The sequence below is a fragment of the Bufo bufo genome, chromosome 5 (assembly GCF_905171765.1).
Source record: "Bufo bufo chromosome 5, aBufBuf1.1, whole genome shotgun sequence".
NCBI classification, from domain to species: Eukaryota; Metazoa; Chordata; class Amphibia; order Anura; family Bufonidae; genus Bufo; species Bufo bufo.
In genome coordinates, this window is record NC_053393.1 from 516,814,407 (window position 1) to 517,102,764 (window position 288,358).

A 288,358-nucleotide genomic window follows, 5' to 3' on the forward strand; every position below is an offset into this window, starting at 1 on the left:
GAGTAGCATGCGCGGGACTCATTCAGGACTAAAAGCAGGATCGGCAAAAGTACTTTAGCGTGATACCTATATAGATCAAACGGCAATCCATCTGAACCATGGGCTGATTCATATTTTAAAGAAAGAAGAGTCGCCTGAAGTTCCTCTAAAAGAATAGGGGATTCCAAGCGCTCTCTATCTTGAGGACCTAACTGGGGGAGCTCTAATTTTTGAAGATATCGATCCATATCGATACGACTAAGCGTAGACTCAGATTTATAAAGGTCGGAATAATATCTCACAAACTCCTCCCTTATCTCCGCTGCAGAGCTCACCCCAACACCCTGTAGGTTCCTAATTTCTCTTATACTGGTAGACTCTCTCTGGTTGGCCACCAGACGAGCCAGAAACCTGCCCGTTTTACCAGATTCGCAGAAGCGATTCTGGCCTTGAAATAGGAGCTTATGTTGTGCTTTTTTATATAGGAGCGTCTTAAGCTGTAAGTTAGCCTCTTTTAAGTGACTAATGGATTGCTCCGTATAGGAGTCAATTAATGCGGCACGTAAGTTCCTTATTGAGTCTATCAATTGTTGTTCCCTGTGCCGTACTTCCGTTCTAAACCTGTTAATTTTACTAAAGTATAAGCCCCTTATATGGGCTTTCAAAGCATCCCACACGTAGTGAATATGTGCCGATCCTACATTAAAGTCCCAAAATTCCTGAATATCCTGCTCTATTCTAACTTGCTCCTCTATCACATCAAACCAATGCGGGTTCAGTTTAAAAATTCTACCTGTACTCGGGGCCTCCGCAAATATCACAAGAACTGGGGAGTGATCCGAGATTCCATGGGGTTCATACCTCATTCTCAGGACGCGACCGCACAGATCCCGGCTTGCAAATGCCAAGTCTATACGGGACATAGACCCGAATGACTGGCTAAAACATGAAAAGATTTTTTTATTGCCATAGAGGTGGCGCCAGATATCAACCAGCGCCAGCTCCTGGCATACAGCAGACAAGGGGGATCCCGCGCAGCCGCGCCCAGAGAACGACGAGAACCGATCCAGCTCAGGATCCAGTACTGCATTAAAGTCACCTGCCACTAATAACGCACATTGATTTTTTGCGGATATATACTGAACTAACTGTGAAAACACCGTTGCGTTAAATGGCGGGGGAATATAGATAAAAGCCAGTATGGCCTCCTGCCCTTTCCAATACCCATGGAGGAATACAAATCTACCTTCTTTATCGATCAGGTTATCTAGCGGCTGATACTCCATCCCATGATGAATATATACACTAACCCCTCTTGCATAGGACGAGTAGCAAGCGTGGTACTCAAGAGAGGCCCATTTCCTTTTCAGTCTATAAATCCTATCTAATGTAGCATGGGTCTCTAACAGTACCACAATCGCCGGCAGATGGCGGACCACAAGGTCAAATACAACCGTCCTCTTCACCCTGTCTCCCAGCCCTCTCACATTCCAGAATAAAATATTACACGGCATTTCCTATGGATAAACAGGGTTTCCATCCCCCCTTCACTAGTGGAGAGGCACGCATATCTGCACAGCAACCGACGGCAGCCAATCCCTCCCTTAAACCCACCCCCAAAACAAACCCCTGCATGGTTGACAGGGCATTTCACAATACCCATCAACCTCTCTCCTACCACCAAACCTCCTCCCTGCCACCTCCCCTCATTAACCTCCCCCCTCACCCACCTTCCATATTTTTCATAGGCCCTTTAAATCCAACCATTGCGCCACTTCCGACTGTGTGGAAAAAAAACTCTCTCAATTTAGCGGGATATAACATTGAATAAGTAATCTTAGCTGCAATCAATCTTTTTTTCACATCAAAAAAAGATCTTCTTTTATTTTGGGTCTCTCGCGAGAAATCGGGAAAAATTGATATCAGATTACCATTAAATTTTATATTTTCTACTTCTCTTTTGCGTCTAAGGACCCAGTCCCGATCCTTTGAGCAAACAAATTTTGCCAGGATTGCCCTAGGAGGGGCCCCTGGGGGAGGTTTTTTGAAGGGGATTCTATGGGCTCTTTCCACACAGAAGGTAGATACATCATAGTCTGGACCCAGACTTTCTACCAACCACTTCTGAATAAAATTCGACGGATTATCCTGTTCTGCCCCTTCTGGGAACCCTACTAACCGCAAATTATATCTACGTGACCTATCCTCCAACTCTACCACCTTTTTCCTTAACCAAGAACGGTCTTCATCTACCTCTTCTAGTTTGTTCTTTAATACACCGTTATCTACGGTGACAGAGTTGACTGCCGATTCCAATTCCTTCACCTTTAGTCTCAGCTTTGTCATTTCGTCTCTTATTATGGTAACATCGCCTTGAACTACTGCAAGAGAAGAAGTCAACTCTGCCACCGAAGTGTTAGTAGCGTTTACTACTCCCAATATATCCTGGAGTTTTTTATTAATACTATCAAAACCTTCACTATGGGAGGAACTGGCCTTTGATAAACCCCGTTCTAACTGATCCGTATTATCTAATCCTGGCTCAATCTGAGGAGCAGACCTATGAACCCCTCCTCTAGTTTTAGGTGGTGGTGACTTCAGAAATTTATCTAATCGGGCCTGTGGGCTCCCCCTACACCTCCTTTTGGGGAGGTCAGTCCTCCCGATTTGCGAAATTTTGGCGGCATTTTTATCTAAATAGGTAAGCTGCAGTTATAAACACAATTCAATGCCTCAACTATGGAGCCACCTCAGCACCTCAGAAGGCCGGTTATTAACGGTATCAAATACTTATAGGAAGAAAAAAAGATAGGTTACAGGACAAATAATAAAAAGCGGATACTGGGTAGGGACACAGCCCTGCGCACCAACTAATTGCAGACTAAATAAATAGTTACATCCCCCAAGTAAAAGACTGCAGGTAAACATATAGCAATCGTCACACAAGGCAGAGAAAGGTACAAGATCACTAACAAACAGGCTATATAGCTTATTGAAGGAACTAAAATAACCCATTTAAAATTAGAGTTAGTGTGTAAGTCCAGTTTAGTGAGTACAACAGCAGGGTACCCAGCAATAGCGCCAATTTTACTTTCTGGTTAGGGCCCCCACAAGTATGGCTTTTCAGCCGCATAAGCTCCCCTCAAATAGAAAAAAGTCCTCTTGGGCCTTGACGCTTCATCTGTAGAAATTAGGGGGGGGACCGTTCCTTAAGATCCCAGAACCCAAGTCCAATGACCACAGCGGGTCATACAGCTACCAACCCCCCGGGGATCCAACAAGGGCCACAGAAGGTATCGTGAAGTGTAATACACCCCGACCTCACAGCGCCCCCCGCCAACAACGCCAAATATTCTTCTGAAATACTTTGTTCTTTACATAGTTGAATGTGCTGACAACAAAATCACACAAAAATAAAAAAATGGAAATCAAATTTTTCAACCCATGGAGGTCTGGATTTGGAGTCACACTCAAAATTAAAGTGGAAAAACACACTACAGGCTGATCCAACTTTGATGTAATGTCCTTAAAACAAGTCAAAATGAGGCTCAGTAGTGTGTGTGGCCTCCACGTGCCTGTATGACCTCCCTACAACGCCTGTGCATGCTCCTGATGAGGTGGCGGACGGTCTCCTGAGGGATCTCCTCCGAGACCTGGACTAAAGCATCTTCCAACTCCTGGACAGTCTGTGGGTGGATAGAGCGAGACATGATGTCCCAGATGTGCTCAATTGGATTCAAGTCTGGGGAACGGGCGGGCCAGTCCATAGCATCAATGCCTTCGTCTTGCAGGAACTGCTGACACACTCCAGCCACATGAGGTCTACCATTGTCTTGCATTAGGAGGAACCCAGGGCCAACCGCACCAGCATATGGTCTCACAAGGGGTCTCAGGATCTCATCTCGGTACCTAATGGCAGTCAGGCTACCTCTGGCGAGCACATGGAGGGCTGTGCGGCCCGCCAAAGAAATGCCACCCCACACCATTACTGACCCAATGCCAAACCAGTCATGCTGGAGGATATTGCAGGCAGCAGAACGTTCTCCACGGCGTCTCCAGACTCTGTCACGTCTGTCGCATGTGCTCAGTGTGAACCTGCTTTCATCTGTAAAGAGCACAGGGCGCCAGTGGCGAATATGCCAATCTTGGTGTTCTCTGACAAATGCCAAACGTCCTGCACGGTGTTGGGCTGTAAGCACAACCCCCACCTGTGGACGTCGGGCCCTCATATCACCCTCATGGAGTCTGTTTCTGACCGTTTGAGCAGACACATGCACATTTGTGGCCTGCTGGAGGTCATTTTGCAGGGCTCTGGCAGTGCTCCTCCTGTTCCTCCTTGCACAAAGTCGGAAGTAACGGTCCTGCTGCTGGGTTGTTGCCCTCCTACGGCCTCTTCCACGTCTCCTGATGTACTGGCCTGTCTCCTGGTAGCGCCTCCATGCTCTGGACACTACGCTGACAGACACAGCAAACCTTCTTGCCACAGCTCGCATTGATGTGCCATCCTGGATAAGCTGCACTACCTGAGCCACTTGTGTGGGTTGTAGACTCCGTCTCATGCTACCACTAGAGTGAAAGCACCGCCAGCATTCAAAAGTGACCAAAACATCAGCCAGGAAGCATAGGAACTGAGAAATTGTCTGTGGTCACCACCCCTAGAACCACTCCTTTATTGGGGGTGTCTTGCTAATTGCCTATTATTTCCACCTGTTGTCTATCCCATTTGCACAACAGCATGTGAAATTGATTGTCACTCAGTGTTGCTTCCTAAGTGGACAGTTTGATTTCACAGAAGTGTGATTGACTTGGAGTTACATTGTGTTGTTTAAGTGTTCCCTTTATTTTTTTGAGCAGTGTATATATATACGCAGTAAGTTTTTACTACAATTTTCTTTTTATATTCATTGATTTTTATCCTTACCATTGTTTTTTATGATCTATATATTGTCCCGCATACCTTTGTACCTTATTCCAACATCCTTTCTGTCAGTCCCAGCGGCCACCCCACCCAGTCGATTGGCGCTTTCCCAGGTTCACCTCTGAGGGACATTGGGAGTGTTCACACACCCAATTCCCACACCCTTTTTACTCGTCCGAGTTGTACGCCACTTTTACAGACTGACAAAAATACGCACAAACCCCCCCCCCCCCCCCCCAAAAAAAATAAATAAAAATTTTACAGGAAAAATTGTTAGGAAACATTCTTTCCTGTATATTCAACTTTATATAAAGTGGAAGTGCTGCAAAAAATTACAAGCAAGAGGCACTTCGAAACAGCCTGTATTTCACATAAAGGAGGACCTCATTCACATTGTGGTACAATTCTTCAGGTAGTGGGACTCCTACACTCATAAAACCTATGCACTAAGTGAAAGGACTGGCAAAAATTGCAAGGAACCGCCACTCCAATACACCCTTTTTTACACATAAAGGAGGGCATCATACACATGATTGATGGCCTGCTGGTGACCCTCAAAAACATTTGGAGCAAGGGCCTGCTGATCTGACCATCTAAAACCTTAGGGGCGAGGGCCTGCTGCACATTGGTGACCGCTAGATAACCTGTGAGTGATTGCAACGTCCCTAGTGACGGCGACGATCCACTTGGATGTCTGCCTATCAACTTTCCAATGGTTCTTTATCTTCGCCTCTACCATGTCCACGGAGTAACGGGGGAATCAGGGTTCGATGCCGGAGAGGGAGCCTGAGAAACGGCTAACACATCCAAGGAAGGCAAGCGGGTGTTGCGCAAATCACACACTCCCGACTCGTGGGGTAGTGACGATAAATAACAATACAGGGACTCTTAAGGTGACCTGTTATTGGAATGAGCAATAAAAAAATTACAGGGAATGTCACTGCGGTATTTCTGGATGAGGAAACATTATACAGGAAAGGCCTGCTGCCGCTTTGTTGACTCTAGATAAACTTCTGCCCTGATCGCACGTCCCCGTGAAGTCCACACCTCTCTGAACAGTGTCTGGGGAGGCAGTGGTTGCTGCTGCACGCAATGTTGTGGGTGAACAGATCAAAACACTGACAGAATCCATGGATGGCAGGCTTTTGAGTGTCCTTGCAAAGAAAGGTGGCTATATTGGTCACTGATTTGTTTTTGTTTTGTTTTTGAATGTCAGAAATGTATATTTGTGAATGTTGAGATGTTATATTGGTTTCACTGGTAAAAATAAATAATTGAAATGGGTATATACAGTGGCGGAAATAATTATTTGACCCCTCACTGATTTTGTAAGTTTGTCCAATGACAAAGAAATGAAAAGTCTCAGAACAGTATCATTTCAATGGTAGGTTTATTGTAACAGTGGCAGATAGCACATCAAAAGGAAAATCGAAAAAATAACTTTAAATAAAAGATAGCAACTGATTTGCATTTCATTGAGTGAAATAAGTATTTGAACCCCTACCAACCATTAAGAGTTCTGGCTCCCACAGAGTGGTTAGACACTTCTACTCAATTAGTCACCCTAATTAAGGACACCTGTCTTAACTAGTCACCTGTATAAAAGACACCTGTCCACAGAATCAATCAATCAAGCAGACTCCAAACTCTCCAACATGGGAAAGACCCAACGAAGCTGTCCAAGGATGTCACAGACAAAATTGTAGACCTGCACAAGGCTGGAATGGGCTACAAAACCATTAGCAAGAAGCTGGGAGAGAAGGGTGACAACTGTTGGTGCGATTGTTCGAAATGGAAGGAGCACAAAATGACCATCAATCGACCTCGCTCTGGGGCTCCACGCAAGATCTCACCTCGTGGGGTGTCAATGGTTCTGAGAACGGTGAAAAAGCCATCCTAGAACTACACGGGAGGAGTTAGTTAATGACCTCAAATTAGCAGGGACCCACAGTCACCAAGAAACATTGGAAACACATTACACCGCAATGGATTAAAAATCCTGCAGGGCTCGCAAGGTCCCCCTGCTCAGGAAGGCACATGTGCAGGCCCCGTCTGAAGTTTGCCAATGAACACCTGAATGATTCAGAGAGTGACTGGGAGAAGGTGCTGTGTCTGATGAGACCAAAATAGAGCTCTTTGGCATTAACTCAAAATAGAGCTCTTTGGCATTAACTCAACTCGCTGTGTTTGGAGGAAGAAAAATGCTGCCTATGACCCCCCAAAACACCGTCCCCACCCGTCAAGCATGGGGGGTGGAAACATTTTGCTTTGGGGGTGTTTTTCTGCTAAGGGCACAGGACAACTTATTCGCATAAACGGGAAAATGGACGGAGCCATGTATCGTGAAATCCTGAGCGACAACCTCCTTCCCCTCTGCCAGGAAACTGAAAAATGGGTCGTGGATGGGTGTTCCAGCACGAAATGACCCAAAACATACAGCAAAGGCAACAAAGGAGTGGCTCAAGAAGAAGCACATTAAGGTCATGGGAGGGCCTAGTCAGTCTCCGGACCTTAATCCAATCGAAACCCTATGGAGGGAGCTCAAGCTCAGAGTTGCACAGAGACAGCCTCGAAACCTTAGGGATTTAGAGATGATCTGCAAAGAGGAGTGGACCAACATTCCTCCTAAAATGGTGCGCAAACTTGGTCATCAATTACAAGAAACGTTTGACCTCTGTGCTTGCAAACAAGGGTTTTTCCACCAAGTATTAAGTCTTTTTTTGTTAGAGGGTTCAAATACTTATTTCACTCAATGAAATGCAAATCAGTTGCTATCTTTTATTTAAAGTTATTTTTTCGATTTTCCTTTTGATGTGCTATCTGCCACTGTTACAATAAACTACCATTGAAATGATACTGTTCTGAGACTTTTCATTTCTTTGTCATTGGACAAACTTACAAAATCAGTGAGGGGTCAAATAATTTATTTCCGCCACTGTATTTGTTTTTTGTTAAGTTGCCTAATAATTATGCACAGTAATAGTCACCTGCACACACAGATATCCCCCTAAAATAGCTAAAACTAAAAACAAACTAAAAACTACCTTCCAAAAATATTCAGCTTTGATATTAATGAGTTTTTTGGGTTCATTGAGAACATGGTTGTTGTTCAATAATAAAATTAATCCTCAAAAATACAACTTGCCTAATAATTCTGCCACTCCCTGTATTCATAAGCTGTTAGCAGAGAGTCAGGACATGCTAAATAAACCTCTTTAAATGTGCTATTAGATAACTGAGGAAAGTTTTAACAGACAGAGTCTTTACAGTGGACTCTTCCAGAAAGCCCCCTGTGTATTCTGCTACTTGGTTTGGTCTCCTCAGTGCAGACATTTACTGTGAAGGAGGCTAGGATCTCTGTCTAAGTTCTCGAAAGCTAAAGTTCATTTATCTATTGTAAAAAGTTATAACATATACCCATAATAGTTCTGTAGAATGTAAAGAGGTGACTGTATGTTTTTTAGCAGCCTTTAAACCCTGCAGCACATGCTAGGCTGAGTAGATGATCGTACAGTTAGAGAGCCATGTGTTCTTCCCTAAAATGGCTGCAAGACATGCTGTATTCCAGGTCACCCTGCCTGCAATATCTTTGTAAATGATTTTCTCTTGTTCATTTTTCAGTATGCTTTGTTATATCCTGTAAAATGTATGTGGGAATGTAATATAATGACTGCCTGTTATGATATAGGTGGGCTGGTGACCTGGCTGTATACCACATAGTGGCAGTGTTTCCCTGTTGTATTACAGGCTCCAGCCAAGTGCACTCCACCTCAATAAAGCTTTAAACCACAGACGACCTGAGTGTCGTCCCTTAGAGTCCCTTAGAGTTTATGCCTGGAGGAGCTGTGTGACCGAGTGAGTGTGAAAGCTGGAGGTGTCGCAGATGGTGCAAGAAAAGAGGGTCTACATTTGGTGCCGTGACCTCGGATGTCATCATTTCTGCTCAAAGTGACCCAGTGAAGATACCTAAAGTCACCAGTGTGCGAGTTTCTGAGGTGATTGTGCCCACGGCGAAGCTGCTAGGCGGCAGATTGACCTTATTAGCGGTTTATATCCTCTCAGGAATAGAAGATGAGTGGACGAGCCAGAGCCCGCGGAAAGAGCACGTGCCAGGGGGCAGCCCAGCCAAGGACAGCCTGGACAGGAGCAAGAGGCTCAAGAACCTAGACGCATTTAAAGACCCCAGCAGCCACCAGCCGAGCCTTTGCTTGTGGGAAGAGGGCACCAGAGAGGCCCGCCAGTAGTGGAGAGACCTCCGACTGATGTTCTGGCAGCTTTCAGCTGGATTTCAGGACATATCCCTCGGAGAACGGGGTGGCCGCAGGCGTGACTTCCATGACCTTGGAGTGACACCCGGCAGACCATTGAATAGAAATGTGAGACCTGTTTTTTTTTGCACTGTGTGACAGGTTAAGGTTTAATCTCAGAATCAGACTTCTATCTGCATGGTAGCGTGTGTCTTAGGTTTTTCTGAATGACACTATCAGTACCTTCAATGTAAGATATCCTTTTTGGGATAGATTTCAAGTAGGCCTCAAATACCAGAAACTAGTTATTTTGAGAATGGCAAATTTGGGAATAGTTTTTTTAACCAAAAAAAAAAGTGTGCTTTTACGGTCACTACAAATAACTTGACCAGCTAAAACAGTACAGATTGGTTGAATAGAAATGTCAGGTCTATTTTTTAGGGCTGGGTGACAGGCTCAACTTGCCCCTGATGTATTATATGGCCAAAAATAACACACACTGTTGATGGTTAAATGCACTTGGGTGACACAGGCTCAGGCCTGCACCAGATGTAGTATATGGCCAAAAAATAACCAGACTGTTGATGGTTAAATGCACTTCGGTGACACAGGCTCAGCCTGCAGCTGATGTAGTATATGGCCAAAAAATAACCAGACTGTTGATGGTTAAATGCACTTCGGTGACACAGGCTCAGCCTGCAGCTGATGTAGGATATAGCACAAAATAACCACACTATGATGGTTAAATACACTTGGTGATAGCTTGTGCTGGCGCACCACAAGTCACAAAATGGCCGCCGATCACCCCAGAAAAAAAGTGATCTAAAACGCTCTGGGCAGCCTCAAAAAAGTGAGCAAGTCAATACTAGCACTCAATGATCCACAGCTGCAGATCGATCACAGAATGAAGTCTTTTGGAGGAGTTAATCACTGCCTAAATCTCGCCCTATGCTTCAATCAGCAGAGTGACGTGCAGCGCTTCGTGACTCAAGCTTATATAGAGGCTGGGTCACATGCTGCACTGGCCAATCACAGCCATGCCAATAGTAGGCAAGGCTGTGATGCCTCTTGGGGCAAGTAGTATGATGCTTGTTGATTGGCTGCTTTGCAGCCTTTCAAAAAGCGCCAAGAAAGCGCCGAACACCGAACCCAAACCCGGACTTTTACGAAAATGTTCGGGTTCGGGTCGTGTCACGGACCCCCAAAAATTCGGTACGAACGCGAACTATACAGTTCGGGTTCGCTCATCCCTACCATTAAATCATTTAAGTTGGCCCATGTCGCTCTGTAAGTAACTTGAATCTGCTGTAACATACGGTGGGCGGGCATTGGTCTTGTCAGTAGATCAGGGATCCAACCCCGAAGCTTCATTTGGTCCCTTAGGACTTCATGGTGCATATGTTACTGTATGTTGCTGGGCAGGTGGTCCCTGAGGAGCCTGATTGTCCCCATCGTCGGCCAAAGGTGGAGGCTGTGGGACAAAACCTGTTCTCACGGTCAATGGAAACAGTCCTGCACGATGTTGTCATCTGTCTTGGTGCTCCACAGGACCCTACACCATGTCAGTCCAGTCAGGGTTTTGAGTGTCACATGCTTGGCTTGTCCAACCGGCCCGGTCCTCGACCATCATCGGATAAGCCGTGGTGGAGCAGGAGGGCCGAGGGAAAACAATGCTCCCCCCTTCTTTTTCTCTTGAGGATCGGACTTGGTATCGTATTACAGATTACCTCTCATATGTCTGCACACCCAGTGCTGATTTTCACATGATTTGCAACTTTACACCAAGCATTCACTATCTCCTCCCATTCATGATCCTTTATCCACCCTCCATTTAACTCTTTAAACTTCTGCCACATTCTAGGGTTTAAAATTCTTCCATACTTCATCCCAGCCTTTTCTAACACTTTTCTCTGTATTTTTCTTATCCTGTTTACCTTCCATATACTCTACCACTTCCTTAGCCAGTTTGTAGGCCTCAGAGATTGTATGGGAGTTTCCCATTTTACTTTCTAATCCCTTAACTGAATGCACTAATAACTCCAGACGTCTGTATTTTTAGTTCCCTGCTTGTCCCTTCCTTTTGGTGCTTCCCCACTAGACTTCCTCTAGTGTACACAATGTAGGATAGCAGAATAATGACCCCTACCTGGACTACAAAGACATATGTCACAATACCAAGTGCAAACCCAAATTTGTTCCAAAAAAACAACATTATCTATACCCAGCGATCATAGGAATGATGTGGTTGGGGTTCTTACCTCTAAAATATGGATCAACCTTAAGTAGACCCTTTATACTTCCCCACAGTCCCAATCCCAGGCAGAAAGGCAAAGAAGACACAGATAGATTTGTAAGAATAAGCTTCTTACCTTAACAGCGCTGTTTTCAGATCATCTGTGCATCCTGATCCCTCCCCCTTAATCGGTCGGAGTGTTGGGAGGAGTCCACTGGTCGAGCCCCATTTTGAGCGCCAAGAAATGTTGGGGAAAACCCTCTACTCTATAACCTGCTGGGGTCCAATTCAGGTAAAGGTGCAAGTACTTGGAAGAGATAAACGACACCGACTCAAGGTTGTATCAGAATAATCTCTTGACTTTATGAGAAAATACAGAAATACTTATACCCAGTTTCTAGGACTCAAGCTAACACAAGCTCTCGTCAATTACGTAAGCATCGCGTGATTAACAATAATACATAACATTTTTGGTATTTGTAAATCAAGCATATTAAACCCCTTAAGGACTTAGGGCGTACCGGTACGTCCCAAGTTTAAATCGCGATTGCGGCGCCCCGGGGGTTAATCCGAACAGGATGCCGGTTGAAATCATGTGACCCCCCCGTATCGGCGATCGCCGCAAACCGCAGGTCAATTTAGACCTGCGGTTTGCTGCGCTTTCTGCAGTTTATCATCCCCACGGTCCCTGACCGCGGGGATCAGAAACTTTAAAATGCCTAAAATGTTGATTTTTCAGCCCCCCCCCTGCACCCCTGAATGATTTATGCCAGCGGGTGATGCAGGGGGGGGTTGCGGGCGGTGTGGCAGGCGGGATCGCGATCCCCCGCCCACCTCCTCTTGAAAATTAATTGGTGTCCAGTGGTTATACCAGAGTGTCAGCACATTGCTGACACTCTGGTATAAACGGCTGACATCTGTGCAGATGTCAGCCGTTTAATCCTTTCCATACCGCGGTCCGTACGGACCGCTGTATGAAAAAGGTTAACAGTCAGGGTCAGGGAGCTCCCTCCCTCTCCCATCGGGGGGCTGCTGTGCCTTTGCAACCCCCAGACAGGATGGGGTGACAGAGGGAGGGAGCCCCCCTCCTTACCCTTCCCCATCTGCCTCAGTTGTGGCCACAACCGAGCAGACGGGGAAGGTTCCCATGGCAACAGGACGCCTTTTCAGGCATCCTGCTGTCCATGGTGCTGAACAGATCTGTGCTAAAGGCAGAGATCTGTTCAGACAAAGTGTAAGTAAAATACAGTATAATACACTATATAGTGTACTGTACTGTATTATACAGACATCAGACCCACTGGATCTTCAAGAACCAAGTGGGTCTGGGTCAAAAAAATGTAAAAAAAAAAAGTGAAAAAAGTAAAGATGAAAAAAAAAAAACATTTATCACTGAATAAAAAAAATATAAAAAAATACACTACACATATTAGGTATCGCCGCGTCCGTAACGACCTGATCTATAAAACGGTCATGTTACTTTCCCCGCACGGTGAACGCCATAAAAATAAAAAATAAAAGCTATGAGAAAATTAAAATTTTGCCCACCTTACTTCCCAAAAAAGGTAATAAAAGTGATCAAAAAAGTCGCATGTACGCCAAAATAGTACCAATCAAACAGTCATCTCATCCCGCAAAAATCATACCCTACATAAGATAAATTGCCCAAAAACTAAAAAAAACTATGGCACAGACTATGGAGACACTAAAACATGATTTTTTTTTGTTTCAAAAATGAAATCATTGTGTAAAACTTACATAAATAAAAAAAAATTGTATACATATTAGGTATCGCCGCGTCCGTGACAACTTGCTCTATAAAAATACCACATGATCTAACCCGTCAGATGAAAGTTGTAAATAACAAAAAAAAAAAAAAAAACTGTGCCAAAAAGCTATTTCTTGTTATCTTGCCTCACAAAAAGTGTAATATAGAGCAACCAAATCATATGTACCCTAAACTAGTACCAACAAAACTGCCACCCTATCCTGTAGTTTCTAAAATGGGTCACTTTTTTGGAGTTTCTACTCTAGGGGTGCATCAGGGGGGTTTCAAATAGGACATGGTGTCAAAAAAAAACAGTCCAGCAAAATCTGCCTTCCAAAAACCGTATGGCATTCCTTTCCTTCTGCGCCCTGCCGTGTGCCCGTACAGTAGTTTACGACCACATATGGGGTGTTTCTGTAAACTACAGAATCAAGGCCATAAATAAGGAGTTTTGTTTGGCTGTTAACCCTTGCTTTGTAACCGGAAAAAAAATATTAAAATGGAAAATCTGCCAAAAAAGTGAAATTTTGAAATTGTATCTCTATTTTCCATTAAATCTTGTGCAACACCTAAAGGGTTAACAAAGTTTGTAAAATCAGTTTTGAATACCTTGAGGGGTGTAGTTTCTTAGATGGGGTGACTTTTATGGAGTTTCTACTCTAGGGTGCATCAGGGGGCTTCAAATGGGACATGGTGTCAAAAAAAAAAACAGTCCAGCAAAATCTGCCTTCTAAAAACCATACGGCGCACCTTTCCCTCTACGCCCTACTGTGTGCCCGTACAGTAGTTTACGGCCACATATGGGGTGTTTCTGCAAACGACAGAATCGGGGCAATAAATATAGCATTTTGTTTGGCTGTTAACCCTTGCTTTTTTACTGGAAAAAATTTATTAAAATGGAAAATTTGCCAAAGAATCTAAATTCTGAAATTTTAACACAATTTGCCATTAACTCTTGTGGAACACCTAAAGGGTTAACAAAGTTTGTAAAATCAGTTTTGAATACCTTGAGGGGTGTAGTTTATAAAATGGGGTCATTTTTGGGCGGTTTCTATAATGTAAGCCTCACAAAGTGACTTCAGACCTGAACTGGTCCCTAAAAATTGGGTTTTTGAAAATTTCTGAAAAATTTCAAGGTTTGCTTCTAAACTTCTAAGCCTTGTAACATCCCCAAAAATAAAATATAATTCCAAAATGATCCAAAACATGAAGTAGACATATGGGGAATGTAAAGTAAAAACTATTTTTGGAGGTATTACTATGTATTATAGAAGTAGAGAATTGAAACTTGGAAATTTGCAATTTTTTTACTAATTTAGGGTAAATTTTGTATTTTTTTTATAAATAAAAATGATTTTTTTTACTTCATTTTACCAGTGTCAAAAAAACAATCTCAGAATGGCCTGGATAAGTCAAAGCGTTTTTAAAGTTATCAGCACTTAAAGTGACACTGGTCAGATTTGCAAAAAATTGACAAGTCCTTAAGGTGAAAATAGGGCTGAGTCCTTAAGGGGTTAATTACAAAAAGCTTTATCTTATCCTTCAGTTATTCATCCTTGAGAAGTATCTAGAACAGTTGTACTCCCAGAACATCAGATACACATAGTCTGAGAACTAACAAGTAACATAATTTTGTTTGTCTCACGTACACACAGTTCAACAATTCTCCATTCTGACCTCAAATAAACCAGCTTGTTAAATGGAATCCAGTATACAAAATGAAGGTGCAATCCCTCACAATTCCCCCATTTTGAGATATTCACTCATTGCAGGTAACAGGTACACATACTTCAGCCGGACATTCCCCTTGCTGCTGGTTTCCCAGATTCTGCATATCCGTTCCTGCATGAGGGATAATCTCAACACATTTAATAATCTCTCCTACTACTGAGCTGTGATAGGGAGAGCATGGACACGCCCCTGAGCTGTGATAGGAAGAGGCAGCAGATAGGACATGCCCCTAGAGCTGCCAGCTTGATATAACTTCAGCAGACCAACTGGAGCAATGAATGGGGAGATCTCTGGATCCGTGTGAGGTGCAGGGCCGGTTCTAGCTTTCCATGTTCTATATGATGTCTGATTTTCATTTTTTACATTAATCGTGGGATAACCTCTTTAAAGAGGACCTGTCACTATGCAATGCAATCTGCAGGCAGCATGTTATAGAGCAGGAAGAGCTGAGCAGAATGATGTATAGTTTTATGGGAAACATTCTATAAAACCTGTAATTTGCACATTTATATCTTTGCTTTGTCTGCCACCTGTGAACAGCTATCAGTACAGGAGGGAGGTATTACCAGTGACTGACACCTCTTTCTCTATGCACACTTCTACACAGTGCCATCAATTACTGATAACACTTCCCTCCTGTATACCATGGGGCTGTCAAACTGCTTTGCATTTTTTGGTCGACTGCAATAGCTGTCGACCAAAGAATTGTTCAGCCAACTGTTCTTTCTCCCAATATCCCCTATACTCATAAAGTACATACTCAGTTCAGTATGGATGTGTTTTCAATTAAGAGAGGAGAAAACCGCGGACAGACCCCTTTGGCGTGGCTTATTTCTATGGAGAAGAAAAGAATGGGGTGAAAATATTTAATTTGACCAAACCTTCTCTCCTCCAACATCTGTCAAGGAAAAGTCAGGAGCTCCCTATACACATCAGATAGTACGCTGATTCCACCAAAAACAGCAGGTTCAGTCGACAATACACAAATGTATATTGTGGGGTTTCGCTCTCGTAGATCGCTCAGGTAAGCGGGCGCAGTACACAAGCAAAATACAAGTTCTTAACTCAAAACGTCAGTGTTTTTTTTCCACACTTGAGGCATTTGCACAAAACAGCACGTAACTTTGAAGTCTTGGTGTTAATTCACACACAATGGAAAGTTCATATAACACAAGTCACCTTGGTGGCAGTTCTGCCTCCAGTAGTCCCACAGCAGGCTTTAGGGGGCCTGTTTTCCCCAGTGTGTGGCTCTCAGCCCTGCAGCACGGCACAAAGCCTCAGATCCCAAAAACAGAGACATCCTCTGCTGAGTCCAGCTGCCTATTTAAGGACAGCCAGTTGCTGCCAAAACATGGACCGGCACTTAAACTCGGGTCGGTATTTGACCTGGAAACCAGCCCAGCTGCACATGCTGGAAGGAAAATGCCTGCCTTGCCAGACACAACCCCTCACTGTGTCACAATATATAGACTTTGCAATCCTACCTCTTGTAGGTGTTCCAGTATTACAAATAGAGCTGGCTCTGCTGACCCTGTACAAGTCTGTACAGCAAAGCTGATAAGTGAGCTGGTGAGAAAAGGGAGATGTCCACTCTCAGTGTGCGCCCCAGTGGATAGTGCCGAAAGTGTAATGTATCACTATATCGATATTGATAGTAAATAAAACATAACTTTCTCATGTTTAAAATGTTTATAAAACCTGACTCTGTCATTCTCTAACGATACATTCTCTTCAATATGATAGGATCACTAGGAAAATTATATTTGCATGTAGAAATCCTTTCCAGTCATTTCCCTATGAATATGCTGAGAAGCAACGTGCGATTCTGTAGAGATCTTCTCAGGAGTCTTCAGCACAGGGATAGGTTTGGGTTTTCAAACACAAGTTGAAAGGTACATTAGGATTTTTATTAATATAAAAAAAAAAAAATAATCTTATAGCACATGAAAATCTATCAAATAAAGCAGACGATAATCAGTCTTATTCTGGTTTATTTTAGAACATAAAAAAAATGACATTTTCAGAAAGCAATCTGCAACATATAATACAGAAATGGGAATAAAAAGTAATTTGTATTCTTAAAATTAAGGGCAATTCAATATAAAATCTGAGACAATGAAAAGACGTTATTGGTATCATGCAATATCTATTACCCAGATATTGTTCTGACTCGTTATCAGTTGTAATCTCGACCTATAATCCATTAACTCTGCACAATAAGTGATTGATTAGGACTGAATCAGCCCGATTATATGGTCAGTACTACTGCTGGAGTGGACACGTGATAACAAAAAGGAATTCAGCATTTGTGTTTGCACGTCTTCATTCAAGCAGTATCTAACCTTACAAGTGGCGCTGCCATTTCACATGCCTCTGGCCTCACTGGGGTGAACGGTTCTTATGATAATTAAATGCAACATTATTGTGCTAAAAGCAGTTTCTATGTCACAAGGGCAACATTTTTATATATTTTTAAAAGATCAATATATATTTGAAATACACATTAAAAATCAATTGCAAAAATCACATTTCTAAATTCCAGGCATTTTACATGGCATCTTAAATTGGGGAAAATATATGAAGCCCCTGGGGATGCCCCATACATTTGAATTGGGCTTAGCTGCAATACCATGAGAAGGAGTGGCCACACCCCTTTTCCTAATCTCATAACATTTATTTTAAGGCCTCATACACTCGGCCCGTAAAACCCGGATCCCGGCTGCGAGCATGCCGCCTTTTTGTTTCCCTGCCTAGAGAAACGTTCTATTCTTGTCCACAAAACGGACAAGAATAGGACATGTTCTACTTTTTGCGGGGCCGCGGAACGGACATACGGATGCGGACCGAAACTACGGTTGTGTGCATTGGCCCTAAAGTGGTTGTACCACTACTACAACTTAGGATAGGGGGATGTGTCCGATTGGCGGGGAGTCCAACAGCTGGTGCCCCTGCAGATTGTGAGAATGGGGGCCCGTGTGCCCCCATTTGAATGTAGTGGCGGTCACACATGTGCGCTGCCCCTCCATTCAGCAAATAGACTGCAGGAGACAGCTGAGCATTTGTACTCTGCTATCTCCAGCAGTCTTATAGAGTTGAATGAAGTGATGGACACTCATGTCTGTCTGCCATTATATTCAGACGGGGACCATGTGTCCCCATTCTCGTAATTGGCGGGGACCCCAGCGGTCAAACCCCCCCCCCCCCACCAATCAGACATTTATTCCCCATTTTGTGCATAGGGGGTTGAGTTGCTGTAATGGGACAACCCTTTTAGGGCTCATGCACACAAACATTTTTTTTTGCGGGCTATATGCAGAACCATTCACTTCAATGGGTCCACAAAAAAAACGGAAATGACTCAGTGTGCATTCCGTTTCCATATGGCCGGTCCACAAAAAACATAGAACATGTCCTATTCTTATCCATTTGGCTGACCAGGATAGGGATTGTTACAATTGATCCGCAAAAAACAAAACAAAAAAAAAGACGGATGCAATACGAAAGTCACGCGGACGTCATCCAGATTTTTTGCGGATCGCAAAATACAGACGGTCGTGTGCACGAGCCCTTAAAGTGATTTTAGGAGATTAGAAGAAAGGGTTTTGCTTTTTCTCTGTTGAAACAGCCCCACTCCTTCCCATGGTTTTATCTGGTATTACATCTAAGCCCAATTCAGGGGCAGCCCCCTGTGGATAGGGGCTAGAGCAAAATATTATGGGGGGTGTTTGCAGCTGTGGATAAATCCAGCGATCAATTCCCGGGAGAAATGAACTATTATACGGTTGCCATTGAAATCAGTAGACTGCGCAGATCTGATGGGTCCTCCGGAGCGAGGGAGTCTTTGTAGCCTCTCTCAGCTTCAGTTAGACGTTATTTAATAGACGACCCCTGTAATTGTGACCGGGTCGCAGAAGGTCCAAAAATAAGATAAAACAGCAACACGTCTTGTTCATAGGCTGTACAGACATTATATGATATTTTGACCATCATATAAACCGCTTCTGCACTAGGCAGAATTATGCACATTAGGAGGCTGGGGGTTAGTGTTATGAAAAACTATCTGAATTCAATAAGCAGAGTCCGAGTCACGGCTCTGCAGCCATTCCCTAGGTTTGGTTCTGTATATGCAAAGGCAACAGTCAGGGTCCCAGCCGTTAATACCGCATAAGAAGAAGAAGAAGAAAGTTAGCCTGCCATTAAGTCCCAGATTTATGCAGAGTCCCCTACCCAAAAATAAAAAGGTACAAAAAATTAAATCAAACAACACTGTATAATCTACCGTACAGCAGGTATTATTCTTATACAGGGTAAGGGGCGGCAGTGTAACTAATACTGACATTTCACTACAAAACACTAGAGATGATATTACAGGGGTTGCCCGGGTTGAAAAAGAGAGACAATTTCCTTCATATATTCCTTGAAATATACAATTCTTGTCAATCTGTGTTCTCAGCCATCTGTGCAGGCAGCGTCGACTTACAGATCGGGGCTTCTCAGCCAGAGCATGGCGACTTCTCTGCCTCACCAGTGGGCGAAATCCATTCCCAAATGATAAATGTACTTCAATTTGGGGAGATTTATCAATATCTGTGCAAAGTAGATTGGTGTTCTTTTCCAAAAGACCTCTAAATACAAGAGCTGGAATCTGATTGGTTGCTATGCTCCTATACTTTCCCTAGCACAAGTTTTGATAAATCTGCCTTATTCGGTGGAGGTGTGGAGGTAGGATAAAAAGTTCAAGATCTTGTCTTAGTCCCTACTTTGTAATGCCCCTTCTGTGGTTTCTATGTGGAGAGCAATGATCTTCATTCTTAAAGGGTTTCTGTCACCCCCACAAAACTCTTTTTTTTTTTGGATAGTTAGATTCCTCATAGTGCGATATAGGAGAATATAATGCTCTTACTTACTTTCATGCGGCCGATTCTTTATAAAACGAAGTTTTATAATATGTAAATGAGGGCTCTACCAGCAAGTAGGGCGTCTACTTGCTGGTAGCTGCTGCAGAAATCCGCCCCCTCGCCGTGTTGATTGACAGGGCCAGCCGTGATCTCCTCCTCCGGCCGGCCCTGTCAGTAATTCAAAAATCGCGCGCCTCTGGTCATTCGGCGCAGGCGCTCTGAGATGAGGAGGCTCGTCTCCTCAGCACTCCCTCAGTGCGCCTGCGCCGATGACGTCTTTTCTTTCGGTGATGTCATCGGCGCAGGCGCACTGAGGGAGTGCTGAGGAGACGAGCCTCCTCATCTCAGAGCGCCTGCGCCGAATGAACACAGGCGCGCGATTTTTAAAATACTGACAGGGCCGGCCGGAGGAGGAGATCACGGCTGGCCCTGTCAATCAACACGGCGAGGGGGCGGTTTTCTGCTGCGGCTACCAGCAAGTAGACGCCCTACTTGCTCGTAGAGCCCTGATTTACATATTATAAAACTTCGTTTTCTAAAGAATCGGCCGCATGAAAGTAAGTAAGACTATTATATTCTCCTATATCGCCCTATAAGGAATCTAACTATCCAAAAAAAAATAATGAGTTTTGTGGGGTGACAGAAACCCTTTAAGTCCTGGACAATCCCTTTAAATAGGGATAACCCATCAATCATTTTCATATCAAAATTCCCGAAAACTGTTAACGGTGTTTAAAGTAATCTGCAGGGTCCATAGCATAAGAAAAACACAGGGTAGACTATGGACAAGATCAGTTTCCTTCCCCCTCTGGCAGCGAATATAGTTTCTATATTATTATATAGTTTTCTATAGTATTACTGAGGTTCTGCTCCTTCCTGACAAGAGGGACAGAAAGCCATTTCTATTGGCTCTGCAGGAGACAGAATATCACAGATGCTGAGACCTGGGACAGTGACTGAGCATGTGTGTCCACCAGCACTCAGCTCTGTAGATGGACATGCTCATTGCAATACACTTTGACCACCAGGTGGTGCCATATTATGTAAATCGTATAGCTCTTCAATGGATACTGCTTTCTAGCAACATGTAAATGGTAAACATTTCTATAAAACGAATATTACATGTAATGGTGGGTCAACCCCTTTAAATGAGAACAAAAAAACACATGGTAAAAAGATCAAGCTATTCAGGATACTGTTCTAATGGTTTTAAAAAAACACGGATATTTCTAATACTCAGGGTATGTTCACACGGCAAAAAATCCACTGCACAAAAAATAGTGGCAGATCAGTAGGTTTTGTAGGAAAGGCGTTTTTGCGGTGGAATTTTGCCAAAAAAGCTGACATTTTTCTTAGCCCTTCCCTATTGACTTTAATGGGGAACAAAGCTAAAACCATCTTCAAAGATTACATGCCACTTCGGAAGTGGACTGCAAATCAGCAGCGAACCCCGATCCCCCTTTCCTACACAGACCCTGCATGCATGGCGACGAGTTCCCCATTGAACTCAATTGGAAGCTGCTCTGATCGCAGATTACACCGTTTTCCTCATCGGATTTTTGCTGGGTGAGCGTACCCCAAGGACGGAACAAGAACACAAAACGGATGTCGGTAAAAGACTGAACTCAGCAAATATACCAAGAAAAGAAATAACTTACTTGCTAAATTAAACATTTCTATACAAGTGTCTTATACTTCTGTACAAGTGTAGTCATAAAAAAAACAGATTCACAGAGAAATCAAACTGATGGGGAGTTATTCTCTTTTTTTTTGTTCAACTATCCCTTTTTGAAATAAATTTAAAAAAAATTGTTAAACACATACACATCATCGCCTACTCTACAGATTTCTTTTACCAGTTCCTTCTTTGGTGTAAGGGTCGGTCCATACAGAGTTTTTTGGAGGAGGCTTTGAGGCAGATTTTCCTGCCAAAGTCCTTTCTTTAATTTTCAAATCTTTTGTAATCCACTTCTGGCTTTGGCTGAAAAACCATATTCTGTTACTCAAAATATAGGATACAATGTTTCTATAGGAAAACTATATTTCGTATTTTCGACATATGTTACCCATATAGTAGTGAGGACATGCTTAAAGGGGTTGTCCATGATTAGAAAAAAAAAGATGTTCTTTAAAGAAGCACTCTGGGTTTTTATTTTCTATCTATTACTAACTCAACACCAGTATTCGAGTAGTGTAATTTGTTACACCCTAAGGGCTCGGGGTCACACGTCAGGTTTCGGGGCTGTCGCTGAGCAACATGGAGTTTCAGCTCCCTCCAAAGATGTTCTATTAGATTTAGATCAGGAGACTGGCTGGGCCACTCCAGAACCTTGATATGCTTCTTATGAAGCCACACCTTGGTTATCCTGGCGAATGCACCTACAGCCGTGGCCAAAAGTTTTGAGAATTACATAAATATTGGAAATTGGAAAAGTTGCTGCTTAAGTTTTTATAATAGCAATTTGCATATACTCCAGAATGTTATGAAGAGTGATCAGATGAATTGCATAGTCCTTCTTTGCCATGAAAATTAACTTAATCCCAAAAAATTCATTGCTGTCATTAAAGGACCTGCTGAGATCATTTCAGTAATCGTCTTGTTAACTCAGGTGAGAATGTTGACGAGCACAAGGCTGGAGATCATTATGTCAGGCTGATTGGGTTAAAATGGCAGACTTGACATGTTAAAAGGAGGGAGATGCTTGAAATCATTGTTCTTCCATTGTTAACCATGGTGACCTGCAAAGAAACGCGTGCAGCCATCATTGCGTTGCATAAAAATGGCTTCACAGGCAAGGATATTGTGGCTACTAAGATTGCACCTCAATCAACAATTTATAGGATCATCAAGAACTTCAAGGAAAGAGGTTCAATTCTTGTTAAGAAGGCTTCAGGGTGTCCAAGAAAGTCCAGCAAGCGCCAGGATCGTCTCCTAAAGAGGATTCAGCTGCGGGATCGGAGGGCCACCAGTGCAGAGCTTTCTCAGGAATGGCAGCAGGCAGGTGTGAGCGCATCTGCATGCACAGTGGGGCGAAGACTTTTGGAAGATGGCCTGGTGTCAAGAAGGGCAGCAAAGAAGTCACTTCTCTCCAAAAAAAACATCAGGGACAGATTGATCTTCTGCAGAAAGTATGGTGAATGGACTGCTGAGGACTGGGGCAAAGTCATATTCTCCGATGAAGCCTCTTTCCGATTGTTTGGGGCATCTGGAAAAAGGCTTGCCCGGAGAAGAAAAGGTGAGCGCTACCATCAGTCCTGTGTCATGCCAACAGTAAAGCATCCTGAGACCATTCATGTGTGGGGTTGCTTCTCATCCAAGGGAGTGGGCTCACTCACAATTTTGCCCAAAAACACAGCCATAATTAAAGAATGGTACCAAAACACCCTCCAACAGCAACTTCTTCCAACAATCCAACAACAGTTTGGTGAAGAACAATGTGTTTTCCAGCACGATGGAGCACCGTGCCATAAGGCAAAAGTGATAACTAAATGGCTCGGGGACCAAAACGTTGACATTTTGGGTCCATGGCCTGGAAACTCTCCAGATCTTAATCCCATTGAGAACTTGTGGTCAATCCTCAAGAGGCGGGTGGATAAACAAAAACCCACTAATTCGGAAAAACTCCAAGAAGTGATTATGAAAGAATGGGTTGCTATCAGTCAGGAATTGGCCCAGAAGTTGATTGAGAGCATGCCCAGTCGAATTGCAGAGGTCCTGAAAAAGAAGGGCCAACACTGCAAATACTGACTCTTTGCATAAATGTCATGTAATTGTCGATAAAAGCCTTTGAAACGTATGAAGTGCGTGTAATTATATTTCACTACATCACAGAAACAACTGAAACAAAGATCTAAAAGCAGTTTAGCAGCAAACTTTGTGAAAACTAATATTTGTGTCATTCTCAAAACTTTTGGCCACGACTGTACAATGTGAATTTCAGACCCCTCCATGATTTCTAAGTGGGAGAACTTGCAAAATCGCAGGGTGTTCAAATACTTCTGTTCCTCACTGTATCGGAGGGGAAAAGATGGCAGACATCTACAAATTGCACATCAAAAAATAATTATTTAATAATGGCGTATCCTGCACTATATATATATATATATATATATCCCGGAGTGCTTCTTTAATTTTTCTAGCAAAAGTGCCACTATTGTTCATGGGCTGAATCTGGTATTGCATGACGGTGGCACGGTTATTTCGAAAAAAAAGGGAGGCGATCCTTTATTGTAGTCCTAGGCAATGGCTTTAAAGGGAACCGGTCACCATAAAAATGCAGTGTAATCGGGCAGCAGCTTGTTATAGAGCAGGAGGAGCAGATTGATATATAGTTGTATGGGAAAAGATTCAGTATAAGGGTCCATTCACACGTCCGTATGCGTTTTGCAGAGCCGCAAAACACGGACACCGGCAATGTGCGTTCCGCATTTTGCGGACCGCACATCGCCGGCACTCTCATAGAAAATGCCTATGACTGTGTATACAGAGATAGCTGTCAATCACTGATAGGACCCGCCTCCTGCCCAGAACTATCGTGAATATTTTCCTATAAAGCTATCTATCAATCTGCTCAGCTCCTCCTGTTCTATAACATGCTGCCTGTAGACCAGACACTATTTTCAATGGGACAGGTTCCTTTTAATGCCTAAAAGGGATTTTGGTGGGAGGGGGGAATAATTATAATTAAAAACAGGACCAATAACAGATCATTAGCCCAGTTACCGATCCTTGGGCACTGCTTTGGGCCGCACTTCCCGTTCCAGCACTTGACACTCCAGAAATATCTTGGACTGGCCGCCCTGATCCTATCGGTGGCTGAGGCAGGTCACCACGGCCAGCGATTGGCTGAGGTCAAGCCCGAGTGCAGGAAGCACAGAGGAGCCGGGATCAGTAAGGGGAGTAATGATGATCTGTTATTTTAAACACTCCCCAAACCCCATTTTAAGATTACAATACGTCCATCATAACTCTTGCACTTAGCTTTTGCAAAATCCTGAGTAGCAGCAATTCAGGAGACTAACAAACATCTAATTAAAATATTTTTCTGGGAAAGTCAAGCGATCACCAATAAGGCCACCATAACCGTTCACAATCAGCTTTTCAGACCATCTCTATTGGTACCGTTATGGTGGTCATAGATGTCCCTCAGCTACCCCAGAACACAAAAATAAACAAATCTGTTTTTAGAAAGGTGAATAAGCAATGCTATGCTCTCCATAATGGTTGGCAACCAGTTTTTCTGAGCAGCACCAACAATCTTGATGGGAATGGTTAGGATGGAGTCACAGGTGCAGTTTTTTTGAGCCAAACACAAGAGTGGATTCAAAAGGAATAGTAGTTATAATGGAAGGACTTGGGCTACCTTCACACCAGAGACAACAGCCTGCCGGAGTTCTCTGCATCCGGCATAGCCAGAAAGTGCTGTCTGCCCGGTAGACCCCATTGACTATAATGGAAACTGGTGGAGATCCGGCCGGACAAAAACCGTGGTGTGCAACAACTTTTGTCAAGTCGAACCCCAGCATATGTCCCGGGGGGTGGCCAGAACTCCAGCGGTTCCCATTATAGCCAATAAAGGTCTGGTGGGCAAGTGAAACTTACCGGCTATGCCGGATCCAGAGAATATCTTTAACGATGATGTGAAACCGGCCTTACACACCTTCTTCCTGATGGCTCAAGAAACGGCGCTCGTGATTCCACACTGCGATACTGGATTAATGTGTAACCAGCGACTCAATGTTCCAAGATGTCAAATCAAGAGCAAAAGGTAAAAGTAATCACCAGATCTAGGATCTCGTTTGTCTGACCAGATGTCCAATTCTTACACAGAGCACAAAGAGTTAACAACACTGGGACATCTGCTGCTACGTGCGGTCCTATAGGTTATCATGTACAGGACAATGTCGTCCTCTTGGAAGGACCACACCATTGGTATGTGCACTACAGGGTCACCATTAATAAAACACCAGGACGTCACTATTCACCCCATCACGTGTACGTTACGAGAACTGCAGACCGGTCCGCCACCCAGGGGTGCAGCGTCCACCAGGTTCTCTCTTTATAGTGTATTATACAAGGGTTAAATGGGATCAAGATCAGTGGAACCTAAACCTCAGCTTAACAACTGGTTGGGCGAATAGTGAAATTAAAAGGCGAGGTTTAATCGTGGGAGTGGTCACGTTACGGTTATTACATAGGTGCTACAGCAACGTTATAGAGTCCAGGCTTCTGGGACTTATAGAAGAGCCTTCTGGGAGTAGCTCTGTGGTAGATCTTGGCTGGCCGAGGAGGGCGAGAGGGTTGTAGAGGGTAGTGTATAATTCGGAACTTGGGACATGTTCGTACCAGTCTGATAAATAGAGAGGTCTATGGCAGCGGTAGGGTTTGGCGTGTATCCTGGAGCTGGGCCGACATACGTGCTTCCGGCAGCGGATCCGACAACTGCGGGCCTGAAAGACATAAGCGGAGGAGATAAATGTAATATATGTCAGATTTGTTAACAAGAAGGACACCACTGACTACATTTTCAGATTCAACTCAATATATCAATATCTGTTTGCCGTCAGCGACTGAAGAGACCATCCGTTTTCAAGCAGCGGAAAACTTTCATGGGTTAAATAAAGCCTCAAATTGGTCTCTTGCTCGGTTTCTTCACCCCAGTGGGGTTCCCACGTAAGTGGGCTGATTCCACCGAATGAGTCAGACTTAAAAGGGGTTGTCCGGGTTCAGAGCTGAACCCGGACATATCCAGTGTCGGACTGGGGTACTTGGGGCCCACCAGTGTAACTGATTCTGGGGGCCCACCTTAGGGCTCCTGCACACTAACTTTATTTTCCATGTCTGTACCGTTCACTTCACTTCAAAGGGCCCGCAAAAAAATAAAAAAAAATAAAGTGTGCACTCCGTGTCTGTAGGTCTGCAAAATGATAGAACACGTCCTATTATTGTCGGCATTACAGACGAGGATCGGACGGTTCTATCAGAGGCTGTTCTGTTCCGCATAATGTGGAATGCACACACCCGGTATCCATGTTTTGCGGATCCGTAATTTGCAGACTGCAAAATATCCAACGGTCGTGTTCATGAGCCCTAACAGTGATATAATAGAAATATTAAAGATGAAGTATGATGGCCGACACTCACAGCAAAATGCACAGACATACATGTGGCAGAAGTTACACATATATGGATATCCTGCACTTAAGTCTGTCAGAAACAAGACACATGCAGCGCACACCAATCACTCATTGGACAGATGTGGCACACAAGACACTTATACGTGGCTGACATGCCACTGATGCATATGTCACATGCTGCACATACACCACTGATACATAGAACATATATAGCACACACCAATCACACATAGGAAACACGCAATGCACACACCAAGACATTAAGGCCTAACCCTATTAAGTGTAGCACACATACAGGGGTTAAAGGGGTTGTCTCTCACTTCAGCAATTGGCATTTATCATGTAGAGAAAGTTAATACAAGGCACTTACTAATGTATTGTGATTGTCTATATTGCCTCCTTTCTATCACATTATACACAGCACGTATCCGTGGTTATTACCACCGTGTAATCCAGCAGCGGTGGCCGTGTTTGCACATTATTGGTAAAGGTGTTGGCCTATGCGCACTTCCAGCCTTAGTGTGTAAGCACGGCCACCACTGCTGGATTACACGGTGGTCGTAACCACGGATACGTGCTGTGTATAATGTGATGGAAAGGAGGCAATATGGAGTATTACAATACATTAGGAAGTGCCTTGTTTTAACTGCATGATAAATGCCATTTACTGAAGTGAGAAAACCCCTTTAACCCTTTTAAGCATAAATGTCTGGCATGAAATTTACCAAATCTTAACCTCCTCAGATTGCACATAATCTACAGTATATTTAATAGGGTTGTCCTACCATAATGACCTATTGCCTATCTACAGGATAGGTGATAAATAGAGTTGAGCGGACACCTGGATGTTCGGGTTCGGCAGGTTCGGCCAAACTTGAAAAAAAGAATTCGGGACCCGAACTTGACCCCGAACCCCATTGAAGTCAACGGGGACCCGAACTTTTGAGCACTAAAATGACTGTAAAAATGTCATGGAAAAAGCTAGAGGGCTGCAAAATGTGCTTAAGAGCATGGCAAATGCTCTGCAAACAAATGTGGATAGGGAAATGAATTAAAAAAACATAAAAGACCTTAAAAAAATAAAAATTAGGAATGATGTAGGAGGAAAAGGTTGAGGAGGCGGTGAATGGGTGGATGTGGCCGTGTAGGCTCACGTGGCGGTCTAGGTGGAAGCGCCAGTGAAGGAGGAATAGGTAGCCAACACAGATGTGTGTTATTTAGCATTTTTACATAGGGGTATCCCCCAAAATATTAGGACATAAAAATAAAAAAAAGGAATAAGTGCACTTGACTTGAGTACAAGAATGTATGTTTGATGGTGGTATAAATGTCTATTCTGCACAAGGTACAGACAAGTCTTGTGGGATCCAAGCCTGGTTCATTTTAATGAACGTGAGCTTGTCCACGTTGGCTGTGGACAGGCGGCTGCGTCTGTCTATAATGACGCCTCCTGCCGTGCTAAATACACGTTCAGAGAGTACACTGGCTGCAGGGCAGGCCAGCACCTCCAAGGCATACAGGGCAAGCTCTGGCCATGTGGACAATTTGGAGACCCAGAAGTTGAATGGGGCAGAACCATCAGTCAGTACGTGTAGGCGTCTGCACAGGTACTGTTCCACCATGTTGTTCAAATGCTGCCTCCTGCTAACACGCTCCATATCAGCAGTTGGGGCCGGTTGTTGTGGCGAGGTGACAAAGCTTTTCCACATGTCGGCCATGCTAACCCTGCCTTCTGAGGTGCTGGCGCTGACACAGCTGCGTTGGCGACCTCTTCCTCCTCCCCTGCCTTCGCCTTGGGCTTCCACTTGTCCCCCGGCGTCAGTCGGTAATGCTCTCAGAAGCGCGTCTACCAGCGTGCGCCTGTAGTCGCGCAACTTCTGATCACGCTCCAGTGAGGGAATTAAGGACGGCACATTGTCTTTGTAACGGGGATCCGGAAGGGTGGCCACCCAGTAGTCAGCACACGTTAAAATGTGGGCAACTCTGCTGTCGTTGCGCAGGCACTGCAGCATGTAGTCGCTCATGTGTGCCAGGCTGCCCAGAGGTAAGGACAAGTTGTCCTCTGTGGGAGGCGTATCGTCTGCGTCCTCCGTATCCCCCCAGCCACGCACCAGTGATGGGCCCGAGCTGCGTTGGATGCCACCCCGCTGTGAACATGCTTCATCCCCATCCTCGTCCTCCAGTAGTGGGCCCTGGCTGGCCAAGCTTGTACCTGGCCTCTGCTGTTGCAAAAATCCTCTTTCTGAGCCACTTCTAAAAGACTGGCCTGAAAGTGTTAGAGATGACCCCTCTTCCTCCTCCTCGTCCTGGGCCACATCCTCTTCCATCATCGCCCTAAGTGTTTTCTCAAGGAGACATAGAAGTGGTATTGTAACGCTGATAACAGTGTCATCGCCACTGGCCATGTTGGTGGAGTACTCGAAATAGCGCAACAGGGCACACAGGTCTCGCATGGAGGCCCAGTCATTGGTGGTGAAGTGGTGCTGTTCCGCAGTGCGACTGACCCGTGCGTGCTGCAGCTGAAACTCCACTATGGCCTGCTGCTGCTCGCACAGTCTCTCCAGCATGTGCAAGGTGGAGTTCCACCTGGTGGGCACGTTACATATGAGGCGGTGAGCGGGAAGGCCGAAGTTACGCTGTAGAGCAGACAGGCGAGCAGCAGCAGGGTGTGAACGCCGGAAGCGCGCACAGACGGCCCGCACTTTATGCAGCAGCTCTGACATGTCGGGGTAGTTGCGAATTAACTTCTGCACCACCAAATTCAGCACATTCGCCAGGCAAGGGATTTGCGTCAAAACGGCTAGTCCCAGAGCTGCAACGAGATTTCGCCCATTATCGCACACCACCAGGCCGGGCTTGAGGCTCACCGGCAGCAACCACTCGTCGGTCTGTTGTTCTATACCCCGCCACAACTCCTGCGCGGTGTGGGGCCTGTCCCCCAAACATATGAGTTTCAGAACGGCCTGCTGACGTTTACCCCAGGCTGTGCTGAAGTTGGTGGTGAAGGTGTGTGGCTGACTGGATGAGCAGGTGGAAGAAGAGGAGGAGGAAGCTGAGTAGGAGGAGACAGGAGGCAAAGAATGTTGCCCTGCGATCCTTGGCGGCGGAAGGACGTGCGCCAAACAGCTCTCCGCCTGGGGCCCAGCCGCCACTACATTTACCCAGTGTGCAGTTAGGGAGATATAGCGTCCCTGGCCGTGCTTACTGGTCCACGTATCTGTGGTTAGGTGGACCTTGCCACAGATGGCGTTGCGCAGTGCACACTTGATTTTATCGGATACTTGGTTGTGCAGGGAAGGCACGGCTCTCCTGGAGAAGTAGTGCCGGCTGGGAACAACATACTGTGGGACAGCAAGCGACATGAGCTGTTTGAAGCTGTCTGTGTCCACCAGCCTGAATGACAGCATTTCAAGGGCCAGTAGTTTAGAAATGCTGGCATTCAGGGCCAGGGATCGAGGGTGGCTAGGTGGGAATTTACGCTTTCTCTCAAATGTTTGTGAGATGGAGAGCTGAACGCTTCCTTGTGACATGGTGGAGATGCTTGGCGACGGAGGTGGTGTTGTTGGTGGCACATCCTCTGTTTGCTGGGCGGCAGGTGCCAACGTTCCTCCAGAGGCAGGGGAAGAGGCCGAGGCAGCAGCAGTCGAGGGAGCAGAAGGGGCCTGAGCCCTTTCTTAGTTTTGAAGGTGTTTACTCCACTGCAGCCTGTGTCTCGCATGTAGATGCCTGGTCATGCAGGTTGTGCTAAGGTTCAGAACGTTAATACCTCGCTTCAGGCTCTGATGGCACAGCGTGCAAACCACTCGGGTCTTGTCGTCAGCACATTGTGTGAAGAAGTGCCATGCCAGGGAACTCCTTGAAGCTGCCTTTGGTGTGCTCGGTCCCTGGTGACGGTGGCCAGTAGCAGGCGAACTGTTTTGGCGACGGCTGCTCTGCTTTTGCACCCTGCTCCCTCTTTTGCTGCGCTGTTGGCTCGGTCTCACCACTGCCTCTTCCTCCGAACTCTAAAAGTCAGTGGCACGACCTTCATTCCATGTGGGGTCTAGGACCTCATCGTCCCCTGCATCGTCTTCCACCAGTCTTCCTCCCTGACCTCCTTTTTCGGTCTGCACACTGCAGAAAGACGCAGCAGTTGGCACCTGTGTTTCGTCATCAGAGACGTGCTGAGGTGGTATTCCCATGTCCTCATCAGGAAACATAAGTGGTTGTGCGTTAGTGCATTCTATCTCTTCCACCCCTGGGGAAGGGCTAGGTGGATGCCCTTGGGAAACCCTGCCAGCAGAGTCTTCAAACAGCATAAGAGACTGCTGCATGACTTGAGGCTCAGACAGGTTCCCCGATATGCACGGGGGTGATGTGACAGACTGATGGGCATGGGTTTCAGGCGCCACCTGTGCGCTTTCTGCAGAAGACTGGGTGGGAGATAATGTGAACGTGCTGGATCCACTGTCAGCCAACCAATTGAATAGCGCCTGTACTTGCTCAGGCCTTACCATCTTTAGAACGGCATTAGGCCCGACCAAATATCGCTGTAAATTCTGGCGGCTACTGGGACCTGAGCTAGTAGGTTCAGAAGGACGTGTAGCTGTGGCAGAACGGCCACGTCCTCTCCCTGCACCAGAGGCTCCACCAACACCACCACGACCGCGTCCCTTATTAGATGTTTGCCCCATAGTTAGCGTTCACAAAGCAAAGTAAAAAGTGGTTAAGTATGTTAAAAATAATAAACCGCCAATAAAAACCCTGATGTAGGGTATTGCACTGAAATATTTTTTTTTAACTCTATATGACAGCGGTATTTGTGGCCTAAATTTCACAGTAATTTATGCACGTCTAATCCCAGATGTGCAGTATATTAGAGGGTTTTTTCACCCCAGTAAGCACAAAGCCGTATTTGTGGCCTAAATGTGACAATCACTTATGCACGTGTAATCCCAGATGTGCAGTATATGAAACAGATGTATTTTTTTCACCACACTAAACAAAAAGCTGTATTTCTGGACTTGCAGATATCCTGCGCTGGTGCACTATCGTTGCATAAAATGGCTGCCGATCATGTATTGATATTGACTAACTGAAGGAAAAAAGTTTGTTTTCAGTAGTAGTTGGCTCAGGGCAGGCTTTAAACAATTGTGCACTGCACCCACAAAACACTTTTGCTGTAGATCGCTGAGTAAAGAAGCAGTTCTTCATAAGATTCCTCCCTGATCTCTTCCTCACAGCAGCTGCATCCTCTCCCTACACTAATCCGAGCAGAGTGACGGGCGGCGCTACGTGACTCCAGCTTAAATAGAGGCTGGGTCACATGCTGCACTGGCCAATCACAGTCATGCCAATAGTAGGCATGGCTGTGATGGCCTTTTGGGGCAAGTAGTATGACACTTGTTGATTGGCTGCTTTGCAGCCTTTCAAAAAGCACCATAAAAATCGCCGAACACCGAACCCGAACTTTTACGTAAATGTTCGGGTTCGGGTTCGGGTCCGGGTGCCGAAAACACTAAAGTTCGGTACGAACCCGAACTTTACAGTTCGGGTTCACTCAACTCTAGTGATAAATATTAGATTGCTGGGGTCTGACTGCTGGAACACCCACTGATCGTGAAAAAAGGGGTCCTGAGACATTCAATTACATTACCACCAATCTAACTACACAAGGGTCTTAAGACCACGTTCCCTTGATCATGGGGGTCCCAGCAGTCAGACCCCCACCAATCAGACACTTATCACCTGTCGTGTCATAGCTGCTGGACCTTTTCACATTCCCTATCCTTAAAGGTTTTCTTTGGGTGTAAATTTTTTTTTAAATAAAATAAAAATGAAAAATCTGGCCCAAAATATGTGTCAAACTAAACTAGAAATGCTCGCCTGTTAAAGGGCCTGTGTCCACTTTTCTAGTTATCCTCTATCCACAGGATCGGGGATAACTAAGTGATCTGTGGGGGTCTGAACTGAACGCTGGGGCCCCCATTGATTCCCCTTCTTGACTGAGTGGCAGGTCGAGCATAAGCCCTGCCTCTCTATCCATTCTCTATGGGGTCGCTAGACATGGCGGAGTACAGCGCTGGCTATTTCCAGTGGTCCCAAAGAGAATATATGGAGCAGCAGGGCGTATGTGTGGCCTGTCACGCCATCAAAAAGGGGGAACAGGACCCGTTCCTGGAATCAGTGGGGGGGTAGCAGAATCGTAGCTCACTAAGCATATAGTTAATGCCCTATGGTGTGGAGAGAATAACTTGAAAACCTGGACAATCCCTTTAAATCCTCCACCCCCAGTATCTCTTTACATGGCAGCAGTGATGCCTGTAAATACGGAATATCATCACTGCCGCCATGTAAACCATTCGTGTCAGTACTGGAGAATGTGACGCACTGTGCAGAATTTTTTGGGCACAAGTCCAACCCCCTTTGCAGGTCATAACCTTTAACAAACCCCAAGCAGAGGAGCAACGTGAGCAAAGGGCAGAAACGGAAGGTCATAACTGAAACAGAGGCATTAAGGTCACCTGAGGCAGGGTAATCGTGGGGATCCTGTAGCAGAGGTATTAGGGGGGCAACTGGAGAAGAGGCAATATTAGGGGTGCATTTAGAGTGGGGGCATCTGGAGCTGTGGCACTAATGGGGGTACACCTAAAGCAGAGGCATTGGTGGGACCTAGGGCAGAGTCCCCCCAATGCCACTCTGAACTCTGCAGAGAGCAGCACACATACACAGATCTGAGTCTGCTATAAACAAATCCCCTATTACCCTCTTACAGTCTCCTACAGCTCACTACTGTCACACACCTGAGAAATCAGCCCAGCACTGCAGAGGAGTCCTTCTCTCCAGCAACCACAGTTTCCAGCAGAAAGGGTAGGAGGATGGCCAGACATGTTCTCTCCTCCTTCACTGCCAGCAGCCCCAGAAGTCTAGAAGATGCTGCGGGGCCTCCTGTACAATGTACACCAGTAGGAGGCTGCATCACTGTGTGATACTGCCCCCTAGTGGCTACAATAATTATCTCTCCTGAGAAACAAGAGAAATAATTACTCCTCCGTCTTATCTCCGTGCGCATGAGACTGGGGGTCTACTGAGGAATCCCCCGCCTCGTCGGTGGGCCAGTCCAAGCCTGGACATATCCCCTTCTTCCCCCACTCAGCCCCTCTGACATAAGCATCAGAGCTTTTAAAGGAGGACCCGTCCCCTCTCCTGACATGTCTGTTTTAATAGCTACCTGCATTCCCCATGTGATAACAATTCTGGAGCCTCTAGTCTTAAGTCTCTATGTTGTGCCATTCCTGTATTATTTCTACTAGAAGTTATGAATGAGTTGCTAGCAGTCTGCAGTAAGGGTACAGAGGGGCGGTAACCAGTTGGGGGCGTGTCCCTGCACAGTCTGACAATGGCAGCACTGATTGGATAAAGTCAGTCTGTGCAGGGACACGCCCCCAACTGGTCACCTCCCCTCTGTACCCTTACTGCAGATGCTGGCAATTCATATATCATTGTTACACACTTGTTGTGCCTTATTGGCCATGAGGAGCAGGACCCAGCAGCTGTAATATACTGCTCTAACATAGGACAGCATAGTCAGCATACAGCAATCTACCTGTCTGGACAACAACCCTGGATGAGGATGAATACAAATCGCTAAAAGTATAAAACTATATTCACGTTACTTATAGGAAGCTTGAGGTGACTGGCTGGGAAGGTTCGAGGCTGTAGGAAGCGCTGCAGCTGTCTGACCTAGAGATGGAAGCTGTTCTGGAGGAACCGGGTAAGTCTGTACGGGGCCCATCTGCGTGTTTCCGGTAACTAGATATGTGGCGTTCGGATGTTGTCCTTGATATGTCTAAAACAGAGACAGAAAAAAAATTATAGAAAAAAAATATATAATAATAATTCGAACAATTCAGGAATGAGTTTGCTCTTCCTCATACGGCCTATTATCAATTTTTGCAATTAAGACCATGCATTCCACGTACAGGCAAGGTCTGTGTCGCTTACATGTACAACAGTCCCATTGCTGCAACAGATTCTCACCTGCGGCTCCTCGAGTGGACTAATATCGTCAGTGCAGTTTCTAGGTAAAATTTCTCTCAGGGCGAGTGTCAAAAAAACTCCCCCCCCCCCCCCAAAAAAAAACTGCTCGATAAAATCATATCAGAAGAGTACTTGCAACCGTCTCACCATATATATATTTTTTATGCAAATTGCGGGTTCACAACACACCTGCCCGACACCCCTATAGAAATGCCTATTCTTGTCCGCAGCTGCGGACAATATATAAAATTCTGTGTTACTTTTGAAAGGGTATATTTCTGTATCGTGTGCTTTCATTATTGAAAATTATAGAAAATGTCTTGATATCTTTCTGAATGTCCAATGGGATTGCATGTACTCATCCCTTTATCTTCTTTATGGGTTTCTCTTTTTTTTTTCTGTGTATTGAAAACTTGTTAATAAAAAATTATCCGATAAAAAAAAAAAATATAATAATAAAAAACACAATTGGTTCATCTCTTCCTGCAGGATAGCATTCACTCATAGAATACAGTACCTGCTGTGGAGCGGCCCCTGCTGGTGGCATGTAGTACTGCTGGTTTTGCATCTTCGCATACATGGAATACATAGGGTCTTCGTTCATTAGCTTTGTGTATAAAGAGAGAGCCTCCATCACTTTGACATTTAGTTCTGAAAGTTCAGAGTGTTTCCTGCAAAACAGCGAAGGTCAGTCACAAGATGGGGTCAAACAGAAGCGGACTTTCTGCGTGAATACAACAGCATGGATAGGCAATAGGGCGCCGCGAATCTACGGGCAATAGGGCGCCGCGCATCTACGGGCAATAGGGCGCCGCGCATCTACGGGCAATAGGGCGCCGCGCATCTACGGGCAATAGGGCGCCGCGCATCTACGGGCAATAGGGCGCCGCGCATCTACGGGCAATAGGGCGCCGCGCATCTACGGGCAATAGGGCGCCGCGCATCTACGGGCAATAGGGAGCCGCGCATCTACGGGCAATAGGGAACCGCGAATCTACGGGCAATAGGGCGCCGCGCATCTACGGGCAATAGGGCGCCGCGCATCTACGGGCAATAGGGCGTCAAAATTTAGAAAGTTGTGTAAAACATTTGAAAAATATCCCTCTCTCCCCTACACAATAAAAATAAACTGAAATGACAGTTGCACTTTAAAGGCTATGGACACCTTCAGGGGAAATTCTTTTTATGATTGCATTTTACTAATTTTGGGCCTAAATATAATATTTTTTATTGGTCTTTATTAAATATTTTCATCCATTTTTTGAGATACAGGGGTTAGAAAAAAAAAAAAAAAAGTCTGTTTCCAGACTGTGCCTCTCTAGAAATGATATACTGCACACGTTCCAGCAGCAAACACTGTCTGGTTCTTAAAACCCATCCTATGTTTAGGATCTTCATCTATTAGTCAAAGCAGACAGCAGCTACAAGGACCCAGCTCCGCTACGCACAGCCCCGTGTAATGTTTTATTTCCCTGCGGCGCTACTACAGGAGGTGACCACTTAGGCCTCATGCACACGGCCGTTGTTTTGGTCCGCATCCCAGCTGCAGTTTTGGCGGCTCGGATGCGGACCCATTCACTTCAATGGGGCAGCAAAAGATGCGGACAGCACACGCAGTGCTGTCCGCAGCATCCGTTGCTCCGTAAAAAAAATATAACCTGTCCTATTCGTGTCCACGCTTTGCGGACAAGAATAGGCAGTTATATTAAAGACTGTCTGTGCCGTTCCGCAAATTGCGGAAAGCACGCGGACGCCATCCGTGATTTGCGGACCACAAAACACACAACGGTCGTGTGCATGTAGCCTTAGGCCGCTTTCACACAGTCAGTGTTGGGTCAGTGATTTCCATCAGTAATTGTGAGCCAAAACCAGGAGTGGAGGCTACTCAGAGAGGAGGTGGAATGGAAAGATCTGCACCTGGTTTCGGCTCACAATAACTGATGGAAATCACCGATCAAATAACGGACGTGTGAATTAGGGATTACCTCACAGTAATACAATACAATATCCTCGTGCCCGTGTTATGCAGACACCGACCTGTCAATATCTTCGAGCTTTTCATCAATCATCGGCCCCATCTGGTGACACGCAGCTGTCAAACAAAAACAGGAGTAAAGAGTAGTAATAAATAAATCTGACATGATTCAGGTCTCAGCCTGTAGGGGGCAGTATCGTAGTGCTTTAGTGTTGACAGTTTAGTGGCCCAAATTTTAATGGTCCAGAAAAGTGACAACTACAGCAGCTTCCTGAAATCGCATGGCTGTTCGGACAGAGCCCATTAATCAGCCGAGGGCGACCACGAGTAGCGGCGAAAAATAAGGAGCAGTTGAGAGGAAGAACATAAAAAATGGGTATATTTTAGGTTTTCCATAGGTGGTACTAAAAGATCATGTAATATGAGCTATGACTATCTGACAATAGGTCGCAAAACAACAACAACGAAAAAGTTATGCCTCTAGTGACAACTGATGGGAGGCAGCTATCCGATACGTCATGTCTGACCTTCTAAAGCAGAATTTAAGATTCTAACTAAACCAGGCACTCATCTGCAGGCAGCAGTTTCAGGGTGATTGCCCTTCATCAATGCAGAGAACCGGTTTGGATGGGTGAGAGGCCTATGTCGGGGATGTATTCTCAATGTATTGACACTTGTAGTATTCTATTGCAGTCTATGGTACAGGCAATCATAAGATCCCCCTAAGGCACGGATGTCAAACTCGCGGAACTCCCAAAAACCCAGCATGCCCTGATAGCTGTAGGATGTCCAGGAATGATGTTGGGAGTTGTAGTTTTGCAACAGCTGGAGGGCCGCAAGTTTGACAACCCTGCCCTAAGGGGGCTAAAAAAAATACAGTTAAAAAAAGTTTAAAAAAATAAAAATAAAATTTAAAAAAAAATCACCTCCTTTTTTTCCCAATTTGACACATAAAAACAAAAACAAAAAAAAAAACACATTGCTATAGCCGTATTAGAAACCATCCAAACAAATTAAATACAATTTTTTTTTTATCATGTGCGCGGAATGCTATAACAGAAAAAAAAGTTGTTCGACCCACCTCCAAAAAAAACAATCAGATAAAAAGTAAACCAAAAAGTTGTGTAGACTCCAAAATGTTACCAATAAAATCTACAGCTACCCCTGCACAAAAAAATAAAATAATAATTAAAACCCACGGCTCTGTAGACGGAAAGAAAGTTATGGCTGTCAGAATATGGGGATATTTTTTTATTTTTTTTGTAGTAAAACGTAATACAAACTTGATATCGCTGTACTGAAACTGACCAACACAATACGGTTATGTCATTTGTGGCACATTGCGAGAACAAAATCGTAAAAACAAACCCCAAAAAACCATGGCGAAATTAGCATTTCCCCCCCAATTTTTTTACATTTTTTTCTCGTTTTCAAATACAAGGTAATGTAAATTAAACGGGACGGCTCCTTCCTTTTGAAGTGAATACTACAGAGCCGTCCTATAGAAGTGAATGGGACAGCGTCTTGTAATTACACTGCTCACCGCGGCGAGCAGGTAAACAGAGAAGGGAATACAGCGCTGCGTTCTCTTCAAACAGCTGATTGCCAGCAGTCAGGCCCGCGCCAATCTGATATTGATGAGCTATCCTAATTACCGAGGGCACAACGGGCGTAAATTATATACTGAGAGCATTGGGGGCCATTCCTTATACTTGGGGCACTATGGGGGCATTGGATGTCCAGGGGGCATTATGTCTACTAAAGGGAACTGCAGGGGTTAGGATTAAAAAAGAAAAAAAAAATATGAAATGCATCTGTTTTTAACAGCCATTAAAACGGGTGAAAAACAGCCAGAAAATGGTTGCGCACACTGATGCAAAATAGGCATGAAAAACGGAATGTATTCCTTTTGATTGACAGTCTCAGTCGTGTGCACTTAGGAGTATCCCATTCAATCTCACCTTCAAGATGAATCAGATCTGTGGGATCTGGTAAACCATCACTGGGATCTGCGCTCTGCAACATCTGCAGTAACTGATCCATTTTTTCCTGCAACAACATGAAGATATAGGGATCGATCAGCAAACCTGAACCCAAAGACGGATGGCGAAAAAGGTATGTGGACGGAATGGCTATGCTGGCAATTTATTCAGGGATTTCCAGGAAGAATATCAGAGGAACGGCACAACGTAGAGGGCCAGGAAAAGGGTTCCAGCATTTATTTGATAGAATTGCTTTATAGAACAGCGGTGACCAGACCTATTTGAAGGGGTATCTCCATCTGGACATATAGGCATATCCATAGGTGCGGGTTCAACCTCTGGGAGCTGCTCCTATCTCGGGAATGAGCCCACATTGCGTGGTACCGCGAATGAACAGCAGGCCGCACAGGAGTGGCTTGCTCTCCGTTCACTGCTATGGGACTTCCAAAAAAAAAGTCAGATGTGATTACTTGGCTATTTTCCGGAGTCCCATAGCAGGGAATGGACAAAGCCTCACATGTATGGCCTGTTCTTTATTCCTGAGATAGGTGCAGGTCTCGGCTCTGGGACCCGCTCCTATCACACATTTATATCCTGTGGATATCCCAAAAAAGTCCAGATGGGACAACCCCTTTAACAAGTTTGCAGACTTACATAATATCAGCTCATTCGTTCCCAGGTTCCCAGTAAGATTGGATTCAGTGGGTTTTTGGTCGGCATACATACACCGCTATTTTGGGCTTTGTTGCATTCCTGGCAGTCGTGCAGAGTATGACTGGGGTGGCAGAGAGCATGGTCCATGGGGGAACAGAACCCTTGTTTTCAGGTCAGATCCCAAACATTCAATTGACTTATTCCCTATCCAGTGGGCAGGGGACAACGTGAACTGTGCACAACCCTTTTATTTTAATCAGATTATTATAATCTACATTTACTTCAATAAAAACTAACATTTTCGATCAGGATAAACGGTCAAACAACTGAACTCAGAATAAAGAAAATGCGTAGATGGTTTAAGTACATAGAATCACATTAGGACACTATCACACTGGCGTTATTCTTTTCCGGCGCTGAGTTCCGTCCTAGGGGCTCTATACCGGAAAAGAACTGATCAGTTTTGTCCTAATGCATTCTGAATGAAGAGCAATCCGTTCAGGATGCATCAGGATGTCTTCAGTTCAGTCACTGAACGGCGTTTTGGACGGACGAAATACCGCAGCATGCCGCGGTATTATCTCCGTCCAAAATTCCGGATCAGTTGCCTTCATTTACATTGAAATGTTTTAGTGCCGGATCCGGCATTAAAAAATACCGCAATGCCGGATCTGTCCTTCTGGTCTGCGCATGCACAGACCAGGTAAAAATGTGAAAAAAATATATATCCGGAGAGACGGATCCGTTCTTGCAATGCATTTGTATGACAGATCTGCATCCGGATCCGTCTACAAATGCTGTCCGTTTGCATACAGATTGCCGGATCCGGGAGGCAGTTCCAGCGACGGAATTGCTTGCCGGATCACTCTGCCGCAAGTGTGAAAGTAGCCTAGGGGGGTCATTTATTATACTGAAACATGCCTATCTAGCCGTAACTAACAATCTGCGACTTTTCCCCGCTCGTGCCAGGTTTAAAATTGTGGGCGTGGTTTAGGCGTAGAAAATAGTCTAAATGTAAGGCAGCTCGGAAGCCGTCTTACATTTAGAACTAGCACTAGATGCGCGGAAGTTAGGGAGAGGCCGGCGCCTCTTCATAACTTTGGCGGAGCCACTGCCAGCTATGGGGCTTTATTTATACCGGCGTCTAACATGCGGGTCTTAATAAATGAGCCCCTAAGTAATTAGATAGCAACATTACAACTTCATGCCTAGAATTCACTAACCATGAGCTAGCAATACCTGGAGCATCTAATAATCAGAGACGCCATATTGACCACTCCTCTTAAGGTAAACTCCCTTTTCCAGGCGGATCACAGTATTCATACGGGCGAGAAACTTTATTTCGGTAGGGGGGGCGAGACGCTATGGTCTTTCTTGCCTGATACAACAGTCTTTGTATACCCAGAACAGTAACACAATCCAAATGCACACCGTCTGGAATACCCAAAAGGCACAGTCTAGGGGCAACCAGAAACTGAGCATTATATTCCCTATTAAACTATGTTTATTACCCTTTGCCAATAAATACTTAGTTCCATATCATATGGTAAAGATCAACCCCCTCTTCCCCAAATTTAGGGCAACAAGAATCACCTCTTATTCTGGAGTCTTGTATACTCTGTGGAGGAACATCAACTGAGACAATCGAGCAGCTTCGCTAAGCGACAGGCCAGGAGTCAAAGCTAGGATATCATCCCACTGAACATCCGATAAGGTACCAACATCTTTCTCCCATTGTGCATGGACACCCTGGGGGAAATCTTTAAGGAACTCTAAGGCCCCTTTCACACGGGCGTTGCGGGAAAATGTGCGGGTGCGTTGCGGGAACACCCGCGATTTTTCAGCGCGAGTGCAAAACATTGTAATGCATTTTGCACTCGCGTGAGAAAAATCGCACATGTTTGGTACCCAAACTTCTTCACAGAAGTTCAGGCTTGGGATCGGTGTTCTGTAGATTGCTATTATTTTCCCTTATAACCATGTTATAAGGGAAAATAATACATTCTGAATACAGAATGCATAGTAAAACAGCGCTGGAGGGGTTAAAAAAAATAAAAAATCATTTAACTCACCTTAATCCAATTGATCGCAGCCCGGCATCTCCGTCTGTCCCCTTTACTGAATAGGACCTGTGGTGAGCATTAATTATAGGTCAAGGACCTTTGATGACGTCACTCCGGTCATCACATGATCTTTTACCATGGTTATTCACTATGGTAAAAGATCATGTGACGTACCATGTGATGACCGGAGTGACGTCATCAAAGGTCCTTGACCTATAATTAATTCTCACCACAGGTCCTATTCAGTAAAGGGGACAGACGGAGATGCCGGCATCGTGATCAAGTGGATTAAGGTGAGTTAAATGATTATTTTATTATTTTTAACCCCTCCAGCGCTGTTTTACTATGCATTCTGTATTCAGAATGCTATTATTTTCCCTTATAACCATGTTATAAGGGAAAATAATAATAATCGGGTCTCCATCCCGATCGTCTCCTAGCAACCATGCGTGAAAATCACACCGTATCCGCACTTGCTTGCGGATGCTTGCGATTTTCACGCAACCCCATTCATTTCTATGGGGCTTGCGTTACGTGAAAAAACGCACAAAGAGGAGCATGCTGCGATTTTCACGCAACGCACAAGTGATGCGTGAAAATCACCGCTCATGTGAACAGCCCCATAGAAATGAATGGGTCAGGATTCCATGCGGATGCAATGCGTTCACCTCCCGCAACGCATCCGCGCGGAAAACTCGCTCGTGTGAAAGGGGCCTAACAGAAGGGAGCGATGTATTTTAGAAATAGCCCCTTTGGCTGCTCCAGATGCCACCACAAAATCCAACATTTGATGAAATCCATGTAAATAATTATAAAAGAACAACTGAGGCAAAATTCCATAGCCCCTTTTTCTCCCACGGGGAGGTCTTCCAAGTATTTTTGTGGCCTTACTCCAAACGTTGCTCATAAGGAGGACGGTAGACAATTGGTTCATATGTCTCCTCACTCCCATCTCCAATATAGTAGCAAGAGGGCAGACACTCATGGACCGAGCAACTAATTGGCCACTAACTCCCCAACCATCCTTACCACTCTACCCCTTAGGTCCCTTTCACACGGGAAAGTTTTCCGCGCGGGTGTGCTGCGTGACGTGAACGCATAGCACCCGCACTGAATCCTGACCAGTTCATTTCAATGGGTCTGTGTACAAGTGTTTTTTTTCACACATCACTTCTGCGTTGCGTGAAAAACGCAGCATGTTCTATATTCTAAGTTTTTCACGCAGCCCTGGCCCCATAGAAGTCAATGGGGCTTTAGTGAAAAACGCATTGCATCCGCAAGCAAGTGCGGATGCAATGCGGTTTTCACTGATGGATGCATCAAGACGCATTGCATCCGTGCAGAAAAAAACCGAACAACTGAACGCAATCTCAGACAAAACTGACTGAACTTGCTTGCAAAATGGTGCGAGTTTCACTGAACGCATCCGGAGCCAATCCGTATTGTTCGTGTGAATTAGGCCTTAAGGTGCTGTAGTTGGGCGGCCACAAAGTAGAGAAAAGAGTTTGGAAGAGCCAGACCCCCTGATGCTTTATCCCTCTGCAAGCTTTCCAATCAGATTCAGCCCATTAGTTTTTTTTCCAAAGCAAGGTCCGAAATAACCTCTGGATCTTAAAATAGAACCGGAGACGGATCCACACCGGCAAATTATGTATAATATATAATAGTATACCATTTTACTTAGATTGCCCCGTCCAACTACCAAGAGAGGGAATCGGCACCAAGTTTCAACTTTACAGGCAAATTTGGCCAGCAATGGAGCAAGATTAGTATCCGCATAGTTCAGTGCCTCAACGTAACTTCCGCCCCTACATACTTAAAGGATCTAACTACCTGCAGGTTCGTATAATCCAAACTCAGTCCCAATGGTAAAGGGTCAAGTGGCAATATTACAGATTTACCCCAAATAATAGACTGGAATGCCTGCCAAAATCATTAATAATAGAGTCTATGGATGTAGCCAAGTCACCGACATAGAGATGTCATCTGCATAAAGAGAAATACGCCCCTCTATATCATTCCTCCGGAACCAAATCACTTGAGTAGAGGCACGGATCAGGCAGGCCAGCGGCTCTATGGCAATAACAAAGAGCAATGGTGACAGAGGGCACCCCTGCCGCGTTCCCCTCTCCAGCTGAAACCATGATGACAGGCTTCTATTCACTGTAATTTGTGCCCCCAGAGCCCCATAAAAGCAGACAAATCATTTTACAAACACTGGACCAAACCCCATCCTCCTAATCACTGACCATAGGCCTTGGCAGCGTCCAGCGAGATCACTGCCCCACAACCACTGGGATCCCTCTCCAGCTGAAGATTGAGAAATAGCCTTCTAAGGTTCAGAGATGTAGACTTACATGGCATAAAACCTGACTGATCCCGATAGGTCACTTGAGTAATAACCTTCCATTAGTCTGTTGGCCAAATCTTTCGCCAATAACTTCACATCAGTGGTCAACAGGGATATAGGTCTATAAGAATCTACTAGTGTGGGATCCTTTCTCGGCTTGGGTGCACAACCCTTTTAACTCCCCCACTGATCACCCCGAACAGTGTTGGTGCAGGAGGGAAAGGACAACACTGTTTTGAACGAACACTGTTCAGGGGCTGTGTGGCTGCAGAAGGAGGCCACTTCTCAGGACTATTTCTTATGCTATTTTGATTTTGCTTTAAAGTTGATGATCTAAGATTTCAAACAAGACCAAGATCATGATACATGGCGAGTTACAGCCCTTAGAAACCTGGTCTCGGTTATGGCTGTATATACCTGCAGCTTTTACTCCCTACCCAATTTCTAATAGCTGTATCTCTCCGTGTACCTCCATGATCTTGGTGTTTAAAAGCTTTCAAACAAGACAAGGCTCACAGCTACCCAGACCGAGATATGAAGGCTTGAAGTGACCCTCCCCCATTCAGCTGGCTGTGATCTCAGCCAGCCTGGAGCAGGGAGCAGTGAGGATGTGCCGACAGCCTGCAGGAGAAGAGAACTGATCACAGAGGTCCCCGTTCCTCCGTTGGACCAGAGTAGCTCTGGTATTGGACGTTTGTGCTGGAACTACACAGCTCTGTCCATAGTGTAGTGCACCAAAATGAAAGGGAGCAGTGCAACAGCCAATAGCGCCATCCACTACACAATGGCCAGAGCTGTGTATTTCTGGCACAGACTTAGAGAGCTGGAGCTACTTAAGGGCAGCTGATCGGCAGGGGGCAATCAGACATTTATGGCCTATCTTGAGGATAGGTCGTTAATATTAAAATCCTGGATAAAGCCTTCAAGTGCTCTCCACCATCCCAGCACACTTCTAAAATAATAAGGTTTACCTCATCGATATACACTGGTTCTGGCTCTGGTTCTATGGTCTCCACTTGGACTTCGTCACTAAACTGGACCGTTTTCTTCTCAGTCTTCACTGGAAAAAATAAAAATCCCCCAAACCTTTTTAATATGATAAACCTAGAAAGAACATGCTTACACAGATACAGAAACCATCACCCAACAATATTCATACAGTATGTCCCCCAGTCTAAGCAAACGGGATAGCCTGGAGACATTTGCACCAAATTTACGCCTTGTTATAAATCTGGCGGTCAGAAAATCACATTTTCAAATGCTATGAGCTGGCAAAGATTTGCGCCACCATTTGCATAATTTTGAGCAAAAACACATGTTCTTAGGCTACTTTCACATTTGCGGCAGTGTGATTCGCCGATCTGCCGCTGACGGATCCGTCTCTCCGCTTGTCATGTGAACCGACGGATCCGTCTTGTACATTTTTTCACATTTTTACCGATCTGCGCATGCCGGAACGACGGACGGCATTCTGGTATTCTGAATGCCGGATCCGGCGCTAATTCATTCCTATGGGAAAAAATGACGGATCCGGCGTTCAGGCAAGTCTTCAGTTTTTTTTGCCGGAGAGAAAACCGTAGCATGCTGCGGTTTTCTCTTTTGCCTGATCAGTCAAAACGACTGAACTGAAGACATCCTGATGCATCCTGAACGGATTACTCTCCATTCAGAATGCATGGGGATAAAACTGATCAGTTCTTTTCCGGTATAGAGCCCCTGTGACGGAACTCTATGGCGGAAAAGAACAACGCAAGTGTGAAAGTACCCTAAGAGACTACTAAGGCTACTTTTCAAATCAAATCTGGTGAGTGATCAAGAAAAGTTGCAATGTTTGGACAAATTTCTCACACTTCATCATCTGTGCAAAGGGTCACAATTTAACCCAAAAAACCGATGTAAAATGGTTAAGTAAATGTAGAACATAGCTTCAGGCCACCAGCAGAGAAATTAAAAGGGTTTTTCCATTAGACCACAGGATAGGGGATGCGTGTTTGATTATTGAAGGGGGGGGGGGGATTGGGGAGTCTGACTAATAGGGCCCCTGCTGGTCACAAGAATGGTGGCATGAAGGTTCACTCATCTCTATGAGACTGCCGGAGATAGAGTAGAATGGGGCGGCACAGCGCATGCCTGTCTGCCACTCTATTCAAATGCGTGAACAGTGTTTCTCATGTATGTGGTAGACCATTGGTCCGCCACCTGTAGCTCTCCAGTTAACAGAGAATGCTGGATGTAGCTTTGAAACAGCTGGAGGACCACAGTGCAAAACATTCAGTCCCTGTATAAAGCTATAGGTTTCACCCAACTAATATCCTCCGAGATTGTTATTGGTAAGTATCACTCTATAGAGAAAGCAAAATCCTAACTAACCTCATATGAAAACACGGGGCTCCAAAATGACTAATATCTGATCAGTCGGCGGCAGCAGATCCCAGCTGGCCGAGGCGGAATATGCAGAACGCACGTGATAAAAGAATCTGGACATCATTTGTCTATGGGACAGGTGCCATGCGTCACCCACGAATGGTCATGTTTAATAACCCAGCTGCTGAACAGACCACAGCAAATTTGTGCTTGATGCGTAAACACTGAGGGCAACTTGGACGGATCCTGGCGCTCTAGTTCTTACAAAACTAGACAGCAAAATCGTCCGGGCGATACACTACCTTCATGACACAACATGGAGTTATACAATGCAATTCAAACGCGTCATAGAGGACCTGTGCGCTCTTTAGCATCTTTTATTACAACACCTCTGTAATTCTTCCTGGAAGTGTATGGATAGATTGACAACTGGGTGCTACTATTCCGCCTGCCACTGGGGCGTATCCCAACACAGTGCGGTTGTGTCCAATTAGTGCTCACAGCGTTAGGCTACTTTCAAACTCGCATTTGGTGCGGACCCGTCATGGATCTGCACAAACGCATTCGTTCAGATAATACAACCGCATGAATCCGTTTAGAACGGATCCGTTTGTATTATCTGTAACATAGCCAAAACCGATCCGTTTTCTATTGTACCAGATTCTGTTAGTGAAAACGGAACCGTCCCCATTGACCAGGACAGATCCGTTTGGCTCAGTTTCGTCAGACGGACACCAAAACGCTGCAGGCAGCGTTTTGGTGTCCGCTTCCAAAGCGGAATGGAGACGGAACGGAGCAAAACTGATGCCTTCTGAGCGGATCCTTTTCCATTCAGAATGCATTAGGGCAAAAATGATCAGTTTTGGACCGCTTGTGAGAGCCCTGAACGGATCTCACAAACGGAAACCAAAACGCCAGTGTGAAAGTAGCCTTAGACTGCTTGTAACCACCCCTTGAAATGTGAAATGGTAAGACCTACTTGTCAAACTTATTCATACAGAGGGATAGTTACTTCATGGGGATACAAGGACCGTATTTTCGCTCAATAGGATGCACTTTATCACCCCAAAAGAGCGGGGTGGGGGTGGGGGCGTTTGGAAATGGCAGCGAGTCTTATCGAGCAAATACTAACGACCACTTCCATTATTGAAGTGGTCATCAGTTTACAGGAGGCATAAGGGGGCGGCGAGTATAGTGCTGCGCTGACTGTACCCACTCTGTTCTTCTGGGTGCCACACTGCACGTGTCCTGTGTATAGCGTTAGGACTTTAGGCATGTAGGTGTGCACTATGACCTGTGCGACATCAGGTCACAGTGCAGCGCAGACAAGAAGGCCAGGGAGCGGCGAGTGTCCACACTGTCCGGAGCAGGAGAATGTGATGGAGCTTCAGGGTATGAGGGGAATCTGAGGAGGAATGGAGATCTGATAATGAGGTCTGATGAAGCTTGGGGGTTTAATCTGAGGAGGAATGGGGGTCTAATAATGAGCTCTGATGGAACTTGGGGGAGGAAGGGGTCTTATCTGAGGTTTGAATAAAAAATAAAAAAAATCTTTTTTTCCTCCTCTATATCCAAGGTGTGTCTTATGGAGCAAAAAATACAATATTTAGTCAGGAGAGACAACAGGCCCTTTCTAAATAACTGGACCTAATAATTCTAGGTCCCCAATAGTAGACCTGTTGCCAAATCTGTGGATGGAAGAAATGAATCTCTGTGTAACGGGGCGCCGAAGGCGCATTCGGTCTCCCATCAGCCGCAGACCTGCTGCTTAGCTTCGGGAGCGAGGATCTGTGTTCGGCCTCGTTCCCAGGGCGGCTTTGCTAGCTGGGAGGCTCCCTGCTCCTAGGTCTGCCTTGAGCGCCGAACTGATCACTCGGTGCTCGACCCCCTGACCCATGACGCTACCTCTCGGATTTTAACCTCGGCTTGCTTTGGATTTTGTCTTTGCCTCTTCCCTCGTACTGACGTGGCCTCCTGGACTGACCCCGGCTAGTTGACCCGCCTTGCCCTTCCGTTTTTGGTGGTACCTTGCTTGTTCCATCTCTCTGTCCGCTCGAGTGCTACCTCTCATTGGCTGTCCGCTTCCCTGCTGTCTCTATTTCTCTGCTTGCACTTACTCAGGTCAGGGACTGTCGCCCAGTTGCGCCCCGTCACCTAGGGCGGGTGGTGCAAGTAAGCAGGGACAGGGGACCGGGTGGTTCGTATTAAGGAGGGAGATGAGTGGAAAACTGCTTTTAATACTCCAGAGGGACACTTTGAGTATCTTGTTATGCCATTCAGTCTTTGCAATGCCCCAGCTGTGTTTTAGAATTTCATGAATTACATTTTTAGAGAACTCATCGGCAAAGTTATGATTGTTTATCTCGATGATATTCTTGTCTTTTCACCTGACTGGGATTCCCATGTGTCTCACATCAGATTGGTTCTTAAAATCCTCAGGGAGAATCATCTGTCCGTTAAATTAGAGAAATGTGTGTTTGGAGGCTATATTCTTACTCCTCATTCATTTAAAATTTTTGTGTTATTGCCAAGCCCCTTACTGACTTAACTAAAAAAGGTTCTGATCTGGTTAACTAGTCGTTGGAGGCTTGTCGGGCCTTTGATAACCTTAAAAATTGTTTTCAGATGGCTCCAGTCTTGGTTCAGGAACCTTTTGTGGTGGAGGTTGATGCCTCAGAGGATGGTGTGGGGGCCATCCTTTCTCAAGGGTCTTCTAACCTCACTAATTTAAGGCCATGCGCCTTCTTCCCTCGTAAGTTCTCTCCTTCGGAGAGAAATTACGATATTGGAAACCGCAAATTACTGGCCATAAAATGGGGATTTGAGGAATGGAGGCATTTTTTAGAAGGGGCTAGACACTGTATTACTGTCCTCACCGATCATAAGAACTTAGTGTTTCTTGAGGCGGCCAAACGCCTTAATCCTAGACAAGCCAGATGGGCCCTGTTTTTTACTCGTTTTAATTTTTCTGTTACTTTCAGACCAGGAAGTAAAAATATTAAGGCAGATGCCTTGTCCCGGAGTTTTAATGCCGTCCAACCTCCGGACACCCCCCCCCAGAAACCCATCTTTCCGGCAAGCATCTTTGTGGCAGCAGTTTCTGCGGATCTTTCCTCTGAGATTCAACGGGCTCAGCAACTTGCTCCTCCACAAACACCGGCAGATTAATTATTTGTTCCTGAGTGCTTTTGTTTTCAATTATTGGGTGAATGTCATGACTCCGTGCTCTCTGGTCATCCAGGTATTGCTGCCACTAAGGAATTGCTGCTGAGGTCTTTCTGGTGGCCCACTTTGTCTAAGGATGTACGGTCTTATGTTTTGGCTTGCGATGTTTGTGCCAGGTCTAAGACCCCGAGAACACCTCCCGCTGGTGAACTACAACAACTACCCATTCCCTGCAAGCCATGGTCTCACATTTCCATGGATTTTATTTCTGATCTGCCCCCTCCTGAGGGGAAATCAGTGGTGTGGGTAGTGGTTGACCGTTTTAGCAAGATGGTGCACTTTGTTCCTTTAAGTAAGCTCCCTGATGCGAAGACCTTAGCATCCTTGTTCATTGATCATGTGGTAAGTCTGCATGGTGTCCCTGAGAATATCGTCTCTGATAGAGGCGTTCAGTTTGTTTCTGGTTTCTGGAGGGCTTTTTGTCGAAGATGCGACATCTCTTTATCCTTTTCGTCTGCTTTCCATCCACAGACCAATGGGCAGACAGAACGGTTAAATCAGGCAGTGGAGCTTTTTCTAAGGTGTTATGTATCACATAACCAACTCCTATGGGTGAGATACCTTCCGTTGGCAGAATTTGCTATTAACAATCGAGTTGTCTCCTTTTTTTTGTAACAGTGGTTTGCATCCTCGCTTTTGTTCTAGTTCCTCTGTATCCCCACTCAACCCGCAGGCAAATTCTTTTACCTCTAGACTGTGCACAGTCTGGGCACAGGTTCAAACGAACCTGGAAAAGGCCCAGGAAACCCAGTGTAAACACGCCAATAAGAGACGTTCCAAGGGGGTAAATTTTGTACTCGGCGATAAGGTGTGGTTGTCGACTAAGAATCTTGCTTTTAAACAGTGTTCTAGGAAATTCACTCCGCGTTTCATTGGACCATACAATATTATCGAGGTTGTTAACCCAGTGTCCTTTAGACTTAAGCTACCCGACTCCTTTCATATACATGATGTGTTTCTTAAGTTGTTGCTTAAGAGATATGTGTCACCAGTGGTTCCGGTTTAAAAACCTCCTCCACCGAGGGAGGTTGAAGGTCAGGAGGAATTCATCATCTCTAGAATTATTGATGGTAGAAAGGTTAGGAACTCCTTTCAATACCTGGTCCACTGGAAGGGCTATGGACCCGAGGAGAGGTCTTGGGTCCCAGCTACTGAGATCCACGCCCCGAGGCTCATGAAGAAGTTTCATGATGAGCATCCTGGGAGATTTGTACCCAAGGACTTGGGTCCGGTGGCCCCTTGTAAAAGGACGGGGTACTGTAACGGGGCGCCGAAGGCGCACTCGGTCTCCCATCAGTCGCAGACCTGCTGCTTAGCTTCGGGAGCGAGGATCTGTGTTCGGCCTTGTTCCCAGGGCGGCTTTGCTAGCTGGGAGGCTCCCTGCTCCTAGGTCTGCCTTGAGCGCCAAGCTGATCACTCGGTGCTCGACTTGCCTGTCTGTCGGTCATGTGACGCTGGCCACGTCACATGACCCTCACTCCCCACTATAAATACAGGCAACCTGCTGGCTACAGCCTGTGATTTTGGTCCCTTAGGCTGTGTATTATTATTGTTATTTTGCTTACCTTTGGATTTGACCCTTGATCTGCTTCCTGACACCTCTTCTGCCTGCTCCCTGAACCTTGACGCTACCTCTCGGATTTTAACCTCGGCTTGCTTTGGATTTTGTCTTTGCCTCCTCCCTCGTACTGACCCCGGCTAGTTGACCCGCCTCGCACTTCCGTTTTTGGTGGTACCTTGCTTGTTCCACCTCTGTCCGCTCGAGTGCTACCTCTCATTGGCTGTCTGCATCTCTCTGCTTGCACTTACTCAGGTCAGGGACTGTCGCCCAGTTGCGCCCCGTCACCTAGGGCGGGTGGTGCAAGTAGGCAGGGACAGGGGACCGGGTGGCAGCTCAGGGGGTGCACCACCGTTCTATCTTTATACCCGTGACGCTACCCCTGTGACACTCTGTCTAAACCAATCAGACATGGAAAAGATTTACAAACAACTTACTCATCTCCGGCTCCGCCGTCAGGTCTGCAGTGACAAAGTTTGAGGGAAATAACCCGATTCCTTCACTGGTCTCTCCTTTCCACCAGTTTGGGTCACTGGAATAAATGTGTACATGTTAAACACCATCAGGTTGGGGTGTGCAGGCTTTTTTTTTTTTTTTAGAAAGCAAAGAGAAATATGCAGCTGTGACAGCCAATAAGATATGTGCAAAAGTTATATTCTGATTATTTTATCTTGCATTATTGCTATATTTACTGCATTATACTTTATGCACTTGCATCGACAAGGCGCCTCACTCAGAGGGTTCCCTACATGAATATTTTATATTTGCATATATCTTTAGTGCCATTGGGGTGCTGCTGCCTCGCGGTCACAGCAAATTTTCCTCTGCCCATTTGTTTCTAATAGGAGGTGGTGAGTAACATTTTCCTTTAAAGGGTAACCGTCATGTTTTTATAAAAAAATAAATTTTAGCATATGTTACTGCCGCAGCAGCATTATGCATAAAGCAATCTTTAGTTTCTTCACATACCACTGTTTTCCTTGAGTTTTTCCCTTAGTTATAGCTGTTTAAACATTTACAATATGAGGATCTTCTAAGAATGGCTCCTCTGCCAGTTCTCTGAGGCCAAAACTGCCTTCCCTCACTTCCCATACACACTTGCTGTAGCCAGCAGCTCCCTGCCAGCCAATCAGGTTGGATTACTGAGAGACACGCCTCCTCACTCTGAAGCCTAATGCAGTCATGCAGTGTGAAGGACCGCCCCTCCGTCTTCTTAGCCAGAGACAGACAAGCCATAGCAACTGTCTTAAGGGAGCAGTGGAAAGGGACAGAGGACATTAATGAAAGCTGTTATTATAAGGTAATTACAGATCTTTTGACAATCATTGACAGACTGACTCAGGTATACATGCCTAGCTCTAATAAACGAGCAAATAAAATTAAAAAAAATATAAAAAATTTATAACAGTTACCCTTTAAAATTTCTCAGTATGCTTCTCAACCAAGCAGTGTGATTCAGGGAGCCTGATAATCGCCTTTTCCTATATTTCAACTTTAGTCTTAGGCCTAATGCACACGAACATTGTTTTGGTCCACATCTGAGCTGCAGTTTTTGCGGCTTGGATGCAGACCCATTCACTTCAACGGGGCCGTAAAAGATGCGGACAGCACTCCGTGTGCTGTCCGCATCCGTTGCTCCGTTCCGTGGTCCGCAAAAAAAAAAAAACCTGTCCTATTCTTGTCCGTTTTGAGGACAAGAAAAGAAAGTTATATTAGTGGCTGTCCGTGCCATTCCGCAAATTGCGGAACGCACACGGACGCCATCTGTGTTTTGCGGATCCGCAATTTGCGAACCGCAAAACACACAACGGTCGTGTACATGTAGCCTTATACTAAGATCCGACTGCATGACGTTACAGGCCAAAGTCTGACCAGAGATTCTATAGACATGTTCCTTTCAGACTTCTGTCAGGTGCAGGCTTGTCTTAGGGACATTTAGAGGGCTATTTATTATACTAAAATACGCCTTTCAGTGCCACTTCACCCCGCTCACGCCAGGTCTAAAATTGTGGGCGTGGCGTGGGCAGGAAAGGGGACAGGACGGCAGGCCCGTCACATTCATCATTTTCTCAGTCCGGTTTAGGCTTAGAAAATGGTCTAAATGTAAGACAGCTAGGAAACTGAGTTATAGAGAGGCCTGCATGTATGGCGCTGGAACGATGTGTAAACATGGCGCTTGCTCGTACGTGCAGCGAGTCTCATGGCTGGGAGGTCTCTGCTGTTTTAAACAGCAGAGACCTGCGGCAATAATGCCCACCGCGGTAATTAAAGGCTTTAGATGCCGTGATCAAGTGAGATCACGGCATTTAAAGTGTCAAAAACCCGGAAGCTCGTGCTTACGGGCATCCTACCGACATCCCCTGCGGTAAATGGGGATGTCTGTAGTTGCTTTAAATGCGCTGGGTCTCGCTAAAGAGACCCGCAGTATTCATGCTGCAATTCTTATTTTGGCCACCAGATGGCAGGCCAACATAAGAAATGAGCACGATTGTTTAAAATTAAAAAACAGATTTTATAGGATCACATGAGCTTAAAAATCATTACAAAAACTAAAGTTAAAAAATATATAACAAAATTAAAAAAAATATATAAAAAGTTTAAAATTACCCCCCCCTTTCCATATAATAAAAAAATAAACACCTAAATAACAAAAAATACAAACATCATGGTTATCACCGCAATCGAAAAAGCCTGTACTATTAAAATATAAAAACATTTTTCCAATATGGCGAATGGCGTGACGGAAAAAAGGGTCAAAATTGCCAGTTTGCCATTTTTTTTCATTGCTTCTCTTACCCCAAAAAAAAATATAATGTGATAAAATGTGATCAAACGGTCACACACACACACTCTAAAATGGTATCAAAAACTATAGATTGTCCCGCAAAAAATGAGCCCCAACACAGCTCAGTAGATATAACTATAAAAAAAAAAAGTTATGGGGGTCAGAATATGGTGATGTAAAAAAAAATTTAACATTTAATTTTCAAAAGTTTATTTTTACACTATTTAGAAAAAACTAAAAACTATACATATGGGGTATCGTTGTAATCGTACTGACCCAGAGAATGAAGGGCATGGGTCAGTTTTGCTGCAAACTAAATGCTGTGGGAACAAAACCCATAAAACGGTGGAGGAATTGCATTTTTTTTCTTATTCCACCCATTTTGGAATTTTGTTACCGCTTCCCACTACATTTTATGCAATAATTAATGGTGACATTAGAAAGTAAAACTTGTCCCGCAAAAAATAAGCCCTCTTACAGCTATGTGACCGACAATATAAAAACAATTTATGGCTTAAGGAAGATAGGGGAAAAAAATGAAAACTAAAAAACCTCTGGTATCCTAAGGGTTAAGACTGGCATCTAAAACGCCGGTCTTAATAAATGTGCCCCTTAGCGTTTATCCAAATGATTAACTATAGGTCAGTGCCCCCATATATAGGTATAACTGCTACTGTAGTAGGCAAATATTCATTTATTTGGGGATTTTGCTCTGCACAGGTCATCCATGGAAATGCTGCAGGGGGTTGTCTGAGATTTTGATATTGATGGCCTATCCTAAGGATAGGCCATCAATATCTGATTGATGGGGGTCCAATTCCTGGGACCTCCGCTGTTCAGCTGTTTGAAGAGACTGCTGCGCTCTGATGAGGCCTGTGATGTCACGTTCAGCAGTCACATGGCCAAGACGCAGTTTCTAGCCTAGGCATGCTCAACCTATGGCCCTCCAGCTGTTCTAAAACTACAACTCCCACAATGCCCTGCTGTAGGCTGTTCGAGCATGCTGGGAGTTGTAGTTTTGCAACAGCTGGAGGGCCGCAGGTTGAGCATGCATGAAGCCCATTAATATTCTATTAAGCTTTTTTCGCTTTTTGCTCAGGTGTTGGCCCTTCAAACTCAAAGCAATAAGATCTCAGTCTAGGATCATTAAATTATAAAATAGTTTCCACAAAATGTGGCTTCTTTCTTCCAAAAACAGGGCCACACCTGCCTCTGGGTGGTGTTTAGTGAATGGATCTGAGCCGTCATACTACACACAGCCCAGGGACAGGCGCGAGGCTGTAGCCATGTTTCTCTAATCAGGAACAACCCCTTTATAGCCTGCACCTTACTGTTCAAAATTTTTAGAATGCCAAAATAAAAAAGGGGTATTCCCATTCTTCGGAAGTGACGGAGCAGTATATCAGCAGGATATCTGTGCTCTGGAGAAGATATGCGGCCACTATTCAGAACGACTTCAGGAGCCAGTTCTACAAAACCGTGAAGAAGGAAACGCATTTCTTGAGGAAGCTCAGTATACTACAGACATCCTGAATAAGAGACCCTTGTCTGCCGGACCACCCAGGAGGAAACGGCTGCCACAATGTCAAGAGTTTACAGGATTTTAATATCTCCAGTTACATGAATAGGGAAAACTAAGGGCACGTGCACACGAATGTGTGCCAGCCGTTCCGTGCAATTTGCAGTCCCCAATGCACGGACAACAGTGCGGAGGCGCGCAGAAAAAAACTCCCAGAAGCACTCCGTTCCGCAGAGGCACGGACCCAGTCAGTCCGCATCCATGATACGGTGTGCACACGGCCAGTGCCCATAAATTGCGGACCCACTGTTTGCGGGCTATAGTGCATGAGCCCTAATGGCCAGTTTCAGTCCCAGCTTGAGTAAATTAGCTAAAGCTCCAGAGTCTTCAAGATGGAGGTCTAACTGTACCTACAGTGAAGACTAGGGCTCTGGAGATTACAAGTTCATATACACAAAGTACAGTTTTGGGCCTTTTTTTTATTTTTAGCCAAAACCGGCAGAAAGGAGCGAGTAGGGGAGGCGTAGAGAATTTATACTCCCTGAACACGTCTTAGTCTGCTTTACAATTGGTGAAGGGCGAGTAATCCGTTAAAACAGAAACATGAGCCTTTCTTCCCTCGAATTTAACAGGATCCGTGACCAATACAAAATGGCCTGCTGTGATCAGTTATGACCCATTTTCCCCTCCACTGGCTAATGACGGGTCCATCAGGTTCACATCCACTTTAGAGATCCCGATAGGAGCCTCCAATTCAGAATTTGTCAAAATTGTTGAAAAGAAAAAAGAATTAGTACAGAGCAATTTTATCTGGTATGAAAACGTGAAGGACTCATCATAGTCAACGAGGCCCGACGGGCACCACTGTGCCAGTCCTCTGACGGATCTGGCGGCTGCCATCATTTACCAGGTCCGGTAATGTATCGGCCGCCACATAAAGGACCCACCTGTCATCCAGGACAGTGACTATTTCACCGGCTTTGAACGTCAGCTCATTATCCTCCGCAGCTTCAAAGTCGTAGATGGCCTGCACCTTCCGACCTTCGGGCTTGTGATTGGACAAGAAGCTGGTACTCGGGTAGATGCTGGACACGGCACCCGGCGGTTTCTGCTCTTTCAGCGATAATTCAATAGCTAGAATGGAATAGGAGAGACAGAGTGAGAACTCCACAGCAATGTCCCGGGCGGCCCGACTCCGTCCCCTTTCCTTCACTTATGTTTCCTATTTCGATTCAGGGAAAATGTTTCTTATCTAAGTTGAAGAATTATACCCCGCACCACGTCTGTATATTATTAGACATGGCCTATGCATGCACAGAAATAATACGGCCCTGTAGTCAGACTCTGTAAGTTTCCCAAAAGCTCCGACAAATTGACTTGTTTATTAAGTTAAAGAGCATCGGTCAGCAGGTCAGTCCTATTAAACCCGGTATATTGCCTGTAAGGATTTGAAATCTGTGGCGTGTTATAGGAGAAATCTGCACTTTATTTCATATGCCAATGAGGAGTTCGGAGCACCAAGGGGGGTGGGTCTAGCCCCTCGGAGCACTACATGACCATTGGCCTTCCCCCTTAGTCACTCTCCTTGATCCTGTAATGCCAAATCAGCGCATGCACAGCTCTGATCTCAGCAGGCTTTCCCTGATGCCGAGATCCAAACTAAGCATGCGCCAGGGCAGTACTTACTGATAGCCTATCCTCAGGATTAGGGAGGGCTCGACTCCTCTGATCAGCTGTTGGAAGGGGCCGCAGCACTCAGCTAAACGTTGCAGCCTCTTCCTCGGCCTGTGACGTCACGTCCATCACTCGCATGGCCTTTGTGCAGCTCAGTCCTATTTAAAGGACTGAGGATTAGAAAAACATGGTGGACATCTTCCAAAAACCGCACCACCCCTGTCCATAGGTGGTGTGTGGTACTGCAACTAAGGCTCAGACACTCACTTCAATGGAGATGAGATGTAATACCACACACCACCTATGGACAGGGGTGGTGCCGTTTCTGGAAGAAAGCAGCCATGTAGTTCTAATCCTGGACAACCCCTTTAAGTGAATAAGATGACGCTGTAATACCAGGTCACTATACAATGTACGACTATGTGCTTAGTATAACCTGCAGCCTCTTTAAAACAGCTGATCGGTGGGGATGCCGGGAGAACTGCAATCTATCAGATACTGATGGCCAATCCAGAGGATAGTTCCTTGATATGCAAGTCCTGGACAACCCCTTTAACTTCACAATCCAGGTTATCAAGATGAGACAAGCCCTTTAAGCCATCCCAAACCAAATTATCTCCAAACTTCTGGGTATATTACATCATAAAGAGGGGTCAAATTAGGCCCAGAGCCTGTTTAGTAAACACAATGTTGAATGCATGTTAGTAAGACTTAGAGGACAGAGTATACCTGTGTGTATAGTTTATGGCATCACTTAAGTCTGTGCAGTACCCAAAATAGGGGACTTGCAAACTCTTTTTGTTATGTAATGTACCCAGTATAGTTTTGTATGGATCTCTCAGAGTTAACAATCCTGACTCTGCCCCTGCAGGAAGTTAGAGGAGGGACTTAGGTCCCGGTAGAGTTGGCAGAGGAAGTGAGAGGTTGTGACATGTGCTCACTCCTCAGAGTACTAGACCCAAGCACAAGAAAACCATCACTATCTCAGAGATCTACAGAGAGAACCATCTCTATTTCTTAGTACTCCAAGGAAAAGAGAAAGGAAAGAACGAAGAAGGTCCAGAATCCGCATGGCCGAGTGTTAGAGTCAGTCTGTAAGGCAGATACCTTGCTAAGACACTCTTCACACTTGGACAAGGTCCTGACCAACCATATCTCAAACCTGCACCCATCAGCTGGGAACTAGACTCTATGAGCAAGAACCTTATTGCCAGCCTTAGAGTCTGTTGAAAAAGACTTTTGAGAAATAGAGCAAAGGAGTACTACAATCCCCATCATGGCCTATACCGCTACCTAGGAAGATTTGCACTGTGAATTGTTTGAAACTGTGTTTCGATAACGTAGGATGTACTACAACCCCCATTCTAAAAGATACTTCATTAATCTTCTACCTCTGACCTAGTTACTGACTCCTGCACCATACGCCAGCCCCTGCCCCGCACCCGCTCCAAAACCCACAACACCAAGTGCTCCCCAACTACCATCGGGCAGGAGCCCCAACATCAGGGTGTGCCCTCCAGTCACTGTCCTGGCCCTAGAGAGCACTGGTGTGAGGACTGCCACTGTGAATAATTATTGCACTACCAATCCCATCCTCCACTCTGCTCCTCCTGGGCTTGCGGCATCTGCACGGGAGCTGTATACACAAAACGGCAGGAAAAGGAGATTGCTATAAAACTGGAACATTGATGGATTCTACAGAGATCCGTCTCCACTGACATTGATGACATCCTTCTAGTAAGGCCGCTCTTCACAAAAATAAAATAATCACAGACAAGAAGGTGCCACAAGACCTGGTACGGGGATCATGGAGCACATCTTTTTTTGTGTTGTCCCAGGATTAAGAATGACATTTCTCTGTTAGATCAGGCAGGAGAACGAGCTTTCTATTGGATTTTTATTTATCGCACCCCCTGCTGTGCTTTTGGATCCCCTGATCCGTGCATGGCCAACCTGCGGCTCTCCAGCTGTTGTAAAACTACAACTCCCACCATGCCCTGCTCCAGGCTGAAAGCTGTAGGCAGTCTGGGCATGCTGGGAGTTGTAGTTTGCAACAGCTGGAGAGCCTCAGGTTGGCCATCCCTGCCCTAATGCGCGCCATGCTGGTGACAAGAATCCTCTTATAGTGCTCCGATTCTTGTGGCTGCCTGTAGGATGGAATTCATCAGAAGGGGACCTGCAGAAATCCACGTGCCTGCTGTAGAAACATCACACGGAGAAAAATGGAAATCTGCAATCAGGCCAAAAGGGACCTAACTCTGCATACAGCACTTTAAAGGGGTTGTCTCATCACAGACAATGGGGGCATATCGCTAGGATATGTCCCCATTGTCTTATAGGTGCGGGTCCCACACCTATATCGAGAACAGAGCCCCGAAAGCGGTGGAGAGCGCACTACGCATGCGCAGCCGCCCTACACTCATTTTCTATGGGGCTGCCGAAAATAGCCGAGCGCTGGCTCGACAATTTCTGTCGGGCACATAGAAGTGAATGGGAGCGGTGGACGGTCATGCGTGGCGCGCTCCCATTCACTTCTATGGGGAAAAGCGCTTGGTGGTGGCCGGACCGGAGTCCTCCAGCCACCACTTTGCGGGACTCCATTCTCGATCAAGGTGCAGACCCGCACCTATAAGACAATGGGGACATATCCTAGCGAGATGCCCCCACTGTCTGTGATGAGACAACCCCTTTAAAACAGTATCCTGAACAGGTGATGATATAATTCACACATACGCCAACCAGACAGAATATTAAAAGGGGTTCTCCAGATTTTAATATTGATGACCTCAGGATAGGTCATCAATATCAGATCGGTGGGGGTCCGACTCCCAGCGCCCCTGCCGATCAGCTGTATGAAGGGAAGGCGCGAAAAGTGCAAGAGTGCCGTCTCCCTTCTCCCGCCTAGAATTGTATAGGTCACTGGAGGGGAAATGTAGTATTACGTAGGTGGCCATCCAGAAGAATAGTCATCGATGTAATACATGGTCAGCTTAAGCCCGCCAGAAAGGGAGTTGCTCTCTATGAGGCGATCCCCATTGTAGCTCATGGAGAGGGATCCCAAGTAGGGGGGAGCTTCTTGTATAATGTGCATATTCCCAAGGGCAATATACGAGCAATATACCAGGAGTCTGGCAGCGCCATCACCTCATAACATCTGGTAATAACATGGAAATGGCTGAACACAAGGAAAAATAGCTGTAGTAATAGTAACTATATTGCGGGATCATAAAGCATACCTGTAGTTTTAGATGACTTTTCAGGATAAACAGTCATGTGTCTACACAATATTTTGTCCTTATGTGACGTGTACTATGCATTTTGACCATTGTTCCCCCTCCGTAGGCTCCTTCTATGATCGTCAGTTTTCCCCGAGCTAGTAGGTGGGGACTAGCTGCTATGAAGTCTCCAAAAGACCCCACACAGAGAAGACGAGATCCTGTACTCTATCACATACACACAAACAGCTGCATGGAAGACATTACACAGCAGTACCGAGATGTGAATCCAGCATCGGGGTGAGGTATTACGCTTACTACAGTCCGCAGTGTCTCTCTGCCTCTGTCTCACTCTATCAGCTCCTCATCCTCCCCTCTAAAGACTTCTATGGGCAGCTCCCTCAGTGAGCTGACAATCCATCGTCTCTAAAGTTGGGTTTAAGCAGCAAATTGAGGGTGAATGATCAGTGTAGAAAGTGGGGGGTGGGGGGGGGGGGGGGGGGGCTGATAAGTGGAGAAAGAGACATTTTTCTCTAATAAGGTATATTACAAAGTTTGCTATATTCACTTGTTCTATTAATTTATGCAGACTTTGTTAAAAGCACAGTGGATTTGCTCCATAAAAGAGGCTTTCCCAATTGAAAATACTTTTCCCGTACACATAACCCCTATAAAGATGACACCATATACTAATACCACACGTCAATGTAGGCCCAGAATTACTAGCCTTTTGCAAGATCTTCCTCCTCTTTCTTGGTGGCTACAGTACCAGGGTCTTTAGCGACCAACGCAGGGCTGGCTTTAGCTTGTTCTGCTGCCTGTAAAATGAACACATAAGACAGATATGTGGGAAATGTTGCACAGCATGCCACAGAAAAATTGCTGTTTCAGTTTTAATGGCTCAGAAGGAAACACACCCGACTCCTACACTGGCTTCACACTTTGCATAATTGTTCTGAAAACATGTTGAAGTTCTGCAACCAAGTCAATGGGGTTTTAACAGGTCACAGTTAGAAACCAGCATGAAACATGCAACGGATGCTAGGCATCTTATTTATTTTATTGCAAATTTTGGTGTAAAATTATAGGTTACATAGTTATGTTGTTAATAAGGTTGAAAAAAGACATATGTCCATCAAGTTCAACCAAGGGATAGGGGAGGATGCGAATCCCAGAAGGAAGTGAGACTCAGATTTCTACACGTTATCATAAGCATTAAAGGGGTTCTCAGGGAATTAAGAAAATGAAAATACTTAAATATTACTTTATTATTAATATATTCCCAAATAACTTTAGTTAATTACAATGGCTCATTTTGTCTAAGGAACTATCATTAGGAGGGAAAAAAATGGCCGCCGTCCTATTAGTACACACAGAACCTGTCCTAAATCACACAGGAGGACAAGTTACTTCACAACACTGAGCTAAAGAGCTGCCTCATCTTCCTCTCTCCTCTGCTTGTCAGGGGTTATGCTGAATATGCTATATCCTGAATAAAGCTAATATGATCTTCAGCTGAATCTCTGTGGGAATGGAGTTCATGAGGAGACATGAAGTACAGAGAGGACGGACAGGACAGACTGTGGTAATGGAGACTGCATACAAGAGCTGCTACTCATTACCCACATTCTCACCCTCCTCTCTGTACTTCATGAACTCCATTCCTACCGGAATTCAGCTGAAGATCTTATCAGCTGCATTCATTCAGGATCACAATCTATGACAAGGAGGTAGAGCACAGAGGAGGAGGAGGCAGCTCTTTAGCTCAGTGTTGTGAAGTAAATGGTCCTGCTGTGTGATTAGGACAGGTTGTGTGTGTACTGATAGGACGGCAGCAATTTTATTTCTCCTAAGGATTGCTTCCTAGACAAAACGAGCCATTATAAATAATGAAAGGTATTTGGGAATATATTTATAATAAAGTAATATTGAAGTAGTTTCATGAAGTAGTAATTCCTGGAGAACCCCTTGTTAAAACGGTCAACTGTTCCTGCTGTGGCCACGTCCTGAGGAAGAAACTGATGCTTCTGGAGACTGAACTTTTTCTTGTCCAGTCAGTGCCCCCTTGTCTTTTGAGGGCATTTAACATAGAACAGCCTTTCTCCATATTTTTTGTATGGTCCATTTATATATTTGTATAGGTTAATCATGTCCCCCCCTTAGACGTCTCTTATCAAGACTAAATACATTTAATTCTGCTAATCTTTCTTCATAACTAAGACCCTCCATGCCCCTTATCAGTTTAGTCGCTCTCCTCTGTACTTTTTCCAGCTGCAGTGCATTCTTTCTATGGACTGGTGCCCAGAACTGAACTGCGTATTCCAGATGAGGCCGCACCAACGCTTTGAAAAGTGGTAATATTACATCCCTGCCGCGCGAGACCATGCCAATATCCTGGCAGCCTTAGAAGCAGCTTATTGACATTGTATGCAGTAATTTAATATACGGTCTACAAGGACACCCAGATTCTTCTCTATAAGTGACTCTCCCAGTGCTACATAACCTAGGACATATGAAGCACAGAGATTATTACTACCAAGTTGCAGAACTTTACATTTATCCACATTGAACCTCATTTGCCAGTTTGATGCCCAAACACTCAGAGTGCTCAAGACATTCTCCATAGACTGCACAGTACTACATAGCTTAGTGTAATCTGAAAAGATAGAAACAGCGCTATTAATCCCATCCTCGATATCACCCTCTATACCTGCGATCCAACGGCAGGGAAGGTCACTCCTTGCTCCTTCAGATTCTTAATCATGGCTGAAATGAGACTGAGTTGCGGGTCGTTCTTGAAATCGTCAGCCCATTCTACCATCAGTGCTTTTAACTTTTCACAGACTTTTGGGTGTCCCTGTAATAGAATAAAAATATCTTAATTCTCTCACAATTATAAAATATGAAATTACTTATTAGGCTACTTTCACACTAGCGTTCTGCTGTCCGCTCGTGAGCTCCGTTTGAAGGGGCTCACGAGCGGAGCAGAACGCTTCCGTCCAGCCCTGATGCAGTCTGAATGGATGCGGATCCGCTCAGACTGCATCAGTCTGGCGGCGTTCAGCCTCCGCTCCGCTCGCCTCCGCACGGCCAGGCGGACAGCTGAACGCTGCTTGCAGCGTTCGGGTGTCCGCCTGGCCGTGCGGAGGCGTGCGGATCCGTCCAGACTTACAATGTAAGTCAATGGGAACGGATCCGCTTGAAGATGACACCATATGGCTCAATCTTCAAGCGGATCCGTCCCCCATTGACTTTACATTGAAAGTCTGAACGGATCCGCTCAGGCTACTTTCGCACTTAGAAATTTTTCTAAGTTATTAATGCAGACGGATCCGTACTGAACGGAGCCTCCGTCTGCATTAATATGATCGGATCCGTTCAGAACGGATCCGATCAAGCGCAAGTGTGAAAGTAGCCTTATCCTGCTAATGTACCCATAAAAACAAAGTACCTAAAAGACCTAACACGCTTACATTAAAGGCTGTGGACACCTTCGGGGCAATTTTATTTTACGATTTATGCATTTTACTCATTTTGGCCTAAACATCGATATTTAAAAAAATTTCAGCTATTTTTGTGCTACATGGGGTTAAAAATGTGTTTATCTGCAGAATGTTGCTCCAGTGGACGGCTCTTGTCATTATAACTAAACTCTTATCAAACTCTTAAGAATATGGTTAAAATGTGTGTTTATGAGGTCAGGAGATAAGGCTTCACAAGAGCTGTCAGAACTCAGTTTTTCATAGCCTTTATATGGAAAGTATCTAAAAAAAAAACCATTGCACTAAGTTCTCATTATAAACATTTTGTGAACATTTTTGGTGTTTTTTTTATATGATTATCTGTAAGAAAATATTTTAATATTCCAGGGTTCACACTGGCCACTAGAGCAATCTGAATAGGTTAACGGTTTCCTTTTTTCTGCAGTACAGCTTTGCCGTGTAGACTGGGACATTGTAGACAGTTTTTTTCAGCAAACTGCATTTTTGGCTTTTGTAATGTGAGATGAATGTTGAGAGAAATAACAGTTGGTGGAATGAGCATTCATCTGATATGGGGTTGCCCTATGATATAATCGTATCTGATTGGTGAGGGTACTACTGCTGGGACCCCCAGCGATCATGAAAACAGGGTTCTTGAGTTCCCCCCGAAATTATGGAGCAATGGTCGAGCATACAGGTGAAACTCGAAAAATTAGAATATCGTGCAAAAGTCCATTTATTTCAGTAATGCAAATTAAAAGGAATTGCATTAATGCAGCTTAAAATTTGAATTTTGTGAAAAGGTTCAATATTCTAGGCTCAAAGTGTCACACTCTAGTCAGCTGATTAATCCATACCCCCTGAGCAAAGGGGACCTCAAAATTGTGGCTTTTGGGGTTTCATAAGCTGTAAGCCATAATCATCCAAATTATAACAAATAAAGGCTTGAAATATCTTGCTTGTAATGAGTCTATCTCATATGTTAGTTTCACCTTTTAAGTTGGATTACTGAAATAAATGAACTTTGCACGATATTCTAATTTTTCGAGTTTCACCTGTATATGCTGTTTCATTCATTCTCTATGGGACTGCTATGGCTGCTCTTGGGTCTCTCTAGCAGTCCGTGGAGAAGGAATGGCGCAGGAGCTGCATGCCTGACCTCCACTCTAATCATTCGGGAAACTCAGGACCCCCCTTTTTGTGATCAGCGAGGATCCCAGCAGTCTGTCCTCTGGATACCTTAGGTTTGATATAAAGTCCACTACTTGTCACGTGCAGCTGTTTAGCCAATCAAAGTAAGGTTTGCAAATCTATCAATCCCAGGATAGGTCATCAACATGAGATCGGTGGGGGGGTCCGACTCCAGGCGTCACCAGTAATCAGCTGTTTAACCACCTCAGCCCCCCTATATTAAACACCCTGAAAGACCAGACCACTTTTTACAATTCTGCACTACACTACTTTCACCGTTTATTGCTCGGTCATGCAACTTACCACCCAAATGAATTTTACCTCCTTTTCTTCTCACTAATAGAGCTTTCATTTGGTGGTATTTCATTGCTGCTGACATTTTTTTGATATTAATCAAAATTGACAGAAATTTTTGCAAAAGAATGACATTTTTCACTTTCTGTTGTAAAATTTTTCAAATAAAACTTCTATGAACTCACTATGCCCATCAGCGAATACCTTAGGGTGTCTACTTTCCGAAATGGGGTCATTTGTAGAGTGTTTCTACTGTCTGGGCATTGTAGAACCTCAGGAAACATGACAGGTGCTCAGAAAGTCAAAGTGCGTAAATAATTTTTTTTGCACCATAGTTTGTAAACGCTATAACTTTTACCCAAACCAATAAATATACACTTATTGCATTTTTTTTTTATCAAAGACATGTAGAACAATAAATTTAGAGAAAAATGTATATAGAAATATTTCTCTCACCCAGCATGTGTATATGTAAAAATACACCCCAAAACGCATTGCCCTACTTCTCCTGAGTACGGCGATACCACATGTATGGCATTTTAGGGGACCTAAAGCGTGAGAAGTAGTTTGGAATCCAAATGCGTAAAAAATGCCCTGTGAAATCGTAAAGGTACTCATTGAAATTTGGGCCCCTTTGCCCACCTAGGCTGCAAAAAAGTGTCACACATGTGGTATCGCTGTACTCAGAAGAAGTAGGGCAATGCGTTTTGGGGTGTATTTTTACATATACCCATGCTGGGTGAGAGAAATATTTCTATATACATTTTTCTCTAAATTTATTGTTCTACATGTCTTTGATAAAAAAATATGCAATAAGTGTATATTTATTGGTTTGGGTAAAAGTTATAGCGTTTACAAACTATGGTACAAAATAATTTATTTACGCACTTTGACTTTCTGAGCACCTGTCATGTTTCCTGAGGTTCTACAATGCCCAGACAGTAGAAACACCCCACAAATGACCCCATTTCAGAAAGTAGACACCCTAAGATATTCGCTGATTGGCATAGTGAGTTCATGGAAGTTTTTATTTTTTCTTACAAAGTCTCATATTCCACTAACTTGTGACAAAAAATACAATTTTTAAACTCGCCATGCCCCTCACGAAATACCCCTTAAAAACTCGCCATGCCCCTCACGAAATACCTTGGGGTGTCTTCTTTCCAAAATGGGGTCACTTGTGGGGTATTTATACTGCCCTGGCATTTTAGGGGACCTAAAGCGTGAGAAGTAGTTTGGAATCCAAATGCGTAACAAATGCCCTGTGAAATCGTAAAGGTACTCATTGGAATTTGGGCCCCTTTGCCCACCTAGGCTGCAAAAAAGTGTCACACATGTGGTATTGCCGAACTCAGGAGAAGTAGGGCAATGCGTTTTGGGGTGTATTTTTACATATACCCATGCTGGGTGAGAGAAATATCTCTGTAAATGACAACTTTTCCCATTTTTTTATACAAAGTTGTCAATTTACAGAGATATTTCTCTCACCCAGCATGGGTATATGTAAAAATACACCCCAAAACGCATTGCCCTACTTCTCCTGAGTATGGCGATACCACATGTGTGACACTTTTTTGCAGCCAAGATGCGCAAAGGGGCCAAAAGTCCAACGAGTACCTTTTAGGAGGGCATTTTTAGGCATTTGGATTCCAGACTTCTTCTCACGCTTTAGGGCCCCTAAAATGACAGGGCAGTATAAATACCCCACATGTGACCCTATTTTGGAAAGAAGACACCCCAAGGTATTCCGTGAGGGGCATGGCGAGTTCATAGAAGTTTTTTTTTTTTGGCACAAGTTAGCGGAAATTGATTTTTTTTTGTTTTTTCTCACAAAATCTCCCTTTCCGCTAACTTGTGACAAAAAGTTCAATCTTTCATGGACTCAATATGCCCCTCAGCGAATACCTTGGGGTGTCTTCTTTCCAAAATGGGGTCATTTGTGGGGTGTTTGTACTGCCCTGGCATTTGAGGGTCTCCGCAATCATTACATGTATGGCCAGCATTAGGAGTTTCTGCTATTCTCCTTAGGCCTCATGCACACGACCGTTGTTTGGGTCCGCATCCGAGCCGCCGTTTTGGCGGCACGGATGCGGACCCATTTATTTCAATGGGGCAGCAAAGATGCGGACAGCACTCAGTGTGCTGTCCGCATCCGTGGCTCCGTTCCGCGGCCCCGCTAAAAAAATATAACATGTCCTATTCTTGTCCGCTCTGCGGACAAGAATAGGCATTTATATTGCCGGCGCCCGTTCCGTTCCGCAAATTGCGGAAATCAACACGGGCGCCTTCCGTTTTTTGCGCATCCGTGGTTTGCGGACCACAAAAAACGGCACGGTCGTGTGCATGAGGCCTTATATTGAGCATACGGGTAATGAGATATTTTTTTTTCGTTCAGCCTCTGGGCTGAAAGAAAAAATTAACGGCACAGATTTCTTCATTCGCATCGATCAATGTGGATGAAAAAATCTCTGCCAAAAAATGTGCAAAAAAAAAAAAAAGCTGCGATCGCTAATAAAAATCTTTATTGCAGCGATTTTACTGTGTTTTTGCAGTGATCAGAAAAAAAACATTTCTGTCACTGCGGTGGGGCGGACTGAACGCAAGTGTGTGCACAAGATCAGGCCTGATCGGGCAAACACTGCGTTTTTTGTAGAGCCTAAGGTGACCCTAATGTACTGATATAGATCTGATTGCGATCAGTATTGATCACTTACAGATACTATATAGTACTAGTGGTGATTAGCGACAGCGATGACGCTAATCAGCGACTAATCAGTGACTGCGGTGCGGTGGGCGCTAACTACCTAACAAGTGGCTAACTAACTGGCGGTGATAAGGGACCCTTAGGCCCCATTCACACGTCCGCAATTCTGTTCCGCAACCCATTCATTTCTATGGGGACAGACTTTGTCCCGCTCGGATCCGGAATTGCGGATCTCCACTTCCGGGTCCGCACTTCCGTTCCGCAAAAATATAGAACATGTCCTATTCTTGTCCGCAATTGCGGACAAGAAATGGCATTTTCTATATAGTTCTGGCAATGTGCGGATCCGCAAAATGCCGAAGCACATTGCCGGTGTCCGTGTTTTGCGGATCCACGGATCCGCAAAACACATACGGACGTCTGAATGGAGCCTTACAGGGGGGTGATCAGGGAGTCTATATGGGGTGATCAGGGGTTAATAAGGGGTTAATAAGTGACCGGGGGGGGGGGGGTGTAGTGTAGTGGTGCTTGGTGCTTCTTACAGAGCTGCCTGTGTCCTCTGGTGGTCGATCCAAGCAAAAGGGACCACCAGAGGAGCAGGTAGCAGGTATATTAGACGCTGTTATCAAAACAGCGTCTGATATACCTTTCTGGGGTTAAAAAAAAATAAAATAAAAATCGCATCTACAGCCTGCCAGCGAATGATCGCCGCTGGCAGGCTGTAGATCAGCTCGTTTACCTTCCAATCCTGTGAACGCGCGCGCCTGTGCAGGATGCATCCCTGCGTTAGGCCTCTTTCACACGACAGTATGTCTTTTTCAGTGTTTTGCGGTCCGTTTTAAACGGATCCGTTGTTCCGTTTTTTGTTTCCGTTGTGTTTCCGTTCCGTTTTTCCGTTCCGTTTTTCCGTATGGCATATACAGTATACAGTAATTTCATAGAAAAAATTGGGCTGGGCATAACATTTTCAATAGATGGATCCGCAAAAAACGGAACGGATACGGAAGACATACGGATGCACTTCCGTATGCATTCCGTTTTTTTCGCGGACCCATAGACTTTAATGGAGGCACGGAACGTGATTTGCGGCCAAATATAGGACATGTTCTATGTTAAAACGGAACGGAAAAACGGAAATACGGAAACGGAATGCATACGGAGTACATTCCGTTTTTTTTGCGGAACCATTGAAATCAATGGTTCGGTATACGGACCGCAAAAAACGGCCCGCAAAACGGAAAAAAAAAAACGGTCGTGTGAAAGAGGCCTTAGGCGGTCGGGAGCTGGTTAAAGGGGTTGTGGTGCTTGTGAGAGAGCCGCTTTCTCTTCAATATTACCTGCGCAGTGTCTTTGTAGCAGCAGCACAGTGTAAGTACATGCAAATGAGCCGTGTACAAGCGCCCTAATAATATGGGCATGTAACTGGCACTGAATTTAGCTTTTAATGGTCAACCTTTCAGGTATTTTCCGTTTTTGTGCCTCCATTTTTATTTTTTTACTTCCGGCCTTTCCAGAGCCATAACCTTTTTTATTTTTCCGTTCACATAGCCATAGGAGAGCTTGTTTTTTTGCGGGACTAGTTGTACTTTCTAATGGTGGATTTGATGGTTGCATACAATAAAGTCGGAAGCTTTTTTTCCTTTGCATCACCATATTCTGACCCTCATAACTTTATATTTAAGTCTACAGAGCAGTTTGAGGGCTCATTTTTCACGGGGCGATCTGTACTTTCCATTAATACTATGTTGGGGTGTGTATGACTTTTTAATCACTTCCCCCCAAAAAATGTATTTTATAAAAAGTGAAGGGACCAAAAAAAAAAAAAAGTGGCAAATCGGCCATTTTGATTTTTTTTTCCCCCCATTACCCCGTATGGGATAAATATTTTAAAATTTTAACAGTACTGGCGTTTTCGAATGTGAGGATGCCCATTATGTTTATCTTTAGATTTATTTTTAAATATATTTTTAATAGAAAGGGGGCAATTTAGATTTTTTATATTTGAATATTTACATTTTTTTTCCACTTTTTAAAAGTTCCATAGGCAGGGGGTCCCCTTAGGAACATGGCTGGCTCACAATCTTCAGCAAGTATTTTTACTTAAAATATATGCATAAAAACATTGAAATCACATAGAAACAAACAATGTATTATAAATCCCCCAGATATTATTTTATATTGTGAATACTAAATATTAAAAATAAAAATAATGCGGTTGTATGCTAGTATTTGGGGGTTTGTTTTGGGTTTCACCGATATTTCATCTAATATGGGCAGATGATATAAATGTCCGTGCCTATTTGTTGCGGTCTTATTCACATAAATGCTGTTTGTAACTTTAGGCACTTATATGTGTGTCAAAATTAGGCTGCTGGGCACAGTCACCCTATTGGGTAATTATTTATTGCACATAAACGGTCTTAACCGCAACCTGCAAGTCCCAATAGGGTGACTGTGCCCAGCAGCCTAATTTAGACACGCATATAAGTGCCTAAAGTTACAAACAGCATTTATGTGAATAAGACCGCAACAAATAGGCACGGACATAATATCATCTGCCCATATTAGATGAAATATTGGTGAAACCCAAAACAAACCCCCAAATACTAGCATACAACCGCATTATTTATATTTTTTATATTTTATGCGTGAGCTCCGCATTGTAGAAGGACCAGTTTTATAGATTTATGAATTTATTGTGAATACTATCCGGGGGATTTATAATACATTGTTTGTTTCTATGTGATTAGATGTTTTTATGCATATATTTAAAGTAAAAATACTTGCTGAATATTGTAAGCCAGACATTTTTTGTGCATATTTGTTTTAACTTTCCAGACTGGTGGGTGACCCGTAGGCCAAGCTCCAATTAATCGGTGAGCGTCCGCAATTTTTGTACAGTGGTTCCCCTTAGGAACATGGCTGTGGCAGCCTTGGATCGTCCAGGAGAACTGGGGGCTGCTGGAGGAAATTAACAGATCCCCCCCAATTGCCACTAGGGTAGCTGTTGCAGGACCAGGAGTGGTCATATTTGGCCCAGGAGTGGTCATATTTGACCATGGCACTAGGGGTTAAAGGGGTTATCCAGGAAAAGATATTTATGACTTATCCTCAGGATAGGTCACCAGTATCAGATCTGCGGGAATCCGACACCAGGGACCCCCATGATCAGCTGTTAGAAGAGGCCTTGAGCACCGCAGCCTCTTCCTAAGCCAATGACGTCACTGTACATCGGTCACATGGCCTAGGCGCAGTTTAGCCTCCTTCAAGTCAATTGGGCTGAGCTGCAATACCAAGCACTGCCACTATACGATGCACAGCGCTGTGCTTGGAAAGCTGCCGGGAGCCTGCATCGCTCACCACAGCTCAGGGGAGGGCAGCAGCTCCCTGAAACAGCTGATCGGCAGGGGTGCCAGGACTCGGACCCCGGCTGATGTGATAAAGGAAAAGTCATCATTATCTTTTCCAGTATACCTTCTTTAAATGTCTTAAAAAAGGTTACATTTTTAAAACAGCACGCGCCTCAGGTGGCTATGGCGCCCACAGTGGTTGTGAGTGGGCTCCATCTTTAAAAGCCCAGCCAGCGCCATACATGTGGCCCGGAGTTGGACCCCCACAGATCTGATATTGATAACTGAGGATAGTTTAGCAATATGCGATTCCCGGAAAACCCCTTTAATTGGTCATGTAACGCGTCTTCCATAGGGCAAAATGTAACGCAGTGGGTCAGGTAGCATCCCGTCTTGACGTGCAGCACATAGACCTGCCCAGCGAATGCGGGTGCGACGATGTGAGGACATGCATTTCTCTGGACAGGTTCTTGTCTTCAGGTATGTAGACTTAGGCTAGGTCTACACGATGACAAAATTTGTCAATTTTGTTGCACCAATGTTGCGCGACAATTTTTATAATGGCAGTCTATGGTGTCGCACTGCGACCTGCTGCGACTGCGACACGACAGTCGCAGAAAAATTCATCTCGAATGCATTTTCTGCGACTGTCGCGTCGCAGTCTGTCGCAGTGCGACACCATAGACTGCCATTATAAAAATTGTCGCGTGACATTGGTGCAACAAAATGTCGCGTGACAAATGTCGTCATGTGGACCTAGCCTTACAGGGGTCAGACTGATCTCATACAGAAAACATACATCCGCGTGACTGGATGAACAAAGTGCAAACACCTACAGAGATAACGGAGGAGAGCGGCGGTCTCACCTTGTTTAACACACTGCTGACCTCACTTGCAAAGTCTCTGGAGCAAACTTCTAAGTGAAATATCTTCCCGCAGTTGGACACACAAGCCCCGAGCAGCTGAAATACAAAAAGGACAAAAAGAATTAGAATTACTGACAGCCCCTAATATAAAGCATTCCAAAAGAGGTAGATTTGGGCTTTTTTTTTTATTTTATTTTTTTACTAGATACCAATGTATGGAATAGACTCGTCTACTAAACAGTTCCATCGTTTTTTCCGTTCTACTGCTTAGAGGAGACTCTTTGGAGCTTTCTCGGCATACATGCTAACCCGAGATCACAAATAGGATGTGAACTTAGAAATGTGAGCAGAATGGGGTGGCTCTACCAATAAGTAGGACGGAGTGGTGCTCAATATCCAACACACCAGAGGATCATAAATAGATAGTGGTAAAGGATACGGCACTCGTATACCTGGAGGACTGCTTAAACACTCGACTTTATTTACCGTAGGTTCAATTAATACAATGTTTCATAAGTCATAATATTTTAAGAAAGTCATACAAGATACGTAAATTGTACAGAAATTAAAAACCAATCAATAAAACATCACTAAAATGACGAATAAGAGGGATGGTGACTAAGGCGTGGGATGACTAATTCATCACATAAGCCTGACAGCATATAGGCACTTAGCATGTCCACCACAAACAAAACCTGGTTTTCGGTTATAATAATCGCCAGATCGGGATATTCGATTAAATAATCGCCGGGTATTCGATTAGTATAAATCGCCAAATGCTGGTATTGTAATACACTTGTGTAACCTTCGCAGAAAATCGGCTGATCTCAGTTCGAATATTAGCTGTGAATTGCAGGTGCTGTGTGGGTCCACACCATACGTTCGAGCGACTAACAATGTCAATATGTCATAATGAGAACTCTTTGCAATAGTTCGCTAATCAATTTCAATTTAAGTTATTCGGGAATTCAGCTCTAGGTGGCGTCCCACCTGTTTTTGAGCTGTACTATTCCCTTACCTCCAAATCGAAGTGCGGCTTTTTCCTCTGGTCTCCGCTACTTCGGCGTCCCTCGTGCTCGAGTCCTGGCTTGTTCCGGTCAAGATAGAGGTGGAACAGTATCACTCCAGGAAGTTTAATAGCGGGCACTGGTTCATGTGTGGGACGGATCTGTTTCTCAGTCAGCTGATGATAAGGAGGTAAAGATATAGATATTCTCCAGCGTACGCAAGAATGGTGGTGTTATAGAGTCCAGATTCCTCCCAGACGCGTTTTGAAGTCCCATAGGTTACTGACTTCTTCCTCGCTGGAGAATATCTATATCTTTACCTCCTTATCATCAGCTGACTGAGAAACAGATCAGGTGAACGGTGCAGGAATTACAACAGTTTGCATATGTGCCTCCCACTTGTTAAGGGACCAAAAGTAATGGGACAGAATAATAATCATAAATCAAACTTTCACTTTTTAATACTTGGTTGTAAATCCTTTGCAGTCAATTACAGCCTGAAGTCTGGAACGCATAGACATCACCAGATGCTGGGTTTCATCCCTGGTGATGCTCTGCCAGGCCTCTACTGCAACTGTCTTCAGTTCCTGCTTGTTCTTGGGGCATTTTCCCTTCAGTTTTGTCTTCAGCAAGTGAAATGCATGCTCAATCGAATTCAGGTCAGGTGATTGACTTGGCCATTGCAGAACATTTCACTTCTTTCCCTTAAACTCTTTGGTTGCTTTTGCTTTGGGTCATTGTCCATCTGCCCTGTGAAGCGCCATCCAATGAGTTCTGAAGCATTTGGCTGAATATGAGCAGATCATATTGCCCGAAACACTTCAGAATTCATCCTGCTGCTTTTGTCAGCAGTCACATCATCAATAAATACAAGAGAACCAGTTCCATTGGCAGCCATACATGCCCACGCCATGACACTACCACCACCATGCTTCACTGATGAGGTGGTATGCTTAGGATTATGAGCAGTTCCTTTCCTTCTCCATACTCTTCTCTTCCCATCACTCTGGTACAATTTGATCTTGGTCTCATCTGTCCATAGGATGTTGTTCCAGAACTGTGAAGGCTTTCTTAGATGTCGTTTGGCAAACTCTAATCTGGCCTTCCTGTTTTTGAGGCTCACCAATGGTTTACATCTTGTGGTGAACCCTCTGTATTCACTCTGGTGAAGTCTTCTCTTGATTGTTGACCCTGACACACATACACCTACATCCTGGAGAGTGTTCTTGATCTGGCCAACTGTTGTGAAGGGTGTTTTCTTCACCAGGAAAAGAATTCTTCGGTCATCCACCATAGTTGTTTTCCGTGATCTTCCGGGTCTTTTGGTGTTGCTGACCTCACCGGTGCGTTCCTTCTTTTTTAGATTGTCCCAAACAGTTGTTTTGGCCGCACCTAATGTTTTTGCTATCTCTCTGATGGTTTTGTTGTGTTTTTTCAGCCTAATGATGGCTTGCTTCACTGATAGTGACAGCTCTTTGGATCTCATCTTGAGAGTTGACAGCAACAGATTCCAAATGCAAATAGCAGACTGGAAATGAACTCTGGACCTTTTATCTGCTCATTGTAATTGGGATAATGAGGGAATAACACACACCTGGCCATGGAACAGCTGAGAAGCCAATTGTCCCATTACTTTTGGTCCCTTAACAAGTGGGAGGCACATATGCAAACTGTTGTTATTCCTACACCATTCACCTGATTTGGATGTAAATTCCCTCAAATTAAAGCTGACAGTCTGCAGTTAAAGCACATCTTGTTCGTTTCATTACAAATCCATTGTGGTGGTGTATAGAGCCAAAAATGTTACAATTGTGTCCATGTCCTAATATTTATGGACCTGACTGTACAGCGTTCGTTCACTAGAAAATCGGAAGCTGAACTTTTACTACTGTAATCACTTTATCATTCCCTGTACCGTGAGCTCACTGTGTCTATTGTCCATGTACCGTGACATCACTGTGTCTATTGTCCATGTACCGTGAGCTCACTGTGTCTATTGTCCATGTACCGTGACATCACTGTGTCTATTGTCCATGTACCGTGACCCCACTGTGTCTATTGTCCATGTACCGTGACCCCACTGTGTCTATTGTCCATGTACCGTGACCCCACTGTGTCTATTGTCCATGTACCGTGACCCCACTGTGTCTATTGTCCATGTACCGTGACCCCACTGTGTCTATTGTCCATGTACCGTGACCCCACTGTGTCTATTGTCCATGTACCGTGACCCCACTGTGTCTATTGTCCATGTACCGTGACATCACTGTGTCTATTGTCCATGTACCGTGACATCACTGTGTCTATTGTCCATGTACCGTGACATCACTGTGTCTATTGTCCATGTACCGTGACATCACTGTGTCTATTGTCCATGTACCGTGACCCCACTGTGTCTATTGTCCATGTACCGTGACCTCACTGTGTCTATTGTTCATGTACCGTGACCCCACTGTGTCTATTGTCCATGTACCGTGACCTCACTGTGTCTATTGTCCATGTACCGTGACATCACTGTGTTTATTGTCCATGTACCGTGACATCACTGTGTTAGTTACATCTGTAAGAATCACTTTGTGCTCTTTCGGAGGTGTAATATAGGAGGTGGAGAAATTGCTGTTGTTCCTGAAGTTGCCCAATGGCTTCTTGGTCGCAAGATACCAATACTATAATCTGCGTTCATAGCTGGAGGACCCCGCATCAGAACCCAGGAACTTAGTTACTCCTCTGCCTCTGATCCCAGCCTCCAGCACAGGTACTTACCTATAATCATCATCTTGAGTAATTACAGAGTAATAATTACAATTCTATGAAATCTCTATAACTAAAAAGGTATCATAAAGACACAAGTGTCAAGAATCTGCACTTCCCTGCTTCTAATGGTGGAAGACTGCAGCCGCCTGTAGTCAGAACACTTACTGTAAGTGCTTGCATAGCCACGTGGGGGTCTTTATGGTTCACTCGCTTCATAATGGAGCGCAGACAGTCTTTAGGCCTGAAAGAAAAATTATTTCAGTCACTGCATTAAATTTCTTTTTCCTTTCCAAGTCCTTTTATTACAGACAGAGAAAGAAAGATTGTATCCGTCATATTCTCAGCATTGCTTCATGTGCATTCCCTCCCACTGCCCGACCGACCTATAGCATGGATTACTAAGGCCTCTTTCACACAGGCATCATGTTTTTGGCCTGGATAAGATGCGGGTGCGTTGCGGGAAAATTTGCGATTTTTCAGCGCGAGTGCAAAACATTGTAATGCGTTTTGCACACGCGTGAGAAAACTCGACATGTTAGGCACCCAGACCCGGTTAGATGTTGTGTAGATTGTATTATTTTCCCTTAGTACAGAACGCATAGTACAATAGGGCTGGAGGGGTTAAAAAAATAAAAAATAATTAAACTCACCTTAATCCACTTGCTCGCGCAGCCGGCATCTCTTCTGTCTTCTTCTTTGAGGAATAGGACCTTTGATGACATCACTGCTCTCATCACATGGTCTTTTACCATGGTGGTGGATCATGTGACGGACCATGTGATGACCGCAGTGACGTCACCACAGGTCCTTTTCCTGTGCACAGCAAAGATGAAGACAGAAGAGAAGCCGGCTGCGCGAGCAAATGGATTAAGGTGAGTTATATTATTTTTTATTTTTTTTTAACCCCTCCAGCGCTATTTTACTTTGCATTCTGTATTAAGAATGCTATTATTTTCCCTTATAACCATGTTATAAGGGAAAATAATAATGATCGGGTCCCCATCCCGATCGTCTCCTAGCAACCATGTGTGAAAATCGCACCGCATCCGCACTTGCTTGCGGATGCTTGCGATTTTCACGCAGCCCCATTCACTTCTATGGGGCCTGCGCTGCGTGGAAAACGCAAAAAGAGGAGCATGCTGCGATTTTCACGCAACGCACAAGTGATGCGTGAAAATCACCGCTCATGTGCACAGCCCCATAGAAATGAATGGGTCCGGATTCAGTGCGGGTGCAATGCGTTCACCTCACGCATTGCACCCACGCGGAAATCTCGCCCGTGTGAAAGGGGCCTAAGAGTTATAAATATAGATTATATCCGGTGTGTATTGACTCGGACTTCAATGTTCCCCTATGGGGAAAACTCTAAGAACAAAGAAAATTTCGACATGGCTGACGCCCAGGACTTTTTTCCCCCCATAGGAAACTTAAAGGGATATTCCCTATACACAGACTATTAGATCGGTGAGGGTCCTACCTCTGAGACCCCCACCGATCACAAGAACGGGGGCCCCGTACCCCCTGCAGAATGGAGTGGATGGTCCGGCATGCGCGTAGCTGCTCCATTCATTTCTATAGGAATTCCGGGCATAGCGGAATACAGCGCTCACCTATGTCCGGAATTCCCATGAAAATGAATGGAGCAGCCGCCCACATGCCCGACCGGCCACTCTGTTCATTTAAAGGGCCCCCATTCTTTTGATTGTAGCGGTAGGGCCACCACCAATCTAATATGCTATTCACTGTACGCTTAAAACTCAGCTGAGCAGTCAGTGGTGTACGGAGTACGGACTGTGAAATTTATGAATGGGAAGCAGCGGCTTCTGCCCGTACCCCCCGGAGGATTACTAACTCCTGGCATAATACATGGGTACTCTGTACCCATGTACTATGCCAGGATTAGCTGAGCGGAGCGGCTCCTGTTTCCGCCTGCTCCGCTAAGCTAAGAGTCCTGCATGTCAGCACTTAGCGGAGCAGGCAGAAGCAGGAGTCGCTCCGCTCAGCTAATCCTGGCATAGTACATGGGTACAGAGTACCCATGTGTTATGCCAGGAGTTAGTAATCCTCCGGGGGGTACGGGCAGGAGCAGCAATGTGCGCTCCTGCCTGTACTCACAGCATTGCTGCTGCAGCCCATTCATAAATGTCACACTCCGCTGAGCCGTCAGCAGTGTCTGGAGAAATGAGCTTTAAAGCGCACAATTCCCTGGGGAAGTAAAAGGTTAATAAAAATACAAAATTAATTAATAAAGTATATTAGAAAAAGTTTTATTAGGGCATTAGGGACATCTTATTAAAATGTATTAAAGGGAACCTGTCACCGGGATTTTGTGTATAGAGCCGAGGACATGGGCTGCTAGATGGCCGCAATACCCAGTCCCCATAGCTCTGTGTGCTTTTATTGTGTAAAAAAAAACGATTTTATACAAATGCAAATTAACCTGAGATGAGTCCTGTTGTCCCTGACTCATCTCACGTACAGGACTCATCTCAGGTTAATTTGCATTTGTATAAAATCGGTTTTTTTTACACAATAAAAGCACACAGAGCTATGGGGACTGGGTTTTATGGATGTTCTAGCGGCCATCTAGCAACCCATGTCCTCAACTCTATACACAAAATCCCGGTGACAGGTTCCCTTTAAGAAGATTTAGTTACTCTTTAATGTAACTGGAATACCAAGCCGCACACATAGTACATAGCCTGCGAAGAACTAAAAAATAAAGCTGGCTCCCAACTCAGACATTTATTGCATATCCTGTGGTCGGGGGTCCACCCTTCTATCAGAGGAACCCGTGCCCGGGAGTACAGGGACACCCTCACAGGCTCGCACATGGAGCCACCTCTCCATTAGGTTTACACCTACAATGCTCATCATCATCTCCACATCCGAGGACTTCCGGTAGCTACGCAAAAAAAACAAAAAAACACAAGTACCTACCCCGTACGCGACTGCCCAATTTTATCACATAGGTCAAGGATAAGCCCCCAGTCCTCGGCCGTGTTGAGTTCACTTGTCGCTTTCTCTGTCGTGAAAAACAAAAGAAGTTTCAACATCATTATGAGGTTTCCCACTAACCAAAATTGCCAATTTGAAGGGATTGTCCAACTAGAACCTGACTGGTCTCGGTGATATACAGCACGGGAGTGACCCGCCGCCTCGGTCATGTACCGTATACAGCCTGTGGGGAGGATTAACTGGTGGTGTATGTTCAGTTATCATTTCACACACATGTGGAGGATTTCACATACTGTACATCAGACAAACCCTATATACGGTATTATGTAACACAAATCTCTACAACATATGAACCAATGGATGGGGGGGGGGTCGTTTGCAAGTACAAGACTCACATTAATAGTACCCCATCCTCACACACGGGACATAATGGGGTTAATGCATGAGATACATGATGGGGGTGTTACTATTAGGCCTCATGCACACGACCATTGCGCGTTTTGCGGTCCGCAAACCGCGGATCCGCAAAACGCTGATGGCGTCCGTGTGCGTTCCGCACTTTGCGGAACGGCACGGACAGCCATTAATATAACTGCCTATTCCTGTCCGCAAAACGCAGACCACGGGAATGAAGCAATGGATGCGGAGTGCACACGGAGTGCTGTCCGCATCTTTTGCGGCCCCGCCAAAACTGCGGCTCGGATGCGGACCAAAACAACGGTCGTGTGCATGAGGCCTTGATGTGAGGCACAATGTTTCGTCAATATGGACCTCCATGTGCCTCACATTAATCAATAGATGACCCCATCATGTACTCTCACATTAACCCCATGTTGCCTATTATGTGAGGAGGTACTTGATGGGGTACTGTTAATGTGAGGCACATGGAGGTACTAAAGTATTAATATATATAACATGCGCCTCACATTAATATTAAGTGACATCATTTATCTTCCATACTGGCAACATTGGGGTTAATAAGTTGCATTAACCCCAATGTTCCTCTATGCTGCCATCTCTCCAATGGGCAGAAACCTGCAAAAATGAGTCTGTGAAATGCCGCACCATGTGCCCAGGCTGCTTGTGGCATGGTCCAGTTGGCTAACATGGCGGACAGCGGGCAGAGATTTATCCGTCTGTCTGGCAGGCGTGCCTATATGTTCTCCACCGGAGAGGCCGGAGCTTTTTCCCTATAGGTCTACAGTGTGCAAAAACGACCACTGCTGCTGGATTGCAGGGTGGTCGTAACCACGGAAACAAGCAGTGTATAATGTGGTGGAAAAATAAATGAAGGAGGCAATATGGACGATCGCAATACATTAGTCAGTGCCTTCACTTTGCCGACAGGATAAATGCCATTCGCTGAAGTGACACAACCCCTTTAAGAGATCTGGAGAGAGTGAAAGAAAAACCACACAAAGCAATTAACCTAAAGGCGTGCAGAGTAACGAAGGCGGACCTCTTCCTCACAAGCTGACCGCGAATGGACGCACACACCCAAGTTAACTGACCGCTAGCATAACAGACGAGAGCTCGTGGGTAATTTGCGGACACAGACTTCCAGTATCTCTCTGCACCGCCATACAATGAGCCCCTATACTGCGCAGCACCTGCATACAGCGCCTACCGCCTCCGCCAGGCTTCGCTGACAGTGGAAATGATAAATATCTGGTCATGTTCAGGTTGCCTAATGTACACGGCATCCAAGCAAACGACAGCGAGAGCGCTTCCGAATATTCCTCAGCCGCTATCGGGCCCCCAGACTGCGCTGCAGAGACTTTCGTCATTAGGAGAGACTTCACCGTCAAATTATTACACATTGCTCAAACTTGGCACCATCCGTAAATGCTCATCCTATAATACGGAAAACTATATACAGCAGTATGTCGTCACAATTACAGCGGTTTAGGCAGCGGTAGCTACAATTTTGTAGTAATTTCCACAATAACCCTCACCTGCACAGCAGCGCGATTTTCAGCCGCCCGTCTAAAAAAAAATGCTGTTTTAGACGGTCTTAATTTTATTTTATTTTTTGCATTTACTACTGAAATTGCGCCTGTTTCGGTAGCTTTTGCGCCTCATACGACTATTTAGATTTTTTAGACTTAGGGCTTATGCACATGGCAGTTGTCGGCCGGTGCCCTTACTGCGGCCCGCAAACAGGGAGTCCGTAATATGCACCGGCGGTTTGTGCACCACATCACGGATGTGGACCCATTCAGCCTGAAGCAGACCTGCTAAGAGAATCATACTTTCCTGCTTTCCGGCTCCTTTGCTTCAAGGCCTTGGCCTCTCCTCTGAGGTCTCCGGATGTGAACATACAGTTTGACGCCGGTGCTAATAATGACTGGCCGCGGCAGTGACCTGTGGTCATGGGGAGCAGGTCACCACTGCAGCCAGCGATTGGGTGTAAACCTCGTGTTTGATGCTGCTGCAGCCAATCGCCGGCCGAGGCAGTGACCTGTGGTCATGGGGAGCAGGTCACCACTGCAGCCAGCGATTGGGTGTAAACCTCGTGTTTGATGCTGGCCGCAGCGGTGACCCGTGATCATGTGACTCAGCAGCCAATGATTGGCTGCTGCGGCGTCAAACAGAAAGTTTACATCCTGGGAGCGCAGCCCGAAGACGGGGAGAGAAGGAGCCGGGAGCCAGCGCCGGAAAGCAGGCGAGTAGGACTCTCTTCACAGGTAGCAGCTAAGTCTCATTCGTTGCGAGCTTCCATTAGCTGATCGGCAGCGTGCTGGAACACAAATAAGGCTTATTGCACACGACAGTATATTTTCACAGTCCGCAAAACGGGGTCCCGTTTTTCCGTGATCCGTGACCGTTTTTTCATCCGTGGGTCTTCCTTGATTTTTGGAGGATCCTCGGACATGAAAAAAAAGTCGTTTTGGTGTCCGCCTGGCCGTGCGGAGCCAAACGGATCCGTCCTGAATTACAATGCAAGTCAATGAGGACGGATCCGTTTGACGTTGACACAATATGGTGCCATTTCAAACGGATCCGTCCCCATTGACTTTCAATGTAAAGTCTGGAGTCCCTTTTATACCATCGGATCGGAGTTTTCTCCAATCCGATGGTATATTTTAACTTAAAGCGTCCCCATCACCATGGGAACGCCTCTATGTTAGAATATACTGTCGGATATGAGTTAGATCGTGAAACCTCATTTCCGACAGTATATTCTAACACAGAGGCGTTCCCATGGTGATGGGGACGCTTCTAGTTAGAATATACTACAAACTGTGTACATGACTGCCCCCTGCTGCCTAGCAGTATCCGATCTCTTACAGGGGGCCGTGATCAGCACAATTAACCCCTCAGGTGCCGCACCTGAAGGGGTTAATTGTACTATCATATCCCCCTGTAAGAGATCAGGGCTGCCAGGCAGCAGGGGGCAGACCCCCCCTCCCCAGTTTGAATATCATTGGTGGCCAGTGCGGCCCCCCCCCCCCCTTCCTCCCTCTATTGTAATAAATCGTTGGTGGCACAGTGTGTGCCCCCCCCCTTCCTCCCTCTATTGTAATAAATCGTTGGTGGCACAGTGTGCCCCCCCCCCTTCCTCCCTCTATTGTAATAAATCGTTGGTGGCACAGTGTGCGCCCCCCATCGGCCCCCCCCTCCCTCTATAGCATTAACAACATTGGTGGCCAGTGTGCGGCCTCCCATCTCACCCCCCCCCCCCCCCCCCCGATCATTGGTGGCAGCGGGTTACTAGCAATAGTACAATAGTAAAGATTCATACTTACCTGCTGGTGGCTGCTGCGATGTTCGTGTCCGGCCGGGAGCTCCTCCTACTAGTAAGTGACAGTTCATTTAGCAATGCGCCACACAGACCCTGTCACTTACCAGTAGGTGGAGCTCCCGGCCGGACACGAACATCGCAGCAGCCACCAGCAGGTAAGTATGAATCTTCTACTATTGTACTATTGCTAAGTAACCATGGCAACCAGGACTGTAGTAGCGTCCTGGTTGCCATGGTTACCGATCGGAGCCCCAGCGATTAAACTGGGACTCCGATCGGAACTCCGCTGCCACCAATGATGGGGGGGGGGGGGAGATGGGAGGCCGCACACTGTGCCACCAACGAATTATTACAATAGAGGGAGGGAGGGGGGGGGGGGGGCACACACTGTGCCACCAACAAATTATTACAATAGAGGGAGGGAGGGGGGGGGGCACACACTGTGCCACCAACGAATTATTACAATAGAGGGAGGGAGGGGGGGGGGCGCACACTGTGCCACCAACGAATAATTACAATAGAGGGAGGGGGGGGGGCCCGCACTGGCCACCAACCTATTATTACAATAGAGGGGGGGGGCCGCACTGGCCACCAATGATATTCAAACTGGGGAGGGGGGGAGGGTCTGCCCCTGCTGCCTGGCAGCCCTGATCTCTTACAGGGGGATATGATAGTACAATTAACCCATTCAGGTGCCGCACCTGAAGGGGTTAATTGTGCTGATCACGGCCCCCTGTAAGAGATCGGGTGCTGCCAGGCAGCAGGGGGCAGTCTTGTACACAGTTTGTAGTGTATTCTAACTAGAAGCGTCCCCATCACCATGGGAACGCTTCTGTGTTAGAATATACTGTCGGTTCTGAGTTTTCACGAAGTGAAAACTCAGCTATGAAAAAGCTTTTATGCAGACGGATCTTCGGATCCGTCTGTATAAAAACTAACCTACGGCCACGGATCACGGACACGGATGCCAATCTTGTGTGCATCCGTGTTCTTTCACGGACCCATTGACTTGAATGGGTCCGTGAACCGTTGGCCGTGAAAAAAATAGGACAGGTCATATTTTTTTCACGGCCAGGAAACACGGATCTCGGATGCGGCTGCAAAACGGTGCATTTTCCGTTTTTTCCACGGACCCATTGAAAGTCATGGGGTCCGCGAAAAAAAACGGAAAACGGCACAACGGCCACGGGTGCACACAACGGTCGTGTGAAAGAGGCCTAACCATGGAGTTTTGTAGTCGCAGATAAACCCTTTAAAACTGAACCCGCAACAGCATTAAATGTATTCATGACAAGAGGCTTCTCCCTGGAAGCGTCCAGCGCTAGCCTACATCCTGGGTGCAAGGGAAAACTCATTCCAAGATTTAATCTTCAGAACAGGCCACCAGTATCAGATCGGCGAGAGTCCGACACCCCGCACCCCTCCGATCAGCCCCGATCCTGTAACGGAGCTGATAACGTCACAACCGCTCCCATTTTTAGCTTTCGGCTGCCTGCACACCTTGCGGAATATGTGCGGTTGTTCAGCGCGGATTCCTGGGTGGCATAAAACATGTACCGGCAAAGTGTAGGGGATTAAACCGCATCAAATCCACACCGAAACCGGTTTTTGGTGCAGAAATGCATAGAAAATTGTGCGGATCTTCTGCGCCCGTGTTCAGGTAGGTACCCTTATACCACAGTCAAACCAGAGAGTAATACAGAAATCATGTGTCAGTGTGTCGGGCTGTAAGACAGCTGGCTGCAGAATGTGCCCTCTGCCAGAATGTGCCCTCTGCCAGAATGTTGCCCTCTGCCAGAATGTTGCCCTCTGCCAGAATGTTGCCCTCTGCCAGAATGTTGCCCTCTGCCAGAATGTTGCCCTCTGCCAGAATGTTGCCCTCTGCCAGAATGTTGCCCTCTGCCAGAATGTTGCCCTCTGCCAGAATGTTGCCCTCTGCCAGAATGTTGCCCTCTGCCAGAATGTTGCCCTCTGCCAGAATGTTGCCCTCTGCCACTGCTGATCAGCAAAACTAAGCCTGTAGTCACACAATGCAACAGAAGTTTGTTTGGTCCAAATGTGCAGGTTGTCAGGGCATGCTGGGCATAGTAGTCTCTGGAGTACCCCAGGTTGGAGACAAGAGGAATGGAGGACAGATGTGCTGAGCAACGGCACCCACGGGGGGCTCTGGCCAGGTTCCCATCACGGTCATCCATCCGCAGGTTCTTCACATTCTTCGGTCTGGCTGTTTTCTTTAGAGGAGACCCGTCCGCTCTCCTGACGTGTCTGGTTTAGTCACTACTTGCATCCCCCATGTGATAACAATCCTGGAGCCGCTATTCTTAGGACTCTAGGTTGTGCCATCCTTCTATTATGCCTAATGGAATTTTATGAATGAGCTACAAGGAATGTGCTGCAGACCGCAGGCGATGCATTCATAGACTTCTAGTAGGAGTAATAAAGTATCGACACAACACAGAGCGATGAGAATAGAGGCTCCAGAACGGTTATGACATGGGGGATGCAAGTAGTTACTAGAACAGAGCGGTCAGGAGAGGGGACGGGTGCTCTTTAAGAAAGCTCTAGAAGTCAACGGAGAGGAAGGACGGCCATTTCCTTTAAGAGTCTGACATTCCGCGGTGAGGAGGGGGCACCCATCGGCGGAGACCAGGAGCACTTGTGTGACATGGTGGCACTCGGTGATCTCATCCATGTCACTAAAGGTCGTACTGGCAGGGGCTGTGCATAGACCCCAGAATACACTATGGGGACATTTATTAAAGGGGTTCTCCAGGCTCTCCTATATTGATGACAGATGGGCGGAGGTCCGACACCCGGCACCCCCGCCGATCAGCTGTATGGGGAGATGACGCGGGCAGTGCGCCTGAAGCCTACAGATGACGCCAGTCCAGGCCGCTTAACCCGCTAGATGCCACCGTCAACAGCATCCACCGCATCTAGGCACCACCCGCTCCCATGAAAGCAATCATAGGGTGCCGATTCTTCGTCATGGCAGCCGAGCGCCTATCAAAGCCCCCGTAACCGTACGCCTAGGAGTCTGTGCTAGAAGCATGACCTAATAGTCAGCCTGACTGGTGAGAAGACTCTGCAGGAACCATGACCCTGTCAATCAAGAAGGAGAGGGAGGGGCTGACAGAGGAAGCGGGAGGAGCAAGGGTGCACAGAGTGGCTTGGGCCCACCCGCGTTGCACTTAACTGCTCATTTGCATATGGATTAAAGGTACTTCTCCTCCAGAACGAAAAAACGGATCGCTAAGTGAAAGCTATCGTTACAATCCGCTGAGCTAGCCCTACAAGGTAGTGTGCCTGGTGTACAGTGAATGTCCTGGGGACAGGTTCCCTATAATACAGAATGTGACTGCAGATATGGAATCTGATGCAGTCGCTGCCACATCCAGCATCGGATTACCAGGTTGTGCCATTCCCCAGCAGCACCATCTGCTCTTGAGCTCCCATAGGTGCATAGTGACACGCCCCTCCAGATCAATACCCTGGGGGAGGGGAGGGGGTTATACATTACATCAAGTCTCTCCCTGGAGAGGGAATCCTCTAATGTGGTCAAATAGTCAGGCCAGGTCTACACGACGACAATAAGTCGCGCGACACATCAGGCACAACTACACTGCAACATGTGTCGCGTGACAATTTTTATAATGATAGTCTATGGTGTCGCACTGCGACATGTCGCAGAAAAATCCATCTTGGATACGTTTTTTGAGACCGTCGTGTCGCAGTCGGAGCATGTCGCAGTGCGACACCATAGTCGCGCGACACATGTTGCCGTGTAGTTGTGCCCGATGTGTCGCGCGACACATGTCGTCGTGTAGACCTGGCCTGACGGAGGGGATGTGATAATGCTTCCACCTGGGACCACCCATCACATGGTGTCTCCCCCGCAAGACTGGCCGAACAACATGCCCGATTCAAGCCAACTCTTGGGATTTAAAGGGGATGTCCATTATTAGAATAAGAGCACCGCTCTAAATTTAATTAGGTTCATGAATAAAGTATGAGCCAAATAAATTTGCCGGTTTCAAAATTGGCGCCGTTCACCTCCAGGGCCCGCCGCTTCATACGTACCAGTCTCATGCGGGCATGTTCATTGAGTAGTTACTTGACTGCTGTCACCAATCATGGGGGTCTGCCAAAATGAACTGAATTTTGATCAACCCCTTGTAGCCAAAATTCCCCTCACTGGTTCCTAGGGACCTGATGCCACCGGCTGCCTCGTCTACGGAGCCATGATAGTGCTGCCCTGTACATACGTACGCAGTCTGCCTGCTGTCCAGGGGCGTGCCAGCGTGCAGGAGCCCTAAAGCTGCCCGTCCGGCAGTAACGGCGTCCCCTGGCAGGACAGCACACGTCTGATGGTGAATGAATAGGAGACGACTTCCTTCCGTTTGGCCCCTGCACTATAAATGCCATGCTATAAATCTCCGTGTCGGGCTCTGTGGCTCCATTCATGCATCAATGCCCGCGTCTGTCCAGAGAGATAAGCCCCCTCAATGCCCGGGACTGCGGATCCCCCCCAACAATTGTCGTCCTGACTTATTTATGGAGCGGCATTGTGTCCGCTGAATGTAAAGCTTGGAGAGGACGATGCATCAGGGGCCCGGAGGATTCCACAGAGGAGAACACGACTTCTGCTGCCGCCAGGGCACTGGGCATCAGATCGCTCATGCCACCCTGTAACCTGGGTCTAATGACAGTCCTGGAGGGGGCTACACGGGGGATGCAACAACTATGGAGGAGCGAAGGTCAGGAGGAAGGGGGTGAGACACAGGCAGAACCTCTGAAGATGGTGCCTGTAATGCAGACTGTAAATGGCAGGTCCGCAGTATACAGGGACTGGTTGTGCGCCCCCAATGGGTTAGAGATCGGCAAGATATGGCAAAAGATAGGTCCCATCAGGCTGGAGCTCCTCTGGTGGTGGGGGAGGAGGGGGCAGGCTGGAGCTCCTCTGGTGGTGGGGGAGGAGGGGGCAGGCTGGAGCTCCTCTGGTGGTGGGGGAGGAGGGGGCAGGCTGGGGCTCCTCTGGTGGTGGGGGAGGAGGGGGCAGGCTGGGGCTCCTCTGGTGGTGGGGGAGGAGGGGGCAGGCTGGGGCTCCTCTGGTGGTGGGGGAGGAGGGGGCAGGCTGGAGCTCCTCTGGTGGTGGGGGAGGAGGGGGCAGGCTGGAGCTCCTCTGGTGGTGGGGGAGGAGGGGGCAGGCTGGAGCTCCTCTGGTGGTGGGGGAGGAGGGGGCAGGCTGGGGCTCCTCTGGTGGTGGGGGAGGAGGGGGCAGGCTGGGGCTCCTCTGGTGGTGGGGGGGGGGGGGGGCAGGCTGGGGCTCCTCTGGTGGTGGGGGAGGAGGGGGCAGGCTGGAGCTCCTCTGGTGGTGGGGGGGGGAGGGGGCAGGCTGGGGCTCCTCTGGTGGTGGGGGAGGAGGGGGCAGGCTGGAGCTCCTCTGGTGGTGGGGGAGGAGGGGGCAGGCTGGGGCTCCTCTGGTGGGGGGGGGGGAGGGGGCAGGCTGGGGCTCCTCTGGTGGGGGGGGGGGGGGCAGGCTGGGGCTCCTCTGGTGGGGGGGGGGGCAGGCTGGGGCTCCTCTGGTGGGGGGGGGGGGAGGGGTCAGGCTGAGGCTCCTCTGCTGGGGGGGAGGGGTCAGGCTGAGGCTCCTCTGGTGGGGGGGAGGGGGCAGGCTGGGGCTCCTCTGGTGGGGGGATGGGGGGCAGGCTGGGGCTTCTCTGGTGGGGGATGGGGGACAGGCTGGGGCCCCTCTGGTGGGGGGGAGGGGGCAGTCTGGGGAGAAGGGGGACGGCTGGGGCTCCTCTGCTGGGGGGAGGGGTCAGGCTGAGGCTCCTCTGCTGGGGGGAGGGGTCAGGCTGAGGCTCCTCTGCTGGGGGGAGGGGTCAGGTTGGGGATCCTCTGCTGGGGGGAGGGGTCAGGCTGAGGCTCCTCTGCTGGAGGGAGGGGTCAGGTTGAGGCTCCTCTGCTGGGGGAGGGGTCAGGCTGGGGCTCCGCTGGGCGGAGGAAGAGGCTGGGATGACACAAAGGCTGAGGCCGGCATGTTGATATCTTACCTACATCAGGATCAAAGGGGTTGGATGTGAAGAGAGGCATGGCTGCCGGGCGGCAGGGTCCGCGCTGGATGAGGACTGGTCTCAGGGGCTCTGGTCGCGCTCTCTCCGCTCCTCCTCCTCTACCACAGCATCCGATCTCGGGAGAGGCCACACAGCTACAGCTGCCCGGACGGGGATGCTGATCCTAGAGCTAAAGGACCTTCGATGATGTCACGGTCATGTGATGAGTCACGTGGGTGGGGGGAGTCAGGTGCTGGGTGTGCGGTGGCTCTGAGGGGCTGAGGACAGTGAGGAGCGGGCAGTGTCTGAGTGATAATGTGGAGTGCTGGGGAGGAGGAGCGGGGGACTGTGTAGTGAGAATGTAGCAGAGCTGTACGTGTATAATATGAATGTAGTGCTAGTACTGTATGTGTGTAATGTGAATATATAGTAGAGCTGGATGTGTGTAATGTGAATATAGTAGAGCTGTATGGGTGTAATGTGAATGTAGCAGAGCTGGATGTGTGTAATGTGAATGTAGCAGAGCTGTCTGTGTCTAATGTGAATGTAGCAGAGCTGTCTGTGTCTAATGTGAATGTAGCAGAGCTGTCTGTCTAATGTGAATGTAGCAGAGCTGTCTGTGTCTAATGTGAATGTAGCAGAGCTGTCTGTGTCTAATGTGAATGTAGCAGAGCTGTATGTGTGTAATGTGAATGTAGCAGAGCTGTCTGTGTCTAATGTGAATGTAGCATAGCTGTATGTGTGTAATGTGAATGTAGCATAGCTGTATGTGTGTAATGTGAATGCAGCAGAGCTGTATGTGTGTAATGTGAATGTAGCAGAGCTGTCTGTGTGCAATGTGAATGTAGCAGAGCTGTATGTGTGTAATGTGAATGTAGCAGAGCTGTCTGTGTGCAATGTGAATGTAGCAGAGCTATCTTGCTTAGTGGTATAGTGCTATAAGCCTGTATAATACATATACCCAAACAGGGGCGTAGCCAAAGGTTTGTGGACCCTGGTGCAACAGTCCAGCTTGGACCCCCCTTCCCTCAGTGCTTAGTGATCAGGGACCCCCCCCCCCCCCCCCCCCCCTTCCCTCCAGCCAGCATGCACTCTCTATAATTCTTTGGGCCCCCTCGGGCTCCTGGGCCCAGTAGTGACCGCTACCTCTGCACCCCCTATAGCCCCGTCTCTAAATAACAAGCGTTTGAGGCACAGAGCTGTTTCTGATACACAAATCTCCTGCCCTGTAAACCAGACATGCCCCACACCGCAGCTCCATCCGTGGCAGATAGAGGGCGCATTACCCCCTCTGCCTCCTGCATTCTACACATTCTGCACAAATGTCTTTTTTTTTTTTTTACAATGATCAAATCCCCCCCCCCCAACCTGCGTTTGTGAAAGTCGTGAATAGGGCAGAAGCCTCTGCTACCCCCCCACATCCTGTGACTGAGCGCGCCTGTTCAAATTCAGAGGGACTGACGAAGGCGTGCATGCTCGACCACCGCTCCGTTCGCATGGAGGACATGGGACTCACATTCCTGTGATTGGCGGGGGGTCCCAGAGGTCGGACCCCACTGATCTAGCAGTTATCACCTAGTCAGTGGATAGGTGATGGCTCTTGCGGCCATGTATAAGGCCATCTGCACACGTTGCGGAACATGTGGCGTTTTCAACACGGATTCCTGTGCGGAAAAACTGCAACGTATTACAGTAAAGTGTATCAAATCCGCACCAGAAACGGCAATTAGACATTGTGGATTTTGGTGCTTATGTGCTGCAGAAACGCACAGAAATCTGCACAGGAATTTGTGCGGATCTTATGTGTGATCACCTGCATCGTGTGCAGGCGGCCATAGGGCTCAGCTATGCAGTGATCTTGGTCGTGCGGTGCTAGCATAGAAATAAACGGGCTCAAGGTGCCACTTGCCCGTTTGCCGCAACCGCAGAATCGCAAAAACTCCAGCACGGTTGGATTTTTGGCGTTTCTGTGGTCGCGGCACACGTGTGAGGAAGGGCTCATGCACACGACCGTGATTTTGGTCCGCATTTGTTGCTGGTCGGATGCGGGCCCATTCACTTCAATAGGGCCGCCAGAGATGCCTATGTCCGCTCCACTTCCTGCAAAAATATAGAACATTGTCCTTTTTACGGAAAAAGGACAGGACAGTTCTATAGAGGGCAGGACGTTCCGTGCTGCAAAATGCGGATTACACATGGCCAGTATCCGTGTTTTGCAGACTGCAAAAACAGCAATGGCCGTGTGCACGAGTCCCCATTCGTTTCTATGTTATCACTGCGATCCTTGGCTGCGTGACGCAGATCGCCGCGTAGCCGAACCCTTAGTGCTCTGGTAGTGCTGCAGCTGTTCTCTTTTGACCCTTGGGGGAGCTGCTGAAAAAATCCCCGCTAGATTTTTGGTTTACCGCTGTGTGCCATGCCGCAGAAAGCCCATCAGAAGGTGGAACTGGCAGCGCAAGGAAGAACAGCTGGGGAGGGAGCGGCCGAGGGCTGCGGACGGGCAGCAGGGAGCCGGGATTGTTCTGCAGCCGTCCCTTCCAGCTGAGCCACAGAAGGATCATGCGCTCACAGTCAGGCGCTATTTCTCATCTGACTAATGACCCTGATTTCCTCATGTGGCCCATTAGGTAATTGCAGGTAATTCTTCAGGGCCACAGGGTCATAGAATGAGATTACTGTGCAGCTGTGAAATATAACCGTACTGCACGGCATATAGTACTACAGAGGGGCAATACACAAACCGGAAACGCGTGGGGTCCCTGTGTACCTTATTAGGTGCCATCTTTCTATTGCGGCCCATATACACTCACCTAAAGAATTATTAGGAACACCTGTTCTATTTCTCATTAATGCAATTATCTAGTCAACCAATCACATGGCAGTTGCTTCAATGCATTTAGGGGGGTGGTCCTGGTCAAGACAATCTCCTGAACTCCAAACTGAATGTCAGAATGGGAAAGAAAGGTGATTTAAGCAATTTTGAGCGTGGCATGGTTGTTGGTGCCAGACGGGCCGGTCTGAGTATTTCACAATCTGCTCAGTTACTGGGATTTTCACGCACAACCATTTCTAGGGTTTACAAAGAATGGTGTGAAAAGGGAAAAACATCCAGTATGCGGCAGTCCTGTGGGCAAAAATGCCTTGTGGATGCTAGAGGTCAGAGGAGAATGGGCCGACTGATTCAAGCTGATAGAAGAGCAACGTTGACTGAAATAACCACTCGTTACAACCGAGGTATGCAGCAAAGCATTTGTGAAGCCACAACACGCACAACCTTGAGGCGGATGGGCTACAACAGCAGAAGACCCCACCGGGTACCACTCATCTCCACTACAAATAGGAAAAAGAGGATACAATTTGCACGAGCTCACCAAAATTGGACTGTTGAAGACTGAAAAATGTTGCCTGGTCTGATGAGTCTCGATTTCTGTTGAGACATTCAAATGGTAGAGTCCGAATTTGGCGTAAACAGAATGAGAACATGTATCCATCCTCTGATGGCTACTTCCAGCAGGATAATGCACCATGTCACAAAGCTCCAATCATTTCAAATTGGTTTCTTGAACATGACAATGAGTTCACTGTACTAAAATGGCCCCCACAGTCACCAGATCTCAACCCAATAGAGCATCTTTGGGATGTGGTGGAACGGGAGCTTCGTGCCCTGGATGTGCATCCCTCAAATCTCCATCAACTGCAAGATGCTATCCTATCAATATGGGCCAACATTTCTGAAGAATGCTATCAGCACCTTGTTGAATCAATGCCACGTAGAATTAAGGCAGTTCTGAAGGCAAAAGGGGGTCCAACACCGTATTAGTATGGTGTTCCTAATAATTCTTTAGGCGAGTGTATATACACACACGGTATATAGTTAGACATACCATAGGGGTCATTTACAAAGACTGCCTTTTTGTGCCGGTCTTTGTTTCCCCTCCGGCAGTCTGTGCACCAAGCGTAAAAACTACTCCAGCCCCCGACTGGAATAGTTTTTCACCAACGTTTCCAGACGTAAATGTTGGTATATTTGTGGGTAACATCCCAGCCCCCGCCACACCCTTGTACGCGTCACAGAAGCGCTTGTGCAACAAAATATTGTCGCACAGACGTTTGAAAAGTCTCAACAAAAAGACTTTGCGACTTTTTTTTTTTTTTTTTTTTACACTGAAAACTGACCTGCTATATGGAGAAAAGTATAAGGACGCTCGTCTTTATCATTGAATTCAGGTGTTTCATTTAGCCCCATTGCCACAGGTGTATAAAATCCAGCCCCTAGCCGTGCAGTCTCTTTTACGACCATATTTTGCATCCGTGTCCGATCTGCATTTTTTGGAGGATTGCACATGGACCCATTCATTTCTTTGGGTCCACACAAAAAAAAAAACCACAGATGTCGGCATCCGTGTGTCCGTTCTGCAAAAAGATAGAACATGTCCTATTCCCGAACGCAAAATGCAGACCGCGGACCCACAGAAGTCAAAACGGAGACGGTCGTGTGCATGAGGCCGTCTAAAGAGCCCCCTGAATTCCAATGTTGTACTGTAATAGGGGCTTCACGAGATAGCCGTGTGTGTGTCTGCCATTCCATTCAAACGGGGATCACGGGCCCCTGTTCTCGGTGGGGGGCCCAGAGGTTGGACCCTCCCCAGTCGCTAATCCCTGTCTTTAATCAGCGAGGACCTGACATTTCTCCAGTCCCTTCCAGGCTGTTGCAATGGGACGTCAGGGGTTAATTTAAAGGTATACTAAACAGAAAGGGCATATTTATCCGTAACAGCCCTGCGCTAGAGATCCTTTGCCAACCTCTTTTATGCTTAAAGGGGTTGTCCAGAATTAATTTTAGGCCTCTTTCACATAGTCAGTATTTTGCATCAGTATTTGGTCAGTATTTATATGCCAAAACCAGGAGTGGAACCTACAGAGAAAAGATATAATAGAAATATTTGTGCCTCTCCTGTGTTTTGGACCCGCTACTGGTTTTGGCTTGCAAATACTGATGCAAAAATACTGACCGTGCGAAAGAGGCCTTAGGATAGGCCATGAGTATCCGATTGGCTATGATCCGACACCCCGCACACCCACCGATCAGCTATATAGCGCCGACCATAACTTTTTGAGCAGTACTGTCATCAGCCACTAGAGGTCAGCATAGGAAGATTTGCATCTAGATGGCTAAACCTCCGACTCTCCAGCCATGGAAAAACTACGACTCCCAAGAACTCCATAGAAATGAATGGAGCGTGTTGGGAGTTGTAGTTTCACCACAGCCAGAGGTCAGCCATCACTGCGAGGCCCATCTACATGATCTGTCCATAAATAACGACGGAGACGTTACAGCTCGCCGATCAGCGCTCACTTAGGTCGGAGTAGTCGTCACACTGTATGAGGGACCAAGGAACTTGAATGGGTCCACCGACCGTATGCCCGCCGGACCCATTCGCTTGAATGAAAGCCGCAATCCGCATCCAAGGCGCATGCACTACGTTTTTACGGTGTGGAGGCACAGACAGAAAACCCATGAAAGCACTCCGTAGTGCTTCCGATCTGTGTTTCCGTTCCGCACCGCTACGTATCTTCCGACACTTGAATGGGGTCCGCATCCGTAATACGGTGTGCATGCGGCCTGTGCCCATATATTGCAGAACCACTGTTTGTGGGTCGCAATAGGGGCATGGACCTGCTTCGGTCTTGTGCATGAGGCCAATATTGTGCGTTTTTCACCCCAGCCATGGTTCCGTAAAAGTGATTGCTGCTTGCATGAAAAATTCATGCAGTCCGGATACAATGTGTTTTTCACTGATGTTTCTAGGAATTGTAGATTTATTCTTCAGCTTTTCTTCACGTGTGCGAAAAACACTTGAAATCCACATACAGACAGGGAAAAACGCACATACTGAACGCAATCGCAGAAAAACTGATTGAACTTGTGTGCAAAACCATCAGTTTCTCCCTAAACAGAAGTTGACACAATCCGTATCGCTCGTGTGAAAGAGGCTCCTCCTAAGGGCTCACGCACACAAACGTATTTTCTTTCCGTGTCCGTTCCGTTTTTTTTGCGGTCCGTATGCAGAACCATTCACTTAAAGTTACTCCGTGTGCATTTAGTTTCCGTATGGCCATATTTCCGTTCTGCAAAAAAATAGAACATGTCCTATTATTGTCCGCATTACGGACAAGGATAGTATTGTTCTATTAAGGGCCAGCTGTTCCGTTCCGCAAAATACAAAAAGCACACGGATGACATCCGTATTTTTTGCGGACCGCAAAATAAATACAGTCGTGTGCATCAACAGTTGGGAACCATGTCCGTAGAACTTCCCATTTGAAGGGCGACTAGAGGTACGTTCTTACTGCAGATTTTTCTCATGGATTTTGGCACGTATTCCTCACCAAAATCTGCATGATAGCCGCTTGCATTTCGTCTCCTATTGTTTTCAGTGGCGATCCAGGCTGTAGTTCACACTGAGTGGATTTGAAATCTGCATAATGGAAAAAAAAGAGTTAAATGGAGTGAAAATTTGCAAGATAAGTTGACTAGCTGCACATTTAAAAAATGACCACAGAGTGTAGATGACAGTTGTTAAAAGGGTTTTCCTAGTATCTGATCAGTGGGGGTCTGACACCCGGGACCCCCGCCGATCAGCTGTTTGAGAAGGCAGCAGTGCTCCTGTGGGCCCCACAGCCTTTTCTCTGCACAGCGCCGTACATTGTATAGTGGCCGTGCTTGGTATTGCAGCTCAGCCCCATTCACGTCTATGGGGCTGAGCTGCTCCTAGGACATGTGACTGATGAGTGTGACGTCAGTGACCTAGGAAAAGCTGCAGCGCTGCTGCCTTCTCAACCAGCCGATCGGCAGGGTCCCACATATCGGACCCCCACCGATCAGTATAAAAATCTCGGAAAACCCCTTTAAACTCTTTTCTTCTTTATTGATGCTCTATTACTCTGCAGATTTTCCATCGGTAAGGGTATGTTCACACAGTGTTTTTTCTGTGCTGACAAAAACCTTCCTTATAGTTTTTTAGGATGTGGTTTTTATACTGACGCTGTTTTTCACACTTTTTTTAATGCTGTTTTGATGTGTTTTTTTTTCTCCTGCCCCTTTTGATGCAACCCATTATCCTATTGGCCTTGGCAGCAGCTGCCTGACACTGGTTTCTACAGCTTAGTTTGCTGTTCACTAAAATTCCTAGATCCCTTTTCCATGTCAGTGTTACCGAGTGTTTTACCATTTAGTATGTACGGGTGACTTGCATTATTCCTTCCCATGTGCATAACTTTACATTTGTCAGTGTTAGGCCGAATGCACACGAGTGCAGTGTATGATCTATACGAGTGTATTACTGTACAGTAGCGGCGGCATGAAGCGCACGGCGTCATAGCAACCAATGACGACGTGCACTCCTGCTCTGAACAGGAATCCAGCCCGGCATACCACGGACCGCTCTCGGCCGCGGAACACGGCCGTGTGCATTCGGCCTTAAACCTCACCTGCCACTTATCTGCCCAAGCCTCTAATCTATCCAGATCCCTCTGTAGCTGTATACTGTCATCTTCAGTGTATATTACTTTACACAGTTTAGTGTCATCTGTGAAAATTTATATTTTACTATGCCAGCCTTCTACAAGATCATTAATAAATATATTGAAGAGAATAGGGCCCAATACTGACCCCTGAGGTACTCCACTAGTGACAGTGACCCAATCTGAATGTGTACCACTAATAACCACCCTCTGTTTTCTATCACTGAGCCAGTTACTTACCCACATACAGACGTTTTCTCCCAGTCCGAGCATTCTCATTTTATATACTAACCTTTTATGAGGTACAGTGTCAAATGCTTTGGAGAAGTCCAGATATACGACATCCATTGATTCGCCGCTGTCAAGTCTAGAACTTACCTCCTCATAGAAACTGATCAAATTAGTTTGCTATGACCGATCCCTCACGAAGCCATGCTGATATGGCGTTATTTGCTTATTTCCGTTAAGATGCTCTAAGATAGCATCTCTCAGAAAACCTTCAAACAGTTTACCCACAACAGATGTTAGACTTACCGGCCTATAGTTTCCAGGCTCTGTTTTTGGACCCTTTTTGAATATTGGCACCACATTTGCCACGCGCCAATCCTGTGGGACATTCCCTGTCAGTATAGAGTCCCTAAATTATTTAGCACCCATCTACCCAATAAATAGCAGATTTCGAGGGGGGTTTGACCACTGGGACCGCACAAACTAGGCACGCCCCCCTCTGAATGTAGGGCTAGTGTGCATGTCAATCCATTGCTCCATTCATTTCTGTCTATGTTAGCCCTAGATAAGTGAATGGAGAGGTGGACTGACGCGCACTACTGCTCCATTCAGAGAAGTGACTCAGGGGCCCCTCAGGATCCTGCATGGTCCTGGCAGTCAGACCCCCTCCCCCCCACATCCTGCTATCATCTATCCTGTGCATAGGAGATGAAATCCCTTTACTGATAGGTGCCATTTGGCAACAGGTCAGAACTGTTTTGAAGGGGATTTTAACCCCTTTGTACACAGGTGTGCGAGGGACTCGGCAGATGGCGGCTCTGTCCTACAGCTGTTACCCACCTGCCGCTGCCATTCAGTCCCTCCGCCAGTATAACCCCTCAGATGCCACAGTCAATAGCAAACACAGCATCTGCGAGGGGCTAACTCTGATTGTGGGGTTCTGAGCAGTTCTGATGGAAGCCAGGATCCTTGTGAAGGCCCCCTAGACCCGCCATGCTAAGACTCCCATTACTCCCTGCTTCTGGCATGGTGTAATAGAATGCCAGTAAAATCACCATTCACCAGAAAATAGAAGTCACTAAAATATTGTTTAAAAAAAATAAAAAATCTTTATATATATTTGAATCACCCTCATTTCCCCATCATATTAAACATGCAAAAATAAAAATTGAAAAATAAACATAAATAGTATCACTGTGTCTGAAACTATCTGATCTACTAAAATATCACGTGATTTAGGGCTCATGCACACGATTGCGGTTTTGCCGTCCGCAAATCACGGATCTGCAAAATACTAATCTCGGCCGAGTGCATGCTGCCATTTTTTTTTACACTCCCCTAGAAATGTTCTATCCTTATCCGCAAAATGGACAAGAATAGGACATGTTCTATTTTTTTCCGCAGATTAAGGCCTCATGCAGACGACAGTATTTTTTGACGGTCCGCAAAACGGGGTTCCGTTGTTCCGTGATCCGTTTCCGTTTTTGTTTCCGTGTGTCTTCCTTGATTTTTGGAGGATCACCAGACATGAAAAGTGAAAAAAAAATCTAAGTCAAGTTTGCCTTGAAAATGATAGGAAAAAAACCGACACGGATCACGGACGCGGATGACAATCTTGTGTGCCTCCTGTTTTTTTTCACGGACCCATTGACTTGAATGGGTCCGCGAACCGTTGTCCGTGAAAAAAATAGGACAGGTCCTATTTTTTTGATGGACTGGAAACACGGATCACGGACGCGGATGACAAACGGTGCATTTTCTGAGTTTTCAACGAACCGATTGAAAGTCAATGGGTCCGCAGAAAATCACAGAAAACGGAACAACGGACACGGAACACAGCAACGGTCGTGTGCATGAGGCCTTAGGCTACATTCAATTCCCACCAACGTATTTTGTTTCCGTGTCCATTCCATTTTTTTTGCGGATTGGATGAGGACCCATTCATTTCAATGGGTCCGCAAAAAATGCGGAGAGCACACCGTTCCGTAGCCCCGAAAAAAAATAGAACATGCCCTATTCTTTTTGCAGACAAGGATAGGTATTGTCGCCGTTCGACACCATTGACTATCATTATAAAAAAAATATATGTGACTTTTCTGCAACAAGAAGTTGCCGTGTAGCCCTAGCTAGATTTTTATACTGATGCCCTATCCTCTGAATAGGGCATCGGTATCTGATCGGTGGGGGTTCAGCACTTGGGACCCCTGCTGAACAGGCGCTCGCAGTCACGCCACGGCCTTCTCGCAGCTCACCAAGCACAGCGCCGTACATTGTATAGTGGCTGTACTTGGTATCGCAGCTCAGCCCTATTTACTTCTATGTGTCTGGGCTGCATGAACATGTCGTCACTGACCTAGGAAAAGCTGGATAAGGCCGTGGCGCTAGTGCGAGCACCAGTGCCTTCTCAAACAAACTGATCTGTGGGTGTCCCGGGTATCAGACCACCAATTCGATACTGATGGATGGGTCATCAGTATATAAGTCTCAGAAAACCACTTTAAAGTCAACTGATAGGTGAGTGGTCTGTGGAGAGCACCGACAGTACACATCCATAATGACTGACGTCCAAAAGAGGCGGTAAAGACGAAACCCAAATGACAAAGGCAGAATTGTGGTGTTTTTTGTTTTTTTTTCACCCCACAAACCATTTTGTTACAGTTTTGCTAAACATTATATGGTGCATTAAATAATTGGTATTGGAAATTACAACTTGTCCTGCAACCAACGAACTCTCGGAGGTCAGCGGAAAAATAAAAAAAGTTATGGCTCTTGAAAGGCGAGGAGGGAAAATCAAAAACATTGCGGCCAAAATTGTCCTGAGTCTAGATCTTATTTTACATCTCATTGACTGCTAGGAAGAGCCAGACAAAGCTACTGAATGGCTCCTCCCTTGTGCTCTATTATTGGAGGGTCCATGTGCCACCGAATGTGAGATTTGTCAGCCCCAGCTGTCAGCCTCGCTTCACACTGCAGCCTGACCCCGCAGCCTGTGCCTGAGAAGCCATGGCATCAAGTGAGGACGAGGGCTCCGTGGAGGAGAAGGACAACACCAGGAAAAAACCCATCGGAGCTGTGGCGACGGCATGGCTCACCTTTTACAACATTGCCATGACTGCGGGGTAGGTACCACCCTACCAAACTTCCGTTACTGCTCGCCCTATTCCTGCCAGCGCCCCCCCCCCCCCCCCCCCCCCCCAATCCATAGAAGCCGCAGGATCCTATGGACAATGGGTCATTTTCATTTTGCCAAGCTAAATTTGTTGCAAATTTGAAGTTTGCCGTAGAACTTTATGGGGCTGGTAGAGAAGGGCAACTAAGTGTCCTTATTACAGTCCATGTGTTATATTATTATATGGATGATATAAAGCATAAATAGAAGCATGCTTAAAAAAAAAAAGTTTGGTTTTGACTTGTAAAGCTTTATTGACAAAGTCATTCGCTGGAAACCGAAGGAAAAGAAAGTAATGGTGAACGGACAAGTTTGCTGCTCACCCGAGTTGCATTTCCTAATACGGTTCATTGCAGCAGCTGCGTCAACCTACTGCCGGTCGCCGAGGTTAAGTATAGCCTGAGAAGCCAGTAGGCGGGGAAAGTGCTTCCCTCGGCACATTTTACTGTAACAGAAGCATGTCTCCCTCAACTTAACATAGTTGTAACGTTCGCGGCGTATTAATGCTAAAATAAGAGGCGGCTTTACATTCTGCACGCTGCGATAAAGTCTCTCGGGCCCATCTCTTTTGCTTTTTTGAATGGGTTAAAGGGTTAATAGCAGGCGGAACTGATGCAGGTTTTATGGGTGGCCTAGGATTTGCATAGGGCGACATCAGTACATAATGGGGGTCATTTATCACGCTCGTCTGTTTTTTTAAAGTGCGATAAGTCCGGCGTAGTGCTTTAGCCTGACGGTATTTTGCATAGTCTTTACAGGGGCAGAAGATCATTGAAAAGTTGATTTATTACACACGGAGGGATCTTATTCAAGCACTTATCTTATTTCTTTTAATGTTCCTGATTATGTCTTACAGCTAAAGAAAACCCAAAAGTCAGGATCTAAGAAAATTAGAATAATATATAAGACCAATTAAAAAAAATATGTTTAAAGGGGTTATCCAAGACCTATAATGCCCCCCCATATGCCCGGGTCCCTCACACAGATTGTACTTACCTCGCTCCCCGGCACCCGCGTCGCTTCTGATGGCGACACAGCCGCCGCTGCATCTCCCCGTCGTGCAGATGAAAACACCTAGGGAGGGGGCAGCCAATAGCAGGCCGTGACGGGAACGAGCCTCCCTAGCATCGCGGGTGAAGCTATGGAGGCTTGATTACGTCGAGGCCTGGTATTGGCTGCCCCCTCCCCAACACCAGATATTTTTATTCGCACGACGGGGAGATGCAGTGGCGGCTGTGCTGGCATCGGAAGCAGTTTTCGTTTGAGAAAAAACGCCCATGTGCATAAACCCAAAGGGGGAGATTTATCAAAACTGATGTAAAGGCAAACTGACTGTGTTGCCCATAGCAACCAATCAGATTCCACCTTTCATTTTCTAAAGGAGCTGTGAATAATGAAAGGCGGAATCTGATTGGTTGCTATGGGCAACTTATCCACTTCTACTTTACACCAGTCAGTGCTGTCCATTTTAAAAATGGATGGCACCTGCGTGTGTGCACACAAACGTATTTTTTTTCTGTGTCCATTCTGGTCTTTTTGCGGCCCGCGAAAAAACGGAAATGGCCGTTGGCATTCTATTTCCGCATGGCCGTTTTACAAAAAAAGGTAGAACATGTCCTATTCTTGCCCATTTTGTGGACAAGCATAGGCATTGTTACAATGGATCCGCAAAAAAAAAAAATGGATGCAGTACGGATGTCACACGGACGTCATCCGTATTTTATGCGAATCCGTGTTTTGTGGACCACAAAATACATATGGTCGGTTGGGTGCATGAGTCCTTAAGCTTGGACTGGTCCAGTACTGAAGGAACTTCAGATGGGCCCAGACATAATAATGGATCCCAAAGGTCCAGCAGAAGACAACCCATTAGTTTTTTTGTCACAAGGGTCTATTTCTTATGGGACAAGACACGAATAACCCATTAGATGTTATTAATGATACGGCCTGTGAGTACAATGTATAGATGGAGGGTGGACACATATGGGGGTCATTTATCAAGCTAGTGTAAAGTGGAACTGGCTTAGTTGCCCATAGCAACCAATCAGATTCCACCTTTCATTGTAGAACAGCTCCTTTGGAAAATAAACCAGTTTGATATATGACCCCCCCATACAATCATCTCTATTGGGGGACTTAAGGCACTCTACTCAGACACTGGTTATAAGTTACAAATCCCCTCCTATATTATCTTGAGCTATTACTCTTGAGCATAAAGAAGTTATCTGGGAAAAGATATTGATTACCTAATCTTAAGATAGATCATCAATATCAGATCTGTGGGGGTCCGATACACAGGACCCCCACCAATCAGCTGTTAGAAGAATCCGGGCACTCTGAAACAGCTAACCGGTGCCTGGACTCAGACCTCCACCGATGTGATAATTAAAATAATTATCTCTTTCAATATATCCCCTTTAACATTATCTGATGGCAGGATATAGCGCTCTGCACAGTCTCTCATAAGGTGTCAGCTGAGGCCTGGGAAAGGTGACCACTGGAGATGAGCGAAGTTTAAAAAAATTCGATTAGACCGCTTCGTCAAATTTTGTCTAGAAATTCGATTCGTTACAAATTACTTCTTAACAGATTGCATTCCACTGTATGGGGTGGGCACAATGATGGAGAATGTTAATCGCCGACCCCCACCCCCCCCCCAATCCCGGTCATTTAACCCCTCAGATATCGAGTTCAACACTGATCGTGTCATCTGAGAGTCACATTCAGGTTAATCAGGGGTCAAAACAAAAAAATATATACACTCACCTCAACCATTTGATCGTGAGGGGCCGTCAAAGACATCTTGATTGAAGAAAACGCGTTAATTGGGGCGTGGGCTGATCAACTCATCCCACTGGTCGTGCGCTGTGACCACACCTGCCCAACGTAGTGATGTCACATGTCAGCACGCGTGACGGTTTCTCCACAATCAAATGGATGAGGTGAGTATATATATATATATATATATATATATATATATATATATATATATATATATATATATATATATATATATATTATTTTTTTTTTTTTTTTTTTACTGCCATTTCAGGAAAAATTGATTTGTTACTACAAAGCGCCAGGAAGTTCGGCATCGCGGCAAATCGAATTTTACCTGAAGTTCGGATCGAATTCCACTTCCTTAACTTTGATTCGCTCAACACCAGTGACCACTATTGACTTGGGTGGCCATGGTCTAACTTATTTTTTAAATCTAAAGCACAAAGATATTTAGGAGGAACTTTATATGGATGTATAATCTGGTAACTGGTTGTTTCGAGTGACGTCTAGGCAAAGCTTTCAACATCTTTAAGAGGTTGTACATTTTTGGCCTTCGGAGTCTTCATGAAGTAATTAAGATGAATGACCATGCTTGTTTCATGTGCATATTCTAAAGGTTTTGTGAATACCTGGGATTTAAGGGTATGTCCACCTTTAAACATCTTCTGAGATGTCATTGAGTGGTTGTCTGTGAGCAGAGATCCTCGTCGATCACTAATATAAATGAGAAGAAGAGGTACCCTGATGAGTGCTGTGCCCCTTGAGCTTCTGTCAGCTTGGATCTCCATGAGTGTAGCCAATGGACATTACAATCTCACTTATTTCAGTGAGTTCAGAGATACAGAAACCTCAGTGTAAAACCGTTGGAAGCCAAAGGGCTCTAAACCTCACCCTTGCAAACCTTAGGAGAGTTTAACTTTCGGATCCCCGCTAGTGATGAGCGAGCACCAAAGTATTCGGGTGTTCGGCCCGAACACATTGCTATATTCGTGTGCTCGGACGAGCACCCGAGTATAATGGAAGTCAATGGGAGACAACCAGGCACCCCCTGCTCGGAAGAGGGGAGGGGGCCTGGTCCATAAAAAAAGGTTAGAAATTGATGGAAACCCCATTGAAATGGTTTGGAAACAGCATTAAGAGCATAGCTGGATGCGTCTTAGACTCCTATTATGTTCGACATACAATAGACAACCACACAAAGGCTGTATGCCAAAAGCCAGGTATGTGCAAGCCATCAAATCTATACATGAGACAGATGACCGGCTTAGTCAGCATACCTTACAATGGCAGCCTTGTGCACTATGGGATATTCCAAACCAGCTCTCATCTGACTGAGGACCAGTAAATCTCAAAGTTATTTAGCTTCTGTTGGGTGGACCTGCACACCTAGATCAATATCATTAGGGCGACAAAAAGTTTTCCGATTGTCCTAACATAATATTCAATAACCTTTCTATAAAAAAAACTCATTTGCATAAACATGGGCTTATGGTAAAGACATGCAAATGAGCAGAATCTGCCTTGTTTTCAGCTGTCATAAGACTATCAAAACCAAAAGATGGCGCTATTGAGTTATGAACATCACCCTCTATTGGTTTCATAATCTTAGAACAAGACAAATATTCTTGTCAGAAGACTATGAAACCAATAGAGGGTGCTATTGAGTTATGATTATGAACAGAGCCCTCTATTGATTTCATAGTCTTATGATAAGACATATTCTTGTCATAAGACTGTGAAACCAATAGAGGGCGCTGTTCATAACTCAATAGCGCCATCTATTGGTTTTCATAGTCTTATGACAGAAAGGTTATTGAATATTATGTTAGGATAATCGGAAAACTTTTTGTCGCCCTAATGATATTGATCTAGGTGTGCAGGTCCACCCAAGCCATCCAACAGATGCAAAATAAATTTGAGGCTTACTAGTTCTCAGTCAGATGAGAGCTGGTTTGGAATATCTCATAGTGCACAAGGCTGCCATTGTAAGGTATGCTGACTAAGGCTACTTTCACACTGGCGTTCGGTGCGGATCCGTCTTGTATCTGCACAGACGGATCCGCATCGATAATGCAAACGCTTGTATCCGTCCAGTGTGAAAGTAGCCTAAGCCTCTCATCTGTCTCATGGATAGATTGATGGCTTGCACATACCTGGCTTTTGGCATACAGCCTTTGTGTGGTTGTCTATTGTATGTTGTACATAATAGGAGTCTAAGAAGCATCCAGCTATGCTCTTAATTCTGTTTGCAAACCATTTTGATGGGGTTTCCATCAATTTCTAACCTTTTGTTATGGACCAGGCACCCTCCCTTTGTCTTTTGAGCATATTTTACATGGAACAGCTTTTCGCCGTATTTTTTGTATGGCCCATTTATATACTTGTAAAGGTTAATCATGTCCCCCCTTAGACGTCTCTTCTCAAGACTAAATACATTCAATTCTTTTAATCTTTCTTTAAAACTAAGACCCTCCATGCCCCTTATTATTTTAGTCGCTCGCCTCTGTACTTTTTCCAGCTGCAGAGCATCCTTTCTATGTACTGGTGCCCAGAACTGGACTGCGTATTCCAGATGAGGCCGCACCAGCGCTTCTTCCCTGCCCTGCGAGTCCATGCCTCGTTTAATGCATGACAATATTTTGGTGGCCTTAGAAGCAGCTGATTTGACATTGTATGCTGTAATTTAATCTACCATACACAAGGACACCCAAATCCTTCTCTATAAGTGACTCTTCCAGTGCTACATCACCTAGGACATATGAAGCACGGAGATTATTACTGCCAAGATGCAGAACTTTACATTTGTCCAAATTAAACCTCATTTGCCGAGTTGATGCCCAATCACTCAGAGTGTTCAAGTCAGCTTGTAGTGTGTGGACATCTTCCATAGACCGTACAGTTCTACACAGCTTAGTGTCATCTGCAAAATAGATATGGTGCTATTAATCCCGTCCTCGATATCATTAATAAATAAATTAAATAATAAAGGTCCCAGCACTGAACCTTGGGGTACATCATTTATAACCTGGGACCATTCTGAATAGGAATCATTGACCACAACTCTCTGGACACGGTCCTTCAGCCAGTTTTCAATCCAATTACAAACTATACTTTCCAAGCCTATAGGTCTATAATTACCTGTGGAGGACCTTGATCCTTTTTTGAATATGGGCACCACGTTTGCCTTGCGCCAATCACTTGGCACTGTACCAGTCCCTAGAGAATCCTTCAAAATTATAAACAGGGGCACAGCAATGACTGAACTGAGCTCTTTAAGCACTCTTGGGTGTAATCCATCTGGGCCCGCGGCTTTGTTCACATTTACCCTATTTAACTTCTCTTGGACCACACACAGATGGCATTTTGGCAAACTACAAATCTGTGACAGAAATACGGGATTCAGACTCAGATTTCTGCCTCGGTATTATTTAGCCCATTAGTGACGACTAATAGACCTTTTTACTGACGTAAACAAAGGGGGTTTTAGCTAAACAGCTTGCTTTAATCAATCATTACATGTACTTAAAATGGTGCATTAAAAACGATAACTTGTCCTGCATAAAATAAGACCTCATACAAGTACATTGATGAAAAAACAAAAAAGTTATAGCCCTTGAAATGCATAAAAAAAAAAAATTTTGCTTGGTCACTAAGGGGTTAAAGGGAACCTGTCACGTTGAACATGGTGTCTGATCTGCGGGAGGAGCTGAGCAGATTGATGAATAGTTTTCAGGGGTTAACCTAGCCTTTCTGCTGCCTGAGGCGAAAACTAAAATATCGCCCCACCCTCCCCAATGCAAATATCTTAACCTAACCCCTGCCCTTCAGCCCATGGCCCTATGGCTGCCCCTCTCTTGCCCCTACCTGGTGCTGCCTGAGGCGATCGCCTCACCTGGCCTCATTGGTGGTGCACTCCTGATACTTTTGTGGGAAAAGATTCGGTAAAACTTGTATTTTATACATTTAAATGCCTGCACATTCTGGGCTGTGACGTCCAGGAGGCGGTCCTATCAGTGATTGACAGCTATCTCTGTATACACAGTCATAGAGGGAAGGCTGTCAATCACTGATAGGACCGCCTCCTGGACTTCAAAGTCCAGAATGAGCAGAAATATAAATCAATTAAATACAAGTTCTACTGAATCTTTTCCAACATAACTATATATCAGTCTGCTCAGCTCCTCCTGCCCTATAACATGCTGCCTGTACCTTACATTGCATTTTCATGGGGACGGATTCCCTTTAACCAATGTGTATATAACTTTCTGAACATACACACAGCGACAGTAATTCCACTGTGGATTGCAAAGAGTGACATCTGCTGCAGGTTTTTTTTTTTTTTTTTTGCAAGATTTCTTAAAAACTCATCAACTTTTCTGCTGTTCCACAACGAGATCCACAGCAGAATTTAGCTTCATGTTTCCATACCTTACAAGCACTTATACTATTATAACATTGCCTTTAAAGGGGTATTCCCATCACAATGATCACTGTTAAATCTCTTAATGATTTGACAGTGATCATTTTTCTAAATACATTTTATTACCCAATTTCCACCCTTTTTGAGAAAATAAGTCCCCTCTTACCTGATTGTTGTCTTTCGTCTCCCCTGGTTACGGCCACCTCTCCTGTCGAATCCCGCCGGGCCGCGCTTGCGCAGAAGACTGAAGATTCTCTCCCGGCCGGGCCGCACAATGTCCTGAACGCACACGCCGCCGCGCATGCGCCATGATGACTTCTTCCTGGCCAGTATAGTACAGAGCCGCGAACGCGCACGCCGGCTCTGTACTATACAGGTCAGGAATAAGTCACAATGGCGCGTGCGCGTTCAATACATTGCTCGGCCCGGCCGGGAGAAAAACTTCAGTCTGCTGCGCAAGCGCGGCCCGGCCGGAAGAAGACTTCAATCAAGCACCGCCGAATCCAGGAAGTGAACGTCGCGCTGGAGGAAGGTAAGTATGAAAAATGAAGATGGGAATACCCCTTTAAGGGCTCTTTCACACATCCATGCCCATGATGACATCCATGACTAAATGGGTCAGTGGTTCATCTGTGAAGATGTCATTCAAGGTCAGTTTTTTGCTCTCCGTGTGTCATCTGTATTCCACTGACTCTGCTAGGCTGCAAATGAATTTCCTAGCAACGATCCATGAAAACCACGGACCAAACATGTCTGTGCTTTTTATGGACTATGGGCTATAATATTTATTTATTATACTCACTTATATAGCGCTACTATATTCCGTAGCGCTCTACAGACATCAGCATCATGCGGTCCCCAATGGGGCTCACAATCTAAGTTTCCTATCAGTATGTCTTTGTAGTGTGGGAGGAAACCCACGCAAACATGGGGAGAACAAATAAACTCCATGCAGATGTTGTCCTTGGTCAGATTTCAATTCTGGACCCCAGCGCTGCAAGGTACCAGTTCTAACCAAAGAGCCACCGATACGTAATCATGGAGGAAAATTGGGCATGCTTCCTTGATGTCACCATGGGTTTATGGTCCATGGAAAACCACTGACGTGTAAAAACACATAATATAGTCACTGCATATGTGGAGACCACAGAGAGCACACATCCGTGATTCACAGACGTGGAAAAGAGGTCTTAGATTGAGGCCGCCATGCAATCAGCTTTTATGTCCCGGGTAGTGGCTGAGGGCCATGCTTTTACCCAATAGCAGCAATTGCAGAAGAAATATAGTACTAAGCTCTGGCCAGTAGAATAAATGGGCAACCACTGAATAAGTGAACAGGCCAAGTCCACCAGAGCAAGATGCTCACTTTGGTAGTGATTCTTTGCTTTGGCTCACTATTTTAGTGACTTGTGTAGGGGATCAGACCTAAACAAGGATTTTTTTTGGGCCCATGAGTGGTACGCCTGGTACCCTGTTAAACAATTGGACAACTGAAGCAACTTGAACAATGGCTTTCCTGTTCAAACATGGGGCAATAAGCTTGATGGTTACAGTCAGATGGTATTGTCACGGTCCCTCCCATGATAGAGGTTAGAAGATTTGAGAGACTGGCTGCACGTGAGTTTATCTGACAGTCTCTCTGTTTTCACTTGTTGCAGTGTTGTTGTTGGTAATGACCACACCTCTTGTCTCAGGTGCAGCTTGTGGTCTGGTCATTACTGCTCCTCTATTTAGTCTGGGTTCAGACTTCATACCATGCGGTTGATATTATCTGCCTGGAGTTGGAAGAGCTGGTGTGTGGTTCTCATCTGAGTTCCCTGCTCATCCATTTTCTATTGAAGATAAGTGTACTTCTCTTTGTATTTTGTTGTTCTCATTTGCTCGTTGTTTACTAGGCCTCAGGGAGACGCTGGTTCATTCATCTGGGAAGGAACCAGTAGTCTCAGACCCTTTCACTACTCCAAGGGCCTAGGTTTATGGTGTATGAATATTCCCACCTTCTTAGGCTGCGTTCACACGAGCGTGTCCGGATTAGTTCCGGATGCGTCCCGGTGTGTTGCGGCAAACCCGCGCGAGTAGGAATGCAATTGCAGTCAGTTTTGACTGCAATTGCGTTCCGATGTTCAGTTTTTATCGCGCGGGTGCAATGTGTTTTGCACGCGCGTGATAAAAAACCGACTGTGGCACCCAGACCCGAACTTCTTCACAGAAGTTCAGGTTTGGGTTCGGTGTTGTGTAGATGTTATTATTTTTCCTTATAACATGGTTATAAGGGAAAATAATAGCATTCTGAAAACAGAATGCTTAGTAGGTGATCAGTTGAGGGTTAAAAAAAAATTAAAAATTAACTCACCTTCTCCGTTTGTTCGCGTAAGTCCCGGTCTCTTCTTTACTTCTCAAAAGATGAACTATGGGCTAAAGGACCTTTGGTGACGTCAGATCACATGCTCCAATCACATGGTCCATCACCGAGGTGATGGACCATGTGATTGGAGCATGTGATCTGACGTCACCAAAGGTCCTTTAGCCCATAGTTCATCTTTTGAGAAGTAAAGAAGAGACCGGGACTTACGCGAACAAACGGAGAAGGTGAGTTAATTTTTTTTTATTTTTTTTAACCCTCAATTGATCACTCCTATGCATTCTGTATTCAGAATGCTATTATTTTCCCTTATAACCATGTTATAAGGGAAAATAATACAGTGAATAGACTGTCACCTAGCAACCATGCGTGAAAATCGCACAGCATCCGCACTTGCTTGCGGATGCTTGCGATTTTCACGCAACCCCATTCACTTCTATGGGGCCTGCGTTGCGTGAAAACGCAGAATATAGAGCATGCTGCGATTTTCACGCAACGCACAAGTGACGCGTGAAAATCACCGCTCATCTGAACAGCCCCATTGAAATGAATGGGTCCGGATTCAGTGCGGGTGCAATACGTTCACCTACCGCATTGCACCCGCGCGGAATACTCGCCCGTGTGAACGCAGCCTTATAGGTGCCCACTATAACAAGTCAGAACATAGTAGATCTTGTTGTGCATTTTACAGTACCTTCAGTAGCAGGAATGGGTTCTTCACAGGATGGAAGTCAAACAAGAAAGTCCTACTGTACCCCTAAACTGCCCTTTTCACCAGTGAGTGGCAATATATTCAGCACAGTTTTCAAGAATATTAAATCCCATACCCTGACAACATAGTAAAGACGCTGGGTGAAGTAAGCAGATCAGATGGACCAGCCAAGGGTTTATTTTGAGTCCGAGGTCCTTGAAGGTGAAGATGAGGTATTCGAGTCCAGGCGGGAATTTCTCGGGTATGGAGTGCAAGATGGCATGGTCATAGAGACAAGTATCCATGAAATCTGTGGATGTAGAAGGAGATCAGCTACTAAACAAAAAAATGTCTAATTAATGGAAACTTTCTTACAAGACCCCGCTCCCCTTCCCAAAATTACAGAGGTACAATTTAATTTCTACTTGCTCTGTTTTAGGACAGAGAAGACTTTTTTTTTTTTCAAGGTGTAAGGATGGGAGCCCCAGAGAATTGCATTGTACAGTAGTTTTACATGGGAGCTATATGGCAATATTAGGGTGTTTTATACCCTAAGTAAAAATTGGCAGAATAAGTACATTTTGTTTTTTCTTTTTTTTTGCCATCAGCAGTTTTTGCTACTTTTTGAACTTTTTCCCCCATATTTTGCACACAGTAACCCTGATTTACAAATGTATCTGCACCAAAAGTCTAAAGTGGCGCAATTGCCCCATCTAAGATTTCTACACTGTTTTCCAACATGCTTGACAAGAGGCTGGGGCTTCGTAGAAAAGAGCAGAGCTTTGCTGGAAAGGTGTGGGCCTAAGATGCGCCATTTTGCACAAAAAGTGCACCACAATTCTGGTGTAAAAGTGTATCTCAAAGTAAGCCAAACAAGAGTTGGTATAGAGTCAGAGAAAAGGGTCTATCCCTGCACCACATGTATTATCCAGCCTGAGCCCCTGTGATAAATCTGGTGCTGGTCTAGACAGCTGGGCTAAGCTGACGCCATCTGGTCCAAGGTGTCTTAGCGCCATCATTTTCTTTATGCTGTTTTACCTCTATAAAGAAGGTGATGTGGAAGCACCTGAAAAAACACCAACAGCTCCAGCATGCTGCGTTTTTCAGAAGATGGGGGAAGCAGAGGACAGTGAGCAGCATGGGACTCATCTCCTACGTAGTGTTGGCACGCGCTGCAGGGTCTACATCAGGGTCTACATGCACTCATGTTAGTAAATGTGGCCCGCTGTGTGGGAAAGCACCCTTCACCTGCATAGAAAAATGCTATATATCGGTTAGCAAAGAAGACGCAGCTTTGGCACCTGATTAGGGCATGGTGTGCCAGCCGTTCCATGCATTGCAGTCCTCAGTGCACGGGCACCATCCGCGTCGCTGTCACAGACGGATGCAGACCTATTCAACTTGAATGGGTCCGTGATCCATCCGCACCGCAAAAAAATAGAACATGTTCCATTTTTTTGGAGGTGCGGAGGCACGGACAGAAAACCACGTAAGCACTCCTCCCACCATTCCAATATGCAATATGGGTACCGGCCGACAAAGGTCGTGTGCATGAGCCCTGATGTATACAAGTGTATGCCCATACGTCTGCCAATGGGGTGGACAAAACTGTTCTACGCTGTAGAATATTTTTGGGTGAAAGTTGTCACCCGTCATTACATGAAAGCGTAGTTGACAGTGCTCCAAGTGGCTTCTGCATAGTGTCATCTAATCTTAGTGGGAGATCAAGACAAGCATTATGTCCATGCCTTCATATCCTGAAGAACACTATGGTCAGCATGTTGGACTACATCCCAGACCCTCCGTCCTTCTTCTTCTTTCATTTTGTTTTCTTTTCTGTCACCATTTGTTCTTCAAGTTTTAGATGACACAACCTGCTGAAGACAATGTCCCAGTGATATGCCATCAATGTCACAGTGGGGGTTAACTCCATGAAAGACACTTATGGTATACCCAGAAGAAATGACTTAAAGGGTTTATGCCACAAAAAAATATTCAACATTTTTCAAACTAGCCCCTCGATCTGAATACTTTTGTAATTGCATGTAATTAAAAATTTTGTATAGACACTGAGCTATTTAATGAAATTTATCTGTATAGCGCCACCTGCTGTTTGTTCTTTTTCTTATTTGTTGTCCGTCTTACTTTGGTGGTCGCACATGCTCAGTTTAAATCTTCAACTTTCACCAGCCATATCTTCTGTTTGAGGCTGTGGCAGTTACAAGGAAAGAGCTGCAGCAGAAAGGACACGACCCCTGAGCTGTGATAGAGAGAGAGGGCTGCAGCAGAAAGAACATGATCTCTAAGAAAGTACATACATTCTGAGCTGCCAGCATTAAATAAATCTAGCAGAGCAACTGAAGTAATAAATGGAGATATCTCTGGATCCATGTGAGGTACAGGGCTGGTTCTAGCTTTGTTAGAAAGAGATTGTCGTGTACTACATGATGTCTGATTTTCATTTTTTACATCAGTCATGACATAATCCCTTTACAGGGAGTGCAGAATTATTAGGCAAGTTGTATTTTTGAGGATTAATTTTATTATTGAACAACAACCATGTTCTCAATGAACCCAAAAAACTCATTAATATCAAAGCTGAATATTTTTGGAAGTAGTTTTTAGTTTGTTTTTAGTTTTAGCTATTTTAGGGGGATATCTGTGTGTGCAGGTGACTATTACTGTGCATAATTATTAGGCAACTTAACAAAAAACAAATATATACCCATTTCAATTATTTATTTTTACCAGTGAAACCAATATAACATCTCAACATTCACAAATATAAATTTCTGACATTCAAAAACAAAACAAAAACAAATCAGTGACCAATATAGCCACCTTTCTTTGCAAGGACACTCAAAAGCCTGCCATCCATGGATTCTGTCAGTGTTTTGATCTGTTCACCATCAACATTGCGTGCAGCAGCAACCACAGCCTCCCAGACACTGTTCAGAGAGGTGTACTGTTTTCCCTCCTTGTAAATCTCACATTTGATGATGGACCACAGGTTCTCAATGGGGTTCAGATCAGGTGAACAAGGAGGCCATGTCATTAGATTTTCTTCTTTTATACCCTTTCTTGCCAGCCACGCTGTGGAGTACTTGGACGCGTGTGATGGAGCATTGTCCTGCATGAAAATCATGTTTTTCTTGAAGGATGCAGACTTCTTCCTGTACCACTGCTTGAAGAAGGTGTCTTCCAGAAACTGGCAGTAGGACTGGGAGTTGAGCTTGACTCCATCCTCAACCTGAAAAGGCCCCACAAGCTCATCTTTGATGATACCAGCCCAAACCAGTACTCCACCTCCACCTTGCTGGCGTCTGAGTCGGACTGGAGCTCTCTGCCCTTTACCAATCCAGCCACGGGCCCATCCATCTGGCCCATCAAGACTCACTCTCATTTCATCAGTCCATAAAACCTTAGAAAAATCAGTCCTGAGATATTTCTTGGCCCAGTCTTGACGTTTCAGCTTGTGTGTCTTGTTCAGTGGTGGTCGTCTTTCAGCCTTTCTTACCTTGGCCATGTCTCTGAGTATTGCACACCTTGTGCTTTTGGGCACTCCAGTGATGTTGCAGCTCTGAAATATGGCCAAACTGGTGGCAAGTGGCATCTTGGCAGCTGCACGCTTGACTTTTCTCAGTTCATGGGCAGTTATTTTGCGCCTTGGTTTTTCCACACGCTTCTTGCGACCCTGTTGACTATTTTGAATGAAACGCTTGATTGTTCGATGATCACGCTTCAGAAGCTTTGCAATTTTAAGAGTGCTGCATCCCTCTGCAAGATATCTCACTATTTTTGACTTTTCTGAGCCTGTCAAGTCCTTCTTTTGACCCATTTTGCCAAAGGAAAGGAAGTTGCCTAATAATTATGCACACCTAATATAGGGTGTTGATGTCATTAGACCACACCCCTTCTCATTACAGAGATGCACATCACCTAATATGCTTAATTGGTAGTAGGCTTTCGAGCCTATACAGCTTGGAGTAAGACAACATGCATAAAGAGGATGATGTGGTCAAAATACTCATTTGCCTAATAATTCTGCACGCAGTGTAAATGTCTGATGGGTCAGATCCACCTCCGGGACTCCCACCTATCAGATGTTGATACAGTGAAAATCTTGGACAAACTCCTTTAATGCTGATACTGCTAGTCAGGATAAGGTCTGACCACTGGTGCCATCAAATCTCGAGAATGGGGGGGACTCATGTTCCCTGTTTGGATGGTGTGGCTTTTGTGCATGTCAGCTGCAACTCCAGTCTGTTTTCAGCAGTCCCATGGAGTTCAATGGAGGGGCAGAAGAGACACGCAGCCACCGCTCCATTCATACTGGGGAACCTTGAACCACATTCTCGTAATTGGCAGGTGGCCCCAATCATCAGGCCCCACTAATCAGACCCTTATACCCCATCATCTAGTTAGGGGGAGAACCCACAAAACTTCTAGAAGGAATAAAAGAGGAATGTTACAACATACATTCATAGGACCCATCATGCCAGTGGCCCAGGGCTGCAGCACCCTGCTAGCTTCACCTCTGGTTGCTGCAAAGAATTTACATGCCTCCGCCTACCTTGTTTCTGCGCCATCTCAAGAACGCCTACTTAGTGAGCGCACCTTACACCATCACTTGTGGGTACCAGCTGTATCACGCAGCTGACAACTTACTGTAGCAGAGATAACCCTCATCCTGGCTGTTGAACTCCCTAGATGCCACAGTCCATGCTAACCGTGGCATCTACAAAGAAAAGACCAAAATTTGTGTTTTTTGGTTTTTTCAGTCTCCCCAAATATACAATAAAAAGTCTTCCCTCAAAAAAATAACCTCTCACATAGCTCCATGGATGGAAAAGTGAAAGTGTGATGGGTCTTTGAATGCAGCAACACAAAAACAAGTGTGAGCAGATTTACTATTGTAAATGCACCAGATTGAACCCGAATTATGGCGCACAAGCCTTACACCACACGTATTTAGGATTTTAGATGATTTCTCAGCTCTACATTCAACCAAACGCAAGGAGGCGTATCTTAAGTTGCACCACCGTGCTCCAAAATTGCACCATAGATGTTATGCTGACCTGCAGAATAAAGTTATAGTACCATTTATATACGGAATGGTGAACACCATAAAAACAAAACAATGGTGTAATTTATACAAGATATTTATAAAGTTATACAAGATATATTCCAAAAATAGTGCCTTTTAAAAATACTGTGCAATTTGACCTACAAAAAAACTACCCTTCATACAGTACAGACCAAAAGTTTGGACACACCTTCTCATTCAAAGAGTTTTCTTTATTTTCATGACTATGAAAATTGTAGATTCACACTGAAGGCATCAAAACTATGAATTAACACATGTGGAATTATATACATAACAAACAAGTGTGAAACAACTGAAAATATGTCATATTCTAGGTTCTTCAAAGTAGCCACCTTTTGCTTTGATTACTGCTTTGCACACTCTTGGCATTCTCTTGATGAGCTTCAAGAGGTAGTCCCCTGAAATGGTTTTCACTTCACAGGTGTGCCCTGTCAGGTTTAATAAGTGGGATTTCTTGCCTTATAAATGGGGTTGGGACCATCAGTTGCGTTGAGGAGAAGTCAGGTGGATACACAGCTGATAGTCCTACTGAATAGACTGTTAGAATTTGTATTATGGCAAGAAAAAAGCAGCTAAGTAAAGAAAAACTAGTGGCCATCATTACTTTAAGAAATGAAGGTCAGTCAGTCAGCCGAAAAATTGGGAAAACTTTGAAAGTAAGGGCTATTTGACCATGAAGGAGAGTGATGGGGTGATGCGCCAGATGACCTGGCCTCCACAGTCACCGGACCTGAACCCAATCGAGATGGTTTGGGGTGAGATGGACCGCAGAGTGAAGGCAAAAGGGCCAACAAGTGCTAAGCATCTCTGGGAACTCCTTCAAGACTGTTGGAAGACCATTTCAGGGGACTACCTCTTGAAGCTCATCAAGAGAATGCCAAGAGTGTGCAAAGCAGTAATCAAAGCAAAAGGTGGCTACTTTGAAGAACCTAGAATATGACATATTTTCAGTTGTTTCACACTTGTTTGTTATGTATATAATTCGACATGTGTTAATTCATAGTTTTGATGCCTTCATAGTCATGAAAATAAAGAAAACTCTTTGAATGAGAAGGTGTGTCCAAACTTTTGGTCTGTACTGTATATTCATAGATTTAAAATATACCTGTAGCCACCACTAGGAGGAGCTTATGGCGTTCTCTCATACATTGAACTTAAAAGGGTTTTTCAGGTTCAGAGCTGAACCCAGACATATCCCCATATTCACCCCTCCGGCCCCTCTGATATGAGCATCAGAGCATTTCATGTTCTGATGCTCTCCTTTGACCTGAGTTGAATCGCACAGGGCAAAGGCATTTTTAGGAGATCCAGTGACATACCGGGCTCTCCATAGGGACTGCTAGGCGGAGGCTTCCGGCCAGCAGTGAGCCCGGTGACATCACTGGCACTAATGGGCGGCTTTAGCTCTGCACTAGCCTGTAAAACGCTCGCCCATCAGAGCCGGTGACATCACCGGGAACACTGCTAGGCAGAAGCCTCCGCCTAGCAGTGATAAAACCATAAACAAACAGCCCTTGCCCTGCGCGATCCAGGGCAAGGGAGAACATCGGAGTATGAAATGCTCCGATGCTCATGTCAGGAGGGCCGGAGGGGGTGAATTATAACAGTATACAGTATATTATATATTAGAATTGTGTATGTATAAAAAAAAATTAATTTTAGTTCCCCATAAAGCAGAATTTCTAGTTTACACATATTCAGTATTTTCATGTGTTAAGCGCATTGACTTTACTGTGCAACAGGTGTCAGGAATCAGACCACTTGAATTTCATATCTGACAAATACAGATCTGCTGGTATCTGGGAATGTCCTGTATAGAGCTATGTTTTTGTGCATGTGTAGTGGTTCCCCAGTGGTTTACTGCTAAAGGGTTAATGTCCTAATCTGCTATAGCTTTCACTGCTAAAGTTATCAAATGGTTTATTGCTAAGGTTGTCCAAATATCACAAAAAGATGCTAACCATGCACTTTCAGTGGTACAAATGATTAAAGTGGCTTATCTATGTATGTACCATGTATCTGAAAAGGCTCTATATGGGAAAGAAATGGTTAACTGACAGTCCCTAACAAGCATGCATAGGAACGCTCATTAGCGATGAATGATCTGCCGGTGTGAAGGTGCTGCCGATTATCTGATGAAGGAGAGAAAAGCTTCTTCATCGGCTAATAGGATAATTCATGTGGACACCTAAATCATTGTTTGCCGGCAGAAGATCATGCTATTTAAACAGCACTCTGCTGTGGCAAACAGTGATTCTGTATGGGAAGGAGCGATGGTATTAGCAATCACTGCTCCCCCTACTGTAGAGAAGATCGCTGCATGTTAATGTCTTCTTCAATGATGAGCAGATGATTGACCATCATCTGCTCAATTGACCCACTTTCCCCTGGCTAGAGAGTTCCTGGCACAGTGGCACCAAGCCTAGTGTAAAAACATGTATTTGAGTTCCTGGCAAGTAAGCAGGCCATGAGAGAGGACCTGTTGGGTTGTGCTGCTGGATATATCCAGGGAGACACCATCCCTGTGTAATTACAAGCTTAAAAAAAAAGCAACTATGGTAAGAACCAATCTCTGAGGGAGAACAGACTTTTTACAGAAGGTTGAGAACCAATTAAAAAGAGACAGTGCTTGGACAGGAAAGACAGAATATTACTGTAGACTTTACTGCATTTGGTTTGGGTTTTATTGCTTCCGGCGCCAGCCACACTACTTAGATGGAACTACTATCTGTTCTATGACTGCCCCCTCTAAGTTGGGCACTGCAGAGAAATATTAAGAGAGCTTGCACACCTTGGGTCATTTGGGAAGATTGCTTGTATCTATAGAAAGAGATTCAGGGAGGACCACCATAGTAGCTACCACCTATACACAGCTATTGATAAAAGCCTAGCCTGTTATATACCTGAGAACTATGCCTACCACCTATACTTGTACTGTGCCACCCATAATCTACTCCGTAAAGGAGAGACTATATTTTACTCGAACCAAGCCAGCCTGGTCATTGGTCTCCATATCTTGGTCCCTGTTCTCCTGTCTTGCACCCCACTAATCATCTAACACCAAAAGTCCCCCAGCCACCACCAGACAGGAGACCTCAAAATCCAGGGTGTGCCCCAATGGGAAGAAGGGTTGCGCCCCTCCTATCACTGCACGCACGGGAAGGAAGTAGGTGCTGGAGGAGAGATTAGCCACCACCACCACTCTAATCCTCCTCTCCAGCCCCGCATGAGCTTGTGTTCACATAGAGACACTAAAAACCCTATGGTCCTCTGCAGTGACCTGAGAGGGGCTCCCATTTTCCGTAGAAGTTATTTTTACTTCCATAATTCTGTATCTCCATTTGGTGAAACAGAACTGAAGATGCAGATAACCAGGATGTTATCATTTAACTCTTTGTTGATGCAGGAGATTTGGAGCTGCTCTGAAGTTATGTAATGAAAGTAAAGGGGTTCACCGCTTTGGGCAATTCCTATATATTAGTAGTGATCCTTGACTTATAGCTGACCATGAAGAGTCCATCTGCTGGAACTCCCAGCTATCAGCTGTAATCTGTGGTGAGACCTGGCAGTAAGCATTACATTTTCTTGCAGCACCCCCACAGGAGAAGCTGAGCATTACACATTCATTTATTCCATTCAAACCTGTGGAGTGTAATGCAGGATAGGACAAGTTCATCAGAGCGAGAGAGACTCATTGTAACCGCTCATCACTCTAAGCGCTCATGCACACGAACATATTTTCTTTCCGTGTCCATTCCGTTTTTTTGGCGAACTGTATACGGAACCATTCATTTCAATGGGTCAGCAAAAAAAAACGGAATCCGTATCTCTGTTCCGTTCTGCAAAAAAATAGAACATGTCCTATTATTGTCCGCATTACGGACAAGGATAGGACTGTTCTATTAGGGGCCATCTGTTCCGTTCCGCAAAATACGGAATGCACACGGACGTCATCCGTATTTTTTTCGGATCCGTTTTTTGCCGACCGCAAATTACATATGGTCGTGTGCATGAGGCCTAACAAAGAGATTAGGACTATCCCGGACTGTGAACCCCTCTATTTACTCAATTTCCTCATAAGATCTACGTAAATGAAAATATATTTCTAAATTGGAAATTTTATTTTTTTTACAATTTAAATTTTGAGCCATTCGTCATGCTGCAAAAAAATGTTACCTTTATACTGCCGGTCAGTATGATTACAGCTATATCAATTTCATCAAATCTTTGTTGTTCACTTTTTCATGTCGCCTTTTTCTGAGAACAATAACGTTTAGGGTTCATTCACACGTCCGCAGTGTTTTGCGAATCCGCAAAACACCGGGCCGGCACCGCAATAGAAATGCCTATTCTTGTCCGCAGCTGCGGACAAGAATAGGACATGTTCTATTTTTTTGCGGAGCCGCAGACCGGAAGTTCGGGGCCGCGGACCGGTAATACACACAGTGTGCTGTCCGCATCTTTTCCGGCCCCATTGAAAATGAATAGGTCTGGATCCGTTCCGCAACATAGAAACATAGAATGGCTAAAAAGCTCAATTGAGCTTGTGGGAAAAGCTGTCCCAAAAAGCCCAATTAGGCTTGTAACAAAAAAATACTTAGGTGTCCCGATGCATTTCCTCAAAGTAAGTCCCAAGATTCTTCAGGGGACACGGGGCATAGTGATGGTGGCTGGTCTTTCCATCCAGGCGGACACCATCACCCTGGTTCTCCCTTCCATTTGGGTCCACAGCCATACACTGACTGCAGCCATCAAACAGCTACCCCTTATTGTTGAGCCATACGCCAGCTGGGGTCACCATCACTATGCCCTGTGTCCCCTGAAGAATCTTGGGGCTTACTTTGAGGAAACGCGTCGGGACATCTAAGTATTTTTTTGTTACAAGCCTAATTGGGCTTTTTGGGACAGCTTTTCCCACAAGCTCAATTGAGCTTTTTAGCCTTTATTTGTATCCCCTTATGGGTATATGGTTCCTATATCGCTGTTTAGGGCCGCAACAGGGCATCCAGCGTAGGACCAGAGTTCCAGTCGGGGCCACCCCTTGCAGGGTTTTTTGGACCCCGTTCCAAGGATGCATTTGTAGGGTGGACTAGGACAAGTAGGGACCTATTAGGGTCAGTGTATACACCATACCATTACCCCCCACTTCCCTGACTTGGTACATATCATTTGCTAGTCCATTACCAGTGCCCACGGTGACATTTCAGCTTCTCATGGTATTCCTTCTTTAGGTACCTAGCTGAGCGCTCCATTTTGCGCTATGCACTGTGTGGCTACTTTTTCCACCTGATGGTCTTATCGTAGCCTTTGTGGTTTTATATCTTTGACTACACTGGTTTCTATATTAGCATTTCTTAGTCTTACATGTTTGTTTGTCTGTAGGGGCCTTTTTATCCTTAATACAATTAAAAGTGATATTTTACTTAGTTACTGCCCCCTTACAATAGTTTAATTCTCAGTTTTGGAGCAGCGTTCAGGTAGGGCCTTTACTGCCCATCCTGTTTGACCTTCTTTATTGTATATACCAGTCGCCCCCCCCCCAAAAAAAAAAACTGATAGAAGCGGGGTGTTATATACTAATAATATACTTTCTATACAGTGCATTTGGGTACTGCAGCATTTGTTTGCGGTTTTGCTGCGTTCCCTCTGCTACACACAGTGACAAACGGTATTGGAAAAAATAATTATAACTGGTGTGCGCATGCGCGTACACGAAAATTATATTGCCGATATTTCGCATTAAAAAAAAATACTGAATGGAGATCGCAAATTCGAATAATACATCTGGTATGTCACTGTCCATTTTGTGGGACTATTTGTGCACTTCTAGTAATTATTTATTGGCTGCAAATATGAGCTGACGGTTTTTCAGGTTCGCCTGTCATTAAAATGAATGGGACCCTCCGCAAACTTGCGGTTCGCGAACATTTGATCGGGTTCGCGCGTTCGCGAACCGTCCTGGCAGATGCTCGTCCATCACTACCTACAATATGAGGATCTTCTCAAGATGGCTGCTCTGCCAGTTCTCTGAGGCTAAAACAGATTTTTCTTACTTCCCATACACACTTGCTGTAGCCAGCAGCTCCCTGCCAGCCAGTCAGATTGGATTGCTGAGAGACACGCCTCCTCACTCTGAAGCACTGCAGGCATGCAGTGTGGAGGACCGCCCCTCTGTCTTCTGTTTACACTGAAGGGAAGACAGGTAAGACATAGCAACGGTCTTTTAAGAAACTAGTGGAAAGGGATAGGGGACATTAATGAAAGCTTTTATAATAAGGTAATTACAGATCTTTTGACAATCAGTGACAGACTAGGTATACATGCCTAGCTCTAATAAACTAGCAAATAAATAAAAAATATGACAGTTAACTTTAAAAGTATGTTTCTTTTTTAGGGTTGCCACTAAGAGCCAGTTCACACAACTGATTTTGAAATACACGCAGAATACACGTGTCTTTTTTCAGAATAAAAAAAAGAATTTACTTCAATAAAAAGCAGAATTTTTAGCTTGAGGTTTTTAAAACGGAACAAAAAAAACCCATGGACTTTTATGGAGCTATTATTTTCTGCTTCCTATTCACTTCAATGGGAGATTCAGCGCTGATTCTGCCTCAAGATAGGGCATGCTACTTTTTTTTTACACGTTTAAGGCTGGGTTCACATCACGTTTTTTTCATCCACAAAAAAATATATACATTAAAAGGGTTCTCCTGGAGATAAGAAAATAAAAATACTTAAATATCACGTTATTATTAATTTATTCCCAAACACCTTTCATTAGTTATATTGGCTTGTTTTGTCTAGGGAGCAATCATTAGGAGAAAAAAAATGGCCGCCGTCCTATCAGTACACACAAAACATGTCCTAATCACACAGGAGGACAAGTTACTTCAGAACAGTGAACTATAGAGCTGCATCACCTTTCTCTCTGCTCTGCTTGTCAGTTGTTAAGTCGTGATGGACGAACATCGGCCAGGACGATTCGCGAACGCGTGTTAGCGATCAAATGTTCGCGGACCGTGCGTTCGCTGCGGGCCCCATTCACTTTAATGGCAGGCGAACCTGAAAAACCTTCAGGTCATATTTGCAGCCAGCAAACACTTACTAGAAGTACACAAATAGTCCCACAACATGGACAGTGATATACCAGAGGGGGATCATTGGCAAAAATTCCCACAAAAAATATGTATTTTAACCACCTCAGCCCCCCTAGCTTAAACCCCCTTAATGACCAGACCACTTTTTACAATTCTGCACTACACTACTTTCATGGTTTATTGCTCGGTCATACAACTTACCACCCAAATGAATTTTACCTCCTTTTCTTCTCACTAATAGAGCTTTCATTTGGTGGTATTTCATTGCTGCTGAAATTTTTACTTTTTTTGTTATTAATCGAAATTGACCGAAATGTTTGCAAAAAAATGAAATTTTTTACTTTCAGTTGTAAATTTTTTTCAAATAAAACTACATTTCTACATAAATTTTTCTCTAAATTTATTGTTCTACATGTCTTTGATAAAAAAAAATGCAATAAGTGTATATTTATTGGTTTGTGCAAAAGTTATAGCGTTTACAAACTATGGTACAGAAATGTGAATTTCTGCATTTTGAAGCAGCTCTGACTTTCTGAGCACCTGTCATGTTTCCTGAGGTTCTACAATGCCCAGACAGTAGAAACACCCCACAAATGACCCCATTTCGGAAAGTAGACACCCCTAAGGTATTAGCTCATGGGCATAGTAAGTTCATGGAAGTTTTTATTTTTTGTCACAAGTTAGCGGAAAATGATTTTTTATTTTTATTTTTATTTTCTTCTTACAAAGTCTCATATTCCACTAACTTGTGACAAAAAATAAAAACTTCCATGAACTCACTATGCCCATAACGAAATACCTTGGGGTGTCTCCTTTCAAAAATGGGGTCACTTGTGGGGTATTTATACTGCCCTGGCATTTTAGGGGACCTAAAGCGTGAGAAGAAGTCTGGAATCCAAATGCGTAAAGAAATGCCCTGTGAAATCCTAAAGGTGCTCTTTAGAATTTGGGCCCCTTTGCGCACCTAGGCTGCAAAAAAGTGTCACACGTGCTATCGCCGTACTCAGAAGAAGTAGGGTAACGTGTTTTGGGGTGTATTTTTACATATACCCATGCTGGGTGAGAAAAATATCTCTGTAAAAGTCAACTTTTCCCATTTTTTTATACAAAGTTGTCATTTTAGAGAGAGATTTCTCTCACCCAGCATGGGTATATGTAAAAAGACACCCCAAAACACATTGCCCAACTTCTCCTGAGTACGGCGATACCACATGTGTTACACTTTTTGCAGCCTAGGTGCGCAAAGGGGCCCAAATTCTAAAGAGCACCTTTAGGATTTCACAGGGCATTTTTTACGCATTTGGATTCCAAATTACTTCTCACACTTTAGGGCCCCTAAAATGCCAGGGCAGTATAAATACCCCACAAGTGACACCATTTTGGAAAGAAGACACCCCAAGGTATTCCGTGAGGGGCATGGCGAGTTCCTAGAATTTTTCTTTTTTTGGCACAAGTTAGCGGAAAATGATTAATTTCTTCTTACAAAGTCTCATATTCCACTAACTTGTGACAAAAAATTTAATTTTACATGAACTCACTATACCCCTCACGGAATACCTTGGGGTGTCTTCTTTCCAAAATGGGGTCACTTGTGGGGTATTTATACTGCCCTGGCATTTTAGGGGCCCTAAAGCGTGAGAAGAAGTCTGGAATCCAAATGCGTAAAAAATGCCCTGTGAAATCCTAAAGATACTCTTTGGAATTTGGGCCCCTTTGCGCACCTAGGCTACAAAAAAGTGTCACACATGTGGTATCACCGTACTCAGAAGAAGTAGGGCAATGTGTTTTGGGGTGTATTTTTACATATACCCATACTGTGTGAGATAAATATCTCTGTAAAAGACAACTTTTCCCATTTTTTTATACAAAGTTGTCATTTTACAGAGATATTTATCTCACCCAGCATGGGTATATGTAAAAAGACAACACAAAACACATTGCCCTACTTCTCCTGAGTACGGCGATACCACATGTGTGACACTTTTTTGCAGCCTAGGTGCGCAAAGGGGCCCAAATTCCAATGAGAATCTTTTAGGAGGGCATTTGGATTCCAGACTTCTTCTCATGCTTTAGGTCCCCTAAAATGCCAGGGCAGTATAAATACCCCACATGTGACCCCATTTTGGAAAGAAGACATCCCAAGGTATTCCGTGAGGGGCATGGCGAGTTCCTAGAATATAATTTTTTTGGCACAAGTTAGCGGAAAATGATTTTGTAAGAGAAAAAAAAAAAAGTCTCATATTCCACTAACTTGTGACAAAAAATGTAATTTTACATGAACTCGCCATGCCTCTCACGAAATACCTTGGGGTGTCTTCTTTCCAAAATGGGGTCACATGTGGGGTATTTATACTGCCCTGGCATTTTAGGGGCCCTAAAGCGTGAGAAGAAGTCTGGAATATAAATGTCTAAAAAAATTTACGCATTTGGATTCCGTGAGGGATATGGTGAGTTCATGTGAGATTTTATTTTTTGTCACAAGTTAGTGGAATATGAGACTTTGTAAGAAAAAACAAACAAAAAAAAATCAATTTCCGCTAACTTGTGACAAAAAAAAAATCTTCTATGAACTCGCCATGACCCTCAAAAGTGATCTTTTTATAGCGCTGCAGCGATTTTACGGTGTTTTTGCAGTGATCAGAAAAAATAATAATTCTGTCACTGCGGTGGGGCGGACTGAACGCAAGTGTGCGCACAAGATCAGGCCTGATCGGGCGAACACTGCGTTTTTTGTAGAGCCTATAGAACATGTCCTATTCTTGTCCGCAATTGCGGACAAGAAAAGGCATTTTCTATATAGTTCTGGCAATGTGCGGATCCGCAAAATGCGGAAAGCACATTGCCGGTGTCCGTGTTTTGTGGATCTGTGGTGTCCATGTTTTGCGGATCCAAAACAGCGTCTAATATACCTTTCAGGGGTATATTAGACGCTGGCAGGCTGTAGATCAGCTCGTTTACCTTCCGATCCTGTGAACGCGCGCTCCTGTGTGCGCGCGTTCACAGGAAATCTCGCGTCTCGTGAGATGACGCGCCGGCGTGTCAAGAAGGAATGAATCGACCGCCTCTGGAACGCAATCCTGCGTTAGGCGGTCCGGAGCGGTTAATCAGGGGCCATTTTATGTGTCTTAAAGGGAAACTCTCAAAAATGTGCCCTGCTGGAGCCTAGAACATTTTTATTTCCTATCAGTTTGATGTATACAAATGTGCAGCACTCCATGTTTTTGTATCCTGCAGAGTCCATAAAAAAAATGCATATGTTAACGTAAAAAAAAAATTCTACCATGGAACTGTATGGTGAACGAAAGCCACTGTACTGCATCAGTCTGAGGCATCTGTTAACGCACAGTTTTTGGTATGCATTAAATGGATGGCAAAATAGGATGTGAACCCAGCCCTAGTCTCAGAGTAAGCACCAGTACACATGGGAGCAGCGTGGCGGATAGGGAGGGTGCCATGTACTGACAGAGCGCTACCTGGTCCTGGTGGTCAGGGATGAGGACTGTGTTTCCCAAGGATCATTTTCTACTGGGAAATACAGGGCACAGTATAATACACTAGAATCTATATAATATAAAGATATTAGCCCTACCTTGGAATAATAATACAATTAGGTGGTCAATTAGGCATATTTCTGATTGTGGTGTAAAGGTCCTTAGAACTGCAATCTGCATATTTTTCCCACTCATGCCAGGTCTAAAAAAGGATGGCGTGGGCAGGAAAAGGGATACAGTTATGGCCATCCTGTTATTGGATACCACCACCATACATTGACTGGCTAACACCTCTGTACAGTGACTGGATAACACCGCCATACCGTAACCGGATAAAAAAGGTATAAGATGGCACAGTACAGGGAATGACTAGGGGCACTGCACAGGGTGTGGTAAGAGGGCACAATGCAGGGTATAAGGGGGCACAGTACGGGGTGAGGGGCACAGTCACATGACCCTGTGACATTAGAAGGTCCTTATGGTGAATGCGGTTCATAATGAGAGGCAGAGGAGTGAGACAGGGGTATGATTATGTGGCTAGAGATAAAAAATGTAACTGTCGGCCAGTACAGGGCCCAAAAATTAGGCAGTAGGAATTCACCTGACAGCACAGAACTTTGGATTCTGTGGCTGGAGGTACATTAGGCAGTCACAGGATAAATATGCATCTTTCGGCCAGTACAGGCCCAACAATTAGTCAATAGGCATTCACCTGACAGCACAGAACTTTGGATTCTGTGGCTGGAGGTGCATTAGGCAGCCACAGGATAAATATGTAACTGTCGGCCAGTACAGGCCCCAAAAATTAGGCATTCACCTGACATAAAAGGCCTTTTATGCCGCTGTATATACATAAGGCAAGGACCATTCTTTGTTCTGTGTGGTGGCGGATATGTGTGGGCTGGCATGAGGAAATTTAATTACACGTGGTCATCGCAGGTGTTGAATTCCTCCGAGATCCATGCCTCCATTCATTTTCATGAGCTAGGCGAGTGCGCTTATCGGTCTCGATCCCCCCTGCTGCGCTGAACGTCCTTTCAGACAGGACACTCGACGAGGAGCAAGCCAAGAGTTCCATGGCAAATTGTGCCAGCTCTGGCCACAGGTCAAGCCTGCACACCTAGTAGTCCAGGGGTTCCTCGCTTCTCAGAGCGTCCACATCGGCTGTTAACCCGATGTAGTCGGACACCTGTCGGTCTAGGCGTTCCCTGAGGCTGGATCCGGAGGGCGGCTGTCGATAGGTTGGCTGCAAGAATGATCTCATATCTGAAGTGCCCAACACATCTTCAAACCTCCCTTTTTTTTTAGGCGCGGTAGGATTGGTACCTGCACCTGTTTCGCTGATGGTGGAAACTCCTCTGCCAGTGCCCGCAACAGCATAATGCAGCATCTCTCGCAGCAAGGCTGGAAATGCTGCATTCTGACAGTCCTCTGTGATGCTGGTAACATGTTCGCCATTTTGTGTTTGTACCGGGGGTCTAAGTACGTTGCCACCCAGTACAGGTCCTTGACCTTTATTCTTTTTATACAGGGTCCCTCTTCAAACACTGGAGTATGAAGGCCCCCATTTGCACTAAATTTGAAGCGGTGGAGCGCCCTGGCTCCTGCTCATCGCCCAGGAGAATGTCGTCCTCGGTCTCCTCCCCCAGCTACGGACAACACCAGGGATCCCCGAAAAGTTTAAAGCCTGCTCTTCTTGCTCCTCCTCCCCCCAGCCACCATCCTCCTCTGACTCCTCTTCAGACTCCTGCTGACTTGTCTCAGATGGAGTAGCCCCCCTGGGAATTAATTCATCATTGAGACTTCCTCTTCTTCCTGCTCCTCGACAGCTTGATCAATGACACGACGCAATGCACACTCCAGAAAGAAGGCGTAAGGTACGATGTCACTGATGGCGCTCTGGTTGCGACTGACCAGTTTGCTGATCTCATCAAATGGCTGCAAAAGTCTGCATGCGTCGCACATGAACAGCCACTGGCGCCGTGAAAAAAAAACAAGCTCCCATAACCAGTCCTGCCGCAGAGTTCGTACAGGTAGTCGTTAACGGCACTTTTCTGCTGGAGCAGCCTATCAAGCATATACAAGGTGGAGTTCCAGCGCATCGGGCAGTCACAAATCAGATGTTTGACGGGCAAGTGGTGTCGCCGCTGAATGTCAGCAAGGCGAGCCATGACCGTGTCAGATCTTCTAAAATGGCCAGAGATTTTCCTGGCCTGCCGCAAGACGTCCTGGACCCCGGGGTATTTGGCAACAAATCGCTGCACGACTAAGTTCAGGACGTGTGCCATGCACATGTGTCATTTTGCCCTGTTTTAGCGCGCTCAGCAGATTGGCACTGTTGTCGCACACCACTTTACCAACTGTCAAATTGAGCGGGTTAGCCACTGATCGGCCTGTAACCGCAAAGCTGAAAGGAGTGCAGGACCGGTGTGGCTCTTGGCTTCCAGGCACAACATCCACAGCACAGCATAGCAGCGTCTCACCTGGCACGTCGAATAGGTTCTGGGGAGCTTGGGGGGTGCAGCGAAAGAGGCGGTAGCAATGGAAAAGGAGGAGTCAGCCGAGGAGGAGACGGAGGATGGAGTAGGAGGAGGAGGAGGAGAAGAAGAGGCAGGCCTGCATGAAATCCGTGGCGGTAACACCAAATCCACACGGGTGCCACAGGTTACATGCTTGACGGCCGTCAGAAGGTTCACCCAGTGGGCAGTAAAAGTTATGTACCTTCCCTGCCCGTGTTTGCTAGACCACGTGTCTGTGGTCAGATGTATCTTGGCACCAACACTGTGTGCCAGAGATATATTAACTTGCCGCTAAACGTGGCCATATAGTTCAGGGATGCCCTTCTGGGAGAAATATTTCCTTCCAGGGACCTTCCATTGCAGTGTGCCAATGGCCACAAATTTTCTAAAGGCCTCTGAGTCCACCAGTTTATATGGCGGGCTAGCAGTTCCGACAAGCCAGCGGTCAGCCATTGGCAAGAGGGTTATCCGGCGTCATCAACTTTTTACGCTCGAACATTTGGGCCACGGAAGCCTGCCTTGTGCCAGATGAATGCGACGACGGCATGGTGGAGTGGAGGACAAATGGAAGGAGAGAGGAGAAGGAGAAGAGGCAGGACGTGGATCGCCGGGAGTGTGGCTTTGTGGGTTCTGATGGCGTTGCTCCCACTGGGCTCGGTGATGGGAGGCCAGGTGCCTTCTTAGGGCGGTCGTCCCTAGGTGAGTGTTGGGCTTACTGCGACTTATGCGTTAACAGCACACGCTGCAGGTGGCAACACTATTATCAGCAGCTGACACGTTACACAAAGCCCACACTGCGGAGCCAAGTGCCGGCGTCCTGGGAGCGCAAGATGTGACCGTGCATGGTGGATGGCTCGCTCCAGATACATTTGCAATCTGCTTTTTGCCTCCTGTGCACTGCAAGTTCTGCCTGCATCTCCTTCTCCTCCCTATCTGCTGCTCCATCTCTCCCTCTGAACTCCTCCCTACCTCTTCCTCTCTTGTGGGCACCCACGTGACATCCATCGACAAGTCATTATCATCAGTGACGTCAACCTCACCACCACTGGCATTAGAAATCTCGGAGTAGGCAGCAACAGCGGGGCCACCCTCCTTGGGCTGATCTGGGTACTGTCGTCAGACCGCTGGGTGGTGGCCATTGCTACCTCCTCTTCCTCATCCGATGCCAAGAATGGCTGCGCATCGGTTAGGTCTGGGAATGGATAGGAAAATAATTCCTCTGACTCGAGTGGAGGGGCTATGGTGGTGGTAGTAGTGTTGTCTTTGGGGGTGCACACAGCAGAGAGTGAGGAGGTTGCGGATACAGAGGATGAGGAGGGTGCAGAAGCGGAAGGCTGAGTGAGCCACTCAACCAACTCTGGTGCGCCCTTTGAAGTTTACGCACGCGCCTTCTCCAACTTCCCACTTAGACTCCGGCCTGGTGCACCTGCCCGACCCCTACCATCCCTGCGAACAGTCTGCCTCTTCCTGTGCTTGTCATTTTCTAAATGACCCTCTGCCTAAGTCCGTAGAGAAGAGCAGTATTTGTGGAAGAAGATATATCGCAGCCCTCAATTAGTATTTGGTGGAAAAAGGTATATAGCAATAGCACCCCTCAATCAGTATTTTGTGGAAGAAGGTATATGGCACCCCTCAATCAGTATTTGGCGGAAACAGGTATATAGCACCCCTCAATCAGTATTTGGTGGAAACAGGTATATGGCACCCCTCAATCAGTATTTGGCGGAACCAGGTATATAGCACCCCTCAATCAGTATTTTGCGGAAGCAGGTGTATCGCAGCCCTCAATCAGTATTTTGTGGAAAAAGGTATATGGCGCCCATCAATCAGTATTTGGCAAAAACAGGTATATGGCACCCCTCAATCAGTATTTTGTGGAAGCAGGTTTATAGCAATAGCACCCCACAATCAGTATTTGGTGGAAACAGGTATATAGCACCCCTCAATCAGTATTTGGCGGAAACAAGCATATGGCACCCCTCAATCAGTATTTGGCAGAAACAGATATATGGCACCCCTTAATCAGTATTTTGTAGAAACAGGTTTATCGCAGCCCTCAATCAGGATTTGGTGGAAGAAGGTATATAGAAATAGCACCCCTCAATTAGTATTTTGTGGAAGAAGGTATATAGCACCCCTCAATCAGTATTTGGCGGAAACTGGTATATAGCACACCTCAAACAGTATTTGGCGGAAACAGGTATATAGCACCCCTCAATCAGGATTTTGTGGAAGAAGGTATATAGCACCCCTCAATCAGTATTTGTCGGAAACTGGTATATAGCACACCTCAAACAGTATTTGGCGGAAACAGGTATATAGCACCCCTCAATCAGGATTTTGTGGAAGAAGGTATATAGAACCCCTCAATCAGTATTTGGCAGAAACCGGTATATGGCACCCCTCAATCAGTATTTTGTGGAAGCAGGTGTATTGCGGCCCTTAATCAGTATTTGGTGGAAGAAGGTATATTGCAATAGCACCCCTCAATCAGTATTTTGTAGAAGAAGGTATATGGCACCCCTCAATCAGTATTTGGCGGAAACAGGTATATATCACCCCTCAATCAGTATTTGGCAGAAACAGGTATATGGCACCCCTCAATCAGTATTTTGTGAAAGCAGGTGTATCGCAGCCCTCAATCAGTATTTGGTGGAAGAAGGTATATAGCACCCCTCAATCACGATTTTGTGGAAGAAGGTATATAGCACCCCTCAATTAGTATTTGGCGGAAACAGGTATATACCACCCCTCAATCAGTATTTGGCAGAAACAGGTATATGGCACCCCTCAATCAGTATTTTGTGAAAGCAGGTGTATCGCAGCCCTCAATCAGTATTTGGTGGAAGAAGGTATATAGCACCCCTCAATCACGATTTTGTGGAAGAAGGTATATAGCACCCCTCAATCAGTATTTGGCGGAAACAGGTATATGGCACACTTTAATTAGTATTTTGTGGAAGCAGGTGTCTCGCAGCCCTCAATCCGTATTTGGTGGAAGAAGGTATATAGCAATAGCACCCCTTAATCAGTATTTAGTAGAAGAAGGTATACCGTATATACTCGAGTATAAGCCGACCCGAGTATAAGCCGAGCCCCTAATTTTACCCCAAAAAAATGGGAAAAATTATTGACTCAAGTATAAGACTAGGGTGGGAAATGCAGCTATAATGCAGAGTGTATGTGTATATAATGCACACACTCTACATTATATACACACATCTGCAAGAGGGTGACTCCCTGTATTTAATGCAGAGTGTGTGCATTATATACACACACACTCTGCATTAAATACAGGGAGCCATCCACAGATCTCCCCCCTAAACAGTGCCATCCACAGATCCCCCCTAAACAGTGCCATCCACAGATCCCCCCTCCCCTAAACAGTGCCATGATGGCACTGTTTAGGGGAGGGGGTATCTGTGGATGGCACTGTAGGGGGATCTGTGGATGGCACTGCCATCCACAGATCCCCCTACAGTGCCATCCACAGATCCCCCTACAGTGCCATCCACAGATCCCCCTACAGTGCCATCCACAGATCCCCCTACAGTGCCATCCACAGATCTCCCTACAGTGCCATCCACAGATCCCCCTACAGTGCCATCCACAGATCCCCCTACAGTGCCATCCACAGATCCCCCTACAGTGCCATGCACAGATCTCCCTACAGTGCCATCCACAGATCCCCCTACAGTGCCATCCACAGATCTCCCTACAGTGCCATCCACAGATCCCCCTACAGTGCCATCCACAGATCCCCCTACAGTGCCATCCACAGATCCCCCTACAGTGCCATCCACAGATCCCCCTACAGTGCCATCCACAGATCCCCCTCCCCGACGCTCACAGCAGTATTCTTACTTTGTCTTTGCTCCGGTAATACAGGCAGTGCGGGAAGCGGCGCTCACTCACTGACGTCACGCGCCTTCTCCCACTAGGCGGCGCAGGCGCGTGACGTCAGTGATTGAGCGCCGCCCCCCGCACTGCCTGTATTACCGGAGCTAGACTAGACTCGAGTATAAGACGAGGAGGCTTTTTGAGCACAAAAATATGTGCCAAAAAACTCGTCTTATACTCGAGTATATACAGTATATCACCCCTCAATCAGTATTTGGCGGAAACAGGTATATGGCACCCCTCAATCAGTATTTTGTGGAAGCAGGTGTATTGCAGCCCTCAATCAGTATTTGGTGGAAGAAGGTATATAGCAGCAGCACCCCTCAATCAGTATTTTGTGGAAGAAGGTATATGGCTCCCCTCAATCAGTATTTGGCGGAAACAGGTATATAGCACCCCTCAATCCGTTTTTGGCGGAAACTGGTATATAGCACCCCTCAATCAGTATTTGGCGGAAACAAGTATATAGCACCCTTCAATCAGGATTTTGTGGAAGAAGGTATATCGCAGCCCTCAAGCTGTTTTTTTTTAGTGCAACAGGTATATCACACTCGTTGCAATTAGTTACTCCAATAGCGTTTGTCCCTCTATCTAGCAGTGGTATCGCAGCAGAACCGCACACAACTGCTGCACAATACCAATACACTATAATATAATTTCTGTGTTAGAAAGTATATTATAAGTATATTACACCCCTCTATATCACACCTATCGATAGCACAACTATAGCAGTCCTTAAGAGTGTTGTGAAGTAACTTGTCCTGCTGTGTGATTAAGACAGGTTTTGTGTGTACTGATAGGACGGCGGACATTTTATTTCTCCTAATGATTGCTCCCCAGACAAAACAAGCCATTATAACTAATGAAAGGTATTTGGGAATATATTTATATAAAAAAGTTATATTTAGGTATTTTCATTTTCTTAATTCCCGGAGAACCCCTTTAAATAGATGTGTCACTCTGATGCCATACACTGGCATCCGTTCATCATAGAGTTCCATTGTAAAAAAAAAAGGTATGCTTTTTTTTACCGGACTGTGCAGGATACAAGAATGTGATGTGCTGCGTTTTTGTATCCTTTTTTTTATTTTCTAACGTATACGTCAAAGAAGACCTAAAACGTGATGTGAACCCACCCTAAAAAAGCAGAAAGTGCTTCTTCCCATTGAAATGAATGGGAGGCTGTTTTGAGCCATTTTTGGACTTGTTCTGAAGCAAATTTTGAGGCAGAAACATTCCAAAATCAGCGCCAAAAAAACTCCATGTGAACTGGCCCTAAGCTTTTCCTGACAGGAAGCAGGACCAGCCCACTCTGACCAAGAGGGGAGGAATAGGGAAGCTAGCCCTGTTCCCTGCCAACCATTTGCCATCCATACCTTTGTGGAAATAACATAAAAAATACTATTTACACTGGTTGCACCCAGGTCTGGGCTATTACGCTTGTATGCATCATTCACATTCACTTTTCATACACATGGCACAAAATAAAAATGGCAAAATATTCTGGCTCCAAATACAGAACTATTAGGGTCCATTCACACGACCGTATTTCTGGTTCCGCATCTGTTCCCTAATTTTGCGGAACGGGTGCAGACCCATTAATTTCAATGGGGCCGGAAAAGATGTGGACAGCGCACAGTGTGCTGTCCGCATCCTTAGTTCCGTTCCGCGGCCCTGCAAAAAAGCTAGCGCATGCCCTATTCTCGTGGACAAGAATAGGCATTTCTATCATAGGGCAGTAACTGTGTTTTGCGGATCATGTGAATTTACCCTTAAACAATCTCCCCGAGGCTATCAATTTTGGCCAGATGTTTGTTTAACAACTTAATTGGAGGAGGACACTTTTCAGAATCCTGTGGCGCCATATAGAAATATGAATCTTCTCTGTTTGCAGGTGGTTGGTTCTTGCGATCGCTATGTGTCGCTGCTACATGGGGAAGAGAACACACAAAGGGCTATACAAGAGTATTCAGAAGACACTTAAGTTTTTCCAGACGTTCGCTTTACTTGAGGTAAGTCGCATAGTTGCCAACTGTCCCGAATTTGATGGGACAGTCCTGGCAAATTTGCATTGTCCTAGGCCGAACATGGGCGGGGCTAATTCAAACCTCGCCCCTTAAGTGGGTGTTCCCAGGGAGAGTCTGGGCATTTCCATGGGCGGGGTTTAGACGTCCCGATTTTACCAACTGAAATGTTGGTTAGTATGAAGTCGCTTGTTTTTATATTGTATAATTATATATAAACTGTGAGCGAATCATTTTAGATGACAATGTTGCATGGAGACATTTTGGGGGAATTTATTTGAACCAGTGACTAAAGAGGAGGAGCTGTCCATGGCAACCTATCGGATTCTTGCTTTCATTTTCTAATGGGCCTCTGAAATAAGAGAATCTAACTGGTTGCCATGGGCAACTTTGTGAATTTTTCCTTTTCCTCTAGCTTTGGTAGGTGGACAACTGACCAAAATACCTTTAGGAGCCCATTCTAAAATCATGGGCATTAACAGGGGCGTAGCTATAGGGGGTAGTATTTCCGTATTTGCATCAGGCAGCACGAAGGCTATGTACTTCCCTTCCCTTGTCCACAAGGCACTGAGGGAAGAACGGGGCCCAAGCTGAACCCTTGCACCAGGGCCCATGAGCCTTCAGCTACGCCCCTGGGCTTTAATATGGACTTAACCCACTGTTTGTGGCTCCACTCTTCAGGGAAGGTTTTCCACAACATGGGGAAATTTATCAAAACTGGTGCAAAGGAAAACTGGCTTAGTTGCCCATAGCAACCAATTAGAGTGACCCTTTCATTTTCCAAAGGAGCTCTGAACGTTGGAATCTGATTGGTTGCTATAGGCAACTAATCCAGTTTTCCTCTACACCAGTTTGATAAATCTCCCCTTATGTCTCTGTGGAAAATTTGCGCCCGTTCAGCCAAAAAATATATATTTGTGAGGTCGGCGCTGAAGATGGGGGACAAGGACTGACTGGAGGTGTTCATATGCCCCAAGTGTTTGGTGGGTTCTTCAGGGAAGGTTTTCCACAACATGGGGAGATTCATCAAAATTGGTGTAAAGGAAAACTGGCTTAGTTGCCCATAGCAACCAATCAGATTCCACCTTTTATTTTTCACAGCTACTTTGGAAAATGAAAGGTGAAATCCAATTGGTTGCTGTGGACAACTAAGCCAGTTCTACTTTACACCAGTTTTGATAAATCTCCCCCTGTGATTTTTGCATATGACATTTTTCTCAAAGTGGGCAAAACTTGACGTGACCTTCCCTCAGCAAATTTACAAAAATTTATGCCAGAAACTGTGGTAAATTATAGCTCAAATCTCTGCCGGCTCATAAGTGGCATAGATTTTTCTTTCTGGTGCATGGAGGGCAAGAGATATGCAAATTTTATTTATTAAAGGGCTCGTCTCTGCAGCGCAAATTACATTCAGTGTCCAGCAGTATTGATCCCTTTAAAACATAACTTTTACTTATTCATCTTATATAAAATAATACCACCGTAGTGGTTCACCAGTGAAGATTAGTGAGACAAACGACAAATAACAAACAATAATAGATGCTTCTGGGAGCCTTCCTTAGATATATCAAGTGGTGAGTGAACACAGGGCAGCTAAGGGGAGCAGTAGGTAAATCTAACCTGTCCCTTTCACTCACCCTGTCTATTTCCTCAGCCCAGGGACGTCCCCTGATGGTGGAGACTCCCTGTCCTCGTGCCTGGGCTGACTGCCCTGCGTTTACCCTCCTCTCAAAAAATGTATATAATGAAAAATATTTAACACAGCTCCCCAGAAGCTGACGGGTGATACTCTGTGTCCTAGGTAAAAAATTACCAACATGGACACCAATAGATAAAACAAGACCAAATGGTATTTGTAAATAGGTGAACAAATATATGTATTGCCTATAGAAATGAGGAACCAGACACTAGGGCATCAAAAGCTGTGTATACCCAGGCTAGTTAATATAACCCCGCACTGAGGCATCAATGCTGTGCATTCCCAGGCTGGTTCATGTAGCCCCTACGCGTTTCCCCTATTCCTAGGTTCATCAGGGGGCATTCACGGTCAAGGGTACAACCGTCATCAAATACAGATATATGAGATATACTTAAGATATAGTGGAGGAAACAGGATCAGAGACGCAGACGATAATGTGACTTGGTGGTCTGACAAGATCACCTTCTGGACGCGCTATATAGATGACATCTTTGTGATTTGGAAGGGTGGGTCAGAGGAACTCAGAGAGTTTGTCGGGGCCCTCAATGGCAATGATATTGGTTTGCGGTTTACCTTCGAGTTCGACCCCCATACAATTCCTTTCCTTGATGTACGGATAACCAGGGAGGGTGATAGACTGATTGCGGATATGTACAGAAAGGAAACCGCAACCAACTCTTTGCTACATTGGGAGAGTCATCACCCGACACCTCTTAAACGTGGTATACCGAGGGGCCAATACCTGAGGACCCGGAGAAATTGCTCTGAGGGTGAAGCGTTTTACAGTGAGGCCAAGAAGCTACAGACGAGATTTAGGGAGAGGGGCTACCCTCAGACGGTTCTTGGGGGCGCGTTCCAGAATGCCGTAGGTAGGGAACGTACCGAGCTCCTCATACCTAAACCCAAGGCACAGAGTGGACAACAACCAATACGCCTGATATCTATGTTTGACTCAGCAAACACGGAGGTAATGGCAGTTTTGAAAAGGTACTGGCCCATCCTACATATGGACCCGGACCTTAAGAGTGTACTCACTAAACAACCAAGTGTTACATATAGGAGGGGGAGGAGTTTAAGAGACCGCCTTGTCCACAGCCACTACACTACACCAAGTGGAGTGGGGACCTGGCTGGACCGCAAGCCTTGCGGTATGTTCAAATGCGGCTCCTGTAAAGCCTGTGCCTTTATCTCTACTGCAAAATCCATTACCTGCTCAGTCACTGGTCAAGCCTATCAAATTAGAGATTTTTTCAACTGTAGGAGCAAGGGTGCGGTATATATATGCCAGTGCCCTTGCCCTATGGATTATATAGGCAAGACCATCAGAGAGGTCAGGCGACGGATTTGTGAACATGTGAACGACGTGGTTAAGAAGAAGATCACACCAGTCGCATCACATGTGATCGATATCCATGATGGTGATCCCAGCTGCCTGAGGTTTTCGATCCTAGAAACCATCCCACTGTCACCTAGGGGTGGGGACTGGGATCGGAAAATCCTCCAGAAAGAGTGCGTCTGGATTCACCGCTTTAAATCCCAGGCACCACTTGGGATCAATGAAAGACTCACCTTTTCTTGTTTTTTGTAACCTGCGGGGGTGGCTATATGTTTATCCCTTCATCCCTCTGATCAGAAATAGCGCTACTCAGTGACTTTATTTTAGCCATGATGAAATGATTAGGATACGTTCTGTATCCAGAAACTGCACGTGAAAAATCTTATGTGCATTAGGTGTCACCTATTGATTAGGCAATACACCTTAGTGAAAACTAATGAAATGGACGTTTGCATATCATTCTCACACCTAACCCCCCTGCCCCCTACTAGCTGTCTCCTTTCTGAACATGATATCCACACATTGGATCGCCGCTGTAAGTCTATGCTGTGTATATATCTATTTACGATGTAGCTAGATCCATGGGGCCGCCCCCTATGACATAGCACCTGATGCCTTCTGAATGGGACGGCTAAACCGGATGTGACGCGATTATGCGTTTCACGAGACCGGATATGGCCGTTCCATGCGTTCCATATGACGGCGCAGGAAGTGACGTATCAGAAGGCACGGGAAGTGACGTACCGTCATAGGGACCGTAAGGAATCTGTATGCGGCTCACGGACCGGCAATGACGCAGACTGTGGCGTCTCACTTCCGGTAGTGACTCACCTGACATGGCAATCAGCGCCGAATTTGAACAGCTGGTAAGGGGATATTTAGGGAGACCAGAGTGAGTGTGAGTAGTAGGAGGAACAGGACGCTACTGGGACGCAGCCTAAATGTAAGTAAGGACCGCATAGTTAGCACTGGCAAATGAACATCTTGGCATGGAGTATGCCTTATATTATTTGAAAACTTCTTTGTTTACAGCTTTCTGGGTAAAGTACTGGCCCTTATCTCGTTGGGCCCTTTAGCTTCCTGATTGCCTAGGACACGAAGTAAGTGCTGAGATGTAGGAGGGTATGTAATATATGCTATATCTAGCACTCAACCTGATAGTGCCTTTATTCTCCACAGGTGGGACATATCAATTGGTCCCTTGGCCCTATGCACATTATCGTCTGCGTCTCTGATCCTGTTTCCTCCACTATATCTTAAGTATATCTCATATATCTGTATTTGATGACGGTTGTACCCTTGACCGTGAATGCCCCCTGATGAACCTAGGAATAGGGGAAACGCGTAGGGGCTACATGAACCAGCCTGGGAATGCACAGCATTGATGCCTCAGTGCGGGGTTATATTAACTAGCCTGGGTATACACAGCTTTTGATGCCCTAGTGTCTGGTTCCTCATTTCTATAGGCAATACATATATTTGTTCACCTATTTACAAATACCATTTGGTCTTGTTTTATCTATTGGTGTCCATGTTGGTAATTTTTTACCTAGGACACAGAGTATCACCCGTCAGCTTCTGGGGAGCTGTGTTAAATATTTTTCATTATATACATTTTTTGAGAGGAGGGTAAACGCAGGGCAGTCAGCCCAGGCACGAGGACAGGGAGTCTCCACCATCAGGGGACGTCCCTGGGCTGAGGAAATAGACAGGGTGAGTGAAAGGGACAGGTTAGATTTACCTACTGCTCCCCTTAGCTGCCCTGTGTTCACTCACCACTTGATATATCTAAGGAAGGCTCCCAGAAGCATCTATTATTGTTTGTTATTTGTCGTTTGTCTCACTAATCTTCACTGGTGAACCACTACGGTGGTATTATTTTATATAAGATGAATAAGTAAAAGTTATGTTTTAAAGGGATCAATACTGCTGGACACTTTTTGACTTTATGATCCTTCTGTACCATATTGATATTGATTTAGCTGGACATATATTTCTTTGTATACTATGGCCAATTTTTTATCTGGCACGTTATTTACTGAGGCTCTGATTAAAGAAGCGCAGGATATCTTCTCTGACAGAGAGATTCCGGGACTTAACACATCGGCCACCTGTAAACAGGTTTTTTGGGACCTGTATAACAGGTACAAAGAAAACATTAAATCCTGGTGGGAGATACGCTGCCTTGAGAGCTATCTGGAACACAAGATAGTCCCTAAAGGACTTCGTCTCCAAGTAAGGCCAGCAGAACGTATAGCGTCGCCATCTCTGACAACTAGGTGGGAGGAACAACTGACCTGTAGTTCCTTAAATCTTATGCAAATCCTTCTTGAGGAGGAGAAACTGATGTTTGATAAAACATCCGTTGGCCTACAAGAGCAGATTGCACTTGCTCTCACATATAAGGACGATCCCGACTTTGCTAGACGGGAGACCTCCCTTCAAGTGTCCGTTGAGAGATTCCAAACCGTCATAAAAGAAAGAAAGCATAGACAGTTTTTGCGTGACCTCTCTGAGTTTAGAGAAAACAGGGCTTATATCCAACAACCTACCAACACCGTATCTTTGGTGTCCGAGGTGTCCACATCTGAAGTGGACTCCTCTGACACTGAACTGTCGGTTGGTACATATAGAGGTAGAGGTACTACACAGACAGGGAGAAGGGGTAGACGACGATGGCAGAAAGGTGGTGGTGGCGGGAGGGGCCGCCCAGGGGGGGTAAACTACTCCTCTGGTACATCATCTTACTCCTCTGGTCCATCATCCTATCCTGCTGCTGTTTCATCCAATGGTCCTCCGGCACCACATCCCCCATCCTCCTCATCTGCCTCTTTTTTAGAGAAAAGCCAGGTCTCTTACCACTTGCGGGACAGGAACAGGACCGACAGGGCTTGAAGGGAGGGCTGCAGGTTATCAATCTGACGTCGCGGACACTTAGTACACTTGAGCTTGGTGTATTAAGGAAGGGTCTATCTTTTGTTCCAACTACCAATTTCTGCTTGTTTACATGGACAAAGGATTTGAGTCTGTTCATTAGACGTCTTAAATGGCATAAGTTTTTCAGGGAAAATGACAGACAAACTTGTACCAGACTTGGCCTGAGTGAGGGTGACTTGACCTCACTGCATTCCCTATGTGAATTGGGAGAGGAAGGTAGCCGTCGACCAGGACAGGGACCGTACACTAATCTCAAGCCGACTAGCAGGAAGATGCCCCCACCCATGAACTACGAGTGTGTGGACATCTTCATGCAGATGGTAACGAACGATCTTGAGAAGTTGGAAGGGTTATCTCCCCGCCATTTCAATCTGTCTCGAGCAGAGATGTCAGCACTTACTGCCCTTGAAAAAGATAAATCGATTATTATTAAATCATCTGATAAGGGTGGTAACCTAGTTATCCTTGACCATGCAGCTTATCAGACCATGTGTTTAGACCTATTGAAAGACAAGGAGGGTTATAGGGTACTGTTGACGAATCCAACGGATACGTACCGTGATGAATTAAAAATCATCCTGACTGATGCTCTTACGGACGGATTGATTTCGGCGGCTGAGTATGACTTTCTCCTTCCCACCCATTCTACCATAGCCACCTTGTATGGATTACCTAAAGTCCATAAGGGCATTACACCCCTAAAAGGACGTCCCATCGTCTCTGGGGTTGGTTCCCTTACACAGAACTGTGGCATCTACATTGATCGCGTGCTGAGGGAGTTCGTCGTGGCCCTACCCTCGTACACGAGGGACACGATGGACTTCCTCAGCAAGATTGAGGCGATCAATGTGGATCAGGGGTGTATACTGGCCAGTATAGACGTGGAATCCTTGTACAGTTCAATTCCACACAACAAGGGCCTTTTTGCCGCAGACTACTTTCTGAAGACAAGAGATATCCACTGTAGAGCACATAACAACTTCATCCTCAGACTTCTTGAGTTTACTCTGACCCACAACTTCTTCCTTTTCAATTCACGGTTCTACCACCAGCTCAGGGGGACGGCAATGGGGAGCCCTTGTGCCCCCACCTATGCTAACCTCTTCCTGGGCTGGTGGGAGGACACATGCGTGTTTCCAGATGATGTGACTTGGTGGTCTGACAAGATCACCTTCTGGACGCGCTATATAGATGACATCTTTGTGATTTGGAAGGGTGGGTCAGAGGAACTCAGAGAGTTTGTCGGGGCCCTCAATGGCAATGATATTGGTTTGCGGTTTACCTTCGAGTTCGACCCCCATACAATTCCTTTCCTTGATGTACGGATAACCAGGGAGGGTGATAGACTGATTGCGGATATGTACAGAAAGGAAACCGCAACCAACTCTTTGCTACATTGGGAGAGTCATCACCCGACACCTCTTAAACGTGGTATACCGAGGGGCCAATACCTGAGGACCCGGAGAAATTGCTCTGAGGGTGAAGCGTTTTACAGTGAGGCCAAGAAGCTACAGACGAGATTTAGGGAGAGGGGCTACCCTCAGACGGTTCTTGGGGGCGCGTTCCAGAATGCCGTAGGTAGGGAACGTACCGAGCTCCTCATACCTAAACCCAAGGCACAGAGTGGACAACAACCAATACGCCTGATATCTATGTTTGACTCAGCAAACACGGAGGTAATGGCAGTTTTGAAAAGGTACTGGCCCATCCTACATATGGACCCGGACCTTAAGAGTGTACTCACTAAACAACCAAGTGTTACATATAGGAGGGGGAGGAGTTTAAGAGACCGCCTTGTCCACAGCCACTACACTACACCAAGTGGAGTGGGGACCTGGCTGGACCGCAAGCCTTGCGGTATGTTCAAATGCGGCTCCTGTAAAGCCTGTGCCTTTATCTCTACTGCAAAATCCATTACCTGCTCAGTCACTGGTCAAGCCTATCAAATTAGAGATTTTTTCAACTGTAGGAGCAAGGGTGCGGTATATATATGCCAGTGCCCTTGCCCTATGGATTATATAGGCAAGACCATCAGAGAGGTCAGGCGACGGATTTGTGAACATGTGAACGACGTGGTTAAGAAGAAGATCACACCAGTCGCATCACATGTGATCGATATCCATGATGGTGATCCCAGCTGCCTGAGGTTTTCGATCCTAGAAACCATCCCACTGTCACCTAGGGGTGGGGACTGGGATCGGAAAATCCTCCAGAAAGAGTGCGTCTGGATTCACCGCTTTAAATCCCAGGCACCACTTGGGATCAATGAAAGACTCACCTTTTCTTGTTTTTTGTAACCTGCGGGGGTGGCTATATGTTTATCCCTTCATCCCTCTGATCAGAAATAGCGCTACTCAGTGACTTTATTTTAGCCATGATGAAATGATTAGGATACGTTCTGTATCCAGAAACTGCACGTGAAAAATCTTATGTGCATTAGGTGTCACCTATTGATTAGGCAATACACCTTAGTGAAAACTAATGAAATGGACGTTTGCATATCATTCTCACACCTAACCCCCCTGCCCCCTACTAGCTGTCTCCTTTCTGAACATGATATCCACACATTGGATCGCCGCTGTAAGTCTATGCTGTGTATATATCTATTTACGATGTAGCTAGATCCATGGGGCCGCCCCCTATGACATAGCACCTGATGCCTTCTGAATGGGACGGCTAAACCGGATGTGACGCGATTATGCGTTTCACGAGACCGGATATGGCCGTTCCATGCGTTCCATATGACGGCGCAGGAAGTGACGTATCAGAAGGCACGGGAAGTGACGTACCGTCATAGGGACCGTAAGGAATCTGTATGCGGCTCACGGACCGGCAATGACGCAGACTGTGGCGTCTCACTTCCGGTAGTGACTCACCTGACATGGCAATCAGCGCCGAATTTGAACAGCTGGTAAGGGGATATTTAGGGAGACCAGAGTGAGTGTGAGTAGTAGGAGGAACAGGACGCTACTGGGACGCAGCCTAAATGTAAGTAAGGACCGCATAGTTAGCACTGGCAAATGAACATCTTGGCATGGAGTATGCCTTATATTATTTGAAAACTTCTTTGTTTACAGCTTTCTGGGTAAAGTACTGGCCCTTATCTCGTTGGGCCCTTTAGCTTCCTGATTGCCTAGGACACGAAGTAAGTGCTGAGATGTAGGAGGGTATGTAATATATGCTATATCTAGCACTCAACCTGATAGTGCCTTTATTCTCCACAGGTGGGACATATCAATTGGTCCCTTGGCCCTATGCACATTATCGTCTGCGTCTCTGATCCTGTTTCCTCCACTATATCTTAAGTATATCTCATATATCTGTATTTGATGACGGTTGTACCCTTGACCGTGAATGCCCCCTGATGAACCTAGGAATAGGGGAAACGCGTAGGGGCTACATGAACCAGCCTGGGAATGCACAGCATTGATGCCTCAGTGCGGGGTTATATTAACTAGCCTGGGTATACACAGCTTTTGATGCCCTAGTGTCTGGTTCCTCATTTCTATAGGCAATACATATATTTGTTCACCTATTTACAAATACCATTTGGTCTTGTTTTATCTATTGGTGTCCATGTTGGTAATTTTTTACCTAGGACACAGAGTATCACCCGTCAGCTTCTGGGGAGCTGTGTTAAATATTTTTCATTATATACATTTTTTGAGAGGAGGGTAAACGCAGGGCAGTCAGCCCAGGCACGAGGACAGGGAGTCTCCACCATCAGGGGACGTCCCTGGGCTGAGGAAATAGACAGGGTGAGTGAAAGGGACAGGTTAGATTTACCTACTGCTCCCCTTAGCTGCCCTGTGTTCACTCACCACTTGATATATCTAAGGAAGGCTCCCAGAAGCATCTATTATTGTTTGTTATTTGTCGTTTGTCTCACTAATCTTCACTGGTGAACCACTACGGTGGTATTATTTTATATAAGATGAATAAGTAAAAGTTATGTTTTAAAGGGATCAATACTGCTGGACACTTTTTGACTTTATGATCCTTCTGTACCATATTGATATTGATTTAGCTGGACATATATGCAAATTACATTCAGACTGACGTAGGAGAGGCCAGACTTGCATAGTTGCCAAAAGTCCTAAATTTGCTGGGACTGTCCCAGATTTTCAAAGACAATCATGGCAAATTCGGGCTAAAAATTGGCAGGGTTTATGTAAACACCACCCACAAGTAGGTAGTCTTGGTGGATTTTGGGGGCGTTCCTAGAGGAGAGGCATCCTGTACATGCCCCGGATTTACCAACTACAGCGTTGGTAAGGGAGAGTTCACATCTCCATTTCATTCACTGATTCGTCAGAAGAACTAAAAACGTATCCTGTGCGTCAGTCATTCTGGAACAGGAAAGGGCCTGCCCCAAACTTTAGGAGATTACACAAATCTTATGTACACTATGCTTTTTTCTATGGAAATGAGCAGTGTATAATGTGATTGAAAAATGAATCCAGCCAGCAAAGGGGGCAATATGGATAATAACAATATATTAATAATTGCTTAGTAACTTTCTCTACATGATGAATGCCATTTGCTGAAGTGAGACAACCCCTTTAAGTATTGGAAGGGGGCCACACAAAAGTGATGTGGTCCGATAGATGATAGTTTTTCCTGTGTGTGCATTTTTATTGAATTATGAGTATTTGACCAAATCTATAATTACGTTTTTCTCTCTTTCAGTTGGTTCATTGCGCACTTGGTGAGTTTTTACATATATCAATACAATGACAACATATACAGTTTTCTTCTTATTCTGTGTGTCCCTGTCGATTGGGTAACGTCTCTATATTAATGACGAGATGAGCGAAGTTTTTGAACAATTCGATTCGGCAGCTTCGCCGAACTTCAACAAGAAATTTGATTCGTTATGAATTGAATCTTCACAAGCTGCTTTCCATTGTATGGAGTGGGCGCAATGATGGGGAACGCTGACCGCGTCACCCCCGTCATTTAACCCCTCAGATGCCGCGTTCAGCGCTGATCGCGGCATCTGTGACTCACATTACAGTTAGTTCAATGCAGTATGTGCTGAATATATTTTCATAAGAATTTGGGAAAATGATGAAATGTCCTTTAAATGTTCACGGTATGTTCTATTCCTGATCTAAGGATCTCGGCTTTTAGTTGAGATGAATGTGTGCCGCCCTTTATGTAGATGCTCAGTAGTGAAGCTCCTCCGCTACAGATCAGAGGAAAAAGGCGCTGGGAAGGAATGGCTGCACTCATCTCAGATCTGCTAGAGAAATCGGGATTAGGGCTCATGCACACCAACGTATTTTCTTTCCGTGTCTGTTCCGTTTTTTTTTGCGGGCCGTATGCGGAACAATTCACTTCAATAGGTTCGCAAAAAAAACGGAAGTTACTCCGTTTGCATTCTGTCTCCCTATGTCCGTATTTCTGTTTCACAAAAAAATAGAACATGTCCTATTAGGGTCCATTCACACGTCTGTAGTGTATTGCGGATCCACAATACACCGGGCAGGCACCCCTATAGAAATGCAATTCTTGTCCGCTATTTCGGGAGCCGTGGACCAGAAGTACCGAGCCGCGGGACGGAAATGCGGATGCGGACAGCACAATGTGTGCTGTCTGCATTCTTTCCGTCCCCATTGAGAATGAATGGGTCCGCACCCATTCCGCAGAATTGCGGAACGGATGTGGACCCATTCTACGGTAGTGTGAATAGACCCTTATTGTCCGCATTACGGACAAGGATAGTACTGTTCTATGAAGGGCCAGCTGTTCCGTTCTGCAAAATATGGAATGCACACGGATGTCATAGTTTTTTTTGTGGATCCGTTTTTTGCGGACCGCAAAATACATATACGGTCGTATGCAAGAGGCCTAAGCCATTCAGGGGTTAAAAAAATAATAATTATACTCCCCTCATCCACTTGCTCATGGAGAGGCTGTCCGCTCTCGTCTTGATTGAAGAAAACCCACTAAAGAACCTGCGGCGAGTGTGATGACGTCACCACGTGATCACTCTCGGCGTGTGCAGTGACATCATCACGAGGTTACCACGCTCACCCCAGATCCTTTGGCAGGTTTTCTTCTATCAAGACGGGACTGGGCGGCCTCTCTGCGGGCAAGTGGATGAGGCGAGTATAATTTTATTTTTACTTTCAGCCAGTATTTTAGGAAAAATTGATTCATTAACACGAAGCACGAGTAAAATTTGGCTTTGCAGCAAATCAAATTTTTCTTGAAATTCGCATCAAAGTCCACTTTGGATAGTTTACTTCGATTCGCTCAACATTAGTCATATACATCAGAAAGCTGAACTTTAATTCAACCCCCAGCTATCTCCCCAATCAACATACATGCTTGGCCAAATACATATCTTGACTTTTAATGGGGAAAGGGAAACACCGTGGGGCACATTTATTAAGCTCGCCTGTTTTTGGCTATAAAATGAGACTTTCATTCGCCTATCTTTCTTTAGCAGAGTATTAATGCATTAGACTCGGCATATTGTCATTAGTCTGACCTCTGGTGTTTTTTTTCCAGTTAGACAGGTTCATATCCCCTTAAAATTCAAAAGAGCAAAAATGTCCAGCATTGGAAATTGTGCAAATTCTAAAATTCCCCTATAAATCCAGGGAAAAAGTGATGATTAAAAACTTAGTACAAACCTACGCGTTTCGAGCGCAAAAAGCGCGCTCTTACTCATGGCATGGAATCATATTCCCTTGTAGACTGGTCTAGTTTATTTGTGCATGAAAAAGTTGCATCTTTGTGGAGAAAAGTCACGTCTCCAGGAAAGTGCGACTGTAATGATCGGCGTCACGCAGAGGGAGGGAAATGGGAAGGCCCTGTCCAAGGGAGAGGGAAAGGTGGTGAACCCTGACTCACCTTGCGGCTGGCACCTGACTGCCCTGACGTCCCTAGACGGGTTCCTCACCCGTACACCGATCACGTGCCTAAACCCTGGCTTTCCCTAAGATGAGCCCTATGTAGTGAACGGGGCGGTGGGATCACTAGTCCGCACCACTGACACTAAGAGGAAAACACCAAGGAGAGGACAGACAATACAGACAAACATATAACCCCTGGTGGGCGACCACAGCAGACCACAAAGGCCCAACAGGGATCCGGAGGGTAACGTTCTGGACCAACAACCAGAGAACGCAGCAACACAGCTCCAGTGGGTCAGTATAGAAGTCCAGGCAGGAAGCTCTATATCTGGCAACCAGAGAAGTGGGAGAGGGGAATATAAGGAGGTTGGGAGTGCTGGCCAAGGAACAGCTGAGGAGAAGGAGCTGCGGATCCCTGAGTGAGCCAAAAAGGGTTGCAAAGCAAACCCAGAAAGCTACCATAAAGAAACAGCTCTATCTTTCTACATAGAGCGCGCAGCCACCCGCTGCGACTTCCTGACCCCGGGTATAACGGAGTCAGGCGTGGCTCTTGACACCCTCGTGACATCGACTTTTAATAATAAAAATAATAAAAAAGTCGCCCTTCACCACTGGGGCGGAGAAGAAACTAGACTGTTTTTGCAACAAATTCAAACACAAAAAAGGCGCACCTACATAAATAGACTGGAAAATAGTCACAAAAGTTAGAAAACCTCATGCACACAAACGTATTTTCTTTCCGTGTCCGTTCCGTTTTTTTTTTTGCAGACTGTATGCGGAACCACTCATTTCAATGGGTACGCAAAAAAAAAATGGAAGGTACTCTGTGTGCATTCCGTTTCCGTATGTCCGTTCCGCAAAGTAATAGAACATGTCCTATTATTGAGCATTAGGGGGCACTCAACTATCCGACGCCAAATGGACAAGGTGGTATCAAATTGTCGATAAAATAAGATTTATTACTGGATAAAATATTGTGGTACAATCTATAATGGCGGGACACTATTAAAAGCAGACAAAAATCAGATATAACATAGATCACACAGTTTGACAACAGTGGGATCACGAAATATATATCACACAGTTTGTCATCAGTGAGATCATCAAAAAACGTACAGTACAGACCAAAAGTTTGGACACACCTTCTCATTCAAAGAGTTTTCTTTATTTTCATGACTATGAAAATTGTAGATTCACACTGAAGGCATCAAAACTATCAATTAAGGCTACTTTCACACTTGCGTTCGGGGCTCCTCTTGTGAGTTCCGTTTGAAGGCTCTCACAAGCGGCCCCGAACGGATCCGTCCAGCCCTAATGCATTCTGAGTGGATGCGGATCCGCTCAGAAGGCATCAGTTTGGCAGCGTTTGTCCTCCGCTCCGCTCAGCAGGCAGACCCCTGAACGCAGCTTGCAGCGTTCGGGTGTCCGCCTGGCCGTGCGGAGGCAAACGGATCCGTCCAGACTTACAATGTAAGTTAATGGGGACGGATCCGTTTGAAGTTGACACAATATGGCTCAATCTTCAAACGGATCCGTCCCCCATTGACTTTCAATGTAAAGTCAAAACGGATCCGTTTGCATTATCATGAACAAAAAAAAAAAAAATTTATTTTTTTTTTGTTCATGGTAATGCAAACGGATCCGTTCTGAACGGATCTAAGCGTTTGCATTATAGGTGCGGATCCGTCTGTGCAGATACCAGACGGATCCGCACCTAACACAGGTGTGAAAGTAGCCTTACACATGTGGAATTATATGCATAACAAACAAGTGTGAAACAACTGAAAATATGTCATATTCTAGGTTCTTCAAAGTAGCCACCTTTTGCTTTGATTACTGCTTTGCACACTCTTGGCATTCTCTTGATGAGCTTCAAAAGGTAGACCCCTGAAATGGTTTTCACTTCACAGGTGTGCCCTGTCAGGTTTAATAAGTGGGATTTCTTGCCTTATAAATGGGGTTGGGACCATCAGTGGCGTTGAGGAGAAGTCAGGTGGATACACAGCTGATAGTCCTACTGAATCGACTGTTAGAATTTGTATTATGGCAAGAAAAAAGCAGCTAAGTAAAGAAAAACGAGTGGCCATCATTACTTTAAGAAATGAAGGTCAGTCAGTCAGCCGAAAAATTGGGAAAACTTTGAAAGTAAGGGCTATTTGACCATGAAGGAGAGTGATGGGGTGCTGCGCCAGATGACCTGGCCTCCACAGTCACCGGACCTGAACCCAATCGAGATGGTTTGGGGTGAGCTGGACCGCAGAGTGAAGGCGAAAGGGCCAACAAGTGCTAAGCATCTCTTGGAACTCCTTCAAGACTGTTGGAAGACCATTTCAGGGGACTACCTCTTGAAGCTCATCAAGAGAATGCCAAGAGTGTGCAAAGCAGTAATCAAAGCAAAAGGTGGCTACTTTGAAGAACCTAGAATATGACATATTTTCAGTTGTTTCACACTTGTTTGTTATGTATATAATTCCACGTGTTAATTCATAGTTTTGATGCCTTCATAGTCATGAAAATAAAGAAAACTCTTTGAATGAGAAGGTGTGTCCAAACTTTTGGTCTGTACTGTATATCACACAGTTGGTCACCAGTGGGATCACCAAAAAGATTGCACGCTTGTGCGATCTTATATATCACGCAGTTTGTCACCATAAGATCCCCGAAATAGTCACACAATTGTGCAGTCCTATGATTGGCTATAGTTGTGTCAGATATGTGACCAAAATTTTCAGTGCCCTGAAAACCTTTGGATAATGAATGAAAGTCAATGCGTCAAGAGACTTGTTGTATGGTTGATTCAGAAAAATTCGGGTCATCAGGTTATAATCATATGTCTCTTAGATAGGATAAGGTATTCAATCTATTATCAGAGGCTGTATTATCAGCGATATTAGCTGGTGTCATTACTTTGTGTCATAACTTTTACAGCAACACTTGTACGGCAGCCCTTCTTGAAGGTATGCACCAAACCACAGCTACAATAGAGACATTTGCACTGATATGTATGGCACATGTACTTTACCCCTCCTGCAGACTTTCTGTCCGGTAATAGTTTGCTGGAGGACTCAGTCGGCGTGCAATGCTGTGGCCGCTGTATGTCTGGGACCTTCCTCGTTGCTCCACGTGATCGTGTCGGGTCTCGTGATAGGAGTAGGTCCACGTGATCGGAGGGGGGTGTGAGGAGGCCGAACTCATTTTTCACTTTTTTCATTTCGACCAGGGGTAGGTCGTTAAGGGTTGTGCACCGTACCATTAGCTGACACAGGAGGTTCAGAGCCGCTGATACACATTTATTCCCTCATGTCCTATTATTGTCCGCATTACCGACAAGGATAGGACTGTTCTACTAGGGGCCAGGTGTTCCGTTCCGCCAAATTCAGAATGCACACGGACGTCATCAGTATTTTTTGCGGATCCATTTTTTGCAGACCGCAAAATACATACAGTCGTGTATATGAGGCCTTAGTCAAAAAAATCTAAATAGGCAAACAAGGCGCAAAAGCCTCCAAGACTGGCGCAAAAAGAATAAATAAGATAAACATTTTTTAGACTAAAAACAGGCGCAAACAGTTTAGTAAATGTGCCCCTTGTGTCTCTGGCAAAACTGAAGGATCAGACATGTTGAAATCCAACATGCCCAATCCTCCTTTCCCCTTAGATATGCCAATAGGAGACTGTCGGGAGACCCTTCTACAAATTAGACTGCTGGCAAATTAAAGAGGACCTTTCATGGGTCCAGACATTATAAAATAAGTGGCACTTTAGGTAGGGCATCAAACAGGGATCTAATAGAGCAGGCATGCTCAACCTGCGGCCCTCCAGCTGTTGTACAACTCCCACAATGCCCTGCTGTAGGCTGTTCGGGCATGCTGGGAGTTGTAGGTTTGCGACAGCTGGAGGGCTGCAGGTTGAGCATGCCTGTAATAGAGCTTACTATTATTCCTGGGCGCCGCTCTGTTCACCCGCTGTGGCCCCCGTTAATTCTCGCGCCTGGTATTCTACACATCAGTTTTCGGTCAGTGATTTCCATCAGTGATTGTGAGTCTAAACACAGAACAGGAGCAGTTCTTTCCCTTATACCCAGGGCTGTGGAGTCAGTAAGCCAAAGCCCCGACTCCCACTCCCACTCCCACATACATGGCGCATGTTTAGGCGATAACTTAATTTAAGCTTTTTATCACCCTTATGATACAATAATCAAGCTATTTAGGTAGAACATAAAATATATTTATTGAATACAAATAATATAAATTGTAAATATGCAAAATGCTGCAGTAAGTGGGGGAAAAAACAGTTTTCAACAAAAACGTCCTGAATAACATACATTTGTGGGGTGAGTATATGAAATAGTATTGCCTCCAACAAAGAAACTTCTACACCCAGTTTTCATACCTAAGGCCCTAGGAGGTGTTTTACATCATACTGCTTCACAATCTAGAAAGTGAAACTACTAGCAGTGCTAGATAACAAAGGCTTGGCAATGGCTTCTACACCTATAGTACTTTATCACGTGTGCTGAATTTGAGATGTTAGTGAAAGAAGACCAAGGGCTGGGCCCACAGGTACAGAGGGTACACGATGCCACACAGACACAGACAACGGTTCTTTCCCAGCAGTTGAGTTTACTGAACAATATAGTGAACAAGAAGCTGAGAATATATAAAACAGATTGGTGCACAGAAAATAAACCAACAGTAAATTTAAAACAGCCTAACAATAAACGAGTAAATGTGATGGTTTCCCCAAAGTCCACTAAGCAGCTTAGCTGCACTTGTATGTTCCTGGAAGAGTTCCTCGTTGGGGTGCACCCTTAGTATTGCGCAATACTATTTGTAATCCACAGGGAAATGTCTGTCTCTTTAAATTGCAGCTGTAAATCCTTACTCCAGCTCCCAGCATATAACACCCTAGGATCAGCCAGTGAGATAGGAAGGTATCAGCGTATGAGTCCTTTAGGGCTATACTTGCAGCCCGTACACTGCAATGCAACTGTGTTTGGAGCGTATTTGTCTGTCCAAATGCCACTTTACCTTGAGCAGGTTCTTGGTGCTTATACTTAATTCCTGGTCCACTCCAGAACTGGATCCTACAGACACGACACTCCTGGGGTCGTCGCTGCAAACCTCCCCTTCGTGCTGTTGCCAGTCTTCACTGTGAGCCGGTCAATTCCCTTCCAGAATCTGCAGAGAAGATCTCTCCTGGTCTCCAGCTGCACCAAGCACAACCTCCGTCTGTTCACTTCCTGCTCCTCTCGTCCCCTTCTCCTCTTACAGGGAGTGTGTGATGCAATAGGTAAATTGCTAAGGGCTGTGTCAAACCTGCACATACAGCCTGCTATCATGCTTGTAGGGGTACACAAACAGCCCATAAATTAGCTAATTACCAACTTTGCAAACAAAACAGGTATTTACTTTACTCTTATAGGCAGCTCATATAGACTTTTGGCACGTTATCCTTTGCTGCCATCTACTGACCAAAGTGAGACATTGCAGTAATTATACAATTTCCAAATGCAGAGTAATACATTTAAGGTACCTTACCCCACACCCTTACATTAGAAAACAGTTTTCCCCCTTATATTCTATGTATAGCATATAGAAGCCATCAGAGCAGCGAACCTCTCGAAACATGAGCTCAGAGGAAAAGCAAACTAAAACATAAAGCATACAGAGAGAACATGCACTGGACAATTGGTTTATGCACAGTTTATTGAAAGTTTAGATATACTAAGAAGTACATGTCTCAAAGGGGTTTTCTCAGCACGTTGATGCCCTGGCTGACAGGCAGTTTGCACTCACGCTGTCTCCTCAGGCCATGGGGGGGGGGGGGGGGGGGGGGGGGGGGTCGCCAGCAGTTATTAGCATATATTAACTAAGGGCTGTTTCACACGAGCGAGTCCATTGCGGGAATCGCGCTCCGTGTGTGAGTGTGATCCTCCGCTCTGGACTTGCAGGAGCGCACGGCATTATCATGATTTATAATGCTATGTGTCTCTGCATGGCCTTTTTTCCCACAGAATCATAGTGACATAAAGCTGTCACTATGATTCTGTATTAATAAGGTCAAGCAGAGACACATAGCATTATAAATCATGATAATGCCGTGCGCTCCTGCAAGTCCAGAGCGGAGGATCACACTCACACACGGAGCGCGATTCCCGCAATGGACTCGCTCGTGTGAAACAGCCCTTACTCTGACAGAGCAGGAGATTGTGATCTCTAACACAATTACAGGTTAGGGTGGCCGCTGGCTTCACCCCAGAAACCCAGACCTCCCTGGCCACGCCCCCAAACCGATAAATCGTGCCCGCCTCCGTGAAGCCGCGCCCCCCTCCTCTGTGAAGTAATGCCCCCATCGCCAGCCGGGGGGAAAAAAACGGGGGGAGGCGAGGGAAGAACTTTCTGAATGGAAGGCGAGCTGGGGGCAGCCGGGGTGCTTCTCAGTCACAGGGAGCCATGTCTGCGGCTCTAGTGACTGACTGGGGGGGAGAGAAGTCTCAGTCAGTTGCTGCAGATCACGCTCAGACTGCGGAGTGCTGCTGTCTGAGTGTGAGCGACTGCAAGGGTGGACATCCCTGTGTCCGTCCAGGCCGGACGGAGGACAGGGAGCCAGAAAACCGGACGTCTGGCCAACCTATTACAGGTAGAGCCATGCTTCTCAGTCCTCACAACACTTGTACCTTTTGCTTACTGCAGGTAATCTTGCTAAACCTTATGAGTTCACTCAGAGCTCAGTCCCATCATTCCGCGGGGGCGAGGTCACTCCTGCTCCCAGCTAATCAGGTCTGCAGGTTACCATAGAAACCAGTGTGCAGTGAGAGACCCGCTGAACTGTCTACTCTAGACCAGAGATGCCCAACCTGCGGCCCTCCAGTTGTTGCAAAACTACAACTCCCAGCATGCCTGGACAGCCTACAGCTATTAGGGCATGCTGGGAGTTATAGTTTTCCTACAGCTGGAGGGCCGGAGGTTGAGCATGCCTGGTCTAGACTCTATAGTTCATGACTAAAGTAAAATCTACTGGCCAATGAATTACGTTGAAAGCTAATCTTTGTAACTAGTGAGAAAACATCTTTAAGGCCTCATGCACACGACCGTATGATCCTCAAAAAATACGGATGACGTCCGTGTGCATTCCGTATTTTGCAGAACGGAACAGCCGTCCCCTGATAGAACAGTCCTGTCCTTGTCCGTAATTCGGACAATAATAGGAAATGATCTATTTTTTGGGGGAACAGAAATATGGACATACGGAAATGGAATGCACACGGAGTACCTTCCGTTTTTTTTGAAGACCCATTGAAATTAATGGTTCCGTATACGGTCCGCAAAAAAAACTTAACGGACACGGAAAGAAAATACTTTGGTGTGCATGAGCCCTAATCCCGTTTTCTCTAGCAGATCTGAGATGAGTGCAGCCATTCCTTCCCAGCGCCTTTTTCCTCTGATCTGTAGCGGAGGAGCTTCACTACTGAGCATCTACATAAAGGGCGGCACACATTCATCTCAACTAAAAGCCTACAGGTGAAACTCGAAAAATTTGAATATCGTGAAAAAGTTCATTTATTTCAGTAATGCAACTTAAAAGGTGAAACTAACATATGAGATAGACTCATTACATGCAAAGCGAGATATTTCACGCCTTTATTTGTTATAATTTGGATGATTATGGCTTACAGTTTATGAAACCCCAAAGTCACAATTTTGAGGTACCCTTTACTCAGGGGGTATGGATTAATTAGCTGACTAGAGTGGGACACTTTGAGCCTAGAATATTGAACCTTTTCACAAAATTCTAATTTTAAGCTGCATTAATGCAATTCCTTTTAATTTGCATTACTGAAATAAATGGACTTTTGCACGATATTCTAATTTTTCAAGTTTCACCTGTAGATTCTTAGATCAGGAATAGAACATACATTTATAGGACATTTCATCATTTTCCCAAATTCTTATGAAAATACACTGCTCAAAAAAATAAAGGGAACACAAAATTAACACATCCTAGATCTGAGTTAATTAAATATTCTTCTGAAATACTTTGTTCTTTACATAGTTGAATGTGCTGACAACAAAATCACCCAAAAATAAAAGAATGGAAATCAAATTTTTCAACCCATGGAGGTCTGGATTTGGAGTCACACTCAAAATTAAAGTGGAAAAACACACTACAGGCTGATCCAACTTTGATGTAATGTCCTTAAAACAAGTCAAAATGAGGCTCAGTAGTGTGTGTGGCCTCCACGTGCCTGTATGACCTCCCTACAACGCCTGTGCATGCTCCTGATGAGGTGGCGGACGGTCTCCTGAGGGATCTCCTCCCAGACCTGGACTAAAGCATCTGCCAACTCCTGGACAGTCTGTGGTGCAATGTGACGTTGGTGGATAGAGCGAGACATGATGTCCCAGATGTGCTCAATTGGATTCAGGTCTGGGGAACGGGCGGGCCAGTCCATAGCATCAATGCCTTCGTCTTGCAGGAACTGCTGACACACTCCAGCCACATGAGGTCTAGCATTGTCTTGCATTAGGAGGAACCCAGGGCCAACCGCACCAGCATATGGTCTCACAAGGGGTCTGAGGATCTCATCTCGGTACCTAATGGCAGTCAGGCTACCTCTAGCGAGCACATGGAGGGCTGTGCGGCCCTCCAAAGAAATGCCACCCCACACCATTACTGACCCAATGCCAAACCGGTCATGCTGAAGGATGTTGCAGGCAGCAGAACGTTCTCCACGGCGTCTCCAGACTCTGTCACGTCTGTCACATGTGCACAGTGTGAACCTGCTTTCATCTGTGAAGAGCACAGGGCGCCAGTGGCGAATTTGCCAATCTTGGTGTTCTCTGGCAAATGCCAAACGTCCTGCACGGTATTGGGCTGCAAGCAGAACCCCCACCTGTGGACGTCGGGCCCTCATATCACCCTCATGGAGTCTGTTTCTGACCGTTTGAGCAGACACATGCACATTTGTGGCCTGCTGGAGGTCATTTTGCAGGGCTCTGGCAGTGCTCCTCCTGTTCCTCCTTGCACAAAGGCGGAGGTAGCGGTCCTGCTGCTGGGTTGTTGCCCTCCTACGGCCTCCTCCACGTCTCCTGATGTGCTGGCCTGTCTCCTGGTAGCGCCTCCATGCTCTGAACACTACGCTGACAGACACAGCAAACCTTCTTGCCACAGCTCGCATTGATGTGCCATCCTGGATAAGCTGCACTACCTGAGCCACTTGTGTGGGTTGTAGACTCCGTCTCATGCTACCACTAGAGTGAAAGCACCGCCAGCATTCAAAAGTGACCAAAACATCAGCCAGGAAGCATAGAAACTGAGAAGTGGTCTGTGGTCACTACCTGCAGAACCACTCCTTTATTGGGGGTGTCTTGCTAATTGCCTATAATTTCCACCTGTTGTCTATCCCATTTGTACAACAGCATGTGAAATTGATTGTCACTCAGTGTTGCTTCCTAAGTGGACAGTTTGATTTCACAGAAGTGTGATTGACTTGGAGTTACATTGTGTTGTTTAAGGCCCCTTTCACACGGGCGAGTATTCCGCACGGATGCGATGCGTGAGGTAAACGCATTGCACCCGCACTGAATACAGACCCATTCATTTCTATGGGGCTGTTCAGATGAGCAGTGATTTTCACTTATGCGTTGCGTGAAAATCGCAGCATGCTCTATATTCTGCGTTTTTCACGCAACGCAGGCCCCATAGAAGTGAATGGGGTTGAGTGAAAATCGCAAGCATCCGCAAGCAAGTGCGGATGCGGTGCGATTTTCACGCACGGTTGCTGCGGATGGAGACCCGATCATTATTATTTTCCCTTATAACATGGTTATAAGGGAAAATAATAGCATTCTGAATACAGAATGCAAAGTAAAATAGCGCTGGAGGGGTTAAAAAAATAATAATAATAATTTAACTCACCTTAGTCCACTTGCTCGCGTAGCCCGGCATCTCCATGTGTCTCCTTTGTTGAATAGGACCTGTGGTGAGCATTAAATACAGTTACAGGACCTTTGATGACGTCACTCCGGTCATCACATGGTACGTCACATGATCTTTTACCATGGTGATGGATCATGTGATGACCGGAGTGACGTCATCAAAGGTCCTAAAGAAAGAATACAGAAGGAGATGCCGGCTGCGCTATTAAGTGGACTAAGGTGAGTTAAATTATTATTTTTTTTAACCCCTCCAGCGCTATTTTACTTTGCATTTTGTATTCAGAATGCTATTATTTTCCCTTATAACCATGTTATAAGGGAAAATAATACAATCTACAGAACACCGATCCCAAGCCCGAACTTCTGTGAAGAAGTTCGGGTTTGGGTACCAAACACGCACGATTTTTCTCACGCGAGTGCAAAACGCATTACAGTGTTTTGCACTCGCGCGGAAAAATCGAGGGTGTTCCGGCAACGCACCCGCGCATTTTCCCGCAACGCCCGTGTGAAAGAGGCCTAAGTGTTCCCTTTATTTTTTTGAGCAGTGTATATTCAGCACATACTGCATTGAACTAACTGTACCAATTTATTATATATTTTTCGAGCCAGAGTCGGTTCATTTTATAACGACTCCAACTCCACCAAAATGGACACCGACTCCACAACTCCGACTCCACAGCCCTGCTTATACCTCATGTCTGTGGAGGCTCCGGTCCTGGTTTTGGCTCACAATCAACTGATGGAAATCACTGACCAAAACACTGACGTGGGATGAATGAGGCTGTATAGAACCAGGAGCAACCTGTACCAGGAAAAACCTCGAGGGACAAAGTGGTTGCAAATCCATTGTATGTGTGTAAAGTCAGCTATACCCTTTAGATTAACATCAGCCAAACCTGCCGATTTAAGCAGGATCGGCTGAGCATCTAACTGTGTGTGGACAGGCCTTGACGTTCCAACAGTGGCTGACGTTGGAGGAAAGAAGGATCACGCTGTAGAATTTCAACATGCCCAATACTTTTGTTGTAAGGGAAGATAAGAAGTTACCAAAGATCTCTGGTAGTAACTTATTCCATGGTCTGTATTGTGTACACATGTATACTCGGCTGAGCAAAGCGTGCATGTATATGGGGGGTCCGAAGGGAAATGTATGGCCAGCTTAAAGAGATTTAAAGAGGACCCGTCCCCTTTCCTGACATGTCTGTTTTAGTAACTACTTGTAATCCCTGTGTAATAACAATTTTAGAGCATGTGTTTTTATGGCTCTATGTTGACGTTGTGCCTTTCCTCTGTTATTCCTACTAGAAGTTAATGAATAAATCGCCAGCAGTCTGCAATAAAGGACCTTCTGGGTGTTACCAGTTGGGGGTTTGTCCCTGCACAGTCTGATACTATCCAATCAGTGCTGCCAGGCTCTGCAGAGCCCCCCCCCCCCCCCCCCAACACCCAGATGGCTTTATTGCAGACTGCTGCAACTGCCTAATAGGAATAATAGAGGAATTGGCACAAAATCAAGTCATAATAATAGATGGGTCAGAGTTGTTATTACATGGGGAATGCAAGGAGTTACTAAACTGGACATGTCAGAGAGGCGACAAGTGTTACTCAAAGTTTTCACGTAACTTATGGGAAGAAAAAACAATGCTGAATATAACTTAGGTGTCTTAAAGGAATATGCCCCAGACAATAATGATCTGTTACCCGGACTCCAAGCACTCCCCTCAACCCTGAACTATTACCGAGCACACTCTCTAAATAGTTTGGAAGAGCAGCCATACATCCCGTCCCATCAGCATGCATGCTTGGCTAAGTAGGTAGGTCGGTGCACTTACTGCCATGTACACTAACCTGTCATTTACTGTATGTGGGTTGATGGCTGTGCTTACGCCAGTGAGTATCTGTAGGTAGGGGAGTTTGGGTAAAGTTCAGATTATGGAAATTACTCTGAATATCTCTTTAACCATAATTTCATAACTTCCATCTTCTTTTTCCCTTTTTAAGGAATAGTGCGTACTTCGGTGCTAGTAACTGGGGTCCAAGTCAGTTCCAGAATCTTCATGGTCTGGTTTATAACCAACAGCATTAAACAGGTGGGTGTGAGTCTGCATTTTTAAAGGGATACCACTTTAAAGGGAACTGGTCACCATGAAAATACAGAGCAATCTGATAGCAGCATGTTGTAGAGCAGGAAGAGCTGAGCAGATTGATATATGATTGTATGGGAAAAGATTCTGTAAAACTTGTATTTCATTTCAATTTCTGCTCATTCTGGGCTGTGAAGTCCAGGAGGCGGTCCTATCAGTGATTGACAGCCTTCCCTCTATGACTGTGTATACAGAGAGAGCTGTCAATCACTGATAGGACCGCCTCCTGTCAATCACTGATAGGACCGCCTCCTGTCAATCACTGATAGGACCGCCTCCTGGACTTCACAGCCCAGAATGAGCAGGGAAATAAATCAGTGAAATACAAGTTTTACGGAATCTTTTCCCATAAAACTATATATCAATCTGCTCAGCTCCTCCTGCTCTATAACATGCTGCCTGCAGATTGCACTGCATTTTCATGGTGATGGGTTCCCTTTAAAGTGGTATCACATGAGGCCTACGTAATGATAAAGTCGTCATGGAAGTTATGGTACGTGAGGTGTGGATATTAAACTCGTCAAAGTGAAGACAGGACAGCACCACTTGTTAGTCGATTTCTGTGTAAAATGGCGGCGGTGCTCGCAGTGCCAGGCCCTGACCTGAGGGCCCCCTTGGTAGCCCAAAAAAAAGATGAAAAACCGCAGCACTCCCAGTCTTGAATCCAATTTTTTATTAACACCGAAAAAAAAATAGCAACGTTTCGAACAGCAAAGTCTTTTTCTTGATCATATAGCTTGAAAAAGACTTTGCTGTCGAAACGTTGCTATTTTTTTCCGGTGTTAATAAACACAAAATTGGATTCAAGACTGGGAGTGCTGCGGTTTTTTATCTATATTTGTGTGGGGGTTGTGGCATCATTGATGTAAAAAATTAAAATCAGACAAAAAATAAAATAAGATAAAAAATTAAATAAAACTCAAGCCACTTACTAATGTATTGTGATTGTCCATATTGCCTACACTGCTGGCTGGATTCATTTTTCCATCACATTAGACACTGCTCGTTTCCATGGCTATGGCCACCCTGCAATCCATCAGTGGTGGTCGTGCTTGCACACTACAGGAAAAAGCACCGGTCTACGCCAACTCCTATGGACCCGACCACTAGAGATGCTGACATTTTTTCCTATAGTGTGCAAGCACGACCACCAGTGATGGATTGCCGGGTGGTCGTAACCATTGAAACGAGCAGTGTATAATGTGATGGAAAAATGAATCCGGCCACCAAAGGAGGCAATATGGACAATCACAATACATTAGTAAGAGCCTTGTAGTAACTTTCTCTGCATGATAAATGCTATATGCTAAAGAGAGACAACTTTTTATTTATTTTTATTTTTTTTTAAAAAAGTGGTGGATGACAGAATGCGAGGAGGCAAAAACTTTAAAAAATAAAATAAATCCTCTAAAATTGAATTGAACCTTATATGATTCACAGTCTCCAAATAAACACATCCATAATCAATGCTTCGGTTGGGTTGGCACCGGACGCTGGATCGGGCATTGGGCTCGGGTTGCGTTTTAGATTTTTTTGAAGCCTGTGGTTCTTGGAGCTGCTCCTGGCGGGACGTCAGATATGTGCAGCTGAGGCGGCTGGAGATGAAGCCCGGGTCATTCCTTGAGCTCCTGGGCTCGCTTCCATATGTCTCTGTGGTTACTGCCGGAGGCTTCTAGCACGCCGAAAGCAAATCTGCTGTAATAGATATACGCTGAGCGCTCACCATTCATTTATATGAGGCTGCACTAGAGTTTAAATATCACAGGGATATAAACCACATTGACAGAAGCGGCGCTTGGAGCTCCCGGGTATAGTACGGGTCTCCCTATATAGTGAAGAGAGACCTTATGGGCCCCTGCAGACTCCTTGGGCCGGGCGCACCCAACCTCTGTTCCTTCTAAGCTGTGGTCTCTGGAACTGAAAGAGTTAAAAATTCTGAACTCTGCAGCAGGTAAAGCTGCTGTTGGGTTTGTTAATCCGCGTTAGCATGCTGTTTTAACCCTCTCCTTCCCAGAGCGCACAGTTAAGAGGGAACACCATGGTGCACCCCCCTAAAGGTACGCCCCTGCTTATTAAACTGACACCTAGTCGACAAATGGAGAGTAGATTTGGCCGCTATGCAGGGGCGTAACTACCATAGCGGCAGACCACGCGACTGCTATGGGGCCCAGGGCAAGAGGGGACCCAGTTGTGATTATCTCCTCTTCTACTGGAGGTGGAAACTTGGTCAGGACTCTACCCTCTAAAGCAGGGATGGCCAACCGGCGCCTCTCCAGCTGTTGTAAAACTACAATTCCCATCATGCCCTGCTGTAGGCTGATAGTTGGAGACCAGGGATGGCTAACCTGAGGCTCTCCAGCTGTTGCAAAACTACAACTCCCAGCATGCCTAGACTGCCTACATCTATTATCCTACAGCAGGGCATGGTGGGAGTTGTAGTTTTACAACAGCTGGAGAGCCGCAGGTTGCCCATGCCTGTTGTAGACAGTCTGGGCATGCTGGGAGTTGTAGTTTTGCAACAGCTGGAGAGCCGCAGGTTAGCCATCCCTGGTCTCCAACTATCAGCCTACAGCAGGGCATGATGGGAATTGTAGTTTTACAACAGCTGGAGAGCCGCAGGTTGGCCATCCCTGCTCTAAAGGAACAACTTTTAGCAAATGAAGCAGTGGAAAACACGGCTCAAGGGTCAACTCTTCTGTCCTGTGTGGGGGGCCCGGTTTGATCCTTGCTATGGGGCCCTTACTTCTCTATGTACACCACTGCCGCTATGCCTATATTTTTATTAAAATTAATATATCTTAAAAAGGAGCTGCATTGCCAGGAAACAGCCAGTTCTGGAGCATCTTTGCTTGGAACTCTGTTGTGCTAGTCCATTGTTATTCCTCCTGGAAATGTCTGAATAAATTGGAGTTACTAGTTGGAGTACTAATACTGTCCAATCAGTAGTGACAGTAGGAAATTGTAGAAACTGCCCTTTTGGGAAGGTGAATGGTAACGGCCAGTTGTCAATTCATTACATACATTGCCAGGAGGAATAACAGAGGAATGACACAATGCAGAGTTCTAAAGGGAGAAAAAAGATAAGGGCTTATGCACATGACCTTGTCCGCCGGTGCCCGTATTTCAGCCCTCAGATAGCAGGTCCGCAATATAGGGCGTCGGTCATTTATGCACCACATCACGCATGTGGACCCATTCACTTGAATGGGTCCGCAATCCGGTAGGTGCGGCACGGAACGGAGGCACGGAACCCCATAGAAGACCTATGGAGCACTACGGAGCGCTTCCATGGTTTTCTGTTCATGCCTCCGCACGGCAAAAAAGTAGTGAATGCGCTACATTTTTGCAGTGCGGAATGTCGGATGCGGATCGCGGACCCTATTCAAGTAAATGGGTCCTGCGACTGCATACGGCAGCCCTACGGTCGTTGCACATGCATTGCGGACCGCAATTTGCGGACTGCAGCACGGGCCCGGCCAGCGCACGTTCCAGACATATCTGGAGATCCAAGACACTCTCTAACTCCTAAGGTAGGCTGTATTGCATCCTAACCACAATAGGGCATAATAATAGGTCCAGTGGGTGGTACAGGCACGAGAGCTGTGCCCGTGCCATCATCAGCGGGTACCAGCTGTATCATACAGCTCTTGCTGCAGTGGTGGGGATCAGTTATCGTGGGCATTTACCTGCTTGTGGTAACAGTAACCACAGCAGCAACATTTTTCTCCTGTAAAAAATAAATTTAAAGATTCATTAAAATCCGTTTTGCTTTTAAAACCCCCCAGAGATATCTCGTACCTCTGTAGTTTAAAAAATTAACAAAATAAAATGGGGGTCATTTATTAAGATCATCATTTTATTAGTATTCATTTTTTTGTCTTTTTACTTCTATTTTCATCGGCATTACTGCTGGAAGAGGCGCGCCCCTGTTTCGCGTCCACCACTCGCTCGACACTCTTTTATGTCAAATGCGGTGTAAAAACGCCGTTGTGACAAATAGTGTCGTACGGGCATTTAACCTGTCAGAAAAAAGATGTCATGCGACAATTTTATGCCGGAAAAAGATGGAAATTATGAATACCCTAGCATTTTTTTGTCCAGTATTTTTGCCGTAATCTGCGAGGCTTCTGCTGGTACCGCTAGGGTCTGGTCCCACCAGGTGGATTTTCCACAGTAGAATTTATGCTGTGGATTTGGCTTATGCACACGAACGTGTTTTTCGTCTGTTCCGATCCGTTTTTTTGTGGCCCATATACGGAACCATTCACTTCAATGGGGCCACAAAAAAGCGGAAATGACTCATTGTATGTCCGCATGTCCGTTACACCAAAAAAATAGAACATTACAGACAAGGAGATAGGACTGTTCTATTATGAGCCGGCCATTGCGCAAAATGCGGAACGCACGCGGCCGATATCTGTGTTTTGCGGATCCACAGTTTGTGAACCGGTCATGCACATGAGCCCTTAGCCACATTTCTGTAAAAAAAAATCCACAGAAAATCCGAGTGTATTCCGTGAGAATCTGTTGCGGATTTGCCATGGGTTGCACTCTATGCACTGCATAAACTGACGTGTTGCAGGTCAATTTCCTCTAATATCCTTTATGTTTAACAACCAAATACATCTATTGGCTTAGCTAAAAGAAAAACCAATGCACCCTAACAAAAAAAAAATCTAAAATAATATAATCTGTTCTAAAATTGCCTGTGCTGCAATACTGCAATATGACCACTAGAGAGCAGTATTACTATACATATGCTAAATGAAACATTTCATATTATAAGGTCAACATGAGTAAAGACAAACTCAACTCTGCTACATTTCTTAATTATGTATCTATCTTTCTCTCTTATATTTTTGCACATTAAAGGGGTTGTGCCAAGTTTAAAAGTTACCCTCTACCCACAGATCGTTGTCCCTGATCCCACCCACAGATCATGAGAATAGGGGTCCCCTGTTAGAGTGGAGATGCCCCCCCCTTCATTCATTCTTGATGGTACTGCCAGAGACATGGTATAGGGCTCTGCAATCTCTGGCAGTCCCATAGAGAATGAATGGAGCCCTCCCTATAGAACATAAAAAATGGCATAAAAATACATTATTATGTGTTATATAAATGTTACACAATAAAAGATGCCTGTAAAAAATATCATTAAAAATGCTTAAAGGAGCTGTCCAGGATTTCGATTTTGACGGCCTATCCTCAGGATCATGGTGTTTTTTTTGTTTTTTTTGTTACGATTAGAGATGAGCGAATTTTTTTAAAGTTCGATTCGGCTGATTTGACAAATTTTTCAAAAAAAATTGCTTTGTGACGAATTGCTTCGTCATGAAGCGCATTTTTTTGTAAGTAGCGGGTGCAATGACAGGGGGCTGCGATAGCGCCGCCCCCCGTCATTGTACCCCTCAGATGCCGCATTGATACATGATCGCGGCATCTGAGTATAAAATTAACATTAAAAAAAAAATTAATCAAACTTACCGCTTCCATTTGCTCTCGACGTGGTGACGTCATACGTCACTGCGCATGGGATTTCGGCCAAGATCTTCAATCAAGATGGCGGCTGGCGGCCCGTTGCGAGCAAACGGAGGAGGAAGTATGAATTTTTTTGATTTTTACACTATTTCAGGTTAAATTGATTCGGCTTCGAGGCGAATCTAATTTATCCTTAAATTCGGATCGATTGTTTAAAAATGCTGAAAACATTGTGTGGAGAAGCCCCGCTAAAGGTGTAGCACATTTGGAGAAGCTCACAATGCAGTCCACTCTGTTTTGCTATAGAGCCCAATATTTCTAAGTACGCCCAAGGAGAATGTCACTTTTTGGACTGGGCTCATCATATGGGTACAATTTCTAGCAGGCTTTTATTGGTTTACATGGTGAAAATGGGTCAGGGGAGTCCAAATGCAAATAAAAAGAGCATGGAGTAAGACACTACATGAGCATAGCGGTAAAAAACCTCAGTAAAGCCTCATTCACACGTCAGTGTTCCACGGACATGAGCTGTACGTGTTTTCCATGGACACCACACGCCCCCATTCATTCTAATCGGTGTATTCACACATCAGTGTTTTAGCACAGTCCGTGGGTCCGTGTTTTTAGCATGCTCTATTTTGTCTGTGTTCACAGATGCATCACGCCATCCACTGTCGGACTGGGGTACTTAGGGCCCACCAGTGTAACTGATTCTGGGGGCCCACCTTAGGGCTCCTGCACCCAAACTTATTTTTTTTCCATGTCTGTACCGTTCACTTCACTTCAATGAGGCCGCAAAATTAAAAAAATGACTCCATGTGCACTCCGTGTCTGTATGTCCGCATGGCCGTTCTGCAAAATGATAGAACACGTCCTATTATTGTCGGCATTACAGACGAGGATAGGACGGTTCTATCAGAGGACGTTCTGTTCCGCATAATGTGGAATGCACAGACATACATGTGGCAGAATGTACACATATATGGATATCCTGCACTCAGGGCCGGTACAAGGCAGGGGCCGAAGGAGCGGGTGCCCTGGGCGCTACCATTTGCGGACAGGAGGGGGGCGCAGGTGAAGTGCCAGCAGTGTACAGCTTCACTGTACCACATTAGCCAAGCGCCACTTGCTGTGCTTGCTGTGCTGAGTGCGCTCCTGCACCCGCCTACACCGTCCACACCAGCCATGTCAGCGCTGCTCCTTCTCTCCCCCTATGAATTTTGTGCCGACTGCGCTCCTGGCTCGGGCTCCCTTTCCTCCTCTGCGTTTCCTCGCCCCCCCCCCCCCCATGGAGGATTCATTTGGTTGATACCACCGGCGTGCGCCGTGTGACGTCACGCGGCTCACGCCGGAGGCGAGGTGTGAGGTGAGAGAGGGAGGACTCGCGCAGCCTACAGGGAGCTGTGTCGGCGCGTGAAGAACAAGCCACGAGGAGCCTGCCTTCACTAGCTGCTACTCACACACAGACTGTAAAAAGTAAGAAAATAATGTAATACAAATAACAAACTAATTTTTTTCTTAAAAACGGGGGGGGGGGGGGGGGGGGGGGGCGCAGTTTGCCATCTTCGCCCTGGGCACCAAATGGCCTTGTCCCAGCCCTGCCTGCACTTAAGGCCGAATGCACACGACCGTGGAACACTGCCGTGAGCGGGGTCCGTGGTATCCCGGCCTGGCATCCTGCTGAGAGCTGGAGCGCACGGCGTCATTGGTTGCTATGACGCCATGCGCTTCGTGCCGCCGCTGCAGTACAGTAATACACTCGTATAGATCATAGGAGTGTATTACTGTACTGCAGCGCCGGCACGAAGCGCACGTGTTCCACGGTCGTGTGCATTCGGCCTAAGTCAGTCAGAAACAAGACACATGCCGCGCACACCAATCACTCATTGGACAGATGTGGCACACAAGACACTTATACGTGGCTGACATGCCACTGATGCATATGTCACATGCTGCACATACACCACTGATACATAGAACATATATAGCACACACCAATCACACATAGGAAACACGCAATGCACACACCAAGACATTAAGGCCTAACCATATTAAGTGTAGCACACATACAGGGGTTAATGAGGTTGTCTCTCACTTTAGCAATTAGAATTTATCATGTAGAGAAAGTTAATACAAGGCACTTACTAATGTATTGTGATTGTCTATATTGCCTCCTTTCTATCACATTATACACAGCACGTATCCGTGGTTTTGACCACTCTACAATCCAGCAGCGGTGGCCGTGTTTGCACATTATTGGTAAAGGTGTTGGCCTATGAGCACTTCCAGCCTTTCCCTATAGTGTGTAAGCACGGCCACCACTGCTGGATTACACGGTGGTCGTAACCACGGATACGTTCTATGTATAATGTAATGGAAAGGAGGCAATATGGAGAATCACAATACATTAGGAAGTGCCTTGTATTAACTGCATGATAAATGCCATTTACTGATGTGAGACAAGCCCTTTAACCCCTTTATGCATAAATGTCTGGCATTAAAGGGGTTTTCCCACCTCAGACAATGGGGGCATATTGCTAGGATATGCTCCCATTGTCTGATAGGTGCGGGTCCCACCACTGGGACCCGCACCTACAATGAGAATGGAGCGGGGAAATGAACGGAGGGCGCACTGAGCATGCGCAGCCGCCCTCCATTCATTTCTATGGGGCCGCCGAAAATAGCCGAGTGCTGGCTCGGCTATTGCCGACTGCCCCAAAGAAATGAATAGGAGCATGGGCCGCGCATGCTCGGTGCGCTCCGATTTATTTCTATGGGAGCAGCGCTTGGTGGTGGACGGACCCCGGGAAATCCGGGCTCCTCCAGCTACAGCGCTCCCCGCTTCGTTCTCGTTGTAGGTGCGGGTCCCAGCGGGTCCTAGCGATATGCCCCCATTGTCTGAGATGGGAATTTCCCTTTAAATTTAACGCTTAACCTCCTCAGATTGCACATAATCTACAGTATATTTAATAGGGTTGTCCTACCATAATGACCTATTGCCTATCTACAGGATAGGTGATAAATATCAGATTGCTGGGGTCTGACTGCTGGAACACCCACTGATCGTGAAAAAAGGGGTCCTGAGACATTCAATTACATTACCACCAATCTAAGTACACAAGGGTCCTAAGACCACGTTCCCTTGATCATGGGGGTCCCAGCAGTCAGACCCCCATCAATCAGACACTTATCCTTAAAAGTTTTTTTTGGGTGTAAAAAAAATAAATACAATAAAAAAAATTATAATAATCTGGCGCAAAATATGTGTCAAACTAAAACAGAAATGCTATCATGTTAAAGGGCCTGTGTCCACTTTTCTAGTTATCCTCTATCCACAGGATCGGGGATAACTAAGTAATTTGCGGGGGTCTGAACGCTGGAGCCCCCACTGATCCCCCTTCTTGACTGAGTGGCAGGTCGAGCATATGTCCTGCCTCTCCATCCATTCTGTATGGGGTCGCTAGAGATGGCGCAGTACAGCGCTGGCTATTCCCAGTGGTCCCAAAGAGAATAAAGGGAGCAGCAGGGCGTATGTGTGGCCTGTCACAGCGTCAAAAAGGGGGAACAGGACCCGTTCTTGGGATCAGTGGGGGACAGGGCGGGGGTTGCAGAATCGGACCTCTCTAATCATATAGTTATGCCCTATGGTGTGGAGAAGATAACTTGAAAACCTGGACAACCCCTTTAAATCCTCCACCACCATGGCAGCAGTGATGCCTGTAAATACGGAATATCATCACTGCCGCCATGTAAACCATACGTGTCAACACAGGAGAATGGGACGCACTGTGCAGAATTTTTCAGTCATAAGTCCAACCCCCTTTGCAGGTCATAACCTTTAACCCCTTAGTGACCCGCCTGTTTTGGGCCTTACTGACCAAGCGTTTTTCTTCCTTTTTTCATCGTCTCGTTCCAAGATCTATAACTTTTTTATTTTTCCGTCTATATAGCTTTATGAGGGCTTGTTTTTTGAGGGACAAGTTGTAGTTCTTAATGGCGCCATTTTGGGGTTCACATAACTTTCTGATTAACTTTTATTAACTCTTTCTGGGAGGGAGATGGGAAATACTGCCACAGCATTTTTACATTATAAATTTTACAGCGTTAATTTTTCGGTATAAATAACATAATATATTTATTCTCTGGGTCAGTACGATTACAGTGATACCAAATACATATAGTTTTTTTTTACGTTTTACTACATTTTTGCAATAAAACCCTTTTTTTTAAAGAAAAAAATGTTTTTGCACTGCCACTTCCCAAATAAATAATTTTTTTATTTTTCTTTATATGGAGTTGTGTGAGGGCTTGATTTTTGGGGGACGACTTGTATTTTTCATTGGTATCATTTTGGAGTAAATGGCGCTTTTTGATCGCCTGTTATTAAATTTTTTCGGTGGCAACTAAGAATAAATGAGCAATTCTGCATTATTTTTTTTTTTTGGGGCGTTCACTGTAGGGGATAATGTATGTGATATTTATGTAGTCCGGGTCGTTACGAACGCAGCAATACCAATTTTTTTCATTGAACAGCGTATATTCAATAAAAAAAAAAGCCTTTAAAAAAATTTTTATGGGATTTTTTTTATTGAATAAATGTTTTTTTATTTTTACTTTTGTTACCACTTACCATAAGGGGACTATAACAGACAGCTTTTTGATTGCTTTTAAAATGCAATGCACTATCCCTATAATGGCAATGCTATTCTGACATTGACCAGCAGGCTGCGCCAGAGCACACCCCAGGCAGCCTTCACACACATCGGCACCCCGGAATCGCATTTGCGGGGTGCCGATGGGAGACAGAGGGAGTCTGCTCGCTCTGTCAGCACTTTACATGCGGCGGGCGCCATTGCCCGCAGCATGTAAAGTGTTAAACAGCCTGGATCTGCACTCCTGCCGGTCCGGGCAGGGCCGCGGCTCTCATGTGAGAACCGGGTTCCCGTTCCCCGCTGCACGGGGGACCTGTGCAGCACTTAGACTGGGCTGCCGTAAAAAAGCGGACACGGACTTGTGAATAAGGGCCTAATCCTGGAAAACCCCTTTAATTTGCTGCCTTTTGTCAATCATGTGGTTTGATGTGATACAGATATGATTGATGTGTGAGCGTTACATTATGGAACGTGTATAGACGATGCTCTTTATATGCCTTGATGCTCTTTTTTTTCAGATCCAGAATGAAGAGAGCGTCCTTCTCTTCCTGGTGGTGTGGACTGTGACCGAGATCACTCGATATTCCTACTACACGTTTAATCTTCTCAATCACTTGCCGTACTTCATTAAATGGGCCAGGTGGGCGGTGTGCACGGTGCTGACGTCTGCTGCATGGCTTGGGTCTGCGCGCTCACATAGGAGGACAGATTGCCTCGGCTTGGATTGCAGAGTTTTCGTGTCATGTTATTAGTACAGGACAGATTGAAGAAATCTCGCTTTGTTCTGCATAGCGGCAGATTGCATTTCTCTGCATATATAAATCACTTAGGCTGCATTCCCACGAGTGCTTTTATTTTCCGTGTTTTTATATTTTATAGGTTTTCAGAAGGCCAGAGGTATTTTGGGCCTTTAAAGTGGAGCTGTACTTCAGTAAACTTTTGATATGTCATAGGGACATGTGAAAAGTTTAGATCGGTGGAGGTCGGAGCGCTGAGACCCCCAATGATGTCTAGAATGATGTTTTCTCTCCTCGCCGGCGAGACAGACTCAATACAAAGTCCACGGGCCCGTCTCGCTCCTATCTTGTTCATTGAGGAGAAAGTGAGCGCTTGACTCCCTTCGTTCTAGAGATTTGTGGGGGTCTCAGTGCTGAGATCTAAACTTTTGATATGTCTTTATGACATATCAAAAACCTATTGAAAGTACGATGCCCCTTTAAGGGCTTCTCTGGGATCATCATATTAATGGTTTATCCTTAAGATAGACCATCAGTATTAGATCAGTGGGGGGCCGACTTCTGGAAATCGCACTGTTCAGCTGTTTGAAGGGGCCGTGGTACTTTGACCTGTTTACCTATATGGCTTCTACTTAGAAGCGACATGCCTTACATGAAGCTGCAATACCCTGCACCACCACTAGTAGATGTAAAGCGCACAGGCAGATGGGCGGAGGCAAACAAAGAAGAGGCCACAGCACTCCTATGAGCACTGCCACCCTTCAGACAGCCGGTTGGCAGTGGTGTTGAAATCCTGACCCCCCCCCCAGCCATCAATTATTAATGACCTACCCTAAAAATTTTCCATCAATATTCTCCTCCTGTGGAACCCCTTTAAGACTGTCTGTGACTAGAACAAAAAAGACACTGTAATGATGCTTGTATCCGAGCAAATAAAAATAAATTGTTACAGAATGCAGAAATGCATAATAATATTAAAGGGGTATTCTCACCTCATGTCTATAGCATATGTCATAAATATCAAAATAATATGGGTCCCACCTCTAAAACCTGCATTGATCTCAAGAACCTAGTCCACCTTGTCAGGGTGCCCCAGCATTCATGGGGAGAATGAAAAAAGAAGTGGCCGCTCGTGTCATCAGCTTTCTCCAGTACCCTTTATGGGAGTTACAGAAACAGCCAAACTACTTCTCTGACCAGGTGGGATGATGAAAAACCCTCTTTTTGGAGATAGATGTGGGTCCCAGAGGTGGGACCTGCATCTATCCTATGATAAGGTACAAATGTCTAAAGTAGGAATATCCCTTTAATAATAATTATAATAAAAACCCAGAATACTGCAAATATACAGAGACATTTTTGTCCCTTTTATCTCCTTAATGAAAAGGGGTGTCCCATCACAGACAATCCCTCGAATCTGAGGGGCAACACCTCAAGTCTCCCCGATTTTGCACCAGATAAATGAGTAACTAGAACGGGAGCTGCTGCTTGCCATTGGTTTACCACTGCGGCTCGTAGAGGGACTTCCTGAATGGGGGACCTCCATCAATGGCATCCATTTGTCTTGATGGGACTACCCTTTCAACTCCAATATTGCATAACATAACAATACAAAATGTAAGTTTCTAAGTGTAAACCACTTGAGGTCTGAGCAGAGATTTAAGGAGATCGTATTATGGATCAGGTTAACGTTGATCCTCAGGATAGACATCAATATCAGATCGGTGGGTGTCCAATACCCAGCACCCCCACCAATCAGCTGTTTCGGGCTGCTATGGTGCTGTATATGTTTATTGTATAGAGCAGAAGCAGATAGCTCTGTACACTGGCGTACCGGAGCTCAGTTGCCATTCACCTAAATGGGAGCTGACCTGCAGTACCCCAGCATGACCACTACACCACGTACAGAGCTGTCTGCCTCCAGCTCCGCACACAGTATAGTTTTCGGTGCTGCGGTTGCCCGAAACAGCTGAACGATACGGGTGCCGTGTTCTGTCCGCATCCGTTGCTCCGTTCCGTGGCCCCGCCCAAAAAAACCAAACATGTCCTATTCTTGTCCGTTTTGCGGAAATTGCGGAACGCACATGGGCGGCATCCATGTTTTGTGGAACCGCAATTTGAGGACTACAAAACAAGGCACGGTCGGGTGCATGAGGCCTAACCCAGAGAACCCCTTTAAAAGCTCATGGACACTGGCTCAGAGCCTATAGGGCTCCTAGAGTACGAAGCCACTACAATAATGAGGGTTCTTTCTGTAGTAACACAATGCAAGCAGAGAAGTCTTGACCTATATTCGAAATCCGATATATTATTCACTGTGAGGTAGAGCGCAGTCCACCAGGGCGCCGGAGAGACGTCAGCGTGATGGCTCGGCAGCAAAAATGAAATGTTTTCACTGCCTCCTGCTACAATTGGAGTTGACACAATTATAGATTTTATGTGAGAACTGCATCTCCAGCTCTGCAGATCTTCGCCTCTTGTTCCCTTTGTGGCTGCGTCTTCTTTAACTCTTTACAGGGGTTGACCCATCTGGGACATTGATGGCATATTACTAGGATATGCCATTAATGTCCGACAGGTGCAGGTCCCAGAGGTGCGCTCCTATGTAGAGAACAGGGCCCTGGAAGTGAAGGAGAGCACCCTGCGCATGCGCAAAATGGTATCCATTCATCACTATAGGACTTGGGAAGGACTGGCCATATACTTTACAGGAAAATTTCCCTTTGGGCCGATGCCCAGGGCTCTGCCCAAGCCCTACTCACAGCCGCCGGCCAGGTACATGGCGATCTGATGCTGACAGCATTAATTAATGCATCTAGCCGGTGCCGCAGGTGACCTCCTGAACTCAACTGTATCACCAGCCTCAGTATGGTCATAGGGCGGTATTTTGTGCTGCACTGCGATATTTGGTTTTGCTAGGGTGGCATTTTGTGCTGCACTACGGTATTTCTGGACCCACCTACTTGCGTTGTCCCTCCCTTCTGTCAATTTGGACTCACTTAATTCTTGGGGCCACTTTTATGATTTTTCCAGGGCCACAAAGTTCCCAGTCCACCTCTGCTATGGGAGTTCCGAAAATAGCCAAGCGAGTGCGCTCAGCTATTTTTTGAAACAACCATAGCGGTGAATAGAGGGTGGTCACGCATGCGCAGCTGCTCTCTGTTCACTTCGGGGGTCCTGTTCAGGAGATAGGAGCGGCATTAACCAAGTGGTAGAAATGACGTGAACTTGTCATTTATTTTAATAGTTCTTATGTTTTTTTTTTAGTTTTTCCTACTTCTGCACAATAAAAAACACAACGTTTTCACAACATTCACAACGTTTTCATTTTTCCATTGACGATGCTGTGTGAGGGATTGGTTTTTGCAGGCCGACCTGTCGCTTTTATTAGCACCATGTTGGGGTACATAAAGACTTTTTGATTACTTTTTATTAGTTTTTGAGGAAGTGGAATGAACAAAAAGAGCAACTTTGGAAGTTTTTTTAATTTTTTTTATGGCATTCATCATGCAGTTTAAATAATGAGATGCTGGTATAATTTGGGTTGTTATGGACATGGCCAGGCTCAGACTGGCCCACAGGGGTACAAGTGGCACATAACCCACATTCAATATACAGCACCTCAACCAGCCTATGTTCATATAAAAAACTGGGTAGATTATTTTTAATATTTATTTATATTATTTATATTTATTCAAGACCGGGTGATTTTTTTTTTTTTTTCATTTTCGTTTTTTACTCCCAGCCCTCTCAAAGCCATAACTTTTTGTATTTTTTCATTAACATAGCCATATGAGGGCTTTTTTTTGCAGGAAGATGTACTTTCTAATGGCATCATTTACAGTTGAATACAATGTGGTGGGAAGCGGGAAAAAAATCATGTGAGATTCTAAAAAAAAAAATACCATTCCGCCATTTTATATGTTTGTATGTATGTACCATTTCCTATGCGGTAAAACTGACTTGTTACTTCTATTCTTCTTCAGTACGATTACAACGATACCACATATGTATTGTATTGATCAAATTGTATTTAATTTTTTTTGGGAGGTGAAGCAGTTTTCAGTTTCACCGTTTTCCGTATGGGATAAATATTTTTATATTTTAATAGTACAGGCGTTTTTGCACGCGGCAATGCCCACAATGTTAATTTTTTTATTATTTATGTACAGTCCTGATCAAAAGTTTAAGACCACTTGAAAAATGGCAAAAAATCATATTTAGCATGGCTGGATCTTAACAAGGTTCCAAGTAGAGCTTCAACATGCAACAAGAAGAAATGGGAGTGAGACAAAACATTTTTTGAGCATTCAATTTAATGAAAACAACGAATAAACCGAAACAGGCTGGTTTTCAGCTGATCAAAAGTTTAGGACCACACCTCCAAAAAAAACCTTAACCCCCCCAAAACAGAAATCCAACTTCCAAACATGAACTCAGTAATGAGTAGCTCCGCCGTTATTGTTGATCACTTCAAAAATTCGTTTCGGCATGCTCGATGCAAGCGTTTCCATGAGGTGAGTAGGAACATTTCTCCAAGTGGTGAAGACGGCCGCACGAAGGCCATCTACTGTCTGGAACTGTTGTCCATTTTTGTAAACTTCCCTTGCCATCCATCCCCAAAGGTTCTCAATTGGATTTAGATCAGGGGAACACGCAGGATGGGCCAAAAGAATGATGTTATTCTCCTGGAAGAAGTCCCTTGTCCTGCGGGCATTGTGTACTGTAGCGTTGTCCTGTTGAAAAACCCAGTCGTTACCACACAGACGAGGGCCCTCAGTCATGAGGAATGCTCTCTGCAACATCTGGACATAGCCAGCGGCCGTTTGACGCCCCTGCACTTCCTGAAGCTCCATTGTTCCACTGAAGGAAAAAGCACCCCAGACCATTATGGTGCCCCCCCCCACTGTGGCGCATACAAAACATCTCAGGTGGGATCTGCTTGTCATGCCAGTAACGTTGGAAACCATTAGGACCATCAAGGTTACATTTTTTCTCATCAGAGAATAAAACTTTCTTCCACCTTTGAATGTCCCATGTTTGGTGCTCTCTTGCAAAGTCCAAACAAGCAGTTCTGTGGCGTTCAAGGAGACAAGGTCTTTGAAGACGTTTTTTGTTTTTGAAGCCCTTCAGTCTCAGATCCCGTCTGATGGTTATGGGGCTGCAGTCAGCACCAGAAAGGGCCTTAATTTGGGTCGAGGATCGTCCAGTGTCTTGACAGACAGCCAATTGGATCCTCCGGCTCAGTGCTGGTGAAATTCTTTTGGGTCTTCCACTTGACTTTTTTGTTCCATAACCCTCAGGATCATTTAAGAAATTCCAAATGACTGTCTTACTGCGTCCCACCTCAGCAGCGATGGCGCGCTGTGAGAGACCCTGCTTATGCAGTTCAACAACCCGACCACGTTAAAAAAGGGAGAGGTTTTTTGCCTTTGCCATCACAACATGTGACTACCTGACAGAAAATGACAATAAATCCACATCTTTGCACAGATTTGGCCTTTTAAAGGCATGTGGTCCTAAAATTTGGATCAGCTGAAAAACAGCCTGTTTCAGTTTAATTGTTATTTTCAAAAAATGTTTGGTCTCACTCTCATTTCTTCTTGTTGCATGTTGAATCTCTACTTGAAACCTTAAGATCCAACAATGTAAAATATGATTTTTTGCCATTTTTCAAGTGGTCTTAAACTTTTGATCAGGACTGTATTTTAATTTTAATTTTGGGGACGAGATGTGATTTGAATTTTTTAACTTTTTTTTATATTTTTAGAAACTTTTTTATTTTTTAACATTTATTAATAGTTCCCCTAGGGATCTATAACAAGCAATTGATAGATTGGTTTTCTCATAGACTCCAATGCATTAGCATTAGAGTTGATAAGAATTACACCATGTTTCTAAGGAGCCCTGTACCACTCCTGAGTACAGAGGCTGAGACACGCTACATTCGGCTCCCCTTATCCACACTGGGGGGAGCTGGTACACGGCCAGGGGGCGTGCGCTTCCAGTCTTTATCTTCCCAGATTCCGTGGTCACATTTAGGCCTCCTGCACACGAACGTGTGTGCCCTGTGGTCGTGCTGCGGGCCGCAAATTGCGAGCCGCAATGCACGAACACCGTCCTTGGGGAAGCCGCAGCGGATCGCGGACCCATTCACTTTAATGGGTCCGCGATCCGGCCCGTTTCACAAAAATATAGGACATGTTCTATCTTTTTGCGGAACGGATGTACGGGACGAAACCCCACGGAAGCACTCCCTAGTGCTCCCGTAGGGTTCCATTACGTGCTTTCATCCCGTACCATTCCACATCTCCGGATATACGGACCCATTGAAGTGAATGGGTCCGAATCCGTGATGCGGAATGCCCACGGAACGGCACCCGTGTATTGCAGATCCACAAATGCGGTCCGTAATATGGCAACGGTGTGCAGGAGGCCTTAACATGAGGGGTTAAATGTATTCGATCGGCGTTATCGTTGATCTCATACATTAGTCCTGCAACATAAATATACGTGGGGCGGTAGGAAAGGAGTTAAGAAACTACCCAGTTTATTATTATAGACACGGTCATGTTCATGTACTTCTCAGGGACCTGCCTTTTTCAAAAATACCTAAACATGCAATATATTTTTCAGTGGACTGCACCATTTTTGTCCTGCTGCAGACAGCTACAATAGTTTTCTCCAGCCATGGCATCGCCAGTCAGACTTTCTTCTGGTTCCTGCTGCGAAGTGTCTGCTTCAGGTGCCGTCATCTGGTATCTTCACAATGAACCTGTATGAGCTGGAAAAGGAACACTATTAATACGCGACCCCTCTTACGTCACGGTCCCACTAGGACTATAATAGGACCATTGTACAAATATAATTGGAAACAAAATCAATGAAGAGAAGTGCATTGTAAGACTGGATTCCTGCTCATTGCTCTGCGTGTGTCCTGCGCTCACCCTCATGTGTCTTCACTGTTATGAATGATGTCGCCGTGCTTAATGCTCTTCTCTCCTCCATTCTCCCCCCGCAGGTATAATTTATTTATTGTATTGTATCCCCTCGGCGTAGCGGGTGAACTCTTAACAATTTATGCTGCTTTACCGTATGTGCGGAAGACGGGGATGTACTCACTGAGGCTTCCGAACAAATACAACGTGTCCTTCGACTACTACTACTTTCTCATCGCTGTCATGTGTTTCTATGTACCACGTAAGTCATTTCGAAATACATCCCTCAGGCACTGACCTGTCCTGAAAAAAAAATGTTTCACTTCCCAGAGCTTTAACCTTTACATATTGTTTATTAAACAGTACAGCGTTCAGTGCTGTCCCTCTTATTGACTTTAAAGGGCATCTGTCAGCAGATTTGTACCTATGAAACTGGCTGAACTGTAACATGTGCACGTGGCAGCTGAAGGCATCTGTGTTGGTCCCATGTTCATTTCTTCCACGTGTGAAAACACTGCATTTTCACACAGCTGCCACTAGGAGGAGCTCAATACAAAGAGATTATTATAGTTCCTTTGGTACAGGTATAAATTCCTAGTCACTGAGCTCCCCCTAGTGGTGGCTACTGGCAGCTAGCTTTGTAATGAAAGAGAAGCATGAGATTTATCAATGTATTTATCCCAGTTTTCTGGTGTAAATACATTCAAAAATATGGTGTTCAGAATACTTGAAGCACTTGTTCCACTTGAAGCACTTGTTCCACTTTTTCCAACATAAAAGTCAGACCAAAGGCAACTTTTTTTTATTGCAGTTTGTATTTTATTAAACAAAAACATTTGTCAGAAATATGGGACATTGGACATGTTCTGCATTGCATGGGGGTAATTGACGCATGTACACTGGGAAACTAGGTGCAGGGGGCCCATATCAAGTTATGCTATGGGGCCCTATAGGATCTTTGTACGCTTCTGGAGTCACCATTTCACCTAGAGGCTCTGCTCTCTCTGCAACTGCCACGCCCTTTGCAATGTGATTGACAGAGACAGGCAGTATAAATGTGATCACTTTTGGCCCTTACTTCTCCTAAGGTTAATCAAAGTGCAGAGGGATCGGCAGTTGCAGAGAGAGCAGAGTCTCTAGGTCTAACGGCAACACCCCCGTTGCTCCTAGAGGCTCATTTGCATATATTAAAACTTTATTTTTCTCAGCAATGTGGACACATATGAAGAAGGGAGCAACACAGACACCATATGTAAAACCACCGAATTCAAAAAGGGCGTACTTATTCTCATGACTTTAGGTAGTTTCCTTCTTTCTTCAAATTTTTATTCAAGGCTATGTCCACTTTCAGAGTCATACCATACAGGTCATACTGCAGAAAACCCAAGAGCTACTTTTAAAATTCTACCGGCCACAGTTAGCATGGTAAATGTTTAAGCTCATGCCAGTACAATCCTAAGAAGACTGAACAAGTATGGCTTGTTTGGAAGGGTTTCCAGGAGAAAACCTTGTCTTTTTTAAAAAGACCATGGCAGCACGGATATAGTTTACAAAGTCGCATCTGAACAAACCACAAGACTCCTGGAACAATGTTGTTTGGAAAGACGACATCAAAGTGGAGATGTCTGGCCATAATGAGCTGAGCCATGTTTGGCAAAAAACCAAACACAGGACCTGAAGACAAACATTTCATGCTAACTGTCAATTGGAGGGGTGATAATTTGGGCTTGTTTTGCAGGCACAAGACATGGACGCCTTGCGGTCATTGAGTCAGCCATGATCTGTATACCAAAGTATTTTAGAGTCAACTGTGAGGCAGTCTATCTGGCAGCTAAAGTTTAGACAAAATTGGACCATGCAACAGGACAACGATCCCCAGGTCACCAGCAAATCTACAACAGAATGGCTTCAAAAGAGAAGATTCAGAGTGTTGTAATGGCGAAGCCAAAGCACAGACCTCAACCCAATTGAAATGCTGTGGTGGGATCTTAAGAGAGCTACAGAATGAATATACCAATGTCCACAAACGTCAATGAACTGAATCAACTTTGTAAAGAAGAGCAAATTTTCCCTAGAACTATGTGAGAGACTGATGAAGTCATACAGAAATTGATGACTTCAAGTTGCTGCTAAAGGTGGTTCTACAAGCTATTGATTCATGGGGTGGATATAGTTTTTCACACATGGCTTTTCCATTTTGGCCTAGTTATTTGTTATGTGTTGTCCATCTGACGTTGCATTTACCTGATTTTAAGACCAGATTTTTTTTTATTAAGTTCTGATACATACAACCATAGAATGGAAGAGGGTGTACCTAGTTTTTCTCATGAATGTACCTCCTTACAATCCCGCTAATTTTATCGAAGGAAGATTTGTTATATTATTACAATTATTTTTGGAGTTATGTCTCCACAATGTTCTTCACTAAAATTGTTATTTTTCCTTTCAGTGTTTCCCCAGCTATATTTTCATATGCTTCGTCAAAGAAGAAAAGTTCTGCACGGAGAAGTCTTTGTTGAAAAGGATGATTAACCCCAAAGAGCACAATCTATAGGACTCTCTTCATACAACCAGCCTTGACCTCCAGAGTCAAAATGCAGCAAAGGGCCTATTGGTTTAATATCCTGGATAACCTCAAACGACTTAACGCCTTCTGATCCTACGTTCTGGCCTGTACCCTTCTTTTTTATAGGTTGAAATCAAGACCGACACTGACTCATGCTCCCTTAAGTATACATGGTGCATTGTGATCTTTTTATAGAAAGAAAACACAAAAGTGAAGCAACAACGATTTGAAGCGCACTCTTTATTTTTGTACTGTATATCTGTATTGACCACATGTCGGCAAATATATATGTCCTTCAACAGAGCCAGGCTTTTGTTATGGTCATGTCATGTACAATTCTATTGCACATTCACCACATATCATATATTTACTGAGAGGTGTAACTCGTCCAGCTTTTTATTGCTAGCCCACCATAGTACCAAAGAGATCCTCCGGTGGGCCCAGGTTCTGATACCAGAGTGGACCCCAAAGATACAGGAGAAAGAAAAAAAAAACATTTGGAGCCAATAGGGTCTATTTCTTTGAATCAAAATCTATTAGACTTTATTGATACGAGGGTTTAGGATCCAAGAATAATTTCCTCTGGTGGGCCCGAGGAATCCCAGTCCAAGCATGACCAAGATAACCATAATGCTACCTGAGACATGAGGACTTGAGGATGGTTGTTTGTTTTTATCCTCCTTCAATCATTTTTTAGTTTATTCCATTCTTGTTTGAAAGACCTATGGAGAAGGTCTCACACATTCTCACTATCAATTAAAATAAGGGACTCCCCTTCTAGGAGGCCCATAGCATCTACCTCTCTATGGTCTGTGCACCCATAGCATTAATATCCTGTGCAACCTTAGCATTAATATTCTTTACATTTAGTAATATGATTTTCAATAGATGTTAAATAGTACATTTTATCCCCTTCCTGACCACCCACCTTAAATCTACCGTGGAAGTCGGGTAGTTAAAAGCTATATACACCTTTTGGGGGCAATTTTTTTATTATTGCATTTGACTTATTTTAAACCCCAAAATTTTTTTTTCACTTGGTCTTTATTAAAAATCTGGAGTCCTTTTTTTGTGTACATAGCTGACATGCTCTACTAGCTGCCCGTGGATTTTCTGTCTTTTCCATCATCTGGAGAGCAGAGGACTCCTTATCTCTTATAGCTCAGTTCTTATCTTACTGATAAGAATGTGGCTTAAACAAGTGTTTATGACCTCTTAGTAGGTTAGAGATAAGAGTTATTAGATGTCCAGCACAAAATGAAAGCGAATGTACCAGTCACACAGTTAGAAAAACAGTTAACCCTTTGTGACAGAATGGCTCAATATTTTTTAATAAAGGGCAATTAAAAATATGATTTTTAGCCAAAAATGAGTAAAATGCAATCAAGTTCCCTAGGGGATCTTTCAAAAAATGTAATAGAAAGAAAAAAGTTTTTAAAATATGGAAATTCTCATTTCCCAAAATTAGAGTAAAAATAAACAATTAAAAAAAAATAAACATCATAGGCATCACCGTGTGATAAAACCCTATGGAGAAGGGCATATAGGAAAAAAACATCAAAATTTCTGGTTCATTATTTTTTTTGCCACTTCACCTCCCCGAATTTTTTTTATAAAGAGTGATCAAAAAGTCTTGCACACTCTCCACAAAATGGCACAAATAAAAACCACAGACTGTCCCACAAAAAATGAACCCTCACACAGCTCCATAGACAGAAAAAATAAATAAATTATGGGGTCAGAATATAGCGATGCAAAGAAAAATATTATTTTTCCAAAGTTTTTTTTTTCAGTATTAAAACACCAGAAATACTATGTACAGTGTATTCATACCACTTGAACTTTTCCATATCTTTCAACGTTACACCCACAAATATAAATGTATTTAATTGGGATTTTATGTGATAGACCAAGAAAAGAAAATGACATGGTTTTCAACATTTTTAATAAATAAAAATCTTAAAAGTTTGGTGTGCATTTGTATTCCACCCCCTGTACTCTGATACCTCTAAATAAAATCCAGTGTGAATAATTGCATTCAAAAGTCACCTAATTAGTAAATAGAGTACATCTGTGTGTAATTAATTCTCAGTATAACTCCAGCTGTTCTGTGAAGGCTTCACAGGTTTGTTAGAGAATGTTAGTAATTAAATAGCATCATGAAAACCAAAGAACACACCAGACAGGTCAGGGATAAAGTTGTAAAGTGTAAAGCAGGGTTAGGTTATAAATAAATATCCCAAGCTCTGAACATCTTATAGATCACTATTCAATCCGTCATCCGAAAATGGAAGGCATAGGACACAACTGCAAATCTACCAAGACATGGCCGTCCACCTAAATTGACAGACAAGACAAGGAGATTGCTAATTAGAGAAGCAGCCAAGAAGCTCATGGTCACTCTGGAGGAGCTGCAGAGATCCACAGCTCAGATGGGAGAATCTGTCCACAGGACAACTATTAGTCGTATACTCCACAAAGCTGGTCTTTATGGAAGAGTGGCAAGAAGAAAGCCATTTTTTAAAGCAAGCCATAAGAAGTCAATTTGCAGTTTCCCACAAGCAATGTAGGAAACACAGCAAACCTGTGGAAGAAGGTGCTGCGGTCAGATGAGACCAAAGTTAAACTTTTTGGACTAAATGCAAAACGATATGTGTGGTGGAACATATTGATGGTAGCATCAGGCTGTGGGGATGCTTTTCTTCAGCAGGGACAGGGATGCTGATCAGAGTTGATTGGAGGATGGATGGAGCTAAATACAGGGCAATCCTGGAGGAAAACTGCAAAACACTTGAGACTAGGATGGAGGTTCACCTTCCAGCAGGACAACGACCCTAAACATATAGCCAGAGCTACAATGGAATGGTTTCGATCGAAGCATGTTCATGTGTTACAATTGCCCAGTCAATGTCCTAAATCCCATTGAGGCTGAGTTCACACTTCAGTTATTTGGTCAGTTATTTCTATCAGTTATTGTGAGCCAAAACCAACAGTGAAGTCTGCACAGAGATCAGGTGGAATGGCAAGATTTGCACCTGTTTTGTATTTTTGACCCGAACCTGGTTTTCGCTCATTACCGTGTGCTGGCCGGGCCCGTGCTGCTCGTGGACCCCCTGCATCCGACAGTCCGAGCTGCAAAAAAGTAGTGCATGCATTACTTTTTTGCAGTGCAGAGTCATGGCCCTAAACACCACGGAAGCACTCCGTGGTGCTACCATGGGGTTCCGATCTGTGCATCCACACCGCATCTCTGGGTTTGCGGACCCAGTCAAGTGAATGGGTCCGCATCCGTGATGCGGGGTGCACACGGCCGGTGCTCCGTGTATTGCGGATCTGCCGAATAACTGAAGTGTGAACTTGGCCTGAGAATCTGTGGCAAGACTTGAAAATTGCTGTTCTCCATCCAATCTGACTGAGCTTGAGCTATTTTGCAAAGAAGAATGGGCAAAAATGTAAGCCTCTAGATATGCAAAGCTGGTAGAGACATATTGTACCCGAAAAGACTTGCAGCTGTAATTTCAGTGACAGGTGGTCCTACAAAGTATTGACTCAGGGGGGCTAAATACAAATGCACGCCACACTTTCCAGATTTTAATTTATTAAACATTTTGAAAACCATGTATCATTTTCTTTTCACTCTACACATCCTTACTATTTTGTGTTGGTCTATCACATAAAGCCCCCCCAAAATACATTTAAGGCCTCATGCACATGACCGTTGTTTTTGTTGGCATCTGAGCCGCAGTTTTTGCGGCTCGGATGCGGACCCATTCACTTCAATGGGGCCGCAAAAGATGCGGACAGCACTCCGTGTGCTGTCCGCATCCGTTGCTCCGTTCCGTAGCCCCGCAAAAAAAATATAACCTGTCCTATTCTTGTCCTTTTTGCGGACAAGAATAGGCATTTCTACAATGGGCCGCCCAGTCCGCAAATTGTGGAAGGCACACGGGCGGCTTCCGTGTTTTGCGGGTCTGCAAAACACACAACGGTCGTGTGCATGTAGCCTAAGTGTGTGGGTGTAATGTAAAAAAGTTCAAGGGGTATGAATACTTTCTCAAAGCACTGTAAATGTGGTATCACTGTAATCGTACTGACCCGAAGAATGAAGGGAACAGGTCAGTTTTACCGCATAGGGAACGCTGTAAAAACAAAACCCCTAAAGATGTCATGGAATTGTGTTTTTACTAACTCCACCCCATTTCAAATTTTTTTCCAGCTTCCCACTACATCCTATGCATTATAAATGGTGCCATTAGAAAGTCCAACTTGTCCCGCAAGCTTTCATACGGCTATGTGAATGGAAAAATAAAAAAGTTATGGCTCTAGGAAGGAAGGAAGGAAGTAAAGAAAACCAAAAAAAAAACAACAGAAAATGGCCCGGCCCTGAAGGGGTTAAATTATTTATTATGACCAAGGATAATTACTGTAAAGATACCAGTCAGAAAATACCATACACACTTACAGTCCTGATCAAAAGTTTAAGACCACTTGAAAAATGGCAAAAAATTATATTTTACATTGTTGGATCTTAACAAGGTTCCAAGTAGAGCTTCAACATGCAACAAGAAGAAATGAGAGTGAGACAAAACATTTTTTGGGCATTCAATCAATTGAAAATAACGATTAAACTGAAACAGGCTGTTTTTCAGCTGATCCAAATTTTAGGACCACATGCCTTTAAAAGGCCAAATCTGTGCAAAGATGTGGATTCATTGTCATTTTCTGTCAGGTAGTCACACGTTGTGATGGCAAAGGCAAAAAAACTCTCCCTTTTTGAACGTGGTTGGGTTGTTGAACTGCATAAGCAGGGTCTCTCACAGCGCGCCATCGCTGCTGAGGTGGGACGCAGTAAGACAGTCATTTGGAATTTCTTAAATGATCCTGAGGGTTATGGAACAAAAAAGTCAAGTGGAAGACCCAAATAAATTTCATCAGCACTGAGCCGGAGGATCCAATTGGCTGTCCGTCAAGACACTGGACAATCCTCAACCCAAATTAAGGCCCTTACTGGTGCTGACTGCAGCCCCATAACCATCAGACGGCATCTGAGACTGAAGGGCTTCAAAAACAAAAAACGTCTTCAAAGACCTCGTCTCCTTGAACGTCAACAGAACTGCTCGTTTGGACTTTGTAAGAGAGCACCAAACATTCAAAAGGTGGAAGAAAGTTTTATTCTCTGATGAGAAAAAATTTAACCTTGATGGTCCTGATGGTTTCCAACGTTACTGGCATGACAAGCAGATCCCACCTGAGATGTTTTCTGCGCGCTACAGTGCATGGGGCGCCATAATGGTCTGGGGTGCTTTTTCCTTCAGTGGAACAATGGAGCTTCAGGAAGTGCAGGGGCGTCAAACGGCCGCCGGCTATGTCCAGATGTTGCAGAGAGCATTCCTCATGACTGAGGGCCCTCGTCTGTGTGGTAACGACTGGGTTTTTCAACAGGACAACGCTACAGTACACAATGCCCGCAGGACAAGGGACTTCTTCCATGAGAATAACATCACTCTTTTGGCCCATCCTGCGTGTTCCCCTGATCTAAATCCAATTGAGAACCTTTGGGGATGGATGGCAAGGGAAGTTTACAAAAATAGACAACAGTTCCAGACAGTAGATGGCCTTCGTGCGGCCGTCTTCACCACTTGGAGAAATGTTCCCTCTCACCTCATGAAAACGCTTGCATCAAGCATGCTGAAACAAATTTTTGAAGTGATAAACAATAACGGCGGAGCTACTCATTACTGAGTTTAGGTTTGGAAGTTGGATTTCTGTTTTGGGGGGGTTTAGTTTTTTTTTTTGGAGGTGTGGTCCTAAACTGTTGATCAGCTAAAAAACAGCCTGTTTCAGTTTATTCGTTGTTTTCACTAAATTGAATACTCAAAAAATGTTTTGTCTCACTCCCATTTCTTCTTGTTGCATGTTGAAGCTCTACCTGGAACCTTGTTAAGATCCAGCCATACTAAATAGGATTTTTTGCCATTTTTCAAGTGGTCTTAAACTTTTGATCAGGACTGTATATTATAGACATTTAAAAAGCTCTGGGGGGTGAGGGTTCATGCACACAAATAGAACTTCTCATTCTTGTCCTTTTTGCGGACAAGGACAGTCATTGTTACAACGGATCCGCAAAAAAAAATTGATGTAACACGGACATCACACCGATGTCATCAGTTTTTTTTTCCGCGGATTTTTCCGCAAAATACATACGGACGTGTGCATGAGCCCTTTCTGGTTCTCATTGAAGAGATCTAGCATGGGAAGCAAGGATGCAAATGAGCTCCCCTCCTGATTTCGTCCACCTGGAGGAGAACTAATTTTCATATACATTGAAACAGTCCTTATACCGTACGTACACTACAGACCAAAAGTTTGGACACACCTTCTCATTCAAAGAGTTTTCTTTATTTTCATGACTATGAAGGCATCAAAACTATGAATTAACACAATTGGAATTATATACATAACAAACAAGTGTGAAACAACTGAAAATATGTCATATTCTAGGTTCTTCAAAGTAGCCACCTTTTGCTTTGATTACTGCTTTGCACACTCTTGGCATTCTCTTGATGAGCTTCAAGAGGTAGTCCCCTGAAAAAACAATAAAGACCAAAGGTGCCCAATTGGTAAAAAATGAAAAACAGTGTCCACCCAATACAACCAAAAGGACACCCGTAGTTGTAACTCTGTACTAGCTCCCGAGTAAAACAGGCGAAAGAACAAGAAAGTAGAGCTCATGGTACCAAAGAATAAAAATGTCATTTTATTGTAACATAGTTAAAAAGTATAAAGCAATAAGTGATATGCCGTAAAAAAGTGAATAGAAGCAGAAAAAAGAACGCCACCCTGGGATAGCACACGTGTCGAATGTAAAAAATAATAGTGATCAGTGGAATGGATTATATACGGTACAGTGACCGACCAATGACCAAAAAAATTCATATCATAAATGACGGTTGAGTCAGCAATCAAAGGAAAACCTACCCGGCAAGAACTGAAACAGGGTTTGCATTGCGAGTGCAGCATAAATAAAATGAGAGCAAACCTCAGTAATGACTAGGTCTGAAAAAACCTGGATCAAAATGCAGTGTAGGTAAAAAAGAGAGCAAAGACTCACCAAAAAAGACCGTGTGCTATGTCACCCAGGATGGCGCTACCCCAACGCGCGTTTCGGCGTGCCTTCGTCCGGATTGCAGTGAATAGTCTGAAATCATTCACTCTAGTGGAACTTGGGGCATTGTCACGTTTTCACATTCGCTGATTTATGGTTCTTTGTCTTTAACCATAAAATGACAGATTACCAAGCTATAGACAGTTGTAATAGGGCAGCCCTAAACCTCTAGAGGCCTATGGTGTAAAGTAGAACTGGCTTCGTTGCCTATAGCAACCAATCAGATTCCACCTTTCATTTTTCACAGCTCCTTTGGAAAATGAAAGGTGGAATCTGATTGGTTGCTATGGGCAACTAGGCCAGTTCTACTTTACACCAGTTTGATAAATCCCCCCTATATCCCCCTATATCTCTATAACTCCAATTTCATAGAGAGGCATATGGAGGTTTTGCTAAAGAAATCCACACAATGTTTATGAGGTCCAAACCTGGTTGACCCATTTATGGTGTCTATCCCAAGTGTTTCCATTCAAACAAGACAAGTAAAAACCCCAGTGAGCCGCAATCGGAACTCATCCTGAAGCCGGCTATATGTTACCACAATTAAAGGAGCATTTACTTTTTGTAATGGGATGAGAACAGGGAATACATATAAAATATTTTACTACAATATCAACATTTTTTTCTCATAAGTGCTCATTCACACGACCGTATTTTTCTTTCCGTCTCCGATCCGCAATTTTTGCGGATCGGATGCAAACCCATTCATTTCAATAGGGCCGCAAAAGAAGCAGACAGCACACCATGTGCTTTCCGCATCTGTGTGTCCGTTCTGCGGCCCCACAAAAAAGATAGAACATGTCCTATTCTCGTCCGTTTTGCTGACATGATTCGGTATTTCTATTAAAGGGCAGGACCTTACGATCTGCAAAATGTGGAATGCAAGTGGCTGGTATCTGTGTTTTAAGTATCCGCAATTTGTGGTGTGCAAAAACGGAACCACAAATGGATGGAGTTATGCAAGAAAGAGAGAGGGAGTTCCTTGGAGGAATAGGGTGAGGGTTTAAAATATTCCAAGATTCTCCAGTATTGGTAAGTACTGTAGTGCCATCGTAGGAGCTGGGAACATTGAAGTGAATGAATTAACCCCACCAGAGCGTTTAGCTTGGGGGGAAGCATGGGGGCAATGTCACCTTAGGTAGATTTAAGTTTGGGGGTTGTTTAGGGTGTTCTTTTTCCCTTCCCTGTCTCTCTTTTCCCGCCTTTTTTCTATTTCAGGTAAAATTACCTCAGAAAGCTGTTTACCTGCATTCTAGATGACTCTGGTTTCTGCGAGTCAAGAGTGCAGCTGATTAGTCGCTGCCTGTTGCTGGGGGAGATTTCCAGCTCCCTGATTTGTTACTGTTTTGGCGGCGGTAATCTGTTCCCCTTTATATTTGCAGGTTTGGCGGAGCTGGCTCAGAAGTGCCCGAAGACTTGAGCAGCGTGGGACATGGAAGAACTCCTGCAGCAGCTGATGAAGAGAGCGGGGTCCGCCGGCGGAGAAGACTGGCTGAGGAGCTGCTTGAAGATGCTGGCGCCGCTCCTATCAAGCTCACCGCAAGTGATGACATCGCCGCCAAGTTCGTCTAGACCGCCGCTGGAGACTCCGCTGCTACCGCCGCCGCCGTCTGTGGAAGAAGAGGAAGGTCCGGTGCCAGCAGGGGGAAGCGTTCCGGAGCAGCGCACAACGAGAGATGCCTTCTGCCGGTTCCGGGAGGAGGAGTCAGCAGCGCTACCTAGCAAAAGAGCTAGAAAAGCAAGGAGCGCTTATACTCCTCCCCCGGGGGGCGGGGCTCCGGCGCAGCAGCAGTCAAGGAGGAGCGGCATTGCAGAGAGGTCGGCGGTCCTCCAGGAGCAGTGAGACTGGAGGGCGGAGCGGCAGGACAGTCTATCCAGCAGGTGCTCTCACTGGTAGGGAGCGTCATCAAGATGCTGCCAGTGAGGAGCTTCAACAGCAGGAAGTGGATTATCAAAGCCTACAGATGAATTTACAGGGGCTGCCTGTTGAGAGGCTCCCACCTCTGCTGGTTGAGACATCTCCGGCCCCCCTGGGATAACTACCACACCTATCGTCTTCAGCCTCTGGTCCACGCCAGGAGGAACAGTCAGTGGGTGAGAACATCAATGTTGTCCCTTTGTCTGAGTCTTCTGTGTTAGCTAGTCTGGTTAAGCTGCTAGCTGAGTTTTCTAGCAGGCAAGTGGTTAATGCTGCTTCAGATGTCTGGAGCAATGGTCAAGGTACGACGGTTATTCCGTCTGGTGTCAGTAATGTTAGTAGTGTTGTTCCTGTGGTGGAGAGAGGTGCAGGGGTTAAAGAGACGTGTTTGAAGGAGGCTTTAGTTTGTGAAGTGTCTCCTTTAGGTTACCATCTTAGTACTACTATGAAGGAGCGTATTTGGCGGATGGAGTACTTTGAATTAATGGCGTTATTACCGTCCGCCAAAGATTGTGCATTTAAGAAGGATGAGAAAATGGAGAATGAGAAGAAACGCTTTCCCCCTAGATCATTTAACAATTGGCTTCAGGCTTTTTGTGTTTATGCAGCGGTTTTGGGGGAGAAGCATTCTGAGCTGTGTTCGGGACTTTTCCAGCATTTAGATATTGTTATTGAGGCCTACAGGAATTTTGGCGGGATGGCTTGGCTTCAATATGATGAGACGTTCCGCCAAAGGTTAGCTGTTCATCCATCCCTTAAATGGGGTGTGAAAGACATTGGGCTTTGGGTAAATTTAATGTTACAAAACAATAACAAGGACAGGTGCACTCTGCAGTCTCACTAGACCCTCAAACTGATTTTAAAATTGAGAGATTAGTCAACATGTCCTACGGTGTAGAACATGTCTAAGCCCGGACACCACGCCAAGGTTAATGTTGCCTGAGAAAGCTATGCCGGCGAAGTCACCGGCTGCGTATCAGACGGTTATGAGAAAAGGCGTTTGCTTCGCTTATAATGAGGCTACCTGTACATAGTTGAGTAACTGCTGTTTTAAACATGAATGTTCGTTTTGTGGGGGGACCCATCCTATGTCCCGTTGCTTTAAAAGAAATTCCCAGTCAAGCCAGCAGCAGCCAAACACTAGGGAGCAGGTGGCAAAAAGCATCGAGTCCAGTGAGGTTGGCAGAAATGCAACCGTGGCTCGCTCTTTACCCAGACCGTCAGAAAGCTGATTTAATATTTAGCGTTTTTTTTATATGGTTTTGAAGTTCCGCAGTTTTCTGGTGTTGGCTGCTGTTGGGTTGAGAACTTAAAATCTGTGGATTTGCATAAGGAGGTAGTCCGTAGAAAGATTCAGAAAGAGCTTGACTTGGGTAGGATTGAGGGGCCCTTTTTGGAGCCGCCGTTTGTTAATTTTAGGCTTTCTCCTTTGGGCGTTGTGCCAAAGAAGGAGCCTGGTGATTTCAGGTTGATTCATCACCTGTCATTCCCAGAGAAAAGCTCTTTGAACGATATGGTGGATAAATCTAAGGCCTCTGTTTCCTACGCCTCTTTTGATAGTGCATTAGCATTAGTTAGGTCTTTCGGCAAGGATGCCTTGTTAGCTAAGGCTGACATTAAGTTTGCTTTTCGTTTATTGCCTGTTTGTCCAGATGGTTTTAACTCATTAGGTTTTCAGTTTGACAGTTATTTTTATTTTGATAAATGCCTGCCGATGGGCTTTTCGTTGTCGTGTTATTATTTTGAAGCATTTTCTTCGTTTATTCAGTGGGTAGTTGAGTGTGATTTAAGTTTTAATGGCGTTCTTCATTATATAGATGATTTTTTGTTTGTTGGTTCTCATTCTAGTGCATGTTCAGACTTGTTAGTTAGGTTTTTAGATATTTGTTCTTGTTTTGGGATTCCAGTAGCGGAGGAGAAGACTGTTGGTCCTTGTGTTTGTTTAGAGTTCCTTGGGATAGTTATTGACTCTAGTCGCATGGAATTTCGCTTGTCGGAGGCGAAATTGGAAAACATTCGGATGTTACTTTTGTCTTTGTTGAGGAAGAAGAAATGTACTTTGAGAGAAATGCTATCTCTTCTTGGGTCTCTTAATTTTGCTTGTAGGGTTATTCCCATAGGTAGGGTTTTTTCTAGTCGGTTGTATTTTGCTACGAGAGGTCTGAAGTCGCCTAGTTCCCATATTCGGTTGACTAAGTGTTTGAAGGAGGATATGGGTGTTTGGTTAGAATTTCTCCAGGATTTGAATGGTTCTAGTTGCTGGCAGGAGGAATTTTTGAGTTCAGACGGTTTAGGTTTATTTACGGATGCGGCCGGTAGCTGCGGATATGGGGCGTTATGGAAGGTTAATTGGTCAGCTGAGAGATGGCCAGCTTCTTGGGTGGCTAATGGCCTCACAAGGAATATTGTTTTATTAGAACTTTTTCCGGTAATTGTGGCAGTTGTTCTTTGGGGCTCTGAGTTTAAGTATACGAGGATTTTATTACACACAGATAACAAGGGGGTTTGTTTTGCGGTCAATACTCTTTCATCCAAATGTGATGTAGTGGTGAAGTTGTTAAGGCATTTAGTTCTGTTTTGCATGAAGTTTAATATATGGATCAAAGCAAAATATATTGTAGGGCCATCTAACGTGCTGGCTGATTCTTTGTCTCGTTCACAGTTCCTGAGATTCCGGGAATTAGCTCCGGAGGCGGACCTGGATGGGAGCCTGTGTCCTCAACATCTTTGGGGTTTGATTTGGGACTGATATCTGAAGCTATTAAGAGGTCTTTAGCCCCGAGAACATGGGCAGCTTACTCTGCCGCATGGCGGGATTGGTTGAACTTTGTAAATTCATGTACAGTGCATGTTAAAGGGGATGTTTTAGGTTTCGGTTTATTGTTTGTTGCTAGTTTATTTAATAAGAATTTGGCGGCTTCGTCTATTGCGAGAGTAGTGGCGGGTGTTTAGTTTTTTCAAAAACTGCGGGGTGAGAGGCCGTTATCATCCTTTTTTCAGATTAAGCAATCGCTCAAGGGTTATAAGAAAGGTGTTTGTAAGCTGGACGCTAGGAGGCCAATTTCAGTCTCATTACTGGGTGATCTATGTAATGTTTTGTGTGACGTGTGTAAGGATCAATGTGAAATATTGCTTTTTCGTACAGCTTTTGTGTTCGGTTTTTTCGGGGCATTTAGGATTAGTGAGTTGGTTGCGGCGAGCTGCAATAGTTTGTCTGTTTTGGAGTTTTTAGATGTTGTTTTGGTTGATGATAAAGTTGAGATTTTTATTAGAAGATCCAAAACTGATCAGTACGGCATAGGCCAGGTACTTAGATTACATGCTTGGGTAGGTTCTGGTGCTTTTGCCCAGTTAAGTTGGTAAGGTGTTTGCTTGAGATTCATCCCTCTAAGTAACATAGAAACATAGAATGTGTTGGCAGATAAGAACCATTTGGCCCATCTAGTCTGCCCAATATACTGAATACTATGGATAGCCCCCGGCCCTATCTTATATGAAGGATGGCCTTATGCCTATCCCATGCATGCTTAAACTCCTTCACTGTATTTGCAGCTACCACTTCTGCAGGTAGGCTATTCCATGTATCCACTACTCTCTCAGTAAAGTAATACTTCCTGATATTACTTTTAAACCTTTGCCCCTCTAATTTAAAACTATGTCCTCTTGTAGCAGTTTTTCTTCTTTTAAATATTCTCTCCTCTTTTACCTTGTTGATTCCCTTTATGTATTTAAAAGTTTCTATCATATCCCCTCTGTCTCGTCTTTCTTCCAAGCTATACATGTTAAGGTCCTTTAATCTTTCCTGGTAAGTTTTATCCTGCAATCCATGTACTAGTTTAGTAGCTCTTCTCTGAACTCTCTCCAAAGTATCAATATCCTTCTGGAGATATGGTCTCCAGTACTGCGCACAATACTCCAAATGAGGTCTCACTAGTGCTCTGTAGAGCGGCATGAGCACCCCCCTCTTTCTACTGGTAATGCCTCTCCCTATACACCCAAGTATTCTGCTAGCATTTCCTGCTGCTCTATGACATTGTCTGCCTACCTTTAAGTCTTCTGAAATAATGACCCCTAAATCCCTTTCCTCAGATACTGAGGTTAGGACTGTATCACTGATTTTATATTCGGCTCTTGGGTTTTTACGTCCCAGGTGCATTATCTTGCACTTATCAACATTAAATTTTAGTTGCCAGATTTTTGACCATTCCTCTAGTTTTCCTAAATCCTTTTCCATTTGGTGTGTCCCTCCATGAACATTAACCCTGTTACAAATCTTTGTGTCATCAGCAAAAAGACACACCTTACCATCGAGGCCTTCTGCAATTTTGCTGATAAAGATATTAAACAATATGGGTCCCAGAATAGATCCCTGAGGTACCCCACTGGTAACAAGACCTTGGTCTGAATATACTCCATTGACTACAACCCTCTGTTGTCTGTCCCTCAGCCACTGCCTAATCCATTCAACAATATGGGAGTCCAAGCCCAAAGACTGCAATTTATTGAGAAGCCTTCTATGTAGGACAGTATCAAAAGCCTTACTAAAGTCTAGATAAGCGATGTCTACTGCACCTCATCCATCCATTATTTTAGTCACCCAATCAAAAAAATCAATAAGATTAGTTTGACATGATCTCCCTGAAGTAAACCCATGCTGTTTTTCTTCTTTCAATCCATGGGATTTTAGATGTTCCACAATCCTCTCCTTAAGTATGGTTTCCATTAATTTCCCCACTATTGATGTCAGGCTTACTGGCCTATAGTTGCCTGATTCCTCCCTACTACCTTTCTTGTGAATGGGCACAACATTTGCCAATTTCCAATCTTCTGGGACGACTCCTGTTGCCAGTGATTGGTTAAATAAATTTGTTAATGGTTTTGCTAGTTCACCGCTGAGCTCTTTTAATAGCTTTGGGTGTATCCCATCAGGCCTCTGTGACTTATTTGTATTAATTTTAGACAGCTGACTTAGAACCTCTTCCTCTGTAAAGACACATGCATCAAAAGATTCATTACTCTTCTTTCCTAACTGAGGTCCTTTTCCTTCATTTTCCTTTGTAAAAACTGAACAGAAGTATTCATTGAGGCAGTCAGCTAGTTCTTTATCTTCTTCCATATACCTTCCTTCTTTTGTTTTTAATTTGGTAATTCCTTGTTTTAGTTTCCTTTTTTCATTTATGTATCTGAAGAATGTCTTATCGCCTTTTTTCCCTGACTGAGCTAATTTCTCTTCTGCCTGTGCTTTAGAAGCTCTTATAACTTGTTTGGCCTCTCTCTGCCTAATCTTATAAATTTGTCTGTCATCCTCGTTTTTTTTTTTTTTTTATAATTCTAAATGCTATCTTTTTGTTTTTAATGATTTTGGCCACTTCTGCTGAGTACCACAGTGGTCTCTTCCTTTTTTTGCTTTACTGACAAGCCTAATGCAATTTTCTGTTGCCTTCAATAGTGCCACTTTTAAGTAGTCCCATTTCTCCTGGACTCCAATGAAACTGTTCCAATCTGATAGGGACTCGTATACCACTAATCTAATTTTAGAAAAGTCAGTTTTTCTAAAACCTAAAACTTTTGTTTTCGTGTGGCTCCTTTTTAGTGCATCAGGATTTCTCCCCTCTCACTAAATTTCAGTTTAGCGCAATTTTGAAGAAATGTTTGGGGCGGTTGGGGCTCAGTTCTGCTAAAATCTTGTCGCATTCATTTAGGATAGGCGCTGCGACGGAGGCTTCTAGGTTTGGGTTGGATGATTCAGTAGTTAAAAGAATTGGGCGATGGGAATCTAATAAGTTTAGAATTTATGTTAGACCGGAGTTAATGTTGCCAGTCTGAATACTTTTCTATTTTTACAGGGAGTCAGTTTGTGATTTGGATTTTGGGCCATTCATTTGTGTTTTCGGGCTCAGAAGCGAGCTGAAAAAAGAATATACTCAGATAATTTGTAGTTTAATGCATCTGAAGTTCTTATTCTTTGGCAGGGAGTTTGAGGGATGTGTTGGAAAAGGTTAATGGAAGAAATTAATAAGCTTATGAAGAAATGGCCTGTTCCGCATTTGATTGTTATTCATCTTGGGGGGAATGATTTAGGTAAAATAAGAACCTGCGAATTATTGTGGGTTATGAAGAGACACCTGGCCTTATTACATCATAGTCTTCCCACTCACAATTCGCAAAAGAGTGAATAGGGCCTTAAGAAATTTCTCCCTTTAGTGTGTGGTTTTAGCTATAGCCATTTAGATCTGGAGGGTTTTTTGCCAGGCCTTTTTAGGTCTGATAACGTTCATCTTTCTGAGGTGGGGATTGATATTTTTAATTTGGGCCTTCAAAATGTGGTAGAGAAGGCGTGGCTTGTGGGGTAGTGTCGCTCAGCTCATGCTGAGTGGATCTTGGTCTTTATATGGTTAATTTATTATTGGTCTTTTGGTATCGGTTATGGTGGTATTTTTAAATTCATTTATTTATTCAATTTATTGTTGTAAATTATTTTAAGTGACCCTTAATAAAGCACATCGGCCATTTCCTCCACTATGTTGTTGGTGTCAATTATTTATTTAGTGGCTAAGGTAGTATTAGAGTGTGTCATTTGCCCCCATGGTAGGAGCGCTGCAGTAACCAGTGCTGTCCACTACACAATGGATGGCGCTGTAGTTCCAGCTCCAGAGCTACAGCACAAGAGCTGATCAGCAGGGGTGAAGGGTGGTAGACTCCCGCAGATCAGATACGAATGGCCTATCTTGAGGATAGGCCATCAATATAAAAGTACTGGATCCGTAACAAAAATCTGTAGTATGACATGCTGCAGATTTAAAGGCCGCACCACAGGTCAATTTTACACAGAAATCCATGGCGGTGAATCCACAACTTTTACGCCACATGGGAATCAGCATGTGGTATAAATGCTGCACATGCAGATTACATGCTTGCTTTCGAAAACAGCGCCTCACCTGCTCATTGGCTGTGTTTGGTATTGCAGCTCAACCCATTCACTTCATTTAAGTTAAGGCTGGGTCCATACCAGCTTTGCTCTTTCGATGTTCTGCTGCGGAAGTGCACATAACTGTGACAAAAGGCGCAAGATGAACCCGATTGACTATAATGGAGTCCATCAAATTTCTGTTTGAGAGTCGATCATTTTACCGGACAAAATAGTGCAGCATGCTTTGCTCTTTTGTCCCATATTTTTAGCGGATTCTGTGACTGAGACCCCTAACAGAGCCTCGGATGCAGATGTCAACATATGTTAAAGGGGTTGTCCCATGAAAAATATTCTACATTTTTCAAACCAGCCTCTGGATCTGAATACTTTTGTAATTGCATGTAATTAAATATTTAGTATAGCCTCTGAGTTATTCACTGAAATCTATCTGTATAGGACCCCCTGCTGTTTGCTCTTTTTCTGATTTCTCTGTCCTGCTCACTGAGATGGATGGACGTGCCAATTATATCCTTCAACTGCCAGCAGCTGCAGTAGAAAGGACACGCCCCCCATGAGAATGTGCATGCTCCCTAAGCTACAAATACATTTGCAATGGCCAGGATATGGGTGGTAAAAGTTCTGTATTTGTCGTGACGCCAATTGCAGCATGCGCAGGGTACTATCCCAGGGCCCTTCCAAGATGTTATAACGCACGTCCCAGATTAGGAATGCCAGAGTGGTGTAATGGCCTATAATGTCTCTGTAGGGTAGTGATATTTGTGTCATGTTGTCTCCTACCTGGGTACGGCCGGACTCCTGGCTCACTTGCAATAAATTTGAGTGTAGTGATGGTAGGAGTAATAGAGGAATTTTGCAGAGTAAATTATGTCCAGACCTTTAGATGAAGTTCAAACGTTGCTTTACTTGAAATAACTTGCATCCAAGCAGTATACATATTATGTCTCTTGGTCCCAGCAGGTTTTGTCAATCATTGGCAGGAATAAGTGCTTCTGCTTTTAATGTGACCTCTGCTGTGTGGGGGACAGACTAGCTGAGGAGGACTTGGCTTCTCCTAGGACTCTGGACTTATCTCACAGATGGATTCTCAGGGGATGCTTTCTTCCTGGAACTCTGGAGTTTGTCTGTAGTTTTCTGCTTTCCTCGTCCAGCAGAGCTGAAGGTGCTCTTGCTGGGAATATGACCAAGTCTCAGCCGAGACTAGGTTCTTGCTGTCTTCCCTATGCACGGGGACTCCTGAACGCTATAACACAGCCTTCCCCTAGCAGGGGGAGGCTACACTGACTCTAACTTCCTTCTCCACCCATGCTGCAGGATGTGGGAACTGCCCACTCTCTCACAGAGGGGAGGCTAAGCTGGAATAATCCATTCCAGCCTAGATTCACTAAACACTAAGCTGTACTTGCCAATGTGTTGCTGCCACCTACTGGTAACCAGGCAAATTACATGAAAAATTACATTTAACATGGATTTGTATGCACATTTGTGGAGGACATAAGCAAAATCACATCAGATGACATTATAAAGGCTCTTAGGAGATAGTAGCGGGGTAGAGGCGTGTAGTAACAAAACTTTGGGGTGTTACACATTAATCATAGGAGAACCCCTTTAAAGGGCATCTGTCAGCAGCTTTGTACCTATAAAACTGGCTGACCCGTTGCATGTGCGCTTGGCAGCTGATAACATCTGTGTTGGTCCCAACCCAGATGATGTTTTAATATATGCAAATTAGCCTCTAGGAGCAATGGGGGCACCTAGAGGCTCTGCTCTCTCTGCAACTGAGCGCCCTCTACACTTTGATTTACAGGGTCAGTCAGTGAAACCGTCATCATGCCTGGCCCTATCAATTAAAGTACAGGGGGCACGCAACCGGTAATGACAACGCCCCTGTTGCTCCTAGAGGCTAATTTGCATATATTAAAACATAATTTTTCTCAGCAATGCGGGCACATATGAACATGGGATCAACACAGATGCCTTCAGCTGCCAAGTGCACATGGAACAGGTCAGCCAGTGTCATAGGTACAAAACTGCTGACAGGTGCCCTTTAAGCTGCATCAGTTTTGACATAGGCTAATTATGGAATTACCTTGTAGGGCGGCCTCCACTGATGCCATGGGTGTTTTTTGTTTTTATAAAAAGCCCCCCCCCCCCCCGCGTTCATCCGCTGTGGTCCCCCCGATGATTTGGCGCGCTGTATTTTAATGAGCCGTATACTCGCAATGAGGAGGAGACGCAGTCTTCTGCTGTGGGTGTCTCCTTCTCCTTGGCTGTGAGCGTGATCCAATCAGAGCGGACCGATCACACCCAGGGAGAAGGAATCTCGCGAGAACTTGAGCTCCTTCTCCCTGGCTGTGTGCGGTCCTCTCTGATTGGATCGCGCTCACAGCCAGGGACAAGGAGACACCCACAGCATAAGACTGCGTCTCCTCCCCATTGCGAGTATACTGCTCATTATAATACAGCGCGCCAAATCATCGGGGGGGCCACAGCGAACGAATGGGGGGGGCTTTTTAAAAAAAAAACATGGCATCAGTGGGGGCCGCCCTACAAGGTAATTCCATAATTAGCCTATTTTAAAACTGATGAAAGGTCCTCTTTAACCTCTTATGGACACAGGGCGTACCTGGTACTTAAGGACACAGGGCGTACAGGTACGCCCTGTGTAGTTCCGATCACCGCCGTGCGCAGGCACCTTAGCTAAATGCACGTGACCCCCTCCCCGTGTCGGCGATCACCGCAAACCGCAGGTCAATTCAGACCTGCGGTTTGCGGCTTTTCAATGTTGCGGTGGCGGCTGGCGGCGGTGCCATCGGGTCCCCGTGGGGCTGTAGGGGGGACCCGATGGCATGGAAGGCAGCGCGATGCCTTCCTTTGGCATCGGCGCTGCCTTCCTGTGAAGAGCCTGTGAGATTCAGCCCCCTGGATCTCACAGGCCGGAAGCTGTATGAGTAATACACACAGTATTACTCATACAGCCAATGCATTCCAATACAGAAGTATTGGAATGCATTGTAAAGGATTAGACCCCCAAAAGTTGAAGTCCCAAAGTGGAACAAAAAATAAAGTGAAAAAAAAAAGTTGAAAAAATAAAGTTTCCCCCCACAAAAATTAAAAGTTTCAAGTAAAAATAAACAAAAACGTCATTTTCCCCAAATAAAGTAAAAAAAAATTGGTAAAAAATAGGGGGGAAAACAAAAGTACACATATTAGGTATCGTCGTGTCCGTATCCACCGGCTCTATAAGCATATCACATGACCTAACCCCTCAGATGAACACCATAAAAAATAAAAAACTGTGCTAAATAAACAATTTTTTGTCACCTTACATCACAAAAAGTACAACAGCAAGCGATCAAAAAGCCGCATGGCCACCAAAATAGTACCAATCTAACCGCCACCTCATCCCGCAACAAATGAGCCCCTGCCTGAGACAATCGCCCAAAAAATAAAAAAACTATGGCTCAGAATATGGAGATACTAAAACATGTTTATTTTTATTTTAAAAAAGCAGTTATTGTGTAAAACTTACATAAATAAAAAAAAAGTACACATATTAGGTATCGCCGCGTCCGTATCGACCGGCTCTATAAAAATATCTCATGACCTAACCCCTCAGATGAACACCGTAAAAAATAAAAACTGTGCTAAATAAACCCTTTTTTGTCACCTTACATCACAAAAAGTGTAATAGCAAGCGATCAAAAAATCATATGCACCCCAAAATAGTGCCAATCAAACCGTCATCTCATCCGCAAAAATCTTTGCCGCACAGTGAGGGCGCTGTGTCGCTGCTGGGTCCCATTGCCTGCTGGAGCGATGTGGGGGCACGATAGTCGCCGCACAGTGCCGCGCCAAAGTTAGAGTAGGTCCCCACTTGAAGAGGCAACCTTGTCGTGGTAAGTGGGCCTATGCTCTTTGATCAAACTGTATACTAATGCCACCTAATAGTGCATAGCAATAGGATTGATAATAGTGCTGTATAGCCATGTTTTATCATGCTGTAATTTAAAACAGTTGTTATATCAAAAGCATAGTAATGAGGATGTGTGATTTAGATTCTCTCTCACATATTGAAAAAAATCATATGCACCCCAAAATAGTGCCAATCAAACCGTCATCTCATCCCGCAAAAATCATACCCTACCCAAGGTAATCGCCCAAAAACTGAAAAAACTATGGCTCTCAGAAACACTATGATTTTTTTGGTTTAAAAAATGAAATCATTGTGTAAAACTATTTCTTGTTACCTTACCTCACAAAAAGTGTAATATAGAGCAACCAAAAATCATATGTACCCTAAAATAGTACCAACAAAACTGCCACCCTATCCCGTAGTTTCTAAAATGGGGTCACTTTTTTAGAGTTTCTACTCTAGGGGTGCATCAGGGGGGCTTCAAATGGGACATGGTGTCAAAAAACCAGTCCAGCAAAATCTGCCTTACAAAAACCTCATGGCATTCCTTTCCTTCTGCGCCCTGCCGTGTGCCCATACAGCGGTTTACGACCACATATGGGGTGTTTCTGTAAACGACAGAATCAGAGCCATAAATATTGAGTTTGGTTTGGCTGTTAACCCTTGCTTTGTAACTGGAAAAAAATTATTAAAATGGAAAATCGGCCAAAAAAAGTGAAATTTTGAAATTGTATCTCTATTTTCCATAAATTCTTGTGGAACACCTAAAAGGTTAACAAAGTTTGTAAAATCAGTTTTGAATACCTTGAGGGGTGTAGTTTCTAGAATGGGTCATTTTTTGGTGGTTTCTATTATGTAAGCCTCGCAAAGTGACTTCAGATCTGAACTGGTCCTTGAAAAGCGGGTTTTTGAAAATTTCTGAAAAATTTCAAGACTTGCTTCTAAACTTCTAAGCCTTCTAACGTCCCCAAAAAATAAAATGTCATTCCCAAAATGATCCAAACATGAAGTAGACATATGGGGAATGCAAAGTAATAACTATTTTTGTAGGTATTACTATGTATTATAGAAGTAGAGAAATTGAAACTTTGAAATTTGCTAATTTTTCCCAATTTTTGGCAAATTTGGTATTTTTTTATAAATAAAAATGCTTTTTTTTTACTCTATTTTACCAGTGTCATGAAGTACAATATGTGACGAAAAAACAATCTCAGAATGGCCTGGATAAGTCAAAGCGTTTTAAAGTTATCACCACATAAAGTGACACTGGTCAGATTTGCAAAATATGGCCTGGTCCTGAAGGTGAAAATGAGGCCGGTCCTTAAGGAGTTAAGAAGAAGTTTGCCTTTATTTTCTATCTTCGTCCCACGTCTCAGCGTGAGTTTCCCGTTCTATATAATGAGGTTTCCCGGGACTTGTATTTTCCATTGTACTGAGGCTAGACAAGGAACGATTCAATTGAAAATCGTAATTTTCTTTTCAAGGCTACGTGTTTTCATGGCGTTTCGCGTCTCATGACAACTGAATTACTTGAAAGCGGCTTTCTAAGTATCCGAAAACATTGAGCACCGTGGCCTGTCAATAAAGTGACAGATTGTTCGGATGCACAGTATAATTTTCTGTCTGTTGCCAAGTTAAATTTGCTGTGAAATGACTTAAAGGGGTCGCACCAACATTTAGGCCTCATGCACACAACTGTATTTTGTATTCATGCCTGATCCACATTTCACATGGTTGATTCATTTCTATCGGTCTGCAAAAAAAATTAAATGGACGCAACACAGACGTCACACGGACATCATGTGTTTCGTGCATTTGTGATTTGCCGGCCGCAAAACGCATACGGTTGCGTGCATGAGGCGTAATGTTATTTTAAAACAATTCAACATAAACTTCTAGTTAATTTTGAAATTTTTTGTAATTTATTTTATGTTACAAAAATGCTCCAGTTGCGAGATATTCCCTTTATGTCTTTATATCGGTGGCCCCTGGTGTTTAATCTGCATAGTAATGTGCGCGTCCACTTACTGAGTTCGATCAGCACATCACACATGCTCAGTTCCATCCTTCAACTGCCACCAGCTGGATCTTCTGTTAGAAGTTATGACGGTTACAGGGAGAGAGCAGCAGAAAGGACATGCCACCTCAGCTGTGATTTAGAGTCACAGGAAAAAGGACACACACACTGAGCTGTGATAAGGAGAGAGCTGCAGCAGAAAGGACACAACCCTGAACTATGATAAGGAGACAGGGAGAGAGCTGTAATAGAAAGAGCACTCCCCCTGAGCTGTGCTAGGAAGAGAGCTGCAAAAGAAAGGACACACCCCCTGAGAAAGGACACACCCCCTAAGAAAGGACATATCCCCTGATCTGTGACAGAGAGACAGAGCTGCAGCAGAAAAGACACCCCCCTGAGCTGTGATAGGAAGATAGCTGTAGCAGAAAGGACACCCCCCCCCAAGCTGTGATAGGAAGATAGCTGCAGCAGAAAGGACACCCCCAAGCTGTGATAGGAAGATAGCTTCAGCAGAAAGGACACCCCCCCAAGCTGTGATAGGAAGATAGCTGCAGCAGAAAGGACACCCCCAAGCTGTGATAGGAAGATAGCTTCAGCAGAAAGGACACCCCCTGAGTCGTGATAGGGAGAAATATTATGCAGAAAGGACACAATCTCTGAGCTGCCAGACCATAGAGAATCTAGCAGAACAATTGAAGCAGTCAATGGGGAGATCTCTGGATCCATGTGAGGTACAGGGCTGGTTCTAGCTTTGTTAGAAAGAGATTGTCATGTACTCCATGATAATTTCATTTTTGGCAGGCATTTATCTAGATCAGATTGTATAAAAACATGTGACTATATTAAAGTTATCTCAAAAAATTAACCTCTGCCCTGTGGCTGTCACAGAGGGGTCCTCTCTTGGTAAGTTCTCTTCTGAGTCAGACTCTATAAGAGTTTCTCTTGTACCATACTTAGGCCTCATTCATATCTCCATTTGTGGATACGGCAGGCTTTTCTGGCACATAGCAGGCAGCCTGACGGATCTCATGGATCTGGCGTTGCCAGATCCTCTACTTCATCGCTGGTACCCCATTGACTGCAATGGGGTCCAGTGGTGATCTGGACCATTTCTGGCATAAACGCTGGGTTTCGGCCACAAATAAACCGCTGCATGCAATGGTTTTCTTCTAGCCGAAACCTGGATCACTGCCGGACCCCATTGCAGTCAATAGGGATCCAACGGTTAGGTAGAGGATCCGGCAACGCCAGATCCGTGAGATCCAGTAGGCTGTACCGGAACAGTCTGCCGGATCCAAAAACTGAGATGTGAATTAGGCCTTAGTTGCCTCATTAACTTTTTGCTTTATCCTTATGCAGCCAGCTCAAACCATTACTAACCTGGTAAACATTCTCTAAATTGACCTTAAAGGGGTTTTCCTCATTGCACTGACATTTCTGGTGATAATGCTTCACACATGCTGTGATGTCCTTCTCCAGCCACAAGAGGCCGCTGTGTCTTGGAATAAGGAAAAGGACAAGCTGAAGAAAGACAACCAAGTTTTTCCCGGGCTGAGCTGGGGGGTGCCGCGTCCTGCTGGGTAGAGAAAGAGAGTCTGCCTGCTGGGAGATATATCAGAAAGGGACTATAAAAGTGATTTCTTCCTGTCAGCTGTGGAACAGAATACCAGAGACTGCAAAGTGTGTTCCAGAGGAGTGAGATCGTGCCATTCAGAGATCAGTGACAAGACGGATTCCTCCTGTCAGAGCTGAACTAAGTGGATGCCTGCACCTGCTGCAATCTAACCAGAGAGAAGGAAAGACCACGCTGGGACAAGCAAGCGACCAGATCTGGAGCCAGACTGCACCTTCCATCACGTACCAGACCAAGGAAAAGGCTATCTGCAGAACTGTGAGTGGCACCGGTGCTAATCTGTGATAGGTCATAGAGTTGGGGAATTTAGTCAGTGCGCTGTAGAAGCGTACACTGGGTAGCAGGGGCAGATAGGAAACTATCCAAGGAAAGAAGCTTGTACACCGTGTGTTTGCGGTGTTAGCGTATTCTGTTTTTATGCAAAGTTCTATTACCATTCTTGCCGATTCATGTAAACCTGTCATTTGTCCATTGTGCCTCTGGTGCGGTGGTACTATACTGTTAATCCTTTTTGTGGCAGTTACATTTTGTTCTTTAATAAAGCCGGTGTATGCTTCAGCCTCCTTGTCTGCTGTACTGTATTTGAATCCTGCCCTGCAGTCTCTTCCTCCCCTGCCCGCTACATGAGCATCAGAGCATTTCATGCTCCGATGCTCTCCCTTGCCCTGCCCTGTATCGCGCAGGGGAAGGGCTTTTTTGTTTATATCTTTTCACTGCTAAGTGGAGGCTTCCGCCATTTTACAGGCTAGGGCAGCGCTAAAGCCCACCCATTAGTGTCAGTGACATCACTGGGCTCCCTGCTAGGTGGAAGCCTCCAATTAGCTTTACGCATGGAGAGCCCAGTACATCACCGGATCTCCAGAAAAAGCCCTTGCAGGGAGAGCATCAGAACATGAAATGCTCCGATGCTCATGTCAGAGGGGCTGAGTTGGGAAGAAGGGGATATGTCCGGGTTCAGCTCTGAACCCGGACAATCTCTTAAATAAAGTTGCTTCTTGTTTAGGCTACTTTCACGCTGGCGGCAGCAGGGTACGGCAGGCTGTTCCAGCGGGGGAACAGCCTGCCGCATCCGTGCTAACCGTGCCACCAGAAGTCCACTCTATAATGGGGGCGGGCCGGAGGTCCGGCCGCAGCACAGCAAACATGCCGAGAGGCGGACGGACAAAAACTACAGCATGCTGCAGGGTCCAGGACCCTGCTGCCACCAGTGTGAAAGTAGCCTTAGAAAAACCCCAAACCGAGGGTATGGACCCCACAACCTGGATGGGTGCGCACTCCAGTGATCACCTGTAATCCTCAGGAAAGTCCAGCAAAAAACTGTTCAAATTCCCTACAGCACCACCACAAGGGGAAAGGAGGCATTACATTCTTCACACTGAAATCAATGGGCTTTCCGTGTACAGGGTGGACATCCTGGGTCCTTCAGAGTTAGAGACACTCTTTGTAGCCACTCTCGCTAATAGATGAGGGCCCTGAACACAACACCCCGTCTATCATCTCTAATGGGGTATTTAAAGATGGGTTTTGTAAACCAGATGACCCCTTTTAGTTCACACAGATTCTTAATGAACTCTTTCCTGGCTCCATTTTTAAAATGATTCGTTTTTACAGTCAACCCCAAAGGCCGGCGATGATGGGGGTGTGTATCTCATCCGGGTTTTCAGTTTAGCTGGGTGAGATAACTGGAATCCAGAAATGGTGCTGCTTCAGTAAGGCATAGCTTGCTGGAGATTATTTTATTTAAAGTTGTATGGGCTGGATTTCTTTTCTTTTTTTCCTGGCTTCATTTTAAAAAGCAATAGTTTTTTTTACAGTCAACCCCAAAGGCCGGCGATGACAATTTAATGAGTTAGATGCCAGATGTGTGAAATGACAAATTGGGAGATAGTGATTAGAGGGAAAATTCCATGACATCTGCCACTAATGCTGCTTTACAGAAGAAAGGAACAGTAAGTAAATCCCGGGCTCATTACCGATTATTAGAAAGAGTCTCTGTTCACTAAATATCCATGCTGCGGCATCAGAACAGGCCAGCGGGGAAACCTAATCCCTTAATGCACTTTAATTGCATGTACAGTGTCAAGCTAATGCATAATAACATTACATTCTTTTCCACTATCTTGGAGACTATTCATCCAGACCCTGAGACATGCCACGCTGTCAGCAGGAGGGTATAATATCCGTCCTGCCTGCTATACATTACTTATACATAATACTTCATAACACAAGTAATTGCATCGCTTTATTTCCAGACATCTGAAATAGAAATAAAAATAACATTGTCCTAATCATATCTCCACCAATAAATACGAGTGAAATACGTTCCTTAATTATCTATAAATATTTATTAATTTTGTCATGATTAAAATATGTCAATAAATACAAAATAGTAGGGAATACAATAGATTAATGCCGCTTAAAAATGCCTCGTGATTCTATATACAGAAATGACTAATCAGAGCCTAAAATCCACACCGCCTAACACGATGGATATAATAATAACAGCAGGCTCCAGGGAATTAAGAGTGTCAGAACGCAACTAACGGGAGGTAATCATATAAACCTTCTAGATAGCGGTGGACACGTCAAATGCCTAAGCCTAACTGCCTGTAACTAGGTAACCCCTTTTCCAACAGCAATAAAAAGTAGTTGTAGAGCAGCACAAAATGGACCTTCTGACCTATCCGGAATGCGTCAGCCGTGATGGAACCGCCAATCCAACGCCGTCCCATATATACGAGTAGATAAGAGAAGATTTCACAGCAGCATATCCAGTGTGACTTTTATTGGGGACCAAGAGTGCACACACAAATACGACGTTTCGGCTACGCAGTAGCCTTTCTCAAGTATGACTTGAGAAAGGCTACTGCGTAGCCGAAACGTCGTATTTGTGTATGACTTGAGAAAGGCTACTGCGTAGCCGAAACGTCGTATTTGTGTGTGCACTCTGGTCCCCAATAAAAGTCACACTGGATATGCTGCTGTGAAATCTTCTCTTATCTACCCTTTTCCAACAGTGTCAGAGATGAAATGTATTGAAAAACATACCTAAAGTGCTGTAGTGCTGGTGGCGATATTCCTCAACGCGCGTTTCGCGTCATAGGCTTCGTCAGGAGGAGTCTCCAAAAACATAAGGGGGCACCTTCTTAACTAGTGCTGACAGACCTGGAATAGATAATAACACTCAGCAAAGGCAACCATCTTTATATTGAAATTTCTTGTCAAAAGATATATCATAAATACAGATTAGGCTAGTTTCACATCTGCGGCTAGGTGATCCGGTCTGCAGTTTTGCAACAGAATGCCAGGATTCGGCCCGATAAAAAAAACGCTGTGTGTGGCGGTTTTTGTCCAGCTGAGCCTCAGCATATTTGCCGGGTAGCGACCAGATCTCTGCCGATCCCCATTATAGTCAATGGGGTCCAGCGGACAGGAGGCATAATACAGCAATGAAGTGTAATACAGGAAAGTGCCCATGTATCTCAAACAATACAAATGTTAAAGCCCCTACATAATCAGTGCTGCAGCAAGGCTCACCCACCACACCCGATGCGTGTTTCGCCAACGGCTTCATCTGGGAGTGATTGGTGGACAGACATGTTAATATTTAAGCAAGAAATAACCAATCAAAACAAATGTTTTGACATAGTTATAAAATACTTGTAATACTTGGAAAGAATGTTATAAAACACTTGTAAAGATGACGCTCAAGAACTTGCAAGCTGTTCAGACTAAACACGATACGCTGAAGAGACATGGGCAGCACTGCCAGGGATGCTTTATGTTACCTCTCAACACCCCCTAGGCACTGAACGTTGAAGAGACATCCCCTCCCCCATATGTATACCGACTCGGGGTTCGGATGAGCATGCATGTTTTAGGAATGGGGAGAGAGGAGTAAGCTGCTGCCAGATACTTCTTCCAAATGCTGTAGCTACAGTTTTTTTATATTTTAAAACCCGTCTTTGTGGCAGCCATATTTGAAACATGTCCTTCCTAGTGTTGATCGAGCACCAAAGTGCTCGGGTGCTCTGGTGCTCGAGTAGAACACTTCCCGATGCTCGGGTGCTCTACAGAGCACCAGAGCACAATGGAAGTCAATGGGAGAACCAGAGCATCAAACCAGGCACCCCCTGCTCTGAAGAGGGAGGGTGTCTGGTTCACAGGAAAATGTCAGAAATTGATGAAAACACCACTGAAATGGTTCGGGAACAGAATGGGGAGGATGTCTGGATGCATATTGGACTCCCAGGTCACTGCTGGGAACGATGTTGTCCGAGTAGTACGCCACTTTTACAGACTGACAATAATAATACGCACAAAACTGAAGAAAAATATTTTTTAGGAAAAATTGTTAGGAAACATTTGTATATAAAGTGGAAGCGCTGCCAAAAATTACAAGGAAAAGGCACTCTGATACAACCTGTATATCACATAAAGGAGGGCCTCATTCACATTGTGGTACAATTGTTCAGGTAGTGGGACTCCTACACTCATAAAGCCTATGCACTAAGTGAAAGGGCTGCCAAAAATCGCAAGGAACAGGCACTCCAATACACCCTTTATTACACATAAAGGAGGGCATCATACACAGCCTACACAACAAAAATTATGATTGATGGCCTGCTGGTGACCCTCAAAAACATTAGGAGCAAGGGCCTGCTGGTGACGCTCTAAAACATTAGGGGCGAGTGCCTTCTGCTGATCTGACCATCTAAAACATTAGGAGCGAGTGCCTGCTGCTGATCTGGCCATCTAAAACATTAGGGGCGAGTGCCTGCTGCTTATCTGACCCTCTAAAACATTAGGGGTGAGGGTCAGCTGCTGAGCTGAACATCTAAAACATTAGGAGCGAGTGCCTGCTGCTGATCTGACCATTTAAAACATTATGGGTGAGGGCCTGCTGGTGACCCTCTAAAACATTAGTGGTGAGGGTCTGCGGGAAAGGCAGCCTAACATGAAGTCAGCCATGTGTGCCAGAGTCCCAACAGACAAGACTTCGCTGTCCTCATCAGGAGGATAACTCTAAATCTCCTCATCCTCTTCCTCCTCTTCGGCCCATCCACGCTGAACAGATGGAATAAACCTGCTATGGGTAGTACCCTCTGTAGCGGAGGCAACCGTCTCCTGCTCCTCCTCCTCCTCATCATCATCCAATTCGTGCTGAGAAGACAAACTGAGGGTGGCCTGGCTATCACCCTGTGTACTGTCTTCCCCCATTTCCACCTCTTCCACATGCAAAGTGTCCTTCTTCATTGTGAGCAGCGAGCATTTCAGTAGACACAGAAGTGGGATGGTTATGCTGATAATAGCAGCATCGCCGCTCACCATCTGTGTTGATTCCTCAAAGTTGCGTAAAACCTCACAGAGGTCAGACATCCATGCCCACTCGTCGCTTGTGAAGAGCAGAAGCTGACTGGAAAGGCGATGACCATGTTGCAGCTGGTATTCCACTACTGCCCTCTGCTGCTCACAAAACCTGGCCAACATGTGGAACGTGGAGTTCCAGCGCGTGCTCACGTCGCACAACAGTCGGTGAGCTGGCAATTGCAAGCGCTGCTGCGGCGTTGCCAGACCGGCGGAAGCTGTAGATGACTTTTTCACCAGTAGCTCAGGCAAATTTGGGTAGGTTTTAAGAAACCGTTGAACCACTTGGTTAAACACGTGGGCTAGGCATGGTATGTGTGTGAGCTTGCCGAGCTCCAAAGCCGCCACCAAGTTACGGCCATTATCAAACACAACCATGCCTGGTTGTAGGTTGAGTGGCGAGTGCCACAGCTCAGTCTGGTTCCTTATACCCTGCCACAGCTCTGCGGCGGTGTGCTGTTTATCACCTAAGAAAATTTGTTTCAGCATGGCCTGTTGCCGCTTCCCCACTGCAGTGCTACACTGCTTCGAGGTTCTGACTAGTGGCTGACTGGTGCTGCTAGATGAGAATTCAGAGGTGGAAGTGGAGGAGGAGAAGTGGGGGTTGCAGCCACTAATGTAGGTGGTGACGGAAATCCTGATGGAAGTAGGGCCCGCAATCCTTGTCGTCGGTAGCACCTGTGCCATCCCAGGGTACGACTTGATCCCGGCCTCCACAACGTTCACCCAATGTGCTGTCAGGGAAATGTAGCTTCCCTGGCCAAAAACACTTGTCCATGTGTCAGTCGTTAAGTGGACCTTCCTAATAACTGTGTTGGTCAGGATAACGGTGATGTTACGGGACACATGCTTGTGTAAGGCAGGGACGGCACACCGGGAAAAATAGTGGCGGCTGGGGACTGAGTAACGAGGGCCGGTGAAAATTGAGCCATACTGTGTCAACTTCAAACGGATCCGTCCCCATTGACTTACATTGTAAGTCTGGACGGATCCGCTTGCCTCCGCACGGCCAGGCGGACACCCGAACGCTGCAAGCAGCGTTCAGGTGTCCGCTTGCTGAGCGGAGCGGAGGCTGAACGCTGCCAGACTGATGCATTCTGAGCGGATCCGCATCCACTCAGAATGCATTAGGGCTGGACGGTTGCGTTCGGGGCCGCTTGTGAGCCCCTTCAAACGGAGCTCACAAGCGGAGCCCCGAACGCTAGTGTGAAAGTAGCCTGCATCTTGGTCAGGGATTGGCCAGCACGTAACACCGGAGAAGAGGAGGCAGTGGTGTGACCCGCAGAAACTGATTGTGGACCCAGGCGCTCGACCCACCTTTTAGGGTGCTTTGATGCCATGTGGCGGATCATACTGGTGGTGGTGAGGCTGCTAGTGTTCACGCCCCTGCTCATTTTGGTATGGCACAGGTTGCAAATGACAATTCTTTTATCGTCCGCACTTTCCTCAAAATAGCGCCAGAGTGCGGAACACCTACCCCTTGGCAAGGGAGATTGCCGCAAGGAGGTGCTCCGGGGAACAGTTGCTGGCCTGTTTGGTGTGGCTCGCCTTCTCGCTTTTGCCACCCCACTGCCTCTTCCAGCCTGTTGATGTCACGGAAGGTGAGGGAAGGGAAGAAAACCAAACACAACAAAATTACACAAAACAACAGGCTAGGCCTACAGCTAAGGAACAGGGAAAGGTCACCTCCTGACTATCCCTGAGCCTTTCCCTGACTGCTACCAACATGAGCAAATGTCGATGGTAGAAATGTTCATGCACTCGAACCTAATCCCTGCTGCAACTGATACAAAATATAAAAAAACTAAAAAACACCAAAATACACAGAAAAATCACCAGGGTGAAAGATCTGGGGAACAAGTTCCCTTATTACAGAATGAGATTTCAAAAGGGAAGAAAAAGGAAGGGGATAGGGATCGACAGGGCTTATCAGACAGCTACTCAATCTCTGTGACCAACAGATATGAGGAGCTGTCTGATCGGCATTTTTTAGATCATACCCCAGCACATCACAGAGCACGATTACGACACAGAGAAAGGACACCTCCCAACCACAGTTTAGAATCACCGACACATCACTACAATTTAAGACCCAAGAGCACTTATCAATACCAGAACACAGGGAAGGGACAACATCATATATCACAGAGACAGGATCACCATGCACCCCAAAAGATGAACTACATAGAACAAGTAAGATACCAACACTCAAGACACAGAGGAGGGTCAGAAAGACAAGACGAAGTAAGAGGAAGAGACACATATCACAAAAGACATCACTAGTAACGGATCTCAGTGCAATAATTAATTTAAGTTCAACCACCTTGACTAAAACCCAAAAAAATCTGTTAGAGAAAGGTCTGAAGTTTGCCCCCACCAATAAGATGGATAAATTCTCTACGTATATAGGAGTACAAAAACTAATAAGGAATATCTGCCTTCAAAAATATTTTATCAAAAATCCAATTGTGAGGAATGAGAAAGTGATAGTTGAAAAAAACGTAAAAAAGACAAAAAAACTCTAATAAAAACCTCCTTAAAAATAAATCAAATATGTTCCCAAGGAGTGAAATCAGCAAAGAAATAGGAGCCTTTCAGAAGTGTGTAGAGGAAGATATTTGCAAACTAAAGGCTAGACCAAGAGCCACAAACAATCTTACCAGAGGAGAATTTGAGGCATTGAAACAACTACAAAAAAACCACTCCATCACTATACGCCCCGCGGATAAGGGAGGTGCGGTAGTGGTGATGGACACAATTAATTATAATAGGGAATGCCTCCGACAACTCTCAGATGGGGAGACCTATCAAAAATTGGGGGGAGACCCCCTTGAGAGATTTGAGTTGTAGCTCAGGAGATACAGTATGGACGGATTGGATAATGGTACAATATCACAGCAGGAACTGGATTTCATTTTGGGCACGCAGAGGAGGCTACCATGCTTCTACTGCCTGCCCAAGGTGCATAAAAATCCAAATGATCCCCAGGACGCCCTATCGTCTCAGGGATTGGATCTATTACATCCAACCTGTCCAAATATATAGACGTACAGTTACAGCCAATAGTTAAGAAAACCAATTCCTATATCAAGGATACAACCCAAATCATACAGATTTTGGAAAACCTAGATGTCCAGTCTGGATGGATTATGGGTACACTTGATATTCAATCACTTTATACTGTGATTGATCATCAGCAAGGAATTGATGCTGCAAAAATGCAATTAATAAGAGATGGCTCGTATGGAGCAATAAAAAAAGAATTTATAACAAAAGGAATAGAGTATATCCTGAGCCACAACTACTTCTTTTTTGAGGGGGAATTCTTCTTGCAGAAGCGGGGTACCGCCATGGGGACCAGATTCGCCCCCAGCTATGCTAATTTGTTCTTGGCTGAGTGGGAGTATAACCTCATCAAGCCAAGGCTGGGGACGGATCTGGCCCTGTGGCGTCGTTATATAGATGATGTGATCTTCATCTGGAAACAGAGTAAAGAAGAATTGGAAAAATTCCTAGAAACAATTAATATTAATAATTTAAATCTGGTCTTTACCTCAAACATACAGGAGATCACCGAATTCTTGGATTTATTAATTACACAATCTGGTAATAAATATATATGTAAGACATTTCGAAAAACCCACAGCTAGAAATGGCTGACAAATGTCAGTTCCGTAGGATTAAGCGGAACTGCACAGAGGGACAAACTTTTGAGATGGAAGCCATCGAGATGAAAAGACAATTTATTGAGAAGGAATATCCTGAAAACTTAGTGGAGGAGTCACTCAACCAAATTAGGAAATTGGATAGAAGAGAGTTCTTTAATAAGGAGGACAATAAAGATAAAAAGGAGATAGATAAAAATGAGAAAGATAAAACACAAAATAAAGAAGAAGCCATGAGAGTTGTTCTTCCATTTAATGAGAATTATAGGAAGATTCAGAAAATTATTAAAACCCATTGGCACCATGTGTTGAATGACAAAATTGTGGGACACTTACTTCCGACTGTTCCGACGATTACCTTCACTAGGGCACCCAATCTAGGTATTAAGGTGGCCCCTACCGTAAAACCGTGGAAAAAGAATAAGTTGAGTTTTTCAGGAACTTGGCTGAGTCTGAAGGGTTTTTATAAATGTGGAAGGTGTATGGGTTGTAGAATGAATAAAAAACCCCGCCTGACGACTAATGTTCCCTCGACTCAGAACGACTTCAATTGGGAGATAGAAGATTGTCTTACATGTGACTCCAGTAGAGTTATCTACCTTCTCCAGTGCCCCTGTAACAGACAATATATAGGACGTACCAAGAGGCCATTCAAAAAAAGAGTGGCCGAACATATTGCCAACATCAGGAAGGGGTACGATAAACATTCCCTATCTAAACATTATAAAGAGATGCATAATCAGGATCCATCGAGCCTGGTGTTTACGGCACTGGAGAAGGTGGAGAAACACTGGAGAGGCGGGGATTTTATCAGACAAATGTCTAGGATAGAATCCAGACGCATTTATGAATTTGGATCTCTACAACCGAAAGGACTTAATTCGGAGTTGGAAATTTTTGGATTTATGTAGGTTGGGTGTCTCGTGGCCGACGGCACGTCGCATGCTAGGCCGTCTATCGGCGCTGCAACGTGTCCTTGGCTCCTAGATACCCACCCTTCTTTCTCTATCAAATCCGAATAATTGTATCAAACTTTAGGATTCCTATGAAACTTTCAAGATTCCTCACATTTATTATTTATTGTTTTAGATTCTTATATTGATATTTAAATCTTGAAAATTTGTTTAATAATATTTTATTATAAAAAGTCATTTTATAAGTGTTAGCAATTAGATATCAAGTTTATATTTCACACAATGACATATCACACCAATTGGGACATCTGGGCCAAAAAACGCATGTGTCCCCAAAAAAACGCATGGAAACCGCAAGTAAGAAAAAGACATTAAGGCTGTATAGAATTATCCCCTGACTATGTGGGAAGATTCCCTGGCCAACTGGGAGTAGTATGAACAACAGGTCTCCGAGATTTGGGAAGCAATTAAGGAATGGATAAAAATGGAGGCAGAGCAGGCAGACACTTGACCACTGAGGAAGGGAGAGTGAATCTACCCGAAACGCCTATGGTGAAACAAGTGATGTACCTGCATTGAAAAGCCTCCGATAATACTGTATGGCCATACAGAAGAAAATCTCTACAGTAAAGGATTAACTATTCTTATCATCGAAAGCTGCACCGAAGGGAATTGCGGAACAGAGTGGCAACTCCCGCGATCTTTGGAACTCCCGCGAAATTCAAACCAGCTTGCTGTATGGAGCGACGGAATAAGCCGGCAAATATTTAAAGCTCCATTGAAGCAATAGGGAGACAGCAGACGCTAGACGGTAAGCCAAATATCGATTTATTCTTCGATTCAAAGCTTATATCGACCTTAAAAGGATATGCTATAAGAGAATTTTCACATTATCAGGATTCCTGTGGACATTTTATGAACATATTGCGCTCCCAGTGAATACACCTACAACATTTTCAGTGACATTCAGTTTCCCAAATTGGGATAGAGCGCTAGAAGATAATACCCCCTCTTCCCAAATAACAGCATATATGAGATCTGGACAATACTTGAAGTTTCTGGTGTGATATATATTATTGAATTTATCGACACTATTGAGTGGTATCGAATATTCTATCAAATATTTTAACATTGAATTTTCTACCATTCAATCTATCGAATATTTTTATCGAATATATTTTTATCGAATATAGTATCGATCATATCTACCACAATATATGTGACTGTAATGTTGTATATTATTGCTACATTGTTCTTATAAATGTTATTACTTGTATTTTATGGGGATTTAATAAATATTTTCTGCATATGTCAATTTGGTTGCCAAGTGTATGAGTGCTCGCTCATTTTTCTATTGTTACATTTGCCTTTTAAGAGAGGGTGGGGTGATTCCCTCTATATGAGCTTGCAGCACTATACCGTAACTACTTGCTAGTGAGCCACCACAACCTACCACTATTTTTTGAACTGATACAAACCCTCAGCTAGGGAGCAGGCGAAAAGACAACTGCCATCTTACTGAATGCTTCCTTCCTGACAATCGCATGCTAAATTGTCCCCTGTAAAGGGACCTTTAGCTAGACATCCTGTAGTACCAAATAGCTGTTGTTAACTTCCCCAGTTTCTAATGATAATGTGATAACTCTGCTAATTCTGTCTTGATCTATACAGCAAAGTCAACAAGTGAGCTACAGAAAGCAGGGATTGTCAGCTTACTGTGTCAGCTCTAAAAACCAGTGTGAGAAATGGGAGATTTTTTTTTTTTTAGAATGGAAACCTGATTGAAATAATATATAATTTGTTTTCACAATACATTCCCTTTAAGATATGTTGCTAATTACATATTGATGCATAACTATGAAAATAAAAAATGTTCTTCTCATCGAATTATAATGGATATTTCCTATGTCTGCACATTTTGACACATTTGCAGGTTGAATGCTTACCAAGCAGGATTTTCTGTTTTATATCTACATTTACACTTTGGAAGGTTTCCACATTCATAAAATTCCCAAGCTGTCCAGGTCTGTTTTTATTACTTTCTCAACAATTAAAAAATTTTATGTTTGGTTTTTAATAATTATTTTAATTTTTTTTTTTGTGGTGGCCATACTTCGGAGGTATATACAATGTGACGAAAAGTATGCCAACATGGTTCTGCAGCAAATTGGTGCTGTTGGGTTAAGCCTGATTTGAGTTAAAATTGCCTGTCTGCGCCTTTTTCAGCCACACCTCGGCTGCATGTCAGCCATTAGAAAACTACTTATGTACTTATCCTTAAGCCTCATTCACACGTCAGTGATTCACGGAGGTGTTCTGTATGTGTTCTCCATGGACAGCACGCATCCCCATTCATTTTTATCCGTTTTTTACCACGGTCTGTGGGTCCGTGTTTTTAGCATGGATGCATGCTCTATTTTGTCCGTGTTCACGAATCCATCACGCCCGATATAGTCTATGGGTCCGTGAAAACCACAAATGCAATACGGATGCCATCCATGTTTCACTGATCATTAGGAAGAGATGCTTTGGAAATTATTTTTCAGCTGTGCAGTGTCAGTGAAACACGGAGGACACACGGACAGCAAAAAACGGACATACGGACCAAACATGGATCCTTCGCGGACATCTTCACGGAGGCATCACTGACCACCTTTTCAAGGATTTGAGCACGGACACGGATGTGTGAATGATGCTTTATGGATCAGAGAAGGATGGATTCAAACTATTCTAGACATGATATCAGAAAAGAGCCTGGAATTTTCTTACCATTTTTGCAGATCCATGTGGTTGTGGTGGGGTCGGCAATGACAGACTCACAGATTTTAGTGGTTAAAAGTCCAAACAACTTTTATTTTTCCACACAACATAGGACATCCACAGTCATTAGTCACTTTTAAGCATCCACATGTACGTGACATAAACCAAAATAAATCACCTTTCCCGTCTGGGTGCTAACTATACCTCAGGTTACAGGGGGCATCAGGCTTTGCACAGCCACCACAGGTCATGCAGTCTCCAATCTCTGACCATGAATGAGCATTTGAGGCTTGTATTTATCCCCACAGTAATGAACCCAGGAGCTACACCGTTGTTCATCTCAGGCTAGGGGAAAATGTCGTACTGGAGTGGGAGGGAATGGCATATCCCTCTACCAACTACCCAACATTCCATAAAAATCCAAGTTAATAAAAAAAACTTTAAAGAAACATGCCTCAGCAAACAACACTTTGCTGAAACCACCCAGCTTTCCTGTAATTCTTTTACCTCAACCATCTGAGCATTCTGGTTGAGATGTTCCCCCCTCTCCAGTACTTTACTAGCCACTATATTACACCATATAGAGATGAATCACAGGCCTAGGCCCGAATGTCCCTGTATGGTCTGACAATAGCAGCACTGACTGGATAGTGTCAGGCTGTGTAGGAACTTACAACTGGCAATACCCAAATGGACCTTCATTTCAAACTGCTAGTTATTCATTCCGTAACTTCTAGCAGGAATAATAGAGGAATGACACAACATAGAGTCATAAGAATAGATGCTCCAGAATAGTTATTGCAGTACCTCAGTGCAACTAGGGTTATATAATACATATACATAATCAGATAATATAAGGCATTGCACATTCAGAGAGTTCCAACATGCAGGTGCATAGCTATGGGGAAGCAGGGGAAGCGGCTGCTTTGGGGCCCAAACTCAGAAGGGGCCCACCCAAGAGGAGGACTAAATGATTTTATTGTCAGGGCCCCATCAACAGTATTATAAAATGTCATTATATACAGTGACACTGTAGAAAACTTACCGAGCGGGTGCTTGGCCTCATCTGAGAGTGTGATCTTGATTAGCCACAGGAACAGGGGTTGTATGAGAGGAGGGGGTTGCAAAGAAGTTCCTGGGGAAGGGGGGTGAGACCCGTTTAAATATTTGCTGTGGGGCCCTGTCATTTCTAGTTACACCACTGCCAACATGAGCTGCATGAGGTCAGGACTTCCACCCTGGCCCAGCCCTCCTTGGCAGGCCCCACCACCTTGTTGGGCTCACTGAGGCTGGCCCCACCACCTTGTTGGGCTCACTGAGGCTGGCCCCACCACCTTGTTGGGATCACTGACAATTAGGTCAGATAGGTTGACAATGCATAGAAACTAATAGGATCACTGGAATGGGCAGTGTTAAAACGTAACCTTTATTATTTTGTTTAAAAAAAAAAAAGGAATCTAAAATGAAAAAGTGTAAGTGTTGTACCGGGGTGGGCTCCCCAGGATACAGCGAAGTCACGAATGAGGAAAGCTACTCTGACACCAGCTTTTGCAAAAACTGAATTTTACTAACACGTGATATTTAACACAACCACAAATGTTGAGAACATAAAAGAAGTTCACATACACCCAGCCCAAAGGCTGAGACCCCTGTGTTGCATCGGGGTGTCCTGTCCCTTATTATATGTTGACACTTTATCATTTTTGTTTCTTTTTTTTTTAAACAAAATAATAAAGGTTACGTTTTAACGCTGCCCATTCCAGTGATCCCACCTCCTAGTTCCAGAAAATTCTAGTGTGTGAGGCTAGACAGAGTGGAGTAAGGCTGGGTTCACATCACGTTTTTCCCATCTGTTTAACGTATACAGTAAAGTATACGTTAAACGAAGGCCTCAGACTGATGCCATACAGTGGCATCTGTTCACCATAGAGTTCCATTGTAAAAAAGAAAAAGAAAAACATATACTTTTTTTTACCGGAATGAGCAGGATACAAGAACATGGTGTGCTGCTTTTTTGTATCTTTTTTTTTTAACGTATACGTCAAATGTATAAAATGTGATGTGAACCCACCCTCAGGACGCTCCTACTCCAAGACCTCCTATGAGAAACCCTCTACTCTAGAGAGACTGCAAGCTTGTAAAGCTACAGAATGCGAGACAGCAGAACGATCAGCTCCAAGCATTACAGGCCCTGTTGCTGCAACGGGATAACAAGTCAAGACACCAAATGCATCCCCAGATTAACACTAGGCCACAGTATTCTAGCCAGCAAGCATTACAGGGAGGGAGCAGTCTTGTACACTACAACATCTCATCAAGACCACTCCCGTCCTCAGCATCAGCTCCCGCAGGGGCTCGCTGCTATATTACATAGGGGATGCAAGTAGTTACTATAACAGATATGTCTGGAGATATTACTGGTCCTCTTAAGGCTACTTTCACACTTGCGCTTTCCCTTTCCGCTATTGGGATCCGCCATAGGATCTCAATAGCGGGGGAAAATGCTTTAGTTTTGTCCCCATTCATTCTCAATGGGAACAAAACTGAACTGAGGGTAATGGAGTTCACCAGAATGCATTTCTTTCCCATTGCGGACAGAATAACGCTGCAAGCATTGCTTTTTTGTCCGCGATGTGGTGGGGAGCAAGACGGATCGGATACAAAAGAAAACAGATCCATCCCCCATTGACTCACCCACAAAGCTCTCCCCAGTGCTGCACCTCCATACATCTACTCCCTCATCTCCATCTACCACTCTACTCGTGCTCTCCCCAGTGCTGCACCTCCCTACATCTCCTCCCTCATCTCCATCTACCACCCTACTCGTGCTCTCCCCAGTGCTGCACCTCCATACATCTACTCCCTCATCTCCATCTACCACCCTACTCGTGCTCTGCACAGTGCTGCACCTCCCTACATCTCCTCCCTCATCTCCATCTACCACCCTACTCGTGCTCTCCACAGTGCTGCACCTCCCTACATCTCCTCCCTCATCTCCATCTACCACCCTACTCGTGCTCTCCACAGTGCTGCACCTCCATACATCTCCTCCCTCATCTCCATCTACCACCCTACTCGTGCTCTCCACAGTGCTGCACCTCCATACATCTCCTCCCTCATCTCCATCTACCACCCTACTCGTGCTCTCCACAGTGCTGCACCTCCATACATCTCCTCCCTCATCTCCATCCACCACCCTACTCCTGCTCTCCACAGTGCTGCACCTCCATACATCTCCTCCCTCATCTCCATCCACCACCCTACTCCTGCTCTCCCCAGTGCTGCACCTCCATACATCTCCTCCCTCATCTCCATCCACCACCCTACTCCTGCTCTCCACAGTGCTGCACCTCCCTACATCTCCTCCCTCATCTCCATCCACCACCCTACTCCTGCTCTCCACAGTGCTGCACCTCCATACATCTCCTCCCTCATCTCCATCCACCACCCTACTCCTGCTCTCCCCAGTGCTGCACCTCCATACATCTCCTCCCTCATCTCCATCCACCACCCTACTCCTGCTCTCCACAGTGCTGCACTTCCATACATCTCCTCCCTCATCTCCATCCACCACCCTACTCCTGCTCTCCACAGTGCTGCACCTCCATACATCTCCTCCCTCATCTCCATCCACCACCCTACTCCTGCTCTCCACAGTGCTGCACCTCCATACATCTCCTCCCTCATCTCCATCCACCACCCTACTCGTGCTCTCCGTTCTGCTAGCGACCTAAGATTAATAACCTCCATAATTCGTACCTCTCACTCCCATCTTCAAGACTTTTCTCGAGCTGCACCTACTCTCTGGAATACTCTGCCCCGGAATACTAGGTCAATTCACAACTTCTCCATCTTCAAACGTGCCTTAAAAACACATCTTTTCAGGAAGACTTATCAAGCTGCTACTTTCACACCTGCGTTCAGGTGTCTGCTCGTGAGCTCCGTTTGAAGGGGCTCACGAGCGGTCCTGAACGCAGCCGTCCAGCCCTGATGCATTCTCAATGGAGGCGGATCCACTGAGAATGCATCCGCCTGCCAGCGCTCAGCCTCCGCTCCGCTCAGTGAGCGGACACCTGAACGCTGCTTGCAGCGTTCGGGTGTCCGTGCGGCCGTGCGGAGGCGAGTGGATCCATCCAGACTTACAATGTAAGTCAATGGGGACGGATCCGCTTGAAGATGACACCATATGGCTCAATTTTCAAGCGGATCTGTTCCCCATTGACTTTCAATGTAAAGTCTAAACGGATCCGCTCAGGCTACTTTCACACTTAGAAATTTTTCTAAGTTATAATGCAGACGGATCCGTTCTGAACGGATGCAAACGTCTGCATTATCGGAGCGGATCCGTCTGATAAAACATCAGACGGACCCGCTCTGAACGCTAGTGTGAAAGTAGCCTAAAATGACTTTTCCCAGACTAAACCTTTCCCCCACCAACTCCTCTGGCCTAAACTCGATCCTGTAGTAGTCCCAAACCCGAAGCAGATCGTCCGGCACCACTCCTGTCAGTTCAATAATGGCTCAAATCCTACTTATCACAATCAACTACCTTATGTGTCATCTCTAATTCCTCATAGATTGTAAGCTCTTGCGAGCAGGGCCCTGACTCTTAGGGCCAGATTTATCATTAGCTCAGGTCAGAATAATGGAGTGAAAAAGTCCCAAAAAAAGTCCCAAACGCTAAAACTGCGCACAAATTTGCGACTTTTTTCTGCTCTGCACTATGCTCGGCAGTTTTCTGAAAGTGGGCGTGTTTTCTTATGTAAATGAATCTCTAGACAGATTTACTATTGGGACTATTAAAAAAGTCACAAAAAAGTCTCAATTTCACTCCAGTGAGGACCATGCTTATCTTATGAGACTTTTTAATAGAACATGCAACTTTTTCATACAAACGTGTGACTTTTTCGTAAAGATGTGCGACTTTAGTAAAGCTGCTTACTGACGGATAAACTGCTACCGTCAAACCACATTTATTACAGTCTTAAAGGGCCGATCATAAATCTGACTTGGCTAAAACTGACTTTAGCCACATGTTAAAGTGGAGCGAGCTGTCAGAGTCATGATAAATCTGGCCCCTAGTGTTTCAGTTGCATATTAGCCTGTTACATTTGTTTTGTACATGAACCCTATGAATTTGTAAAGCGCTGCGGAATATGGCGGTGCTATATAAATACATTTTATTATTATTATTATTGACTTACAATGGTTTTAGAGATGGATCCATCTTGGCCATTTTAGAGATAATACAACTGGATCCGTTCATAACGGATGCAGACGGTTGTATTATTATGACGGATCCAGCAAAAAAAAAAAAACACTGGTGTGAAATTAGCCTTAAAAGGGTCTTCCAGTGTATAAATGAAAAGTTCTACTTTAGTTTTATAACAGGCTTTATGATATTTCAGCGCATCACCATTTTCAAGATATTTGTTTGCTGACAGTGAATGAGAACACTGTTTGTTTTTACAGACTTCAAACCTGTAGATCACTAGTCCTGCTGTCAGCGGAGAAGTGGACACAAATGTACCCAGGTGTTCTGCTGCAGCTCTGTCCCTATCACAGCTCAGGGATGTGTCCTTTCTGCTGCAGCTCTGTCCCTATCACAGCTCAGGGATGTGTCCTTTCTGCTGCAGCTCTGTCCCTATCACAGCTCAGGGATGTGTCCTTTCTGCTGCAGCTCTGTCCCTATCACAGCTCAGGGATGTGTCCTTTCTGCTGCAGCTCTGTCCCTATCACAACTCAGGGATGTGTCCTTTCTGCTGCAGCTCCCTCCCTATCACAGCTCATGGATGTGTCCTTTCTGCTGCAGCTCTGTCCCTATCACAGCTCAGGGGCGTGTCCTCTCTGCTGCAGCTCTGTCCCTATCACAGCTCAGGGACGTGTCCTTTCTGCTGCAGCTCTCTCCCAGTAACTGCCGCTGCTTATAACAGAACATATGGCAGGAGGCAGTTGAAGATTTAAACTGAGCGCGTTTTGAAAGAACAAACAGCAGGTGGCGCTATGCAGACACATTTTATTGAATAGCTCAGGGGCTATGCTAAATATTTAATTACATGCAATTACAAAAGTATTCAGATCCAGGTGCTGGTTTGAAAAATATGGTAGAATATGTTTCGAGACGCAATGCCTTTAATGTAAGCAGGAGTGTTCTCATTCACTGACAGAAAACTAATATCTAGAAAACGGTAAGAAATTGAAAAACAAAGTAGGAAGTTGCTGAACTTTTCATTTAAATGGTGATTTATGCCTTATTTACATAAAACCGGAAATCCTCTTTAAGACGCTTCTGAGTTGTAAACAGTCCTGTAACATGTCACAGAAGAAAACCACATTAAAGAAGTGCGTCACAGGCAATAGTAATCATCCTCAGATTTACAGGAATTAGTTAAGTCGTCTTCCTTACAGCTGCAATTCACAAAACTACATATTAGGACCACTTAAAGTCGGAGGCTGAGCTTCATTCACATCTGTTTCTATCTTGTTTTAAGCACAAATTCCTTCTGTCGTCGGATGTTGAGTCTGAACATTCAACCGCTTCCGTAAACATCATAAGGATAAGCTGGGTACAGGGAGTAATTAAAGGGGTTGTCTGAATTTTGATATTGATGGCATATCCTCAGGGTAGGTCATCAATATCTGATTGGTGGAGGTCGGACCGACATCTATCAGCTGTATGAAGAAGCCTCGCCGCGTCTTGTTAGGCGATTGACGTCATGATCATCGGTCACATGACCCAGGCGCAGCTCAATTCTATTCAAGTGACTGGGCCAGAGCTGCAATACAAACAGCTGATCGGCAGGGGTCTTGGGAGTCGGACCCCCAAAGATCACATATTGATGACCTACTTGAGGATAAGCCATCAATATCAAAATTTCAGGCAAGTCTTTTATAGGGTTTGTAATCAAGATGAAGTTATCCTCTATCAAGAGAACAGAGGATAAGCATCTGATCGTTGGGGGTCCAACCAGTGGAGCCCACACTAATCCAGGGAATGAAGGTCCTGATTCATTGCATCCATTCATTCTCTATAGTACTGGTAGAGATGGCATTTGGCTATCTCCGACAGTCCCATAGAGATTCAATGGAGCAGCCGTGCAAACGATTGACCACAGTTCCATTCATTTGGGGAAATACAGACCCCCGTTCTCAGGATTGGTGGCGGTCCCAGTGGTTGAGCCTTCACCAGCCAGATGAGTATCCCCTACGCAAGGTTACTAGTAGCAGTTGTTATTTTTGTTATTTTGTTATTACCACTTCTGCACCCTGCTACTATCTCCTATGGTTAACCTTATCTCATTCTGTGTATTTATTACCAGGTCCTGTGTAATGTGCCCATCTCCTTCTATGTGACTGTTTATGTTCACATGTAATATGCCTGGTTCACCAGCAGGTGGCAGCATAAATGGCAGAGCTACAAGTACAGAGAATAGAGCTTTCCATTCCATTCTAACACCCCCCCTGAGGTGTGGTGGGCGTGTCCCACTTGCTGCACGGAGGGTGGAGTCCTAGTTAGAGTCAGTTCAGCTTACCCCTTTCTAGGGGGAGATCTAGCTTACCCCCTGCTAGGGGAAGGAAGCAGGTGCACGTCCCTGTTGGACGTGCCTTGCCCAAGCCAGCTAAAGCACCTTCAGCTCTGCTGGATGTGGAGGCCACAGCTTTAAGCCTCAGAAGCCAGGAGTAAAATTTTCCCTGGATAAATCTAGAGACAGACTACAGAGAGAAGTTGCAGCACCCAGAGAAAGCAAAATTATACAGCTACCCTGTCAGCACAGCAGAGTCAGAGAGCAACAGATGTAGCAGAGAGAAGTTTACCTGCCACAGTTAATGCTAACGCCTGCTGAAACCAAGATAAATTCTGTGAACTGTTGGAGAAACGTTTATTCAAGTAAAGCTGTTATTGAACTTCATCACAAGGTCTGGACTGAAGTTATTTCTTCAAATACCTCAATTATTCCCCCTATCCTTTCTGCTTTCTGCTTTTGGAAGGCGTATCCAGGTAGGAGCACCATGACACGTGCACAAAAAGGCCACCCTACACCACCATGGCATTCCTACACCTGGGTACCATCTACTGCATCACTAAAAGGGGCCCTTGTTGTTTCATTGTAACTGGCGTCACAAAAATTTTTACTTTTAAGGGACCCCTTGCCGTGTGCCAGATGACTGCATCTTCCCTATAATGTACCATGGAATCTTGTTTTTGGTAAGAGTCAACATGAATGAATAACAGTTCTGCGGTATCTTTAGTTAGAAATCTGCATTGTGCCATCCCTCTGTTATTCCTTCTGGAAATGTATGAATAACCTGGGTGTTAACATTCTGCTTGTCAATGGCGTGTGTCAGCACAGATTGACTGTGTAGCTGCCTGCCTTAGGCTTCTTGCACACGAACATTGTGCATCCGTTCCGTGCATTGGGGACCGCAATTTTTCAGTCCCCAATGCACGGGTAACACCCGTGCGGCGGCCGGTATGGATCGAGACCCATTCAACTTGAATGTGTCCGTGATCTGTCTGCACTGCAAAAATTAGAACAAGTTCTATTTTTTTGCGGTGCGGAGGCACAGGCAGAAACACCACGGAGGCACTCTGTAGTGCTTCCGTAGGGTTTCGATCCGTGCTTCCGTTCCGCATCTCTGTGATTGTGGACCCATTTAAGTGAATGGGTCCGCATCCGTGATGCGGAGTGCACACGGGCCAGTGCCCGTGTATTGGGGACCCGCCGTATGCAGGCCGCAATACGGCCATGTTCGTGTGCAAGAGTCCTTATTGACAAAGAAATGATAAGATCCAGGCTCGGACTGGCCCTGAGGGAAACAGATGAATCCCCTGCTGGGCCCCTAGTTCTCCACCCTCTACACAAGTGGCACATGGCACTGACTGCCCTACATATAGATAAGCAGCGTACAGCATCTCACCCAGACTATGTTCATATTTAAAAAAAATAGGTAGATTATTTAAAGGGGTTCTCCGACTCCTATAATGACCCCCCCCCCCCATGCCTGGGCCACTCATATAGATTATATTTACAGTGCTCCCCGTCACCCGCGTCGCTCATGATCCCAGCACAGTCGTTGCTGCATCTTTCGCGTCACCAGCGATGCCAGGGACGCTCGTCCTCGTTGCGGCCTGCTATTGGCTGCTCCCCTCGTCGCTGAGTGTTTTGGCAGCGCGGGGATCAGGAGCGACTCATGTGCCGGGAAGCGAGGTAAGTATAATCTATATGAGGGGCCGGGCATGGGGGGGGGGGGGGGGGATCATTATAGGGGTTGGATAACCCCTTTAACAAAGTATCCAGTTTATTATTCAGATGGCGTCTAGATACAGAGGGAGTCCGGCTGCTACCATCTTTTCCCAAGGACCTACCCTTTAAAAGTCACTGCAGCGACCCCCCAAAATCATCTTGTAGCATCTTGCTGCTTCTGCCGCTGTGTGAGCACGTGAAAATTTGCATGCAGCTTTACAGTGGGCCACCAAAGTAATTTTACTGGTGGGCCCCAGGCACCCCAGTCCAACGCTGGTGAGACCCAGTTGTTAATTACTTTTTCAGGAGGAATAGCAGAGGAACAGCACAATACAGATGTTACAGTGTTGCTATTTTACATGGGATACAAGTATTTCATTAGACAGACGCCTCAGGGGGGTGAATACTCTTTCGTTTTGATGGAGTTCAGAAGATGTAAATGTGGATATTTGCAGGGAGTTATTGCCATTCTGTACTTTTACTTCACTGTAAATAATTTCTGTTCTCTGCCAACACATGGCAGGTAGAGCGCTCTTCTATTCCTGTTTGCTCTGCAGACTTTAACAAGTGCATGTGGGATTTTAAGACGTTGGCACTTTCCCACACATTTTATAACACCCATATGTCATTGCAAACTATTTTATGAATTTCTAACTCTGAATAAAGTCTTAGGGAGGAGACACGGAGCAGACAGCTCTGTATCCTTATGTAAACCATAGGCAGGGGTCCAGAGGTAACAGATGCTCCATGGTCCTGGGGGCCCACAGCCCCTTCTGCCACCAGTATTATACATTTATTTTTTATACTCACTTATATACGGCTGACTAATTCCACAGCGCTTTGCAGACATTGTCGCTGTCCCGAATGGGGCTCACCATCTAAGTTCCCTATCAGTATGGCTTTGGAGTGTGGGAGGAAACCGGAGTACCCGGAGGAAACCCAGGCAAACACGGGTAGAACATACAAATTGCATGCAGATGTTGTCCTTGGTCAGATTCGAACCTAGAACCCCAGCGCTGCAAGGTACCAGTGCTAACCACTGAGCTCATGAATGGCACAGTGGGGGCCCTGTTACCAATTTTACACTGAGGTCTAGAAGCTTCAAGTTACGACTCTGATCATAAATACTCAGTTTCCAGGGACTAAATTTGTGGATTTCATTAAATTATGAAGAAAGGGATGCAAATGAGCTCTTAACAAGCTCTGATGCCACCAGATGTAGGGCAGCTATCCTATAAGTCAATGTTCGACCCTTTAAATAGACCTTGAGACATGACTCGGATAATAAATAAGCCAGCATCTCATCTGCAGACAGCTGTTTCAGGGTGATTGCCCCTCATCAGTGCAGAGCAGAGAGTACTGGCTTAAGTCAGGCCTAGGAGAGATAGTACCCCCCAAATCCTGACTAAGGTCTCTCACCCAGTGAAGCCAGCACTCTTTGCTCTGCACTGTTGAGGGGCAATCACCCCGAAACATCTGTCTGCAGATGAGACGCTGGCTTATTTAATATCCAAGTCATGTCTCAAGGTCTATTTAAAGGGTCAAATTCCAGAGCAGCATGTATGGCCTATAAGTCTCCTCATGACAATTAAGGCACTCTCTCCCCTAAGAGAGATAGTACCCCCAAATCATTACATTTTGAAATACAGGTCATTAAATTTGTATTGGATTCAGATTCCTCTATATAATTAGTTCATGAGGCAGTTTACCCAAAAATTCTATTTGGTGGGAATTTTTCTGATCTCCGTGTTCTAATTATGTGGGTTTCTCTTTGTCACGGTCCTGAAGAGTCATATGAATAGGACAATGCTGTAAAACCCAGTACAGCTGTTAGTAGATGTGCAGCAGGATGGTATATGGAGCAGTGTAACCAATGATGAGGCTATAGATTATACTCCAGCTATCACGCTTCGGTGTGGGAGGGAAACACCACACCAAGCACAAGAGGGAATGGGGGAACAGGGAATCAGGCCTGAGAACTAGGGAAGGAAGATGAACACTCCTAGTAAAACCCTAACCAAAATCCTGACTGTCTACCAGTATAAACAGCCTCCAGAGGTAGATGAGTTTATACGCAGGAATACCTAGTCCTATCTAGCCCTTTAGGACCCTGGTAGGGACGAGACTATCTGTTCCTCCAAAAGGAAGGACGAACAGGAGTCTCCTACAGGCCTTATACAAACAATAGAGAAATGCAACACACAGAACCCAAACAAAATACAAAAGGGAAAAGAAAGACTTAACTTCAAATGGGGTTATGGAAGCACCAGGAACTCTGGCGAGATCCAAACACCAGCTCTACACAACTGAAACTGAATCTATAAACCGCACAGCCTTGTGGGACAAGCAACAATAAATAAGGAAGGTTAAATGACCACATAAGCAACACCTGAGGCAAGGGGTGTGTCCATTACCAGAAACAACACAGACACCTATTGATCAACAGGGAAAACCTGTCAGATCAAACCACGTGTTGCCAGTCTCACTGATCTCCTGCCACCTGTCGCGGGAACGTCCGTGACACCAGCAAACCACTGGTGCCAATACTTGGATTCCCACTAATGTGATATTAAGGACTCTCCAGAAAATCCCTCAGTGGTGTGCCAATCCACAGAGTGCACAGGTGTGAGATTAGCCCTTTCATGTGAACTAATAGACATAATTAAGCACTATTCCTTTTTTGGGGATAGCAGTGGGCCCCTTTGCCTCCAGGGTCCCTATATAGCTGCACATATTGCATATATGATACATCTGACACTGCCTGATGTGCTAGACTTCTGATTACCTACATAAAGAAGGTGCCACTACCTAGTTTGTGCTTGCACTAGCCCAACAGGGAGTCAAGGTCTCAATCATAGAAGCCACCAGTCCATTAAGTAATAAAAATATAATTCTAGACCCACCAGCCAACGACGGATTTAGTCCTTACGACCTCTAAAGCTGTCCATACACATGCTTTGGCGTAACAGGCCTGCCATTTAATGTCTATGTGGGCCTCCTGGCTGCAGCAGACTTCTGAAAGGTTTGTCCTACAACACATACTCTTGATTTTTCAAACCAGCACCTGGATCTGAATACTTTTGTAATTGCAAGTAATAAAAAATATACAGTGCATTCGGAAAGTCTTCAGACTCTTTCACATTTTTTAAAAATTTCTTATGTTGTGGCCTTGTGCTATATTTTTTTTTTTTAAATGAAGTTTTCCCCCCACCAGTCTCCTCTCAATAACCCATAATGAGAAAGGTAAAACAAAATGCTCATCAGAATGCTCACCACCTGCCCAATCGCCTCCCTTCAGTGAAGCATGGAAGTGGAATCTGAGAGGGTGTTTTTCAGCAGCTGGGACAGGCAGACTGGTCAGAGTTGAGGGAAAGCTGAATGGAGCAAAGTACAAAGATATTCTTAATGAAAACCTGATCCAGAGTGCTGTGGACCTCAGGCCGGGCTAAAGGTTCACCTTCCAACAGGGACAACTCTATGAATGTTCTAGAGCGGCCCAACCAGATCCCTGACTTGAACCCAATTGAACATCTCTGGAGAGACCTGATAATGATAATGGCTGTCTACTGACGGTCCCCATCCAACCTGACAGAGGCCTGAGAGGATCTGCAGAGAATGGCAGAAAATCCCAAAAGCCAGGTGTGCAACCCTTGTGGCATCATCCCCAAGAAGACTGGAGGCTGTAATCACTGCCAAAGGGGCTTCAACTAAGAGTGAAGGGTCTGAATAATTATGTCAATGCAAATTAGCAAAGATTTCAAACATTCGGCTTTCACTTAAAGGAGTTATGCCATGACTAATGTAAGAAACGAAAATCAGGCATCATATAGTACATGATAACCTCTTTCTAACAAAGCTAGAGCCAGCCCTGTACCTCACATGGATCCAGAGATCTCCCCTTCATTGCTCTGCTAGATTTATATCAAGCTGAAAGCTTAAGGGGAGTGTCTTTTCTGCTGCACCTCAGGGGGCGTGCCTATGCTCTTCCTATCACAGCTCAGGGGGCATGTCCATGCTCTGCCTATCACAGCTCAGGAGGCAGCTGAAGGATGAAACTGAGCATGTGCGGCCATCTCAGTGAGCAGGACAAAGAAATAAGAAAAAAAACAGCAGGTGGCGCTATACAGATAGATTTTATTGAACAACTCAGCGGCTATACAAAACTTTTAATTATGTGCAAATACAAAAGTATTCAGATCCAGGGGCTGGTTTGAAAACTGTAGAATATTTTTCATGGGACAACCCCTTTAAGTAATTATGGAGCATTGAGTGCAGAATAATGAGGAAAACTAAAATATTTTTAGGGTCTGAAGACTTTCTGAATGTATTGTAGTATAGCCACTGAGCTATTCAAAAAAGTATATCTGTATAGCGCTTCTGTTCTTTTCCTTATTTCTCTGTCCACTTCAGTAACATCACTGAGGTGGTCACACATAGTTCTATCCGTCAACTGCCACCTGCCATATATACTGTCAGAAGCTGTGACAGTTACAGGGAGAGAGCTGCAGCAAAAAGGACATCCACCTGAGAAAGGACATGCCCCGTAATCTGACAGCTTGAAATAAATCTGGCAGAGCAATGGATGTGGAGATCTCTGGATCCATGTGAGGTACAGGACTGGTTCTAGCTTTGTTAGAAAGAGATTGTCAAGTACTATACGATGTCTGATTTTCATTTTTACATTAATCATAGGAAAAAACCCTTTAAATTTTCAGATAACGAAACAAAACAGCTTCCACCCAGTGGTGCCCGCTCCCCCTATTGATTACGGAACTTATCAGGATTATTTTTTATAGAATACGGTTTTTAGCTGCATTAGCTTTTGAAACCACTTTTCCAAAACTTCTGGTCTATATTATTTTTATAAAATCACTGCTTTTAAGTTAGATGTAACTTTAGCCTCAGTCTCAGCCTTCATTCCTACAGATTCAGGCCTTCCCCCCCCCCCCCCCCCCCCAGATGAAATGCCTGCTTGTAAAAGAATGGAGTTAATCTAGTATTTCACAAGTTCCCACCAACTTTTACAAGAACAGTGTTATTTTTCAGAACGGTATGATTAGTAGAGTCTCGAGGAACATATGTTCCATGTCTGTTGGGTCATTGAGTAAAGGCTTTTACTTTAGGTCTTTTCATGAAATTAACCAACATATGAGAAATCACTTTTTAGCAGCATGTCATTATAAGGTTTTGTGCTGAATAACTTCTTTATTGGGGTTGGTGCTTTGTTTTTGAGATACAAATCTCCACATCACATGCATATGCAGCGTCCCACTTATGTGTGTAGAAGTGGTCCCCTTAAATTTCTGTATAATTATTTATATGCAATGTATTGTGTTTCCTAGTATCAGGCTGGCATTGTCATTGCATCTATTCACCCCTAGGTGGTGCTGGCACCACTTAATATATATATAGCTTGGGGTGTGTTTAGAAGAGGAAGTGAAATAGTTAGTTGGTAGTGAGAAAAGAAGTGTAAGGAGGAGGAGAACAGGCAAGTTCCACAATGTAGCTGCCTTTCTTTCCTCTGGGCCCTGATCAAGCCTAGAGATGACAGACCAAGGAGTCACAGCAGCCCAGCACAAGACAGTAAGTCTAAGCTAAGGTAAACTCTTGTCAGGGTTTTTGGAAGATATATGACTTTTTCTTCATAATAGATGTGAACATGCTTGGAATACAACGTATAAGGCATATATATTGTGTGAATAAAGTAAAGAAGGCATTGAATGACAATAATTCATAAAAATTTAATAAAAAAATAGATAAAAATTAATAAACCGCATGTGCGTTTTCATTGCGGTTTATTTGCGTTTTGTGTCTCTATTGCACTTCTTTGGTATTTGGTGGTGTTTTTATGTTTGTGATGCTACAAGGGGCATATTACACCCTGTACAGAATTATTAGGCAAATGAGTATTTTGACCACATCATCCTCTTTATGCATGTTGTCTTACTCCAAGCTGTATAGGCTCGAAAGCCTACTACCAATTAAGCATATTAGGTGATGTGCATCTCTGTAATGAGAAGGGGTGTGGTCTAATGACATCAACACCCTATATCAGGTGTGCATAATTATTAGGCCTACAGTTTTTGTACTTCCCCTTTAAGAGCAGGGATATGGTGTGTTAACCAACATATGCTACTACTAATGTCCTTTTGGACTGAATATCACCAATTTTCCTGCACCTACCTACTTAACTAAGACTTAACTTTTAATTCATATTGTTTAATATTACTGGTGTAAATGACTAATTTAATTTAAAACTTTCAGTGATCACTGGCCTTTATATATCACATAGACCACCTTGTCAGGGCTGTCACCTGACTGGGTTAGTAAGGTTGATGCACACTTGTGCCACCAGGCTGCGCGCTGCCTGTGTATTAGATATGCACTGTGCGATTCATTTCCCTTATACTAATAAGCCTCAGTGATTTACTGCCATAAAATCAGAGCTTCACGCTGCCCCCCGACATGTTTCGCCGTTACACGGCGTCTTCAGGGGTTAGGGCAGAATGTGAGCGTGTCCTCCTCGCGGCCGGCTTATAATACCTCTGTTGGTGACGTCATTACTTGGGGCGTCACTAAGGGGGCGTGGTGGGGATCTCTACTAGGATGCTGATTGGATGCGTTACAGGGCTCGGCCTGCTATCGTGATGGCCGCCGCCCACCAGCATCATCTTCCTCCTATCTTCTTCATTCTAGTTGGTCCGCGTCATCGGGTAACGCCTACTTACGTCATGGTTCCGCCCACCCGACGTCAACTACCTCCTATTTTCCTTCTTCTGATTGGTCCTCGTCATCGGATGTCTCTGCGCATGTCCGGTAGGTTTAGGTGTTCGCCGATGCCTGTGCTGGTGCGCATGCCCTCCGACTTAGTTATCGGCCTCTTCCCATTCAAGATCTTACACTTAGCTACGGCGCATGCCCACAGACTTAGGCTTCGGCTCTGGCGATATCATTATTCATATCGTACTTGCTACTCAGCTTTCTTCAGGTGATATTTGCCCATATCCTGCGTCAATGTTGCCCGGCTCAGATATTATCTATTCTTCTGTAAATATAACCTAAATCGCTTTCCACCATAGGTTTACTCCCTATTGATGACTGCCCCCAAGTAAATGCTGCTAGAGTGGTTCTTTATTCAGCCTAATATGTATTCTCACTACCTTCTCCATAAGTCATCATATTTATTTTTACATATGCTAATATGCTTTTTACTATATCTTCTTCTATTTAGCTAGACTGGGGAAGAAAAAAAGGGGGGGGGGAAGGGAGGAAGGGGAGGGGAGAGGGTTGAAAGGGAAAGAAGGGGGAACAAATCTAGGGAAATCAACAGGGGTGGAGAAAGTAGAATGGATACACCACCTACCCTAGTCCTTTTCTCTATAAATGGCAGAGTGAACGTCCAGGGGTATAGGGTTACCCCAAGGACAGGGACCACCTGAATCGCCTTGTTAGGTATCCTGTATATACATCCGCTTATACGTCCCAGTCTGCCTTTAATCCTGTTGGTTTCATTCCTTTTTTCTCTCTCTTTCTTCTTATTCATTTATTTTTATCATTTCAGTGGTGTCTCCCACTTTTATCCCCGTATGTCTAGCCTTAGTACATATATAGTTTCCATTACATATTTCTTGTACCGTAGACTCATGAGGTTTTCTTGAGGTAGCCATTTAAAAGAGGTTAAAGAGGTTTTCCAAAATGGCCATTTTCTCCAATAGAGGTTTCATTGTTTTATTTTCCTTTTATCTTTTTTAATAGATCTTCCCGTAGAGGAGGTTGCTCTATTTTTTGTATATAAGATTATGTCTTTTACTATTTTAGTTATTAACAATACTATTTTGTTTTTATTCTCTTTTTTCCTAGATGGGGATAATGATACCTACAGGAAGGACGAGTTGACGTCGGGTGGGCGGAACCATGACGTAAGTAGGCGTTACCCGATGACGCGGACCAACTAGAATGAAGAAGATAGGAGGAAGATGATTCTGGTGGGCGGCGGCCATCACGATAGCAGGCCGAGCCCTGTAACGCATCCAATCAGCATCCTAGTAGAGATCCCCACCACGCCCCCTTAGTGACGCCCCAAGTAATGACGTCACCAACAGAGGTATTATAAGCCGGCCGCGAGGAGGACACGCTCACATTCTGCCCTAACCCCTGAAGACGCCGTGTAACGGCGAAACATGTCGGGGGGCAGCGTGAAGCTCTGATTTTATGGCAGTAAATCACTGAGGCTTATTAGTATAAGGGAAATGAATCGCACAGTGCATATCTAATACACAGGCAGCGCGCAGCCTGGTGGCACAAGTGTGCATCAACCTTACTAACCCAGTCAGGTGACAGCCCTGACAAGGTGGTCTATGTGATATATAAAGGCCAGTGATCACTGAAAGTTTTAAATTAAATTAGTCATTTACACCAGTAATATTAAACAATATGAATTAAAAGTTAAGTCTTAGTTAAGTAGGTAGGTGCAGGAAAATTGGTGATATTCATAATTATTAGGCAACTTCCTTTCCTTTGGCAAAATGGGTCAAAAGAAGGACTTGACAGGCTCAGAAAAGTCAAAAATAGTGAGATATCTTGCAGAGGGATGCAGCACTCTTAAAATTGCAAAGCTTCTGAAGCGTGATCATCGAACAATCAAGCGTTTCATTCAAAATAGTCAACAGGGTCGCAAGAAGCGTGTGGAAAAACCAAGGCGCAAAATAACTGCCCATGAACTGAGAAAAGTCAAGCGTGCAGCTGCCAAGATGCCACTTGCCACCAGTTTGGCCATATTTCAGAGCTGCAACATCACTGGAGTGCCCAAAAGCACAAGGTGTGCAATACTCACAGACATGGCCAAGGTAAGAAAGGCTGAAAGACGACCACCACTGAACAAGACACACAAGCTGAAACGTCAAGACTGGGCCAAGAAATATCTCAAGACTGATTTTTCTAAGGTTTTATGGACTGATGAAATGAGAGTGAGTCTTGATGGGCCAGATGGATGGGCCCGTGGCTGGATTGGTAAAGGGCAGAGAGCTCCAGTCCGACTCAGACGCCAGCAAGGTGGAGGTGGAGTACTGGTTTGGGCTGGTATCATCAAAGATGAGCTTGTGGGGCCTTTTCAGGTTGAGGATGGAGTCAAGCTCAACTCCCAGTCCTACTGCCAGTTTCTGGAAGACACCTTCTTCAAGCAGTGGTACAGGAAGAAGTCTGCATCCTTCAAGAAAAACATGATTTTCATGCAGGACAATGCTCCATCACACGCGTCCAAGTACTCCACAGTGTGGCTGGCAAGAAAGGGTATAAAAGAAGAAAATCTAATGACATGGCCTCCTTGTTCACCTGATCTGAACCCCATTGAGAACCTGTGGTCCATCATCAAATGTGAGATTTACAAGGAGGGAAAACAGTACACCTCTCTGAACAGTGTCTGGGAGGCTGTGGTTGCTGCTGCACGCAATGTTGATGGTGAACAGATCAAAACACTGACAGAATCCATGGATGGCAGGCTTTTGAGTGTCCTTGCAAAGAAAGGTGGCTATATTGGTCACTAATTTGTTTTTGTTTTGTTTTTGAATGTCAGAAATGTATATTTGTGAATGTTGAGATGTTATATTGGTTTCACTGGTAAAATAAATAATTGAAATGGGTATATATTTGTTTTTTGTTAAGTTGCCTAATAATTATGCACAGTAATAGTCACCTGCACACACAGATATCCCCCTAAAATAGCTAAAACTAAAAACAAACTAAAAACTACTTCCAAAAATATTCAGCTTTGATATTAATGAGTTTTTTGGGTTCATTGAGAACATGGTTGTTGTTCAATAATAAAATTAATCCTCAAAAATACAACTTGCCTAATAATTCTGCACTCCCTGTAGTTGTGTTCCATCTATCTAAATAGGGTGGAATGCATATTGCAAGTAGTGTATATTTTTCAAAAAATAAATAAATAAATAAAGAAACCACATATGACACATATTTTGTTTGAAAATAAGACAAAGTGAGTAGAATAGCAAAAATAGATAAAAGATTGCTAAAACGCATATGCGTTTTCTTTGCGTTTTGTATGCGTTTTTCCTCTTTAGGGTGTTTTTTGGTTCTTTGGTCATACTTGTTTGACAGTTACCTTTCTATGTGGCCAAAAAGTATATACCAAGTGAGAATAGTGTATATCGGTTTTAATGAATAATTCATTCATTTTATTTGAGAATGTCCCATTTTGTGCGGCCTTCTTTTTTGTGTTGTGTTTTCGTGATGAATGTTTGAGTAACAGCTGCTTGATAGAAGATTAGGGGTGGGCGAGCCTTCCCCCAAGGGGGATCGTGGTGCTGGTAAAACAGCCGGACACACGACCCTCCGTCAGGGAGAGGCATCCACACCACTGGTTTTATAAAGCCCCAAATTTCAAAATCTGAGTTTAACCCTCCTGGTCGTAATGTATTAAAGTCGCAAATGCGTCTTGATACCTGTCTAGACATCTTTAAAATATGGTCTCCACCACCAGTGTGTCTCAATTTTTTCTAAGGCAGCAAATATCATTCCGTTGGGATCTCTATCATGATGTTGTTTAAAGTGTGCTGACAAGGGGTGTTTCTCATACCCGTTTTTTATGTTGGCTATGTGCTCTGAGATTCTTATCTTCAAAGTTCAGAGTTTAAAATTTTCCTTAAATCCGGGTTTTCGGTGGCACCATGAGCAACATATAAAAGGGAGGTAATTTGGATTTAATTTAAAGCCACTGATGAAGAGGTGAGGACACCTTGAAACGCGTCTGGCTTGGATAAGAATCTAAACTACCCAGCTTTACCTGCAGGACCAAAGTGTACTTTGAAAGGAGACGAGGCGATTTAAACAAAGAAAGCGAAACGTTCTCCTGCCTCCGTCACGTGATCGGAGCCGAGTCACGTGACCGCAAGCCATACCACGTGGGATGCCGATCCCGAGCGCGAAACACACCGCATAACAGAGGAGAATCTCCCGGGTCGGGTGAGTAGCTGTACTACAGCCCCTGTAGTGAGCGAAACCCAGTCTCTTGTGAATAGAGAGAACTAAATATCTTACAAACTAATAACATTATGACACTAACAACTTATAGAGAGATATACCCACTGGAAATACTTCACTAACAACCAATCCTGATTTGGATATCTACTTTTTCTAAGTGTCACATTCGACAATTTTTCATTTACTAATTACTCAATGGCATACAAAGCTAAGGTCAAAACATTGGATTGATTGACAAATACTTGGCAACCTGAATCACTGCCAGTAAAACTACAGTGTACCTTGACGGATAGTGATGCAATTTTGAACAATTTCTGAATAACCATATTAACCCCTACATGTGCTATCAATGAATCGTCTAATGCATCTCTAAGCCGTTAACCTATCTAATATCATTAACCTTTGCAATATCAGGACTGAAACAACCAGGATTACGACACCCACAGACTCAGTGTCACTGCATGTACCTTTTATGCTTCATCTTTTACGTTTTATGTCCAATGTTTCATGCTTGATGTTTTATGTCTTATATTTATATTTTATAATGTTTTTTTATGATATTTGATACTTTTATGATATTTGATACGTATTTTTTGAAAATAAATGCTATTAGCTTAATCTAACCTATATGTATGAAATACAGATGGTGAGTGCCTGCTATTCAGTTATATAAGGATTTGTCTTAAGGAAATGACCAGGTGAACCACTTTTTTAAGCAGAGCACCATTACCACAGGGATAGGAGGGGTGAGCCACTGTAAACAAGAGTATATTTACTAGGAACTTAAAGGTACCTGGACACAACTGGATAATTAGTGCGCAGAATTATCCTTTTCCACTAAATGCCTTCTGGGAGCATAGTGAACCTGAATACTTCAGAAGAGCATCCTGCATCGAATAATGTAACAGAGAGTTTGCCTGTCACGAGGGAGAACGCCCTTATTGGATTTCTCAAGATAAGTAGGACATCATTATATTCAGTACCTGAGTGCTAGAATGTGGACTTAGTGTAAAACTACTTAAGCAAGAATTGTCATTCTCCCTGTTAAAGCCAAAGTATTAAGAGAACTCCTCAACTGACAATTGCCAGACCTGTATTAAGGAATTTCAGCTAAAGTAACATCTGGTTTATTACCTTTCCTATATTGATGAACTGTAACAACTGTCCTGAGACTATTGATTCAGTAAATGTTCAACTGTTTTACAACAACTGACTCCTCATCCTTTCTACTACTCTCAACATTTGCACCTTACCGTGCTGGCGTCGCAAAAACAGGGGCCCAGCCACCAAAGCACCCTAAACACTTACACCATCAAGGGCACCTCAACTTCCATCTGGCTGGTGTCCCCTGCAATAGAGAGTGCCCCGGAGGATTTAGTGCTGTCTTTTCCATCACTGCACACCGGCCCAGGGAGGCTCTGCTAACCGTTAGTAAATGTACTACTACCCCCTTCGGCCCACCGTCACCTCACGTGTTGCCCCTATGGACCCGGTCGCCTCACATTGACATAGATTTTTAACATACTGCTCCAGATTTCTAACAGTAAGCTCCACCACAAGGGGGAGCTTACTGCATACATTGCTATTAATGAGTTCAATGTATACAAAGTATGCCGTAAGCTCAGAAGCGCCCCCTTGAGGTGGCTTCAGTGAATGAGAATGATATTTTATAACACTATGGGGGGGGGGATTAGTTAAGAGCGTAGCATCCGTTTTCGGGAAAAACTGTTGAAAAGTTTAGCTAGCGTAGATTTCGTTCTTCACGGACAGCCAATGATGTGTGACATTTATTGAGGCCTGCATCTTTTATAGGTTTGGGACATCTTACTCCAGCACACATTCGGTGATATAGCAGACTAATTCCCCCCTGTGTCTATGCAGGAGATTTGTCTTTTGTCATAGACAACATGGCCACTCTGGCCATGTGTCTATAAAGTGGTTATGGTAGGCTATAGTTCCCTATGAGAAATCCTTATACAGTTAGTTATAATAAATGTCCGCCAGAATCAGGAGCTGATCACCCACTGTGCCAAATAACCGGTTTGACTTTGGGCTAGTCCCGAGGGTATTATCCTGGTGATCCCCTGGTTTTGTCTTTTAACCCCTATACAGGGATCTGACCTTTGGCACAGGGGACCGACCAGACCACTACCACTAGTCCTGGAGTAGTTGGCAGCTGACCCACAGAGGTCAGAGACATCAGTGCGAAGCACCAAGGGAACAGGCAATCATAGTCGGTAAACAGGCAGAGGTCAGGACAGGCAAAGTTCATGCAATTCCGTGAAACTAATCCGAGGTCAAGGCATGCAGCAAAGGGTCAGTATGGTAGACTAAAGTCAAGGCAGGCAGTGGCGTATCAGAATTGGTTAACAGGCAGAAGTTCGTTACACAGGCATTCAGAATAGCACACCTTCACTGGTTAAACTAGTAAACGAGAAATCTAAGCTCAGGCAAGGAGCAAGAGGGCAGCCTAGCATTTATAGCAGAGGCTGATTAACAATTAGGAACAGCTGTGCAACTGCACACATAGCAAGGAGAAGAGGGTAGTGGCAGTGATGGCAAAAATTGAAGTAGTAGTAGTTCTGTTAATAATGTTCCTAACGGAAGTAGCAGGGCAGTGACGTACAAGAGCCCCTGATATAACATTGGCAAGTTGTTTTTTAATTTGACCACAATATCAAAGCTGCAATTGCTTTACTAATAGGTACCATTACATGAGGGCTTGTCCCATCTTGGGCCTTCCTGGCCAAGATGGAAATGACCACCACAAGTGCCAGACCAGGAGGCAGAGTTAAAAGAGTTTTCTTTTTCTAAGTTACACTTGTTTATTCCATTTTCTATGCATCTTGCAGCAGCAATTGCATCAGCATTTAGCAATATGCTTTACGGCAGCCCCATGGGCCTTAGGCCTCTTTCACACTTGCGTTGTCCGGATCCGGCGTGTACTCCACTTGCCGGAATTACACACCGGATCCGGAAAAACGCAAGTGTACTGAAAGCATTTGAAGACGGAGCCGTCTTCAAAATGCTTTCAGTGTTACTATGGCAGCCAGGACGCTATTAAAGTCCTGGTTGCCATAGTAGGAGCGGGGAGCGGGGGAGCAGTATACTTACAGTCCGTGCGGCTCCCGGGGCGCTCCAGAATGCGATCACGTGATCCATGCGCTTGAGGCGCCCTGACGTCACTCTTTAGCGTCCCGGCAGCCATGGTAACCATTCAGAAAAAGCTAAAAGTCGGGTCCGGCAATGCGCCGAAACGACGTTTAGCTTAAGGCCGGATCCGGATCAATGCCTTTCAATGGGCATTAATTCCGGATCCGGCCTTGCGGCAAGTCTTTAGGATTTTTGGCCGGAGCAAAAAGCGCAGCATGCTGCGGTATTTTCTCCGGCCAAAAAACGTTCCGTTCCGAAACTGAAGACATCCTGATGCATCCTGAACGGATTTCACTCCATTCAGAATGCATTAGGATAAAACTGATCAGGATTCTTCCGGCATAGAGCCCCGACGACGGAACTCTATGCCGGAAGACAAGAACGCAAGTGTGAAAGAGCCCTTAGACACAATGGACAGAAGGAGACCTCACAGACTTCTATGGGAGAATTTTCTAGACATGTTCAGAGGTGCAGAGGTGACTGTGCAGGGAAGAGAAATAGATACTGTAAGCTGTGATCGTCATCAATTGTGATTAGTGGATCGTGTGTGAACTATACAGAGGTGTTATCTGTTATTGCAATCCTGTAATGATAATGAGATGACTGTTGAAAAGTGATCTGTGCAGAACAGGAAGTCTTAAAGGGGTATTCCGGTAGTTGGTTCAAGTTATCCCCTATCCACAGTATAAGGGATAACTGTTAGATCGGTGGGGGTCCTACCGTTGGTTCCCCCACCGATCACGAGAACAGGGGCCCCATACCCCCTGCAGCTCCCCTGAAAGAACGTAGCTGCCAGTCCCACATGCGAGCTTTCTATAGTGAGTATGGCGCTATTTCATATATTTAGTTTTTTCTGTTTGCAGAATGCTGTTGTGTTTGCACATGTAGCTTCTTCAGCTGACTGAACTAGGGGTGGAACTAGGTTCCTTTCCTAGATTCCTATAGGGGCAGAGTCAGGATTGTTAACTCTCACTAATCCATACAAAGTTATAGGAGTAATTCAATACATTACACCAAAGCAGTAAATAACAATAACAATTTGCAATTACCCTATTCTGGGCTACTGCCAAAGCACCTTCCAAATTGTTGAAGCCAGGGTATTAACTATAAGAAATGCAAAGCTGGCAGTCACAAGAGCAAGCCCAATACCTGAGGAGGCATGGAATATAACATGATGTAGCAATAGGGCCCAAACATCTTCAATAGCGGTTGGTCAAACTGCTATTCTCCCAAATTCCCAATACAAGGTTGATGTCCCATTAGTAGGCAGAGGGAAGTTAGCCGTTGGCAGACACCTCTGGCAGTAGCTTATTGCCCCTGAGAACAAAATGAGTGGGTATTGAACTTCAACATGCCTGATCCTTCCTTCTCTCTGACACCATCAGTTGAGGAAGTGTAGGGAGCTCCATCAGTATGAGATAGGGCTCTTAACAGTCATACCTGGAACCTGAGGGGGCACATAAGAAGACACCAGCAGTGTGCAGTCTAGAAATGCACCAAATTTATCACAGTAGTTCAGGCTAGATGATTTGGTCCATCATGCATGGCTAGACACTTTGGTCTAACTTCCCACCACCTATTGGTTTAGTTTGAGACAGAACTTTGTGGAGCAACTTTGAAGCAAAATTATGCATCTTAAACCATGCCCCCCTTTCTCACTAAGTCACGCCTATTTCCGGTAAGTCACATCCACTTGTCAGGCTAGGTGCAGATCATTTATCTAGACCTAGATGTGCTAATCGTTCCCCAATTTTGCACAATTAAGGCCAAACTCCAAATGCATTGGTAAATGTGGGCAAATGTCTATAGTAATTACTCTACAAAGCAAACAGTTTTTCCGCCACCATCTAAACAAGACTGGCACAGTCCACCACTTCAGGAGGCCAATTTTGCGAGGATAATCCTGACAATATTTTCACCAAGTTAAACAGCACAATTATGCAAAATGCAATAACAAATGCAGCAGTAAAACCGCCTCAGTAAAGAGAATCTCTTGGAAAGTACATAAAGCAGCATGTATTGTGCCCAGAAGATGAGAACTGATGGCGTGCAATAAATAGACAACGGAAACAACAGCTTTAAGCAAGCTTTTATCTTATTAAGACTCTTGTCGGAACGATGGCGCACTCCCGGCTACAGCTCCTTTGCGACGTTCATACTGTGACCATAATTATGGGGGGACGGTGCTCTGCTGAGTTCACTGTCCAAATCTGCGGTCCTCTTGCTATATTCAGGCAATAATAATTAATTGATGATACAGTGTGATCATTTCCTATATAAATAAGCAAATAGTACTATGATTTCAGCATTGAAAGGGCCATTTCCAGGTTGCCCACACACCTGACGTAGCTTTCGGGTGTCCTTACTCCCCCAAATACTCAGGAATGGGTTTTCCATGGGGAGAGAGCGATAAGTTGCCGCCAGACTCTTTTGACAGCTTCTTATGTTGAAATCCAACATTCCAGATACTTCTTTCTCATGACCAAGGCCGGCGTCAACACCCGGCATACCCGGGCAGGTGCTGGGGCCCACAGCTCCTGCGGGGGCCCACAGCACAGCTGCCAGAGGCCAAGAGCAATGAGTGCTTTTATCAATACAGATATAAGCGCTCATTGCTGGAGCGCATGAAGCTGGGTCCTGTCATTCACCGCTCAGCTCCCCGCACTCCTCCCCTTCTTCAGGCCATCCGTGCTCTGAATGGTGAAGCAGGAAGACTTCTCCCCGCTCCACCATTCAGCCTGCAGGCACGGATCGCACTGCTGGCCTGTGTGGGCGGAGTCTACAGCCTGGTAATCTGCATAAGCTCCGCCCACACCGTGCTGCAGAGCGATCTGTGCCTGCAGGTAAGAGAGGACTGTGAGCTTCAGGAATGGGACAAGGTGAGTAGTTACTGTGTTTACTTTCACACTAGCTTTCCGTTTGTGAGATCCGTCAAAAGCGGTCCAAAACGGATCAGTTTTGCCCTAATGCATTCTGAATGGAAAAGTATCCGCTCAGAATGCATCAGTTTGTCTCCGATCAGTCACCATTCTGCTCTAGAAGTGGACACCAAAATGCTGCAAGCAGCGTTTTTCTGTCCGTGATGTGGTGTGGAGCAAGACGGATCCAACCTGACACAAAAAGTAAGTCAATGGGCACGGATCCGTTTTCTTTGACACAATAGAAAACTGATCCGTCCCCCATTGACTTTCAATGGTGTTCAAGACGGATCCATCATGGCTATAGAAGACATAGTACAACCGGATCAGTTCATGACGGATGCATGTGGTTGTATTATTGTAACGGAAGCGTTTTTGCAGATCCATGACGGATTCGCCAAAAAAGCTAATGTGAAAGTAACCTAATACAGAGGGGGCACAGAGGACTTTATTACTATGGAGGGGGCACAGAGGACTTTATTACTATGGAGGGGGCACAGAGGACTTTATTGCTATGGAGGGGGCACAGAGGTCTTTATTACTATGGAGGGGGCACAGAGGACTTTACTACTATGGAGGGGGCACAGAGGACTTTATTACTATGGAGGGGGCACAGAGGACTTTACTACTATGGAGGGGGCACAGAGGACTTTATTACTATGGAGGGGGCACAGAGGACTTTATTGCTATGGAGGGGGCACAGAGGTCTTTATTACTATGGAGGGGGCACAGAGGACTTTACTACTATGGAGGGGGCACAGAGGTCTTTATTACTATGGAGGGGGCACAGAGGACTTTACTACTATGGAGGGGCACAGAGGTCTTTATTACTATGGAGGGGGCACAGAGGACTTTACTACTATGGAGGGGCACAGAGGTCTTTATTACTATGGAGGGGGCACAGAGGACTTTACTACTATGGAGGGGCACAGAGGACTTTACTACTATGGAGGGGGCACAGAGGACTTTATTACTATGAAGGGGGCACAGAGGACTTTATTACTATGGAGGGGGCACAGAGGACTTTAGTACTATGGAGGGGGCACAGAGGTCTTTATTACTATGGAGGGGGCACAGAGGACTTTACTACTATGGAGGGGGCACAGAGGTCTTTATTACTATGGAGGGGGCACAGAGGACTTTACTACTATGGAGGGGGCACAGAGGTCTTTATTACTATGGAGGGGGCACAAAGGACTTTATTACTATGGAGGGGGCACAGAGGTCTTTAAGTTGTGTTAAGTCTATTTTTTTCCCAAATCATAAAAGGGGTCTCCCCATGGTTGAATTGGGAAAATTGCATTGTTTATTCAGAGAATGACTCAAGGAGCATTTGGCCCGTCTACCTAATTTGCAGCCCCTAGAACTGAGAGAACTGTGGATCTGCCAGTCCATGCATGATAGGCTGTGAATGTGAATGTGACTCCGGTATGTGAACTTTATTGGAAGTAAAGAGCAGTTGTTTGTTGCAAAGCAGACCACATCATTGCATGTACCAACACCTGCATTGCCACTGTATTGCATTGCTATCTGCAAGTTTCACGGGGACTCTGCCTTGCACCCCAATATCTTCACAACATCAAAGGCACCTTAAACCATTACCACATAGGAGAATCCCCAACACCAGAGTGTGCCCCAAGGAAACCAGAGTGTGCCCTTCCTTCACTGTGCACCGGCCCAAGGAGTGCAAGTGAGGCCCATAGCCATCCTGCCCGGGCTGCTGCATGTGTTCCTGTACAGAGGGAGGGAGGATGCAGTTTAACCCCTGCCTGTGAGTGTTACTAGAGACTGAAACAGTACAAAGCCTGAAGTGGCCCCAGCACTACCTGGATACTTTGCTTTACTCTCTAAACCCAACAGAGACTGTACTGCCAAACTGTGTGCCCATTAGAGACTTTAACCACCAAGCTGTGTACTAATTAGAGACTGTAACCACCAAGTTGTGTTTCCATTAGTGACTGTACTATGAAAAAAGGCACATATCCATGCCTAAATTGCCAAGTGTTACTCAGTAATAAAAGGAGATACGGTATATCACCCCATGAACGGAAAGAAAAGAAAACGGCACTATGACTTAAGGAGGTAAGATCATTTCCAGACCCTTCCCACCAACCACTTCCCCCTTTCCCCAGTAAGCACACAAAACCTGAATTCTTGGTGGAAAGGCCATAGCAGCCGTTTATTAAATAACAATATTTTAATCCAACATCATTATAATGCAAACATGAGATATACATATATGCAAACATCAACAGTACAATGTCCCAACAATCACTTTGCGGAAGAATCCTAGAAGGCAACCCAAGCAAGCTGCTATCTTCACTCCTCACATCTTATCCTTTTACCCTCGGCCGCACTCTCCGACCCAAGGGCACCGAATCCTCCAGAATCCATATCTTCCTCTACCCCTGTAGGCCTTTTAGCCCAACAGGAGCCCCCCAGCTTTCAGCTTACCAAACCACATAAGATGCACGCTCCAACGTGTCATGCACCTAATAAAACGTAGAATTGCCTTCCAGGACCCCCCGTTAACCTGCCATCGACGCACATAGGAGACACCTCACCTATGGACGTCCCGCCAAACCCTGAACGCTGTCTCCAAACCCTCCTGAAGCCCCAGCGCCCACAAGTCCATCCCAATCTCGTTAAGATGAACCCCATCAGCCCTGAGGAACTGAGGTGACGCAACCTCCAATTCCCGGTGACGTACCACAAAACCGCCCTGCCGCCGCACAAAGCACCCCACCTCCTTGTTCACCTTCGCACGTGCCTTGTTGATACGCTCTACTGACAACGCAAAACGCCACGCACTCCTCGCCACCACATCAGACCAAACTACCAACAAATCCGGGAACTCCTCAGTCAAACGCAGCAAATCCAACTTAACATCCCGAATGACATCCCTCGAGCGACGAACCCCCAAATCGTTCCCGCCCACATGCAGAACCACAATGTCAGGACACCTGTCCAGGGAAGCATATTCATGGAATACAGGTAAAACACGCCCCCACAGCATACCCCGCACGCCAATCCACCGGACCTGCAAGTCCTCTGGCCGGAAACCTAACTGCCGTCCGTTCCTCCGCACGTCTGCTCTCAACGCTCCCCAATACACATAAGAATGGCCTAAAATCCAGGCCAAACAAGAAGAAGACGATCCTGAAAACAAACAAAAGAAATTAGCACCCCAACCTACAATAACAAATTAAATAAAATTAACATACACACTCCACCCACCGACTTTATAACATATGAGGACGAATATAGGAACGAAAGCAAGCGGACTCCCACCTGCCAATCCTCCTAATGGCCTCGTCCCCCAAACCCCATCTGGCAGCTTCAGTCGCCGCCCCAATACGAAATGAATGAGACGCAAACTCACTTGCCGCATAACCCGCTGCTGTCAAACATTTCCGAAAAACCGCAAAGAATTGATAACGAGACAAGGCCGAACCGTCCATATGAACCAGCAACGAAGCCGGCCCTTCCGGCCGGACCGCCAGAAAAACCTCCAAACACCGCACAGGGCACAACACTGACCCCAGCAGCGGCCGCAACCAAACGCACACCCCTTTACCCACCTGGTCCGTCTTGGACCTACGCAACCTGCACCGCAATCCATCCTCACCAACACTCACATCCTCCCACAACAAACCACCGCCACTCACTCGACTGTTAGCCACCAGCTCCGAGACCCGAAAAGCCCCAAAGAAAGCCAAAGAAAACACCACCCTAAACAAACACAACTCATACCAGGACTTGCACACCGCCTCCGGTCCCACAACGACTGCAACACCTGAAAAGAAACCGGGCGACGGACATCTTTTCGAACCCCACTACGACGATACCCCTTCAAAGCCTGCCGCACCAAAAAACTTCTGGAAACATCCGCCAAACCCCGCAACTTTAACCAAAAGGCCACCGCCACCACCCTTTTTGCCGCCGCCGAGAACGACAAACCTGCACTAAACGACACACCCACAAAATACACCAACAACGAAAGAAAATCCTCAACCCCTTCGCACCCCCCCACCTGCTCTATCAAACGTTCCCACTGAGACCACACAGAAGAATAAGCCGACCACGTACTGCTACTCACGGACCGCTGAATCAGGTCTAACGAGACCCCAAGGCCACGCTCCAGAGCCACTGAGAACACGACAGACCCGTCACTTCCGCGCCCGGAACCAGACTGCGAAAACGATCCCACTGGAAACGAGAAAGAGCGTCAGCTATGCAATTATCAACACCTGGAACATGCACCGCCACAAAACACGCATTCAACCTCAAACCGTTCAGAACCAGGTGCCGAAGCAACCGCACCACTGGTGGGGAATTGGCCGACTGACTATTCACCGCCTGCACCACCCCCAAATTGTCACAACAAAAACGCACCCGTTTGTTCCTCAACAACTCTCCCCACAACTCAGTGGCCAAAACTATAGGGAACAACTCCAACAAAGCCAGGTTCCCAAGCAAGCCAGCGACCCTCCATTCCTCCGGCCAAGCCCCCGCACTCCATTGCCCCTGACAAAAAGCACCATAACCACATGCCCCCGACGCGTCCGTGAACAATTCCAAATCCACATTAGAAATGGGCGCCTCCATCCAAACCGAACGACCGTTAAATTCCTTCAAAAAACGCTCCCACACTTCCAAATCCGCACGCACCTCACCCCCCAACCGCACAAAATGAAAGGGAGCTTTCACACCCGCCGTGGCTCTGGACAGACGCCTACAAAAAACTCGCCCCATGGGCAAAATCCTACAGGCAAAGTTCAATTTACCCAAAACCGACTGTACCCGCCTGAGCTGCACCTTCCTCGTCTTACGCAAAAAACCCACCTCACTACACAAATCAACCACCTTATCCTCGGGCAGCCTACACTCCATAGCCACGCTATCAATCACGATCCCCAAAAACTTCACAGTTGTAGATGGACCCTCCGTCTTCTCCTTCGCTAACGGAACCCCAAATCTCCCCGCCACCCGCTCCATGGTATGCAACAACACTGAGCACACCCTTGACCCAGCCGGGCCCAAAAACAGAAAGTCGTCCAGGTAATGCAACACAGAACTCCATCCCGCCTCTCGCCACACTACCCACTCCAAAAAAGAACTAAACATTTCAAACAACGAACACGAAATCGCACACCCCATGGGTAAGCAACAATCCACAAAAAACCGCCCTTCCCACTTAAAACCCAGTAAACGAAAACTATCTGGATGAATTGGCAACAGGCGAAACGCCGCCTCAATATCCGTCTTAGCTAACAATGTCCCTTGCCCAAAACGCCGCACCCACCTAATCGCCTCGTCAAACGACGTATACGACACGGAGCACAAAACCTCATCAATGCCGTCATTCACGGAACCCCCAGCCGGGTAAGACAAGTTGTGAATGAGCCGAAATTTGTTAGGTTCCTTCTTAGGAACTAATCCCAAAGGCGAAACCCACAAATCCGGCAATGGACACTCCACAAAGGGGCCTACCACCCTACCAGCAGCCACCTCTTTCGCAATCTTATCAGACACAACCTCAGGACGCTGCAACGCGGAAGCCAAATTACGCGCCGCAACCACCGAACCCACTGCTGTGCACGGAATCCGAAAACCGTCCCGAAAACCGGCCAATAACACTGCCGCCGCCTCCCTATTTGGATAGTTCTCTAGAAATGGCTCCATCACGTCCACCCTCACCGGGGTCACCCCTCTTCTGCGTAACCTCCAATCCCCTCCCCCTACCGCGCTTGAAACACCGCGCAAAACTATGGGCTCCCCCACAACCGGAACACTCATGCTTGAAACGGCACTCCGAAAGATACTTGCAGTGTCCCTCATTGAACTGCCAGCAACATCCTGTCACGGCCACGGTTATGGCCGTGACTCCTTGGGAGCCGCATACTGTTGCCCGCGGTTTTGGGTTGTAGTGTCAACCGCAGCTTGAGGCATAAGGTAGTTGGCCTCAGGTGCGGTTGCCGCGGACAACAGCGTGCGGTTCCCTTGGAGTTATGTGCACGTTTGTATGCATTCTTGTATGTCATGTTGTATGTGATGTTCTGTTGGGACCTTCCTTGTCACTTTTGTGCAGTTTACGGTTCTGGATTCCTGTTGCTCAGGGATCCAGTCAGCAAGGCTGTGGCAGGTTGGAGGAACTTCTAGTTCGCCTGCCATACCCGTAAAACTGTTTGTGTTCCCCTTTTTCCCAACAGCTTGGCCAGTGAGACTCCTGCTCCTCCGCGTCTAGGAGGAGTAGGTCGTCTTACCCTGACTCCTAGCGCAGGGACCGGACGGAGGGTGAGTTAGGGATCCGAGGTTCCTGCGCATGGGTCCTCCTACCTTTAAGGTCGGCCCATGCAGTTAGGAGTCAGGGTCAGGGTAGGGACGCTGTTAGGAGGTGACCTGCTCCCTATCCTGTTCTCCTGGCCGAGTAGGCCTACAGCATCTGGCATTGCACGGCTGAGGATTTCCCCCATCCTCAGCCGTGACACATCCCCTTTTGCTCCCTCCAGCCGCATCGGACGCCGAGGGACCCCCGGCCGCCCCACGAAAGGGCTGGCTAACCCCTTTTGGCGCCGCCATCAACCGCATCCACAGACCAATGTCCTTATGGTCCCAACGAATACTAGGCCTAACCGCCTTCCTCTGGCGAAACTGCTCATCGTACCTGAGCCACGCCACCCCACCATATGTCCGATACGCCTCCCCTATGGCGTCCATATAGCAAAAAAGGGCCGAACAGTGTTCAGGCGCCTTTTCCCCCACCACACTGGCGAAAATAGCAAAAGCCTGCAGCCAATTAAAAAATGTACGCGGAATCAACCTGTACCTCCGCTTCTCCTCCTCCTCCTTTTTACTCTCGTCCGGCTTTCCCCTATCCAAATTAAATTTGCCAACGGAAGTAACGAGAATATCTCGACATACTCGTCCTTCCAAATCTTCTCCCTGACCTCACTCTTCAAATGAGCCCCCAACGGCCCCTCAAAGCACACATATACCTCCCCTTTTGCAGCATCCGCTAACCGAACCTCGTCCACGGCAGCCCCTTTACCACCTCCACTCCCGGCGGCCTCAACCACCGCCGACCCTGCTCCCATGACAGGGGTGTCACCAACTCCAGCCCCACTTAAACGCACCCCCTCCCCAACCGCCGGCGCAGCAGCCCAAACGGCGGTTGGGGACGACACCGCCCCGGTCTTCCACCGCGACAATAACGACCACATACCCGTCAACAATTCGTGAGCCAACCCCTCCTCCCCTGGCAACGAAGTCCCACCCCCCACACCAGGAACCTGACACGACGTCCTCTCACCTGGCTGTCCCTGGGGCATCCTCCCAGCAGCCGCCGACCTCACCGATGTTCCTCTCTGCGTCGACCCAGCCGAAGACCTGGACGTCGAGGGACCCGCGCCGTCCGCATCATCCATCCGACCTCCGATCTCCCACGCTTCCTGGCTGACTTCTCCTTCCTCCAAAGACTGATCGGCCGAGAAACCCCCGCCAGAATCCACGTGGCGTGGCTGCGTAGGCGCCAATTCCCTGCGTGCCGACCCACCGTCCAGTGGCCGCTGCAAAACTCTCGAACCAAGGACATCCCGCCCAAGCTCCGCAGCCTGTCCGCTGCGAGCCGCAACTTGCGATCCTGCGAAAAAATCGTTAGCGTGCTGCACCGTGGGTGAAACAAAGTCCAGTCCCCCGGCTAGCGCATCACTCAGCGAACTTCTGCCTGGTACAGAGGAACGACCAGCAGGTGGCAGCATTGCATCACTCCTTAGACCACTGCCTGGTACTAAGGATCGACCAGCAGGTGGCGACATAGAAGCACTCCTCAGCCCTCTGCCTGGTGTCGAGGACCGACCAGCAGGTGGCGACATCTCCTCATTCCTCTCACTGCTGCCTGATACCACAGACCTACCAGCAGGTGGCGCCGATCCCGAACCATCCAGACGAGACTGCACTTCAGAAGACTGCCGCCGTCCCTCAGACCTGGACCGTGACGCTGCTCTCCTGCTCCTGGAATCACCCCCAGCTGCCAGGCCACCACCGGAGGTAAGTGAGGCCGCGTCCGCATGTCTGCCCTCTCTGCTGCTGCCGCCGGTCACACTAACAGACCGCTGCGCTGCCCGCTGCTCCATGCCAGATCCGCCGACCACAAGGCCCCCACCAGACATCAGTGAAGCCGCATCAGGCCGGCCTCCTCCATCGCTGCCGGTCTCAATATCAGCCCGGCCGCCCCCCCGCATACCGTGCCGAGACACAGCACCGCCGCGCCCCCCCCCCCCCGCCGGGAACGGGACATCCGCTGGGCACTCACTCTCGCCTCCACCGCAAGCGCATTATGCTGCGCAGAATTCCTCCTGCTGCGCCGGCTGGCAGAAACACTTGCCACCCCAGCCGATCGCAGCGGAGGGTCCCCAGGAGGGCTCCTCAAACGCCGCCGAGCCCGAGGGGTCGCCTCCGGGCTCAGACGTTCAGGCGGCACCGATCTCCTAGCCCTCAACCTCCCCCCTGCCGCAACCGGAGGCCCACTAGGGGCCCCCACTGCAGCCTGCAAACTACTCACCAGCCAAGCCGAACCATGCTGTTCGGCCGCTGCCCGCACCGCCGCCATCAAATCCTCCAGAGACGCCATAACGCTACTCTATCCCACACGCAACTCGCCTAGGCGCAACGGACACTGATGCCGATCCCGCCCCTAACCCCAGCCTATATACGGCGCGCGAACCCCCTGCCACCCCCACAGACCCTCCCCAGAAACACTACACCTTTTCCTAACCACATTAACCCTGACCTGTCTGGACACTTCCCCCTTCCAGTCAATTTTCACTGCGCTACATCTGCGCCTCGCTCCGTTGTCATACTTACTGTACATGTAATACCAAATCAGTAATCTATGTGGCGAATGCTACATGGCGCAATGAAAATAAGATTAAATGAGCATAAGTCATCAATAAATATACTATATATAAGGACAAAATGAGTAAGGAGAAAATGAAAATAGGAAAAGAACAGGTAGAAAATTAAAAAACCTAGGGAGAAACTAGTGTCGCATTTCATTTTTATGATAGACAGAATAATGTTAGCGATCTAAGATGGCAAATATTAGAATATGTCGAAAGTAAGAAAGGTGTTACCTAACTCCAAGAGGCTGCTACAGAGGGAAGCCATTAGGGACTGTGCCACCATTCCCTGTGCCCATTAGAGATGGCAACTGCCAAGCTGTGTACCTACTAAAAACTGTAACCAAATTGATGTATAACTGTAGACAGGCACACTTCATTTGGAGGAATCCAGAGAGACCTTATCCATGTCACTCAAATCTTTTATTTCTTAATTAATCATATATTTAAAATAATATAATATAAAATATATAAAAAGGAAAATATAAGAAATATACACAGATAATATATAAAACAAGTTATTGTGTAAAATATATGAATTGTAATTCATTAATTGTATTATACAGAGAGAGGCTACTTATTTCTCTTCACTTCCATCTGTATGTCAAATTGTTGAAGGGAATCTCCTCCTAAATATAGGGATTTTATATCACACATGACAAAGTGGGTTTTGATGGGAACTGGAAGAGTGGGTATAAAGGTAGGAAGGGTCCCAATGTATTCATGGCCACTGAGGAAGGAGTCTAGAGAACTCCGAAACGCGTTTGGTACAAAAAGATACACGGAACCCAGACCCCACCACAAAGAACCCACTGGATCTAAGGACGAAACTAGATCCCCTCTTTTGAAGCACTTCATATGAGAGAACTATCCTGGGAACCCAGCATATCCCAATACACATGCCAATCGAGATTCCACTAACACGTGGAACGCTGATTTTTGCAGCGGCTTATGCAAAGGCTGTTTGTTCACGGCAGCGATAACGGCAGCTGCCATTTCTGATCGTCATCTCACCGCCAATCACCTTACCACCGTGCCACGTGAAACGCCGAGGTCCGGCGGCTTCCACATAGGCGGATTATCTACATTAGTGAACGACGGCTTGCCACCTTGAGGGGACTGCCACCTCGCCGCCCACCGCCTCACCTCTGCATTACGTATATCTGAAGGTAACGCTATCTGTTTGAGCACCTCCATACTGCCTACCATCATATGGAGGTTTGAATAGCTGACAGCCCACTGATTGGCTAACAGTAAGTAAAAACTACTGAGTGTCACTATTGCAATATGATATTGTAAACAGATCGACACAAACTGTTACAAACTGTTGTTTAATCAGGAATTGATACAGAAGCTGAATATATCGGAGCAATATATAAAGACACTAGGTTGATACATGAATGTATATGGGTAACAAATGATGAAAAATACGCCCATCATAAGAACACAAATACTCCAGGTTGCTTCTACTTATGTCCTTCAGTTATTCCCTTCAACAATTTGACATACAGAGGGAAGTGAAGAGAAATAAGTAGCCTCTCTCTGTATAATACAATTAATAAATTGCAATTCATATACAGTACAGACCAAAAGTTTGGACACACCTTCTCATTCAAAGAGTTTTCTTTATTTTCATGACTATGAAAATTGTAGATTCACACTGAAGGCATCAAAACTATGAATTAACACATGTGGAATTATATACATAACAAACAAGTGTGAAACAACTGAAAATATGTCATATTCTAGGTTCTTCAAAGTAGCCACCTTTTGCTTTGATTACTGCTTTGCACACTCTTGGCATTCTCTTGATGAGCTTCAAGAGGTAGTCCCCTGAAATGGTTTTCACTTCACAGGTGTGCCCTGTCAGGTTTAATAAGTGGGATTTCTTGCCTTATAAATGGGGTTGGGACCATCAGTTGCGTTGAGGAGAAGTCAGGTGGATACACAGCTGATAGTCCTACTGAATAGACTGTTAGAATTTGTATTATGGCAAGAAAAAAGCAGCTAAGTAAAGAAAAACGAGTGGCCATCATTACTTAAGAAATGAAGGTCAGTCAGTCAGCTGAAAAATTGGGAAAACTTTGAAAGTAAGGGCTATTTGACCATGAAGGAGAGTGATGGGGTGCTGCGCCAGATGACCTGGCCTCCACAGTCACCGGACCTGAACCCAATCGAGATGGTTTGGGGTGAGCTGGACCGCAGAGTGAAGACAAAAGGGCCAACAAGTGCTAAGCATCTCTGGGAACTCCTTCAAGACTGTTGGAAGACCATTTCAGGGGACTACCTCTTGAAGCTCATCAAGAGAATGCCAAGAGTGTGCAAAGCAGTAATCAAAGCAAAAGGTGGCTACTTTGAAGAACCTAGAATATGACATATTTTCAGTTGTTTCACACTTGTTTGTTATGTATATAATTCCACATGTGTTAATTCATAGTTTTGATGCCTTCATAGTCATGAAAATAAAGAAAACTCTTTGAATGAGAAGGTGTGTCCAAACTTTTGGTCTGTACTGTATTTTACACAATAACTTTATATATTATCTGTGTATATTTTTTATATTTTCCTTTTTTTCTTTTTATATATTTGTATTATATTATTTTATATATATATATATATATATATATATATATGATTAATTAATAAATGAAAGATTTGAGTGACATGGATAAGGTCTCTCTGGATTCCTCCAAATGAAGTGTGCCTGTCTACAGTTATACATCAATTTGATATTATATGAACGGGGGGAATCATACAGTCAGAGCACCTTGCACATAGTGGAGAGGGGAGGGGAGCCACCAAGTTGAAATATCATATCTTATAAAGACTCTAACCGCCAAGCTGTATGTCCATCTGAAACTATAACCACTGTGTTCCATTGCTTGTAAACTTCCAAATGTGCGACAGAAATGAGTCGCAGCAAAATGGATGAGGTTGACCTGAGGTACGGATTTTGCAATCCACTGCATGTCAGTTCTCGTTGTCTTGATTTTTCCTCGCTGGGCTCTTCAGGGACATCCGCAGTGCGGATTTTCCTCTGTGGTTTTATGAGCAGATTGTTGCAGATTTACTCTAAAAACTTTCCGCAGCAATTTTGCTATGAGTGGACATACCCTTATACGTCACTTATAGTACTGTTCTACCCGTATGGGTCCACTACCTCCTCTGCCCCCCATAAAGTTACACCCCTGTGTTGTAGATGCTTTCAGCTGTTATCGTGCTTTTATGAATGAGCTCATAAATATAATAACTGGAGAGCGAGGTATTGGTCCATTGTGCTATATCAGGAAGCAGCACTTCGCTATAATCAGCCGTACATTTGTGGAGAGTCCATACAGTCGTATAATTTCAGCCCAGCTGTGCTGACATCAGTTTTCAGCCTTCCTTCCGCAATCTTCGCTCGCTAGAACCAGATGTTCCTTGTAAATAAAAGAAAGATGAGACTGCATTGCTGTTAGCAGCTTTCAGCTTCATGCATGATTTATACCGCCGCCATCATAACACCTACCATAAATAAAATGTATCATCACAGTTATGCCCTCGTACCCAGTGCTGCTGTCATGAGCTCATCAGAAAAGAATTTAAGACATTTAATAATTATATTTGTGTATTCTGCCTACATTTCCCAAACCAGACTCTACCGGCAGGCAGGGGCGGACTGGGAACTTAAAGTGGCCCTGGAAAAAATACTAAAAGTGGTGCAAATTTATGGAAGGCAGAGCCAGTAATACCATATTGTGCCACATTATACCACCCCAACAGAGCCAAATACCATAGCCCATCACAAGATACTGCCAGCAGCATAAAATACATCCCCAAAAACTTCCACTGGCTTGCTGTGAGTATGGCAATTTAAATGGTTTATTATACAATAGTTTAAAATACAATCAAAAATTAATCAACGTAAAATTTCAATAATATACAATGATATGCAGTACCAAGAACTCACCACTATATGGTGCCAACAAAACACTACTCAATTAACACAAGAATATTATGCAATACGGCTTTAAAATTGTGAGAGATATATACAATCAATGGATTATGCGAAAACTCAATCAAGAAAATGACAGATACTAGCCCTTGCTCTGGCCAAAATAATGACGACCAATCTCAGATAATGGTAGTATTGCAACAAAACTTATAAATTATAGGCTTGGTATCAAACTAGGGAATATAAAGATTCCCAACAGAGAGTTTCTCCAATATTATCCCCTTTATTCAGTTATATGCATCGTAACTGAAATCAAGCGACAACATTGATGTAGCAACTAACGTTACACATCCGCAAATGAGCGGGTATCTGGCTAAGTATCAAGCCAATTAATTTAAATCAATACTACATAAAACAAAAATATACATTACCCAAGGGTCAAGTGATGTGCAGAGTCTTGGGGTAGTCAGCTCTCAAAAGTTTTTCCCGATAATCCAAATGTTTCTCCAGAGATCTATAATCCAAATGTTTCTCCAGAGATCTCCCTTTCTTTCTTTCTTTGTTTTTTCCTTTCTGTCTCTTTTCTTTTTTTTTTCTTTTTGGTATCTGGTTTCTTAACCCAAAACTTATAAGATGAACACACCCTCCTAGTTTGGAACTTTCCAATCATTGTTGGATGGGCGTGTGCATTGATAAGGAGTGTGACGTCATATTACTACCCAGAATGCACTTATTCTACTGGTGTAGTATTAACTGCTCATATCTATGTGGCACTGTTGTATAAGCAATAAGCATCATACCATTAAGGGTTAACTCATACATGCCTGATATTTTCAATACTACACACCTCTGACATCTGGAGGCCTTGTCTTAGAGCCAAGGGACAAACTTTCATACATGAATGTATACTTTGAGGAACATCTAGACAATTCTCACACTGTGAAATTCATGTTCAGATAAGAAATACAATGACGCCTCTAAATCTGCAGGTGCGGTGTATCTTCTAACTGTCTAAATGTATAATATATTGTTACAATAACACTAGCTCTTTGAATGGCACAGTAATCTTCTCATGGACTTACTTCGGCCTACATGAATCATACAAAACAGTGAATATAAAACAACATTGCTCTTAAAGGCAATGAATACCCATTATAATTACAAACCGGATTCCAAAAAAGTTGGGACACTATACAAATCGTGAATAAAAACTGAATGCAATGATGTGGAGGTGCCAACTTCTAATATTTTATTCAGAATAGAACATAAATCACGGAACAAAAGTTTAAACTGAGAAAATTTACCATTTTAAGGGAAAAATATGTTGAATCAGAATTTCATGGTGTCAACAAATCCCCAAAAAGTTGGGACAAGGCCATTTTCACCACTGTGTGGCATCTCCCCTTCTTCTTACAACACTCAACAGACGTCTGGGGACCGAGGAGACCAGTTTCTCAAGTTTAGAAATAGGAATGCTCTCCCATTCTTATCTAATACAGGCCTCTAACTGTTCAATCGTCTTGGGCCTTCTTTGTTGCACCTCCTCTTATGATGCGCCAAATGTTCTCTATAGGTGAAAGATCTGGACTGCAGACTGGCCATTTCAGTACCCGGATCCTTCTCCTACGCAGCCATGATGTTGTGATTGATGCAGAATGTGGTCTGGCATTATCTTGTTGAAAAATGCAGGGTCTTCCCTGAAAGAGATGACGTCTGGATGGGAGCATATGTTGTTCTAGAACCTGAATATATTTTTCTGCATTGATGGTGCCTTTCCAGACATGCAAGCTGCACATGCCACACGCACTCATGCAATCCCATACCATCAGAGATGCAGGCTTCTGAACTGAGCGTTGATAACAACTTGAGTTGTCCTTGTCCTCTTTGGTCCGGATGACATGGCGTCCCAGGATTTCCAAAAAGAACTTCGAATCGTGACTCGTCTGACCACAGAACAGTCTTCCATTTTGCCACACTCCATTTTAAATGATCCCTGGCCCAGTGAAAACGCCTGAGCTTGTGGATCTTGCTTAGAAATGGCTTCTTCTTTGCACTGTAGAGTTTCAGCTGGCAACGGAGGATGGCACGGTGGATTGTGTTCACTGACAATGGTTTCTGGAAGTATTCCTGAGCCCATTCTGTGATTTCCTTTACAGTAGCATTCCTGTTTGTGGTGCAGTGTCGTTTAAGGGCCCGGAGATCACGGGCATCCAGTATGGTTTTACGGCCTTGACCCTTACGCACAGAGATTGTTCCAGATTCTCTGAATCTTCGGATGATGTTATGCACAGTTGATGATGATAGATGCAAAGTCTTTGTTGGACGCAGACCACGTGGGGTCAAAATGCTCATTGTATTTGAGTTAGGGTCCATTCACACATCCATAGAATGTGTCCGCACCCGTTCCGCAATTATGTAGAACGGGTGCAGTCCCATTCATTCTCTATGGGGCAGGAATGGATGTGGACAGCACACAGTGTGCTGCCCGCATCTGCATTTCCGGAGCGTGGCCCCGAACTTTCGGTCCGCGGCTCCGGAAAAAAATAGAACATGTCCTATTCTTGTCCGGACATGAATAGGCAGTTATATGGGGGTGCCGGCCGGGTGTATTGCGGATACGCTATTTGCGGATCCTCAATACACTACGGACGTGTGAATGGACCCTTATTGCCATAAGGGATGACTCTTGTCAGTTGTCGGAATGAATCACACAAATCGCTCCACCAACTCGACCTAAATTCATTGTAGCTAATATGTTCTTTCAGTGGAAGAATTCGTCTGCGTCATTATTGCAATCGTTTATGGTCGGAACTATGATGGTATTACCAGACAAATCCCTCCACCCAACTGGACTCAAATTCACCACTCCTAGCTAACACGTTCTGTTATCGAAAATTGTATTCTACCACAACAAATTCTACATCACTGTGCAGTGCAATGACATTTTAACCCATGTGGATCTCTCCATAATGTCTGGGATCCCTCCATACTATGAACCTAATGGTATTTTGCTTTCTTTATATATTTTGGTTAAAAACAGATGGGCCGAACATGGTGGATGGATCAAACATGGCAGCTGGATTATTGCCAGAAGGGAGGAGTCTCCTTCGTTTTCCGAATGAACCACACAAATCACTCCACCAACTCGACCAAAATTTATCGCAGCTAATACGTTCTTTTAGTGAGTGTTTGGTCAGTATTTTGTATCAGAATTTGTAAGCCAAAAGCAGGAGTAGGTCCAACACACAGTAGAGATGCAAATAATTCCATTACATTTTATCTTTGTTTTGGACCCACTCCTGTTTTTGGCTTACAATTACTGATCAAATACTGATGCAAAACACAAAATGCTTAACATAAAAGATATATATATTTTTTCTGTTTTATGTTCTTCTGACGGATCAGAAGAATAGAGACATATACAGTGATATTAACACAGCCTTACACTGCTGCTGCCCCCCCTCCCCACTCTGTCATGGGGCCACTATTGTCATGGTTACTGCCACTGCTGCCGCCACTGTCCCCACTCTATCATGAGGCCACTACTGATGCTGCTCCTGCACCGTCCCCACTCTGTCATGGGGCCACTACTTGAATGCCCTGAACAGTGATGTAGATGGCGATAAATGACTATAAACTGCCTATAATACTGACGGCACAGTACCTACAGAATGAATTAACTATGAATGAGGGTGCACTAGAACATAATGCACACGACAATACCCTCTCCCTGCAGTTTAAGTTCCAAGCCTTCACACTGAGATTGGGCCACCAAGTGGGATGCATATGATTAGGCAGAGTGGCCTGGGTATATCAGATTTATTGTGATTTGTGATTAATTAATTCGGACAGAATTTAATTTCTTGACGAACTTCAGCAAATCTTCCAAATCAAATTTTTCCAATCTTCGCTCATCTCCAATAATGACCTTTATCAACGGTATCTGGAAGGAGGAATATATAAAGTACTCAGTATATCTATATCTGAGATGGTAGAACAAAGGAATAAAGAAAAAAGAACAACAAAACAATAAAAGGGGAAAAAAAAGTGTAACCTATTATGAACGTCTATGAGGCTTACTAGACAGTCCACAATAATAATACAGTAGAAAAACATGATAATATGGTAACCCTAGGGTCATGAGCTTATTACATGGCATAATGACATTCAGATATTAAAAGGTGAATAGAGCCATTAACTGAGTCACAGTAAGACGAGCAGAGTAATAAGTATAAGTAAAGTGCTGTCCAAGGGTATGAAATGTAGACAGAAGGAGGTATCTATAGATGCTGGGGTTAAGGTGTCAGATGCTGTATAAAGAGATACTGTGACCTGTGGGTACGAGGCAAGTAAAGCATAAGCAGTTTGCTGGAATGAAGTCCTATCCAGGTGAGCCCTTACCTGTGTCAATAGGAGAATGCAGGAGAAGCTGGATGTTCTGCCGAAACCCACGCTGGTCTGCTAGAAGTATACTGTTGATAAAGGTCATAATTGACCGAAACGTTCGGATAACAAGTGGCTATGTACAAAATGTATATTCATCTGGATGTAAACTTCTGAATTTTGCATGATTTAATAAAGCACTAACTATTTTCGGAGTGCCATAGATCTTTCATACTTGATATGAGACCTCCGGGTCCTCTGTGTGCACCCACATCCAACTCTCTGAGTGCAGGTCACGTATATCTACTATGTACTATATGACGTCTTATTATCATTTTTTGCATCAGCAATTTACACCAGTCACACCATAACCCCCTTAATATTGCATCTCACCATATTTTATCATTGTAGATCTCATACAGACATGTCAGGAGAAAAAAATAAGTTGTGGTCTGTGAGATGGGCCCGCCATCAATTGCTTGAATGAAGGGACTGTGGCACTTAGTATAGTCCTCAGAACATTTTTGCACTGATTAAAGACTCCAGGGTTGTGTGTATTTCACACTTCCCTGGATTTCATTATGAAATAACTGTGGCACTTATCAAAGTGACTTAATGACTCATTGTTTGGTGATGGGAGTTGATATGCACATATCAGTGCCATTGTTTATTATTTTTGGTACCTTTAATTTTCATTCTGAATAAGACTAACCTACTGTAGTTTGCTCTATATTCCTGGATTCTAGGGCGTCCAGGAGGTTCCTGATACGGGATAGCCCCTATCGTGGCCGCCATTCCGTTTTAGGCAGGGCAGAATGTAGATAGGGTCATCTATAGGGACTGCCCCACCTAACATCGTTCATCACACGAATCCCTGCCAACCTTGCGCCCACCAGTGTGAGGATTGTCTCTTATACAAGAGTATTTTTCTTTTGTTTTTCGTTTTCTGTCTTAGTTTTTCTTGTTTTTTATGTATCAGTCTACTAGGGGCAGGGCCGGCTCCAGGTTCATGTGGGCCCTTGGGCGATAAATCCCAGTGGGCCCCCATGAGGCATTTTTTTACATTGACATGTCCCCCTGTGGCTCCTACACGGTATATGACTACTAGTGGCCCCTATACAGTATAATGACTACTAGTGGCCCTTCACACAGTATAATGAACCCCCAATTTCCCCCCCCCCCCCACTGTATAATGACCACCTGTGGCCCTGCATTCAGAATAATAACCCCCAGTCGCCCCCATTTAGAATAATGACCCCCAGTAGCTCCCACACTGGGGGAATACTGTATGGAGGGGGCTCTGGGGGTATTTATACTGAATGGAGGGTCATTGGTGATCATTACTAAATGGGGGACACTGGGGGTCATTATACTATGTAAAGGGCCCTCACAGTATAATGACCCCCAGTGTCCCCCATTTAGTATAATGACCCCCAGTAGCCCCCACACTGGGGGTTATACTGTATGGAGGGGGCACGAGGGGTTATTATATTAATGGGGGCTCTGGTGGTCATTATGCTAAATGGAGGGTCAATGGGGATCATTATACTAAATGGGGGGCACTGGGAGTCATTATACTGTGTAAGGGACCCTCACAGTGTGATGAATGACCCCCAGTGGCCCCCTCACATACCTATCATTGCAGGGGAGCTGGTGGTCCTGTCATTCACTAACCGCAGCTCCCAGCTCCCCACATGAACCTGGAGCTGGCCCTGAATGACCCCCAGTAGCCCCCACACGGGGGGAATACTGTATGGAGGGGCTCTGGGGGTCATTATACTGAATGGAGGTCATTGGTGAACATTATACTAAATGGGGGACACTGGGGGTCATTATACTATGTAAAGGGCCCTCACAGTATAATGACCCCACAGTGACCCTCCATTCAGAATAATGACCCCCAGTCGCCCCCACACTGGGGGTTATACTGTATGGAGGGGGCACGAGGGGTTATTATATTTAATGGGGGATCTGGTGGTCATTATGCTAAATGGAGGGTCAATGGGGATCATTATACTAAATGGGGGGCACTGGGAGTTATTATACTGTGTAAGGGACCCTCACAGTGTGATGAATGACCCCTCAGTGGCCCCCTCACATACCTATCATTGCAGGGGAGCTGGTGGTCCTGTCATTCACTAACCGCAGCTCCCTGCGCTCCTTCTCTCCTCCGGCCCGCTGCAGCAGTGAGCCAGGCCTGGAGGAGAGAAGGAGATGTGCAGTGATGGAGCTAGAACTGACTGGGCCCCACAGCGAAATTTAGTACGCCCCCCTCCCCCCCAATGTGTGTTCACATTACGTTTTTCCTATCGGTTTGATGTATACACATGTGCAGCACTCCACGTTTTTGTATCCTGCAGAGTCAAGTAAAAAATGCAGACGTTAACGTATATGTTTTTTTACCATGGAACTGTATGGTGAACGGACGTCACTGTACGGCATCAGTCTGAGGCATCTGTCAATGCATACATTTTCAGTATACATTAAATGGATGGCAAAAATGTGATGTGAACCCGGCCCTAGTGTCAGAATAAGCCCCAGTACACAGCGGAGCAGCGTGGCGGAGAGGGGGGGCCGCCATGTACTGACAGAGCGCTACCTGGTCCTGGTGGTCAGGGGTGAGGACTGTGCTTCCCAAGGATCATTTTCTACTGGGAAATACAGGGCACAGTATAATACACTAGAATCTATATAATATAAAGATATTAGCCCTACCCCGAATAATAATACAATTAGGGGGTCATTTATTATATAGAAATACGTCTATATTAGGCGTATTTCTGACACAGATGTGGCGCAAAGGTCCTTAACACCGCAATCTGTATCTTTTCCCGCTCATGCCAGGTCTAAAAAAAGTGGTGTGGGCAGAAAGGGATACAGTTATGGCCATCCAGTTATTGGATACCACCGCCATATAGTGATAACACCGCCATATAGTGATAACACCGCCATATAGTGATAACACCGCCATACAAGGATAAAACCACCATACAGTGACCGGATAAAAGGGTATAAGAGGGCATAGTACAGGGAATGACTATGGGCACTGCACAGAGTGTGGTAAGAGGGCACAATGCAGGGTATAAAGGGGCACAGTACGGGGTGGGGGGCACAGTCACATGACCCTGTGATGTTAGAAGGTCCTTATGGTGAATGCGGTTCAGATGCCACCATAATGAGAGGCAGAGGAGTGAGACAGGGGCCCGGGGCCCTGGATGGACAGGAGGGGTGGACACAGCAAGTAGGTTGAAGGGGCTCTGAGGGGGATTCATACAAGTAGTGGCAGGAGGTCTGTGCAGGGCAGCAATAGGAGATAGGAGGGTGGGACAGGAGCCCTGGATACATGAGGGAGGAAAGGAGACAGCAGGGGCTCCATAAGGGTGATATAGGACAGGATATGGGGGGGGGGGGGGGGGGGCAGGGGTCATGGAGACAATCAGCTTAATAAAAACAGTAACACAACTAAATAGAATGAAGCAGCAGTGTCCCCCCCTTTCCTTCTGTCCCACAGAGAAGAGACAGTCACAGTGCAGACTCACTCACAGACTGTCTCCACACTTCTCTGCTCCAGCTCCAGCCATGCGGTCTCTCTCCAGTCTCCTCAGGCAGCGTGTGTCCTGTGTAGAGGGGGCGTGTCCTGTGTAGAGGGTGTGTGTCCTGTGTAGAGGGGGCGTGTCCTGAGTCTCTGCAGCTCAGAGGGCCCACCAGAGGGGTACTGCGTATGTGAAATGACAGCAGTGAGAGCTCCCATCTGTATTGATGGAAGTGCTCATAGCAGCTCAGTGGGCCCCCCCCAGGAGCATTGGGCCCCGGCACTTGCCCGGGGATGCCGGGTTATGACGCCGGCCCTGACTAGGGGTATTCTATGAATTCTATGAATGTTGTTTTTTTAATTTGTATACTAATAAAGACTAAGTTTTATAGGATGGTCATCTGTGATTATGCTTGGTTTCTGTAGTTATCTTCTCCAGGCTTGATCAGGGCCCAGAGGAAAGGAACACAGCAACATGGTGACACTAGCCTGTCTCTCTCCTCCATGAACTTGCTTCTCTTTACTCTGATTACATTCTGATCTGCTTTACTCTGCTCTAAGCTAGACACCCCCCACACACACTATATATACTATGTGGTGCCAGCACCACCTAGGGGCGAATGGATGTAAATGAACTTGCCAGTCAGATAATAGAGAATACCATACATTGCAATTCCATACATATATATATATATATATTCAGATGTTTGAAGTGTCCCATTTACACACATATGTGGGACACTGCATACCCCCCTGCTAAAAGGTTAGTCATCCTCAATGTTTGCAGTGATTGAAGTTGTGGATCTCTACGCCGCCACCTAAAATACACCAAGTACATGCCACAAAAATACAAATATGGACATAAATATTGCAATGTACTATCATGACACTTCAATAACCTCCTATAATAAAGGGTTATGCACAACAACACATTCTAGGCAATTTATCACATATACATACTTGATGGGGACAAAAATGGGCGGTGAACTCACACCTGGGGCAATGTAGCCCATGACATAGTCCTGAGACAAAGTCCATCCTGATTTGGGGTATAAATAATTTGTAATCCAATAGGGTTAAAGTGCAAGGTTTTTATTTATAAAATGCTGTGCTTGTGCATAGGATAAGGCACAGAAAAAGTCTTTCTGGGTACATTTCTTGAACGTTGCAGCAAACTTTTAGTTTTTAAAGTCCCAGACAACCCGAGAAGGGGGTAAAAAGGGGATAAAATGGCATAAAATTGGCACAACTTGGATCTTTTCTGGATTGTGGAGTCCTTAGTAGAGTCCTTTAAAGGGATAATGAGCTCCGGAGTGGTATAGGCAAACTACCACTGAGCAAACAACAAGGAGTATCTCACTAAAACAATGGTTCAGGCTCCATTTTTAATAATTGCCAACCGGCCTACTTAGTCATAGGGGTCTGGAGAGCTGGGTACATCTGTTGGTATGGGGCTCCCAGATTCCCAAGAGTCAGGAGATGACCTTTCCCCAACACCTTCCGTCAGGCGTTTGGTGGGTACAATGGGGAGGTGTAAATGTTCTCTCACCTCATCAAAGATGGAAGGATTCTCCTCCAGTTTCTGTATCCTGGGCCCCTTTTCAGCAAGAGCTGGTACTACTGTAGCTGTGGGTCTTTGGTTGCAGGAACAGGAACAACTTCAGTGTATGGGAAAGTAAAAGGCCTCAGTACGGAGGGTTGAACAGGAACCTCCTGGCAGTGTTGCAAGGTAAGTTGTTGCATGAGCTGTGCACAATCTTCCCTTGTAGATGCGGATTCCAGCTTGTCCCTTGGACACTCCCGTTTACGCTTAGGAGGTGCAACTGGATCTCTGGTGACTATGGCAGGTTGCCACAAAATATTGGTGCCCGCAAAACCAGTAGCATATTGGTTCTGGCTTGGTAGTAGACGGGGGACGTATTTAGCGTCTGGCCGCTTAGGGGCAACAAAGGGTTCTAATCCTTCTTCTTCCTACTCAGAGTCCTCCACAGATTCCCAGGACTCTGCTGGTGGCTTTGGCTGTGTTAAGGCAGTCGCATATGGACCGCGGGTGCCCTCTGCTGGGGTGAACTCGACAACTTCATTTGTATAAAGACTGTGGAGATGGCTAGGCAAGTCTTTGCTTTTAACTGAATCATGTGCTACCTCTGTGCACCTATTTAAATGTGTGTTTTTCAATGTCTGTTCACTGTCTATGCTACTGAAGAAGGGGATGTTATATACATTCCCCGAAACGCGTTGATCTTGTTTCTAATAAAGCACCTTATGTTTGGAAGTACCCCGGGTCATCATCCTTGTGGACGTGGCGATCTCGGCGAGGGAGGAGTGTCTTGAGTTTATCTTGTACCCCCCCTCCCTAGTGAAGTAAGTGACATATTCGATTCAACTGGCCTATTATGATTTTTAGCGTATGTTTTAGGGTTATAATTCTAATCATTGTGTATACCTCCTTGGTAAAAAATAAGATTGCTCTTTTTTATACTAATTGTGCTGCTTTATTCTATTCACTTGGAAAACATACTGTGGCGCCCCATTGTTGTTTTTATTGTTTAGACATACGGTCCACCCTTTCTGGTGATTCTGTGCCCTTCTTTTGTTTCTGTGGGTTGCAGCCTACCCCCTCAATATATTCCTGATCTCTGATTGCCTCTTTTAAGTGTTCCATGGGCCGCCCTTCCTTACCCCCTATCACCACTTGTCTTTCTATTCCACCACCATTCCCTTCCTAGTTTTCTTTTTTTCTTTTTCTCATTCCCCTCCTTTTGTGTCTCACTCCATTTTTTGCTTTCTGTCCTTCCCTTAGTAGGGAGCAGGACTAGCCCACTTCTGCCCAAAATGGGGAAGAATGGAATGGTAAGTTCCATTCTAACTAAAGATCTCTGCCGCTTACACTGCCACCTGCTGGTAAACCAGGCACTGTGCATGAAATACAATATATAACAGTTACATAGCACCTAATGAACAGACCTGGAAACAGAAGGCATGGTGGTGTCACACATCGGTTAGGCCCCACTGGCGTACCGCCCATAGCGGCAGACCACGCAGTTGCTATGGGGCCCGGAAGTTTGAGGGGCCCGGGCAGGCTGATTGACCCCACCCCCTTTCCAATTGAAGTACAGCTCCTCCCTTGCTCCTTGCCCATGCAGCCACCCGCCAAATCCTTTTGTCTGCTGTGCTCTGCTGCTTCACCTGCCTAGTATGGTTACAGCAGAGCACTTTGTGAGGGAGAGGGTCGGCAAGGTTATGCAGCGCTTCACTGCTCTAACCTCCTACTGACCTGGAGAGCCCTGGCCTGCAAGGGAGTGTGTAAACTTCATCCCACAGCTGACACAAACAGCAGACAGCACATTCTGTATGACCGCTATGTAGTCGCTCACATGCTGAGCTGCAGAGGGGGACGGGGGGACACTAGTGTGCTGACTGCTGGTTGAAGTGTGTGATGTAGGTGTAGCAGGGAGACGGAGAGTTATGGATGTGCTGGTGTGTGTGTGTGTGTGTGAATAATTATATATATACACACACAGACCTGTTCACAGCTTATTAACCTCAAAGCAGCTTCACATAGACTTCAACCCCCCCTTAGACTATGCTTGAAATTCTGATTCTGCCTTATTTACTATTTCTAATAGGGCAATGAGGGGCAGGGACTGAATTCCCCTCAGAATTTGAAGTATATATATTATTATTAGTGTTGAGCGAACTTGTGTTTGCAAATTCGGCGTACAAGGTTCAGGTTATCTAAGAATTCCGTTATGGATTTCCTCTACCATAGGCCATAGGTTATGGTTCGTGGTAGCATAATCCATAAATGAATTCTTAGATAACCCAAATCCGAACCTTGTACGCTGAACTTGAAAACACAAGTTAGCTCATCCCTAATTATTATGTGTGTGTATATAATTATATATACACTGCTCAAAAAAAATAAAGGGAACACAAAAATAACACATCCTAGATCTGAATTAATTAAATATTCTTCTGAAATACTTTGTTCTTTACATAGTTGAATGTGCTGACAACGAAATCACACAAAAAAAGAAAAAAATGGAAATCAAATTTTTCAACCCATGAGGTCTGGATTTGGAGTCACACTCAAAATTAAAGTGGAAAAACACACTACAGGCTGATCCAACTTTGATGTAATGTCCTTAAACAAGTTAAATGAGGCTCATAAGTGTGTGTGGCCTCCACGTGCCTGGTTAAGACCTCTCCCTACAACGCCTGTGCATGCTCCTGATGAGGTGGGCGGACGGTCCTCCTGAGGATCTCCTCCCAGACCTGGACTAAAGCATCTGCCAACTCCTGGACAGTCTGTGTGCAACGTGACGTTGGTGGATAGAGCGAGACATGATGTCCCAGATGTGCTCAATTGGATTCAGGTCTGGGGGAACGGGAGGGGCCAGTCCATAGCATCAATGCCTTCGTCTTGCAGGAACTGCTGACACACTCCAGCCACATGAGGTCTAGCATTGTCTTGCATTAGGAGGAACCCAGGGCCAACCGCACCAGCATATGGTCTCACAAAGGGGTCTGAGGATCTCATCTCGGTACCTAACGTTCTCCACGGCGTCTCAGACTCTGTCACGTCTGTCACATGTGCTCAGTGTGAACCTGCTTTCATCTGTGAAGAGCACAGGGGCGCCAGTGGCGAATTTGCCAATCTTGGTGTTCTCTGGCAATGCCAAACGTCCTGCACGGTGTTGGGCTGTAAGCACAACCCCCACCTGTGGACGTCGGGCCCTCATATCACCCTCATGGAGTCTGTTTCTGACCGTTGAGCAGACATATGCACATTTGTGGCCTGCTGGAGGTCATTTTGCAGGGCTCTGGCAGTGCTCCTCCTGTTCCTCCTTGCACAAAGGTGGAGGTAGCGGTCCTGCTGCTGGGTTGTTGCCCTCCTACGGCCTCCTCCACGTCTCCTGATGTACTGGCCTGTCTCCTGGTAGCGCCTCCATGCTCTGGACACTACGCTGACAGACACAGCAAACCTTCTTGCCACAGCTCGCATTGATGTGCCATCCTGGATAAGCTGCACTACCTGAGCCACTTGTGTGGGTTGTAGACTCCGTCTCATGCTACCACTAGAGTGAAAGCACCGCCAGCATTCAAAAGTGACCAAAACATCAGCCAGGAAGCATAGGAACTGAGAAGTGGTCTGTGGTCACCACCTGCAGAACCACTCCTTTATTGGGGGTGTCTTGCTAATTGCCTATAACTTCCACCTGTTGTCTATCCCATTTGTACAACAGCATGTGAAATTGATTGTCACTAAGTGTTGCTTCCTAAGTGGACAGTTTGATTTCACAGAAGTGTGATTGACTTGGAGTTACATTGTGTTGTTTAAGTGTTCCCTTAATTTTTTTGAACAGTGTATTATATATAGGCACACACACATACTACCAATGACAACATCTGCATGTACTTTTTATGGGGGGGCACCCAATTCTGAGTTTTGCTATGGGACCCCATGATTTCTATGTACGCCCCTATTAGGCCCACTGTGGGGTACTACACTACTCCTTAGCCCATAGCTGCTTTGAGGATGCACAGGTTAGGGCGCTCCTTTCAGCCCCTCTATTCAGGCCACAACTCCTCTGTGGTGTTACCTATACAGTAGTTTGTCATCTGTAGGCCTTGAGGTGAAGCACCCTATAGGCAAGTGCTACTCACCTCTACTACTAGCTAGCTGCTTACAGGAGCTACAGCATCTCAGTAACTTCCAGCTCTCCTCTGGATCTTCATCTCCTATGTCTGCACAAGGGTAAAGGTATTAGTGGTGTTGCTATCACGCTGACCCCATGACTCTGCCCAGCCAATGCTGTGTAATTCAGGGAGCTAACCTTTTCACTGCCACCAATATGCTCCTCACAATACAGGGAGTGCAGAATTATTAGGCAAGTTGTATTTTTGAGGATTAATTTTATTATTGAACAACAACCATGTTCTCAATGAACCCAAAAAACTTATTAATATCAAAGCTGAATATTTTTTGGAAGTAGTTTTTAGTTTGTTTTTAGTTTTAGCTATTTTAGGGGGATATCTGTGTGTGCAGGTGACTATTACTGTGCATAATTATTAGGCAACTTAACAAAAAACAAATATATACCCATTTCAATTATTTATTTTTACCAGTGAAACCAATATAACATCTCAACATTCACAAATATACATTTCTGACATTCAAAAACAAAACAAAAACAAATCAGTGACCAATATAGCCACCTTCTTTGCAAGGACACTCAAAAGCCTGCCATCCATGGATTCTGTCAGTGTTTTGATCTGTTCACCATCAACATTGCGTGCAGCAGCAACCACAGCCTCCCAGACACTGTTTAGAGAGGTGTACTGTTTTCCCTCCTTGTAAATCTCACATTTGATGATGGGACCACAGGTTCTCAATGGGGTTCAGATCAGGTGAACAAGGAGGCCATGTCATTAGATTTTCTTCTTTTAATACCCTTTCTTGCCAGCCACGCTGTGGAGTACTTGGACGCGTGTGATGGAGCATTGTCCCTGCATGAAAATCATGTTTTTCTTGAAGGATGCAGACTTCTTCCTGTACCACTGCTTGAAGAAGGTGTCTTCCAGAAACTGGCAGTAGGACTGGGAGTTGAGCTTGACTCCATCCTAACCCGAAAAGGCCCCACAAGCTCATCTTTGATGATACCAGCCCAAACAGTACTCCACCCTCCACCTTGCTGGCGTCTGAGTCGGACTGGAGCTCTCTGCCCTTTACCAATCCAGCCACGGGCCCATCCATCTGGCCCATCAAGACTTACTCTCATTTCATCAGTCCATAAAACCTTAGAAAAATCAGTCTTGAGATATTTCTTGGCCCAGTCTTGACGTTTCAGCTTGTGTGTCTTGTTCAGTGGTGGTCGTCTTTCAGCCTTTCTTACCTTGGCCATGTCTCTGAGTATTGCACATCCTTGTGCTTTTGGGCACTCCAGTGATGTTGCAGCTCTGAAATATGGCCAAACTGGTGGCAAGTGGCATCTTGGCAGCTGCACGCTTGACTTTTCTCAGTTCATGGGCAGTTATTTTGCGCCTTGGTTTTTCCACACGCTTCTTGCGACCCTGTTGACTATTTGAATGAAACACTTGATTGTTCGATGATCACGCTTCAGAAGCTTGCAATTTTAAGAGTGCTGCATCCCTCTGCAAGTTATCTCACTATTTTTGACTTTTCTGAGCCTGTCAAGTCCTTCTTTTGACCCATTTTGCCAAAGGAAAGGAAGTTGCCTAATAATTATGCACACCTAATATAGGGTGTTGATGTCATTAGACCACACCCCTTCTCATTACAGAGATGCACATCACCTAATATGCTTAATTGGTAGTAGGCTTTCGAGCCTATACAGCTTGGAGTAAGACAACATGCATAAAGAGGATGATGTGGTCAAAATACTCATTTGCCTAATAATTCTGCACGCAGTGTATACAGCGTAATTCACATTCACACTTCACAGTGCAGCATACATTACCATGCAGCTCACCTGCCATGTCCATTGTGTCCTGCCCAAGGTATCTGACTGCCCCAGAGTGGTGATATGCAGCCATGTTCAGACTCTGTGCAAACAGGGTGTTTTACCCTCTTTTTATACCTTTTTATGCTGGCCTAGCTGGCATGTACTCCACAATGTATTCAAGCTCGTAGGCTCTGAAATGATATGCTGTCAGTGGATATTGGTGTTGGCTGCCTACAGCCGAATATAAATTAAGTATTGCAGCATTCAGTAATATCTTCTTAAGAAAAGTCACTTAAGTTGAGAAGCTTTCTTAGCACTCATCATCACTTTATCAAGTCTGAAGCCGCGTTCCACATGGGGGGAGTTATAGCCCCAGGATCGCCGTCCGTATAACTGTCAATTGCTTCGGTAAGACATATATCACTACTGCAGCGTTCATTTACTTGGCCTCATGCTGAGGGAAGAATTCGGCTTCATTTGAATGCACGGGAGTGTTCTCCGTGCATAAGGAGCATACATCTCAGTGAAGAACAGCAAGGGAAAAAGCCAAATAAACAAGCACTGCAGAGCCGCGAGGAAGCGCTGAGTGTCCGCAGGCAAAGAAGAAACTGACGGCCTCTCCTGTTATAATACAGTGAAGAGAGGATCATTAATGTCGGCTCGTATCATCTGTAGCATAGCAAGGCTGCCGCCTGCCATTGATTTGCATTACTTATATATGCCTTATCCCACAATGCCTTGTTTTTCAAAAGGTTCTCAGAAGTTCTTCAATCCCATCTATAAGTTTCTGAATCAACCCATAGCATTAAAGGATAGGTCAGGATAGGTCATTAATATCTGATCGGTGGAGGTCCATCTCCCAGCATCCGCGCCAATCATCTGTTTGAAGAGACTGCAATGCTCTGGTGAGCCTTGTGACTGCTTCCTAGGTCAGTGACGTCACATTCATCAGTCACATGGCCTAGGTGCGGCTCAATACCATTCAACTGAGGTGCAATACCAATCACAGCCACTACTGTACACAACGTATGGCACTGCTCTTCGCATGCTGTAAGGGGTGGCCACAGCGCTTACCACAGCACCACGGCCTCTTTAAACAGCTGAGGTTCTTGAAGTCATGTTTGACGCACCCCCTATCTGCCTGTTTGCATTTTATTGTTGGCCTTTTGGTATACTTGCAGGTGTGATTCCAACCTCACATCTCAGACATGTGTCTTATGATCTTGTTACTGGCGTCTGCGCATTGATCCCTAGTGTAATGTACTTGGCTTCAGCAAATCAATACGCAGGATCAGACTCACATGGGCTCCTAAGCCTTTGCCATCACAGTGGTATAACAGTATATAGCTAACCATACACTGCCTTTGTGTAGCAATGTACCATTATGGCGCAAACAGTATACAGGAAGCCCCTAAACTCACTCTAGTGGTGGTTGAAGATGCTCACCTTTTATCTTGAGGGGAATGTTTAAAGTCACTTTTGCTTGTACCTGATTTGCTGTAATTTGCTCCAATTTATCAAATTTTGTACTTTTTTTTCATAAATTTGGAGCATCTTTGAAGATAACACTTTTGTCTAGACATATATCCTCTAGTTATTTTTACAACCACCTTACTGGAGCGAGATTGCACCAATTTTTATTACTTTGTAAAAAGTTGCATTGGATCAATTTGGCGAACACTGACTGCCTAGTTAATCACGCTCGCTTTCCCACTAAATTTTCAAAAGTGACATAAAAAAAATCACAAAAAATTGCACCTTCTAGAGCACAAAAATGACATGCACCAAAATTTGTCATACAGGGCTTTATAAATTCTCCCCTATTCACCCCAAAATGTATGACTTACACTGATAAGCAAAAGGGTAACAATGTTTTGAACTTTTGATTTTAAGGCTCCATATCTCACCATCCACTACAGCTTTGACCGTGAGACTACCATCATTTTATAGACAGTCATCTTGGCTAACTCATACATAAATTGGACTTGCAACTATTTAGCATATGTTTAGTTATTGTTACTGTTTTGCTCCTGGTGGTGGAACAATCTTTTCTTCTTGTATACTATAAATTGCGACCTGTTCTCACATTTTCTAATACTGTAGCTCAGTGTGTTATTAGTATGATTCCCAAGTGAGAGGTCACTGGTTCGAATTGAGCAGCAGCCATGAAGAAGATTTCCCAAGAAAAGAGAAACAGCATCATCTAGCTCATCGATAGTGGTATCTCGGCCAAGAAAATTGCCAAACTGCATCATGTGAGTGCCATGACAGTTGGAAGAATACGAAATGAAGTTCGTCCATCCATTCCAAAGACAAGAGGTGGACATCTAGGCAAAATATCGGAGTCAACAAGTTGGCTCATCACAAGGTCTATCAGTTTTGGCGCTACAAACATGGCAGTGGAGGTGGTTCGTATACTTCATAATAGTGAGATCACAGACGTCCATGCATACACAGTACAACACGCGTTACACAAGTCTGGAATGGTGGCACGTAAAAAAAAGGTGAAGAAGCCTCGACTTCAATATTGTCAAAAAACGCCGGCTCGAGTTTGCAAAAAAGTACGAACAGTGGACAGTTGAGGATTGGAAACGGGTGATTTGAAGCGATGAGATGAAAGTCAATAAACTGGGCTCTGATGGGTGCAAATGGGTCTGAAATTAACAAGGAAAAGGTGGCTGACGGATCGAGAAATTGAAGGAACTGTCAAGTTCGGTGGAGGAAGCCTGATGATATTGGGCTGTTTCACAGCCAAAGGCGTTGGATACTTGACCAGGATCGATGGTGGTCTCAATGCTGAGCTATATGCGAGTATCCTACAAGTTACTTTGTAGGATACTATGGGTATGAAAAGGACGACATAGTGTTCCAGCAGGACAACGATCTAAAGCATACGTCGAGATTGGTGAAGAAATTGGTGAATGACAATGAAGAATAGGTGCTGGATTGGCCCCCACAGTCCCCAGACCTCAACCCAATCAAACACTTGTCAGTAGAGATGAAGAAAAAGCTGTATTCGTACTCAAGTGAGTCGACCAGGGTGCACCAACATTGGAAACATGTAGAAGACACCTGGGAACAGGGAGCATGCCCAGAAGGATTTAGGCAGTGTTGAAAGCCAAAGATGGATTTACAAAATACTAACAAAATAATAAAAATTTACATTTAGAATTTTAGGAGCAAAACAGTAACAATGCAGTTATATGACAAGAATCTGCAGAACTAATCATATGCTAAATAGTTGCAAGTCCAATTTATGTATGAGATGGCTAAGATGATCGTCTATAAAAATGATGGTAGTCTCATGTTGGAAGCTGTAGTGAATGGTGAGATATGGAGTCTGAAAGTCAAAAGTTCAAAAACATTGTTACCCTTTTGCCCATCAGTGTATTAAGTAGTGGTATTGGGTTCCAAGAGAAGTGATGAATCACTGGTAATCACAGTTCACCCCTGTAGCTGAGGACTTCACACTAATGTTCCTGTTCTTTACACAAACATTTTCAATAGATTTCCAGAATTGTAAACTTCTTTTATTGTTCTGTAGCGTCTGGATTCTAAAACTTTTGAAGCCTGGAGGACATTTTACATGGTAACTCTAGATGTTCTCTGCGCCAGCTTAAAACAAAATACTTTCAAAGCATAAAAAATAAAAAATGCATAATTGGATCAAAGTCAGAGGAACAAATTTCAATAAAAGACTAATGAACACTCCCGAGCCGGAAAGTGAATGGAAAACTCCAGGGTAAATTGGTTATAAAAAAGGATTCAGGAGTTTTACTACATGATGGGACTTCCTTAACCCCTTCTACCCTGGGCCAGTTTTCGCCCTTCTGCCCAGGTGTCACTTTATGTGGTAATAGCTTTGGAACACTTTTCTATTTATCCAAGCCATTCTGAGATTGTTTTCTCGTGACACATTGTACTTCATGATAGTCAGAAATTTGAGTCAATATATTTCCCCTTTATTTATGAAGAAAATCCCAAATTTACCAAAAATGTTTTCTCTGCTTTTAAAACAGAAAGTGATACCTCATAAAATATTTATTACTTAACATTCCCCATATGCCTACTTTATGTTGGCATCATTTTGTAAATGTCATATTTTTTTTTTATAACATTAGAAGGCTTAGAATTTTAGAAGCAATTCTTAAAATTTTTAAGAAAATTCCCCAAACCCACTTTTTAAGGACCAGTTCAGGTCTGAAGTCACTTTGTGGGGCTTACTTAGTGGAAACCCCCCTAAATGACCCCATTGTAGAAACTACACTCTTCAAGTTACTCAAAACTGATTTTACAAACTTTGTTAACCCTTTAGGTGTTCCACAAGAATTAAAGAAATATGGAGATGAAATTTCAAAATTTCACTTTTTTGGCAGATTTTCCATTTTAATAAACATTTTTCTTTAACACATTCAGGGTTAACAGCCAAACAAAACTCAATATTTATTACCCTGATTCTGCGGTTTACAGAAACACCCCACATGTGGTCGTAAACTGAAGTAATGGTACACAGCAGGGCGCAGAAGAAAAGGAGCGCCATATAGTTTTTGAAAAGCAGATTTTGCTGGACTGGTTTTTAGATGCCATGTCCCATTTGAAGCCCCCCTGATGCACCCTTACAGTAGAAACTCCCAAAAAGTGACCCCATTTTGGAAACTACGGGATAAGTTGCCAGTTTTATTTGTACTATTTTGGAGTACACATGATTTTTAATTGCTCTATATTACTTTTTTGTGAGGTAAGGTAACAATTTTTTTTTAAAAGTGCCTGTTTTGGCACCGTTTTAATTTTTTACAACATTCATCTAACAGGGTAGATCATGTGCTATTTTTATAGAGCAGGTTGTTATGTCTACTTTCTTTGTTTGCTTGTTTCAGTTTTACATAATAAAGCATTTTTTCTGAACGCCTTATTTTTTTATTTTTCTGCCGATAGTCTTGTGCAGGGGCTAGTTTTTTGCAGGAAGAGTTGACCTTTTTATTGGTACTATTTTTGGGTACATATGATTTTTTGATCATTCATTATTACACTTTATGGGGCAAGGTGACCAAAAAATTGGTTTGTTTTGACACAGTTTTAATTTATTTATTTTTACAGAGTTCACCTGAGGGTTTAGGTCATGTGACATTTTTATAGAGCAGATCGTTACAGAAGCGGCGAGAGCCATAGCTTTTTTATTTTTTGACCGATTGTCTTAGGTAGCCTCTAATTTTTTGTGAGATGAGGTGACGGTTTGATTGGTACTAAATTGGGCGACATATGCCTTTTTGATTGCTTGGTGTTGCACTTTATGTGATGTTAGATGACAAAAAATTGCTTTTTTAGAACTGTTTTTATTTTTTAAATTTTTACGGTGTTCATCTGAGGGGTTAGTTCATGTGATATTTTTATAGAGCAGGTTGTTACGGATGCGGCAATACCTAACAATAATAGCAGTTTTAAAGCAAAAAAAAAAATCATATTTTAGTGTCTCCATTGTCTGAGAGTCATATTTTATTTATTTTTTTGACCGATTGTCTTAGGTAGGGTCTCATTTTTTGCAGGATGAGATGACGGTTTGATTGGTACTATTTTGGGGGGCTTACGCCTTTTTGATCCCTTGGTGTTGCAATTTTTGTGATGTAAGGTAAGGGGTTAGGTCATGTAATATTTTTATAGAGCTGGTTGTTATGGATGCGGCAATACCTAATATGTATACTTTTTTTATTTATTTCACTTTAACACACAAATTATGTTTTAATGTCTCCATGTTCTGAGAGCTATAGTTTTTGCTTTGTTTTTTAGCGATTTTCTTATGTAGGGGCTAATGTTTTGAAGGGATGAGGCAATGGTTTTTTTGGTACCTTTTTGATCGCTTGGTGTTGTGATGTATTGATCGCTTGGTGTTGTGATGTAAGGTGACAAAAATGTATTTTTTGACACAGTTCGGACGGGGTAGATCATGTGATACATTTATAGAGCCAGTCGTTACAGACGCGGTGATACCTAATTTGTGTGTTTTTTTTCTATTTTTTATTATAAAATCTATTTTTTTTTATTAAAAACACTTTTATTTTTATTTTTTTTGTAAACTTTATTCCTGTCCCACTCTGGGACTTCAACTTCTGAGGGTCTGATCCCCTCTGCAATGCATTACAATACATCTGTACATACATTACACAGAGTAATACACTAACAGGTTGCCTAGGAGACCGGGCCTGGGGCTTGATCTCCTTGGCCTCTGTAGAAGGCAGGTCCCGATGCTGTGCGAGGCATTGGGCAGCCTGTGCACGGCTGCCTTGTCACCCATGGGGTCCCTGCCACAGCAGCGCGGGGACCCAATGGGCTCCCTCACCCGCCGCATGCACCTTCTATGCCGCGGTCAGCGCTGACCGCGGCATAGAAGGGGTTAATCTGCTGCCATTGGATTTTACAGCAAAGCTAGCGGATACAGCAGAGGCCTGGCTATCAGGGACTGCCGGGCCCCTGCAGTGATCGGGCGCGCACTGCTCGATCACTATGACATATTAATAGTACGTCCAAATGCGGGAAGTGACTTTTATTTATTACGTCATATGTCGGGAAGGGGTTAATGGCGACTGTAAGGGCTACAGACTCGTGGTTTCTCCTAAATTGGATTTATGGACGTGGACACAGTAGGCATCTGTAGATATTATATACACGTCTGCTTTGGGTTTGGGAATAGGCCAAAGATTCCGAAATGTATCAAGACATTTTTAATTGATTATGATATACATAATTAGGTATCAAACCAAAAACATTAAGTATTGTTGCCTCAGGCAATGCCTTCTGGACAGGAACAGGTTTGCTGCTTAGAAATGTATTCATTAGGGCACTCTGATAGCATTTTGGTATGGATTAATTTAGTGTCCCTATTTTATAGGATGGGTGGGGGGCACTTGTGGCACTGTATATGAAGGACACTATGCTGAAACTCAGAATGTGGTGAAACTGACGGGGATGTTAAAGAAGTGCAGTGGTGCTTGAAAGGTTTGTGAACCTTTTCTGCATAAATTTGATGTAAAACTGCATCACATTTTCCTACAAACCCTAAAAGTAGATGAAGATAACAATCAAACAATTGAGTCAAAAATATTGGACTCGGTCATTTATTTATTGAGGGAAATATCCAATATCACATGTCTGTGAGTGGCAAAATTATGTGAACCTTTAGGATTAGCAGATAATTTAAAGGTGAAATTAGACTCAGGTGTTTTCAATCAATGGGGTGATGATCGGGTGTGAGTGGGCGGTCTGTTTTATTTAAAGAACAGGGATCTGTCATAGTCTGATCGCACAACACGTTTGTAGAAGTATATCATGGCACAAGCAAAGAAGATTTCTGAGGACCTCAGAGGAAGAATTGTTGATGCTCATCAGGCTGGAAAAGTTTTCAAAACCATCTAAAGAGTCTGGACTCCATCAAGACCTGGGGGTACTACTATGGTATCTGCAATTGTCTACTGTTTTATATGCAATGTGAATGTAATGACATGTAATGCACCTTGTTTACCATCAGATGGGGTACGGTTGGCAATGTTTGGCAACAGGAATGGAACTTACCATTCCATTCCTCCCCTCTTGGTAGTAGTGGCTTCCTGCCAAGGGTGGGGCTGAGCTAGGGGGAGTTAGTCTAAGGCTTCTTTCACACTAGCGTTAGTCTTGTCCGGCAGGCTGTTCCGGCAGGGGAACAGTCTGCCGGATCCATACTAAAGTTTGCACAGCGCACTGCGGTTTTTGTCTGGCCGCCTCTCAGTATGTTTGCCGTGCTGCAGCTGGATCTCTGGCCTGTCCCCATTACAGTGAATGGGGCCGGGGCGGACTTCCGGCAGCACACATGTGCAAATATTAGTACAGATCCGTCAGGCTGTTCCCCTGCCGGAACAGCCTGCCAGACAAGCCTAATGCTAGTGTGAAAGAAGCCTAAGAATGTAGAGAGTAGAGCGATCCAGAGGCGGCTCACTTAGGCTACTTTCACACTAGCGTTCGGACCGGATCCGTCTGATGTTTCATCAGACGGATCCGCTCCGATAATGCAGACGTTTGCATCCGTTCAGAACGGATCCGTCTGCATTATTACTTAGAAAATTTTCTAAGTCTGAAAGTTGTCTGAGCGGATCCGTTCAGACTTTACATTGAAAGTCAATGGGGAATGGATCCGCTTGAAGATTGAGCCATATAGTGTCATCTTCAAGCGGATCCGTCCCCATTGACTTACATTATAAGTGTGGACGGATCCGCTCGCCTCCGCACGGCCAGGCGGACACCCGAACGCTGCAAGCAGCGTTCAGGTGTCCGCTCACTGAGCGGAGCGGAGGCTGAACGCTGGCAGGCGGATGCATTCTCAGTGGATCCGCCTCCACTGAGAATGCATTGGGGCCAGACGGATGCGTTCGGGGCCGCTCGTGAGCCCCTTCAAACGGTGCGCACGAGCGGACACCCGAACGCTAGTGTGAAAGTAGCCTTAGGAGGACTTAATTGCTCCAGGGAGACTGCATGTTCCTAGGCCACAGAGGAAATGCAAGCTCTGGCATATTAGAGTCAGCAGAGTGGTCAAGCAACCAAGCTATGAAGACTCCGCTGCAAAAGTGGTTGGTGAAACGTTCAGACACCATCACGAGAGCTCAGGATAGGCATAGCTAGAAGCCTGCATCATTCAGTGGACACCTACAGTCACAGGTGCCAAAGTAAAGCCACAGAGAAAAGAAGAAAGAAAGATAGCATCAGGTAGCAAGTTTCATCTTTTCCACATTGCCAGCGACCATACCCCATCATTTGGGAGGAGAGAATTGCAGCTGCTGATGAATGTGCTGTTTTTTTGCACTCAGTAAAGGAAGACATTATTTCTTCGACCGTCTCTGCCTGGTTCTTTTCATCATCACATGTTTTAATGCAACAAACCCCCAGGAGCAACAGCCTGAAGAAGTACACCATGACACCACATTACTACATCAGGACCACTACCACTCCCATCCTCTACACCAGCTTCTCAGGGGCTTGGTGCACTTATAGTCAACGGGTGCCTGGAAGTTTGCACTGTGCAGTACCCCAGACCTGGGGGTATCTGCAATTATTAATGTTTATTATGTATTAGTTATTGACTTAATAGGATGGAAGAATTTCCTCCGTCTACTAATACATACCCTGATCCCCTTTAAATAATCACACCAACACCTACTTGCTTTGGTAAAATGACCATGACGGCCAAACTTTATTATTCCACACATTACAAGCAACATCTTTCGCCATATAACATGAATAATAATAACAATAACAACAGCAGGCACTTTTTAAACATCCCTCAACATTATCATCTACTGCACCGTAACCAGGATCCTGGAGGGCAACCCAAACTAGCAGTATCCTCCTTCACCGCCTCACCTCGTACTTCAAGCTTACCCTTAGGCCGCACTCACCGACCCAAGGGCACCAACTCCTTGAAGTATAACAGTATCCCTCCTGTAGGCCTTGTAGCCCAAACAGGAGCCCCATCCTCGGTATTAACAAACCATATGAAATGCAGGCTCCAACATGTCCTGCATCTCTTAACCATTGAATTGCTCCCCCAGGATCCCATATCAAGCAGCCACCAAATGACCACCGGTGACACCTCACCTGTGGGCGTCCCACCACACCTTAAGGGCAGTCTCCAAACCCTCCTGAATACCCAATTCCCACATGTCTATGCCAACGTCATTCAGGTGCACACCATCCGCTCTCAAGAATTGAGGCGACGCCGCCTCCAATTCCCGGTGGCGCACCACCAAACCACCTTGCCTGCAAACAAAACACCCCACCTCCTTATTCAATTTTGCCCGGGCTTTATTGATACGATCAACCGACCTGGCCAACCGCCAGCAACGTCTCGCAACCACCTCCGACCATACAATCAACAAATCAGGAAAATCCGACAATAAGCGCAGCACATCCAACTTAATGTCCCGGATCACGTCCCGAGATCGCCGCACACCCAGATCGTTGCCCCCAACATGGAGCACTAATATATCAGGCGGCCGATCTAAAGTGGCATTAACATGAATTTCAGGCAACACCCGACCCCAAAGGAGCCCCCTCAACCCAATCCACCGGATTACCAACTCTTCCGTCGGGAAACCCAATTGGCGTCCGTTCCTCCTAACATCTGCACGTAAGGCCCCCCAATGGACGTACGAGTGCCCGAAAATCCATGCCAGACACGGCGCTGCCCCTGTAACAGAAAATAAACATATTCATACCAGATCCAAAACACCAACTCGCTTCCCACTCACGGCAGCCCTGCCCAACAATCATTCATAACAGATGAGGCCGAATATACGAGTGAAAACAATCCGACTCCCAGCGCCCAATACGCTTGATAACCTCTTCACCCAGCCCCCACCTGGCCGCTTGTGTTGCTGCCCCGATCCGAAAGGAGTGGGATGCATAGTCATTAACAGGCAAACCCGCTGCCAACAAACACTTCCTAAAAACAGATATGAATTGGAAGCGAGACAACCGCAACCCGTCCTGGTGAACCAACAATGCACCCGGTACATCGGGCCGCACTCCCAAATATTCCTCAACGCAACGCACTGGACAAAGTACCGACCCCACCAACTGCCTAAGCCACAAAACCACACCTCTACCTTCCTGATCAGTTTTAGACTTGCGTATTACGCACTGCAAACCGCCTTCCCACAACAGTACATCTTCCAACAACAAACCTCCTCCACCCGAGCGACTAGCCGCTACCAATTCAGAAATTCTAAATGCTCCAAAAAAGGCTAGCGAAAACGCAGCCCTAAACAAAAACACCTCAAATGCCGACACACAAACCGACCCAGCCCTCTGCCACAACAGCTGCAACACCGCGAAAGACACTGGCCTTCTAGTGTCCCTCCGAATCATCCCACGACGGTAACCCTTTAACGCCTGCTAAACCACAAAACACTTAGAAACATCCGCCAGACCCCGCCAGCGCAACCAGAACGCCACAGCCGCAACCCTCTTTGACACTACCGAGAAAGACAAACCCGCCGCATAACACAAACCCACCCAAAAAACCAATAACGTCCGGAAATCATCAACCGAACTACAACCACCTACCCGCTCTATCAATTCCTCCCACAAAGTCCACACTGTTGAGTAGGCCGCCCACGTACCTCTACTAAGCGACTGCCTAATCAGATCAGCTGACACCCCAAGGCCACGCTCCAGAGCCACTGGGGACAGGGTAACCCCCGGACTTCGGCACCCGGCGCCAAGCTGCAGAAGCGATCCCACTGGAAACGAGAAAGGGAATCAGCAAGTGAGTTGTCTACCCCAGGAACATGCACAGCAACAAAACATGCATTCAACCGCAAACCCCTCAACACCAGATGCCTGAGTAAATTCAACACCGGCGGAGAGTTGGCTGTCTGACTATTAATTGCCTGCACCACACCCAAATTATCACAGTAGAAACGCACCCGCCGATTCCTAAGCCATTCCCCCCACAACTCTGTAGCCAAAACAATAGGGAAAAGTTCCAACAACACCAAGTTGCCAAGGACACCAGCCCGTCTCCACTCCTCCGGCCATGCCTCCGCACTCCATTGCCCCTGACAAAAAACACCATATCCACCCGAACCTGCCGCATCCAAAAATAATTCCAAATCCACACTACTAATCACCTCTTCCATCCACCGCCCATTATACTCCCCAAGAAAACTCTCCCAAACCGCCAAGTCCTCCTTTACATCAGCCGGTAACCGCAAGTAATGAAACGGTGCAGTAACTCCCGCAGTAGCCAACGCCAAACGCCGACAAAAAACCGTCCCATCGGCAAAATACGACAAGCGAAATTCAGTTTGCCCAAGACCGACTGAACCCGCTTGAGCTGGACCTTTTTGGCCCTACGCAGGAAGACAACCTCAGCCAACAAATCAGACACCTTGTTGTCTGGTAGCCGACATTCCATGGCCATGCTGTCGATCTCAATCCCCAAAAACGTCAATACAGTGGAAGGCCCCTGCGTTATTTCACCCGCTAAAGGGATCCCAAACCTCGCCGCCACTCGCTCCATCGTATGCAACAAAACCGCACACACCCTGGATTCAGCCGGACCTAAGAACAAAAAATCGTCCAGATAATGCAATACCGAATTCCACCCCGACTCCTGTTTCACTACCCATTCCAAAAACGAACTGAACGATTCAAACAATGAACAAGAAATTGCTCAGCCCTTCGGCAAACAACAATCCACGTAAAAACAACCTTCCCATTGGAAACCAAGTAAATGCAAACTATCCGGGTGGATAGGCAATAACCGAAAAGCAGCCTCAATGTCCATTTTAGCGAGCAGGGCGCCCTGCCCGAAACGCCTGACCCAACGCACCGCCGCATCAAAAGACGTGTAGGACACAGAGCACAACTCATCAGCAATCCCATCATTCACAGACCCCCCTTGCGGATAGGACAAATGATGAATAAGCCTAAACTTATTGGGCTCCTTTTTAGGCACCAAACCCAACGGGGAGACCAACAAATCAGGCAACGGACACTCCTTAAAGGGGCCTACAACCCTGCCAGCCGCCACCTCCTTCTCAATCTTATCCCTTACCACACACGGATGGCCCAACGCCGAGGCCAAATTCCTAGCCGATACACTCGGCCCAACTAAACTACACGGAATCACGAAACCTTCAGTAAACCCCGCCAACAACAACCGAGCCACCTCCCTATTTGGATACTTCAATAAATAGGGCTCCATCTCTTCCACCCTCACCGGCATCACCCCTCTTCTGCGTAGCCTCGGGTCCCTTACCCTTCCCTCGCCTGAAACACCGCGACAAACTATGGGAGCCACCGCAACCGGAGCACTCATGCTTGTACCGGCAGTCTGACAAGAACCTGCAATGTCCTTCATTAAACTGCCAGCAACAACCCCTTCTATTTCCTCCTTGAAACTCCGAGGCCGAGGGACCCCCGGCCGCTCCCCGAAAGGGCTGAGAACCTCCCCTAGGCGCCGCCATCAAACGCATCCAGAGACCAATGTCCTTATGATCCCATCGTATGCTGGGCCTGACCGCCTTCTGCTGCCAGGACTGCTCATCATACCTAAGCCACGCCACACCCCCATAAGTCCAATGAGCCTCCCCTATCGCATCCATATAGCAGAACAGTGCAGAGCAATGTTCGGGCGATTTCTCCCCTACCACACTGGCCAAAATCGCAAAGGCTTGAAGCCAATTCTGAAACGTACGCGGGATCAATCTATACCGCCTCCGTTCTTCCTCCTCTTTCCTACTCTCATCAGGTTTACCCCTGTCTAAATTACATTTTTCCAACGGAAGCAATGAGAATATTTCCACATATTCATCCTTCCATATCTTGTCCCTAATGTCCTGCTTCAAGTAAGCCCCCAGCGGTCCCTCAAAACACACATATATCTCCCCCTTCGCAGCATCTGCCACCCGAACTCCATCCCCCACATCACTTCTAACACCCGCCACCGCCCCTGAACCTGAGGCCTGCAAACCGACAGCGGAGACACTCTCCCCGGCCCCACCAGAACCATGCACCATCCCTTGATCCAACGCCCCCAACGCCTGAGCGGACCGCCAAACTGACGCCGGAGATGCAGGCGCCCCGGTCCCCAACCGTGACAGCAAAGACAGCATACCAGACAATACCTCCCGAGCTAAAACATCCGCCCCCCCCCCCCCCCCACTATGCTGTACTGGACCCCCAACCGGCATCTGACACGACGTCATCTCACCTGGCCGTCCCCGGATGGATCCTCCGGCAGCCGCGGATCCACTCTCAGACACTCCCACCGGCGTGCTTGCTCCGCAGGGCACGGCGACCTCCAGAATAGAAACATCTCTTCCGCCTGCCGTGACGTCCACTCCCGGATCCAGTTCTCCCTCTTCCAACTATGATGCCTCCCCCTCCTGCAGCTGACGTGAGGGGAGGGTAATAATCCTACTCCTTGATGTGTGGACCTGATCACCTGGCCACAGTCTGTCCATTCTTCCTGCCCCCAACTGAAGAGACTCTGCAGCAGCTGCACTGCGAGCCGCCTCTCCATGCCACTGCTTAGGGGGCGGAGCCACATTATCCCATTCATCCATCGTTTGGGTGCAATGACGCCGGCCCACCACTAGGGGCCGCGACGTATCCTCTTCAACACCAGCTCCTGCGCGCTCCCTGGACTCCTCACTCCTTAGCTGCCGGCCTGGATCAATCCGCCGCAGCGCAGACGAACCAGCAACTTCGACCGCCTGGAGGCCTCCTGGCTCGTTCCCCGCGCGGTAGATCTCGCGGGGATGCAGCCGCATGCGATCGCACACTCCCCCTTGCTGAATGGGAAACAGGCCTGGGACAAACCCGGCCCTCTCCCGCCGGCCTGCCACGCGATCCCGGATTCCTCCCGCTGCGCCTGAGGGTCCGACCGGCCACGGACACCTCAGACCGCAGCGGAGGATCCCTGGCGGGGCTCCTAATACGTCGGCGGACCCGAGGGGTGGATTCAGGGCTCAAGCGCTCAGTGGGGACCACTCTCCTGGCCCTGACAGCGCGAGCGGACACAACCGGGGGCGGAGGGGGGGGGGGGGGTTAAGAGCAGCCTGGATGGTCTGCTGTAGAAAATCCATACCATGTAGCTCCACCGCGGCCCGCACTGACTCCAGAAGTTCATCCATGGAGGCCATGACAAAAACTCGCTGGCTCTAGCTGGCAACTGACCAGTAGCCCCTCCCTCAGTGATTTATATACAGCCCGCCAAACTACCAGCTCCCCCCACTCCGTTCAGCAGACCAGCCCCCCCACCATGCACTAACCCAGCAGCATTAACCCCTTACTAGCCTGTCAGTACGCCCTGCGCTATGTCTGCGCCTCGCTCCGTTGCTATTAGTATTGTTATTTTTATGCTATTCATTCCAGCAGAAGAGCTATGGTTGGCAGGAACAGGGCTACCCACCTTGTTCCTACCCTCTTGGTTGGCGTGGGCTGGTCCTTTTTCCTGCAAGGAGGGGGAGTTCCAGTCCAGACCAAGTGAAGAGGAAGGAAGCACATGCAAGAGCTCCTACTCCAGGGGACTGTATTCAGTTCTCCTGTGAGAACATATTACTCCAGGGAAATTTCCAGAATCAAGAACACTGCTTCAAAGAAGCTTCATAGACCCTGCTGCAGGTGAGGGACTATGACTCAGACACCCATGACCTACAATAACCACAGGCCACACTAACTTCAAGCCTGAATTTCACGTGGGCACGTACATCCACAAGTGCCTGTTAGTGCTATATAATTGCCACAAAACCAGCCACCATACCTCCTCATCTGGTACTAGAAACTGCACTTTGTACTTAAAGGGGTTGTCTCACCTTGTCACTTCTGCGTTTCAGTTCAGGACTTTCGGCACTCTAGGGGGGTGGTCTGCTAGTGTAATTAGGATAAGTATTGCTGCATCTGAACATGAAGAACTATTAAAATATAAACTATGGAAAAAATTACTTTTTATTTGCATTATTACATTCTGACCCCCTATAACTTTTTTTAGGCCTCATGCACATGACGGTATGTATTTTGCAGTTCTCAAACTGCAATATAAGTATTTATAATGTATGGTGAATGCCAACAAGGGAAGAAAAATGAAAATGCCTGAATTGCATTTTTTTTTTGTCCTTTTGCCTTCCAAAAAGCAAGCTACAGCTCACCCTCAAATTTAAGACCCCTTATACAGGTCCAGGGGCGTAACCCGGCGGGGGGAGGGGGCCCGCTGCACTCACATGTATTGGGAGCGCTCTGACGGGGCCCGGCATTAAGTACAGTGACAATGCTGGGCCCCTTCAGAGTACTCTTCAAACATGAGGGGGCGCAGAGGCAAGGAGGGGAGGATGGGGGGGTGCACTCCCCCGGCCCGGCAGTTCTTGTCACTGCCGGGCTGTTTGTTTTCAGAGTGAGGCAGGGAGACCTCTCCGCTCCCTGCTTCACTGTTCTTCAGAGCTCAGGAGCTCCTCCTGCTGGCCGCACATTGCGCTGCTGGTGATGTGAGTGTGGGAGCGAGTCATCAGGAAAGAGGGTAGTATGTGTTTTTTTTTTCATAGAGCTGGAAAAAGGGGGCAACAACCAGAGTGAGGGGGCACAAAAGAGCATAACCACTGTGAGGGGCACATATCTGGCTATAACTACAAGGTGGGCTTAATTACTGTGAGGGCCACAATGTGGGCATTAGTACTGTAGTAGCATTTAGGGGAAATGTCCTAGATTACCCTGCTATACATTGGCATGGCTCAGTCTTACAGGCCAGCACAGCTGGTGATTTCACAGGGGCAGTCACCATCTCTTCCTTACGTGATTATGCAGCATGCCAGGGCCCCCTAAGGTTTATATCAGGCGTGAGCATACTAGTGAATGAGGTGCCGAGGATAGTAGTACTCACGGTTTAGTTGTCCCTTGGGGTCGGCAGTGCAGTGGATGGGAAGACAGCATGAAATCTTCCGGGGCACTCTCTGTTGCAGGGAACACCAGCCACATGTTGGTTGAGGTGCCCTTGATGGTGGTGATGTTTAGGGTGCTTTTGGCTTGGCCCCTGGTTTGTGACGCCAGCACCGTTAGGTGCAAATGTTGAGAGTAGTAGTTGTAATAACGAGGAGTCAGTAATTGTAAACCAGTTGAACATTTACTGAAGATCAATAGTCTCTGGACAGTTGGTACAGTTCATCAATAACAAGTGTTTTATATAGCATAAGTAATAAGTTCACTGGTAATCCTATTATCTGGTAGTGGCAAATGTATTCGAGGAGTTGTCCTTTTAGGAGTAGACTCTTGGCAGGCAAGGATCCTGGTAGAAGTCCTATGTTTACTTCACAGCACACTGGCACTAAAGAAGCTAATAATTGTTTATCTAGGAGTTTTCCTTTAAGGGCGTCCCCCTCACGGCAGGCAAACACATCTGCTTCATTATTTTGCAGGAAACTCATCTAGAAATGGATTTTGTGTTTTCTCACTACCACCCGGAAGGTTAAGTCAGTGATAATGACAACTTGGCCTAAGTTGTCTGGTTGTGTCCATGCACTCTGAAAGCTTCTCCTGGTCACTGGTGCTAATGAGGTCCATAAGTCTTAGTTAGCTGTTACCCTCAATAGTCTCCTTGCATCTCGGTGTATAGACTCACTGTCTGGTGCTGGTCTTACGTAATGATCTTCTCCAGGCTTGATCGGGGCCCAGAGGGAAGTACAGCAGCTACATGGTGACTTTGGCCTGTCTCCTTCCTCCATGGACTTGCTTCTTCCTCCTCCAACTTCCTTCTCTACATTCTATACATTACTCTGCTCTAAGCTAGACACCCCCCCACTATATATACGATGTGGTGCCGGCACCACCTAGGGGCGAATGGATGCAAATGAAATTGCCAGCCAGATAATAAAGAATACCATACATTACAATTACAGATGTTTGAAGTGTCCCATTTACACACATATGTGGGACGCTGCAATTATTCTTTTTTGCTCACCACAGGGACCTGGTTCTGAATCCAGCGGACATCACGCCGACGCCAGCGACACCCTGGTTAAGGTAGGACCAGATTTTATTAGGACTGGGTGAATGTAGCCATGCATTGGGATTAGGTCTCTTTAACACGAGCGGATCCTGTGCTTTTACTACAAAATCACGGTGACCACTTTATCTCACTGTGATTTTGTAGTAAAAAGATCACAGAGAGGCACAGAGCATTATTAATCATGTTAAAGGGGTATTCCCGTCTTCAGTTTTCATACTTACCTTCATCCAGCGTGATGTTCACTTCCTGGATTCGGCGGTGCTTGATTGACGCCTTCTCCCGGCCAGGCCGCGCTTGCGCAGAAGATTGAGGTTTATCTCCCGGCCCGCGTAATATCCTGAACGCGCGCCGCCGCGCATGCGCCATGACTTATTCCTGGCCTGTATAGTACAGAGCCGGCGTGCGCGTTCGCGGCTCTGTACTATACTGGCCAGGAAGAAGTCATCATGGCGCATGCGCGGCGGCGTGCGCGTTCAGGACATTGCGCGGCCCGGCCGGTAGAGAATCTTCAGTCTTCTGCGCAAGCGCGGTCCGGCGGGATTCGACAGGATAGGTGGCCGTGACCAGGGGAGACGAAAGACTACAATCAGGTAAGAGGGGACTTATCTTCTCAAAAAGGGTGGGAATTGGGTAATAAAAATAAATTATTTTTTAATACTATCATCCTATATAATAAAATCTCTCTGTGCCTGCGCTGTGTCTGTGCGTGTG

General features: G+C 45.3%; 2 protein-coding genes across 4 annotated transcripts; one reads left to right on the forward strand and one right to left on the reverse strand.

Annotated features, from left to right (window-relative positions):
* Positions 1 to 24,257: 24,257 nt before the first annotated feature.
* Positions 24,258 to 88,895, reverse strand: STAM (signal transducing adaptor molecule). 3 transcript variants are annotated; one of them, XM_040434502.1, is made up of 14 exons: positions 88,702 to 88,895; positions 78,883 to 78,967; positions 76,108 to 76,183; positions 72,182 to 72,277; positions 63,005 to 63,151; positions 61,022 to 61,112; positions 56,353 to 56,539; positions 51,539 to 51,633; positions 44,926 to 45,014; positions 38,867 to 38,954; positions 36,968 to 37,022; positions 35,448 to 35,601; positions 34,567 to 34,739; positions 24,258 to 26,224 (listed from the first exon to the last, which is right to left on the reverse strand). In XM_040434502.1, exons 1-14 carry the CDS (start codon positions 88,739 to 88,741, stop codon positions 26,011 to 26,013), a joined length of 1,590 nt encoding a protein of 529 aa, XP_040290436.1. In that variant the 5' UTR covers positions 88,742 to 88,895; the 3' UTR covers positions 24,258 to 26,010. The 3 variants fall into 3 exon arrangements, with proteins under 3 accessions (XP_040290436.1, XP_040290437.1, XP_040290438.1); XM_040434503.1 differs by having other exon boundaries at positions 26,001 to 26,224; positions 34,634 to 34,739; XM_040434504.1 differs by having other exon boundaries at positions 26,097 to 26,224; positions 34,562 to 34,739.
* A 10,520-nt stretch (positions 88,896 to 99,415) lies between these two features.
* On the forward strand, positions 99,416 to 179,611 carry HACD1 (3-hydroxyacyl-CoA dehydratase 1). Its single transcript, XM_040433039.1, has 7 exons — positions 99,416 to 99,572; positions 133,885 to 134,002; positions 144,676 to 144,694; positions 158,795 to 158,883; positions 169,586 to 169,707; positions 176,826 to 177,004; positions 179,192 to 179,611. Exons 1-7 carry the CDS (start codon positions 99,457 to 99,459, stop codon positions 179,272 to 179,274), a joined length of 726 nt encoding a protein of 241 aa, XP_040288973.1. The 5' UTR covers positions 99,416 to 99,456; the 3' UTR covers positions 179,275 to 179,611.
* The last annotated feature ends 108,747 nt before the right edge of the window (positions 179,612 to 288,358 follow it).

What these genes read in the sequence shown, in the direction of transcription:
- STAM (XM_040434502.1), bottom strand. Translation starts at nt 88,741, where the DNA reads ATGCCTCTCTTCACATCCAACCCCTTTGATCCTGATGTAG. An exon ending in ATTGGGCAGTCGCGTACGGG is followed by an intron (nt 76,184 to 78,882) that starts GTAGGTACTTGT and finishes TTTTTCTTTCAG; the next exon opens with GCCTAAAGACTGTCTGCGCT. An exon ending in TCAGCAGTGTGTTAAACAAG is followed by an intron (nt 63,152 to 72,181) that starts GTGAGACCGCCG and finishes ATTCTATTACAG; the next exon opens with GGACACCCAAAAGTCTGTGA.
- HACD1 (XM_040433039.1), top strand. Translation starts at nt 99,457, where the DNA reads ATGGCATCAAGTGAGGACGAGGGCTCCGTGGAGGAGAAGGACAACACC. An exon ending in TAACCAACAGCATTAAACAG is followed by an intron (nt 158,884 to 169,585) that starts GTGGGTGTGAGT and finishes CTTTTTTTTCAG; the next exon opens with ATCCAGAATGAAGAGAGCGT. An exon ending in CATGTGTTTCTATGTACCAC is followed by an intron (nt 177,005 to 179,191) that starts GTAAGTCATTTC and finishes TTTTCCTTTCAG; the next exon opens with TGTTTCCCCAGCTATATTTT.